Here is a 219376-nt window from a genome sequence, read left to right as displayed (position 1 = left end):
ATATGGCTTTATTTTATATTTGTATAAGACTCATGATTTTAACTTCTTGAAAATTTATCCCGTAACACAAGTAACAGGAAGTAACCCACATTTTCTGAGGTCAAAAATAAGACTGTATGAATGAATAGAAGGATGCATCATCAACCCAGGGTAAGAGTTAAACGGCCTCAGTGAGAAGTGGAATCAGCTACTGGAGGCCCCAAGAACCTGGGGAGTAGTTTCTTTGTGTCTTCACTTGACTCCTCTCTAGGCAACAGACTGATACTTCTCAGCAAACTGGTTTTTTCTGCAACTCAGGCCATTTGACAAGTAAAATTTGACACCATTCTCAAATTTCCATTGTAAGTCTAACCATGAGTAAAAGTGTACTTCTCTCTCCCCCAAGTCCAAATTCTCAGGGAAAGGGTTCCAATTGGCCTAGCTTAGGCTAAGACCCCACCCTGGACCCTTTATCTACACAAACATGCAGTTTTTCACTGGTCTCCCTGACTAAAGCCCTCTCCACTTTGCCCCCAGAACTATAGTTCTAAAATTCATATTTGATTTACCATCCTGCCTCCAGATAAAGTATTTCCCCACTGCTTACCGGATGAGTCCCAGCTCCTTAAGTTTGTCATGGAAGGCTCTTCATTATCACAGCCCTGACCATCTTTGCTATTCTCTCTACATCGGTCCCACATCTCCATCATATCAGTTGCTTTGCCCCGTTGTTCTTAGGTACATGCTTCCCCCACACCTTTTACCTCCCACTCATTATTCAAAGCTCAGCTCACATGACTTTTGTGAGGCCTGAGAATGTATTACACAGTGTGACATTTATCTCCTTCCTTGACTGTGACCCAACAAGCCTGGGAGTGCCTGGAGCACAGGGTCTCAGACTCTCTTTCACAGAGGATGGAACCTAGTGAGGTTCTAATAACTACTTATTGAAAGACCACCTGCCCCCACCCCCCTTTGGATACAAGTGGACGACAACAGTCTTCAGTGTCTCACATACACCCTGCATAGGAGCAGGAAGCACATGAGTTCTGATAAAGAAAAAAATATTCATTACACTTGTTAAAGATGGTAAGGCAAACTTTATTAGCAGGGGCAGGGCAGGGGGAGGGTAGGGAGTGGGCCAGGGATCATGGAATATCTATAGGAACCACTGCAATGAGGTGCTGCAGTGGGGGAGAGATTGAGCTCAACTCAGACCCCAATAAAGACAAGTGATAATTTATTAGCCAAGCAGCAGGGTAGAGGTCAGTGGCTGGAAAATTACAGCCTGCATCTATTCTGACTGCTATAATAAAACACCACAGGGACTCCCCTGGTGGTCCAGTGGTTAGCCTTTGTGCTCCAAATGCACGGGGCAGGGGTTTGGTCCTTGGTTGGGAACGACCAACCTGCATGCTGCATGCCATGGCTGAAAAACACACCACACTACAGACTGGGTAGCTTATCAACAAATTTCTCAGACTTCTAGAGGCTGTAAGTCTGCGATCAAGGTGCCAGCATGGCCACCAGGTGCTCTCTGGTCAGCTACTTCCCCATCTGAAGGACTAGGCTAGGGAGCTCCATGAGGTATCTTCTGTGAGGCTACTAATCCTAATCATGCAAGCTTCTCATGACCTAATCACCTCTCAAAGGTCCCACCTACTCATGTTTGGGGGTTAGGATTTCAACATATGAATTTTGGAGGGACATGAACATAACAATTATTAAGAAGAAACATCAGAGGAAAGGGGGATTTTTGGTAGATAACTCAACAGAATTCTTGCTGAAAGCAGGCGAAGGTGATAAAACACCAAGGATGGTCAGATACCGAGAGCGGAGAATTTCCAATAAACTGATTTAAAGGGATTCTTGCTCAAACTGGATTCTACAAGGACAAAGAGGGAAGCCCAAAGTCAAGCCTGGTCCAGGGCCGACTCAGAAGAACCTGACTAAATTTTTGGCCAAAGGAGACAGTCTTTGTTCCGTTCTAGACTTTACCAGGCTTCTTCATCCTGGCTATGCTGGGGTGCTTTTAAAAATATCAAGGCTGGGCACCACCCAACCCCTTCTCCACCCTACCCGTGCTTCTGGATCAATTGGTCTCTGCTGAAGTCAGGCTTTAGTTTTGTTTTTCTATTTTCCCCAAGAGGTTCTCCTGAGGTGTCAGGCAGAGGATCGCTCCTTTAGGCGATGGCGGACGCGCAAATGCACCTGTCTTCCACACGCCAGTTAAGCCGCGCGCGGGGGTTTTCTGGGTTCCAGCACAGCCCAGCCGCTCCGCCGACACCACCCCGAAGGGGCGGGGCGCAGGCCGCAGAAGGCGGGGCCGCGGAGGCAGCTCCGCCGCTGCCCTCGCGGGAAAGCACTGCGCGTGACTCTCCGCGCTGAATGCAGAGGGAGCCGGGAGGTGGGCGGGCACCCGCACTGGCCCGGCGGGCCGAAACACGGGCCATCCTCAGGGGCGGCATGAGGGCAATTCAGATCGGACCATCGGCGCCACAGCTGCAGGGGAGGGCCGGGCGTTACCAAGCTGTCTGAGAGAAGGGGGACGACTGCTTGTCCCCGGCTGCAGCGCTACCCCTGCAGGGCGCGAGACGCCGCCGCTGCCTGCGCGGTAGGACCACGCCGAGGCGAGAAACCAGGTAGGACGCGTCTTTGGGGCAGGCGAGATCCCGGAGATCCGCTGTCCTTGCGTTCCAAGTGATCCCTTGGGAGAAGGGCCCTCAGCTCGCTCCTCTATCCAGTCCTTAGCGCGCCCTCCCTCCCCTTCAGCGCTCCCGCCTCGTCCCGTCAGCCCCACCCTTCGGTCTTGCTTGACACTCTGGACCAACCTCATCTTCAGTCCTAGCCCCTCAGTTCCGCCATCCACTGAATCCTCAGTCACCCAGGACAAGCCATCCTTCGGGGCGTCACCCCAGATCCACCCCAACCGTCTCCTCAAACTGTCCCTTGGAGACAGCCCCTCAGCTGACTCGCGCCCAGGGGCCATCGTTGTCCCCACGTCTCCTGTGACGGCCCTGGAGGAGCGCGCGTGGCCGCTCAGCACCCAGCCCGGCGACTGCGGCGGGAGTCCTCTGCACGCCGGGTCCTTTGCGCCCTTCGCCCCTTTGGCCCCTGGTTCCCACCTTGATGCCTGTTTGAGCCGGGCTGGCATCGCTTGCTTACATCCAGTTTTACCTTGGGAAAACCTGTGGCCTGGCATTTTGCCAGCCCCCTGCTACCGCTCTTACCTGCTGCAAAGGGTACCATGATCCCGTTGCCCTGGGCTGCCTTGCGATGCCAGGCTGGCCCTGAGGACACCGGGGGGCTGCCCTGGAGGCAAGGACCCTACACGATTCGTTTTTATCTCCCGTGCCCAGCACAGTGCCTGGCGCATGGGAGACTCGGTAAATGTTTGATGGGTGAGTGAATGAATGAAATGCAGAGGTTGTGAGGCAGTGTTTCACGGGAAGACGGGTCACTAGTTACATGAATGGGGGCAAAACGAAGGGCGTCTGGGGATTACTTACGGTGCTCGTGGTGGGAGCATAAGACTGAACATAGTCTCTCAGTTCATGCATCTAATTTCATTTACATAGAAGCTTCTTTTTATTAGCTGTTTTACCTTTATGTTATGTTTACCAAAAAGAAAAAATTAAGGTCCAAGGCTGCAGAAATTTTTATTGGCCAGTCCTTCAGTGGCTGCCCAGATAATCTCTAAAGAGCTTTACCCAGGTGACCCCCCTCCTCTTGCCCTAGAGACTAACTGCTCCCTCTCATGAAGAATTGTGGAGGCTAGCCACGTCCTTCAAACCTGATTCAGTGTACCTGATCAGCTGGTGCTTCAGGACAGGTTGGAGGAATGACCTCAGTTACTTTACCCTTTTAATTCTTGGCTACCTTGCCTCCCCCTTCCGCCACTGGAGAGGGGAGACATCCCAGCCTGGCCTAGTGTGAGACTTATCAAAGATTCCTAAATACTACTATAGTATGAACAGGCCATATGAGCCATTTATATCTCAGTAGGCCAGCATCAGGCAGGGATTACCACTGTCTGAACAGTGTCAGTAATAAACAAGAACACAGGCCTTTTAAAGATGGGATTCTCAAAGAACAGAGAGCCTGAAATCTGTTTTTGTTGATTCCTAACAGGATGACATGAACAGGTTCAATTTCCTGAAGCTAAGACAGGGTTCGGCGATCTCCGTTTTGGCCCAGGGTCCATGGGAAAAGAGATGATGTTGCTGACTGATGAACAATAGTTTCAAAGCTGCAGGAGTTTATAAGAAGTAGTTGCCTGACTACTAGCGGTATTATTGTCACTGGGGCTCAGAGTACTGTTGTTGTCCAGTCACTAAGTCGTGTCTGACTCTTTGCGACCCCATGAACTGTAGCACACCAGGCTTCTCTGTCCTTCACTATCTCCCTGAGCTTGCTCAAACCCATGTCCATTGAATCAGTGATGCCATCCAACCATCTCATCCTCTCTGACCCCCTTCTCCTCTTGCCCTCAGTCTTTCCAGCATCAGGGTCTTTTCCAATGAGTCAGCTCTTCGCATCAAGTGGCCAAAGTATTGAAGCTTCAGCATCAGTCCTTCCAATGAATATTCTGGGTTGATTTCCTTTAGGATTGACTGGTTTGATCTCATTGCTGTCCTAGGGACACTCAAGAGACTTCTCCAGCACCACAGTTCAAAAGTGTCAATTCAGAGTATTAGTAGGTAAAAATTGTGACTGGAGTTTCTTGGGGGCTCCGTGGAAATTAGTAATGGTAATGGTTTCAGGGAATTGGGAGATCCCACCACTGTCTCTGGTGTTTTGCTCTGCCAGTCCCTCCTCACTCATGTATGTGCTCAGTCATGTTCGACTGTCTGCAGGTCCCTCCTACTGTATGGCTATAGAGCATTTACCATCATTGTTTGTCTTCTGCTTTGAGCCAGGTCAAAATCTGATTTCCTCTAATTTTTATGTTAAGTGCCTAAGGTCCCTTTTTGAGGCTAGGCCTTCCTAACTGGAAGCTGGGTATGTTCTCACTCATTTCTAGCTTTGGTTTATCCTCTACTTTTTCTTTCTCCTGTTCTCTGACTTTGTAACTCTAGAAAGTAAGTCTTGGATCACAGACACCCAAAGCAGAAAGGGGCTCATGAACAGAATTAAGCATGGAGTCTAGAGACCAGTACTTTTAATTTTTTTTTTTTTGGCTAACCAATATGTTTTTAATGGGCTTTTCTACACTATTCTGTCTAGGTCCCTGTTAAGACCTCAGTATCCCCAAAACACTCTGGATTATTTAATTTCTCTTCACTTCCAATATGGCAAAGCATTGCCAGATAAAATACAGGATACCAAGTTAAATTTGAATTTCAGATAAATAACAGAGTATCCTGTATTTTTATTTGCTTCCCTAGTTCATGGGACGGTTTATGTGTTCTATTTTTCTCTGTGCAACTTTAGGACAATAACTCACCCTTTTTTTCTGTTACTCATACACAGTGACTGAGCACTTACTAAAAGTCAGTTGACCGAGATGGCTCACTGATGCATGTTAGGGTAAGGGCAGGCTCCGTAGAGATAGTCTAGTTGATCAGTGTTGAGGTTACCCAGAAAACACCCACTCAAACACTGACATATGATATTGTAGTTCCTGTCAAATGAGTCTGACATGCAAAATGAGTGTATTGTTTTGAATGACCACATATAAACATTGCTCCGAGATTGACTTCAGGGGGTGAGGGTGGGGAATGGGATGCATTCTAATGAAAAGTTATAGCTCATAGCAGAATCTCTCTGGTATTACATTTATTCTTTTTTTTAAGTTGTGGTAAAATATATATAACATGAAATTTTCTATTTAAACAGTTCTTAAAGATACAGTTCAGTGTCATTAAATACATTCACATTGTTGTTCAGTCATCACCACCATCCATCTCCAGAACTTTTTTTTTTAATCTTCTCAAACTGAAACTGCATACTCATTAAACAATAACTCATTTCCTCTTCTCCCAGCCCCTGACAACCACCATTCTACTTTCTTTCTCTATGATTTGACTACTCTCGGTACTACGTGTAAACTGAATCATACAATATTTGTCTCTTTGTGACTGGTTTATTTCACTTAACAATATGTCTTCAAGGTTCATCCATGTGGTAGCTTGCATCCCAATTTCCTTCCTTTTTAAGGCTGAATAATATCCGTTGTAAGTATATATCACATTATTTTTACCCACATAAAAGCTTGGGTTGCTTCCACTTTTTAGCTATTGTGAATTAAACTGCTTTGAACATCGGTGTACAGATATGAATCCCTGTTTTCAATTCCATTGGATATATATCCAGAAATGGAATTGCTGAGTCATATGGTAATTTTACATTTAATTTTTTGAGGAACTGCATACCATATTTCATAGTGGCTGTACCATTTTACATTCCCACCAGCAACGTCAAGCATTCCAGTTTTTCCACAAATTTGCCAACACTTATTTTGTGTTTTGTTTTTTTAAATAATAGTCATCCTAATGGGTCTGAGGGCTCCCCTGGTGGCTCAAATGGTAAAGCGTCTGTCTGCAATGCTGGAGACCTGGGTTCGATCCCTGGGTCGGGAAGATCCCCTGGAGGAGGAAATGGCAACACACTCCAGTATTCTTGCCTGGAAAATCCCATGGACAGAGGAGCCTGGTAGGCTACAGTCCATGGGGTTGCAAAGAGTCGGACACAACTGAGTGACTTTACTTTACTTACTTTAATGGGTCTAAAGTGGTATCTCATTGTGGTTTTGATTTGCATTTTTCTAATGGCTAGTGATGTTTAGTATCTTTGCTTGTGCTTATTGGCTGGTTTTTTTTTTTCCATTTATTTTTATTAGTTGGAGGCTAATTACTTTACAACATTGCAGTGGTTTTTGTCATACATTGAAATGAATTAGCCATGGATTTACATGTATTCCCCACCCCGGTCCCCCCTCCCACCTCCCTCTCCACCCGATCCCTCTGGGTCTTCCCAGTGCACCAGGCCCGAGCACTTGTCTCATGCACCCAACCTGGGCTGGTGATCTGTTTCACCCTAGATAATATACATGTTTCAATGCTGTTCTCTTGAAACATCCCACCCTTGCCTTCTCCCACAGAGTCCACAAGACTGTTCTATACATCTGAGTCTCTTTTTCTGTTTTGCATATAGGGTTATCGTTACCATCTTTCTAAATTCCATATATATGTGTTAGTATACTGTAATGGTCTTTATCTTTCTGGCTTACTTCGCTCTGTATAATGGGCTCCAGTTTCATCCATCTCATTAGAACTGATTCAAATGAATTCTTTTTAATGGCTGAGTAATATTCCATGGTGTATATGTACCACAGCTTCCTCATCCATTCGTCTGCGGATGGGCATCTAGGTTGCTTCCATGTCCTGGCTATTATAAACAGTGCTGCGATGAACATTGGGGTGCACGTGTCTCTTTCAGATCTGGTTTCCTCGGTGTGTATGCCCACAAGTGGGATTGCTGGGTCATATGGCAGTTCTATTTCCAGCTTTTTAAGAAGTCTCCACACTGTTTTCCATAGTGGCTGTACTAGTTTGCATTCCCACCAACAGTGTAAGAGGGTTCCCTTTTCTCCACACCCTCTCCAGCATTTATTGCTTGTAGACTTTTGGATAGCAGCCATCCTGACTGGCGTGTAATGGTACCTCATTGTGGTTTTGGTTTGCATTTCTCTGATAATGAGTGATGTTGAGCATTTTTTCATGTGTTTTTTTGCCATCTGTATGTCTTTTTTGGAGAAATGTCTGTTTAGTTCTTTGGCCCATTTTTTGATTGGGTCATTTATTTTTCTGGAGTTGAGCTGGAGGAGTTGCTTGTATATTTTTGAGATTAATCCTTTGTCTGTTGCTTCGTTTGCTATTATTTTCTCCCAATCTGAGGGCTGTCTTTTCACCTTGCTTATAGTTTCCTTTGTTGTGCAAAAGCTTTTAAGTTTCATTAGGTCCCATTTGTTTATTTTTGCTTTTGTTTCTAAAATTCTGGGATGTGGGTCATAGAGGATCCTGCTGTGATTTATGTTGGAGAGTGTTTTGCCTATGTTCTCCTCTAGGAGTTTTATAGTTTCTGGTCTTACATTTAGATCTTTAATCCATTTTGAGTTTATTTTTGTGTATGGTGTTAGAAAGTGTTCTAGTTTCATTCTTTTACAGGTGGTTGACCAGTTTTCCCAGCACCACTTGTTAAAGAGGTTGTCTTTTTTCCATTGTATATCCTTGCCTCCTTTGTCAAAGATAAGGTGACCATAGGTTCGTGGATTTATCTCTGGGCTTTCTATTCTGTTCCATTGATCTATATTTCTGTCTTTGTGCCAGTACCATACTATCTTGATGACTGTGGCTTTGTAGTATAGTCTGAAGTCAGGCAGGTTGATTCCTCCAGTTCCATTCTTCTTTCTCAAGGTTACTTTGGCTATTCGAGGTTTTTTCTATTTCCATACAAATTGTGAAATTATTTGTTCTAGTTTTATTGGCTGTTTTTATATTTTCTTTGAAGAAAAGTCAATTAGAAATCCTTTGCCTGTTTTTAATTGGGTTATATCTTTCTATTGTTGAATTGTAAGAGTTCTTTATATTTTTAGGATAGAAGTCCCTTATCAAATATTATGATTTGAAAATATATTCTCCAATTTCATGGGGTTGCCTTTTCACTCTTTTGTGATCCTTTGATACACAAAAATTTTTTAATTTTGATGAGGTCCTGTTTACCTATTTTTTTCTTTATTTGTCTATGCTCTTGGTGTTGTAGCCAATAAATCATTGCCAATTCAATTACTCTTTATCCATTCATCTGTCATGAAGCTCTTTCCCTATGTTTTCTTCTAAGTTTTCTTGAATAGATTTAACTCTTATGGTTAGGTCTAGATCTATTTTGAGTTAAATTTTGTATGGTGTGTAAGATAAGGGCCCATTCTTTTGCATGTGGATATCTATTTTTCCTAACACCATTTGTTGAAGACTGTCCTTTCCCCTTTGAATAGTGTTGCCATTCTTGTTGAGTATCAATTGACCAGATATGCCAGGTTTATTTCTAGGCTTTCTATTTTCTTTCATTGGTCTCTATGTCTGTCTTTATGCCAGCACCACCCTCTTTTTTTTAATTTATTTTTTTATTGAGGTATAGTTGAATTACAGTATTCAGCAAAGTGACTTGGTTATACATATATATACTTTCTTTTTCATATTCTTTTCCATTATGGTTCATCACAGGATATTGAATACAGTTCCATGTGCTGTACAGTAGGACCTTGTTGTTTATGCATTCTGTACATACCAGTTAGCATCTGCTAATCCCAAATTCCCAATCCACCCTTCCCATCCCCTGCACCTTGGCAACCACGTCTATGCTCTATGCCCCTGATTTTGCTTCTGTTTCTTAGATAGATTCATTTGTGTCATAGTTTCAATTCCACATATAAGAGGTATCATATGGTATTTGTCTTTATCTTTCTGACTTACTTCATTTAGTATGATAATCTCTAGTTGCATCCATGTTATTGCAAATGGCATTATTTTTTTCTTTTTTATGACTGAGTAGTACTTCATGGGGCTTCCCTGGTAGCTCAGAGGTTAAAGCGTCTGCCTGCAATGCGGGAGACCTGGGTTCGATCCCTGGGTTGGGAAGATCCCCTGGAGAAGGAAATGGCAACCCACTCCAGTATTCTTGCCTGGAGAATCCCATGGATGGAGGAGCCTGGTGGGCTACAGTCCACGGGGTCGCAAAAAGTCGGATAAGACTGAGCGACTTAACTAACTAACTAACTAAGTACTTCACGGCATCACTTGGATGGCGTCACCAACTCAGTGGACATGAGTTTGAGAAAACTCCAGGAGATAGTGAAGGACAGGGAAGACTAGTGTGCTGCAGTCCGTGGGGTCACAAAGAGTCGAACACAAATTAGCGACAGTACTTCATAGTATATATGTATAGATATAGTGTATCTGCACCACATCTTCTTTATCCGTTCATCTGTCAGGGGACATTTAGGTTGTCTCCATGTCTTGGCTACTGTGAATGGTGCTGCTATGAACATAGGAACGCATGCATCTTTTTGCATTATAGTTTTGTCTGGGTATGTGCCCAGGAGTGGGATTGCTAGATCATATTATGGGCTTCCCTGCTGGCTCAGACAGTCAAGAACCTGCCTGCAATGCAAAAGACCAAGGTTTGATCCTGGGTCAGAAAGACCCCCTGGAGAAGGAAATGGCAACCCACTCCAGTATTCTTGCCTGGGAAATCCCATGGACAGAGGAGCCTGGCGGGCTACAGTCCATAGGGTCGCAAACAGTCAGACAAGACTGAGCGGCTAACACTTTCAACTCTTGTGGTAATTCTGTTTTTAGAATAGAACCTGAGGAACCGCCATACCATTTTCCACAGTGACTGCCCAAGCTTACATTCCCATTAATGGTGTAGGAAGGCTCCTTTCACCATTTGTTAGCATTTGTTACTTGTAGACTTAAAAAAAAAAAAATCGTTTGTTTGTTTATTTGGCTGCACCAGGTCTTAGTTACAGAATGTGAATTCTTAGTTATGCATGTGGGACCTAGTTCCCCACCCAGGGATTGAACCCTGGCACTCAGCGTTGGGAGCCTAGAATCTCAGCCACTGGACCGCCAGGGAGGTCCCCACTTTTAATGATGGCTGTTCTGACCCTCATGAGGCAGTACCCTACTCTTTTGATGACTGTAGGCTGTGTGGTAAGGAAGTATGAATCCTACAACTTTGTTCTGTTTTTCAAGATTTTTTTTTAACTATTCATACAAATTTGTGATTTCATACAAATTTTAGAATGAGTTTTTCTATTTCTGCAAAAATTATCATTAAGATTTTGAAAGGGATCTCATTGAATCTGTGGATTGCTTTGGGCAGTTGACATCTTTTCATTATTTTATAGAAAGAACACAGTGTTAGCTGCTTAGTCATGTCCAACTCTTTGCGACCACATGGATTGTAGGCCACCAGGCATCTCTGCCCATGGGGTTCTCCAGGCAGGAATACCGCAGTGGGTAGCCACTCCCTTCTCCAGGGGATCTTCCCAACCTAGGGATTGAACCTGCTCTCCCTCATTGCAGGCAGATTCTTTACTATCTGAGCCACCAGGGAAGCCTCACATGAGATCTACCCTCTTAACAAATTTAAGTTTACAATATATTGTTGATTGTAGGTATATTGTTTTACAGCATATCTTTAGAGCTTATTCATCTTGCTTGACTGAAACTTTATACCCAATGAACAACAACGCCTCATTTCCCTCTCCCCCAGTCAGCCATCCTTCTACTCTTTGATTCATGAATTTAACTATTTTAGATTCCTGATATAAGCGGAATTGGGCAGTATTTGTCATTCTGTGGTTTTAGCCTATTTCACTTAGCATAATATCCATCCATATTGCAGGTGTCACATATTGCAGGTATTGACATCTTAACAATATTAAGTCTTATGATCCATGAGCACATGACATCTTCCCACTTACTTCTTTAATTTCTTCCAGTAGCATTTTATAGTTTTCAGTGTACAAGTCTTTACCTTCTTGGTTAAGTTTATTCCTAAGTATTTTATTCTTGCTGATGCTGTTGTAAATGGAATTATTTTCTTAATTTCCTTTTCAGATTGTTCATTATTTTGTCTAGAAACACTAAACTGATTAAAAAAATTTTTTTCTCATCCTTATTTATTTATTTTTAAAATATTTATTTATTTATTTGGCTATGCCAGGTCTCAGTTGCAACACGTGGCATCTTTAGGTTGCAGCTTTCAGACTCCTGGTTGGGGCATGTGGGATCCAGTTCCCCGACTAGAGTTTGAACCCAGGTCCCCTGCATTGGCAGCACAGAGTCACCAAAGGAAAATTAGGTTATAGTCTATATACTGTGTATAAAACAAAAGTGTGTAAGTAAAAGTGTACATCTTAAAAGTTTTACCGAAATACCTAAGTTTTTAAAACATTATTCTTGATACTTAAAGCAGAAAATTGCTGTTCTCTGGAATTCCTGGAAGATGAGACTTTGAGCTCTGAAATGTATGCTGTTTTTGGCTTCTTGTGTGAGATCCTGTGGTCAAGGACAACGAGTTGATAACTGGGTGGAGAGGGAAAAAGAGTCAGCCAACTTCTGGCTAGATTTAGTTATTTTAGGATCCAAAGTTTATACTTAAGTTTATCTTAGGATCCTAAAATCTATATTTAACTTGTTTATCTGTTTTTATACTTTTGTACTTCCTTTATTTTCTTGTATAATTATTGTAAGAAAGAAAATAGAACCTTATATTTAGTGTCCCTAGGGAAAAATAGAAAATTGGTTTTTACTCATGTTAAGATAAAAGAGAGATCAGAGTATTCCTAAAGTCAGTATAGATAGGATTCAGAAGACCCCAAGGAAAAAAGCAAAAATTCCAGATGAGAGAGTTGGGAACCCACTGCTGATCCCATTCATCTGAGAGTTGTTTCACTTCCAAAATGTTGTTTTCTTGTTAAGGATCTGTTTATTTAAAGATACAGCCAGGGACTTCCCTGGTGGTCCAGTGTTTAAGAGTCCATCTTACAATGCAGGGGATGTGGGTTTGATCTCTGCTTGGGGAACGAAGTCTGCACTGCACAACTCCTGAAACCGCACACCCTGGAGCCCTAGAGCCTCAACTAAAAAGGGGCCTGAGCCCTGCAAAAAAAGACCCTGAGTGTGCCACAGCTAAATGTGAAGCAGCCAAATAAATACAGTTTTTAAAAAGATACAGTCAAACTGTTATCAGACCAACCTAGTCTCTGAAGGTTCTAGATAGCTGAAGTTTTTCTGCAAGGCTGATCATTTCCTTTTAAATATTCTTCACATCAGGGTCCCCAGCCTCCAGGATCTAATGCCTGATGATCTGAGGTGAAGCTGATGTAATAACAATAGAAATAAAATGCACAATAAATATAATACTCTGGAATCATCCTGAAATCACAGCCACCACCCCATCCCCCGGGTCCATGGAAAGACTGTCTTCCATGAAACTGGTGCCAGAAAGATTGGGAACCACCTTTTTATCTCCTGCTCCAAAAGGATAGTAATTTAAACATTTCTGTCTCGCTTATATATTACTGTTTAACAAACATTCCACAACTTAGTGGCTTGCAACAATGACTATATCCAGTTTTGTGAGTTGGCTAAGGGGTTTTTTGCAGTTCCAAAAGATGGGTTCTGGAAATGTTTTGAATAGGAGCATTGCTGGGTGAATTGTCTCCCAAGGAGATTACTTTGAAGGACTTCTCTTATTTGGTGGGACAGGGCTATTCTGCTTCTATTGAAAACATTTCCAGAACCCATCTTTTGGAATTGCAAAAACACCCTTAGCCAGCTCACAAAACTGTGAGATATAATCAATCATTGTTGTAAGCCACTAAGTTGTGGAATGTTTGTTATACAGTAATATATACATGAGGCAGCAATGTTTAAATTACTGTTATTTGGAACAGCAGTCCCCAACCTTTAACTCCTTAGATAGTGTAATGTCAAGTTCAGTTTATAGGCTGCTTTATGTAATATACTTAGCCTCACATCCAACACAGCAACTTGCAACATTATTAGTTTATTCATCCCTAATGATAGTGGTTGGAGAAGGGAGTCCTGGAAGCAAGACCACCTGCCCATTATGCGTCGTGAGCCCTTTTGACAGCCAGGTGGTGGTGATAGATAGTTAAGGAGGAGCACTAACAGCTCCTTGTTAAGCTGTGGCTTTTTATTGGGTTGTTGAAAATATGTAGTAGAGAATAGAAATTTTTAAAATGTTTTTTAGAGGGGAGATCTTTGTTCAAGTATATTCCACAGGTAAGTGGACACAAAAAGGTAAAGGCTGAGCTGTTTTGAAGGCAAGGGGTTGGGAGAAGTAGAGTCTAACCTGTTCACCTCTCCCTCCTTTCCCCTCCATCCCATTCACTTCCCTTTCATTGTCAATGGAAGGGCTCTGTAAAGCGCACTTGAAGCCAGTCACGATGACTACTGAGTTTTGCCTTCTGAGTCATGACTCCAAAGTGGAAAGAGGTTGAAAGAAGTGAAGATCCCATCATCTTCAGCTGACCACCTGCCAGTAACCAATCATGGTTTGACACAAATATAGCCAGAATATTTACTGCATACATACAGTTCCGAAATTCCTATGTGAAACGCTTAGCCTTAATTTAATGAGCTGTATGGAACCAGGAATGAATTATAGATTCCTTTTACCCTTTGATCCAAGACCTACACTGGTTTGTCTACCTTTTCTAGTCCAAAGCCAAGAAAATACTTTCTAGCCATAACTTCTAGTTTATAGTATGGAAAAAGTTTATTTTTAGAATATTTTATAATAATGCATATGCTTTAAATATATATAGACATTGAACATTGGATGGGCTCTGTGCCTCCCTCCCTTTGCATACTATTAGCCTCTTTTCTTAATTTCCTCTAGATATGTGTTAATTCTTAAACTTGAGGCTGCATAAAAATCACTTGTCACTCCTGAAATTCTGATTCAGTAAGTCTGATTCAGTAAGTCCAACCATTTACCAGTCTAATAAATTCCCAGGAGAGGCTGATTCTACTGGTCCATAGACTGCACTTTGAGTAGAACTACTGTTAGACCCAAACTCTAGTCTCAGCTTCTTGATCAGTGGTTCTCAAATTTAGTCAACATAAAGGTTTTTGTTTTTGTTTTGAAAGAAAAGGCTCTAATGCATAAGACCCAGGCAAAAGCCAAATAGTGCCACTAAGAGTGTGATTTATGGCATATAATTTCCACACTGTGTTTTCTTCCTATAGAGATTAGGTTTATAAACCTATTACTCATTTAAGATTAAGAGATTGTGGAGAATACAGTCCAAAGAAATGCTATTCACTGCTCAGATTTTAACCTAGAAAATGTTTAAACTTAACTGTGTTTTTATGGAGACAGACGAAATGAAGGATACTATGATATTTTTCTTTGAAACAAACAAATCTTGTCTATTTTGTTTAAAAATATTTTCTGAGAAAGTGTTTGTCTCTTTCCGTAATTATAGGTGAAATATATTTTCACTATTGAAAATCTAGAAAAATACAGACAAGTATAAAATGACAACATATCATTGAACAATTTTTGGAAACCAAATTTTTAATAGTTAGGTAATAAATCCATTGTTTGAATTTACCATAATTTACTTAACACAAATGTTCAACGTTTGAGGTTTCTAAAAAATAGCTTTCTCTTTTCTGAAAAATGTTCAGATTAATAACCTTATAAAAAAATCTTTGATAATTTCTTTAGTATAGAATTCTGGAGGTGGAGTTAGAGGATTTGAATATTTTTAAGACTGAGTATATATATACATTTTCCCCCAACCTGAATATGAAGGTACCCAAATATGCTTTTATTGACAAAGTGTGAAAACGCCTGTTTTAGTTGTCTTCACCAGGATTAACTATTACTATTTTGTTTGATAATTGATGAACAAAAGGTAATGTTTTAGTAGTGTTTTAAATCTTAGTGTGTGCTTATTAGCTATATTCTGTTTCCTCTTCTATGGAATGTTTGCTCATATCCTGCCCATTTTCCTATTATGATCTTAGTTTCAAGGGAATAAGTCAGTCACAGGAGGATAAATACTGCATGATTCCATTTATATGAGGCATCTAAAATAGTCAAAGTCATAGATATAGGAAAAAGAATAGTGGTTGCCAGGAGCTGGGAGTGGGGGAAATGAGGAGATGCTGTTCAGCTGGTCCAAAGTTTGAGTTATGCAAGATGAATAAGTTCTAGAGATCTGCTGTACATTATGCTTATGGTTAGCAATATTGCCTGTATACTTAAAAATTTTTTAAAAGAATAGAGATATAGAATATTTGAGCGCCTAACTACTTCTCAAGGATGTTGCTTCATCGTTTAATTCCTCTCTTTCTAAACCTTCAATGTCAGTGGAGACAAAGTTACAAAAAAGAAAAGAAAGAGTACAAGTGTATTTCCCAGAACTGAAGAAGTCTCCAAATCAAAAGTGCCCACTGAGTGCCCAGCACAACCAATAGCAATACCATACCCTTGGGTAACTCGTCATGAAAATTTAGAACACTAGGAATATAGAGAAATTTTAAGCCGGTATTTTTTTTTTTAAGTTTACATACAAGCATCAGAAATCAGAATGGCACTGTACTCAACAAGAATGGAATCTAATTAGTAAGCAGTGAGCCGTGTTTTCAGATTCATGAGAGGAATTGATTTCTAACCTAGGGTTTTATGCTCAGCTAAATTATCAACTGTGAGAGTTTAAAATATATACTTTCAGATACTCATTACAAAAATATTCCTACTGTGTATCCTGTCTTAGAAAGCTATTACAGAATATGCTTCAGCAAAATGAGAATTTAAACAAGAAAGAAGAAATCATGGGATCTAGAACACAGGGCAACTAAGAGAAGAGAGGCAAAGAAAATTCCTAGGATGAGGATAAAGAGAAGTCCAGCATGATAGTGGTGTTGTAAACCATAGAGGAGAGTCAGTTCAGAATGTATCAGTTCAGTCAGTCAGTTCAGTCGCTCAGTCGCGTCCGACTCTTTGCAACCCCATGAACCGCAGCATGCCAGGCCTCCCTGTCCATCACAAACTCCCGGAGTTTACTCAAACTCATGCCCATCGAGTCGGTGATAACATCCAGCCATCTCATCCTCTGTCGTCCCCTTCTCCTCCTGCCCCCAATCCCTCCCAGCATCAGGGTCTTTTCTAACAAGTCAACTCTTCACATGAGGTGGCCAAAGTATTGGAGTTTCAGCTTCAGCATCAGTCCTTCCAATGAACACCCAGGACTTATCTCCTTCAGGATGGACTGGTTGGATCGCCTTGCAGTCCAAGGGACTCTCAAGAGTCTTCTCCAACACCATAGTTCAAAAGCATCAATTTTTCGGCACCCAGCTTTCTTCACAGTCCAACTCTCACATCCATACATGACCACTGGAAAAACCATAGCCTTGACCAGATGGACCTTTGTTGGCAAAGTAATGTCTCTGCTTTTTAATATGCTATCCAGGTTGGTCATAACTTTCCTTCCAAGGAGTAAGCGTCTTTTAATTTCATGATGTATCAGGAGAACAGAAAGTTCCAGAAGGATTATGGTCCAGGAAAAAAAAAAAAGGAACTATGTTTGACTGTTTGGAAAATTAGATTGAGAGTAATTTTTACAGTTCTGCCAGAGAATTTGGGAAGAATTAGGGATAAATATATAGAAAACTAAACTAAAGAGAGTCAAGTATTAAAGTTACAACCCATCATTTCATGACAAATAGATGGGGAAGCAATGGAAACCGTGACAGACTTTATTTTCTTGGGCTCCAAAATCACTGTAGATGGTGACTGCAGCCATGAAGTTAAAAGACGCCTGCTCCTTGGAGAAAAGCTATGACCAATCTAGACAGCATGTCATAAAGTAGAGACATTATTTTGCCTACAAAGGTCCGTATAGTCAAAGCTATGATTTTTCCAGTAGTTATGTATGGATGTGAGAGCTGGAGAGGAGAAAAGTGAGTGAGTGAGTGAGTGAGTGAGTGAAAGTTGCTCAGTTGTGTCCAACTGTGTGCAACTCCACAGACAGCAAAAAAGGCTGAGCGCCGAAGAATTGATGCCTTCAAACTGTGGTGCTGGAGAAAACTCTTGAGAGTCCCTTGGACAGCAAGGAGATCAAACCAGTCCATCCTAAAGAAAATCAACCCTGAATATTCCTTAGAAGGACTGCTGCTGAAGCTGAAGCTCCAATACTTTGGTCACCTGATGCGAAGAGCTGACTCATGAGAAAAGACCCTGATGCTGGGAAGATTGAAGGCAAGAGAAGAAGGGGACAGAGGATGAGATGGTCGAATGGCATCACTGACTCAATGGACATGAGTTTAAACAAACTCTGGGAGATCAAGGGCAGGGGAGCCTGGCGTGCTGCAGTCCACGGGGTTGCAAAGAGTCAGACATGACTAAGCGACTCAGCAACAACAAATAAACTCTTATTTGCTATACCAAGTCATAGCAACCACTGGATATTAATTGAATCAGAAAGTGTGAGGAAGGTGGATGTAGGAAGTGAAAAAGGAATGTTTAAAATTAAGAAATAATTAAATATGCATGTGATTTATAAACATGCACATAAATGCCAGATGAGACCACTAAAAAATTTGGAAGTAGTGGGAAATGACACAGAGATAGAAGGGGATGGAGCTGTGGATTTCTATTATTCATCATAAGCTTTATAGTGCAATGAATACTGAGTGGGTAGCCTTTTCCTTCTCCAGGGGATCTTCCCAACCCAGGGATCTAACCCAGGTCTCCTGAATGGCAGGTGGATTCTTTTTTTTTTTTTTTTTAATGTCTCTGCTTTTTATTTATTTATTTTTTTCATTTATTTTTATTAGTTGGAGGCTAATTACTTTACAATATTATAGTGGTTTTTGTCATACATTGACATGAACCAGCCATGGAGTTATATATATTCCCCATCCTGATCCCCCTTCCCACCTCCCTCTCCACCCGATCCCTCTGGGTCTTCCCAGTGCACCAGGCCCAAGCACTTGTCTCATGCATCCAACCTGGGCTGGTGATCTGTTTCACCATAGATCTGTTTACCAGCTGAGCCACAAGGGAAGCCCTTTCACTTTTAACTTTGTAACCATGTGCATATAGTAATTTGATAAGGTCTTTACTTTTTAAAATAAATCCCCTGACACCACATCACCCTCTGGGTAGTGGCTGTCTTGCTACTGTAACAGCCGACCTTTGTTGACCACCCCGCCAATCTGCTGGATTTTCCATTCACTTTTGCACCCTCTGCAGTCTACTTTCATTTCCACTAACCACTGCCCTGAAACTGTTTATGTCAAGATCGTCAGTGGACTCCTGGTTGCCAAATATGATGGACACTTTCAGCGTCACTGTTTTCTTTCAGTTTTTCTAAGATACCAACCACTTTCTTGCCTCAGGGCCTTTCACACATGTCATTCCCTCTGCCTGGAATGGTGTCCCCACCTTTTCACCTGTTTAACTTCCTTTTAGCTAACCTTTCAAGGCTCAACATTTAATTTACAGAGAGGCCTTCACAAGCTACCAGAAAGGCCTTCCCTGACCTCTTAATCACATCCATCATCAGTCTTGATCAGATCCTCTTAATACTCTGCACTTTATTTCCAAGGCATTTATGACATTTCATAATTGTATTTTTATTTATGTGATTGCATTCCTCCACTAGATTGTAAGCTTCCTGAGGGTAGGGATAATATCTGTTTTGTTTACCACTCTATTCCTAGCAATAGTCTCTATTCCTAGCCAGTAGGAATCTTTGCCCAAAGATTGAATAATAATCCTCAAAAGAGGTATTTCAGGAGGGCCTAGAAGTAGAGCACTGATTTTAGGAATTAAAAGAGAGGATAGATTAGAGAGGCTTTTCTACAGCAGAAGCTATGGCACTTGGATAGGGCCTCCTGGGGTACATGTTTGGAAATAATTAGACCTTTTAAGGAGAATCTTGTCAGCCCATGAATTTATGTAGAGGACTCACCTTCACTGTCTTCTGCTAACAGGTAATTCAGCTAGTCATGTACCTGTATTCACTGGGTAGGAAAATCTTGATTCATAGATAAGTTGCATATTCACTCTGACTTTCTCTGTATGTTGTGATGTTTCCTGGGATTGAGTCACTTTCCAGCCTCTAGGGGACAAAGAATAGCGCCATGAGGGTTAAAGCTTCTGAGGTGATATGCCTGTTGAAAGGCATTGGGTATGACAGTGACAAGATTCTCTGCTGAGAATTGGTAAATTGAACAGTGGTGCAGCCTCAGGAGACAACAGGAAGGATTTAGATTCAAGGAAAGAAGACGTTCCTGATTCACATTCATTATAATTATTTACTGAGCCTCCACTAAATGCCAATCACTGTTCCACATGTTTTCTCTATCTTTTAACTTCCACCAGCACCCTATAAGAGGAGGTATTATTAGCCCCACTGTACAGGTGAAGTGAGGGGAGTCAAATAATTTGTCTTTAGAATTTTTGATGATGGCCATTCTGACTGCGCTCATCTTCTCCTGCAAGAACACCAAAACTGCAACTAGCTGCCAAACAGCCATCAACAGAATGTTGGATCCCACCAAAATTAGTCCTTAGGAGCAGAGTTATGTACCAGCCGTTTCTTAGCTCCCTTCCGAGTGACACAGTAGTAAAGAATCTGCCTGCCAACTCAGGAAGCAAGATACATGGGTTCGATCCCTGGGTTGGGAAAATCCCCTGGAGCAGTAAATGGCAACCACTCCAGTATTCTTGCCTGGAAAATTCCATGGACAGAAGAGCCTGGCAGGCAACAGACCATGGGTCACAAAGAGTAGGACGTGACTGAGCATGCACACAAGGTCAAGGTCTGTGTTGACCAGAAAGAAACAAAAGTGCTTGGCCTAAAGCTGGAGAGAGCAAATCAGGGTTCAGCTTCTTCATTATAAATGAGCAGCAGTTTCTTAGTTGAAGTGAGTTCTTATGCCTTAAACAAAGGTGTTTGATATAAATAGGGACTGAGCTCCTGCAGCATGAATGGGAATAAAAATGGGACTCAACTGAGAGCAAGTTATTGATAGATTCTAGTGACTACTTGAAGGGCCAGAGTTTGCAACCAAAATGCATAATTTTGGTTGCCAATTCAGTATAAACGGGTCCCTGATTTAATAAATATGCTAACCGGCTTCCGTGGACAGAGATGGCTCCTATGGATTACCTGTGTATCCTTTGAATATAGCACATTCCGAAGGCCTACTTCATAGTTTGTGTGCTCATAACTACTCGGTTGTCTGTTTAGTCTCCCCAGGTGAACTGTAAGCACTATATGGAGGCCAGCCCCGGGTCTGCTTTGTTCACATAGCCCGGTGCCTTGAAATTCATAGATGCTCGGTTAATGTTTATTGGCTCATTCATCTAGTCCTTGGGCAAGACTGGCAATCTGAGGTTCTCAGGGCCACAAACAAATTCTGTACATCTGCCCAAAGCAGGAGAGGAAGGCCTCCCAGAGCTTTGTTGTGCTTCTGGGGTGAGCTATCCGACTCCCTAGGTTCTGCCTCCTTTGGGTGGAGCCTCAAAGACTTGATGCCACTCGTTTTAGCAGTGGGGCTCTGGTTTTAGTGGTGGGGCTCATCTTTGTTCTGAGATGTTAACTGTAAACGAATTGTGCTATTTCCTGTCCCCTGGGGAACCCAAAGGGGCCACAAGTGAGGGGCAGTGAGAGCACAAGAGTTACAGTGTTCTCTGCGGGAACCTCCCCATTGCTTCCCAGAGATGGCTCCAGTACAGGCTCGCCAATCAGGAAATTCCAAACCCTTTTCCTGAACTCTAAACAGCTTGAGGAATCTCTCCAGCTGGAGTTGGGAAAGCTCCCAGTGACGAGAGCGGAGTCTTATGTAACCTTTATGGACTGACCTTTTGTAAGAAAAAACAAACAGTTCCTCAGTTAGCGCTGGACTTTCTGAGGCACATCCTGCATTCTTTCCTAGAGGCTCAGCAGCTCACAAAGCGGAGTTGAAGACTGGCGCGGTTCAACGGGAAGGGATGACGAAAAACAGAGAGAGGACGTCTGTTGGACCTTCTGGCTGGAATGTGCTGTTTTGGTTCTCCCACTAGCTGCAGCTCCCACTAGCAGTGAAGGGAGTGTGGTGCTGGGATGCGGGGCGACGAGCCGAACCTGGGCATCCTCGCGCTGCACGTTCCAGAGGCCGGCCACGGTACCAGCTCTGTCCTCCCAGCACCCCGCATCCCACCAGGGAGGATTAGAACTTAAGAGTGTGTCAATACATCCACAATCGTAATGGACCAAATTCTGCTCTGGAAAAAGAAATTTTTCCAATTTAGTTTGGTAAAGATTCAGTTCCTCCTTAGTTCAGTTCAGGGAACATTTTAAACCATGTGCCAGACTCTAGGCTAGGTTAAATGACTGCAAGGATGAGTAAGACCGTCTCTTCCTTAACATGCAATCAAGGAGGAGAGAGAATGTATATAAGCAGTTATAATATACTTCCTTGCCATAAGTCCTGTGTACTTTATGTATTTCTTTTATTCTTAACTCTCTTATAAAGGTAACCATAAGTTTAATGTCTTATTGTGAACTTAGGGGCCTGCTAATTTATGATAAACATAAATACAAGAAACTCTCCCTTTTTCAGGTGTGACCAGTTATATTTCTAAATTATACATGAAATAGGCACAACTTTCAAGAATATTCCTATATTAATTGTTCTTTTTTCCATAATTTTCTCAAGCTGATATGAGGCATTTTAGAATTTTGAGTGTAACTTGAACCTTTCAAAATGACAGATAGCTTTCTCACTGAATTGGGATTTGCCTTAGACAAGGATCTGCCTGTACCTTTTGCTTTTTCTCTCAAATGAAGTGTTAGGCAAACATCTGGCACAGAAGTAGCTTGGTAGATTACTATTGTTGTTGTTTAGTCGCTAAGTTGTGCCTGACTCTTTGCCGCCCCATGAACTGTAGCATGCCAGGCTTCCCTGTCCTTCACTATCTCCTGGAGTTTGCTCAAACTCATGTCCATAGAGTCAGTGATGCCATCCAACCATCTTATCCTCTGTCGCCTCCTTCTCCTCCTGCCCTCAATCTTTCCCAACATCAGGGTCCTTTCCAATGAGTCAGCTCTTCACATCAGGTGAGATACTAAATATCAAATAGACTGTAAATAATGGCTACTGTCACTGTAAGTATTATTCTTTAGCTACAAGTCATTCTCTTCTAGTCTATGTTGTGTGGTGAGGTAGTGAAAGTGAAAGTTGTTCAGTTGTGTCCAACTATTTGCGACCCCATGGACTATATAGTCTGTGGAATTCTCTAGGCCAGAATACTGGAGTGGGTAGCCTGTCCCTTCTCCAGGGGATCTTCTCAACCCAGGGATCGAACCCTGGTTTTCCACATTGCAGGTGGATTCTTTACCAGCTGAGCCATAAGGGAAACCCAAGAATACTGGAGTGGGTAACTTATCCCTTCTCCAATATAACTCTGGTAATTCCTGACTCTTTGCACATTGTCCTTAGGTTGCTTTTGTAGTAGTTTAAGCCCTGTTTACAAAGCTATTTTGACTATTAGTAATAGAGCCTAGATTTACAACTCTATGTCTTTGCTCAAAATAAGCTCACCTCTCTCCTCATGCCTTTCATCCATATTTACTATATCCAAAGTCATCTGACTGTTGATAGTTCCCATGCTATCTACAACCATACCACATATAGAAATGGGAGGGATAGGTAAGAGAGAAGGACTTGAGACCCAGGTCAGTTCAAGTGTGGGTTTGGAACCTGGGGGGAGCAAGAGAAGAAAAGAAAAAGGTCTGGTAGAGGCATGGGATAGTATTATTAAATAGAAATAGAAAGATAAAGGCTGTTTATGGCTCAGTCTGCACTCCAGAATGATAATGCAATAAGCTAAATTCCACAGATGTTTTTGAAGCACTTTATATGAAGGGAATTAACCAGCCTGTCAGCTCCAATACAAATAAACTCAGAATTCTTCCTTCACATTCCTCAGTGGCTCCTTCGAGGGGAGCTGCCTCTGAAATGTATGCAACAGCCGTGTGAGAAGAGGAGAGAGAATCCCCAGGCGGGCCCAGCGGAGTCAGGATTTTGAGAAACAGATTTTGAATAGAGAGGCCTTTAAAGTCCAGAATAGAAATCAGCAAATTATGGTCCATGCCAGAATAACTTTATAAGGTTTTTACATTTACACTGAGAATGGTTTTTACATTTTTAAGGAATTGTGTTTTTTTTTTTAAAAAAAAAAAAAAAAGGAAGAAGGGAATATATGGCAGAATCTTACGGCCACAAAGCCTGAGTAGTTACTGGCCCTTTACAGACAGCGTTTGCTGAAAGGAGGGTTTCCTGAAAGCTCACCAGAAGCTGCAGGATGCAGGAAAATCTGTTTTGAACCCTAGGGTAGAAAAAAAAGGTGTCAGCATCAATGACAAATACATTTCTATTTCTGCTTTTCCCAAAAGTGCTGAGGACCTGGCGGACTAATGATTGCTGGGTGGGAAAGAGGGAAAGAGTGAAGCCTTGTACTGGGTGTAGAATACACTGTTGCCTTTGTTCTAACGGAGCAGTGGAATATATCCTTTCACTGACACTGCCTTATCAGGCCTTTAGATGGAGCAAGTGGGTGAGCAGAGGCATTTCTTTCTGTTTGCATTTTTCTACTTTCTCTATTACACAGTAGTGGAAATTAATAGCTTGTATCTAGGTAAGCAGATTCCTGACTGTTTCAACTGTTCCTTGAGCCAGTGGTGGGGATTATGCACCTGAAAGAAAAGAACTGTACCTCCAAGTACAGGCCAGGTTCACTTCCCAACATGGCCCCTGTGACCTAGAAGAAGAAAAATATGCAAGGCCAGGCCTCTCTACTACATGCATGAGTGACAGTCATAGTTTTAAAATACTTTGGTCCAAAGAATTTATAGCATTTACATTTCTTGCTGTTTATTTTTTATTGAAGTATAATTGATTTACAGTGCTTTAATTTCTGCTCTCCAACAAAGCGATTCAGTTTATATACATATGTGTGTGTATATAGTATGCTGTGCTGTGCTTAGTCATGCAGTCATGTCCGACTCTCTGCGACCCCATGGGCCTGCCAGGCTCCTCTGTCCATGGGGATTCTCCAGGCAAGAATACTGGAGTGGGTTGTCATGCCCTCCTCCAGGGAATCTCCCCAACCCTGGGATCAAACCCAGGTCTCCTGCATTGGGGGTGGATTCTTTACTCTCTGAATCACCGGGGAAGCCCACGAATACTGAAATGGGTAGCCTATCCCTTCTCCACGGGATCTTCCTGACTCAGGAATCGAAGCAGGGTCTCCTGCATTACCGGCAGATTCTTTACCAGCAGAGCTACCAGGGAAGCCCATATATGTGTATATTCTTTTTTTAGTATTCTTTTCCATTATGGGTTATCATAGGATATCAAGTATAGTTCTCTGTGCTCTATAGCAGGACCTTGTTGTTTATCCATTCTATATATAAAAGCTTACGTCTACTAACCGCAAACTTCTACTGCGTTCCTCCTCCACCCCCCCACCCCCTCGGCTACCACCCGCCTGTTCTCTACATGTGTGATTCTGTTTGTTTCATAGGTGGGTTCATGTGTGTCTATTTTAGATTCCCCATATAAGTGATATCATATGGTATTCGCCTTTCTCTTTCTGACTTACTTTACTTATATGATAGTCTCAGGTTGTAGTCTTACTACTTATCATTTGATTGTTCAAATATTTTCTTGCCATCTCACCAGAAGGTGGATACAATTAGCCCCTTCTCCAAATGGTAAACCTAGAACTTCGAGAGGACAGGTACCCTGCCCCAAGATGACCCAGCAAGTCAGAGAAAAAGCCAAGAATGAAAGCAGTGTTCCTATCCGGGCATCCTGCCACCGTCCTAGGGATGAGTAGCTTCCAGATGGAGCTGAGATCAAACCGCATATCTTGAGTCATCAAATCTGGTTGATTCTGAGGCTGCATTGTTGTTCTGATGACCAGGTAGATAAGCCCTGAATGGCAGGAGAAAAAATGTACTGAATGGGTGGTTCACCAGCCTACCTTCCTACTCCTCATGATGTTGCTATGTTGTGTCTCTGACAATGGCTGTGAGTCAGCCTCGGGCGGGAAGATGATGGAGTCACTGTTACTCTGTGCTTGGCTGCTGCTTTCTTTGCACGTCAGCATTCCTACCTGGTGCGTGGTACATTTTTGACATTCCACAGTAGTCTGCGGCGCACATGACCCCCCAGTAGCCCAGACTCATCTATTTACATCAGCTGTCCAGTTGCTAGCCTCCTCACCTCCCTGTCGGCCAGATGGGACTAGACGAAATCTGTGTTAGGACTGCCTTTCAGGGACGTGACCAGGATATCCACAGAGTTCCAGATTCTGTGTTCAAAGTGTAAGGTCCCTGGAACTCCACCTCTGTGCCTTGGGGGAGAAGGAGGCTTCGCAAAAGATTTTTCTAGGCACTGACTCCTGGCCGGATGAGAGCTGGTTTCTTGGTAATTCTATCTTATTGTGTCATTTCTAGGAAAGAAGCTCTAGCCAAATGATTTTTCAAGGGATTTGATACACCTGCTGAAAATACTGTACAAATCAAATAAAGACCAGCCTAACCATCCTTTCTTTGAAATATCCTATAAAACCTTCCCAGGTGGGTTTTTTTCTTTTTTTCACAAGGTCAGCACTCACAGCACTAATCTGGGACTTGTGACTGATGAGGCGGAGCTTCTGCTTAGTTAAGTAACAGTCTTTCCTTAATTTTATTCAGATCATTTCAGTGCAACCAGTGTGTGTGTGTGTGTGTGTGTGTGCGCGCGCGTGCACATACACCCACCCTTCCAAAACAATGTAAACAACATATGAGGTCCCTTGTCCAGGGCCTTCCTGACTTGGGAGGATGCTGTGAACAACAGCTGTCAGTTGAGGTCCACCTGGTCCCAGAGATTGGGGACCAGACAGCTGGACCTATGACAGCTCTGTTTGTTCCTTTTCCCCTTCCCTGTCCCTGTTAATACTAAACTGTTTTCAACAAGGCTCATTTCCTCCAGAATGCAACTCAGCATCCTGGAGAAGACTGAGGCCGCTCCTGTAGCAGGAAGCTGCCCTAGATTTGGGCAGTAACCAGTAGAACTTGATGCTGACGCCAGAATGTAAAAATAAACACCTCCTACAGTGCCGTCTTAATCCACTGGCATCAGAGTTGCTATTATTAACCCATAGGCCTCACAGGCAGCTGTGATGGGCAGACAACAGCCTGGCCGGACCCATCCTGCCAACTTGGGACCAGACTGTTTCTTTCCTCCATCTACTGGAATCTGATCTGGGGCCCCTGGAGAAGCACCATCAGTCTGGGAGCATGCCCCACAACAGGTAACACTAGAGATGGATTAGTGTCTTTGGTTTGGGAGAGCCTTTAGGTTCCTAGGGCCAGCCGGTGAGTCTAGAGTGTAATGGGCACAGGCTTACTGATTCAGTCCTAGCGCAGGGGAGGGGAAGGGGAAAAGAGACTCTTTTCAGTTCCTTTGGCTCTTTTGAAGAGGTTTTGCCCTGCCAGTTCCCTGGATCTGGAGCCTTTAAGTTTCCTGGGAAATTGGGAGAGGAAAGAGAGATGTAAGGACTCCACTGGTCATCTGACAAAGCTCTAATAATAATAGTAACACTGACGGAGTACTTACCTTGTGTCAGGCACTTACGTGTAATATCTTACTCAATTCTCCCTCAAACCTTTGAGGGAAAATATCATGACACTTTTGAGAATGAGGAAGCTGAAGTTTAGCAAAGTTGAGTAACTTCCCGAAGCCCACAGCTGGCAGGAAGAGTGTCCAATTTGAATCCAAACCTGTTAACCAAAATCCATGCTCTGAATCATTACAGAACCTAGGCTCCTGAGTATTCTGGGCCCAGGCAAGAGCCTTGCCACCTGCTTTAAATGTTTTTAAAGTAAATATCAGTTTGCTCTCACTTTAGTCTTAGAACCAAAGCAAATACAGTATTGGGTACGCAGAAATGGGCTTCGCTGCTGCCTGCTAATAAGGCAGTCCCAGTGCTTTTACCAAGCGTCGGGAGCTGGACTTGGAGACTGTTATTTCAAGTCCATTGGAAAATAAGTCACATCTGGGAAAAGGCTTTTGACTTGACTGAGGAGTCTCGGGGACTATGATCCCTCTGCTGAGACTCGGGTGAGACTAGAACATAGTTTCCCAGGAAGCAAGGCTTTGATGGTTTCTAGCAGTCCTGCTGAGGGTGGAGTGTGTTTGAATGAGAATGTTTCCTTGAAGGGCAGCTAGGCGGCTCTCTCCTCTTTCTCCTACCTCCCCCACCCTGTCTCCACAACTGGCTTATGGTAATTCAATCTAGATTCTTCTCATAGCCTACTTCTCTGTGCATATGTGGCCTTTTATTTACAGCTTTCGAGAGTCTGATTGGAGAGCAGCTTACCCGCCCCACACGACTCAGTCCTCTGCCATGGGGGAGGGGAAGCAGAAAACATTCTGGCTTCGCTTCCTAGAGGCTAGAAGCCAAAAGGAGCAGCCAGAGAAGAGCAAAGGGTTGACCACACTGAACAGTGGGGAAGCATAGGGACCTTTTCGTCCCAGCTAACTTGCTTCTGCAAATATACAGTTGAGAGCTGTCCCCCGAGTAGAGCAGCCCGCGCTGGACCGTTCAGCACTCACCCCTGGCTCGCTGTCTCTGTCTTGGCTTCCTGCTCCTTGCTGCTCTCCTGCACCTAGCATTAGGAGGCTCTGTCTCTCTGTCTCTTTATCCACTGCTGCATCCTCCACCCCCTCCATCTGAAGAACTCAACCTGTCAAGGTAGGAATTGACTCCTAATTCTCTGTAGTCCCCCCTCTCTCCCTAACCTACAGCCTCAGAAGAGGTAGATTTACAGCAAGTTCTCAGTCCTTAGAGACTTCTAACTGTGGCAGTTAGAAGTCGGGCACTTGAAGTATAGGGGGGTGGTGTGTGTGTGTGTGTTTCTGTGTGTGTCTGTGTGTATCCATGTATTTATGTTGAGAGGGAGGACGTTTATTAGCACACTGCATAGGGACCTTCCCTTGGGCCCAAGGTTTTAATTTGGCTTAGTTTATAATTAGAGTTGAAAGGTACCTTAAGAAGTTATCTGATTTAGCCTCCTGCCTCCAAACAGGTACTATGAGTTGAGCTAAGAAGGGAATCAAATGATTGATCTAATGGAGAAGGGCATGCACTTGCTGGCTGGATTACTGGAAGAGAATATTTTTCTAGGTGTAATCCCATTTGAGCATTTGTTCCAGAAACTGGAATAAAGCTGAGTTGACTATCATGGTATTTCTATGGAATAAAGGAAAGACACCCTTTACAGCTCCATGAGAGTCAGTGGTTTCTAGATTATTCTGTTCTTGGGTATAATTCCTAGTGCTGCACTCTCCTCACAACTGAGCCTGAGAGGTAAAAGACTTGGAACTTGTTGGGGGTTTCACCCCAACATATTCTGTCTGTGATTTTTTGTTCCATTAAAGGCACCTACATATTTCCAGTTCATAAGGGAGGAGATAGGCTTTTGGCCACCTGATGTGAAGAGCCAACTCATTGGAGAAGACCCTAATGCTGGGAATGATTGAAGGCAAAAGGAGAAGAGGGCTGCGGAGGATGAGATGGTTAGATAGCATCACCGACTCAAACGACATAAGCAAATTTCGGGAGATAGTGAAGGACAGGGAAGCCTGACATCCTGCAGTCCATGGCGTCACAAAGAGTCAGACATGACCTAGCAACTGAACAATAACAAGACTTGGGAGAAAGGAGATAAAGCCACACCAGGTGGTCCTAGGAAAGAGCCCATTCTGTTGTACTTCAGAGTCAGGCCTCTTCTAGAGTCTGTTTGATTTTGGGGGGTGGACTTTTAGCTGAACCTTTCTGTAACATATTTGAGAAGCCAAACGCAAAGCAAGCTCTGTGCTTCTAAAGAAGACTCTACATTAGGGAGGCCTGATAAGGAAGCAGCTGGGTGTGTCTGGGACAGCCTTTCAGGCTAGGCCTCTTCCAGCACACGCCCAGCACACTGACTGGCCTCACTTGGAGTCCAAAATAACTTAATGCCAGTTCAGAGCAGTGGCCTCCTCTGCTCGGAGCAGCTACACACAGCCTGGAGGAAAGACAGACGTGCTCCTGGGCACTGGCAGCTATTCCGTTTGTGGACTCGGACTCCTGATGTCACAGCCTGGTGCTCTCAGGCAGCTAACAGCCTGTTTATTCTCTCCTTGCCACTCAGCCCAGAGACTGCAGGAATCACTATGACCACCGATTCTTAAATCTCCAGATTCTTTCAGCATCTCTCATACAGTTCAGTGAGAAGTACTTGTCTTAGAGGAAATTTAGTGTCCATCAAATCTCATGGCCTATAAAGACATAGAACCTTAGTAGGCATGGGGGTGATTATACAAACTGATTTTTCTGAATTCACTTAGAAAGTTATTTTCTGTGAAGTAAGTCTGCTGTTGATGCAGTTAATTGACATCTTTTTCCTAGCCTATCTGACTTGAGAGTCATGAAGTAAAAACGGTGATTTCTCGCAGTTTTCGTTTCACTCCCCATTTCCGCGATCCCTACCAACCGTGCTTAGTCTTGCCTTTGCCCAGAGATCTTCAGAAGTTTTTCATATGAGCCCTAAGTTCCCCTGGAAGCCTTTGGGGGGCCCCTCTGAAGTGGAGAGAGGGAGTTGGAGTGTATGGGGCTTTAGGCCTTCCCTGCTTCAACCAGAGTTGTTCTATGTATTGGGGCTGAGAAAGTCTGAAACCACTGCTCTGACCCTTACCTTACATCCTGAAACATCTTTCTGCTGCCCGAGCCCTCCAAAGAGACATGTTGGCAATGATTTTACCAAAATTATGAGCCCCTCAAGTTGAGCTCTTACCCCTAAACACCCAGCGCAGTGCTTTGTACCCAGCAGAAGTGTGTGCAGTGGATACTTACGACTTGTTTATTTGATTGACTGATTGACTCTTGAGATGATATTAATTCATGGCCTTGGTTGGGATGCTTCTCCCTCAGAGAAAAGAGTATATGGTAAATCATGGTTTATTTTTATTCAATATGATTTGGGCACTTATGACCTTTCCTATTGGAATCACTCATGCAGTCTGAGGCAAAAACATGGCCAAAAGGAGTTACCTAATATAGGTTGTTTCTGGTGTAGAAGATACCTGACTAGGTCAACACAGGCAAGTACTTCCTGCTAATGTCCAAAGAAAAGTGTCCTGAGGTGAAAGGTAAGCAGAGCGATTGGGAAAGTCTAGGGACAGAAATGTATTCGGATCACATGGTCTTATCTATTTTTCAGTACTGCTTTCACTAAAACTTACCTGCCTGATAGTTTCCAAAACGACTCAATGTCTTGATTATGAGAAATACAGATCTTTTTATTTGCTAAACTATACTTAAAACACTGTCCAAGCTGTTTATCTATAGCCTCCAGTATATATCTACCTATCTTTTGAAGGAGAGGAGGGCTTTATTTTGTTTTAAAACATTTACATTTTATAAAAGTTATATACATGTGTATATACATATATACATATATATATGTATATATATATATATATAGTTTTTAAAAAGCCAAATAGTAAAAAAAAGAACATTAGTGGGACAACTGGCAAAATCCTCACAATCTCCAACTTCAGATAATAATACTGTATTCAGTGTTGATTTCCTTGTTTTGGCAAATGCACCATGACTATATAAGATGGTAACATTAGGGGGTGCTGGTTGAAAAGACATAGGGATACACTCCTAACTATCTTTGTTACTTTTCTGAAAATTATTCCAAAAATAAATAGTTAATTTGAGGACTTCCCTGGTGGTCCAATGTTGAGAATCTACCTTCCAATGCAGCAGATGCAAGTGTGATTCCTGGTCAAGAAAGTAAGGTTCCACACGCTGCAGGCCAACTGGGCCCACATGCCACAACTAAGACCGGATGCAACTAAATAACTAAAAAAAAATTTTTTTTAATGATTAAGTTTGAAAAGTTTGTACACAACAATAAAAATCTTCACACAAAAAAGAGCCAAATCATGCCAAATCTGAGATAATGACCATCAAAATCAATAATACCCAGCAAGAGATTATGACCCACTGAATGTTTTTTAAAAAGCCAAGAATCTATACAGATACCAAAAAAATAAATAGGAAGGAAACAGGAAATCTTTCTCATATTGGAATGCCAGCTAATAAATGTAGGAGGAATAATAGAAAGAAAATCATCATTTTTCAACCATCACAGTAAATAACTATTAATAATTCAGGTAAAATCTTCAATGGATGCTGGTATTTTTAAAGAGTAACAACAAGGCATTACATTTCTATAAAATGTTTATAATTTATAGAGCATTTTCACACAGTGTTTTGAATAGGCTACCATTCAGATCTATAGCAAGATGTTTTATCTCCCCTTAGCCTCCATATCCTTTTTTCACCTGGCAACTCCCTATAGCATAGCCTGGTTCAGGCATAAGAATGCTCAGCAGCGAATGATTATATTCAGGTATGTTTTATTTTCACCTCCCCTGGATCTTTCTAATAATTTCTTACTAACTGCTTATCTGTGAGAATTTATCCTTTATTTAAAACATTTTACCCATAGCTGATTTGTGTTCTGTCTCTGATGTTCTTAATATTTGAAGTTCTTGCAGTTTAAATCTATTATTTGTTGTTTTCTGTTATTCATTCATAGTATCTTGTTTCCATGTATCTTTGATGCAGATTAATTTTTGCATACTCCTTAATTTTGAGAATTCTGTCGGCTTAAGCTGGAGATATTTTTCTCCAAAAGTTTGGAGGAACAATCAACCCTGGATCACATGAGCTTGCTTCAAGGGTCTCAGCCTAACTTGGGTTTAGCTATCCCTTGCCTTTCTAGTGTCCCAAGGCTTGCCATTCTGACCACAGTAGAAATGCTTGTGCAAACCACATAAAATCTGTCGACATGCAAGATGTGACCACTTGCAATCTTCACTCTCACTTTGCAATCTTCACTCTAGGATCATGCCTGTGGAGATAAACGGTAGTGCAGTACTTACTGAAGACATGGCTGCTCACTCATCTCTCCATCCTTAGTGTGAAAATGGAAAGAAATGAGGGGTTAAGAGAGATCTTGGCCTTGAAGATTTATTTACTCAGCACTTTGCTAAGGCTTAACTTTTTGGTTTTCATCTTCCTTCCTTCCTTGCCTCTTATCAAATATGCTATTCTCTTACAAACAATAAATGCCAGTGAGGGTGTGGAGTAAAGGGAACCCTCTTACACTGTTGATGGGAATGTACATTGATACAGCCACTATGGAGAACAGTTTCAAAGTTCCTTAAAAAACTAAAAATAGAACTACCATATGACCCAACAACCCCACTCCTGGGCGTATACCTGGAAAAAAAAAATGTAATTCTGAAAGATACATGCACTGCAATGTTTATTGCAGCACTGTTTACAGTAGCCAGGACCTGGAAACAGCCTAAGCATCCATCAACAGAGGGATGGATGGGGAAGATGTGGTACGTGTATATAGTGGAGTATCAGCCATAAAAAGGAATTAAATTGTGCCATTTGCAGAGACATGGATGGACCCAGAGACTGTCATACAGAGGGAAGTAAGTCAGAAAGACAAATATTGTAGATGATCTCATATATGTGGGAGCTAGAAAAATGGTGCAGATAACGTGTTTACAAGGTAGAGATGAGACACAGATGCAGAGAACAAACAGATGGACACCAAGAGGGGGAAGGGGAGGAAGGATGAACTGGGAGATTGGGATTGCCATGTATACACATGTATAAAATAGATAACTAATGAAAACCTACTGTATAGCCCAGGGAGCTCTACTTAATGCTCTCTGGTGACCTCAGTGGGAAGGAACTCTAAAAGAGGGGCTACATATATACGTATAACTGATTCACTGCACTGTACCACAGAAACTAACACAGCATTGGAAAGCAACTATACTCCAAAGAAAATTTAAAAATAAATAAATGACTAAAAGAACCGATTTTAAAAGTTTAAGGAAAAAAAAAAGCTATTCTCAGGCTAAGCTAACCTTCTGAAAGCTGACTTGAGTCCAGCTAGCCCACTGGGCTTGGCATCCAATAGCTTTACCGAGCAAACATCGGTGGTGCCCTACTGAGTGCCAATTCTGGGCTCAGAATTACTTATCAAGATATAAGACAGAAAAAAAAAAAAGATATAAGACAGTCCCACTCTTCAAAAGTGTGCTGTCATCAAGAGATAAATAACAATGAAATGGCCAAGACTTGGTACCAAATGAGTTGTGTAGACAGTTGATATTGAAACAGTTCAGAATAAAGACTTTCATGATAAAGAAAAGCTTCCAGACATGGTAGAATTTGAGCTAGATCCTTTAAAAAGAAACAAAAGCAAGGACAATGGAGCATTCCAGATATCTTCCCAGTGGAGTGAGCCAAAATTCAGAATAAATTTGTCGTGTATTGGAACATGGTTGGATAAGTAGGAAGGAGCTTTGAATACCACGTTAAGGAATTTGGATTATCCTGTAGGCAGTGGGGGGCCACTAACAACTTTTTAGTAGTAAGGTGAGGACACCAATATTGAGGCAGTACTTTGGGGAAATTAGTCATGTCAGTAGGATAGCTGGGAGGAAAGAGCCAGAATGAAAGCAAGAAAAGTGATTAGAAGACTGTATGATAATTCGGAGGAGCGGTGCCTGCAGGTCTGAACTCAGATGATAGAAGTAGTGACGGGAACTCGAAAGCAGTGTAACAAGTAGTTAAGAACACTGACTCTGGAGTCGGACGGTTCTGTGTCTAAATGCCAGATCAGATGCTATTGACCAAGTTACCTTTTGTTGTTGTTGTTCTGTTGCTAAGTCGTGCCCTGCAGCACGCCAGGCTTCCGTGTCCTTCAGCATCTCCGAGAGTTTGCTCAAACTGATCAGGTTACCTTAGGAAGGTCATTTAATATTCCTGAGCCTCAGACTTCTCATCCATAAAATAGAGATAATAATACTTAGCTTAGAGAGTGGTTATATGTATAAAGTGAGACAATGTTTAAGTGCTCAGCATGCGGGCTTCCCTGGTGGCTCAGTGGTAAAGAATCTGCTTGCCAAGTAGGAGATGCAGGTTCAACCCCTGGGTGAGGAAGATCCCCTGGAGAAGGAAATGGTATTCCACCCCAGTCTTCTCACCTGGGAAATCCCGCGGACGGAGGAGCCTGGCTGGCTACAGTCTTCTTCGGTTGCTGAGTCGTCTTTGACTCTGCGACCTCATGGACTGCAGCACGCTTCCCTGTCCTTCACCATCTCCCAGAGCTTGCTGAAACTCATGTCCATTGAGTCAGTGATGCCATCCAACCATCTCATCCTCTGTCGCCCCCTTCTCCTCCTGCCCCCAATCTTTCCCAACATCAGGGTCTTTCCCAGTGAGTCAGCTGTTTGCATCAGGGGGCAGAGTATTGGAGCTTCAGCTTCAGTACAGTCAGTGGGGTCACAGAGTTAGACACAACTTAGCAACTAAACAACAGGTGCTTAGCATAATAGTTGGGATGTGGTAAGAGCACAGTAAACTAGTAGATCAGGGCCTAAAACACTGGAAGGAAGACACTGGTGATTGAACGTGAAGAAAGAGTCCAGATAATTCCCATGTTTTCAGTGTTGTGTCAGTTCTGTTCAGCTGCTCAGTTGTGTCTGCCTCTTTGTGACCCCATGGACTGCAGCACGCCAGGCTTCCTTGTCCACCACCAACTCCCAGAGCATGCTCAAACTCGTGTCCATAGAGTCGGTGATGCCATCGAACCCATCTCATCCTCTGTCGTCCCCTTCTCCTCCTGCCTTCAATCTTTCCCAGCATCAGGGTCTTTTCCAATGAGTCAGTCCTTCACATCAGGTGTTCAAGGTATTGCAGTTCCAGCTTCAGCATCAGTCCTTCCAATAAACATTCAGGACTGATTTCCTTTAGGATGGACTGGTTGGATCTCCTTGCAGTCCAAGGGACTCTCAAGAGTCTTCTCCAACACCACAGTTTAAAAGCATCAATTGTTCGGCGCTCAGCTTTCTTTATAGTCCAACTCTCACATCCATACATGACTACTGGAAAAACCATAGCTTTGACTAGATGAACCCTTGTGGACAAAGTAATGTCTCTGCTTTTTAATATGCTGTCTAGGTTGGTCGTAGCTTCTCTTCCAAGGAGTAAGTGTCTTTTAATTTCACGGCTGCAGTCACCATTTGCAGTGCTTTTGGAGCCCAAAAAAATAGTCTGTCACTGTTTCCATTGTTTACCCATCTATTTGCTATGAAGTGATGGTTGAGTTTTAAGTCAGCTTTTTCACTCTCCTCTTTCACTTTCATCAAGAGGCTCTTTAGTTCTTCTTTGCTTTCTGCCATAAGGGTGGTGTCATCTGCGTATCTGAGGTTATTGATATTTCTCCTGGAAGTCTCGATTCCAGCTTGTGCTTCATCCAGTCCAGCATTTCTCATGATGTACTCTGCATATAAGTTAAATATGCAGGGTGACAATATACAGTCTTGATGTACTCCTGTCCTGATTTGGAACCAGTCTGTTGTTCCATGTCGAGTTCTAACTGTTGCTTCTTGACCTGCATACAGATTTCTTAGGAGGCAGGTCAGGTGGTCTGGTATTCCTATCTCTTGAAGAATTTTCCACAGTTTGTTGTGATCTACACAGTCAAAAACTTTCGTGTAATCAATAAAGCAGAAGTATATGTTTTTCTGGTCTTCTCTTGCTTTTCGATGATCCAGCGGATGTTGCCAATTTGATCTCTGGTTCCTCTTCCTTTTCTAAATCCAGCTTGAATACCTGGAAGTTCACAGTTCACATACGGTTGAAACCTGCCTTGGAGAATTTTGAGCATTACTTTACTAGCATGTGAGATGAGTGCAATTGTGCAGTAGTCTGAGCATTCTTTGACATTGCCTTTCTTTGGGATTGGAATGAAAACTGACCTTTTCCAGTCCTGTGGCCACTGCCGAGTTTTCCAAATTTGCTGGCATATTGAGTGCAGAACTTACGGCATCATCTTTTAGGATTTGAAATAGCTCAATTTTGTATAATGGTAGTTTAAAGAAAGCTGATTTGAAATAGAAAAATCAGTTTGGTTTTTTTTTTTTTTTTGATTGGTTGGTTGGTTTTTGTTTGGGGGGGCCGCACCACGCTGAGTGGAAGATCTTAGTTCCCCAACCAAAAATCTAACCCGTGCCCCTTGCTGTGGAAGCGCACAGTCTTAACCATTAGATCACCAGGGGAAGTCCCTCCATCTGCGGGAGTAAGAAGTACCCTAGTGGGCTATTGGAGATTTGATTCTGGAAGTTCAGGAAGAATGAATATTTGGAAATCAATAGAATACTGGGAAGGGCTAAACACTTCTCAGGTTGAAAAAATTTCAGGTCTGAGCTCAACTGTGAATCTATATTTAAATATAGGTCAGGTATTGTTGTATTAAACAATGAAGAAAGAATGATCTAAGAAGAAAAACTAGGAAGCCAAAGGAAAAAGAGGGTTTCAATAGCAGAGGGTGGATAAGTGTCAGGCAATTTAAATATTATGAGCTTAAAAGTTAGAACTGCTTTTAGGCAGTTCAAGTATTACTAAAAAGAAGACCGACTTCTGATTGTTTAAGAAATAATTAAGGAGAAAGAATTAACATAGTCCATCCTTCTAAGAATTTTGGTATTAAAAAAAAACAGACGGAAGAGGGAATTGTCTGAGATCCTAGGGTTGACGTGGCAGTGATACCCTCTATTTTCTAGTACACCTGAGTTTCTGCCACCCCTACCCCCACCCAGTTCCTGAACCTTTAGAGATTCTGCCTCTGTGGTGCTAAACAACATTGTTCACTGCTGCAGTTTCTTTTTGTAACAGCTTTATTGAGACATAACAGATATCTGTTTCATCATTTAAAGTATACTATTCAGTTGCTTCCCTGGTAGCTCAGATGGTAAAGAATCTGCCTGGGTCCAATCCCTGGATTGGGAAGATCCTCTGGAGGAGGGCATGGCAACCCACTCCAGTATTCTTGCCTGGAGAATCCCATGGACAGAGGAGCCTGGCAGGCTGCAGTCCATGGGGTCACAAAGAGGTGGACATGCCCGAGAGACTAAGCACACATTCAATTGTTACTAGGATATTCACAGGTTGGGCAACCACCACCATAATCTGATTATGAACATTTGCATCATCCCCCCAAAAAATCCTGTACCCAATAACAATCACTCACCATTTTCCCTTTTCCCAAGTCCCTGGAAGCCACTCCAGTAATCTACTTTTCATCTCCATAGATTTGCCTAGTCTAGGCATTTCATATGAAAAGGGCTTCCCTGGTGAAATGAAGTCAAACAATACATGGCCTTTGGTGTTGGGCATCTTCCACTTAGCATAATGTTTTCAAGGTTCATCCACATTGTAGCATATTCCACTACTTCATTACTTTTTATCACCAAATAATATTACATTTTATGAATATACCACATTTAATTTAATCCATTCATCTGTTAATAGTTATTGGGTTGTTCCTACTTTTTGGCTATTATAAATAATACTGCTATGAACATTCATATATAAGCTTTTGTGTGAAGATAGATATGTTTTCATTCCTTTAGGGTATATATCTAGGAGTAGAATTTCTGGGTCATATGGTAACTCTGTGTTTAATGTTTTGAGGAACTACCAGACTGTTTTCCAAAGTGACTGAACTATCGTACAATCCTCCCAGCAGCATATAAGGGTTCTAATTTCTCCACATCATCAATATTTGTTATTGTCTGCCTTTTTTATCTATCTTTTCTAGTAGGGGGAAGTGGTATCTCATTTTACTTTTGATTTGCACTTCCCTGATAACTTATGATATTTGGTATCTTTTCATGTGCTTATTGACTATTTGTCTCCTTTAGAGAAATGACTGCTCAGATCCTTTGCTCATTTTTAAATTGGGTTATATATCTTTTGTCGAGTTATAAAAGTACTTTATGTATTCTGGATAGAAGTCCCTTATCAGATATATGATTTGCAAATGTTTTCTTCCATTCGTTGAGTTGTCTCCCCCCGCCTTTTTTTTTCTTTTCACTATCTTGATTGTGTTCTTTAAAGCACAAAATTTTTAAACTTTTATGAAGTCCAACTTATCTGTTTTTTCTTTTGTCACTTGTACTTGTGGTATCATGTCTAAGAATGCATTATGTAACTCAAGATTATGAAGGGTCATTCCTTTCTTGCTACGCTTTCTTTTAATAGACCTTTTCTCCCCCTTATGAACAGCAGGGGTCTTCTCTGTCAGCCTTTGGAGTCAGCTCTGCCCACCACTTATTTCATTTACACTCACTCCTTTTGGACTACGCTAATTCAACAAGACTTTGACTCACCACCTTCTGCAATCTAAACACTGCTAGTATTATGAGAAACACAAAATAAAAAATGGTACTATCTCAAGCTCTGGATATTGGGAATCCAAAGATGAGTATAACTTGGACTTTGCTATCTAAAAGAGCTATTAAGGCGGATATGCCAAAAAAAAAGAGCATAATCACGTCAAATAACAAGTGATTTACTTAATCAAAACCTCTCATGAACTGATGTTAGTTTCCAATGAAGTTTGCCTCAGTATACAATGAAACGAGAAAAATAATGGCTTTGTTTTTTTAATGAAGTGATGAAAATAACTGATATAAGGGTTTGTTGTTGTTGTTGTTATTGTTTAAATGATCTTACTTGGCAGTATAAGAAATTGGCGGCCTGTATTGACCCCCTGGCTTTTGTGGGATTTTTTTCTTGTCTATAAAATCAACAATCTGCAATCACAGTTCAGTAGACAAAAGTCATTTCTGGCTTCAAGGTGATCAGTGAAGACTTGATGCAGGAGTTGACCTGGGCCTTGTAGGTTTTGGATAATTCCTTACAGGTTTAGTCAAGTGTAACAGGCAGGAGAATCTGAACAAAGACAGCTGAGTGGAAAGAGCTTGTGAGACAGGTTTGAAGGACTACATGAATGGAGGATGGAAAGTAAGGTTGGATAGAAAGGGAGTAGACAGACAAGATGGAGGGAACTTGAAAGCCAAAGTGAGGAGTTTGAACTTGATTCTCTAGGTATTGGATAACAATAAAAGGGGCAGGAAGAGTGAATGTTGACTAAAGATAAGACTTCGGGGTCATAAATCTGGCAGTACTAAGTAGGAAGTAAATTGCAGGTGAGAAGACTAGTTAGGAGGCATTGTGGCTTATAATGTGATGGTATTTATAGTTTGTTTCTAGTCAGAAAAAAAACTGATCTTCTCATCAAAGCCTTATAGATCTTTGGTAGTAATTGGTAGAAAGTAGGTGATGATGTAGTCTGTGATGTGGTGAATAAGTTAAGCACTGAAAATATATGGTAGCTGCTACCTGCTGTAGCAACTGGAAACATTTTCAGAGTAAATGGCTTTCCAGTGCACCGCTTAGCCTCAGGGAAATTTCAGGGACAAAGGCCCTGGGTCCAGGGCTCCAGCTGCAGCTCTAAGCACTGGTTGAGATTGACTTTGCCCCTGTCTCAGCTGCTTATCCAGCCTCCTTTGAGGTCTGTTCCAGCAGGGGGAGAGGGAAGCACAGTGATACCTTCCAACATCCCAGAGGGGACCACTCATGGCTAGTTTTATGAACAGCAGCCTCCCTCTCTCCTTTTTTCTGCTTTGTAGGATCATGGGGCCGTGGCCTCTCAAACAGGTCAAGGTCGGAGATAGGTTTGAGGGGTCTTTAGCCACCTCTCTCTAACTCAGCTCATCTCAGCATAACATCAGTGGGCACTTGAGTCTCATAGGGAATAGAAGCAACAATAAAGGGCAAGAAAGGACGTCTCTTCTAGATCCTGAGTGGTGGCTGACGTGGTCCTGGCCAGTCAGGACCTAAAAAGAAGACCTAAGCCTTCTTTTTAGGGCCTGAAAATCCAAGGGCTTGGCTGTGGAGTCCAGATAGTGGTCCATACTGGAAGGAGCCCTGTGACAGCTAGAGCTTGAGGGCCAAGCCCAGCTTGAGACCATCCGTGTTCGGGGATGCCCGTGGGCGGCCCTGGCACGAACCGGACAGAGACACTCTGCTGCTGACGGGGCACCGGGCTCCGGCTGTGGCTTCTCCGCTGTTTCCTGATTCCCGAAGGACTGGCCCAGGACCTAAGGGTGGAGTAGGGAAGGGGTGGAGAGCTCTGCAGGGCTTCAGAAGGAACCGAGGTTCCTCTCTGGCCTGGGGGAGACCACTCCTTCCCGTTAGCCTTCCTTTCTCTAGGAAAACAGACTTCCTGCTCCCTGGCCTGACCAAATGGACATACCCACAGGCCCAGCTGGTCCCTGCTCAGCACTAACCAAAAAGTGGTGTAGGCGAGAGGGGGAGGGATTCTGCTCCAGCCACACCAACAGACCCTCTGAAGATCCAGGGAGCTGAGCTGGACCCTGTGGTAGGAAGGGGCCTGCAGCCCACTTGATCCTAAGGCTCACTACCACTCGTTGTATAGAAGCCCACCAATGCCCCAGTCTCTCTCTCTCTTCTGTTTTCCTGATTCAGATCCCATTTCTCTGAAGAAGAACACCCTAGATAGCCTAGTGTCAAGTCTAGGAACTTGGTGTTACTGCTGGTGGAATGATGACTGGTCCCAGAGCCTCCCTCCGGGCCTGCAGGAACCCCCTCCCCGGCTGGCTGCTCCACCCTGAGGCTAGTCTGGAATCCTAGTGAAAGGAAAAGGCTGGAAAACAAGGAGTCATTCAGAGTGGGTGAAAAGAGGAGGGAGAGGTTTTCTGGCTGAGATCGAAAAGGAGGGGCCTGAGGAAGGAAGGAAGCTCCCAGCCTCCTCCAGACCTTTTCCCTGAGACTCCTAGGAATGAGAGGAGCCGGCCCTGCTCACCAGGCTTCTCTTTGCCACTGGGGGAGTTCTCGCCTCGCAGCGCTGCCTGCCCTCTGTGGCTGACTCCCTTCTCTGCCCTCCCCCTTCCCCAGGCTGGCGGGCCCGCAGGGACTGCCAGGCAGGGAGGCTGAGCGGCTGCACTGTGGGCATGCCTGTTCCTTCCCTCCCCCCTTCCCGGAGCAGCAACGTCACCGCAGCACCAGCGGCAGCGGCACGGATACTGGGCTGGGATTGCGCAGCCTCCCTGCATTAGCAACGATGCCATTGTATTAGCAGAAATCAGATCTTAGGAAATCAGCCCACTTGCCCCTGTGCGGGCCGGTGGAACAGTGCCTCAGCTCCAGCTGTCAAGATAGAGCTTGGTGGGAGTGCCGCGGAACAGAAGCCTTGGGATTCAGCTAAGGCACCTTACAGAGGTATGGCTCAGCGGAGCTGGGGGGAGGGGCAGGACAGGGACGCTGGGACAACCGACCAGCACATTTGGGCCCTGGCTTCTGAGGGTTGGCTTTGTCTTTCCGAGAGGGAGAGAGAGCGAGCGAGCGAGCGAGCAGGAGAGCAAATGTTAGACAAGCTCATCCATGCACACTTTCGGGCTGTGGTGCAGAGATGGGAAGAACAGAGGCTGGGGCTGATGCTATTTTGCGGAGAAGATCCCCTTCTTCCTTTCTGAGCATTTCTAATGAAGCTGCTATAGTGTGGGTCAGGAGAGAGGGAGTCAGAGCTGGACACAAAGGCTTAATGAGAAGAGACACCCGTACCGCTCCTGCAAGTTTATGATGGAGACCTGCAGGGATCCGCTCAGCCTTCAAGAGCAGGCACTGGGAAGGGGAAGCATCGAGCCCATCTTGTCCATGTACATACATACATGCACACAGACACGCATACCACATCTTCTGGTGCTGCAGGAGCCACGAGGCTACAGATAAGGATGGAGTAAGAAAGAATGTCGACCAGGAGGCTCCACATTATAGGGAGAGAGAGGATGTAATGCCTAGGACACCTGACCTGTTATCATTGGCCTTCTTATACAGGCTTAGATTTCTAATAAGAGCAGACCTAAGGATAAGTCAATACACCCAAATCCACCCTCCTGCTCTCCCCCCTTCAGTCCTGTCCAAGAGCGAACCCAGACAGGAAAAGGCTTAGCAGTCCTACTGAGTCTCCCCATCAGACCTCAAGTCAAGGTCAGATTGCTGGAGAATAACAACTGAGTATCACTCTCTTCCCCTCCTTCTTCAGAGGGCAAAAAAAAGAGGGAAGGGGTTCTATGACTAGCAGAAAGATGCTAATGACCAAAGACAAGGGAAACCTTTCTCTGGAGTTTAAAACTTCTTCCTGCAAAGAATTAACCCAGAATTCTATTGCTGAGAAGATAGAATTCTTTAAATTCCCCCTCTCCATTGGATCACCTTGGTGGAGGATTCAAAAACATACACTATTAGAAGTCAGTAGTTCCATATTGTGCAAAATGTGATTGGGTAGGGTAATACATTGGGAAATTGTGGGAAGGTATTAGTTCCCGGGAAGCATCTAGGAATGTGAACTGTGGTGCAAGGGAAAAGGGTATTGAGGACTGTGAATGGGACAGAGAGATGTGAGCTGGAAACTGGAACAGGAGGTAGGATTAAAGAGTGTTATTAGAGCCTGTGGCATTAATATGAAAGGGACTATGGGTTCAAAGACTAGCAAAGTGGGTAAATACAAACTGTGTAAATGGAAACTATGAGTCCCGGTGGCTCAGATGGTAAAGAATCTGCCTGCAATGCAGGAGACCTGGGTTAGATCCGTGGGTCAGGAAGACCCCCTGGAGAAGGAAATGGCAACCCACTCCAGTATTCTTGCCTGGAGAATTCCATGGACAGAGAAGCCTGGTGGGTTACAGTCCATGTGGTCGCAGAGTCAGACACAACTGAGCCACTAACACATTCACTTTCAAGTAGAAACTAAAGTGTGAGTCTATCCAGGAAAAAGTAGGAAGTGTCTGCGTTGGTAGCAGGGTAAATGTAGGGACTTTAGAAAGAGGGTGTGACCCTGATCATTTTCTGAGAGGCAGTTGTAGTGGAAAGAATTAAGAATTGAGCAGACCTGGGTTTGCGTCCATCTCAGCCACATAATTATGGCAAACTGTTTACACTTACTAAGCTTCAGTTTTCTCATCTGTAAAGTGGGGGTGGTTATGTCTACTTTAAAGGATTATGGTGGAATTAGAGATGCTGTATGTCAATCACATTGAGTGTAAGTGCTCAGTAAACGATCCCTAATAAACAGCATTATGATGATTGGCCAAGAGAGACCTATTTGTGATGAGACCCAGGAAGGGGGCTCTTGTGGAAAGCTTTCCCTAACTGTGGGGATCCTAGACCTTGTAACTTTACGCTGACTGAGCCCACCACTTCTCTGTCCACCTGTTAGACAGAGCTGAGAGCTTCCTTCCACTTCCTTCTGGGTTCTCGATTCCCCCCACCTCCATCTCTCATGTCTCTCCATCTCACCAGGGTACAGAAAGAGACTGGAATGCACTCTCCCATCTCACTGTTTTCTCTTCACCTTTCTTAGAGCTCATGGGCCACAGTATTAAGCTTGTCTTCTTATAGAACATGACACTCTCAGGGGAGAAGTCTAAGAGAAATGCTCTTAGTAAATGTGTTCTGTGGTAATTGAAATCAAGTCATATATGCCATATACTCTCATTACATTCCTAACTGATGAAGAAAAAAGGTCAAAAGTTATGATTCCTGACTCCTGTCTTAATCCTGTCATTTATCCCCTGAGAGTTCTTGGGCAAATCATTTCTTTTTTCTAGGTGTTGATTTCCTTATTTATTTATTTATTTTTAAATGAAGTAATCTACCTGCTCTGGTGTGTTGTTAGGATCATTGAGATGATATACATAAAAAGTGAAGTCGCTCAGTCATGTCTGACTCTTTGCAACTCCATGGACTGTAGCCTACCAGGCTCCTCAGTCCATGGAATTTTCCAGGCAAGAGCACTGGAGTGGGTTGCCATTTCCTTCTCCAGGGGATCTTCCCAACCCAGGGATTGAACCCAGGGTCTCCTGCATTGAAGGCAAACACTTTACCATCTGAGCCACCAGGGAAGCTTTCGATATACATAAAAAGTGCTTTGTAACAGTGTGAACGTATGGGGCCAGAGCGTGAGTACTGAGACTTGTGAGATGCCTGTAGAACCTTGCCTTAGTTGGCTGGACTAGAGTTATCTGTGGAGAAACTATTGCCAAGACTTCCTCTGGTCATGTGGAGATCAGGAAGGAGTAAGACTTTCTCTGAGATACAAAAATGTAAAATAAAATGAAATCAGCCAGTGAAAGAGCTTTACACTTAAGATAGAATGCAGCACAACCTTAATATAAAAGCGAAAACTATACAACATTTATTTAAAAAATAAAAACAGGAAAATTTCTTGGGATAGGCAAAGATTTCTTAGAACACAGAAAGCTTTAACTATAAAGAAAAAAAAACAGATAAATGGAACTTCATAAAATTAAAACTTCAATTAATTAAAAATACCATTAAGAAAACAAATGAGCAAGCCACATTTGAGAAGAAGCCACTTAAAATATTCTCAAGATGTGTATTTGACAAAGGACTCATATCTAGAATAAATTTTAAAACTCCTACAACTCAACAATAAAAAGACAAACAAGTCAATTTTTAAAATGGGTAGAACAGGAGTCAGCAACTCACCTACCATGCCTACTGTGTTCCAAGCACTATGCGTGGGTTCTAGGGACAAGGGGTTAACTATATCCCAGTGTCTGACCTCAAGGAACCGCACTCTAGTCTAGGGACAGATACGTAAACATAACATAGTAAACTGTCAGCGCCCTCCTGCCTGAGGTTCTCCATCGCCCTCTACATCCGTTTGTGCTTCATCCATGATTCAGAGTCGACTTTCCAGGCTCTGTGAATTGCTGTGTTTCTTTATTTGAATGTGTATATGACTCCCAGTCAGTGGTTTTATGGGTCAGGCAAATTCTTCTGTGTATATATTTGAAAATGGTGCTTTGAAAGGGGAATGGTGGGGGTGGGGAACGGAATTCCCTGGCGATCCATTGGTTAGGACTTTGTGCTTTCACTGCTGAGGGTGCGGGTTCCATCCCTGGTCAGGGAGCTAAGATCCCACCAGCCATACAGTGCAGCCAAAAAATAAAATGGGGATGGGGGTGGTATTCATCGAAGGGCAAGTGATGGCCGTGGCCCATAGGTAATCCTAACATTACTGCTGTGTGTACAAGAAAGTTCTTTGTGCTCCATTTAGTCCAGGCCTCAAATTATGGCCTGGACCCTGGGGCAACCTAGTACTATATTTAGGGGGATGTCCCCTCCCCTAGCCCTGACCAACAGTATCTGTAGTGCTTAAAGGAAAAAAGCGCTTTAAAAGCTGTTCAAGTTGTATACATAACAGATACTTATTTTTAGAAAATATAGAGGAAACAGAATAAAATTTAAAATAATCCAGAATCACTCAACAGCGATAAGCACTGTTAACATTTTGTTGTCAAGTCCACAGGTTGTGCATGCATAGATTCAACCAACTGGGGATCAAAAATATTCAAGAAAAAAGGATTCCAGAAGTTCCAAAAAGCTGTACTTGAATTTGACATGTTCTGGCAACTATTTAAGTAGTATTCACATTGAGTGAGTGAGTGAGTGAAGTCGCTCAGTTGTGTCCAATTCTTTGCGACCCCATGGACTGTAGCCCACCAGGCTCCTCCCTCCATGGGATTCTCCAGGCAAGAATACTGGATCGGGTTGCCATTTCCTTCTCCAGGGGATCTTCCTGACTCAGGGATCAAACCCGGGTCTCCTGCATTGCAGGCAGATGCTTTAACCTCTGAGCCACCAGGGAAGCCAAGTGATCTGAAGATGATTTAAGGTAAACTGGAGGACATTTGTAGGTTATATGCAAATACGGCACCATTTTATCTAAGGGATCTGAGCATCCTTGGCTTTTGGTACTGTGTATGCTTTCAAGTTTTCTTCCATGCATATTGCTCTGGTGTGAATGTCTGTGTCTCTCCTCTACCAACTCCACATTAGGTCTTGAGAGTAGAGCCCTCCTAAATGAGACTAGTGCTTTTATAAAACAGAAAGACCCCTTGTCCCTTACGCTGTGTGGGAGGTGCCAGGAATGAACCAAGAAGTGGGCTTTCACCAGAATGCAGCCGCGCTGGCACCTTGATCTTAATCTTGGACTTCTTGGCTTTCAGAGCTATGAGAAATACATTTCTGCTGTTTATAAGCCATCTGGTCTGATGTATTTTGTTATAGCAGCCTGAACAGATACAGACATATATTTATTTACAATAATGGTGTCATACTGTACATATTGTTTGTAATCTGCTATTTTCACTTAATCTTTTGTGAATATTTTCTCAAGTCAATAACAGGGAAATTAACACAACATTGTTTTAATGATACTATGTTCTCTACTTTTCGAATTGGTTATTATTGGAATTTTAGGGTGTTTCTAACTTTTTGTTATCCTTGTGGCATATATTAAAGTATTGGGTTGGCAATAAAGTTCATTCAGGTTTTCCCATAATGTTGTATGAAAAACCCTAGAGAACTTTTTGGCCAACCCAATATTTGAGACCAAAGTTTCCTTGGCAAAGGAAGAGAGAGATGGGAAAGAGTGAAGGGGAAATTATCTCATGTACCTCATAGCAAAATTTCCTAAAAATCCTCTTTATCCCTCTCTACAAAAATCCCAATACTTCAAGGCAGCTCTTCCTCTCTTGTTCTCATCTTATCTGTGCAAATACGCATTCCTCTCCACTGCTAATACTGGTTCCCTTCCTTCGCTCTCCTTCAATCTTCCCATAAACCTTAATCTTTTTTCCTATTTAATTTTTTTTAAATAACAGCTTTATTAAGATATAATTCACATACCATAAAATTCACCCTTTTATAAAATTGAGATATAACTCACTTTCCATAAAACTCTGGAGTTTTGGTTTTATTCACAGACATGGGTAACCGTCACCACTGGCTGACTTCAGAACATTTTCCTCACTCCCAGAAGGAAGCTCCACACTCACTAGCAGTCACTCCCCATTTTCCACTCTCAGTCCCTGGTAACCACTAATCAACTTTCTGTTTCTGTGGATTTGCCTATGCCGGACATTTCATGTGAAGGGAATCATATAACATCATGCAAAGAATCCTTGTATGACTGACTCATTTCACTTACCTTTTTGCAGTTCAGACATACTGTAACATATATCAGTACTTCACTCCTTTTACTGGTAAATAATATTCCATCATCTATACCATGGTATATCTGTTCATCAGTTGATGAACATCTGGATTGTTCCCACTTTGGCTACTGTGATTAGTGCTACTGTGAATATTTGTATACAGGCTTTTGCGTGAACATATGTTTTCATTTCTCTTGGGTATATACCCAGGAGTAGAGTTTCTAGGTCATATTATAACTCTATGCTTAACATTTTGAAGAACTGCCAGGCTGTTTTTCCAAAGTGACTGTCCCATTTTACAATGTCTTCAGCAATGTTTGTGGGTTGCAATTTCTCCACATCCTCGCCAGCATTTGTTATTGTCTTTTATCTTAGTGAGAGTGAAGCAGTATCTTGTCGTGATTTTTATTTCTCTAATGACTAATGATGTTGAAACTCTTTTCATGTGCTTATTAATCATTTGTATGTATTCTTTGGAGAAATATCTATTCAAGTTCTTTGCCCAATTTTTAATTGGGTTACATGGTTTTTATTGTTGGGTTATATATTGTTTATATATTCTGATTCTAAGTCTCTTGTCAGAAACACAATTTGCAAATATTTTCTCTCATTCTCTGGCTTGTCTTTTCACTTTTTTGATCGTGTCCCTTGGAGACTCAAAGGTTTTTTATTTTTATGAAATCTACCTTATCTGTGTTCTCTTTTATCACTTGTTCTTTTGGTATCTTATCTAAGAAGTCATCCAATAATAATCTTAACCAAAGGTAATGAATTTACTCCCATATTTTCTTCTGTAGCTCTTAGTCTTGTGGCTGATTTAGCCTCTCTGGTTTCTGCCCTTCTGCCTGTCTACTTCTTACCCTAGTCAACACACAAAGGCTTGGAAGTCCAACAGGGGAGCCTTCCTCTCAGAAAGGAAAGGGGGAAGAAAGATGGTGAATACTTGCTTTTTAATTTTAATGTAATTTAACTTAACACAAATAACATATTTTAATAGTGTCTGTCATACATATATTTATTAGCCATTTGAATGTTTTCTTTTATGTGTTGCCTGTCTGTGTCCTTGAGCATGTGTGACTTGCCTGACTCTTTACTGTGCTCCATGTGAAGAGCTCTGATCCTGTGATCTAAATGAGTTACACTTTTAAGAAATTAGTGGTATAAGGGTTCAGCCAAATGATGGAGAACTTGGCCAGTGAGGGATTTAGACTCATTGTAGGTAGAGGAAAATGGCAGGAATGACAAGGGAAAGAAGAGAAATGAATGACTTAGGAGAGATGAGGTATGAGAAGTCTGAGCAAGTGAAGGCTTTGAGGACCTGACCGTGTGAGCACAGGAGATAGAACTTGAGGGGGCCATTCTGCCGTGGCCCAGCCAGGGGACCAGAGAAGCCCGGAGCGGGCTCTGTGCGGAGAGCTTGACCTCAGCCCATCAGAGGTAAAATCAGGAAGAGAAGATGTTTTAGGGGACCCTCATAGGGAAGGTTCTAGCTAAAACTGGACAGAACTGGGGCACTTCAGAAGATCTGTTCCCTGAGCTAGCTAAATATTAAGAATATATTATGCCTCGTGTTCACCAAGGCTTACCTGATGTTGTGCTGGAGTCATACAAAAAATATAAAAACAGACCCCACACTGGGAAGGAAGAGGATGGCATCAGCCACACTGGAAGTCTGCTGCCTAAATCAGTCTCTATTCAGGAAGCTCTAATACAGTAGTAGGAAGATTGAGGATCCTTGCCCACAGCCAGTCAGAGTGGGACAGGTATTCTGGGGCTCAGGAGGGGAAAGGGGGCCCAAGATGACACAGGCATCTAGTGATATAGTACATTAAAAATTACTTTTCTTGCAAAATTATAGCTTATTGCTGTGCATACCTGACGTATTATTAGTGATGTCCCGTCATCTGTAAGTGTGTGTGCTGTAGCTGTGTGTAAGACAATTCCGTGGCTCCTTTGCCTAGCACCCTCTCAGGCATCTCAGGTGGTGTTTTCTTAGTTATGTCATCATTCATACTTCTTTTTGGACTCAGGAATGGTCATTGTTTACTGCTGAGAAAGAGGAGAATGGGCTGTCCCTGAGATTCCCCAGACCTTCAGAGGTGGCATTAACAGGGGCCTGGCCTTTTGTTGGAGTGGATGCATGGTGAACTTGCAGAGAAGGGGGCACTTGAGAGCTGGCCCTGTGCAATGAGGCCATGTACCCCATTGGGCTGAGTCGTCCAGCTCCATGTTGACTGAATCTTTCTTCCTCTTGGGCTCTTCGCCATCTGCAAATGACGTGGGCAGGGGCATGTCCCTGACTTCGGGGAGGTGACATTAGGTTCCCTTTCTTTCCCTCTCTCTCCAGGTACCAAGCTCTCCTGATGACATGTGTTCTGCCCCTCTGGGCTCCAGGGGCAGCGTCTGGTGCTGTTGATGCCCCTGTTCGAACTTTCCAGAATGGATAGTCCCCCAAAGCTGACTGGAGAGACCCTCATCGTCCACCACATCCCCCTGGTGCACTGCCAAGTCCCAGACAGGCAGTGCTGTGGAGGGGGAGGTGGAGGTAGCGGGAGCACAAGACCCAACCCCTTCTGCCCACCGGAGCTGGGCATCACCCAGCCCGATCAGGACCTCGGACAGGCCGACTCTCTGCTGTACAACAGCCTGCAGTCCGCTCCAGGGGGCTCTTCACGGTCTGCTGACAGCACCAAGAGCCGGGGTCGGGATGGAAGAGGCCCCGGGGCCCCTAAACGACACAACCCCTTCTTGCTGCAGGCAGGCGTGGCGGAGCCGGGACTTGGTGACCTATATGAGGATAGCATCAGTGCCAGTGCCGCCCAGCAGTCCTTCCGCCTGCACGGGGCTGGCCAGCCCACCTTCCATCTCTCCTCTTCCCAGCTGCCGCCGCCGGGCCCCAGAGTGGGCAGGCCATGGGGGGCGGCGCGTAGCCGAGCCGGAGTGGTGGAGGGGCAAGAACAGGAACCAGTGGCCGTCTCGGATGCCCTGCACGGCAGCGCCGGCCGCTGCCGCCGGCCAGAGCCGGAAGCTGAGGCCATGGAGCTGGATGAGTGGGGGGGGCCCGGTGGGAGTGGCAGTGGGGGTGGGGCCGGCGACACCGCCGGCTTCTCCTTTGACCAGGAGTGGAAGCTCAGTTCCGATGACTCCCCAAGGAACCCCAGATGCTCGGGCTCGGGCCCCCAGCACTGCCGCTGCAGCAGCACCTCCAGCCAGTCCGAGGCGGCGGACCAGTCCATGGGCTACGTGAGCGACTCCTCCTGCACCAGCTCAGACGGCGTGCTGGTCACCTTCAGCACCCTCTACAGCAAGATGCACGGCAACGCCCGTGCCAACCTCAACTCTGCCCCACAGTCCTGCAGCGACTCTTCCTTCTACAGCCACTCGGACCCTGGCGCCTTCTACCTGGACCTGCAGCCCTCCCCAGCTGAGTCGAAGATGTCTTGTGAGTCCCACCACCCTGATAGCGGAGGAAGGGAAGGTGGCTATGGTTATCCTCACGCCTCGTCTCCGGAGCTTGATGCCAACTGCAACTCCTACCGCCCGCACTGTGAGCCCTGCCCAGCTGTGGCTGACCTCACAGCCTGCTTCCAGAGCCAGGCCCGTCTTGTCGTGGCCACGCAGAATTACTACAAGCTTGTCACCTGTGACCTGTCCTCCCAGTCCTCCCCAAGCCCAGCTGGCTCTTCTGTCACCAGCTGCTCGGAGGAACACACCAAGATCAGTCCTGCCCCTGGCCCCGGCCCAGACCCTGGCCCTAGCCAGCCCTCTGAGTATTACCTGTTCCGGAAGCCGGACGTCCAGCCAGAGGAACAAGAAGCAGTGGGCTCTGAGGTGGAAGCGGAGGCTCCCATGGGCCGCACGGTGATCGAGGGGCAAGTGTACACCAACACCTCGCCCCCCAACCTCAGCACTGGACGTCAGCGCTCTCGGAGCTACGACCGCAGCCTAGAACGCAGCCCGCCCGTCCGCTTGGGCTCTCTGGAACGCATGTTGAGTTGCCCAGTGCGCCTCAGTGAGGGCCCCGCCGCCATTACTGGGCCCAGTTCCCCACCTCGGCGGGTCACCTCGTTTGCCGAACTCGCCAAGGGCCGGAAGAAAGCTGCAGGCTCTGGCTCCCCTCCACTGCGAGCAAGCACTGGGGACTCTTCTCAGGAGTTCTCACTCATCCAAGAAGCCCAGCAAGACAGGGTGGGCCCCCCAGATGAGGGCACTCACTGTAGCCATAGCCTCCCACCCATGCCCTTGGGGCCAGGCATGGACCTGGTTGGCCCAGAGCCCTGGTCCACCAAGGTCTGTCAGGGCTCCCAGTCCAGTGAGATGCCACCCGCTGGCCTCAGAGCTGCTGGGCAGGGGCCCCTGGCCCAGCTGATGGATCCAGGGCCTGCTGTCCCAGGGAGCCCAGCCAACAGCCATACCCAGAGGGACGCAAGAGCTAAAGCTGACGGTAAGGAGCCTAGTGGCTGGAGAGTAGCAGGTTGTATGCATGGCCTCCTATCAGTAATAGGTCCTGCCAACCACCCCATCTCTACCACTAGAGGTTTCTCAGCCCAGACCCATCATCTTTCCAGTCCAGAGTATGTCCTCCAGTTATAATAGGGGGAGGAGGATAGGGAATAAAGCATACACCAAGGAGATGGAATCAGCAACTGAGAGATCGATGTATTGGGATAGCAGGTACTCAGAAGATTGTGACTCTAAGCCCGGGTGACTGGAGAGATGATGATACATGGATAGGGACTGCCAACACAGAAGTAGGTTTACTGGGAAAGGAATAAGGCCTGACCTCCATTTTGGACATCAAGGAATTTGCCGTGTTTAAGAGAAATGTCAAACAGACAAACCACACTGGGCGTCAGTAAGTTCATTCTTTGATCATTGATTATAGCCACTCTTCAAAGAACCTGAGACCTGACGCTTAACCTCTGAGCCTCCAGACCAGCTCTTCCCTATTTATTTCATTTCGCTTAAGTGATTATTTTATAAAGGCTCTGTGTTAAGTGGGTGCTGGTGATAGACGAGAGGGACAATATCTGTCCTCAAGGAATTCTGATGAAGGACGGAAACAGAAAAGGAATCACAATTAAAATGTAGAGGTGGCAATTGTATGGTACTGGTCTGTGATAGGAATACCTAAACAGACCAGAATGTCAGAGAAGGAGTGCTAACACAGTTTACATTTAAGCACAGTCTAGAAAAATGTTAGAGGAGTAGGCTTTGTGGAGACTTGTAAAAAGAACATTCTAGACTTATACAATAGTCTGTACAAAACCACAAAGGCACAGAGTATCTTGATGCTTTCTAGAAACTGCAAATAATTTAGTACAGCCATTGTAGAATGTGGATGGAACCATTAAAGGATTTTAATTAGGGAAATGGCATTTTTTGGTTTGTAATGGCATGTTTCGATTTGCATTTTAGAAAGATTACAGGTTGTTTGAATGGAAGCTGGATTAGAAAGGATGTCTCCCTGGAGGTCAGGAGACCACCATGATCAGAGTTATTGGAGTAAAAATAGTAGTTGAAGCTATGAGTGGTGAGAACATCCAGGGAGAATGTGTAGAGTTATAAAGGGAACAAGGGACAGAGCCCTGGGGATACAGTGATTGAAGGGTGAGTGGAGCAGTCCTCAAGGAAACAGAAAAATCAGCCAAGAAAATAGAGGGGAAACCAAGAGAGAGTGAAATCATAGGAACCAAAGAAGGTTTCAAAAAAAGATTCAACAAATAAGTTCTGAAAAGAAATCACTAGGATTAAGGCTGAAAATCCCCAAAGCAGCATTTGGGAGTGATGAGGGCAGAAGCCAGATCTCAGAGGGTTTGGAAGGAAAGGGGAGATAAAGCAGGGTAAAGATCGATTCTGGGGAATGTGCTGTCTGTGGCCTTAGGGCTTCCCTGTGGCTCAGGCAGTAAAGCATCCGCCTGCAATACAGGAGACCTGGGTTCCATCCCTGGGTCGGGATGATCCCCTGGAGACGGAAATGGCAACCCACTCCAGTATTCTTGCCTGGAGAATCCCATGGACAGAGGAGCCTGGCAGGCTACAGTCCATGGGGTCGCAAAGAGTCCGCCACAACTGGGTGACTGACACTTTCACTTTCCTCTCAAAGGAAAGGGGTTAAAAACCCATAAATGGTGCTATACCTGCTGTTTGGGAGATGGCAGCATGTCAGATGACTTCAGGCTCCTAAACACACATGGAGGAACTGCCCCAGAGATTCAAGAAGGTCTCTAGGGCAGAGGGGGCTCAGAATCGGCAGGGGTTGGCCAGAGTCTTCTCACACCCTTCTCAGACCGCAGTGCCTGATGGGTCTATCTGGGCACAGAGAGTGCTTGGCTGGCACTCGGAGGACAAGGTCAGTCCTGATCAGATATGGGAGGAGAGGCTTTAAAAGTGCTTTTGCTATCAGATAAGACTTTTCATAATAATATTAGACTTTTGTTCCATAAATCTCCAGTGACCTATCATAGGGCTTTTCTTTTTGTTCTGTACAAACTTTTTTATTTTTACTCAAAGAATGATGAATTCATGAATGGCAAAAGAAGTGAGATCTCTTTGAGATTCTGAGCAGCAGAATCAAGATTTTTAAAAGGATTTTATCAAGTCTGGAAAAACGTTTTGTTCTTTCAAGGACCAATATGAACTTTGATATGCAAGTGCTCTTCTTGATTTGGGCTATTTATTAATAATTGATTGCAAACTCAGAATGAGTCAGCAGCTAGGAAGGGCTTCTAAAAAGTTAAGATGGCTGGATTCATTTATAGACTCCAGAAGGGAGGAGTTGATGTTCCTCTCCACTCCGGTGAACCTGAGTGCCCACTTGGGATCTGGGTGCTCCGTTTTAGGAGGGCGCTGAGGGGCTGGGCCCTGTTGCCTGCAGCTAGACTTGAGGGAATGCTCTCCCTATCTCCAGGGCTTCCAAGGGCTGTCTCACCGAACAGGACAGACCTTTTCCCCTGTATTTCCAGAGGGCAGAATTGACACCCGCTCCCCACTGATAGTCACCCCTCCCCCTTCCCCAGTCTTCCTCTGCCTCAAACGTACCCTGAGAACTTAGCAGGGAGGATTTTTAAAAGAGTAGGAATAGATAGTCTAATTCAAACATACTCTATATAGCATGTACAGTAAAGCTGAGGTTGGGAGGACCTAATCTGATAGCCAGAGTCAGCTCAGGCTTGAAATTTGATACTTAAATAAGTGAGAGGATGAAGGCATTCCCAGCAGGAAAAGCAGTGTGTTTAAAGATGGGAAAGGGGTGGGAAGAGCCATGCCAATGGGGAGGGTAGCACATTTGCCACAGGTGTGGCCCCCAACCTGCCTGAGATTAGACTTAGAGCTGGTGCCCTAGGAAGTGAGCTGGTCCGTGTGAGATCTGGATGCAGTGAGACCATGCCGAGCCAAGGGGGACAGTGAGGACTCGTTCATGTCTTTTATTCAGTACCTACCAGATACCAAGGTCTATTCTAGGCACTGGGGATGCAGCAGGGAACAACTAAAAAACCCCTGCTTTTCCAGAACCCTAATAAGGAGTAATGGGCAGTAAACAAATAAGATCATTTCTGACAGTGAAAAATGGCTGAAAAGGAAATACAACGTGGGTGATGAGAGCATGCCTTGCCCAAGGCACTGGGGCAATCAGAAAAGGTCTTGAGGAGGAGGTGACACTTGAGTTGATGCCTAGCTGATTGCAGGCAGAAGGAACAGCGGTACACAAGACCCCAAGATGTTAATGAACTTGTTATGTTTAAGGACCGAAGAAGGTATGGCTGGAGCATAGTGAGCAAGGGAGATTGACAGAGGCTGTTCCCTAAGGCCTGACTGGGACTGGCAGGAGAGTATAGTCTGAAAATGTCCACTGAGAGTGGTTCTGAAACACCTGCCTTGTGGGGTTGTGGTCACCATCCCCTTAAGACTCGCAGAAGTAAATAAATGGGGAAAGACAAGGAGCAGGAAAATCCAGCCTGATACCATTTCACGTGTGGTGCGATGTGGCAGATAGAACGTTAGCCGCAAAGCCAAACTCTGACTTAGGCAGATTTCTAGCTCTGCCACATCCTAGCTGTGTGACCTTGGGCAAATGACTTGATCTCTAAATTTCCAATACCCAGGTCTTTTCACTGTGGATACTCACTCCTGCTTCGGAGCTGTTGAACCCGGGGTGCGAGTGAGCCACACCCAGGGTTTCAGGTGATGCGGGCGGTTCTAGCGCCACCTGGTGGTTATTCGGGTGTTTACAGCGCGCAGTGTTTAATTAGACCCACAACCCAAACGCAAAGACTGCCTCTGTGCAGGGCTGTGGAGTGTTTAGTTATGAGACGCATGTTCTGCGGGACGCTGCTGAAAGAACAGGAGAGGACCAGCCTTGGGAAACGCACCTCTATGTAGAAGGAGCAGATGTGGACACTGGGGTTCCAAGGCCAGGATCAGTGAAAGAGTATGACTGGGGTGGATTGCGTGACAGGAAGCTGATTCTAGCAGCAAGTAAAGAAATATTCTATTATGGTTAGATTTGATCAAGAAGGAGATATGTGGGCTCCAGTTGAGGCCAGGATGATGGGTGAAAGCTTGAAGTAAATTAACATCTTGACACTGAAAATATGTGACTGACTCCAGGGCTTTAGACCTTAGATACAAAGAAGGAAACAGCAACCCACTCCAGTATTCTTGCCTGGAGAATCCTGGTGGACAGGGGAGCCTGGCGGGCTACAGTCCTTGGGGGTCACAAAGAATCGGACATGACTAAGTGACTGACGCTTTCACTTTCACAAAGAAAATGGTGGTTCTGCCATTGGCAGAAATGGAAATCATCAGGAGAATGAATGAGGTATTTTAAATAGCAAATTTTGATTGGAAACAGAAACCTAAAGCAGAATGATCTAGAGATCAAGAGAAAGGTTGAGGCTAAAGCCATGGGTTCAGAAGTCACCTATATGACTGTCTGAACATGAACAATGCAGGGAAGAAAGTGTAAAGGGAAATATAAGAATTGCGCCTTAAGATGCACCCACATTTGAAGTCAAGAAAAAGAAGAAGGGCTGAACAGCCAAGAGACAAGTCAGTGTCATAAAAACACCAGGAGAATATGGGAGAAGCAGTGCCACCTTCCACGGAGGCAAATTACCCCTGCCCTACTCCATTCCTTCAGCCCGGGCCCGCCCCCCTCTCCCCCCCGCTGGGCATCATCTCCTGACTGTTCCTCCGCCTCCTCTCCTGTGATTTCAGTGTTTGATTCCTTCTCCATCCCTGTTGCCGCAGGGGGTGGTGCTGAGAGCCGACCGGTCCTTCGCTACAGCAAGGAGCAGAGGCCGACCACGCTGCCCATCCAGCCGTTCGTGTTCCAGCACCACTTCCCCAAGCAGCTGGCCAAGGCGCGAGCCCTGCACGGCCTTTCCCAGCTCTACAGCCTCTCGGGCTGCAGCCGCGCGCCGCAGCCTGCCCCCGCGGCTGCCCCCGCTGCCCGGGGCCCAGACCCGGCTCCTCCAGGGGAGCCGCGGGTGCCCACCCACAGGGGTGCCAGGAAAGCCGGGCCTGAGCCAGAGACCTCGCGGCCGTCACCCCTGGGCAGCTACTCCCCCATCCGGAGTACTGGCCCCTTTGGGCCCAGCACCGACTCTTCGGCCTCCACTTCGTGCTCCCCTGTCCCAGAGCAGGCCACAGCCGCAGAAAGCCCGCCTCCATGGGGCCTCTCCTGTCCTCCTGCTGTTCGGCCTGCCATCTCCCAGCAGCTGCAGAAGGAGGATCCGAAGATACTGACCTTGGCTGAGTACCGGCTCCATGGGACAGGAAGCTTGCCTCCTCTGGGCTCCTGGAGATCTAGCCTCGGCCGAGCGGAGAGCCTGGCCCGGGGAGGTGGCGAGGGCAGCATGGCTTCCAGGCCCAGTAATGGTATGCGGCTCACTGCCCACCCCCTTCCCCACCCCAGGCATCTACCTCCCCTTTGAATGATTCCTGTGCTCCGCAGGGGTCACAGGTTACAGTGTGTGCCTCTGTAGCTAATATCCCAACCCTTGGGTTTTATACAGGCCCACTGGGGGGGTATGAAATGCTGTCTCTTAACTTATTCCTGTCTCTTCTGCTAATCTCTCCTGATTTCAGCCAACCACCTATCCCCTCAAGCACTCAAGTGGCGAGAATACAGGAGGAAGAACCCTCTAGGGCCCCCTGGTTTGTCCGGGAGCCTAGACCGAAGGCCGCAGGATGCTCGGCTGGCCCGAAGGAACCCCATCTTTGAGTTCCCCGGCTCCCTCGGCGCTGCTAGCCATCTGAACTGCCGGCTGAATGGTGTGTGGGTCAGGTCTCCAGCAAACCCGGGGCAGGCTCTGCTGCAGCCAGGAGGGAGGGGGTCAATCCCAAAAGAACACATCTCAGAGGACATGAGGCACAGAACTGAGCTGCTACTCAGGAAGACAATTGCTTGGGATTGATTTTTCTCTTCTTTCCAGGTCAAGTAGTGAAGCCGTTACCGCTAACCTGCCCTGACTTCCAAGACCCTTTCTCCTTGACTGAGAAACCCCCCGCTGAGTTTTGCCTGTCCCCAGATGGCAGCTCAGAGGCTGTATCCATTGACCTGCTTCAGAAAAAAGGTGAATATCATTCCTAGCTCAAGACCGGAAATCTGCTGTCTCTACCTTTATGCCTGTGGCCTGACTATCTGGCCCTTCAAAATATTTCCCTGTCTTAGAACTCCAAGTGCTGGGAGGGAATTAGCACAAGCATTGGGGCAAGAGGCAGAAGTCAGCACCATGGATCATGAGTGTCTGCAAGCGAGCAGCAAGCATTTATCAGATGCTTAAGAATCAGCCTCCGTCTCTTCCCTCAGGGAGCTATGTGTAGGGAGGGAGACTCCTGTGTGCTAAACCAGGGGAGCTCAAGTGCTGCAGGACAAGGTAGCTTGGATAAGCATGATCATGACATCTAATCAGATAAGGACTGACAGGGAACCAGTCTATTTAGCAGAGCCATTTAAATGAGATGATCAGGAGAGGATTGAGCATAACTGTGGGCTGAAGAGAAGGAGCTTGTGAAAGGGAGAAAGATGAAGCTAAAGTCCCTTGCAGAAACAGAGCAGGGGACTCAGAGCGTCGAGAGGGAAGAACCTTAGGCAAGAAGGGGAATGGCCACCTTCCTCCAGGATGGAAAGGGAGTGAGAGCGGGCAGGTGGGAAGGACAGATGTAATGTAGTCCTGTCTTTTGGATGGAGAGGGAAGTTGAATTCATTACCAGTGGCCTCTGTTCTCTGGGTGAAGTAGAACCAAGGGCTTGAGAAGAGGGGTAAGGATTTGGCATGGCAACCTGAGAGCATAGCAGAGGGTGCTGCAAGGCATGCATCAAAGAAGTGCCCTTCCCAGGCCCTGGGTGAACAGCCCTGGACTTTCTCCAGCAGCAGCCAATAGCCTAGTTTCTCAGAGTGGAGAGGATGGAGAGTTAGACTGATCCAGGTTTGAAGTAAGAGGACAAGGAAGTGAGAACATTGAGTGTCTTAGTGGAATCATTGGGGTGGGTCTTGGCAGAGTATAAATCAGGAAGGGCTTGAGAACTGGGCAAAACCAGGAAGAAGCCAAGGCCTGTGGTGCCTATGCAGGGACAGAGAGAGAGAGAGAGAGAGAGAGAGAGAGAGAGTGTGTGTGTGTGTGTGTGTGTGTGTGCGTGTGTTTAAGCCCTTCCCTCTCCCCACTGAGGGCCCACTCCCAGCCAAGTTGCCTGGGGACTCAGGGACCTGGCCCATCAAATTCTCACTTGCAGGGCTGGTGAAGGCTGTCAACACTGCTGTGGACCTCATTGTGGCCCATTTTGGCACAAGCCGGGATCCCGGGGTGAAGGTAGGCGAGAGACTGGGGCGCTGAGCTCCGTCCTGCTGAGCCTCACCTGTCCTGTGCTACCCCCGTCCCTTGCTCTCCTTCCCCCAGAACTCAGAGTTGGGTCCTCAGGGGCGGGGACCACAGGAGAAGTACCGTGAGGACTAAGAGTCAGAGAGGACCAAGGTCAGGCTGCAAGTGATGCCCGTACTTCCCCACTGCATCCGCAGGCGAAGCTGGGGAACAGTTCTGTGAGCCCCAACGTGGGCCACCTGGTTCTGAAGTACCTGTGCCCGGCGGTGCGGGCAGTATTGGAGGACGGACTGAAGTCTTTTGTGCTGGACGTCATCATTGGGCAGCGTAAGAACACACCGTGGAGCGTGGTGGAGGCCTCCACCCAGCTAGGTCAGTGCTACTGGCAAGGGAAGAAGCCCAAGCTGAATTTTCAGGGTTCCAAAGATGGTGACCTCCAACTCTGGCTTCCTCCCAGGCCCATCCACCAAGGTCTTGCACGGCCTGTACAACAAAGTCAGCCAGTTCCCAGAGCTCACCAGTCACACCATGCGCTTCAACGCCTTCATCCTCGGCCTGCTCAAGTGAGTGTGTGGAAATCCACAGCCCACCAGCCCCCTCCCCCGGGCCCCAGCACCTCTGAAGAACCAACTCCCTAGACTGAATCAGAAAGGGTGAATCTGCAGGATCTGTGGCCAGGCTCAGGCCCACTTTCTCCCCACCTTGCTACAGCCTCTCTTCGTGGGTCACAGGTTTCCTACCAGACCCACGACTCTGATCACCAATACAGGCTTCTGCTTTTATAAGTCTATAATCTGGCTCACTTGGAAATTAATCTGGCTCTCAGTCCCTATGGGTATTGTAACCCTGAACCTCTCATTTCCAGCACTGCTTCTGAATCCTGCTTGACCCAGTCCACCTTGGCACGTATATCACAGTGTCCTTCTTTCTTGAGTATGAGCCAGGGTCATCCCCTCTGATCCTCAGCTACCCCGTCTTACTCAGTAGCTGCCCTAACTTCTTCGGTCACGGGCAAGTCAACTCCATTCTAAGAAGTGACTGGCTTGTGAATCACCCCCACCTACATCCCCTCTGAGTTTCCAGAACTGTGTAACATGAAACTAGCTTGCCATTGAAGGGAGATGTTCGCCTGTCCCTCTGCTGTGTCTGACCCCCCATATCTGTGTCCTTTGTACCTCACGATCTGGCTATAAGCCGCACGAGACTCAACTCTTCCCCTCTCTCCCTGCAGCATCCGGTCCCTGGAGTTCTGGTTTAATCACCTCTATAACCACGAAGGTAACCCTCAGAACCGTGCGCTGTCTTGCCAACTCAATACAGGCCCGTCCCGGGAGGATCAAAGTGGGGGCGGCACTGCTGTCTTTGCCGAGTCTAGAGGTGGGGAGGAGAACCACACAAGCTTTCATCTCGAGGCTTGGCCTTCTACCCGAGTCCTTTCCCAGCCTCTGCTATCTTAGAGCCTGGGAGCCAGGCAGATACTCGGGCAATCTGGAAGTCAGGGTGGCCAGGAGCCTCTCCTGAACTCCAGGTTGCTACAGTACGCAGCCCGCCCAGCAGCAAGCGACGGCTCTGCCCGCCTCGCCTTTCCGAGGCCCGCCCCAGGCCAGGCTCTGCTCCTCGCTGTGGCTCAGTCCCTCTCTCTCTCCCCTAGATATCGTCCAGACGCACTACCAGCCGTGGGGCTTCCTGAATGCAGCGCGCACGGTGTGCCCCGGCCTCTTCGAGGAGCTGCTGCTGCTGCTCCAGCCCTTGGCGCTCCTGCCCTTCAGCCTAGACCTGCTGTTCCAGCACCGGCTGCTGCAGAGCGGCCAGCAGCAGCGGCAGCACAAGGAGTTGCTGCGAGTGTCCCAAGACCTGCTGCTGTCCGCCCACTCGACCCTGCAGCTGGCCCGCTCCCGCAGCCGGGACGGCCCCGGAGATGTGGACAGGGCGGCCCCCGGGGAGCGGGTGAAGGGCGTGGGTGCCCCAGCAGGTGGAGAAGAGGAGGAGGAAGAGGAGGAGACAGAGGCGGCCGGGAGCTCGGGGCGCGGCAGGTGGGCCCGAAGTGGGCAGGCTGGCTGGTGGTACCAGCTCATGCAGAGCTCCCAGGTCTACATCGATGGCTCCAGCGAGGGCTCTAGGTTCCCCCGAGGGGGCAGCACTGGTAGCAGCAGTGAGAAAAAGAAAGGGGCAGGAGGCGTGGGGCCACCCCCCCGCGAGGGAGTCGTGGAGGGAGCGGAGGCCTGCCCTGCCCCTGAGGAGACCCTCGGCCGGGAGAAGGGCTGGCCCTTCTGGATGGGGAGCCCCCCTGATTCTGTACTGGCGGAGCTGAGGCGGAGCCGGGAGAGGGAGGGGTCCGCTGCCCCGCCAGCAGAAAATGAGGAAGGAGCGTCCGAACCTTCACCAGGGGGCATCAAGTGGGGACACCTCTTTGGGTCCCGGAAGGCTCAGCGGGAGGCCCGACCCACAAACAGGTAAGAGGAGGCCCCTGGTGGAGATGAGGGGGTGGGAGAGCCTGCTCTAAGACGGGCAGAGATGGAGCCGGAGCCCTGGCCGCTGTCCCCTAGGCTGCCCTCGGACTGGCTCAGCCTGGACAAGTCTGTGTTCCAGCTCGTGGCGCAAACAGTGGGTGCCCGCCGGGAGCCAGAGCCCAAGGACAGCCTGCAGGAGCCACCCTCTCCAGGCCTACCTTCCCAGCCTCCATGGTGAGCCGGGGAGACTGGAGGACTGGGGGGCTGAGGCTGGCTCGGGATGGGCTTTCCCTGACCTCCATTTATTGTCTCCCCAGTGAGGTGAAGGCGCTGTGCCACCATCTGGCCACAGGCCCTGGACAGCTGAGCTTCCGCAAGGGAGACACCCTGCGGGTGCTGGGGCCGGCCGGGGCAGACTGGCTGCGCTGCAGCCGCGGCCCTGACACCGGCCTGGTGCCCCTGGCCTACGTGACCCTGACCCCAACTCCAAGTCCAAGCCCTGGAAGCAGCCAGAACTGAGGCCCTGTGCATGCTGGTGGCCTCAGGGACCCTCACAGCCCCCAGGCTCATGGCCTAAGAGCGCTTCCCTGGCCGTCTGGCCTGATTACAGAGAGCAGGCTGAGAGCTGGGGGCCACAACATCCCTGTGCTCAGTATTAATCACTCCCCATTGCCTGCCCCAGTGACCTCGTCCGGACCTCCCCCAGGCGAGGAGGGAAGGGATGCAGCACTGGGCTGCCAGAGTCTCCCCAGCCAATCTGGCCAGTCCTCCCGTGGGTGCAGACAGGTACTTCCCTGTGGAGGGAGGTGACCAGAAGGCCCGCCTGCAGGGTTCCCTCGGCCAGGCAGTGAGGAGGTTGGGTGACAGTATTGGGGCCAGTTCCCTAGGCCCCCAGCTGTAAATAGGCTGTGGCCAGTGCCTGGCGGTCAAGGAGGGAGGAGGAGCCCAGGCTTCTGTTTATGTATTTATTTATTTATTTATTACACCTATTAATAAAAAAGGTGCTCGGCCTCCAAACCATTCTCTCTCTGCACTTCCTCCCACCCGCCAACCCACCTTTCTTCTTTCCCAAAGGATGGCTGGGATAGGGTGACAAGGGAAGCGGGAACGTAAATTCCAGGTACCTACACCAGGAGCTGCTTCTGGAGGGTGCTGAGAGCCAGAGCGTCCTGGGTGAGATGCCCACATGTGCGGCCGAGCTGGAACTGACACCCTGTGTGGCCGAAAGAGTCTGTCATTTGTAGCCAGAGGCACAGAAGAGTTATTCCTCAGCCAGTTACCCAGAACCTCCAAGTTATCCTCCAAACTCTGGTCCTCACTCCACACTACGAGCTTTGTCAGTTCCTTTTCTGCCCAGTGATAAAGCCGAACCTGACGATCCAAGGACCCCCCTCCCCGTATCTACTAGTTCCCATCCCCTAAACCACCTCCACCTATCACTCACTCGCACTCACACACATACACACGCAAATATCCCAGTCCCCAAAGCCTCCCTCCCGGGCCATCCTCACCTGGCGCATAGCCCCCCTATTTAGGTAAAAGGCCCAGGTGCTGAGGGTAGGTCCGGGACAGTGCCGGGAGATGCTTAGGATCCTTCTGGGACCTGCCCAGAGACTTCATCTCTCCAAACTCCTGCAGCGCCTGGTTGCTGAGCACAGGAAAGCTGGAGCCGAAGAGGAAGCGAGCACGGGGCACATAACCAGTGAAGCCTGGGGGGGGCGGGAACACTCAGTCGGTACCTTCCAGGCACATCCCCAGGCCTTTGGTCATTACCCACATCCTCTCACCTGACATGAAGAACTTGCGAGGGTCACTGTCATCCATGGAATATGGGGAAGCCTTGTGAGGAGAAATGAGAGAGGAGAAACGGGAAACAGATTCAGCCCCTGGTTTATAACCCAAGCTCTCAGGGCAGTGGGGCTGGTGGTCTGGCTCTGTGCCCGCAGCCAGCCTATGCATGGCCACACACAGGCAAGGGCTCCCCACTCCCACCGCTGGACTCTGCCTCAGCCTTCTCCATCTCACTTGTTCCGCCTCCTGCCCCAGCTCCGGCTCCTTTTCCGCCTCCGGCTTTGGCTCCTGGTCTTTCTCCACATCTTTTTCCCCCTTGGCCTCTTCGGGCAGCTCCTGACTCCCCTGTCCTTTGCTGCACTGAGTAAAGCCATTGAGAGCCTCAGCCCAGACCTGGCTGCAGTTCTTGGCAAAGATGAACTGTGCCTGTGGCACAAAACCTAGGTGGGCAGGGGGCAAGGAAGATGCATCAGCGCGCGGGGCCCATGTCCTGGGATGGGGCCCCTGTTCATACCTGCGTCCGAACCTGTGTACCCAGGGACCATGCTGGAGCTGAGCCTTTCGTGTCCGCGCCTGACAGGCAGGCTCCTCCTGCGAGGCTTGGGGGATCTTGGAGGCCGAATGGGAGGCAGAAGTGTGCGGTGGGCGGGGGGCCAGGCTAGGCCAGGAGAGCCGCGAAGTAGCTGCCCAGTCATCTGTCCATAGGTCTGGCCCATGCTGAACCGAAGTAGCGGGCAGTGTCCAGTGTACCTGTAACACAGGTTTCACCTGCTCACCTCCAGAAAGCCCTGCCTCACCATCCCCAGACAGAGACGCAGAGACCGCTGAGGCCCTGAGCATTTCTGGACTCCGCTGTGTGTGTATTTGGAGCAGGCATTTCTTAGTTCTCTGGGTTTTCAACCTTCCCCTCGGCTGTTACCCTGTTGCCATGGAGAGCACAACGCAACGCTTCACAGCAGGCCCGGTTCCTACTATTCCTTTGCTTTCCCTTTTCCATCCAACACCATAGATAACCCGTCCATAAGCCGCCCATACCACGATGTCCACTTGGCCCCCAAGGCCGAGCTGGCACACCTCAATATCCTTATTACCCCTACTCCCAGAAGCGAACGGGTATGCTCTGGGCAGAAGTCTTACCCCGGGATATAATGAGGGTTCTGGGGGTTCAGCCCTGGTATGAAGGTGCGGGCCACAGCCATGGGGACCCAGGCAGTTCCTTTTGTTTCTCTGCGAGCTCAGCCTCTGGGCTGTGTGTGCTGACTGTGTCCAGGGAGGGGAGGCCAAGCCAGCGGCAGGAGGCGGGGCTCGGAGGGGAGAGAGGGGCGGGGGCCCCGGTGTGCTGACGGCCAGGGCCTAGGCCAGCAGGCGGGGAGAGCAGAGGCTCGCTGGTCTGTCTGCTCCTGAACAAATGCGGTCCTGCCACCTGGGGGCGGGGAGAAGGCTGAGTACAGACAGCCTCCCCGCTGCAGGACCGAAGGAAGCCCTCGCGTGGGAGGCAGGGGAGCAGAACCTCACAGATCCACTGAGCCATTCCTAAGCCCCGTCTAAGCTCCTGTCTGAGGAGATGTGGGTTCTACTCTCTCTGCATCTTGGTTGAAGGTGATTTCCTAGGAAAGCCCAGAGGGGAGGTGATGGGGGAAAAGGAACCAAGACACCTCTAAGCAGTGACATTGTTTATTTTAATAATAGAACTTGACGAGAATTACTACTATAATCCACATCATCATCCACTCAACAAATATGCCCTGCTCGGCCGGGCACACACCACAATGGCAGAAAGCGCAGAGGAGCAGGAGTCAGAACGGCTAAGCTCTGTGAGACTATGGGCAAGTCATCCAGTATCTCTGAAGCCTCCTATCCTCATTTATAAAATGCAGGTCCTACTGCTCACCCTGCCACTGTTGCGAGCCTCAGATTAATGTATACAAATACGCTTTGTAGCAACAAAGGCCATGAAGCCAGAGGGGCGGGGTAGCGGAAAGGGCATGGGTGTGAGATCAGGCAGCCATGAGCTCCTAGTAGTCAGCGGCCTTGAGCTGTAAGCAGGTGGCTCCCTCTGAACCTAAAATCCCTAAACCCTTAACTGGAAAGTTAAAATAGCCCAGCCTAAAAAGATGCTGTTAAGAATACAGTCAGTCACCGCAGCACTGTTGACAACAGCCAGGACATGGAAGCAACCTAGATGCCCATCAGCAGACGAATGGATGAGGAAGCTGTGGTACATATACACCATGGAATATTACTCAGCCATCAAAAAGAATGCATTTGAATCAGTTCTAATGAGGTGGATGAAACTGCAGCCTATTACACAGAGTGAAGTCAGTCAGAAAGAAAAACACCAATACAGTATACTAACACATATATATGGAATTTAGAAAGATGGTAATGACCCTATATGCGAGACAGCAAAAGAGACACAGATGTAAAGAACAGTCTTTTGGACTCTGGGAGAAGGTGAGGGTGGGATGATTTGAGAGCATAGCATTGAAACATGTATATTATCATATGTGAAACAGATCACCAGTCCAGGTTGGATGCATGAGGCAGGGTGCTCAGGGCCGGTGCACTGGGATGACCCAGAGGGATGGGATGGGGAGGGAGGTGGGAGGGGGGCTCAGGATGGGGAACACATGCACACCCATGGCTGATTCATGTCAATGTATGGCAAAAACCACTATAATATTATAAAGTAATTAGCCTCCAATTAAATTAATTTTAAAAAAAAGAATACAGTCAGATAGTGTGGGTGAAAAGACTTACCCCAGCACCTGGCACACAGCTACTAAAGCTTCATTTCATTTCCAATTGTTTAGTATTATCTCTAAACTTCTAATACAAAGGGGAGACCAGTGAATGGTTAGTAAATTCAGTGGATACAGGTTTTCTCAATGTGGGAGTTCAGGGGAAGGAGATATGAAGGTAATGTTAAAACTAGGAGGCAAATCAGAGTTTGTTACGAAAACCATTCAGATTCTAAGAGAAGTACAGACCAAGAAAAAGAGATCTGGAGGATGCTACTACCTCTCCAGAAGGCAGAGCCTCTGCCCTCCTCCCCTCCCCCCAAATGCCTGTGCCGGGGCTCACCAAGCATGTGTCACTGACTCCTTGATTGCACAAGAGCACTGGCCACCGAAGAACAAATTTCATGTGCTTCACTGTTCTGCCAAGGACAACCTCGGTATGTGTCATGAGAGCTAGAATTGTGGGGGGCGTGGCTCACAGGAACTATGCTAGAGTGAGGGGGGAGCCTAGAATAGCAGAAGTATGTCAAGGCTCACAACCTGGATTCTGTAACAGACACTGTTGGTTGCAGACTTCATACCTATTCCCTACCCCCATCTCCCTTCTTCCTAACAGCACTTCAATTTTGTTCTGCTAAGCTTTCAGGAGCTTCAGGGAAGCTCGGAACCAGCCATAGGAAAGAGTCTTGATTAGTCTAAGCCCATCATAGTGGTCCCGTTCCCCTTGCCGATGACTGGTTAGGTGTGGGCTTGTGGCAATCTGGACAATATGAGGGCAAGTCTGCTGGGATGAAGGAGTGTCCTAGGGAAAGTTTCTTTGCTCTTAAAAAAGATGCACAATAAATTAGAGAAAGAGAGATGGGCAAAAAGGAATGTCTTTTCCTGTCTCGAGAAATTCTGTGAATGTGAGGTTGGAACTTTGACAGGAATCATAAATCTTGTGGAAAGCTAAGCTAACCTCCAGACAAAGCCTTAATCCATCCAGGGTGGGTGGTAGAATAGAAAGGCCTGGATCCTTGATACTAATGTAGAGTCTCGGAATTAACCAACCTTCTTATGAAATGATTTCATTATTGTTAAGGCCACTTCTAAGTTTTCTTTTACTTAAGAGGCAAATATAATATATCATAATATAAAAGTAAAACAAAACAAAAACACTAGTTCAAATCCTAGTCACTAGACATACAGACCCTGGCTAAATTCATCTCATCAGACCTCAGTATTCTCATCTATACAATGGTAAGCTAATGTTACTACCTCATTGAGTAGGATAAGGTAGATGAGATGATGCGTAATGAAGACGAATCAGCAAAAGAGCCCCAGAAGGAGCCAATAAAATAGGAGAATCAAAAAACTAAAGGAAGGGGAATTCCCTGGTGGTCCAGTGATTAGGATTCTGAGCTCTCACTGCTAAGGGCTTGGGTTTGATCCCTGGTTGGGGGGCTAAGATCATGCAAGTGCCCCCCCATTCCCACACAAAAAAAGAAACTAAATGAAGAAAGTAATTCAAGATGTAATAATGGTATTATGGATACATAGAAAATTACCTTGGAAGATAATACTAATGAAGTGTCATAATGCCTACAATGTATTTTCAAATGGTACAAAAAAATTATACTAAATAGTACAGTGTAACCATACTATATCAAATACCACACCATACAATATTATATCAGAGAGAAACAGAACAAACCTAACAAAATTATAACTGTTGAATTGAGGTGAGGGCACACAGTTGTTCGGACTTCCCTGGTGGCTCAGCGGTAAAGAACCCACTTGCAATGCAGAAGTTGTAGGAGACGCAGGTTCGATCCCTGGGTTGGGAAGATCCCCTGGAGGAGGGCATGGCAACCCACTCCAGTGTTCTTGCCTGGAGAATCCCATGGACAGAGGAGCCTGGCGGGCCACAGTCCACGGGGTTGCAAAGAGTCAGACACGACTGAAGCCACTTAGCCTGCACATACAGATGTTTGTTGTGTATCCCTTCAACTTTTCTGCATGTTTGGAATTTTTTCAAAATAAAGAGATAGTGGAGGGGACTGTTTTAAAAGGAATAGGATATGAATATATTCATTTAACTGCCCTTCCTAAGGTCACACAAAAATTACCCATATTGAGGTTTCTAAATACCATTTCCAATGAAAAGGAATCATGAATCTTTGGAAAAAATAACTGATAGCAGCTCCAGTCTAGCAATTCACAAAATGAGCCCAGAACATTTTTTTATATCAAAGAGCAAGAATCCTTAAGAGTCATGTCAAAAGGACTCAGAAGCCAACTTGAATGTGTCCAGTGGCCAAAATAGGACAATTGAAAAATCAAAAACTTTTTTTAATTGCCAGTGATTAAGACACATCATATATGTATTAAATTATGAGTTTATGATGGTACTAGAAAAAAAACACCTCATTGGTCACTGTTGGAGAATGCTACAGAACCGACTCACTACTTTAAAAGCTGGTAAAATAAAAGGGAAACAAGCTTTTTTTTTTTTTTTTGCCTTTCCCATATGAATATGTGTCTGAGTAACAGTTAGTTTAATGAGGAAGAGTTCTCAATCAGGAACAATTTTGCCCCCAGGGGGACAATGTCTAAATGACATTTTAGTCATCACAACTGGAGGAACCTCAGTGGGTTGAGGCCAGGGATGCTGCTAGACATCCCTACAGTGCACCAGGACAGCCTCCTCCTATAAAGAACCTCTCCAGTCCAAAATGTCAATGACAGCAATTTTCCTCCAATTAAAAAATAAACTAATTTTTAAAAATATCAATAGTGCCACGTTTGAGAAACCCTGGTCCAGATAATAAGCATGATTGGTTATTAACGTCACAAAGACCACCACTGTATACATGTGTCTGCTTAGTCACTCAGTCAAGTCTGTCTCTTTGTGACCCATTGGACTGTAGTCTGCCAGGCTCCTCTGTCCTTGGGATTCTCCAAGCAAGAATACTGGAGTGGGTTGCCATGCCCTCCTCCAGGGGATCTTCCCAAACCAGAGATCGAGCCCAGGTCTCCCACATTGCAGGCAATTCTGTACCATCTGAGCCGCTAGGGAAGTCCACCACTGTATATACCTCATAAAAGTGTTAAAACCACCTACAAGTTAGTTTTGCCAAAATAATAAAATAGAAATCTAATTGTCTCTACAACTTTACTGGAAATACAGGGGACTGAAGAACATGCTAAAAGCTTAGCAAAATTCAGATTCTGAGAAACTCTATAAGGACAAATGACCCGGTTTCTTTAAAAAACAAAACAAAATGGAGGAGGGGAGATAATAGATGGAGTTAAAGGTTTAAGAGACATCAGCCTCAAAGAATGGACCTTATTTAGATTTTGATTCAAATTAACAATTTGGGGAACTTCCCTGGTGGTCCAGTGGCTAAGACTGCACTTCCAATGCAGGGGGCCCAAGTCTGATCCCTAGTCAAGGAACTAGATTCCACATGCTACAACTAAAGATACTGCACACCTCAGTGAAGATTGAAGATCCTGAGTGCCACTGCTAAGATCTGGCACAGCCAAATAAATATTTTTTTAAAATAATTTTTAAAAACTAAATAATGGGGGAAATATGAAAAGCTAGATGCTGGATGGTGTTAATTTTTTTTAAGTATGACTTGGTACTGTGATTTTGTTTTAAGGAAAAATCCTTATCTTTTAGAGGTAACACACCGAAATATTTATTGATGAAATGACATTATATGCACCAAATAACTAGGTGGGAGAGAAAAGCAGTAGTATAGATAAAACAAGATTGTCCATGAACTGATTACTTGAGAATCACTGGCATAGAAGGTACAAAAGAGCGGATATTTTCACTTCTACCCAGTCACTTACGGCAACATTATAACTGAGGCATGGGTAAGTGATTTTGAACAATGGTTCGCCAACAAAATGGTCTTACCCAAGGTAAATAAGGGTTCATTGTTCTATTTCTTCTTCTTGTTTTCACTTTTGAATTTTCTACCTTAAAAAGTTTGAAAAACAACAACAAAAGGATCTTTTAGCAGCCTAACTCAAGGAACATTTCAAGCTCATCTTAGCACACCTCTCTGCACTATTTAATACTGTTCATTATTCCACTTTTCCTAAACTCTCCATTCCTTGGATTCCACTTGCTACCATTTGTTAAATCATTGGCAGTGAAAAGTATTCAGATATTTAGGTGAATACACAGATATAGTGCTAGTTCAGTCACAGACTGGAGTGCATATTATAATGTAAATATATGTCAGCACTATTCTAAACAGCTTTATTATGACTTTAATTAAATAAAAAAGGCAAAATGTGTATGTGTATACCCTATGTGTACTTCTTAAAATAGGTAAAGGTCCTGACCCTTTTATACAGAAGTTTGAAATTGAAGGTGGCTCAGACGGTAAAGAATTCGCCTGCAATATGGGAGACCTGGGTTTGATCCCTAGGTTAGGAAGATCCCCTGGAGAAGGGACAGCTACCCACTCCAGTATTCTGGCCTGGAGAATTCTATGGACAGAGGATCCTGGCAGGGTAAAGTCCACGGGGTCGCAAAGAGTTGGACACAAGCAACTTTCACTTTCACTAGAATTTGAAATTACATTATAAACACTTATACTTTATTCTAAATAAATCATTTTATGCACTCTCAAAAAAATTCTCTTCCTACATTTCAGCATGTTTCTTCTGTTTCCTTCACGGACTTCTCTTCATCCACCTACACATTATTACTACTGGTGTTCCCTAGAAGTTCAGTATCAGCCTACTACTTCCTCCCTACTGGGATAATGGCATCCACATTCATAGTTTTCTTTTCCATCATAGGACCCCTTTGTTTATGACAATTACCTACCGCCCCCCAACCTGTCCTCCACCTGGATTCTTTATCTCAGTTGATACTCCGTCATCTAAGCAAGAAACTTTATTTATTTATTTTTTAGCAAGAAACTTTAAAATTATCCTGGTTGATGCTCTTTGCCTCCTCAGGACTGACTGAATTTGGATGCTGGTCAGTCAGCAAGCTTTCCCATTCTAGCTGAATGTTTCTGCCTCCCCTTTCCTATCATCCCTATCCTAGTTCAGTGCCTCAGCCTCTCCTCAATGAAGCATCATCAGCGCTGCCTTGTTCATCAGTCTTCCTGCCTCCATACAACCACTACAATAATCTGTCTAAATGGGCAACCTGGCTCCTACGCTTGGAATTACTGTTACCAACTACGGATATTCTCAAACTTGGATAAAGGGTCAGACACAAGTAGATTAAAATATTATATTGCTTAAACAAAAGGAAGCATAAATTCCTAGTGTTTATTGGGCTTCCCTGGCGGCTCAGATGGTAAAGAAGTTGCTTGCAATACTGAGACCCGGGTTCCATCCCTGGGTTGGGAAAATCCCCTGAAGAAGGGAGTGGCAACCCGCTCCAGTATTCTTGCCTGGAGAATTCCATGGACAGAGGAGCCTGTCGGGCGGGCTACAGCCCATGGGGTCACAAAGAGTGGGACACGACTGAGTGACACTTTCACTTTTCACAGATCTTAAACAACTACAGAAAGCAAACTTACAAAAGAAATACTGTAGATGTTAACATTTAATGTGGCAAATGAGCTTGTTTTGCTGAGACAGAATTGCCTCTGGAGGAATGAAGATGATGCACACGGCCTGTCTACACCGGCAGTGGAAGGACTGTGAATCACTCTGGCTCTTTCTCCTACCTTGTGCGGAAACGTCCCTTGTACCGAGACCTTCGCTCGACCCTCCTGCACTGTTCATAATTTAAGACTGCTTTATTCTTTTCTCATTAGCTCTTGACAATTAAGTAGTACGAGGCTCTCACTCCATAAATATGGGATAAGACTCTGTTAGAAGGTAGTCACCCACACGGATGCGGACTGTGCAATTAATTTTCTTCTTAGCTTATCACAGAAATAAAAATGGTACTTTAGAGTTTCTGAAAAGAATTCAGACTCGCTCCCTCAGTCGCTCTGTCGCAGACTTTCGCCGCAGGCCCGCAGCCTCCGCTCCTGCCCGCCTCCACTCCGCCGCTAGGTGGCAAGCGGCTCACCGACGCCCCCCAACGCTCTTCCCAGACCTGTCACCGGGATCGTGTGACGTCACCCATCCCAGGCGATGATTGGCTATACCGCCGAGGACAGGGGGCGGAGCCAGCGGAGAAGAGAAAGCGTTGGGTACGGCGAGCGCAGCGGTCCTGAGGCGGTGCGCGCGCACTCGAGACCTCGCGCCGCTCTAGCGGCCGCTGGCAGAACTTCCGCCCGCCCGGGCCGGCAGACCCGATTCCTACGTAATGGGGGCGGTACCTATCTAGAGGGGTCACTCTGACTCGGGCCACCCTGAGGGGAGGGGTCAGGTCGAGAGGAGGGGTCACAATGGCTGGTGGAGTCACTCTGAGAGGTGGGGTCTCGCTGGGCAGAAGGAACACACCAAGGAGGGTTGTCACTCTGAGGGGTTCTGGTACCCACTGGCGTTGGTTGACGGTGTCATACTGAGAGGTCTCACGGAGAGAAGTCCCCGAAGAGTTCCTTGAGGGGCGGGGTTTTGCTAAGGGGTGGGATCTTGCGCTTAGAGGGGCGTCCCTACAGGTGGAGTCCTCTCTTTTGAGAGAGAGGGGCTTTCGGACGAAATAATAAAAGGAATGTGCAGGCTGGGTTGTCGCTTGACGAGGCTCTGGAATCTGAACTTTATTCGAGGGAGGCGGGATGCATGAGGAGTCGGGGCCACACTTGGAATGGACTGGCCTAGGGCTCGCTGCAGTCTCGGGGCATCACCACCCCCCGAGAAGTTAGAAAGTGTCAGGGAGTCCGGAGGTTTAAGGTGTAAAGGTCGAGACCTGGGAAATGGGCAGGCTGGGCCAGGGCGGAGGCTGGGAAGGAAGGTAGGTTGCTAGGCTGCCTCCGATTGTGGCTGGGCCAGAAGGATCCATTTTTCAGCCCTGCGAGTCCTCTGAGCCCGGGAATCGCGCGGCTCCGTGAGCCGAGTTGTCAACTGCCAGTGACCTGAAGGAGGGAGAGGAGAAAGGACTCCCAGGGCAGTTAAAAGACACTTGAACTGCGCGTACGCACAATCAGCCCTTAATTCCCTTCAGTTATTCAGCTCAGGCCTGACCTCATTTGACCCCGACGCCCCAGACCCACTCGCCTAGGACACAGTGGCTTCCGGTTGCGGGGTGCGCACCTGAGGGGGCGTGGCCGCTGCCCGGCGGCCAGGCTCGAAGGAGTTAATCAGAGGCCCGGCTCAGCCCCGCCCCCGGCAGGCCGCGGAGCCTGAGCCCCAGCGGCGAAGCGGAGCGGCCGCCGCCCGCCCGCCCGCCTCCGCCTGCGGGGAGCCGGCCCGCTTGCCCGCCGGCGCCCGGGAGCGCCACCTCCACCGCCCGGCCCAGGCCCAGGCCCAGGCCCTGCGCAGAGCGGAGCGGAGCGGCGTCCACCCGGGCCCAGCGAGCCGGCGAGGCGGGGGCGGGCCCAGGATCTTCGGCGAATCTTCTATTCTCTAGGGCAGGAGCGGGATCCCGGGCGCCCCTGATCCGTCTGGGCCCGCTCCCATGGCGAGCGCGGCCTGCCCGGGGCCCGGGGACCCTGCCATGTGAGGCAGGCCCCGGCCTGGGGGCCCGGCCATGGCCGGGGAACGGCCCCCACTACGGGGCCCTGGGCCCGGGCCTGGAGAGGCGCCGGGGGAGGGGCCCCCGGGGCCGGGGGGCGCAGGAGGAGGCCCGGGCCGGGGCCGCCCCTCCTCCTACCGGGCTCTCCGCAGCGCCGTGTCCAGCCTGGCACGCGTGGACGATTTCCACTGCGCCGAGAAGATCGGGGCCGGCTTCTTCTCTGAGGTCTACAAGGTAGGACCAGCAGAGAGGGCAGAGGGGCGGGACCGAGCCTCAGACGCGAGGCTGGAACTAGGGGCCTGGACCCTGGCAGTCATCCCGACCTGCGCGGGACTAGCCATCCGCTACCGCCCGCAGGTTCGGCACCGACAGTCAGGGCAAGTCATGGTGCTGAAAATGAACAGGCTCCCTAGTAACCGGGGAAACACGCTAAGGGAGGTGCAGCTGATGAACCGGCTTCGGCACCCCAACATCCTAAGGTGAGCGGGCCCCAGCCCCTTGCTGGGAAGCTTGCTGTGGGGGAGGGGAGAGATCCCGCGGGAAAAGTGGGAACTGTGGAGAGGCCGAGGCTCTTACAGCCTACCCTGCTATCTTTCCCATTCTTCTCCAGGTTCATGGGGGTCTGCGTGCACCAAGGGCAGCTGCACGCTCTTACAGAGGTGAGGATGGGCCAAGAAGCGGGGGGACCCCCTCACCACCAAGGGGAGAGGGAGTCAGCGGCCCCGTGCATCTGCAGAGGAGTAGTGGGAGGCGGCAGGAATCAGGGGAGGCTTCCCAGAGCGTCCCTTTAGGCAAACCACAAGTAAAAGGCGTCAGCTGGTCCCATCCTTGGTACTCTTTAGAAGGGTGCTGTCCAACAACGTATCTTTCTGCAGTGATAAAAAATGTTCTGTATCTGTGCGGTCCAAAACCATAGCCACTCGCCACAAGTTGCTGAGGAGCACTGGAAATGTGACTAGTGTGACAGGAACTGAATGTTTAATTCTCTTTAAACTTAATGATTTAAATTTAAATAGATGTACATGTATGGGTCAGGACAGCCTTAGGATATGAATGGTGAACCCTAGAACACAGACTCGCCCTATTGACCTTTGTGATACTCTTGAGTGTCCCCAGGCTTAAAAGTGGGAGACCTAGAGAACAGACTGAAGCTTTGATATTTGTTCCCCTTCTCCCCCCATGTCCCAGTATATGAACGGGGGGACCCTGGAACAGCTGCTCAGCTCCCCCGAACCCCTATCCTGGCCTGTCCGGCTCCGCCTGGCTTTGGACATCGCCCGTGGCCTGCGGTACCTGCATGCCAAAGGGGTATTCCACCGAGATCTCACGTCCAAGGTAGGCGGGCCAGGTGGGTGGAGGCGTGAAAGGGGATTTGAGATTCATTAGATTGTAACCAGCCCGTGGATACTGGAAAGTGGATAACAGGCAACATTAGGATGTTGGGGTAGCAAGACATTGAAGTATGGGGGAATGGGATGAGGGGGAGTGCTCTGAGGGACTGAGAACCATTCTGTTTAAACTGAGAGATGGGTGATGCTGCAAGATTGGGGTACATTGGAGAACTGGGAGATCAGAGAAGATGGGGTTATTCTGGAATGACAGGTCTTTGAGGTGCATAGTGGGAGATCAGAGAACAGAAGGTGATGGGTATGCGGGGATGCTATATGTATATGTCAGAACTGTCTGATCCGACGGGAAGACCGAGGCTTCACAGCTGTTGTGGGTGACTTCGGGCTGGCTGAAAAGATTCCTGTGTATAGGTGAGGTGAACGCCCTGTCCCCCTAAACCTCCCGGAAGGCCCTTATCTAAGCAAAGCCCATAGGCACGTTTCCTTTGGGGTGGGGAGTAGGCTGACCTCACCCCCTTTTGTTTGGGAAGGGTGTTTGGATGGGATATTCCTGACCACTCTGCCCCTGCAGGGAAGGGGCAAGGAAGGAGCCTTTGGCTGTGGTGGGTTCCCCGTACTGGATGGCTCCAGAGGTGTTGCGAGGAGAGCTGTATGATGAGAAGGTAAGACGTCAACCCTTGAGGTCCCCAAGGCCTTCCAGAGACCCTGGAGATTCTCTTGTAAGGCCCCATCCCAAGTTCCTCAGCAGCTCTGCGAGATACTCAGAAGACCCAAGACCTTACCCCTCTTATCCCCTCCAACACATGGCAACTGTCCAGACTCCCCCAGCTTCTATTCTGACATGGCACTGTCAGCGCACCCCTGACGTTCTCTCCTGCCCCAGGCTGATGTCTTTGCCTTTGGAATTGTCCTCTGTGAGCTCATCGCCCGGGTCCCTGCAGACCCTGACTACCTGCCCCGGACCGAGGTGAGCGACATGTCCCGGTTTAAAAGGGCGCCCTCCAGACTGGGCAGTCCATAACCAAGGAGGGTTCCCAGAAGGGGGAGGCCCTAACTGGGGGCAGCAGGAAAACTGGAGGAAGGCTGACTCAGAGGCATCTCATCTCTGTCCCCACAGGACTTTGGGCTGGATGTGCCTGCTTTCAGGACCCTGGTAGGGGACGACTGCCCACTGCCTTTCCTGCTCCTGGCCATCCACTGCTGCAGTGTAAGAGCCTCGCTCTCCGCTGCCCTCCACCCCCCGCCAGCCCAGGGCATGGGAGGACTGCTCAGGGACACTCTTTTGGAGCTCTGAGGGAAGCTGTTTGTCTCTCCCTATCAGATGGAACCGCGCACTCGTGCTCCCTTCACTGAAATCACCCAGCACCTGGAGTGGATCCTGGAGCAGCTGCCTGAGCCAGCCTCCCTGCCCCGGGTCCCCCTGACACGCGGTCAGGGTGAGTGAGCACCACTGGAGTCCTTTTGCTCCTCTCTTCCTTAGAACTCGGAATTATCTGAGGAGACTGAGTGTTTTATTAGTTGAGAAGGTTGGGGGCGGGAGTGCGGTGAGAGGACACCTCTAGGCAGGTAGTTTTCTAATTCTGGAGCCTGAGGGAGGGGACAAGGGAAGAAGAGGTACAAGAGGCTGGCAGGGACATCTCCCTCCTCCCAGAGCACCCTGTTCTCAGCTCCAGTCCCACCAGCCTCCCAGTCCATTTATGAGGCCCTCAGGGAACTCTGATGAGTGCTGAGAACAGTGACCACAGACTTCTTTGCCTGCAGAATCTGTTCCAAGAGGGGGTCCCTCTGCCACACTCCCCAGGCCAGACCCCCGGCTCTCCCGAAGCCGGTCAGACCTCTTCCTACCCCCATCGCCAGAATCACCCCCCAACTGGGGGGACAATCTGACTCGAGTCAACCCCTTTTCACTACGGGAAGACCTCAGAGGTGGCAAGATCAAGCTCCTGGACACACCCAGCAAGCCAGTGGCCCCTCTACCCCTTGTACCACCATCGCTACTGCCCTCCACCCAGCTGCCCCTGGTGACCACTCCGGAGACCTTGGTCCAGCCTGGGACACCTGCCCGCCGCTGCCGCTCGCTGCCATCATCCCCTGAGCTGCCCCGACGGATGGAGACAGCACTGCCAGGTCCTGGCCCTCCTGCTGTGGGCCCGTCAGCCGAAGAGCAGATGGAGTGTGAGGGCAGCAGCCCTGAGCCGGAACCCCCAAGACCAGCCCCGCAGCTGCCCCTGGCCATGGCCGTGGCCACAGACAACTTCATCAGCACCTGTTCTTCGGCCTCCCAGCCCTGGTCCCCTAGATCAGGACCTCCCCTTAACAACAACCCCCCGGCCGTGGTGGTGAACTCCCCGCAAGGCTGGGCAGGGGAGCCCTGGAACCGGGCCCAGCATAGTCTGCCCCGCGCAGCAGCCCTGGAGCGGACAGAACCCTCGCCGCCCCCTTCAGCTCCCCGGGAGCCTGAGGAGGGGCTGCCCTGCCCCGGTTGCTGCCTCGGCCCCTTCAGCTTTGGCTTCCTGTCCATGTGCCCCCGCCCCGCACCAGCTGTGGCCCGCTACCGCAACCTGAACTGTGAGGCGGGCAGTCTCCTCTGCCATCGAGGGCACCACGCCAAGCCACCCACCCCCAGCCTGCAGCTGCCCGGGGCACGCTCTTAGCAGTGGGGCCTGTGGTCTCTGGCCTCCACCCTGGCCTCCAGGATGCCCCGTGAGGACGGAGAGCACACGCTGAACCGCGCCAGCCCTGGACGGGCTGAGCAGCTCTTGCCCCATACAGGGGAGGCTCAACATGGACGCGAGGAACAGAACATTTCCTTTCCAACCCCTGGGCTTGCTCTCCCGTGGGGATCACTGAACCAGACAACGCGTTGCTGACACACGAGACTAACACGTGCAAATTATTTAAAAATATTTCAATAAAACTGCCTGGCTGGCTCCGGGCTGCCCCCATCCGCTTAGCCCGTGCGCCCTCCCCACCCATTCTACTGTGAGAGGTTTTCGAGTTGGGGGGGGGGGGTGTGAAATCTCTTCTAGAAGCTCCTTCCCCGTTCCCTGGGAACAGTCCAGTTTCTAGGACAGGATATCCAGCAGACTTGCCTAGAAATGCTGGGCCTGGGTCTGCCCTGTCTGGGCAGAGTGAAGACACACTGGAGGAAGGCAGATCTTAGGGCCCGCAGGCTACAGGTTAGCGCTGAAGGGCACAGGCTCCTGTTGTTGAGTACCTGGAGGATTAAAGCATCAGTGAGACCTGGAGGATTAAAGCATCAGTGAGCTCCACGGTTGACTGCCACTGAGAATGCTCATCCAGCTCACCCCACTTCCTCCCCAGCAACCTGGACAGCCACATTGCCGGCCTCCCTTCAGTTCCAGGCCTTCCCTGCCCAACTCTCCCTTCCATAAGCAGACCAAGCCCCTGGAGGCTGTGACATGGCTGCCGCCTCCAGGAACAAGTTTCCCCCTGTCCTCTGTGCGAGACCCTCTGCCCTAGGTTCCATGCCTCAGTCCCATCCCCCACACTTACCCAGCTCAGTGCAAAGAGTGGTCCCCATCTGGAGACCTGAAAGCTGACATCTCACAGATGGAGGGAAGAAGAGCCTGACACTCCACTGTATCCAGCTTCATCCACTTGCTTTCTAGCTTGGGACATTTTATTCGACTGGGAAACCTAACGGGTAGTGAAGTGGCGCAGGGTTAAGCTCTGGCCCCTCCTATCCCATCCCCCCTCCTCTCGCCCCGCACAAACCTAACCCACGTCCTAACCTGCCCTGCCTGCTGTGTGTGAGAGAGGGTTCAGGGCCAGGTGTCTGGACTCCGACCCAAAGAGGCTGTGGGACCAAGGGAGGGGGAAAATGCCCAAGTTTTCAAAGATGGAAACTTCAGTTAGCTAACTACCCTGCTTCAGTGTCCCTGGGGTTGGTCCTCAAAAGTTACCCCAGTTACTTCCTTTCTCACTTCTGTGGGGCAACTCTGGTGCCCCAAGTGGCCTTGACTGAAAAAGTACAACTTCAGTTTGGGTAGCCTTGTCGACTGTAAAGTTAGAAGACCCGAGGTTCTTCATCAGCTGTGACCCCTAGCTAAATCCTCAACTTATCCCTCTGAGAGAGAGATGACATAGGTTCCCAAAGTAGTCTTTTTTTTTTTTTTTTTTTTTAAGTAAAGCATGTGCCAGGGACTGCTGGATACTGGGGATGGAATACAGAGCATGCCTGCCCTGAGAGTTATTAATCAAATAGAAGAAATGGACACATGGGTGATTATAACATCAAAAGTTTTGAGAGGATGACCTGGCAGGAGAGTTCATTACCACGTCTTTACGAAGGGATTATAGAGGATTTTTGTTGCCCCAAAGTCCTAACAAACTTACCAACTGTATTTTGTATGGTCAGACTGCCAGAACCGACTTCTGGAGCCAACCCAGTATGATTCAGCTGGCAGCACCTTCCGTAAGTTTCTAATAAGAGTCTGAGAAATCTGCAGGGAGATCAAGAGACCAGAGGTGTGTGAGGAGTGATGGGAAATACTGGAACAGGGGGAGAGACGGGGTGTCAAGAGGAGGGGAAGAAAATACTAGAGAGGCTATGAGCTTCAGCAAGAGGACTGTACCCAACCTTGGTGCATGACATCACCTGATCGGTGACCATCCCCACATCCTTCAGGTGCCACCCTGCAGATACAAGCTGACCCCTCATTACACGTGCATGCATGCATACCCACACGCACATGCTGGGTAAGAATTTCTGCCAGCCTGTGAAGAGTCATTCTGTGGATGGTTCTTGTCACAAGGAGCCATTCCCTACAATCTAGTGCACCATGTATGGAACCTGTCTGCCTGGGAGACCATGAAAGTCAAGGAACCTGTTGAGCAGCCCAGAACTGACCAAAAAGCTGAGATGCGAAACAGGTTAAAGTAAAGATGACTTGTAAGTTTCAACTCTCATGCCAGCCCTAATCAGTAGGTAGGGCCACCTGGAGCCCTGTGCTGAGAGGCTGCACAGAAAAGGGATGCAACGCCCTGGGTGCACTGCCATCCTTGACTCGATGACATATGTCCCTTTACCCAACAGTACCCACCACAGTCTTTGAGTAGGGATTCGCTTACTGTATTTGATTGAAAACCGTCGCTGGTTTGGGCCAAATCAGAGGACAGAGATTTACAATGGCTTTGGCTTTCCGTCCAAGATCTCTTAGTAACTGAGATGTAAAAGCAACTCCTCTCATTCTGTATCCATCCCAAGGGACAGCAGGAATCTAAAAAGCAGAAAGAGTGTGACAGCACTGCCCTGCCCAGACCCAGGAGAGGGATCTCAACACTCAGCAATCTGGTTGCTAACAATATTCCCCAGAGTGGAACCTCAGTCCTTCACTGACATCTGGTCCTTAAACTTTGCAATCTTTTTTCCTTTGACTACCCTGGAAATGCCATACCTGTGCATACTTAGTGAAAGCCTTTAACATTCAACAGTTTTACTCCTTAAAACCTAGAGGGTTTGCATTTCCCTGGTGGCACAGTGGATAAGAATCTGCCTGCCAGTGCAGGGGTCACAGGCTCAGCCCCTGGTCTGGGAAGATTCTGCATGGCACAGGGCAACTAAGCCTGTGCCCTGAGCCCCAAAGCCCTGAGCCCACAACTACTGAGCCCGCGTGCTGCAACTGCTGAAGCCGAGCATGCCCAGAGCCCATGCCCTGCAACAAGAGAAGGCACTGCAGAGAAGCTTACGCACCACAATGGAGAGCAGACAAGGTCTCTGCAACTAGAGCAAGCCCGCACAGCAGCGCAGCCCCAGCACAGCCAAAAAGCAAAAAACCAATTTTTTTTTTCAGTTCTGGGAGGCTTATTTGAAAAGGGCTGGTGGTACTATCCCCAATTTCTGAACAATTGCAGTCTACCCCCCATTTTGGTTAACCTTACCTGGGTCCCCAATAAACAAGTGATCAATGGGCCTTCCATTCATCTCATTGCCTTATTAGCTCCCTAACACATTCCCCAGCGCATATTCAAAACTTCTCCTCATTCCTCAAGCTGCTAGCCACTAGCTTCCCCTCCAAGTCTTCCACAAGTTGACAACCTTGCTTCCTGCTTTGTTGAAGTTGTCAGACACTTGACATGTGAACTCTCTCCATTTTCCTCCCCTCCATCTCAAAATTAGTCTCTTTTCTCTTTTCCTGACTATTGGTCAGAAATAAACCTCCCTCTTTCTTTAACATCCCACAGCCCAGTCTGTGCTCCTGATCCCAACCCACCTCTCTCTGCTGCTTTGTCCCATCCATCCTACCTCCCCAAAAATCATTCCTTCCCCTCCAATTCCCTCTCTTCTGGCCGTATTTTCTCATCCCCACCCAACTACTCCCTTGAGTTACTGTCCTACAGCAACTTAAAGGGATATAGAAGTCGGTGTAACCAAATGAATGAGGGTGAGGGGATGAGCAGCACACTAAAGGGTAGGTAGGGGCCGTGGGGACCAGATTGAGAATTTTTTATTTTTAGATTATGAGCAAGAGAAAGTCAATGTAAGGTTTTACATTGAGGCATTTTGTTCTCTGGCTGTATCCCAAGTGCCTGGGCACAGTGCTGGACACAGAGTATGTATTCCATAACTTTCTGATGTAATTAATTAACTGACATGATCTTAACTGGAATGACATGATCAGATTTTTGTTGTTAAAGGATCACCCTGGCTGCAACATGAAAAGTGGATTTGGAGGAGGGATGTTTAGAGAAAACATTCAGCAAGCTGTTGCAGTTATCCTTGCAAGAGATGAGGATGGGCAGAAATGCAAATGGATACACGAACTGGTGGTGGAGAACAGAGGCGATTCCTCTCTGGCAGAGCAGAGCCACCTGCTGAGAGTGGGAGGGAGGGTAGTGGGGTATGGAGAGCCAGTGTGTGGGGTCCCACCAGAGGTTGAGCCTAGAGTCCTGTGGCACCAAAGCAGGATGGCTGCTCAGCTTGTCACCCCTGGGCGCAGTCATGGCTGTTCATCCAGAGTTGAGATATTGCTAGTCAGATATACCAGAAGGACACTGGAACCAAGGAGTGGGTGGGCTGGCTCAAGTAATGGGACAGGCCCCCAAATCAAGATGGGTAGAGAAAGAAGTGAAGACAGGTGATGGCTGATGAGAAGGGAGGAAACAGGGGAGCCAGCAGGTAGAAGGCCTCTGTGAGATTGAAGGAGTGTGGGGGCCCGTTGTGGTCAGAGCAAAGATCTGAACCATGCTTTCAGCGGAAGTGTGGTGTGGGACGCTGAGGTCTAGGTTCAGCTGTGGGGATGGGAGATGGCAGTGGGGGTGGGCAGTACTGGCATGAAAGTGAGGCTTGTAGAGAATGAGAAGGTTAAAGAAACCAGGGCTGCAGGTGTCTGGACATAATCTCTTTGTTTAAAGCTTGGGGGAGTATCCAGATGCCCCTGAACTAGACAGAGCCTAACCTCTAGACAGCCAGTCCACAAGCAGTCCCGTCCTCTTGGGCAGGGGACCCTCCCTCAACCTCAGCCTACTTTGGCAGACCTTCTGTGTATCCCCCTCCCTCACCCCCACATACTGCTGCACTCCTCCTTTCAAAAGGGATGAGCAATTCCACCCTAGTTCACTGCCCTACAAGCTCTCTGAGAGAGCCTCAGCTGCCTTGCCCCAACTGTACCACAACCATCAGTAATTCTTAATCTTTGGAGGAAGCTCAGCTATAGCAAGAATTAAGTAAAGCTATAGGTCCTCTCTATAGAAAAACATGTGAACAATCAATTTCACATCCAAATTCAGGGAGTTTCCAGATCTTTGACACTGATATGCCCTGAGCCCTGAGATGAGCCAGATGAGCCCTGAGCTTGCTGCTCTGTATCATTTGCATTGCTGGCTGCCACCCTCTTCTCCCCAAGAGGATCCCACCTTAGAGCTGGGTGAAAGTGAAAGTCGCTCAGTCGTGTCTGACTCTTTACCACCCCATGGACTATACAGTCCATGGAATTCTCCAGGCCAGAATACTGGAGTGGGCAGCACTTCCCTTCTCCAGGGGATTTCCCAACCCAGGGATCGATCCCTAAATCCAATAGGTCGCTAGATCTTTCCCCCTGCTGGCCAAGGCTGCACAACTCATGTCCATGTCAGCCAGCACTCTGGTTCACCACCCCTTTCCTGAACAACTCAATGGCACCCAAATAGACAGAGCCCTCGCTTCAATCCATCGCTCATGGCAGGTGCTCCATCTCCCCTTTCCCAGAGCAGATACCTGGGGAGGGGCACTGGAAGAAGGGCTGTAGTCTTTCCCGCATACTGTTCAGCCTCTGCTCCAAGTTCATCCTCTCTGTCTCCTTATTTCTCAAGGCCTCTTTCGTCTTCTCCCAATCAGACTGGCAGACCTGCAACTGCTCTCTGGTAGCCTGGCCAGCCTTCTGTTCCACCTGTAGTGTTTCCTGACTCTGGGCCAGCTTCCTCCTGGATCCCTGCAAATCCTCTTCCCTCTGCCCCAGCTGGGTTATCTTCTGGCTCAGCTGCTGCCTCAAGCTGCTGTTGGTGATTTCCAGAATCCTGTTCATTTGCTGGAGCTGCCGAGACACCTGCAGATCTGTTCAGCCATAAAGAGAGATTCAGGACATCATCAGCCATGCCCCGGTAACCCGAGGCTTCAGCATCGGTCCCTGCTCTGCTTCTTGCAAGTCTGTCCTAACAGGCTGGAATGGAATATAAGATCTGACCGCCTAAAGCTTCAGGGGGCACTGGGTTAGGTCAGGACAATCTAGAAGTCACCGCACTCTGAAAACAGACCTGGCTAGAAACCAGCCCAAAGCGGAGGCTGTGGTGGTAGTGACTCCCGCCCTGCTGAGGAAGGGCAGCTGTTGGGGAGAGTCGGGGATCCCGAACGCTGTTCCGGGCAAGTGGGAAACCAGGGGCAGCCATACTCACAGCGCACTCCCAAGCCGGCGGCAGCCACCGCGCAGAGCAGGCACGCGAGGAGCAGGCCCAGAACCAGGTACCGCATGCGGGCTGCATGGCCTTAGGGAGACAGCGGGTGGGGGCGGGGTGCAGTGAGCCCCACGGAAATGGATAGACCGAGGGGTGGGGGTGGAGGCTCGCGGGAAAGAGCATCCCGCGAAGGCCGTGGAGCACCAGCTGGGCAGCGGGAGGCGCGCGCGGGGCTGGGAGCACCGGGTACTCACACCACAGAATCCGCCCGGCAGCGGGTGACGTCACGGGGCTCCAGGCAGCTGTTGGCTGCTCCGACTGGGCCCCTGCGGAAGGGAGAGACTCCTGTGAAGGTGGGAAAGCCGAGGAAATGCCCGCTTCTTCCCACCCCTACCCGCTCCACCGCGCCGAGACTCCAGTCTGTCCCGAGGAGCCTTCAGCCGCCCTCTGGGCCACCCTTAGCGCTCTCCGGAGCTCCTCATCTCCCCTGGGGCTCCCGCGCCCCTCCTGGGTCTTGCCTTATCCTTTCCCCGGGGACCCTCTATAACCCGTCAGGGTCTCTCTTGATCTTTCCCTCTGGGGCCACTCATCTGCCTGCCAAAACCCTCTCCCCGGGAGTGCTCTCCCTTCCTCCCCCTTCCCTCTCTTCTCCTCCCTCTCCCTAGGGACTCCCATTTCCCACTGGAGCTCTGCACCCCAACAGGGCTGCCCTGATCCCTCCCCACTGGAAGTTTATTCTTCCTTGGTTCCCGTGGTTGGTCCTCATTCTCTTCCTGAGAACCCCCATCCTTTCTCCAAGGGTACTGTCCTCCCAAGAATGCTATGGACTCCCCCAACTCAAAACACAGCCCCTCACAAACATGCATCCTCCAGGCTCCCCAGACCTGCTTTATCCCGTAATCCAGAGGAAGCCAAGCTCGAGGGTCCTCCTGTGCCTGGGGGCACATTCTCATAGGTGAGTTCGCCGTCTTCATCAGTCTCTGGGTCTGGAGAGGAGAGGAAAGGTGGGGTCAGGATGGGGGTTTGTGGGGTGGGAGTGCGGTCTTGAAGGAAGATGGAGCTGCAGAATCAAGGAGCCGCTGCAGCCATCCTTACCGTGTCCTAGCCGGCTGGAGTTGCTCTTCTTCAGGGGAGCCTTCACAAACCGCAGGTCTGCATAGGTGATGGCCTCAGCCATGGTCCCAGGCACCTCTGCTCCCACTGGTCCCCCTCCTCATCCGCCGGCCCGGGGCTGCCCCTGCCCGCTCTCCCCTCTGCCCCGTCCCCTCGACCCCTTCAAACGGTGAGGCTCTGTGTTGCGTCCGTGACTGACAGCTTCACGCCTGGCCCTGTGACTTCCAGTCACAAAAGAGGAAGATGTGAACCCGTGTCAGACAGATGGGCTCAGTGAAGCAAAGGGCATCCCTGAGCCCTGGGCAGAGGGGCAGGAGAGGGGAGACTGAGGCCCAGAGCACAGGGTCAGAGCGGGGGGTCAGAGGGCCGGTACTCAGGCCTGGCCTTGCATCTGGCCATGCCCCTCCATTTCGCATCCCAGACCCGCCTTGACAGTGCTGGGCTCCAGCAACACACCCTTGTCACTTGATTTGCCCCACACTCCTTTCCTGGCTGCCCGGTCCCTGGGCTTTCTACGTGCAGTCGGAGCTCTTTTGTGCTCAACTGACTACAGAGGGTCTCCTAATCACCGCTCCAAGGTGGGGCTCCACCCTCCCATCAGATTGGGGGCTCCTAGTCTGGAACCCTAGCTCTCCCTCATCCTGGGATTCCCAGCATATCTGAGCTCCTGCAGGAGACCCCAGTTCGATTCCAGGGTTGGGAAGATCCATTGGCGAGGGGATAGGTTACCCGCTTCAGTATTCTTGGGCTTCCCTCGTGGTTCAGCTGGTAAAAAATCTGCTTGCAGTGAGGAAGACCTGGGTTTGATCCCTGTGTTGGGAAGATTCCCCTGGAGAAGGGAAAGGCTACCCACTCCAGTATTCTGGCCTGGAGAATTCCATGGACTGTATAGTCCATAGGGTCACAAAGAGTCAGACACGACTGAGCAACTTTCACTTGCACTGAGTTCCCAGAATGGGGTTCCCTTACTTGGTGGGCATTTTCTCTCCTTTAGTTTGGGGGCTTTCAGGGTGGGCCTGGCTCCCTTTCTGCTGTCGTCCTACAGAGCTGCCAGGAATCCCACACTTGGGGAAATCTTCACTCCAAGCCCTTCCTGGAGGTGTGGCAGCCCTGCGGAGGATGCAGGGGACCTGGGACCAAACTGCGTCTCCTGTGTAAACACCCCCCAGGCTCTTACTCCACGGTCTTTCTCCACAGTCTTTCACCACCTTTGGTGCCCTACAGGTCACCCTTGTGGCCCATCAGCCCCCTCCTCGTCCCATCCTGCCTGGCAGCCTATGCGACCCCTGTGTTCTGGTATCAGCTAGACAAAACAGGCTGAGTCCGGGAGGCAGAAGCTCTGGGACAGGCAGGGCTGGGGGTGAGAGCAAGGGACACCCCCGTGCGCGTGCCCACACCACTGACTGCCCATGCATCTTGTTGGGTGTCAAGGAACAGACGCACAAAGGACTTGCATAGGGATGAAGATGGACTGCGGCTTCTCAGTGGGAGAATGGCTGGTTCTGAGCAGGAAGACTTTGGACCACCCAACGTTTTACTATCTTCTTAGTTGGGTACTGGCATCTCTCTTACTTTCCTAGTAAAATTCTTTCTTTAAAAATTCCTGCAGGAATTTCCCAGTGGGCCAGTGGTTGAGGAGGCTTCCCAGATGGTGTTAGTGGTAAAGAACTCACCTGCCAACGCAGGAGAGGTAAGAGACTCAGGTTTGATCCCCAAGTCGGGACGATCCCCTGGAGGAGGAAACGGCACCCCACTCCAACGTTCTTGCCTGGAGAATCCCATGGACAGAGGAGCCTGGTGGGCTACAGTCCGTGGGGTCACAAAGAGGACATGACTGAGGTGACTTAGCACCCACACCAGTGGTTAGAACTCCATACTCTCACTGCCAAGGGCCCCGTTTCAGTCCCTGGATAGGGAACTTAGACCCCACAAGCCACGTGACATGGCCAAAAAAAGTCCCTATATTGTTGTTTTACACACAGCCCCAATAAAAAAGGGGGGCAGTTGTGGGGGAAGACCAGGGACCGAGAGGCCTGGCAGATGGAGGACCGGAAATGGGGGGTGGGGTTGCTGAGCAGAAGTGCTCCCTAAAGTTCTTTTACCAGGATGTGACCCCCTCCCACAAAAGGGCCCACTTGGCGGGTGAGAAGAAGCTGGGACAGAAGAGGTACAGAATTGGGAAAAACCCACCCCAAGTGGGTGACATCCGCCCCCTCAGAACCCCCTCCCCCATCACCGCAGCTGTGAGGAGGAAAAAGGAAGGGGAAAGCGGTCCTCGACACACGCTAGCAGCTTGTAGTGTATGGTTAGTGGTGTGTGGAGGGGCGCTGAGATGCGCCCGAGGGTCTGATGGGAGCTGTGCCCGACGGTGACACCCCGTTTGCCCCCAGAAAAAGTGCCACTGACACAGAGGAATAGATTTGTCACCTGGGAAGAGTCGGGGGAGAGGCAGACGTCCACGGGCGTGTGGGTGTGCAGGCCTGTGGCTCACAGGCTGTGAGTGTGGAGGCACGCACACGCATCCGCCGGCTCTGCGGATGTCTGTACGGGGTGGCCATCTCCGCTCGAGCCTGTTGCGGGGTGAAGCCCAGAGGAAGCTGTGGCCTGAACGGAGCCTGTGACGGCTGTGGTTTTTTCCCAGGGTGGGAAAAGACTGGCCGTTTTCAGAAGTCCCTAAAGGTCATGGGGACAGATTCTACAAGTGTTTCCTTCTTGTAAGGCTCATGGTTTCCTAAGGTGTTTCCCAGCTGCTGTTAACCGTCCCTGCTTGACTGAAGTTTCCAACAACCCAGCCCCCTCTGCCGGGGGAGGAACACAGTCAGGGCCTCCCCAGACAGCCACAGCGTGCATGTTGTGACTTCCTGGGCCCTCGGGGGCCTGTGAGGGTGAGTGGGAGGGTACGGAGCAGCTGCGGTGAGTGGGGCGGTCGGGGCACTTGAATCTGTGGGGCACAGGGCTTACGGGCGGGGACAGCAGGTGTGTAAATCATTTGCAGGAACATTGCAGTTATTCTGTACATTGGAGATAATGTCCCAGTTTTCAGAACCCATATGCAACAGGGTCTGGGTGCCAGGTAAAATGTCAAAAGCAAGCTACCACTATGTGTTCAAAAGAGGAATCAATGGGCATGCTGCCTGACTCGACTGTTGGAGAGGCTTCAGGAGGCAGGGTGCCCACATGGGGTTGAATGAGCTTCACGTTCATAATGCTTTGGATGTCTTAGGCCAGCTGGCCTGTGTCTCTGTCCTCTTTAGCTCTTTTAGTGATGGATACACATCTCCTTATGACTCTCTGCATTCCCTCAGTCCTAGATCATCAATGGAAGATGGTTATAAAAGCAGAGTCTGTCTCCTTCCCCAAATGTGTCACGTGGTATCTTTGTGATATCTTTGAGGCTGGACATCAGAAAGGACATCTGAAAGTCTGAGCCACACCTCACTTGCTCAAATGTCAGGAATGCCTGGGGGCTTCTCAGAGCTGAGAGGCCAGTGCTGTACATTTCAGCTTTTCCAGTATCATAATTTCAGCTGAGATCCTAGAGGACAAACACCAGAGCCCATTTTGTGTCCTCTCCTGATCCTCCATGCTCATTTCAGGGAGTGGTTCTATGGTAGATAAGAGGAGGGGGCCCAGCTCGAAGCATCGGGAAAGAATTTGCTGTGTGGAAAAGGGCTTGGTGAAGTGCAGCCAATATCAGGAAGTCAAGGAAGTCTCCCAAGACTCTGAAAGTCAGGCTCTGTCCACCTTCATTAGCGTAACCCACTAACTCCAGGAGGGACAGGGTGTGATAGGCGAAAAATGGCCTCGCCCCAGTGTTCACAATCTTAACCCGCAGAACCTGTGCATAGGTTACTTTGCCTGATGAAACTGTTAATGTGACTAACTTGAGAATCTTTAGATGGGGAGATCACCCTGTTTTACCCTGAAGGTCAATCTAATCATAAGTCCTTGAAAGGAGGAAGTTTTCAGGGTCATGGGAGGAAAGAGGTTTGACCTTGGAAGACGGGGCAGAGAGATGTGACATGAATAAGATGCTGCAGGCAGAAGAAAGGGAACACGAGCTGAGGAATGTGGGCAGCCTCCAGAAGCTGGGAAAGGCAAAATAACCGATCCTCACCTCTCCTCCAGACAGGAAGCAGCCCCGCTGACACCTTGACTTTAAGCCAGTGAGATGTGTCAGAACTGTAAGATGAGAAGCTTGTATTTTTTTTTTTAATTTTTGCTGGAGGATAGCTGATTAACTGTGTTGTTTTAGTTTCAGGTGTATCAAAAAGTGAATCATTATACGTATACATATATTCCCCCTTTCTTAGATTCTTTTCCCATATCGATCATTACAGAGTATTGAGCAGAGCTCCCTGTGCTGCACAGTAGGTCTTGATTAGTTTTCCATTTTATATACAGTAGTGCACGTATGTCAACCCCAGTCTCCAATTCATCCTTCCCCACTGGTGACTGTAAGGTTGTTTTCTACATCTGTGATTCTATTTCTGTTTGGTAAATAAGTTCACTTGTAGCTCTTTTTGATTCCACATATAAGTCGTATCATATATTTGTCTTTCTCTGATTTACATCACTTGCTGTGACAGTCTCTGGGCCCATCCATGTTGCTGCAGACAGCACTGTTTTGTTCTTTTTTATGGCTGAGTTATATTCCATCATATATATGTACCACATCTTTATCCACTCCTCTGTCAATAGACATTTAGGTTCCTTCCATGTCTTGGCTATTGTAAATCGCTGCTGCAGTAAACATTGAGGTGATGCATGTCTCTTTTCGAATTATGGTTTTCTCCAGATATATGCCCAGGAGTGGAATTGCTGGATGATATGGTAATTTTATATTTAGTTTTGTAAGGAGTCTCCATGCTGTTCTCTATAATGGTTGTACAATTTACATTCCTACCCACAGCGTAGAAGGGTTCCCCTTTCTCCACACCTTCTCCAGCATTTATTAGAAACTTGTATTTTTTTTAAGCCACTGAGTTCATGCTAATTTTTTTCCAGCAGCAGGAGATAAGTTCCCTGAACTGTGGAGGAAGCATGATGTAATGGAAAGAGCTTGATATAGATAAAGAAGCCAGCAGGGCCACAGTGTGTCCCTTTGGGCAAGTCACAATTTCCTATTTGTAAACTATGAGATTGTCTAGATATCTGACATCAGTTAAGGGGATCCTGTCTGGAGATATTGTAGATGTCGATTTTAGCAAAAGTATCCCTGAAAGTCTGTTAAATCGCTTCAGAGTCAGGAGAGAGGACCTGGGCCGTCTGACAGCATCATTAAGAGGGTTTGCAGCCCTTTGATCACGGAAGCCAGAGGGCCAGTAGGTCTCCAGTGACTGCCTTAGGCCTCTGCTTGGCCCTGTCCTGAACGGCGACCCAGCAAGCACATTCATGTACGGTGATGGCACACAGCTCTAAAGAGAAGCAAACACACCGAAAGGCAAACTCATGATTCAAACATTGCTGCAGGGCAAAATGATGGCTCCAACCACAGAATGAGGTATAATAAAGATAAGTAATAACAGCTAGCATATATTGAAGAAGTAAAATTTTGGGCTTAAAAAATTTATGTAAGCATCAGTTGGAGGCAGTCCTGGCTTAACGATAGTTTATGTATAAATGTTTGAGGCAAGAGGCAGTTATCAGTCATTTTGGAGCTTGAAGGAATCTTAGTCAGCTCAACTCACTTATTTTACAACTTCGGGACTGCACTCAGTCGGCTACAAGTTCACCATGAATTAGCCGTGTGACTAGGAGGGCAGGTGACAGAAGGCTGCTTCACCACGTATGCCAAATACTGTGCCGGCCACATCTACAGCCCCTTCTAAGGGGGGCAGACCCCTCCTGATGAGGCAGCCCTAGACCCCCAAAGTTGTGTTATGTGACCCTCCCCCCAAGCCCCTCTGACCACAGTTGACTGAGATAAGCAAGTGGCAGCAGATTCAAGGCTGGTCAGTCCAGAGACCACCCCTCTGGGGTCACTGGCCTAGAAATCAGGTAGAATGTGAGGTTATCAAATGCTAGCTCTCAGGGGGCTTCCCTGGTGGTTCAATGGTTAAGACTGCAGGCTTCTACTGCAGAGGATGTGGGTTCGATTCCTGGTCAGGGATGTAAGATCCCACATGCCACACTTGTGGTATGGCCAAAAAGGAAAAAAAAATTTTTTTAGTTTTCAAGAATTTAAATGGGAGAATGTGGAGATGAGCACTTAGGCAGCAGTGGGAGCAGAAGGTGAAAGGATGCAGAGAGAGGGATGATGTGCTACCGGAGCCCTCCACGCTTAGCAGTTGTGCCTGGCTCCTCCTGTCTCACACACTGAGAGTTGAGTGATTATTCCCTGGGTAATCCAATCTAGATAGGGCTGCTGCTACCTAATGGGAGCAGCTGGAATGCGTCAGCACCCAGGAGATTCAAGGGCACCCCTTGGTGCTCTGTGCCCTGTGCCCGGTGATACGTTATCCACACATGGGCAGTGGTGGCCGCCACAGCTCAGACCTCTTGGAAATGACAATCTGGGTTACCCCTGGGCCAAGCCATCCAGACCACCTTCAAGTGCTGCTTGAGAGCAAGGGGGAGTCCAGAATGGACATACAGGAGAAAGGATCTCAGCTGCAGCCTTAGCACCAACCACAGCATTGTAATTTGTCCCACTGTCCCACTGACCCTCCTAGAGTAAGTTTTTCTTCCTCTTTTTTTTAATACCTTTCCACTTACCAAAAGAAAAAAAAAATTATTTAATTGTCTGCTCAGGGCTTAGTTGTGGTGGACAGGATCTAGTTCCCTGACTAGGGATCAAACTCTAGCCCCCTGCATGCAGAGCACAAAGTCTTACCCACTGGACCACCAAGGAAGTCCCATCTCCTCTTCCGCTTGTGAGAAGCTGTGACCTTGGAGACGTGGTCACAGTGTGACCTCAGGAGGGGCGTGAATGGACCTGAGCTATGCAGGGGCAGGCACACAGAGCCTCAGACATTGCTGGCCCTCAGGCCTTCCCACTGGGTGCATTTCTTCCAGCTGCCAGGATCTTTGCAGCTTTTTATCGGCAGGCAGTGAGAAGCTGCTGGAAATCAGTGCCTCCTGCCAGAACAGCTCCTAACTGATGACTGGTGGGAACTGGTATACATCCCAGCAGCTCATCCTGGGGGGCTAACTCTGGGGGCACATAGTCTGCCCTGGCTTTCAGAGTCCTCCAGGAACTGTGAGCCCAGTTTTCCACTGGGGAAATTTTCCAAGTGGACATTAAGTGGTATCTCCTTATTAAATTGCATGTCCCTGACTCCTAACAAACTTGAACATATTTCAAGTTTGCTAACCAGTTGAATTTGCTCTTCTATTAATGTAAGGTCCTTTGTATTTCCCTCCCCCTGAGAATTTTATTTTGAAAATTTGAGGCCTAAAGGAAAGTTGAAAGAATAATACAGTGAAAGCTTATTATATCTTTCATCTAGTATATCAGTCAAAGCTCAAACTGTTCTGACCACATAAAAGAAATGTTAACTATGTGACATAATAGAGGTGTTAGCTAACTATGGTGGTAACCATAATGCAATATATAAATGTATCACATCAACACATTATACGTCTTACACTTATACAATGCTGTATGTCAATTATATCTCAATAAACAATGGCACAGACAAGCAGACCATTAGGGTATGCGTATACATGCATACATATATATAAATATATATGGTAAAGAATCTGCCTACAATGCGGGAGACATGGGTTCGGTCTCTGAGTTGTGAAGATCCCCTGGAGAAGAAAATGGCAACCCACTCCAGTATTCTTGCCTAGAGAATTCCATGGATAGGGGAGCCTGGGCTACAGTCCATGGGGTCACAAAGAGTCAGACACAAGTGAGTGACTATCACATACATATATGCACATAATTATTTTTCAATTAAGAGATTTGTTACATGGAAAAGGAAATGGCAACCCTCTCCAGCATTCTTGCCTGGGAATTCCCATGGACAGGGGATCCTGGCGGGCTACAGTCCATGGGGTTGCAAAAGAGTTCGACACAGCTTAGTAACTAAACAACAACTCCTGCCTTTATCTTTGCCCTTTAAATTTAAATGCCTCTCCCCATGTGGATGAGAAATTGATCTGTGAACTTAGTTACTGCTTCTCCATTCTCTGGCCACTGAATAAAGCTTGCTCTGTGTCCAAAAAAAAAGAAAAGAAAATTGATTTGTTACAGGAAAGTGAAAGTGCAAGTCTCTCAGACCAACTCTCTGAGACCCAATGGACTATACAGTCCATGGAATTCTCCAGGCCAGGATACTAGAGTGGGTAGCCTTTCCCTTCTCCAGGGGATTTTCCCAACCCGGGATCAAACCCAAGGCTCCTGCATTGCAGGTGGATTCCTAACCAGCTGGGCCACAAGGGAAGCCCTATAGGAAATTGCCCTTACTTGATAAGGAAATAGCAACCCATTCCAGTATTCATGCCTGGGAAATCCCAAGGACAGAGGCGCCTCACAGGCTATATGGTCCATGGGGTCGCAAAGAGTCAGAAACAACTGAGCAACTAACTATAAGAGCTAGACAGTCTATGGAAGGCTGTTATCTTTGCTTCTGATGCTGGAGTGTGGGGTCTGCAGGGCAGGTAACTGGGAAGCAGGTGGATGAAAAGTAGGGGAGAAAGGATAGACCAGAACCCACGGAGACAGCCTGGAACCCAAGTCAGTGTCTCAGGACCTCAGTTTTGATGCTGTGAGTGTCCTGCAAGAGAAGCTGTGTTCTCCCCCACGAGGCACCACTGCTTTGGAACAAAAGCCCAGCAGGTACGCAGTCCCAGCTGGGCACTGGCTCTCAGTAAGGACAGCCACCTGTTCCGGGGCCGTCTCTTATGTCATCCTTACTTTCGCCAATGAACTGAATTGCCATGTTCTGATATACATAAATACCTATTATTGATTCCTATTTACTTATTGATTCCCTTCTACTTATTGATTTGATTAACTAGTCTTAGCGCATGTTCTGATCTATTTGGTAAGACAAATCTATTTCTTTTTAAAAAGATGTTTGTCCTTGACTGTTCTTTGAGATACAAATTGAAACTGTTTAACTAACAGTATACTTTAATTTGGGGAGAATTGACTTCTTTCTGGTTTTTAAAAAACGTTTATTTCTTTCTTTATTCGGCTGCATCAGGTCTCAGGTGCGGCACGTGAGATCTTGGTTGAGTCATGGGGACCTTTTTTGTTGCCCCGGTGGTATGTGGGATCTCAGCTTCCCCAGTCAGGGATGGAACCCACTTCCCCTGCATTGGAAGGCGGATTCTTAACCACTGGGCCGCTAGGGAAGTCCCTCTTCTGATCTTTATCTTCCCTTCCAAGGAGATGGTTGACAGTTCCCTGGTTGTCTAGTGGTTAGGACTCAGCACTCTCACTCCCTGGGAGATGGCTGATTTTCTGTCTGTCCCACTCTCACTTTGCATCTTATATTGTATAACTTCATATGAGTGTGTATGAAGTCAATTCTTGACTAAATTTACACACTCTAAAACTTCCGGTCAATTAAAAAAAAAAAATTAGGGACTTCCCTGGTGGTCCAGTGGTTAAGACTTTGTCTTTTAATGCAGGAGGGGAGGGTTCAATCCCTGGTCAGGGAGCTAAGATTCCCACACACCTAGCGGCCAAAAAACCAAAACATAAAGCAGAAGCAGTATTGTAACAAATTGAATAAAGACTTTAAAAAGAAGTCCTCGGAATGTAAGGTACAGCATGATGACTGTAGTTAATAATATTGTGAAAGTGAAAGTGTTAGTGGCTCAGTCATGGCAGCCTCTTTTCATCCCCACGGACTGCAGCCTGCCAGGTTCCTCTGTCCGTGGGATTCTCCAGGCAAGAATACTTGAGTGGATAGCCATTCCCTTCTCCAGGGGATCTTCTCAACCCAGGGATCAAACCTGGGTCTCCTGCATTGCAGACAGATTCTTACCATCTGAGACACCAGGGATACTCTTTTGTATATTTAAAAGTTACTAAGGTTTTTTACAGTTAATTTTTATTGGAGTATAGTTGATTTACAGTGTTGTGTTAGCTTCTGCTGTACAACAAAGTAAATCAGTTATATATATGCATATACCCACTCTTTTTTATTTATTTATTTTTTCATTTATTTTTATTAGTTGGAGGCTAATTACTTTACAACCCACCCTTTTTTTCGATTCTATTCCCGTATAGGCCATTACAAAGTATTGCGTAGAGTTCCTAGTACTATACAGTAGGTTCCTATTAACAGAGTAAGTAGATCTTAGAAGTTTTCATCACAAGGAAAAAACAAAAGCTATGTGCAGTGATGGATGTTGACTAGAGATACTGTGGTGATCATTTCACAATATATACAAATATCAAATCATGTTATATACCTGAAACTAATGTAATGTTATATGTCAATTTTTAAAATTAACATACAGTATTATAGTGGTTACAAGGGTTATCTCAGTGCCAGCTACTAGAATTCAAATTTCAACTCTTAATGCATTCCTAGCTAGTGATATAGGGTAAATCACTTAATCTCCCCATTCCTCAGTGTTCCTTTCTGCAAATCAAGATTGGCAATAGTAATCTATCTCAAGAGGGTGTCGTGAGGATTGCTTAGAAGAGTGCATGGAATTATGATGCTGATTATAGTTGTTATTTTTCTAAGAATTTGATTATTTTGTAACTATAAATTATATATTTCCCCACTTTCAATTTGAGCTGTTTATTGCTAGAGTAGGAAAAAAACATATTAAAAAGCAGAGACATTATTTTGCCGACAAAGGTCTATATAGTCAAAGCTATGGTTTTTTCCAGTAGTCATATATGGATGTGAGAGTTGGACCATAGAGAAGGCTGATCACTGAAGAACTGATGCTTTTGAACTGTAGTGTTAGAAAAGACTTTTGAGAGTCCCTTGGACTGCCGGGGAGATCAAAGCAGTCAATTCTAATGGAAATCAACCCTGAATATTCATTGGAAAGACTGATCCTGAAGCTGAAGCTCTAATACTTTGGCCACCTGATAAGAAGAGCTTGGGAAAGACCCTGATGCTGGGAAAGATTGAGGGCAGGAGGAGAAGGGGACGACAGAGGATGAGATGGTTGGATGGCATCACCGACTCAATGGACATGTGTTTGAGCGAGCTCTGGGAGATGGGGAAGAGCAGGGAAGCCTGGTGTGCTGCAGTCCATGGGATCACAAAGAGTCAGACCTGACTGAGTGACTGAACTGAGGTGAAAAGCAATTTGTTTTCATTATTTTATCTTGTATCCAGTCAACTCTCCTAATTGTACTGTTTATATATATATATATGCACACACTATATATGTATATATATGAATGCATACATGTCTACTTTATTTACGTCTTTGTTTTCGGCTGCCCTGGGTCTTGGTTGCTGCACGTGGCCTCTCGCTCATTTGCAGCGAGGGCGGGGAGGAGGGCGGCCTCGAATCGCGTGGCTTCTCTTGCTGCGGAGTAAGGGCACCAGGCACGCGGTCCTCAGCGGTTGCAGCTCGTGGGCTGTCCAGCACAGGCTCCGCAGCTGCAGTGCGTGGGCTTGGTTGCTCCACGGCACGCGGGCTCTTCCCTGACCAGGGATCAGACTTGTGTCTCCTGCATTGGCAGGCGGTTCTTAAGCAGTAGATCACCAGGCCCCTGTGTTATCTTTTTACTAGGTTTTTTTTTTTTTACTCGTCTTGAAGTTTTTGATAATACAATCATATCAGCAAAAAATGATAGATAGTGTTACAATTTTTCAGATAATCACACTAATCCATTCTCTTGTTTTACTGCATTTGGTAAAATGTCCAAGATGTGATAAACAGCAAGGGTAACAGCAGGCATTTCTGTCTGAATTTTTATTTCAATATTGTGATTTTAGTGTTTCACTATTAAGAACAATATTTGCTGTTAGGGTTTCCTAGCAGCAAATACTTTTTACTTAGAGTTTTTACTGGGGATGGTGTTAAGTTATACTGGCTCTATTTATTAAATATGGGAAACTTTCTTCTTTTTTCCATAATCTTGACTATGGAAATGGCATGGGAATTACTCTTATTGATGGTTAGATAAAACTCAGTTGTGGCATCAATTAAATGCAGTCTTTTTCAAAGGTAGATCCCTAATCACCTTTCTATTCTAGTTTTTTCTAAGATTAGTTGAGCTTTTCAAACTTTTCTGTTTTGGGTCAATTTTGCTAATTTATATTTTTCCTGAAATGTATCCATTCCCTCTAAATTTTCAAATTGGCTGTTGAGGAATATTAAGTTAAATTTTAAATAAATTTAAATAAATCTTTTAAACAACTCTTCCTCTCTTCTATCTGTAATAATGTTTTCTTCCTCATAACTAATCTTTTCTATTTTTAACTCTCTTATTTTCTCTTTACTTATGCTTGCAAGATGTTTTTCTATTTTATTAGCCCTTTAAAAGGACTTTTTAAAAAAGTGTATGCTTTTTAGTATTTTTGTTTATTTTCCATTCCGTTCATGTCAGCATTTGTTATTTCCTGATTACCTTGGTTTCTTTTCTTGTTATTTTTCTAATTTCTTGAAATAAGTAATCCCTTTATTTTTCCTCCTTTTTTTTTTTTAAAGCTTGGTATCTTTATGGTACTTCAGGGCTAGACTGAATAATACAGGATGCAGGGTAACTGAGAGGGTTTCTGGCATTACACTCTTTTTTCATTCAGCATTTAAATTTTGTACACAGTAGTTTTGTTCTCTTTTTAAAGCCAGCTTTACTGAATTGCAGTTTACGTATGTTGAAATCTTTTACACACATTTAATGTTATCAGTTTTTAAGCGTGCAAGGCGATGAGTTTTACCGTATGTACTCGGCCGTGTGACCACAGCCAAGAAAGAGAAGAGCCCTATCCCTCCACCACTCTGTGGGCAGTCTTCACAGCAGTTTCAGCCTGAACCTCAGTTCTCTTTGTTGGAGATCAGCATTACCCCTGCCTTCTGTTTATTTGCTTCATATCACTTTCCCACATCTTTATTTTGAATGTGTCTTTACCACTTTTTAAAAGTGTGTTTATTTTAAATACTATGAACCAGAATTTGATTTATAACAAAATCTGACAGCCTTTTAATGGAGGAATTCAGTCCACTCATATTTACTGTAATGAGTGATGTATTTGATTTATAATTTCCATCTTACTTATTTTAAATTTCTGAACACTGTTGTGAACTCTTCTCTTTACGTTTGCTGGAATGAATGAATGGCTGTTCATTTTTCGCCTTTGTTATTTGGAGTTCATCCTTCTGTTAATAGTTATCCCTCGCCCTGGTGGCTCAGCAGTAAAGAATCTGCCTGTAATGCAGGAGACGTGGGTTCCATCCCTGGGTGGGGAAGATCCCCTGGAGAAGGAAATGGCAACCCATTCTAGTATTCTTGCTTGGGAAATCCCATGGACAGAGGAAACTTTCGGGCTACAGTCCATGGGGTTGCAAAAGGGTTGGACACAACTTAGCAACTAAACAACAGCAATAACAACAATTCCTGCCCTGCCCTCTATATAGGCACACATGCCTCTTCCGTGTGTGAACCCGGAACAGCTATTTCCACCCTACTCAGTTTATCTTGCACTTCCTTATTTTCCCTGCCCCCTCTCTCCCCTTTCATCCTCCTAACCCCTCCCCCTTTAGGTACTAGAACACTTACCTTCCCCTTATTCCCACCACCGGATTCCAGAGTTTTATTGATGTAATTTAGTCCTTATTAAAATTTCCCTCACAGTGTGTTCCGAAGTGTGCCCCTCACATCCGTTTCAAGAGTCCTTATTTAGCAATTTATTACATGTTATAAATACACATATAGGTATAAACATATAGGTCATGGTTCGTTGCTCCCCACTGCTTTCTTTCCTCTTCATCTTCCCCTATCTTGAAGTCTCTGTTCCGATTCATTTGTTGTTTCATTAGAATCTTAAAAGTATTTCTCAGATAAGATACTGAGTGATTTTTGCAAGTTTTCAAATACCTTTCTTTCTTCCTTGGCTGATTCTGGATTGCAGGCCTTTTCTTTCATTAGCTCACATTCAATTTTGCTGTCTTTTAACTTCCAAAGTAGCAGATAAAAAGAAAGGAACTTCTTTCTGCCTGAAAATGTATCTGAGTTCCCATATCCTTAGAGCTTAGAAATTTTCAATTCTGTACAACTAAGTGTGTGGTTTTTCTTCTAGTTTTACTAAGATATAATTAACATTATATAAGTTTAAGGTGTACAAATAAAGATTTTATGTACATACATCATGAAATGATTATTACAGTAACAAATAAAGATTTTGTGTACATACATCATGAAATGATTATTACAATAAGTTTAGTGAACATTCATCATCTCATATGGATACAAATTTAAAGAAGTATTTAAAAATGTTTTCCTGTGATAACTCTTAGAATTACTCTCTTAACAACTTTCATATGTCACAGAAGACTTAATTATATTTATCATGTTGTACATTATATTCCTAGTATTTATCTTATAACTGGAAGTTTGTGCCTTTCAACTGCCTGCGTAAGTGTGTCTTTTCCTATAGATCCAGTCTGTAACTCAAGTCTTTCTTCAGCTCAGGGATATTTCATCTACTACTTAATCATGCCATAAGTGTGGTGTCATCTGCATATATGAGGTTATTGATATTTCTCCTGGCCATCTTGATTCCAGCTTATGCTTCATCCAGTCCAGCATTTCTCATGATGTACTCTGCATATAAGTTAAATAAGCAGGGTGACACTATACAACCTTGATGTACTCCTTTCCTGATTTGGAACCAGGCTGTTGTTCCATGTCCAGTTCTAACTGTTACTTCTTGACCTGCATACAGATTTCCCAGGAGGCAGGTCAGGTGGTCTGGTATTCCCATCTCTTTAATAATTTTCCACAGTTTATTGTGATCCACATGGTCAAAGGCTTTGGCATAGTCAATAAAGCAGAGGTAGATGTTTTTCTGGAACTCTTTTGCTTTTTCAATGATCCAATGGATGTGGCAAAAAGCAAAGAACTAAAGAGCCTCTTGATGAAAGTGAGAGTGAAAAAATTGGCTTAAAATTCAACATCCAGAAAACTAAGATCATGGCATCTGATCCCATCACTTCATGCCAAGTAGATGGGGAAACAGTGGAAACAGTGACAGACTTTATTTTGGGGGGCTCCAAAATCACTGCAGATGGTGACTGCAGCCATGAAATTAAAAGACGCTTGCTCCTTGGAAGAAAAGCTATGACCAACATAGACAGCATATTAAAAAGCAGAGACATTACTTTGTCAACAAAGGTCCATCTAGTTAAAGCTGTGGTTTTTCCACTGGTCATGTATGGATGTGAGAGTTGGACTATAAAGAAAGCTGAGCACCGAAGAATTGATGCTTTTGAACTGTGGTGTTGGAGAAGATCCTTGAGAGTCCCTTGGACAGCAAGGAGATCCAACCAGTCCATCCTAAAGGAAATCAGTCCTGAATATTCATTGGAAGGACTGATGCTGATGATGAAACTCCAATACTTTGGACACCTGATTTCGAAGAGCTGACTCATTTGAAAAGACCCTGATGCTGGGAAAGATTGAAGGTGGGAGGAGAAGGGAACGACAGAGGATGAGATGGTTGGATGGTGTCACCGACTCAATGGACAGGAATTTGAGTAAACTCCGGGAGTTGGTGATGGACAGGGAGGCCTGGCGTGCTGCAGTCCAAGGGGTCACAAAGAATTGGACACAACTCAGCGACTGAACTGAACTGAACTGAACTGAACTGATTTAATTATGATCTCTCCTCTCCTGTTCCTTTTTCTCCAGGAACTCATAGAATTTGCAGTTAACTCTCCTGGGTCTGTTCCAGTTTCCCATCTTTGACCACATGATTTGCATCCACGTGTTTTTGTTACATGTTTTGAGATATTTCATCTATTTGATTTTTCTAGACCTGTTTTTGAGTTTTAGCTTCACCTTTGCTTTATCTATGAACATTTTTAGTTTTGATAACATATTTTCAGGTTCAGGGAAATCTTTTGTGTTTGAGTTTCACACACATCTCCAGGCTCTCATTTTTTCACTAAGAGGTTTGTCTGTTTCCTCTAGCAGGTCTGTCTGCCCTCTGTTTTGCTTGCATTCTCCCAGCCTCAGGGACTGAGAAAGTTGATCCCACCATGAGTTGTTTGGAGAGTCAGGGAGACTCAGCAAAGCCATTCATTGTTCTTGGGAAGCCTACTGTTCTGAGACTTCCTGCCGTCCTGAGGCTGCTCTCCAGAAACTTGTCTGCAGGGAGTTGCCTCAGCCAGTTCTGGAGAGCCCATGTAAAGTTTATCACCTGTAGCTGAGAGCTGCCAGAGAGGTGTGGAAGCTCCCGTAGGGTTGCTACATGCCCAGAATCTCCTCACTCTGGGTGGTCTAATTGACAGATACAGTGATACTCTGGGTTTCCCCGGCGGTGGCTCAGTGCTAAAGAATCCACCTGCAATGTAGGAGCCACAGACTTGGGCTCAGTCCCTGGGTTGGGGAATCACCTGGAGGAGGGCATGGCAACTCATTCCAGTATTCTCACCTGGAGAATCTCATGGACAGAGGAGGCTGGCGGGCTACATTCCATAGGATCAGCAAGAGTGGGACATGGCTGAAGCGACTTAGCACAGGCGCACAGTGATGTTTACCAAAGACTTAAACATAGAAGCCATAAAGGGTAGGTACCTCTGGGAAGTACACCTGGGTGTAGGAATGAGGTGGGGGGGGATGGCCTTTTACTTTGTTTTTTCCCCCTCTAGTAGGAATTCTCAACGTTGGCACTTTTAACTTTGGGGGCCAGCAGTTGTCTGCTGTGAGTGACTGATCTGAGGTTGAGCAGCATCCCTGGCTCCACCCACTACAGGCTGACAGCACTCCCTCTCCAGCTGTGAGCCAAAAGTGTCTCCAGATATTGCCAAATGTCCCCTGGGGTTGTCACAGTTACTTCTGGTTGAGAACCACTGTTGTATACCCTTTAGATCTGTTTTATTTTTTTAATCATGTGCTCACATTATTCCTATAATTAAACATGTAACTGAGATCATGAGACAGAGGAGGAAATATAAAACTGTTGTGAGGAAGCAGAAGCATGAAGTAGAGAATACACTTTAAGGGATAGGAAGCAGGTTAGTGAAGTGGTAAGAAATTTGGGGGGAAAATAAAAGAAGCAGAGACAGAGTGATTCACAGGGCTGGAGGAGAAGGAGTGTGAAGACCCACATCCTCCTGTCACCAAGGTCCCCAGTGATGCCAGAATCAGAGATAACAACAGTCTGCATATGCCCAGTCAGATCACAGACACTGTTATGGGATTCCCATTCCATCCAGCCTCTTAATTACCCAGGTGTCCTCACAATAAACACCCCTTTACTTAAGCCAGGCTAAATGAATATATTCCTTTACAACAAAGGTCCTGTAGATTAAGTGCCCAATAAAATGATGGGCCCCCACTTCTTAGGGTGAGTAGGCTGCAAATATGCTCTATAAAAGAACTGTAAAAAGAACTTTAGAAAGCGCTTCCTGGGACGAAGTGGTGGTGGAGGGGGGAGACCCCGGTCATCCATCAACGCTGGCTCCAAATTCCTCCAGGGCTGTCATGTACAGGAGGGAGAAGACGGTATAACTCTAGCTCAGGGGGCAGAACTGGTGACAAAAGTAACAGGGAAGTAGATTCTCCTTAAAAAAAGAAGCTATAACAATAAGAAAGCGTGGAAGCAGTATTTGGTAAGGAAATGAGTTCCCAATCTCTGGAAGCTCATAGGGTGATTCCTGCAGTGGGTATAAGTTTGGGTCAGGTCTCTCAGCTTCCTTTACATCTAGAAATGTAAAAGCTTGGCAAGAGAGAGACTAGATTAACTCACACCATATGCAGAACTCTCTTAGGCTCAAATGGCATGATGGAATATTTAGTTATTAAATCAGAGGAGGGTGGTTGGTGGAGTTAAACAATAAGGAAAGATCTCAGAGGTTTAGCATCTTCAGTTGGCCTTGATCAGCTGGTCTTTCCCCACAGAATTAGTCAGAACTTGTGGTTGCTAGAGAGAAAAAAATCCAGCTTAGTCTGAATTATGCAAAAAAGGGAATTTATTAGCTTACAGAACCGAAAAGTTGAGGAGGCTGGTCTAGCTCTGGGCATGGCTGAATCCAAGGCTTCAAATGAAGTCATTAAGACTTGGTCTGTCTCCATGTCTCAGCTTTGTTTCCCTTCCTTTGTAGCCAAAACTAGCTTTTAAGTTTAGGTCATCTTGACAGTGCAGAGCAAGGTCAACGCTGGAGGGACCTTGGCTGAAGGGCTTCTGAGGCCCTTCCCCACCTAGAAGTAATTCCTTTGTTGTTCAGTCGCTAAGTTGTGTGACTCTTTGCCACCAGCACGCCAGGTTTCCCTGTCCTTCATCATCTTCCAGAGTTATGAAGATTATTGCGCCTTTGATTGTCCCAAAGACCCTGCCTCTTCGCATCTTTAGCGTAATCCTATCCTCCCAGCTGGAGTCTCAGAGAGAGGGGGAAAGCTGGGCTGCCCTCCTGCCGCCACCACCTCCTCACCCCACTCCACCCCAGCCCCCGCAACACGCACCTCCCTCCCCCACCCCAAACACACACCCACCCCGGCCCCGGGGACTTCCCCTAAGACTCCACCCCTGGGGATTTGCGTAGGACGAGGCGCTCCTTCGGGCTGGAAATAGACACCAGGGAGGGAAGGGAAGCTGCTAAGAAAAGCACCTGGAGCTGCAGAAGGGGCGAGAACTGTCAGTTATTTCATGATCAGCTAACGAGACGTGGCGGGGGGTTGGGGGGCGCTTAGAAGGTGTCGGAGGCGGATCTGGCTGCCTCGACTTATTTCCTAGATGCAGAGATCACTCGGTAAGTTGCCACAGTCCTGGCGTTCAGGCATGAGGACCTAGACTAGGGCACGAGTCTCGGTGATAAACGAGATGAGAAGGTAAGAAAAATCCAAGAGTTGTAGAAGAAAGAGAAGGCAGAGGATCCAGGCTTTGGTAACTGGAAGGAGAACAAAGTTTATATAGCACCCAGCTTCAGACGGACGGCCGCCTCTCTGAGACCACACGGCCAGAGCTCAGCGAAGTCCCAGGAGAGACTCAGAAGGGCGGTCCCGCCCGTTCGGGACTACATCTCCCAGCATGCTGTGGGCCGAGCTGCAATAGGCCTGCGCAGAGGTGGTGGCGAGGCCGCGTCGCGTCGGGAGGGGGCGCTCGCGGCTTAGTCCTGAGCGAGCCGAGACCGCGGGCTCTGTGTGAATCCCGCGACGAGACGGCGTCTAGGGGCCGAGGTTTGCGGCCTGGATTGCGGGCTCTTGAGACCGCCGCCGCTGTTCCCGGCTCGTCCCAGGAGGTTGGCTGGACCCCAGCCTTTGCGTCTCCCAAGGTCAGGGTCTCATGTCTCCTGGGCCGCGAGCACACTGAGTCGGCTTTAGCACAGCAGCTGTTAGAACCCCACATCCAGCTGCCGGCGGTTCCCCACGTCCGGTACCCGCCCCTAAAGCCACCTTCCCTCCTACGCAGACCCAGCTGCCTGCTGTTAACCGCGACCGGGACCTCTTCTGGGGAGGCCCAGGTTGGGGTCCTCAAAGGTCCAGGAACCCTAGAAAACCTACTCTGTGGTTTTCTCTGGGACTCTAAGTGGAAAGGAGAGAAGTTTGGAAGTAAAAGCCTCAGCTTCTCCCTCTTTTCCGCTCAAACCTCAGTAAAGTCTGTCAGGAGATCGACAAAGGCTGAAGGGGGAAATGGCCCAGACCTCAGGTGGTGGGTGATGGCCCTGGGCAGGTAGGTCAGAGGCTGGGAAGCTTGCAGACCCCAGGTGATGGGAGTGGAGAGGCTCTGTGTGCAAATCCTGGGGACGGTCTAGCAGCAACTGGACTCCGGCCCCCACCTGTAAGACCCACCCCTGCATCAGTGATGCTCCGGCCCCTCTTTCCCAGGTAGATGCTCCCAGAAGCGCTCTGCGCAGAGAGCAGATTTCGCAGGCCCACCATGTGGGGCCTCTTGCAGGTGTGTCTCACTCTCTAGGTCAAATCGAAACGCTTTTTTCAGAAGTTTTATTTAAAAACTTTGGCACACGACAGAGACGGCAGGATGGAGACTGGTGTTCTGCCAGGCTTCTCAAGTCAGAGAGCAGGCTTGGGTTTCTCAGGTCACCGGATTCCAGGACCCGTCCAGCCTGTGGGCTCCTGAGGAGGATACCCCTCACTGACCTCGCAGACTCTTTCCCCCTCCCCTACTGCCCACTTCTGGTGTAAGACACCGAGATGTCAGGGGTAGACTAAAAGGCGTGGAATGGGAAGGATCTGGAGTTTGGGGGTTGAGAAGAACAGATAGAGGGGGGGAAAAAGGGTGGAGATGGGGGCCACTGCCTTTTCTTCCTCCATCCTCAAGAATCAGGGCCTGCCATTCCTCTGAGAGGTCTCCCTCACAGCTCAGATAGGAAGTTCAGGGACCATCACTCCTGTGACTGAGGAAGGGCTGCCTGTCTTCAGGGGGTAGTCAGGAAACAGTCATGGCCCCAGACGGGGTAGCAGTAACCCATGCAACCGAGGAGGCTGGGGAGATGGATGCGCCAGGCCCCCTGCCTCAGCTGGGTGCGGGATGGCTGTTGGCATAGGCCTGGTCTGGAAAGGAAGCTCGGGCCCTGCGCCCCTGGGCACACACCGAGGCGTAGAGCTCTGGCTCAGGGTCTGAGGCCGGGGGCTTCGGCTCGGAGTCCAGCACCACCTCCGAGTACTTGATAGGGCTTCCAGGGCTGGGGACCCAGCCCTGAGGAGGCCGCAGCTGCAGGCTGGTATAGCACATCCCCTCCTCTGCAGCCTGGAGACGCAAGGCTGTTAGAAGCTCCCGGGACCCTTGAGAAATCCCCCACTACCCTCCCTCCCCTCTTCAGCCGCAATGACTCACCCCGGCAGGGCCTCCAGGGGCTGCATCCTGTGGGCCTGGCCCTGGTTCCCGAGACAGCCGTCCTGGGGCAGGGAACAGGAGTCTGGTCACTTCTGGTTCTTCCCCTGCACCCAGGACCTGGCCACTTGCACCCCTCCCCTTGACCAGCTTCCTACCTGTCTGCAGATAATGCAGGTTCCCATACAGAGGAACGTCTTCCACAGACTCCCCAGAGCTGCAACACAGATTTTAGGGGATGAGAGGCGGCTTGTTGGTAAGGGGGAACTCTCCATCTGCCCATCTTTCTTGTCCCCCACTCACCGTCCGTGCCCTGGGTGGCTCCTGCTCCGGCCACTGGTCCACTGGAACAAGTGCACAGCCAGTGAGATGAGGAGCAGCAGGGTCACAGCCCCTGAGAGGGCCCACAGCCCCCAGCCATGGCTCAGAGAGGGGATTCCTGTGGATGTGAGAGAGTGGGGAGGGAGTGTTACTGCCCAGCCTAACCCTCCAGGGCCCAGCAAGTGGGACAAGGGGCCACGTGACCCCTCCCCCTGCCCCTGCCCCGCCCAGCTCACCGGGCAGTAGCCGATCCGTGCAGTTGCAGCTGCTCTGGCCTGCTGTAGACATCCTGCCCTGAGCCAAAGGATCAGCCTGATTTATGATCTGACAGCTGTGGCAGCCCCCTTTACTCCCACCCCTCTCTGGGCCTGACCCCCACAGCTCAGCATCTTCAATACCGGTGGTGGCAAAGTCGCTGATTTCCGGGGAGGAAGGGGGAGAGGAGGAGGGGGAGGGAAGGGATGAGTTGAAGAACAAAGACACCGCCCTGTGCCTGCACCTGCGCCACCCCGGAGCTCTTAAGCTTCCGCCCCCACCCCCACCCTCCCCCTGTACCCTGTACCCATTTCAGTCAGAAAAAAGGCAGGCCTGAGTTTACCGTGAGCTCACGTGAGCTCATGAAGACCCCAAGGCGGGCAGAAGTGGCCTGAGGCAGGACCTACAAGACAAGCCAGGCCTCATAATGGAGATTACTTTCTGCCCCAGGGTGTCTGCCCCTTCTCTCCAGCACTGAGTCCCTTGACAGAGAATGAGGAGAGGGGGGACATAATCCTCAGTGGGCATGCTACAAAGTGAAAACGGGATGAGGAGGCCCCCTTCTGCCTACAATTGCACCACATGCTGAGGCTGTCCCCCAACCAGGGGACAGGTGTTAAGAATGACTTTTGTTATTGTTATTATTACTGGTGTAATAGATTTAGGGGGTAGAGGAAGCTTGATTCCCTCCTCCAGTCCACTTCATCCAAGCTGTCCCTAAGAACTGTGAACCTCAAAAGTTAGTTGAAGTAAAGAAACCTCTGCCCCAGTCCTGTCCTGGGAAGCAGCCCAGTGTTTGCACTTGTTCACTTCAGGGAGCGGCCAAGTGCTGCCCCGCAGGGAGACAGCTCAGCCACATGGGAGGCTACTGATGTGGGAAGAGGGATTCTAAGTTCCAAATATAAACCTTAGACCAGAGGTCAGAGATCTGTTTTGTCTAGCCCATATGATGTTTTTTTTTTTTCAAAGATTTAAAATCATTGTAGCAGTGTGCCTAGGGTGGGCATGGTAGCAGAGGTCCTGCCACTCTAAGCAATCAATAAGAGGGTATTGTTTCTAAAGAATTTAAAAACAAAACTCACTAAAAGTCAGTGTCCTTTTCATTATCACCATGTCCCAGCAATTCTAAAAAAAAAAAGAAAAGATCAATAATAAAATATTCCTTTCTGAAAAATGTATTTTAAATTATTTTTTGGCTGTGCTGAGTCTTCGTTGCAGCGCATGGGCTTTATCTAAATGTGTTCCTCAGGCTTCTCAATGCGGTGCCCTCTCTTGCTGCCGGAGTTCAGGCTCTAGGGGCTTCAGTACTTGCAGCTCTCAGGTTCTAGATGGAGGATTCAGTAGTTGTGGTGCACTGACTTAGTTGCTCCGCTGCCATCTTCCTGACCAGGGATCGAACTGATATCCCCTGCATTGCAAGGCCGATTCTGAACTACTGGACCATCAGGGAAGCCCTCTGGAAAATATTTTGTAGATATATGTTCTAAATTGTTGTGGTTACTGGTGAGTTTTAATACTACGTAAAATTCAAATTTCAAAATACAATTCATTGGAAGGACTGATGCTCAAGCTGAAACTCCAATATTTTGACCACCTGATGGAAAGAACTGACTCATCTGAAAAGACCCTGATGCTGGGAAAGATTGAAGGTGGGAGGAAAAGGGGACAACAGAGGATGAGGTGGTTGAATGGCATCACTGACTCAATGGACATGAGTAAGCTCTGGGAGTTGGTGATGGACAGGGAAGCCTGGTGTGCTGCAGTCCATGGGGCCGCAAAGAGTCGGACACAACTGAGCGAGTAAACTGAACTGAAACTTCAAATAAGCACATTTGTGTTACTTACCCTTTAAAAATATTATAATCCACAACTTTCCTGGTGGTCCAGTGGTTGAGACTCCATGCTCCCAATGCAGAGGGCTTAGGTTCCATCCCTGGTCAGGAAACTAGATTTTACATTCTGCAACTAAGAGTTTGAATGCTGCAACTAAGAACTGGCACAGCCAAATTTTTTTTTTTAATGTATATATTATAATCTGCATGGAAGTTAATCTGTAGAATCCTAGTTATACAGCTGTATAATCCTAGGTATACAGCTGGCTCCTGACACAAGGTTGAGCTATATGTGTTTATATCCAGAATTAGTTCTTAACAGTTTTTAATTGTTCTTTGGTTTGGGCACAATTTCTGTGTCCAACTCCTATGATATTATATATTCCTGCATCTAACCAATAGACTTAAAAACAAACAATGATTTGAAAAGTGATTGAAAAGTCAAACTGAGCTTGAGTAGTTTAATTCTGTCATTCTAGGTGACCACTTAGTTTTTGTTTGTATTGAAAATGTCTGGAATTTACTGTGAAATGGAATTCTTATGAATCTCTGCCAAACATCCCTTAGTTTAAGACTTTCTTTTCCCATTTGTATGTTGCTTCATATGAAAGAAACTTTTTTGAAATGAAAATTAATAAAAGGTATTCTTTAATCAACTATGGGTGGAAATTGACAAATGTAGCTATATTCTCTATTGAATATGAATATGCCAAAATTATTTTTGACAAATTTTCAGAAGTTAACTGTAGAAAAAGAGATTGGAGTTATTCATTACTCAGCTAGGTTACTATGTAGGTACAAGTTTTTTACCTCTTTCTCAAAAAATACAATAATGTAGCAAAGAAATTCATTACCCTTTCTCGTTCTGTAATGTAACTCTTCAATTTTAACTCTTTTTATATTGTCATGATTATATCTACAGACTCCAATAAAAGATAATTCACTGTCTGATTTTCTGGCTGGCCCTTATTATTTTCTGGGCCCTGTTAATTAGTTCCATTTACTATTTATTTGGAGAAGGAAATGGCAACCCTCTCCAGTATTCTTGCCTGGAGAATTACATGAACAGAGGAGCCTGGCAGGCTAGTCCATGGGGTCGCAAAGAGTCGGACATGACTGAGGCGACTCTCATATGCCACTGATTCATTGTCAACCTTTAAAAACTGGAGTTCCAGTTTTTTGAAATCCTGATTCATTGATCTATTGGGAAAAAATCAGAAGGGCAATAGTGGGCCCGAATTCTCTAAAGGCAACAATCAGCTGGGGGCCATTTATCATATTACAACTGGCCTGAATTACTTGTTTACATTGATTATGTCAACTGGCTTAGTGTCAGGGTTTGGACTGCCAAGCCAGGTTGCCTCTGGGTATTCCACTAGACAGGACAACTATCCTGAGTGAGGGTCTCTCTCTGCCCTGCCCACTCCCTTTCTGGAAGGACAAAAAGATATACCTGTATTTCATTCATTTATTTAACACACCTATACCTCATTTGTTTAATGCATACGTACCAATTGCTTGCTTATATACCAAGCTCTGGAGATACAAATGTGAGTGGGAAATGGTTTCTTGCCTCAAAGAGTTCTTGGTCTAATTAGGAATAGGGCCCTATGTATCCTAGACAATTAAAAGACAGTGTGGAAAGGAGAAAGATTACTCAACTCTGACTGGAGGAAGTGCAGGAGAGCCTGGATAGGTGGTGATGAGTGGCAGATCTTATGCAGACAGACAGAAAACGGTTGAAATCTCTGCCAGCCTCTTACCTGATTACAAACTTAACCTTCCTGAACCTTAGTTTCCTCATTCCTTAAAAAACTTTATATTTACCTGTTGGGTTGTTTTGAATACATTAATTTCATTCAACAAGGATTCATTGAGTGCCTGCTAGGCTATAGGAATAACATGGTAAAGAAAAAGAGATATGGCCCCTGCTCTCATGAAATTTACAATCTAGCTGTATTTTATTTTTGTAATTAATTTTAGTTGATTAGTTAATTTTAAGTAATTTAAAAGGTTTATTGACATATAATTGACGTACAATAGTTGTTTGAAGAAAGTACAATAGCTGCACTGATGAATAAGCCAGAAGTTAAGGGTTCTGTATATAGTCCATGGGGTCGCAAAGAGTCGGACACGACTGAGCGACTTTCACTTCCGCTTATGAAGGGAACATGCACATACAGGAGGAAAGTGAGATCTGATGTTAACTGTGCAGAAACAGAGTGTTATTTTGTGTCTGGTTTAAGTTAAAATGAGACGTGCTTTTCCGAATAAAGTGCAAAAGCAGCCGTGCTGAGAATGAGCCCCGTGAAGTTGGTGCGCGTGAAGGCGCACTGCCTGCGTAACTATAGAAGCTGACGGATGACACCCCCGCAACACGCCGCTCGGCTTTCCCCACCCCGAGGGCAGGAGGATCGCTTCTTGGCGGGCTCACTCGTGAGAAGCGGGGAGAGTCTACGCGCACAGGCGCGTGGCACTCTCTGCCCACGGTCCGGGGACTTTCCCCTAGGCGGAAACAAGGAACTAGTCCTCCGTGTGTAGCCTAGGAAACAGGCCTTCAGCACGAACCTCGCAACAACTTTCGCGTTCAGGCTATTTATAGCGCAAGGAGGAAATTTATTTTACGATTAGGGTGAGGAGATTGGTGGCGTAGCACTTAAAAACCACTCCCCGGTATCACCTTCTAAGAATGTAGCCTTCTGGAGACATTCTGGCTAACAGAATACCTATACAGGGATAAGGAATGAACTAGTTTCACAAATGAACTAAGTTAAGCCCACAGACCTATGCAAATAAGGCCTGGCCCCGCCCACACGCTAGGTGGGCGTGACCTCCCTGGGAGGCCCGGAGTGGGAATAGCTGGGGAACGCGCCTGCGTGCGCGTGCACCGGTGCGTCCGACAACGCCGGCGCCTCCCGCGTTCTCCCCCTGTTGGCCTGCGATGGCGAGCGTGCTGTCGCTCGCGGGTACGCTGGGGCTGCTACTTGTGTCTGCGCTGCCCGAGGTGCTCGGAGACCGCCGCAGCCCCGACCGCCGGGCACACCCAGGTACCAGCGAGGGCTGCTGGAGGGAGGCTGGGACTGCCCCCGGGCCCCAAGCCCCAGCTGTACTGACCCGCCTCTGCCCTCCTCCTCAGGCGACGCCGCCCAGGTCGGCCCTGGGGCCGCGGAACCCGGGCGGCACTCGCCGCCGTCCAAGAACCAGCGCGAGCGGGCTCGGTCCGGGTCGCTGCCCTTGGGGGCGCTGTACACCGCGGCCGCCGTGGCTTTTGTGCTGTACAAGTGTTGGCAGGTGCGGGACGGCCAGGGGTGGGGATGCCCGGCCCTGAATCTCTATGAGGGCGCCATGGTGCCAAGAACAAGACACGTTTTCCCGTCATTCTGTAAAATGAAGACAGGAGTTCCCTGACTTTCCAACATGATGGGGTTAGTTAAAGCATCCAGCGAGGTAATGGATGTGAAGGGCTCTTGGTTAATTTTAAATAGTAACGATCACATTTAATCCTTCCAACAAACCATTGAAGAGGTTGTCACTTGCTCAAGGTCACTCAGAGATAGTAACTGGTGGCGCTAAGATTTGAACCCAGCAAATGTCCATACTATAGTAAGTACGGTTCCTCGTGAGTTTCCAAGCTTGGCACGAGCAGTTGATTACTGTAGCCAGAGTTTTTAAGAGTTCAAGGAACTAAGTAGTCTCAAGTTATCCTTGGGAAGGAGGCCCTGAAATGTGAACTGACAGTACATTTTGGTTGATTGAAACTGTTGAAATGGAAAGTCGTACCTCCCAGGACTTTCTCTTCAGCTCTGGCCCTGTCACTTACATTGGGAAATAGAGGACTGAGCCAATCTGGAGATGACATGAAACTAGGAGGGCTAGCTAATCATCCATAGTAGACTTAACAGGGTAGGATGAGGGGCTGAATTTAATGGTGAAATTTTACAAGGATAGATAAATTCTATTCTTGGACCCAAGTATAGTCTGAAAGAAACTTAATTCTCTTGAGGGCACTGTTTTAAAAGCATTGTTGTGGTTCAGTCACTAAGTTGTGTCTGACTCTGCGACCTCATGGACTGCAGCGTGTCAGGCTTACCAGCCCTTCACCATCTCCCAGAGTTTGCTCCAACTCATGTCCATTGAGTCGGTAATGCCATCTCTTAAACCAGAGTAACGAAGAAGGCAATGGCGCCCCACTCCAGTATTCTTGCCTGGAAAATCCCATGGATGGAGGAGCCTGGTGGGCTGCAGCCCTTGGGGTCGCTGAGTTGGACACGACTGAGTGACTTCACTCTCACTTTTCACTTTCATGCATTGGAGAAGGAAATGGCAACCCACTCCAGTGTTCTTGCCTGGAGAATCCCAGGGACAGGGGAGCCTGGTGGGCTGACGTCTATGGGGTCACAGAGTCGGACACGACTGAAGTGACTTAGCAACAGCAAACCACCGTAAAGCACCCAGAGAAAACCATGTCAAATGAGCACTGACTGAAAAACATTGGTGCTGTTAAATCAGAGAAGACAGGGAGTTTGACCGTTGCCTTCAAATTCCTGAGGGGCTGTCATGTTGAAAAGATGATTTTGGAAGGTTCTACTCAGCACCATGAAAAGAAGATACGCGATGGATTATGTCTGGCTTTGTGTATAAACTAAACCAGAGCTTTATCAAACAACAGAGCTTCTCCTTCCTGGAGGTGTTTTAGTAGATTGAACAGCAACCACACATGGGGGTACTGACATATTGCTTCCTGTCCTGAGTGAGGAACTGGAATAGATATGATCATGATTCTCTGAGATTAAAAAAAACCCACTAGCTTTGTCTATCTGAAATTATCCTGGGCCTTTATCTGGCTCTGGAGACTGAGGTTATTGAGGTCCTTGTTGCTGCAGTATCCCCCTTGCCTTTTTCCACAGCAGGGGAAAGATGAGGCTGCTGTTCTCCAAGAGGAGGCAGGCAAGAAGGATTCATTGCAGTCAGGTGGGTTTTGCAGAGGTCTGTGCTTGGTGGGGGATTAAGGGACAGCAGAAAGTAAGTAACCATTGCTCTTTTCTCCCATACCCCCAGAGCAACAGCTGGCCCAGCTGACACAACAGCTTGTCCAGACAGAGCAACACCTGAACAGTCTGATGGCCCAGCTGGACCCCCTTTTTGAGCGGTAAGGAGAGCAATGACCCTGTAGCCAGAGAGAACTTGTGGTGGGTGGGTGAGATTGGGCAGCCTCTGAATGGACATGTCTGCAGTGTGACTACCCTGGCTGGAGCCCAGCAGGAGCTTCTGCACGTGAAGCTACAGACTATCCACCAGCTGTTACAAGACAGCAAAACGAGCAAGGGTGTGGAGGCTCCAGAACCAGGTACAGGGTTGGGAGGTGACAGTCTGCTGGAGGTAGAGACAAAGCCTCTGGAACTGGAACATGCCTGATCTCCCCCCTCACAGAGGCCAGCATACCCTTTCCCGAGGACTTCTGTATAGAGGAGGATGAGGAAGAGGCTGGTGACAGTCAGGCCTGGGAGGAGCCCCTAAATTGGAACACGGGGACAAGGAACTTAGCTCCTCCCAGGGAAATGGAGCCCACGCTGAGGAGAAGATGCAGGAAGTCTACAGCACAGGGCCGCAGTCACAGCCCCCATTGGAAAGAAGGAAAAACAGTGGATGGTTTAGTAAAACAGAGTCTGTTCCTGTGACTGGGTGCTCCTGTGTGCTTTTTCCATTCCAGCTGTACACACACACCCACCCCCACCCCCCCTTACTAGGTGCCTAAGAACAACCAGGCCTTCTTGAAAAGCTTCCCTTATTAGGACTTAAAGAGGCCACCTTCCAGTGCAGGAGCCAAGAAGATAGAGGGCGCTCCAGTTCTTTTATTTGGATTCCTGAGGCCACAGTCATGCCAGCCTTGAGGGCACAAAAACCCCTTTTCTCGTATCGCACAGCTGAGACGAAATGGCTTCTCCAAAAAAGAAAAAACTTCACTGAAATCCGGTGGGAAAATAAATTATAGAAACTATATACAACATAAAAACAGCCACACTTGCAAAGCTGCAAACTTGATAAACAGCTGTCCACAGACACAGCACCAAACAGCAGCCCCAGATCCCCTCCTCTGTATTGGCTGGTTCAGCTGAGTCGGATTTGGTGTCCTGATTCTTTAAGAGCTGGTCAAAGGACATGGTGTGTCTTGGTCTCAGGCAAACACAAAATGATTCTTCTCAAACCATGAAGAGTCTGTGTTTTGTTAGTAAGATTCCTTTGTACCCCTGATTCTGACCTATCCCCATGGTGTCCTGGACTCTGGAATTTGTAAGATTCCTCTAATTCTTCTGGCTGCTGTGGAGAGAAAACAGTTCAGGCACTGGCATGAGCACTCTATTCCGACAAAATCACCTGGGGTGTTGGACAGGGGTGTGCTTGGGGGGTGGGGGTGGGTTCCAGACATGAAATAGGCTCAGAAGTGCCACCTCCAGCTCCTGGGCCTCACCACAGCACTCTTCCTGGGGGAAAACAACTTACCTGATGGCCAAAGCCAGACTGTGGTACCAGTGCGACAGCTCCTCCTGGTCTGTGGACATCAGCAGTAGCTTCTCGTGGGGAAAGGACAGCTAGAGAGAGATCACCTCTTAGCACATGGCTCAGAAAGGTCCAGCCTTAAGCCAAAGGCCCTGCTCTTTCCATGGCAGTAATTTAGGGCTGAAGTGAGAACCAGGTATGAACCCCAGGCCCTGGTATCCTCTCAATGCAGGTGACTCAGTTCCTATGAGGGGGGCTTAGGCCAAGGAGATGAGTGGTACACAGGCGCCTGGTATAGTTTGGGCCTTTCCTACCCTGCCTGGGGCTCTTGCCTGTTACTTACACTGAGCAGTCCACCACAAGGGCCTCCTGAGTGGCCAAAGACCCTGTGGAGTTGACACTCGGCCATGGGGTAGAGGGCCCGGCAGGCAAAGGTGCCACTCTGCAGCAGATGCAATGGGGGTCGAGGCTTGGCCATGAGGAGTGCATCAGAGAAGAGGAAGAACATTCGGGGCCGAGGCTCCCCTCGGGGAGGCACCACCAATAGCCATCCCTGGCGTAGGAACCAGCGACCTGAGAGGTGGGAGATCGTTATTCTGGTGCAGCTTCAGGACTACAACCCACAGGATAAAAGGAAAGGGAGGCTGAGAAAATGAGAGGCGGCTGGTATGTGCTGGCAATAGAGAGGATGGGGGTGAGAAAAGGGCAGTTTGCAGACTGAGGGGAAGCATGCACATGGACTACCTGAAATAAGCCCCTTTGCTTGCCGTCCACTCAGCAGAGCCTGGACACGCTGGAGATGCTGTTCATTCTTCTGTTTCTGAGCGATGGTGTGGACTCTCTGGGCAGTCTCACTTATCAGCTGGGCAGCCCCTAGAATGATATTCCACGCCTCACTCCCAGCACAACTTTGACTTTGGGTGAACGGTGGTGGTGAAAGGCTAATCCAGACAGGACTAGGGTCAGAGTCTAATTTCTAGAAGAGTAGAGGCAGGGCAATAGGAACATTGTATACACATCATTGGAAGACTGGGGCATATCATACGTGGTTGGAGGCCAGAACCAGAAAGGGAACAGAAGCACTCTCCGAGAAATGCTGTGGAAGAGCAAGAACATACTTGTGAGCTGTTTGTGTTCTGGGTTGTTTGGACTTGTGTTTTCAGCCAAAGCCACAGCAAGATTCTCATACCTGGAATTAGAAGTTTATGAGGGGGAAGTAGAGCTAGGCACAATTTCCTCTGCCTGACACAGATCACCCCCTGTACAAACTTCAGCTGGGGAGCCAGGAAAGACCTGCCTGTGGCTGTCTTATCCCCCTCTTCCATCTGGGACTCAGAACCTGGGTTCACTCCATATGACCCTCTTCTATCCCATACTGAAGAGTCAGAGAGGCAGACCAGATCCCAAGGTGAAAGTTAATCAACCCAAGAGGATGCTAGGAACAACCGACTATAAGTTCTTAACTCATTCCCAGGGACAGAAATTCTAAGCCTTTCATCTTCAGAAACCTTGTTACTAGCCTTATCACAGGCCCCTCACTTCAGCTTAAGTTAAACAATTCCAGCTAAGGGCCTGAGGCTGCACAGCCCAGGTACTCCAGTGGGTTCACATTTACTCTTGCAGAAAATTGTGAGGAGCAGTTTGTCCCAGGAGAGAGACAGTGGGACAGATCCCATGAAATCCCACAAAGACAGAGCAGCCATCGTACAGTCGCAGAGTTCTAAGAGAAGTCGGCTGAGTCTGGGTGAGTTCACTCACTGCTGGAGCCTCTGCAGAGGCAGAGGGAGCAGGTCCTGGAGCTGAAGGCCACCAAACTCAGGGCGACCTTCCTGAAGTCGCACAAATCTCCGGAAATGTTTGTTCTTCTTCAGTTGCTCCTAGAATGACGAGGAGAGGGTTGGCAGCAGGGAGAGAAACCCCCTCCTTATACTGCATTCTGTGTACACATCCCAGGTCCTCAGGAAGCTGTATGCTCCTGAGAACCCCGACTCCCTATGGGAAACTTAACATAGAGCTGGGCACTCACAGGGCTCTATAAATGCAAGAACAATATGAAGTTGGGGTCTCCAGATAAAGAGGAAATGTACGAAGGACAAGGGGAAGGACTTGAAGTTATCAGGTTACCTGCAGGACGGTCCGGGACCTCTCAACATTGGCAGCAAATTGGGTGTAGAGCTCCAGGTGGTTGCAGAAGCCCTCCAACCCCTGTCCCCAGCGCCCTCCTTCGAGGTAAGGAAGCAGCTCTCTGTGCGGGTAAGGGCAATAAAAAAGCAGCCCAAGAACTACTCAAGCACCACCTCTCTCAATTCTCATAACCCTGCTCCGGAGGTGTACAGCCCCATTTTGTGGGAAGAGACCCAGTGGATATGAATCTGAGCAAACTCGGAGATGGTGAAGGAAGGGGAGCCTGGCTGCCGTAGTCCATGGGGTCGCGAAGATTCCCACACGATTTAGCGACTGAACGGCAAGTGGCTGGAGAACTGGGGCAGATTAAGGCGCTGGGCCAAGACCACAGTGGAGGTAACAGGCAGACTGTGGATATGAACCCGGATCTCCCCTACTCTGAGCTCTCTGCACTGCCAGAAACAGGTCTCCCCGCTTCTCTCCCCACTCCCCTTCTACTCACTGGCTGGCGCCGTAAATGAGTTCCCAGGGCCCAAAGAGGGCCTGGCGCTCTGGTGGTCGCAGGGTGCCTTTGGCTCTCAAAATTGCCACGAAGTACTGCGGAAGGAGAGAGTACCGGTATGTAGTTCGCAGAAAGAGAGGGCTGGTGCCAAGGCGCCGCTAGGTCACCGACCTAGTAGGCACGCTCCCACTCCCTGGGGTCCCCGCCCCCTACGGGAGACTGGGGTTCGCACCGTGGCCACCAGCCCCAGCTGTTCCTGGTAGCGCCGCTCTGTCTCCAGCAGCTCCCGGGCAGTGCAGGAGCGTTTCCGCTCCCAACGGGCACGCTGCTCTAGCACGGGGCACCGGGCACCGGGGGCCGGGCTCTCCATGCCGGATTGAGGCATTGCCGCTTCCGGACGCAGCCCGCCGGAGATTCAAATCCAAACGGACCGGGGGGCGGGCCCTTGGGGGGAGTGCGCCCCCTGGCGCCTGGAGGCTGTGCGCAGGCGAGGGCGTGCGCAGCGAGCGACTCGCTAAACCGCATCGGGTCCGCGACAGGGCGGCGCTGCAGGTATGCGTCTCCTGCCAGGGCCGGGCAGGGTGCGGCAGGTTGGGACAGCAGCCCGGACTTTGGGTCAGGATACTTGGGGTTTAGACACTGGCAGGGTCGCAGTGTCCCACCTGTAGAATTGAGCTTCTGTCGTGGACCCATGCCAAACGCTGGGGTCCAGCTGTCCCCAGTCCTTTCATCATTAGGAATCCTCACGGGTCACCAGGTTTTGAATATTTTGGCCGCTGGACAAAAGTTCCTCGGTTTTAAGTCACTAACTCGTTTTTTCGTTTCATACTGATCCAAAGCCTGATAGCCAGTTAGCTGCAGGTCAGCAAATGTCAATAACTAACGTGGTGGGTCGGAATTGCTAATTGTGGCCAAAGGTAAAAGCTTGGAGTTGATTAGTCTGTGTTACCTAGTCAGAGTTAAAAGGTACTATATTTTCCTTACTTAGTTAGGTCTTTTGAAAAACTGGCTATAGCCCTAAAGGGTAAATTAGCAGTGCCATTTTGTCAGTATGTATGAGATATCTTAAAATGTGCCTACTCTTATGACCCAGCAATTCCACTTCTAGTAATGCATCCTAAAAAAACAGATATGCAGACAAAAATACATATACTAGCATGGGTGGCAAAATGTTTGTAACAACGGAAAACTGGAAGTCACTTAAATGCCCAATGATAGAGAATTAGCTAGGAAAATTATGGTACAGCCATTTGAAGGAAAAATATAAAAGCATTGAAGATGATGTAAAAAAGCCATTAATTTTGGGAAACACATAGTATATTGCCAAGAGGAAAAAAACAGGCCATAAAACTGTATAATACGATCTATTTAGGTATAATCAGAGAAGCCTGGCGTGCTGCAATCCATGGGGTGGCAGAGTCAAACATGACTAAGTGACTGAACAACAACAAAATATATGACTAGGAGGATAAACAATCGAAAGATAGTTGTGGTTTTTATCTCTGGGTGATGGGACCAAAGATAATTTATTCAACAAATATTTATTAAGCACCTAAGCTGTAAGAGGTACTGGACCACTAAGGTTAAAGGGGTGAATAGGATAAAAAGGGTGATTTTTTAAATTCCCTTATACTTCTCTGCTTTTCCCAAGTTTTCTGCTTGAGCATGCATGTGTTACTTTGTAATTAGGGGGAAAAAAAAAGTGCTATTAAAAACCACAATGTTAGTTAGAAACCTTAGGCCCCATTACTACCCGTGAGGACTCATAGGAATCCAGGCCCAAAGCCAAGAACCAGGGTATTGTCAGGGTTCTGAGGTCACCTCTAGCTCTCTGACATTATAAGAATTCTGAGGAAGGAGAAATGCTGGACTTAGATCAGGGAAAAACAACTTGAAGGGCTTGGTGGAGGTAAGAGAGTTTGGGTCAGACCGTACCTTGGACGGGTCACAGGGGAACTGGTGATACCATATAGGTGGAGCACTGGTTACACTGTCTCAGCTGGATGTTGGACAGTCCACACCAAGAGCTGCAGGGTGGAAGGGGACAGGTCATCTCATGATAACTGGCATCACCATGAGCCCAGGTGATGAGAACAGAGCATAGACCCGGGGGTGCAGTTGGTGATGAGGGTGTCTGCGTGTCCTGCCAGTGTGTGAGTGCACTTTAGGTGGACGGAAGCGGTGATGGGAATGGAGTCAACTGTGAGCTCAGGTGGGGAAATCATTCAACTTTTGAGGCAGAGGAGGGCAAAGCTGAGCAAGACACATTGAGGACACTTGGAGACAACTGATCCCCTGGAGACCAAGTGTCCCACAGAGCAAGTCAGGCACACCATAGTCTGCCTGGAATTGACTCAACCCACAGTCTCCCCTAAAGCTAAAGGAAGGGGCAGGGGACAAGGAAGAGGATCAGAGAGCAGTCAGCAACCTCTCTGTCCTTTAAAATTTATTTATTTTTTAAAATAAAATCCTGTGGCATCTGGGATCTTAATTCCCAGACCAAAGATTGAACCCACACCCCCTGCATTGGAAGGTGGAGTCTTAACCACTAGACCACTGGGGAAGTCTCTCTATTCTTAAAAATATATATATATATTTTTTTTTTTTAATTAAAAAAAAATAAAAATAAAGGAGTGAAGGTGATTCTTTGGTGGTCCAGGGGTTAGGACTCGGTGCTTTTACTGCGGGAGCCTGGGTTCAGTCCTTGGTCAGCGAACTAAATTTCCGTAAGCTGTGTGGCACAGCCAAAAAAAAAAAAAAAATTTTTTTTTTTTCTCTATCGTTTAGTTACCTTTAACCTCTGCTTTCAACTAACTGGCTGCTGGAGAAGCTCTCAGGATGCTTTAACAATAACCACCAGCCATTCCACAAAAATCAAATGCCTTGGGACTTCCCTGGTGGTCCAGTGGTTAAGAATCCACCATGCAATTCAAGGGACGTGGGTTCGATTCCTGGTTGGGGAACTAAGATCCCACATGCTGCAGGGCAACTAAACCTGAGCACCGCAACTGCAAAGGCTGCACACCACAACTAGAGAGTTCATGAACCTCAACGGAAGATCCTACAAGAGGCAACAAAGACCCCACGTGTCACAACTGAGCCCCAAAGCAGCCAAATAAATCAATATTGAAAAAATATTACATGCCTCTCATGCATCAGATCCTATGCTAGGCATGAAGATGGAGAACAAGAGAAATGTGACCCACACTCATGAATGCTTTTAGTCCAGCATGAGAGACATGGTAAGGAATCACCACAAAGTGAGATACACATTCCAAAGAAAATACAGGCTTCTATGCATGCAGGGGGAAGGGACTGACCCTAATCCAGGGGCCAGGGACGCTTCTCAGAGGAAGTAACATGTGAAGTGAAGGATGCCAAAAGGATAAACAGGACAAAACTTGACTAGGCAGAGCTGGCAGTGTGGGTGAGGTAGAAAGAAAAATAGCATGTATAAGGGATTGGAGATAAAACACACACACACACACATGATTCAAGAAACTGCTAGAAGTTTAGTAAGACTGGAGCACAGATTGCAAAGATGAGAAAGGATGAGAAAGATGAGAAAGGGGGCTGGAGTCATAGACACAGGCTATAGAGGGAATTTATATTAGTAAGACTATGTCACAAATAATCAATTCAAAGTGGCTTAACAATAATTTATTGGCTCATGTAACTGAAAAGTCCAGATGCAGGTTACAGTCCAGATACAGGCTCTAGGGTTAGTTAAGCCCCAAGGACTGCTTTCCACAGTCCCTCTCTGTCTTCCATGGTGTTATCTTCATCTTAAAGCTGGCTTCCATTGGGGTTACAAGGTGGCTGCCCACAGTTCCAGAGGTTATGTGCTTCCTTATCCATGTTTGGACAAAGTGAAAGTGAGCTTCCTCAGTCATCAAATATTTGAAACATAGAGCTTCATTCTGATTGGCCCCACCTAGGTTCAAACCCATCAAGGAAAACAAGGCAATGGCAGGCCTCTGAAGGCCATGTCAAATACTATGGACTTTATCCTAAGGGCAGTGGGAAACATTCAAAGGTCTTAAATAGAGCGTGAGATGATATGTGCATTTTAGAGAGATCACCCTGGCTAGCTGGACTCAGCAAGACCCATTAGGAGGTAGATCTAGTTATCCAGGTAAGAGGTGATGGAATTGTAGACTAGGAAGAAACACAAGGATGAAAAGCTTAGAAGGTAGAATCCATAGGGCTTGATGACAATGTCAGAGGTGAAGGAAAAAATTAAAGAAAAGATGGTACCAGGTTTCTGACTTAGGTAGAGGGTAGAAGTAGTTTTGGGGACAGAGAAATTTGGCTAGAGGCCTGTTGAATTTGAGATACTTGTGGGAGATCCAAGTGGGGACATCCATTAGGCAGGTGGCTACATATCTGAGATGAGCAGAGTCCAACCTGGGGATACTTGGCTGTCATCAGTTTACAGAAGCCATGGGAGTAGATGAAATTGCCTACAACATGAAGAGAGATATAGACAGAAGGCATGAAGGTCTCCAGCACATCACCCTGTGTGTTCAGTTCCAAAGTGGGTGATGGCACAGTGGGCTAGATGGTGACCCCCATAAAGATAAGCCCATGTCCTAACCCTTCGAACCTGTGAATGTGGCCCTATCTGGAAAAAGGGTTTTTGTAGATACAGTTGAATTAAGAATCTTAAGATCATCCTGGATTATCCTGGTGGGCCCTAAATCCAATGATAAGTGTTCCTATAAGAGACGCCAGGGCCGCTTTCACCTTCTAAGATGGCCCACACTCTGTGGAAGTAAACCTCCTTCTTACCTGTCAAAAAAAGAGAGACAGCCAGTAGAAGACGCACGGACAAGAGAAGGCCACGTGAAGCCGGAAGCACAGATTGTAGTTATGCAGCCACAAACCAAGGAATGCCTGGAGCTGCCAGAAGCTGAAAGAGGCCTTTGAACCTTCAGAAGGAGCAGGGCCCTACCAACACCTTAATTTCAGACTCCTCACCTTCAGAACTGTGAGAGAATAAATCTTGGTTGCTTTAAGCCACCCAGTTTGTGGAAATTTGTTACAGCAGTCCTAGGAAAATAATACAGATGGTGAGGTGGGCTCGAACTACAGGGCAGTCCCCAGAGTCCCAGAAGGGCTGTGATTTGTCTTTGCTTCCGGTCCAGGTCTGGGGAATAGGGGGACTTTTCTCCTGCTTTACCTGTAAATAGCGCCCTTCCCTGCAGCCCTGGGATAAGCGGAGACATGGCTCTCGATGTCTTAGGACACAGACCCTAAGCAACCACAGAGGAGTGTGTGCCAGACCAAGGCAGGAGAAGGGGGTGACCTAGTCAATCAGCCCTGAGTACACTCTGTCCCAACCCAGGGAGACGCAGGAAACAAGACTCTGGGAGCTCAAACCTGTTCTAGAGTTTGGCAGGCTCCCAGTTGCACAGGCTCGCTCCAGGATCAGAGTCCACATTCCCCACCCAGACCAGAGACACAGGCACACACAGAGACAGAGAGCTCAAGAGACAGCACCCATGGAGAATGGCACTTGGGAAGGTAGGGATCCGGGGCTCAGGGCTGCACCTCGACGTAGATCTGGGCCCTGAAATACTAAGAAAAACTGCAGAGACGGAGGGAGGCGTGTGCAGACAGCACAGAGACGTGTGCAAGGAGACCCTGACACAGATCTGAAACATACAAAGATGCAGACATTCAGAACATTCGGGAAGGGGGTATGAAATAAAACTATGATTGGTGTTGGAGAAAATTCTAGACATACAAACTCCAAACTTCAGGTAGCATGGTGTTCCTGTTCTTTGTCCTTCCCATGACCTCCCCCATCTCAATTAGATTAGTCATTATCACCTTCTGTCTTATCCAGGCCTATCCAATTTAGATATTATCATGTACCTTCCATGTGTCTGGGTCCAACCACGGTTCTGACAACACAGCTGCCCAAGACAATGAGCTAGCTGACCATCAGGAGTGCCTGCTTGGATTGCCATGGATGGTTCTTAATTTAGCTCCAGAAATGGCAACCTAGATTGGTAAACTGACTACCTCCTAAGATGACTGCTTGGAGCACAGCTGTTGTTCAACCATACAAGTTTTGGCATATGTATTGACAAGTATGACAGTCACTCTGACAAGGCACACAGTTTAGGATGCTGTGGAAATGTGATGTCCTACTCCTGGAATAACTGTGGTTTGACATACACAGGTCATTGTCACTGGGCTCCCTGAAGGCAGGGAAGCTGTCTTAGTCTGGTTTTTCTTAAGCCCTGGACAGTGATCTGAAAAGAGAAAAATTATCAATAATGAAAGACTGTTGAATATAAGATGGACTCAGTCAAATACTGGACCCTGTCCTTATGAACCTCGAGGCTATTAGAGCAGATATAATGTCATAAATCACCTTAATATGAATTGGATGGTAAGCAAGATTATTAGGGCAGGCAAAGAAGTGTGGTGGTTCAGAGTCACCAGAAATCTCTTCTGTGGTGTAGAGTTGGTCAAGCAAGACTTCCTGGAGGAGGTAGCCTTTGAGCTGAGTCTTTTTTTTTTTTAATTTGGAGTAGAGTTGATATACAGTGTTGTGTTAGTTGTCAGATGTACAGCAAAGTGAATCAGTTATACATACACATATATCCATCCTTTTCCATATAGTAGTGTGCATATGTTAATCCCAACCTCCTATTTTATCCCTCCCCTCTACCTTTCCCCTTTGGTAACCGTAAGTGTCTTTTCTAATTCTGTAAATCTGTTTCTGTTTTGTAAGTAAGTTCATTTGTATCTTTTTTTTTTTTTTGGATTCCACATATAAATGATATTGTGGTATTTGTTTCTCTGACTTACTTAACTGTGACAATCTCTAGATACACCCATGTTGCTGCAAATGGTATTGTTTCCTTCTTTTTTATGGCTGTGTAGTATTACACACACACACACACACCCCCATCTTCTTTATCTACTCATCTGTCAATGGATATTTGGGTTACTTCCATGTCTTGGCTATTGTAAATAGTGCTTCAGTAAACATTGGAGTGGTGCATATATCTTTTTGAATTATGGTTTTCCCCAGACGTATGCACAAGTGTGGGATTGCTGGATCATATGATGGTTCTATTTAGTTTTTTAAGGAAGCTCCATACTATTCTCCATAGTGGTTGTATGAACTGAGTCTTGAATAATAAAAGGGATTTCCACAGAGCAGATAGTAAAACTATATAACACTGTAATGGGTATACAAGCACTGATCCAGAGTGGAAACTGGATGGGACACTCAAGTGGTGTCCTAGAACCTATGCTGTGCCAAGCATTACTTCTTTAGACAAGAGCTCCTAAGGCCAGGAGTGTCCCCAGAGCGGAGTGGGGTAGCAGGAGCACCCTGGAGTTAGGGGCTAGTTACAAACCAGATTATAAATGTTCAACACATTTAATTATGCAACCGTAATGGTGTACATACCTACTGAATATGAGCCCCAGAGAAGAATCTCCTGAGGTGGGCTTACTGTCTTCCGGTTTGTCAGGCCCCGGCGCCTCACTAGAATGTGAGCCCCAGAGAAGAATCTCCTGAGGTGGGCTTACTGTCTTCCGGTTTGTCAGGCCCCCGGCGCCTCACTAGGATGTGAGCCCCAGAGAAGAATCTCCTGAGGTGGGCTTACTGTCTTCCGGTTTGTCAGGCCCCCGGCGCCTCACTAGAATGTGAGCCCCAGAGAAGAATCTCCTGAGGTGGGCTTACTGTCTTCCGGTCAGGCCCCTGGCGCCTCACTAGAATGTGAGCCCCAGAGAAGAATCTCCTGAGGTGGGCTTACTGTCTTCCGGTTTGTCAGGCCCCCGGCGCCTCACTAGAATGTGAGCCACAGAACAGCAGGGGCTGCTCTCCAGGTGACTGCTGCCTCCCTCGGGCCGAGAACCGAGCCTGGAGGACTGGAAGGGGCTCACCAAATGTCAAGTGACTAGGCAGACGGGGAACCCCCAGCCCATTCTTGGGGTCCTCTCACTCTTCACCTCTTTGCACCCACTTTCCCCCTCCAATCCGTGCTCCACACCACCTCTCAACATAACCTAGTGTGAGATACGGATTCTGTCACTCTCCTGCTCAAAATATTTGATATCTGTCTTTTGCCCAGGATCCCATTCCCCACCCCCACCCCCTTTTTTTTTTAACCAATTGAACTGCTACTTTAAACCCTGATCAGATTTTGCCAACTTCTGTGTTACTTTCTGAGGAAGAATTCATCTCTCTCCTCCAAATATTATGATAGTTTTGCCCTCACTCACCAGACAGTGAGCTCCTTAGAACAGGGACTGTGTCTTGTTTCCATATCTCTAGCCTGACATAATTTGGCTAGAATATGAGGGAGAGTAGTAGGAAATAAGATAGAAAAGTCTCTTGGGTAAGATTTTGAAGGGACTTGAAGTCAGCTGGAGGGAGAAGGTAGGTAGATGCAAGATACTTTGCAGAGTGTGGGAAGCCAATGAAGGTTTTTGAGCAGAGGTGTAACATGATGAATATTACATTCAGTTTTAAGCCATCAGAGACTCATGAATATATGCAGCTGTCCATTCATATTCAAATTCACATCCCACCTAACCATCCATCCACTCTCCCATCCCAAGACTCCCCTGGGAGCTTTCCCTACCCCTTTCCCTGCTCCCAGGCCCAGCCAGGGATGTATACATGGGTAGCTTCCCCTCTCAGTCAGGGGATGTGGGGGCCCCAGCTGCCTGGGGCTGGGAAGCAGGCCAGGGTTAGCTGAAGCTGGCTGACTAGCAGTCGGGCGGTGCCAGGGAGAACCTGTATAGTGCCAGGTGGTGCCTTGGGTTCCAGGCTGAGCCCATGACCCCGATAACCTGCTGGCTGGGCACATACCTGCCCCTCACTCCACCCCATTCCCACCTTGCTATCGGGGAGGGGGCACAGGGCCAGTTAGACCCACAGGACTTTGGCTCCATCTCCAAAAGGGCCTTCTGTGAGTCAGCCTGCTCCCCTCCAGGCTTGCTCCTCCCCCACCCACCTCCTGTCTCCGATGCACGTACAGCCCGTACACACCGTGTCCCAGGACACCCCACAGTCAGCCGCATGGCTCCCCCGTGCCCCAGCCCCTGGCTCGCTCTGGGGATCCCCGCCCCTGCCCCAGGCCCAGCTGTGCGATTGCTGCCGCTACTGCTTCTTCTGGTGCCTGCCCATCCCCAGAGCCCGCTCTGGGTGCAGGGTGTGCCCACCACGGGAGGAGACTCATCTGGGGAAGACGATCCACTCGGTGAGGAGGACCTGCCCAGTGAAGAGGATACGCCTGGAGAGGAGGACTCACCTGGAGAAGAGGACCTACCTGGATTGAAGATGGACGCAGGAGAGAATTCTCTGAAGTCAGAGGATCTGCCGACCGTTGAGGTACCCAGGGACACTCAAGGCCCCCAGAATAACGCCCACAGAGACGAAAAAGGTGAGTGGTCATCAGCTCTGCAAACCTAGGCTCCAGGAGGTTGGTGCTTCCTCTCATTAAACCCCAGCCCAGCGAGGGATTATTCAGGGAAGAAGAGGAGCCTGTGCTCTGACAGTGATTTTTCCCAACCCCAGGAGCTCCGTTGCCACTAACCCCTTACCCCCTTTCAGAGCTCGATGAAAAGACAAAAAAAAAGGGGGGGGGGACACGGAGAGAGGTAAGCAGGAAGAGACAGAAAAGCGAGGGGGAGGTTGGGGAGCAGAAAGAGGGAGGAATGTGGAGAGCAAAGTAAGAGGAGACAGAAGAGGAAGGATGGGGAGTTGGTACCAGAGGAAGAGCAGGAAGAGCTTGTAGAAATCACCGCATCTTCAGTCTACAGATGAGGAAAGTGAGACCTTGGAAGAAGGAAACAGCAGGTAGAGGAACCTGGTATCTTGACCCTCAAGCCAGGAACTTTGGAAAAGGAGGTGGAGATCTGAAAGGAAAGGGAGAGTAAGGAGGAGGGATTTCTAAAGGAGAAAGATGGTCTACTAATCTGGGCCTGGGAACTGAGGTCTCCACCCACTTTACAGACCCTAAGACAGTGGTTGCAAGGGGGGCTAGCAGAACCTTTGTGTGGCCCATCAAGCTGTGGCATTTTTATTTGGCCGCAACCTATTGTGCCTGTTTCTGGCGTTTACCTGCTGTGCTTTTGTAAGAATCTGAGTTTGTGAATGCTGCTAGTGAGGAAGACCCACCTCTTTTTGGCCGCTGGGGAGGGACTGGGCTCAAAGATCAGTCTCTTTATTCTTCTCGTTTATGCAGGGGATGGCCACAGTCATTGGCGCTATGGAGGTGAGACACCCACCCCTACACAGACCCAATCTGGGCACCCAGCTCTGCTGATGGTCGCACGCGCATCCCTCTCACCCCGCATCCACGTCTGCCATTCCCCGACATCACCCGCTGCCTTTCCCCTGCCCACCCCGACCCCCGCATCCTTTATCTCTGTTTCCCTCCGGGATGCCTCCTGACTCGACCGCATCACTTTTTCTACTCCGCTTCCCTAAAAGTTCCTGATCTTGTCTTCAAACTTCCTGTGCACACTTGCCCACTCCAGGCGCTCCGCCATGGCCCCAGGTGTCCCCAGCCTGCGCTGGCCGCTTTCAATCCCCGGTAGACATCCGCCCGGAGCTCACCGCCTTTTGTCCAGCCCTGCGACCCCTGGAACTCCTTGGCTTTGAGCTCCCGCCACAACCCAAACTGCGCCTGTGCAACAATGGCCACACCGGTGAGGCGGCCTCGGGCGGAGCCTCGGGGCAGGGGCGGAGTCTACCTGGAGGTGAGGGGACGGGGATTGGAAGTGAGGCTGAGGATGGGCGGGCCCCGGCTCACCTGCCTCTCACCACGCAGTGCAGCTGAGTCTGCCTTCCGGACTGAAGATGGCCTTGGGTCCCGGGCAGGAGTACCGGGCCCTGCAGTTACATTTGCACTGGGGGGCCGCAGGTCGCCCGGGCTCGGAACACACGGTTGATGGTCACCGTTTTCCTGCCGAGGTGAGCGCGCAGCTGTCCGCGAAGGGTCGAAGTGGAGTGCCCGGTAAGGGATCTCGCCGACTCCTCCCGTGTCTTCTCCAGATTCACGTGGTTCACCTCAGCACTGCATTTGAGGAATTTGACGAGGCCTTGGGGCGCCCAGGGGGCTTGGCCGTCTTGGCCGCCTTTCTGCAGGTACCAGCCCTAGACACCCCCACCTCTGCTGCTTTATGCCCTCGGGCTCAGAGTATCTTGCCCCAGAAGCTCCCATCCCCGCACCTGGCTGTCATCTTCATTCACTCATTAATTCTTTCATTAACTCCCACTGTGAGCCAGGCTCTGGGCCACAAAAAAAGATCCTGAAACCGTGGATCCTGTGTCCCCACAGCCAGTGAGGGAGGCTGACAGGGTAGACATATACACAGGACACATAGTCAAAGAGGTAGTCAGGGAAGGCCTCACAGAGGAGGTAAAATTTGAAGCCTTCACTAGTGGGAAAGAAAAAGAGATACTCCATGCAGAGCCAAGTACGCGAGAATACTCAGAATATGGTCCATTTGGGGACTGGCAGATGTGGGGAATGGTCAAAAGGGAGAGACATTTTTCTAATACCTTTATAACCCATAATTTCCCCTTTGCAAAATGCACTGAGTCTAGAGGAGCATTTGACATCTTTGGACCTGTACTGATCAAGGGTACAAACACAATGATTAGAAGAGGCTAGTAGGAAGGAAGGATGGTGAGACACCTGTGGATGGTGAAACATCTGTTAGACTCTGCTTTCCTGATTCATTAACACCAGCCTCACAGCACTGTAGAGAAGCACCTTGGAAATAGCGTGTCCTGGGTCCAAAAGTCAAACTCATTAATTATTAAGGTGAATGCAGAGGTACCATGAATACAAAGGTTATTGGGGTTGTCTGTGGCAGGCCCATGGAATATGTATAGAGTTAGTGATAATCGAGCCTGGAAAAGTAAGTAGAGTCCATCGTTGAGCCTTGTATCCTAGTAAAATGGCCCAGCATCCTCCTCCTCCTCCTTCAATGAAAAGGAGTCCACCTGGTTAAGTCAGTTTGCAAGTAGAAGTAAATGGATCTTGAGTAATAATATATAAGATTTTTTTTTTTTTAAATACATAAGATTTTGTGTTTCCCAGCATTCTCAGAGCTGGGGAATGAGGGAGGATTATGGGAATCCACATCACCTACAGGCCTCCAGCCATGACTCTTGATACATGTATTCATTTATTTTGCACTGTCATCTCCTAGGAAGGCCCAGAAGAAAACAGTGCCTATGAACAGTTGCTGTCACATTTGGGAGAAATCACCGAGAACGGTCAGTTTGTTGGTCTGGCTCCTTACCCTTGTCATAAAGAACCATCCTTGGGGAGCCTCGTGTCTGAGGATGGAGAAGGGCTCCCTCCCACAGAGAAGGGGGTTGAAGTGTGAACTGGCTTACTGTGACCTTGATAATAACTATGAAGCTGAACATAGCAAACAGGCAAAGCAAACTGCTGCCCACAGATTTTTTGTTTAAAAATCAAACAGAAACCAAGATAAAATGAAAATCAAATAAAACCAAAACACAGTGTTTGGAGCTCCAGGGGTTGAGTCTGGAGAGCTAAAATTTTTCTGAGAACTATTACTCCTTTAAAGCATCAAATATTTGATTTTATTTTTTAAAATAATTTGATTTATTATTGGCTGCGCTGGGTCTTCACTGCTGTGCAGACTTTTCCTAGTTGTAGCGAGTGGGGGCTATTCTGCATTGCAGTATGCAGTCTTCTCATTGCAGTGGCTTCTCTTGTTGTGGCGCACACGCTCTAGGGCATGCGGGCTTCAGTATTTGCAGCGTGCAGGTTCTGTAGTTGCAGTTCCAGGTTCTAGAGCACAGGCTTAATGGTTGTGGTGCACCGCCTTAGTTGTTCTGCAGCATGTGGGCTCTTTCCCAGGCAAGGGACTGAACCTATGTCCTCTGCGTTGGCGGGCATTCTTTTACCACTGAGCCACCAGGGAAGTGCAAATATTTTAAATTTGTAAATAATGTTGTTGGAAATCTTTTCCTTCTTAGTCACTCTAGCTGATTTTAAAGCTCACCCAGCTGGATCTTACGTTTTGCTAAACTGAAGAAAACTGTGCTTTTTGAGCTTTTGTGTCTGTCTTTTATAGTTATAGGTATTTATTTACAAATTATTCAAATTAAAAATTATTCAGAAAATTACTCATTTTCTCTTTTGATTCACTCTGGGCTTACATGTGCATTCCAGCGTGTTATCACAGTATGCAAAGTAAGAGTGAAGACCCAGAAGGAGGGCCAGGGGAGCAGTTCTCTTACTCTGAGCCCCAAAGCCTTTTACTTGCTACTGAGTCATGTCCTGTGCTGAGTTATGGGAAGGGATACACTCAGTGAAGAAATAGTTTCAGGGAGTTGGGTCAGTTTGGTTTCTGGGATTTAAAAATGTATCCCTCTACCCCAGAGCTTTGGTGTGTGTATGAGGGGAGGTCAAGAGTTTGGACCCCAGCACACATCCTCTCCACAGACTCTGAGACTTGGGTCCCAGGACTGGATGTATCTGCGCTGCTGCCCTCTGACCTCAGCCGCTACTTCCGATACGAGGGGTCTCTCACCACACCCCCCTGTGCCCAGGGGGTCATCTGGACTGTGTTCAACCAGACAGTAAAGCTGAGTGCTAAGCAGGTGGGGTTGGGGTATGGTGGTGACATTGGGGATGAGGAGGCAGAGAGAGATGAAGGGGCCGTGTGGGGGCAATGGGGGACGGGGACCCTTTTGCTTCTGTGTTATGAGCCCACCCTCTGCTGACCTCCCCAGCTCCACACCCTCTCTGACTCCCTGTGGGGACCTGACGACTCTCGGCTACAGCTGAACTTCCGAGCTGCGCAGCCTTTGAATGGGCGAATCATTGAGGCCTCCTTCCCCGCTGGCGTGGATGGCAGCCCTAGGACTGTTGAACCAGGTGCCGCTTTGTCTACTGATGCTGGGCCCCCCTCCAGCCACAGGGCCCAAATCCTCTCTTGTCTGTCACTGGTGGTCACAGGCCCCAGCTCTAACATCTGCTTTTTCTCTTCAGTCCACCTGAATTCCTGTCTCGCTGCTGGTGAGTGCCCCCCACCTTGGCACTGTTCAGCCAGGAGCTAGTCAGGACCACCACTGCTACCTCTGCGTTTCTGCAGAACAGACTCCAAGCCCAATAGGATAGTGTTGGGTCAAGGTGGGGCTTACCCTGTCATTCCCAGAGCAAGAGTTGATCAGAATGAAGCTCAAGAAAACCCCTCCAATCTTCCTTCCCAAGTAACCTCTTTTGTCTTTAAGGAAGAAAAAGGTGCTTTTTTCACCCCTCCTTGTGTCCCCACCCCCATCCCTTAGCTGGCCCCTGCTAAGAGACAAAGCTGGTGGGGTGGGGTGCAGGTGGAAGCGGCTCTGAGGGAATCCTACAGGCTCTTCTTCACCCTCTGAGGCAGTCTCTTTCCTCCTCCCTCCAGGCGACATCCTGGCCCTGGTTTTTGGCCTCCTCTTTGCTGTTACCAGCATCGCCTTCCTTGTGCAAATGAGAAGGCAGCAAAGGTATTATACTGACCCTCTCTCTCAGGCCCAGCCCCCACCTCCCCAAGTGGAGTCCAGAGCAGCTCCATGCACAATGCATGCAAATGAGCTCGTCCCTGGTGAGATTTCTGATTAAGTTTCCCTGTTGTGTAGACACCCAAGTGAAACCAAAGGGAGTGTTAGCTACCACCCAGCAGAGGTCACAGAGGCTGTTGCCTAGAGGCCTGCCACTTGGAGAATATGCAGAGAAGCTGGTCAGAGGAATCTGAAGGGCAGCTGAAGACTCTGTCCTGTTCCCTACACCACTTCCTTTTAAACCTCCAAAGATTATTTTTAAAAATGAACATTTCTAATAAAATCTGTGGAAAGCAAATCCTTGTCCCCTAAACCAAAAAGATGGTGCATTCATTTCCTACTGCTGCTATAACAAACTACCCCAAACTTACTGGTAATGGAAATTTATTCTCTTAGAGTTCTAGAGGTCAGATGTCCAAAATGAATATTATGGGCTAAAGTCAGGGTGTCGTCAGGGATGGTTCCCTCTGGACACTCTTGAGGGGAGAATATTTTCCTGCCTTTTTCAGCTTCTAGAAGCCAAGCATTCCTTGGCTTGTGACCCCTTCCTGCATCACTCCAATCTCTTGCTTCCATTGTCACATCACCTACAACTGCTTTGAACCTTCTTGCTGCCCTCTTCTAAGGACCCTTGTGATTATGTTGGGCCCACCCAGTTAACCTAGAATAATCTCCCCATCTCAGAATCCTTAACTTGACTGCAAAGTCCCTTTTCCCATGTAAGGTGACATTTCACAAGACTAGGGTATGGACATCTTTGATGAGGCAGCAGGAGTCTGCCTAACATAGATGTCATCAGGAAGCGGGCAGAAATGACCTAGTGCTGGAACAACCTTGTGTGTGTGTATCTGTCTGTCTATAGGGCAGGCTGTCTCTAGGCTTAAAATCAGTGAGGCTCTGGGTTTTCACCCTGCTCAAGTAAAACAAATGTAGTTTTGTGGTTTTGCCTCCAGCTGTGTTGTGCCCAGCCACCTGCTGGAATGGGGCAGTGCCACTGATGGCAGCTCCTCTGCCCTGTGGGGAATAAGGGCCAGGCTCCTCTGCCCCACACAGCCTGTTCACAACCCGTCCTCGGTGACCCTCATGCCCCATCCCTCGGGCTCACTCAGAGCTCCTTCCCACTTCACTCTTCCCCTGAGGCATCCTCTCCGCCGTCTCCACTTTGGAAAACTACCATCACCACTGCCAACACCCAAGAAAGGCTTAAAGGGTCCCATAATGCTGGTGACATCCGTTTATTGGTGGGGTGGCAGCTAGCCTGGCTGGGACAGGGCAAACCCTCAGAGGTTGTTGAGCTCCAGCAGTGTCTGGTCGAGGGTCTGGTGGATCTCCACGTTCTCCTCCTTGGCACTGGCCAAGGTCTCTGCGAGGGGAAGCAACCCGTGAGCAGGGGTGGGGTGGGGAGGCATGGACAGGGGGTGTGACAAACAGACACGGAGTGGATTGGAGGCAGACAAACACAAACATTCAGGGATCTGAGTACCCCTTGGGTGGGACAAAGAGACGGACTGACCAAGACAGGGATGCCTCACTCAAGGCTTCAGGGCCATGGAGGTGAAATGGGAAGGCCTGAGTCATAAACTAATTTACCCTCCTTCTTTAGAAGGTTCAAGAGAGTTGGAAACAGGAGGAAAGACAAAGACTGAGCCAGGAAAGGGAGCGTCAGACAGATAGACATACTCGAGGCAGAAAACAGACCTGCAGCGAAAAGCCCCCACGTTGCTGGCATCCAGTGTCATTCCAGACGTCATCCCGGACCCTTCACAACCTTGCACCCCTCCCTTGCACCTCAGCAGCCCACTTCCCTCCCAGCCATCCCTTTATACCCTGGGCTCTCAGCTGAGCGCTCCAAGGCCAGTGACATGCCTAGGTTTGCAGAAGGGCGTGTATCCCAGAGGCACCAGGGGGCCCGCCCGCGTGACTGACACAGTCATACGTGCCCACAGGTGGCGGTGAGACTCATGCAGAGGGGGTTCTGGGGGGGGCCTCAGTGTTTTGTGGGTGAGCTCAGTGTGGGAGGGAGTCACAAGATTAGGGGTGCCCATAGGAGCCAGGGTCTCAGCAGTGAACCAGTGCTCTTTAGAGGGCAGGAAAACAGCGTGGAGACCAAATGGAGTTTATTAAGCAGCAGAGAGCGGTGGAGGCCGGCGGGGAGAGGGAGGAGTGGATGGACATAGAAGGATGAAGCAAGTGCCAGGATGGGCAGCGGATGTGGCGGGGGCTCTCCTAGGCTGCACCCAGCCTGGCTGTGCGGTGTTGGCAATTTCTGCTCCTCCTGCTGGCCCTGCTTCCCAGAGAGAGAATGGAAAGGAGAAGAGAGGGGGCCGAGGGCGGCACTGGTGAGAGGCTCAGAGGGAGGTGATGTCATTCAGCGCGTTGTCCAGCTCCTCACTGATGGCCTTGTACTTCATCTTCTGTGCATAGACTTCATCTGGTGGGGGTCCAGGGGAGGGGGGCCAGGCGGGAGTGTGGGGAGAAGGAATGGAGGGAAAGCGGAGTGGAAGGACAGGGTAATGGAAAGAGAGAACAAGAATCAGAGAGAGGTGGATGAAGATGGAATAAGGGAGACAGGCCAGAGAACAGGCTGGACAGCCATCAGGGCCCCCTCCTCGCCTCTCTGTACCCCTATGTCTTTTGTCCTTCTCTGTACCCCAAGTTGGTGCTTCCCCAAGGAGCTCCTGCCTCCCCCCAGGGACCTGGGGGCACCATGCTTTGCATAAGCAGGAGTGCTTGCTTCAAAGGGAGCACACTCAAGCTAGAAAGGCCTAAAGTTGGAGAGAAAATTGAGGCTTGCCTGAGAGGGCTGGAAGCAAGAGATGTGGGAGTGAAATAAAAGGGAAAGACAGTTTTAGGCACAATGTTGTTGTTAAGAGTGAGAAGTAGCTACAGACTAGCAAATACCTAGATATTTATTTTCATCAAATCTAGCTTAGAATAGTATTTTCCATTAATGCTTTCACAAAAACCTACATATTAAACCAAACAGCTCTCTATTTAATAAAGAGGGTGTTTTACTTGGAGAGAGTGTTATCTAGATCAGTGCTACTCAGAGTGCGGTCTAAGGACCAGCAGCATCTGCATTGTCAGGGCGCTTGTTAAGACACAGATTCAGTCCAAAGTCAGCAGTCACTTCAGAGCAGGACCCAGGAATTTGTATTTTTTAAAAACTCTCTGAGGGGATTCTCATGCTTACTCAAGTTTGCAAACCACTGGAGTTGATGGGGCTATATCATCTATCTACTTGGATGGGAGGCAGACTGCCAAAACCTGTGGAGTCCTAGGGGGTCCAGTCCTAATTTACCGCTGGCAAGTCTCATGGGATACGAAGATAATTCATGGGTAGTACGGACCTACTGTGAAAGTCTCGGGGGTACAGAGGAATATACTTTTACCTTCCAGGTCATCGATGGTTTTCTCCAACTTGGCCACCGACCTTTCGGCAAACTCCGCTCGGGTCTCAGCCTGGGTGTAAAGGCAAGATGGGGAAAAATGACAGAAATGTAGGCCCTCCATCACTTAAGTCTACCTTCACTTAAGTCACCATCACTTAAGTCTACCTTCTGTTCCGCCCCTGTGCCCAATTCCCTGCCACAGAAGGTCTCTGGTAGAGACTGGGGGGCTTGCGGGCCATTTGGACTGGAAGGACTCTCACCTCCTTTAGCTTCTCCTCCAGCAGTTTGATCTCCTCTTCATATTTATCTTCTTTGGTGGAATACTTTTAGGGACAGACACAGGCCATCAGTAGCGCACCCCCGCAAAGCCTTCATTTCTCCACGGAGCCCCACAGGCGACTCCTGGGCCTGTCTCCGGGGAGCCCCGCGCCCCGCCCGCCTGGCCCTGGCCTCCCTCCCCTGTAGGGCCGTCCTCACTGCCCCTCTGCCCCTCTACCTTATCCGCTTGGGCTTCCAGGGATTTCAAGTTGTTGGTAACAATTTTCAGCTCCTCCTCAAGGTCCCCACATTTACTGCAGGGGGGTGTGTGGCAGGGCGGGGTGTGAAGGCGCAGTGGGGGAGCGGTGGAGGGGGCACAGCGGGGAAGGGGTGGAGGAGAGAAGAGAAGAGCAAAGTCGTGAGAGTGACAGCAGGCAGAGTCTGGAAGCCCCAGGCCCGTCCCGACCCCCAGCAGGTGGAGAGAGCGCAGCCTGAGGTGGAGGGGAAGGTGAGCCGAGCGAAGGTGCTATTGGCCGGAAAGGTCCAGAGAGGTGACTACCTCCTCCTCTGAGGCCATCAGGGACTTGAGGGCCTGATCCATGGTTCGAAGCTCCTCCTCCAGCTGCCTGGCTCGGCTGGGGGCAGCGGGCAGGGGTCAGAGGCAAGACCCGTCCCTGGGGTCCCCTGCTTGGGGAACCACCTCCCCGCGGCACAGAGTGCCCCATAGCCTGGGCTCAGGCCAAGGTTCACTTGCCACCCGGGGGTGTCCTTACCTCTCAGCCACCTCAGCTCTCTCTTCAGAGCGCTCCAGCTCTCCTTCCAGGATCACCAGCTTCCTGGCCACCTGTGGGGACAGGGGTGCGAGGAGGAGATCCCTGGTGAATGATTGGGGGTGTCTGATTCGGGTGTGAGAACAAAGTGGAGCAGGACGGTCACCTCCTCATATTTGCGGTCCGAATCCTCGGCGATGTGCTTGGCCTCCTTCAGCTGCATCTCCTGCAGTTCCATCTTCTCCTCATCCTTCATAGCTCGGTTTTCAATGACCTTCATTCCTCTGAGAGGCAGGGCGAGTGGTGGGGGTGCAGTTAGGACCAGCAGGGACAGGCTCCCGGCTCCTTCCCCGCCCCATCCTCTGAGGACACCCCTGCCCACCTCTCGCTCTCATCAGCTGCCTTCTCGGCCTCCTCCAGCTTCTGCAGGGCTGTAGCCAGACGCTCCTGCGCCCGGTCCAGCTCCTCCTCTACCAGCTGAATGCGGCGGTTCAGGGAGGCCACATCTGCCTCAGCCTGTGAGTCAAAGGTCAGAGGTCAGAAAGGCTGTGTCTACCTTGGATGAGGATCAGAGAGGCATCAGAGGATGGTTATGCTTGTCAGAACAAAGCTAAGCTTTCTGGCCTCCAGACATTCAACCTATTTTTTTTTTCACCAAACCATCTTCTTCGCACATCCTGTGCTCCAGCCCAAAACATGCACTCTTGGACAAGTTCCATTCCCCTGCTGCAAGGCCTCTTCTAGCACTGTGTATAGTCTCCAGTGGATATCAGCACACAAATCCCCCCCGTCCTGAGAGCACTCCAACTGCTGGGATCAGGTCTGAGGTAGCCCTGACTTCTCAGCGGAGTCTGGCCCAGGCAAGGGGTGGGAAAGAATCAGGCCAACCAGGCCACAGTGCTGCTAAAATCCGCCAATCACAGAATCAAGCTCCGTGATGTCACTGGCTGCCAGGCAGACTCACAGCAGGAGGCTTAGGCAGCAAGTCTGGCTAAGGAACCCATGGCTGTAGCAAGAGGCTCTTTGCCAGTGCTGGATGCAAGTGGGGGCAATGCAAGGGCAGTGTGAGTGGCAGATCTGCCACTGATCCTGCAATATAGAGGCAAAACCGTGGAGGTTTTGGAGATGGGCCATAGAAATGGATGATACCTTGAGAAAAAGAGGACGGAGCAAGAAAGATCCCAAAAAGGCAAAGGAGAGAAGCAGTGCAATTTGGTGTTAACAGCATCCGCTCTGAGTGAGACTGTTGTCTTTGAGCTACTTGTGTGACCTTGGGTAACTTATTTCGTCTCTCTAAGCCTTGGTTCCTGCTTTGTAGAATGTTCTGAGATAATGCAGTGCATCTAATGCTGGATTAGTAACAGACCATCAGGGAGGTTAAAAAAAATATACAGGTTCTTTAGCTCCATGCTAGAGCCACTGAACTGAGATCTTCAGGGCAGGGGCTTGGAAATCCTTCTATCTTTTTTTCTTTTTTAAGCTTTCAAGAGATTCTGAGGAGCCTGGCAGGGGTCACAGAGTCAGACACGACTAAGCGAGCATCCCTCACTCACTCAAGGGATTCTGATGATAAGCAATCTTGGGAAATAGTAAAATAACACAGAGAAAGCACTTGAGCACGTGCCTGCAGAGTCCCCATCCCATAAACGTTAGCTCATCCCTTGTCTCTCCCTCAAAGGCAAAACATAGAGATGCTGAGGTTTGGGACTGGAAAGAAGGGAAGAGTGCAGGGGAAGAAGAGGGTGAGAGGGGAGAGGCAGTGGCAGCGCTGGGGACAGGACAGGGGAAAGAACACCATATGTAGAAAGTAGTGCTGCCCTTACACTCCAGGTGCTGAAGGCCACCTAGAGTGACAGGAACCCATCCTGGGCACAGGGCCGGATGACTCAGTGTGGAAGGATTCTGGGGACAGCACTGGGGGTTGGGAAGAATGACTCTGAGGAATCCTGGAGGTCTAGGGAGAGGTGAGACTCTATAAAAGGGAAACTCTGTCTGTGGTCATGGGGTAACAAGTGACTCTGGAGAACCTGGGAAGTCCTGGGGCCTGCAGAACAGGACTGACTTTTGGCATTTTGTGCTTCTCAAGTTTTTCCCAGTTATGGATGCTGCTCTCTTAGCCACAGGACAGACAGTGCCATCCCTATTGCATAAACAGGAAGCAAGAGACGAAGGAGAAACTGAGGCAGTGGATGGGTTAAGTGCTGTGTTCAAGGTCATACAATAAGTCTGGGCAGTGCTTCCTCTCTACTCCTGGCGCTGCTGCCCTGCTTTCCCAGCTCTGTCCCTGTCCTCCCCTCCTCCTCTCCAGCCCCCACCCGGCTCCTTGGGTTTCCAGTCCTGCCTCCAGCTGCACTGGGCCGTAGTTATTTATAGAGTGTCAGATGCCCAGGGTCGCCTTCACCAGCAGCTGCAGGTCAGTTCCCTTCCAAGGGTGGGTGAAGAACCAAAACCAAAGACTGGAGGTCAGAGAAACCAACCTTGGGGGCAGGGGGGATGGGGAACATGGATAATGGTCAACACAAACAGTAATGTCATTTCTGATCTTGGATGTTCAGACCATGCTTATGCTAATCCCCCCATCCATCCAAGTTGAAGTCTCATTTTAACCTTAATCCTGGGTGGAAGGCAAATGGGGAACAGGAGGCAGAGAAAGTACCAGGTCCAAATTCTTATGGCCATTCTCCTACCTCAAGGTGGGAGTTGGGACTGGCAGGAGGTGGAGACGTCTGGTTAGGAGGTGTGGGGTGGGCAGAGAAATCTCAGAGTGAGCAGGACTTGCCAAGGTGGCTGCCCTGGCATTTGTGGCCCTGTCCCTCTGCCCTGTGGCCTGGCATGGTCTCGAGGCTGACAGCTTAATGAGGGTAAATAAGGGAGCGACAGAACCTGAGCTGGGGCCCTAATGCACAGCAGGGCCACTGGAGCCAGAGGTCAAGGCCAGGGAATTTCTAATGGCCCCCCGGGGGTGTAATTCAAGTCAGGGCCCATCTTTGGACTCATCTTCTCTCCCCCTGCCCACAGCACCTACACCCACAGCCCACACCCCCAAAATGTAGCTGCAGTCTTCTCTCCATTTTCAACTGGAGGATTAGTTGAGGTGGAGGGTAAATTCTTGTACCACCCACCCCCACTATGACTCATTGTTTGATCACTGTACATTCTAAGAGCTGGAAGCCAACGGAATTGCAATGCTATGTCCTCTGGGGGAAGTGGTAAGTGGTTTTGATTTACCCACTGTCTTGAATTATTTGTGCCAGCTTGCTATAGCCTGGGTTCCTGCAAGGAAACCCTTTCAACCCTGGTGAAGAAGGTCCCCTCCATCCCCGTCTGGGACCCCTAGCAGTGCACTAGTTCTCCGACAGCCCAGGTCCACACTCACGTCAGTGGCTTTCTTCTCAGCCTGCTCCAGCTTCTCCTGGGCATCCTTCACTGACTCAGAATACTTTTCCACCTCGTCCTCTGTCCCTTTGAGCTTTTTCTGGAGGGCCTGCTGCTCCTCTTCCAGCTGGGAGAGAAAAACCTCAGTCAGCCAGGCCTAGGCCCAGGCCGGAGTCAGGGGTGTGGGTGAGGGGGTACTGAGACATTTAGAGGCTGTCAGAGAGGAAGAGGGACATCCGAGGACAGCGGGGGACAGGGCAGCCAGGGGTGTGGGGGACCTGGTGGGCATAGAGAGAAAGGCCCCAGCCCCAAGGAGCAGGCCCATCAGGGCTCTGGAAGGGCAGGAGTGGAAATCTGGGGACTGGGGCTCCCCAGGCTAAGGTGGGTGGAATGAAGTGTGGCTCTGGTGAGGGACTCTCCGGGGTATTGTGAAGGCCCAGCAGCCCCCACACTGGACGGTAGAGAGCATTGGAGAGCAGGCCAGTGGCTGGGGGGCATAGGGCAGGGCCGACCGTGCCCTCTTTGTGGGGTGGGGCGGGGGCTGCGCCGGGCCTGGGACGCCCCCACCTGCTTGCAGCGGTCCTCAGCTTGCTTCTTGTCGGCCTCGGCCTGCTCTGCGCGGTCGATGGCATTCTCCTTGTCCAGCTTTAACATCTGCATCTTCTTCTTGATGGCGTCCATGGTTGCAGTGGGGGACGGGCCGGCCGGCGGGCAGTGAGGACCGGGAGAACTGGGCTGGCCTCGCGGACTGGGCGCACGGGTGGCGGGCGAGGAGCACCAAGCGGGACTGGGATGTCCCTGCCGCGCGGGCGCCTAAAAGGCGGGGAGGGACCGGGCGGAGCCGGGGGCCAAGACCCTCCCCCACTGCGTCCCAAACCTTGTAGGGGCAGAAGCACTGCAGGGTCGGGGGGCGCGGCCACCCCCTGCGCCCACCCCCTGGGGACCGCCCCCTCGGGGCCCCGCCTCTCGCCTCTATCCCACCCCTCTCCTTCCCACCCCCACCCGGCCCGCAGCCGTCGGAAGGGAAAGTAGAGGGATAGTCCGCTGAAAAAACTGGCGCGGCGGAGCGGAGGGGACCCCGGGGCTGGGGGCTCCGCGCTTCTGAGTGACAGCGCGGCGCCGCGGCAGCTGCGGCGGGGGCCCTGGGGCTATTTCGGGGCTTGAGCTCACGGCAGCTGCCCGGGCACGGGGACCAGAGTGCAGAGTGTCCCCCCCTCAACTGCAGCAGCCGCTGCCCTTAATTTAGAAGTTTCCTGTAAATCCCTTCGGATTAAATGTCTCTTGGGAGGCGGGGCTCCTCTGCCGCTTTAGTGCCTCAGTTTACCCTGAGTTCCAGACTCTGGCCTCGCGTTACCGACCCGGCAGTGACAGCGATGAGTCTCACCAGGGACCTGGGGGAACTGAGGCAGGAGGGGAGCCCAGAAACCCGGTTGCAGTGCAGATCGAGGCCGGGTTCGCTGCCCCCGAGGGGGCCCTGACCTCTCTTCCCCTCGCTCCCCGCTTCCAGCCCCTACCCCCCGCTCTACTGTCGACCAGCCTCGGATCCCAGCTCCGCGCCGCCCGCCCCGCCCCCCACGTGCCCCGCATATTTTCCACGTGGCTTCTGCCAGGCAGGACGCGGCGCGCTCCCTACCCCCATCCGCACCTCCACCCGGGACGCGTCCCTCCTCGGGACTCCCCCCGCCCCACCGCCCTCCACTCACCTCCACCCACCCCCGCTTTCCCCTAGCTTCCCCGGGCGCCCTCCCTTCTCCTCCCCTTCTCCCGGCGGACTCTCCTCTCTTCCCTTGTGAGCCAACTTTACGCCGAAATTTCTTTTCTGCCCTTTTTTGGGATGTTTCCCGTGGGGAGGCGGGGCCAGGCTGAGGCGAGGAAGGCAGGGGCAAGGGTAAGAGTTCTGAGCTGCTGGGCGTCCAGAGCCGAGGGTGGGGGGAGGTTGTCCCCCTTGACCGCGGGCGCCACGAACAGCTCTGGGAGCCGGGGCCAGGGTCGGGAAATCTGGGGCACGGGCGTGAAGCTGTTTGTTTTTGTTTTCATTTTTTCCTCGGGGTGGGGTGGGGGGGGTGGAGAGGAAGTGGAGAGCTGCCTTGTAGGGGGGAAGGGGAGACCAGGCGGAGGAAGCCTTGTTCCCCTGGGGCAGGCGGGTGGGAGGCCTGGCTTTTGCTGGTGGGGTGGAAGCCGTGGGAACCCTGGGTCCCCGGCTTGGGCGAGGTCAGGGCGGGGAGGTAGGGGGCGGGGAAATGTATAGATCTGCTTAGGCCGCTGCTGCTGCTGCATATGGACTAAACTGACTCCGTTTCCCCCAAACTCTTAAAAAGTCGCTTCTAGCCACCCTGTAGCCAGGGTCAAACCCTTGGGAGTCATTAAGAGCTACTCTGTCCCTCACTCCCCACATCCCCTTAATCCTGTAGGTTCTCCCTCCAGATCCTCAGACTTCTCTGGGGGTGCCTTGGGCCGCTCCTTGTATTACCTCCTGTCGGAGTCTGTTGTGGTCTTGCTCCTGGTTCCCCAACTCTCCTGACATTGTTACAGAAAAATCTTTTTTAAAGATGATGTGAAAAAAATAAAGTTGATGCGTGGGACCCTAAAATCCTTGCCAGTGCCTCCCCTGGCCCTCCCTCCTTTGATGTTAAGAATCCACATCTCTTAATATGGTATACAAGGCCCTTTGTTTTGGCTCCTGCCTGCTTCAGCTCTAACCTACCTTCTTTCACTTCCAGACTCACCCCCAGTGAGCAGACTTGTCCTTGTGTAGCACTCATACTGAGGTCAGTGCTGGAGCGGGACATCACCAGACTTTTCTTAAAGCTGCCACCTTTCATGCATCCTGTTCCCCCTCCCTTCCCTTGGCTGATTGCTGGTGGCTGTAAAGACAGACCAGGTGTCAGCTTTTCTAAGAAGGCTTCTCTATCCACTCCTGCCTCCCACCCTCTCCACCTCAGAGGCACCTGTTTTTCCTGCAGGCTCCTAACTAACATTCTCATCACAGTCCGTCTTACACTGTTCTCGTCCCTGTTTGCTTCTCCACCTGTCTGTGACCCTCCAGGGAAGGGACTGTTGAGTTCTGAATCCCCACTGTAGCATAGCATCAGGCATAGAATTGGCACTTGATAAACATTTGCCAGGTGAATTTTTTGTGCACCAGGTTCAGAATACATGAAGATACTTTGTGGATGACTCATGGTCTAGTGGGGCAATTCTCAAAACTTTTCATTTTAGAACCCTATACACTTTTTTTTTTTTCCTATACACTCTTAAAAATTGAGAGTGGGGTTTGACGATTCAAAAAGCTTTTGTTGGAGTAGGTTATATCTATCAATACTTATATTAAAATAAACAAAAAATTCAGTGTTTATTAATTCATTAAAAACAAAACAAACCCATTACCCATTACTGTGTTAACATACTTTTAATGAAAAATAACTATATTCACATCCCCAAATTAGAACATGGCAGTTGTTTTACACTTTTGCAAATCTCCTTAATATCTGGCTTAATAGACAGCTGGATTCTCAAAATCTACTTGTGCTTTCTATCTGTTGCTATGTGTTTGTTATTTGAAGTACTCTTTATGAAGATAAAGTACTCACACAGATACGTAGTTGGAAGAGAGAATAGAATTCACTGACCCTTGAACGTGACAAGGTCTGTGGAGTTGCAAATCCAAAACTTAATCCTCTATTTGCTTGCTTCCTCCATATACATGATTCTGCATCCCTGGATTCAACTAACCACTGATCATGTAGTACTGTAAATATCTATTGATCCCCATATAAACGGAACAACCCATGCTGTTCAAGTGTCAATGGCATGTGTAACCTTTTTGGGCAATTGTGGGTATTCTTCTTTGATACTACATCAACACTTGACTGTTTCTTAACGGTTAGCTGCAGTGAAGAACCTGACCGTATCAATAACCTTCCTGTACAATGTTTCATTAAAATCCATTGGTCTGTATTGACTTTGGTTGGATCATTTTTTTTTTACTCAGGGATAATTTTGTAACAGCATGGATGCATTGGTCATTTGGAAAATGATTCACTGAGCTATGCAGGTGTTCCAAATGTCAACACATTTCATTATATATTATTTAAAAAATCCTGATGGTTTCAACAGAAAAGCTTGTTTTAAGTTTGGGGAAGCCGTAAACTCATGGTGGCAGATACAAGTTTTCTAAAATTTTAGTTTTCACTTGAAACTTTGAACTGTATCATTGGCAACAAGTACTGGCAGGTTTTTCCTTGAAGTGACACGTTCTGTTTTTGAGAAGAATCTGCCAGCTACCCAAGTCTGTCAGTCATTCCTGCAGGTAAATGTGGTCTATGAAAAAAGCAGCTAGTTCAGCTCAAAGAACTGTCTAGGTGCTTTCCTTGAGACACCATCCTACTTTGGTGTGCACCAGAGAAGTTCTACACATGCTCCCCAGTTGATCACATGGAACAGTGAAACACTTGTTCCTGCAGGACTGAGATTTCACAGAATGAATAATTTTTGCTGCTTCCTCAAGGACATTCTCCAGTGAGAAGGCAGCATTTATGTCTTACGTTGTCAGTGCGTGGCGGCGAAGAGTACAGTGACTGTGGTAGTTTGGGCTACTGCCTTGGTTTGTACTAAGGCAGCTTACCCACCGAATGTTCTTACACTATCAGTGCAAATGCTGACACTGAAAAAGGAAAACAATGTCTTAGTATGACTATGAAAGTCATCTTTCTTCTGCTTATTTTTGGCTGTGCTGGGTCTTCACTGCTGCGTGGCTTTTCTTGAGTTGCGGCGAGTGAGGGCCCCTCTTCCGCAGTGTCTGGGCTGCTCATCGCAGTGGCTTCTCTTGTGGAGCGCGGGCTCTAGGGCGCGTGGGCTTCATTACTTGCGGCGTGTGGGCTGTGGCTGTGGCTCGTGGACTCCAGGGCACAGGCTTAACAGCCGTGGCGCAGGGCTTAGGTGCTCTTTAGTGTCTGGGGTCTTCCCTGACCAGGGGTCGAGCCTGCGTCATCTGCATTGGCCGGCACGCTCCACCACTGAGCCACCAGGGAAGCCGCCGTAAGGACCCCGAAAGGATCCTGGGCACCCCTAGAGGCCCGAGGGTCAACCGCACTGTAAGAACTGCTGGTCTAATAGGTATTTGGGTCTCTCCCCAGAAGGCTCCCTGAGGCATCAGTATCGAGAGGAACGTGATTGGTCACGGTTCCTGAGGATATGGCAGGGAAGTGGTAGCAGGAGTCAGCAGCTGTCTGGGCTCTTAGCTGGAGGAGTTCAAAGGTCTGGACTACCACGTGTTGGGGAAGTGGTAAAAGGGATTTGATCTCTGAGGTCCTCAACGATACCAGGACATTGAATCTGGGGTTAGGGGGCCACAGCCGCACGGACTGCAGTTGCCAGTCTGCGTCAGAGAGGTGATAATACATCTCTGTTTTCCAGTGCTTAGCCTGGGCCTGGCTTAGTAAATATTGAATGAATGAATCACAGGTGACACGAGCGATAGTAGGAAGCTGGCACCTCCCCTTATGGGCTGCCGTGGGGAGGACAAAGTCATTCTACTTTAAACCTACGCTAATGGGGTAGGAGTAGAAGATGTCATGCCTTTAAGGAGGCGACAAGAGGTGACAAGAGTAGCAGCAGATTGGGTGGTGTTTGTGTACTTGGAGGGAGAAGCAAGGAAGTAACATACTGAGCAACAGGGCTGGTTGGAGAACCGTATGTGGAAACAGGGGCAGAGCTGAGAGGGCTGCCAGGTGTTCCAGGCGGCGTGGGCAACGTGGGCAGATGTGGGGGCAGTGGAAGCACACGGCACCCCCCACCTCGCCCACTCAACCTCCAGGTGAGCAGGGCAGCTGGCACGGGGCTCCCAGCACCTGCCTGGCCGTTAGGGGAGCTCTGGCCCGACAATGCGGCCTCACGCTTACGTCTGGCTTTTTCAGTTCCTTTTCTTCTGGTTCTGTTCTAGGCAGGAGTGGCAGCAAGGCCTGGGAGGGGCTGGAAGCGCCCAACCCGGTCAACGTTGAGTCTCCCCGAGGCGGCCTCAGGTTGGAATTTTGGCCTGTTAACTGCATCAGCCAAATCTGGTCATAGTTCTCTTAGGCTCAGACACTTGTATCCGTAAGCTTGTTTTCAGCAAAGCCGCTTCTTGAAAATTCAGACTTGGTGAGGGACTAGATTTGTTCACGTGAGCGGTGGTGAAGAACAGTGTCCCTGGTAGCCACGGGGAGCACTGGCAGCTGCTGGCCCAGGAAGAGAAAAGTGGCACTCAGTGTGGCGTGGGCGCGGCCGGAGGCAAGGGACACCGGGAGCCTGAGCGTGCAGGGCCAGCTTCCTGACCAGGAGGGCTCTAGGGCTCTGCGTGGAGCAGGAGCAAGGGGCCTTGGGGCCACAGCACTCCACCCCATTCTCTCCCCGCCTGCCCTCGGGGCGGGTGCCTCCTCATGAAGCCAGGCCGAGGCTGCAGGCAGAATCACCTTTATTGGAGCATGACCTGTTTGGGGCTTACACCCCCGGCCCCCACAGGTAGTTGGGGGTGGGGGGCGGATAGTATAAAAAGGGATGAGTAGAGCGGAGGCTGTGCAGGGACTGGCTGGAAGCTGCTGGCAGGGTGGAGCGGGCTGGGGCCCTGGCAGGTTCAGACTGAGGTACAGCAGCGTTAATAATACTCTGGGAACGTTAATACTCTGGGGAGGGGCAGGCACTTAGGGGGCCCTAGGGCTTGAAGGCACTTGGAGTCCAGGAAGGGCCAGGGAGCGTGCGGCGGGACTGGGCGGGGCCAGGCCCGGGGCTTGGCAGGCACTTGGGGGTGCTGGGGTTGGGCCGGCAGCCCCGGAGGCTTTGGTAGTGAGGCGCAGTCTCTGGGCTGGCTCTGTGACGCGCACAAGCGGCTGTCCTAGTGCTCGTCTCGCAGCTCTGAAGGTAGGAACTTGTACTGCTGCTGCCGGATCTGCGCCAGCTTCTTCCGTGCCTCCTCCAGCTCCCGTTCCTTCCGGAGCATCTCTTCCTGGGCGGCAATGATCTGAGGGACAGAGATGAGGGACTCGGTCAGTGAGTATGTGCCTCAGGGTCTGGGGGAGTGGGAACCAGGGCAGGCATCGCAACTGCCCCAATGACATCCCTCAGAGCTTACCTGGGCAATGCCCCCGACCATCTTCTCCTTCACCACCACGGTCTCATTCTCCTGTTCTTCGAAGGCTGCTGCCTTCTGGGCTGCCTTCACCAGGTTGTCTGAGGCTCGCTTCACTGCATTGCCGGCAGCCTGGGCAGAGAGAGAGAGCAGGCAGTGTGAGGTGAGAACTTGGGAAGGTCCCCGATGAGCAAGGCCCTCATCTCCCTCGCAGAAAGCACGCTGAGGGTGACAGCTGAAAGCAGCGCAGCTCAAGGCACAAGAGATGGGCCAGGGGGCCTCACCTGAAGCCGCTTCATTGCCTCAGAGTCCTGGTCGGCCTTGACCTTGCAGGCTACGAGGAGCTGGGCTGTGGAGGCGGCGACCTGCTTGGCCGATGAGATGAGCTTCTCCTGGCTGGCGTGGCCTTGGACAGCTGCATTGGCTGCCTCACACAGGTTGTTGGTGGCTGCGGCCACCATCCGGGCCTGAGGCAGGGAGATCAGGTTAGAACGTGCCTCCAGCCCTGACCCGTCCCCTCTCCAGCCTCTCAAGTCCCCGAAGTGCAGAGGGGCACAGGGGAGCTGTGCACTCACAGCAGAGATGAGGCCCTGGGACCACTGTCCATCATCCAGTGCGTTGGCTGGAATGGCGCCCACCTGCGGAGGAGAGCAGGCGTCCGCTCAGACATGTGCCCTGCTGAGAGCCTCCCGGAGGAGACCATCATGCCATGTGGAAGGCAAAGTCCTTACCAGTAAGGACTGGTACCCAAGTCCTTACCTTCCCCTGGGCCACCAGCTCCCTCTGGGCAGCTGAGGCAGCCTTCACCAGGGCGCTGGTGGCTGCTGCGATGGACTTGGCGGCTTCCAGTATCTGCTCCTCAAAGTTCAAGGACTCGTCTGCCTCCTGCAAAAGAGACAGGAGTGGCGGAGAGAGATGCAGAGTGAGAGGAGGCCGAGGGAGCAGCACTCTGAGCGGAGGGGAGGGGAGGGGGCCGGGCTGACCTTGGGTTTGGCCCGGGGCTTCAGCTGCTCCAGCTTCTTGGCCGCAGCTTCAATGGCAGCCGCGGCCCCCAGGAGTTCGTTCTCGGCAATAACCGTGGGGTCCTCTGGGTCCACCCATTCTGTTCCTGGTGGACGAAGCGGGAGGGAAGGGGCTAAGGCAGCGCAGGGAGATCAGGAGCAGCGGGCAGCGTGCTTACTGTCCCCAGGCCCTGGCACCTGTGAGGGCTCTGCGGAGGCCATCTCTGAGCAGCCTCCCGGAAGCAGAGCTCTCCCCAGAACAAGGGTTTCCCTTCCCTGCCTGCCCCTGGTCACCCCTCACCCTTCATGGCCTCAGCAGCCTGGATGAGCTCAGTGACTGATCCAGCCACGCGCTTGGAGTGCCCCGTCAACTGCTGCTTCAGTTCTGGGCTTGGCTTCTGCAGGGTCTGGGGAAGATGGGGCAGGGGCAGACAGCAGCAGATCTCAGCTTCTACCTTGACCCCTGAAACAGGGCCGACCCCGCCCCCTTCCGCCGTCCCCACCCTAGGCCGCTCCACACCACAGCCTGGAACAGCACACAGCCTATCCAGGCGCACGCCAGACATCACACTGCATGCATGGTGAAGACAGTGGGGCTGTGCGTCACTCACCGGCTGACAAGGAGCCAGGAGGATGAAATGAAGAGAGAGAAGAGATGATGAGGTAGAGGGGGGGTGGTCAGGCGGGAAGAGAGGAGGAGGTGAGTGGGAGAACCAATGATGCTAAGACCGATGGAGCCCCAGCAGAAGGGAGTCGTGGAGACAAGGACAGACTCAGAACAGATGGTGGGGCGGGGAGGAGATGTGAACTGAAGGTTAGAGTGCAGGGCCTGAGGCCTGTGCATTCAGGGAGGCTGCTGTGAGGAGCAGACACCAAAGGTTGGCGTGCAGGGCCTGAGGCCTGTGCATTCAGGGAGGCCGCTGTGAGGAGCAGACACCAAAGGTGAGAGTGCAGGGCCTGAGGCCTGTGTGTTCAGGGGAGCCGCTGTGAGGAGCAGACACCAAAGGTTGGCGTGCAGGGCCTGAGGCCTGTGCATTCAGGGAGGCCGCTGTGAGGAGCAGACACCGAAGGTGAGAGTGCAGGGCCTGAGGCCTGTGTGTTCAGGGGGGCCGCTGTGAGGAGCAGACACCAAAGGTTGGCGTGCAGGGCCTGAGGCCTGTGCATTCAGGGAGGCCGCTGTGAGGAGCAGACACCAAAGGTGAGAGTGCAGGGCCTGAGGCCTGTGTGTTCAGGGGGGCCGCTGTGAGGAGCAGACACCGAAGGTTAGCGTGCAGGGCCTGAGGCCTGTCTGTTCAGGGAGGCCGCCATGAGGAGCAGACCCTTCCGCCTTACCAGCAGCACGTGGTCCAGCAGCTCCAGGTAGCCGTTGGCACATTCCCGGCCAAAATGTAGGGCTCGGAGCCGCACATCTGGAGCCACTTCCGGGTGGTAGGCGGCTTCCTGTAGCACAGAGTATATGTTAGCCTTCGGATCCCAGAGAGCTCCCAAGTCCCTGCAGGTTCTCCCCTACTGTGCTGCCCTCAAGCTGCCTCACACTTCTGCCTCACCACCGGGATTTCTACCTTGCAAGCCCGGAGCATATCTGCAATAGCACGGCGACTCAGATTGGCTGTAGCAATGACATCCTCCTGGCGACAGGAGTTCCCAGCGGCAACGGCCTTGGCGGTTGCCATGGTGATACCCTTGGTCATGCGGATGAAATCTTCAGGGGTAGAGGTCTTGGCAGGTGGCTCTGGGGAGCAGAAGACCTGTTGGGGTAGAACAAGAAGAAAGACTCCACAGTGAGTGAGGCTGTGAGATGATGCAGCACTTGTGTGACTGGTTCATGCATCGGCGTATTCCGTCAACAAGCAGCCACTGAGGAGTTATTGTAGGTCAGCGCTTGGAGACTTTCACACATTCACAGCTGGTCCTCACTTCTGACTAAAGTGATCGGGGAAAGTGTATTTGTTTGAAATTAAAAGAAGTACCTTTGCACTGGCTTTTCATTCCTAAAGAGAAGTCTTAATGTGGTGAGTGGCGAAGGTGGGTAAGGAGCTGGGGCTCAGGAATAGGTAACAGGAGTGCTCTGACGTAAGCGGCAGAGCACACATAACCAGAATGCCAAGTGTGAGCGAGGATTAAGAAATGTTCTAGTAGAGGGACGGCAGAGCAGAGGCTGTTGGGATCTTGGATATCAGAACAAGGAACTTAAAATTTTACACGGTATGTAAAAAGTCATGAAAACATTGTGCTGTGTGTGTTCACCCAACAAATTCAGTCCCACTGAAGATCAGCTATGCGGGAGACTGCGTGAGGTGCTGGGGGTGCAGTGGGGGACAAGGTAGACAAGGTGCTTGTTCTCACGGACCTTACATTCTGGTTTTGGGTACAAATGATAAATAGGTGAATGAGCAGGGAAACTACACTGTGAAGGGGAAAAAAAAAGAGGGTGCTGTGATGAGAAAGAAAAAGGAGGTTCTTTTTCAGAAAGGTGGTCAAGGAAGCCTCTGGCGGACAGGATGTTTAAGCTGAAGCCTGAAGGATCAGAAGGGGCCGGAAGTTCAAAAAACTAGTAAAGAGCAAGAGCAAGAGCAAGGGTCTGCAGTGGGCGGAGCTGAGAATGCAGGGGCCTGGGCCCTGATCAGGAGGAGAGAAGGGTGAGGAGAGACTGGGGAAGGCAGCAGGAGCCCTGGAGCCTGGAAGGCCCTGGTAAGGAGAGCGGACTTTACCGCAGAGGCCAGGGCAGTCACAGGAGGGTCGTAAGCACTGAAGTGACATAACCTGATTTATATTTTTAAGAGATTATTCTGGGAATTCCCTGGTGGTCCAGTGGTTAGGACCCAGCACTTTCACTGCCATGGCCCTGGGTTCAATCCCTGGTTGAGGAGCTAAGATCCCACAAGCACCCCCCACCCAAAAAAACTATCCTCTGTGTAGAGAGGATTGACTGGGGAGGGGGAGCTGAGTGGAGAAGCAGGGAGTTTACATAGATACTGTCACATAAACACAGCTAAGGCCTGATGATGGTTTGGACAAGGTGTTGGTAGCAGAGATGGGAAATGAGAAAGTGAGGTCTACTTGGAGGGACCACTAAAAGAAATGCTGATGAGCTCAGATGTGGGGAACAATGAGAGAAAGATGTTAAAACGGAGTTTCTGGCTTTAGGAACTGAGTTACTGAAAGGTGCTGTTTAGTGATATGGGAAAGAGGAGGGACTGAATGATCAGGTTTGGGAAGTAGAAAGGAATTTCAATTTGAACATCTCTGAGGAGAAGTGAAAACAGAAGATGAGAAAGACAAATTTAGAAGTTAGAAAGGTGGGGACTGCCCTAGTGGTCCAGTGGTTAAGAATCTGCCTGCCAGTGGAACATGGGTTGGATCCCTGGTCTGGGAAGATCCCGCATTCGGTGGAGGAACTAAACCTGTGCACACAACTTCTGAGCACAACTGAAGCCCATGTGCCCAGAGCAACGAGAAGCCTGTGCGCCGCGGGGAAGAGCAGCCCCAGCTCGCCATAGCTAGAGAAAGCCCACGTGCAGCAAAGAAGACCCAGCACAGCCAAAAAATAAGTTAAAAAAAAAGATGAAAGTGACAAAGCCTGAAGCAAGGAGGCCGGGCAGAAGCCTGGCAGAGCGGTCACAGTGAGGGGCGCGCTGCCTGTGGGCTGGGGAAGGAGTGACAGGAAGAGACCGCAGCGGGGTGGGCAGGACCGGGCGGCAGCCGCAGGCTGTGCGTGAGGCGGTGAAGCCAAAGGGGCCTGGGAGGGGGCCTTCTGGACCGGGAGGCTGTGACCACGCTTAGTGGGAAGCAGCACGTCAGGGAGAAGCTGGTGGGGAGGCACCGCCTCTCGGTGCTAAGGTCAACGGGAGGCTGAAAATGACTGACTCAGAACTGGAAGTCTACTTGTCAGGGAACAATGATGAGAGGGTTGAATCGGCCAAAGAGGAGTAAGAGGCGATCGGTGCAGTTCTGGGAAGGTCTCTAAGATTTACCTGGTTGAAGGTGAGTGCAACTATAGAGATGTGGGCGGCAACAGAAAAGCCAGTGTCACAAAGACCAAAGGAAGAAAGGCTTCCAAAGGAAGAAAGGCTTCCAAAGGGAGGCTTGTTTGTTAGGGGGTCCACTGTTTTGGAAATGAAGAAGATGCTGAAGAAGATGAAGGCTAGGGAGTGACCCCTGAATGTGGCAACTGAGAGGCCAGAGAAAGTGGGGGGTGACGAAGAGGGTAGGTGTCACATGCCCAGGAGGAAACGGGTGAGCAAGGGGAGACTCAACGCAGCACGCACAGGAGTCCGGCGGCGGGGAGGAGACCGAGTGTGAGTGTGTGGGCGGCGCGTGTTCGGTCTCTCCAGACGCCGCTCTCCAGCCCCAGCCCCACTGCACCAGACGCGCGCTCACCGCCAGCTCCTGCCGGATGTGCTCCGTGGTGGCCTCCAGGGCGCGGGTGCCCTTGGTGGCCTCGTCCTCCACAGCTTTCACGGTCTTGAGCAGGGACGTCACGTTGGTCACCATCACCTGCGGGCACCAGAGGAGGGAGGGCAGCCCCGTTTGAAGGGACGAGCAGAAGCACTCTGGCCCGCGCCGCCCCCCCCGGCAGCTGCTCTCCTTTCCTCCCACCTTGGCAGAGCTCTTGAGCTGCCACACGGCAGGGTCGTCGCCGACCTTGCCAGCCGCGGCCTTGGTGGCACTGATGAGGTCTCCCAGCGCCTTGGCCACATCTTTCACGGCATTGATCAGCACCACCTGTGGGCGAGAGCAGAGGCTCCGGTCTGTGGGCGGAAACGGGAACAGGAAGTGGTTCTGCCAGAGTGAGGCGTGTGGGGCGGATACCTGGGTCTCTGGGTCCTCAGCTCCCAGGCTGGCTGCACCCAGCTTGACCACATCAGCGAGGCGGGTGATGGTGGCCACAGAGGACTGGGCTGCCTGTGCCAACTTCTCCTGGCTCCCAGCTGCGTTCTGCACCAGCACCTTGGTGTCTTCCACCAGCACCTTGGCGGTCTTCAGGATGCCCTCTCTGGGGGACGGCCCAGCCCAGTCAGCCCTTCTCAGGCCTCCCCCAAGCCCTCTGGCCCCCACTGCACAAGGCCCAGTTCCCGCCTCACCGGTGGTCAGCGAAGGTTTCGGCACCCTCACGGTTGAGTGTGCCGGCAGTGGCGAACATGATGGTGGTGTCCAGGTCGGCGATGATGCCGGACACAGCGCTGGCGGCTGTGATGCAGGCCTGGGTGCCACGATTCCCAGCCTGGAGCGCAGCCAGTACGTGGGAGACCTGTGGGAGGCGAGTCACGTGGTGACCGTGGTAGGGGCCCCGTGAGAGGACGGGCCCTGGGTCTGGGAGACGGGACAGAGGAAAGGGCTGGGGAGCGCAGCCCCCAGGCCGTGGGGACGGGCTCGGTCACCTTCTCAGAGACTCTCCGGGCACACTCTATGAGCTCCTTCTTGGTGTAGGCGTCACTGGGGCTGCACTGCAGGGCGCCTGCCTTGGTGACCAGGGCGGCGCAGCCGTGCCCCAGCTCCTGAACCCGGTGCTTGATGTGGGCGCCGATCTGTGAGTAGATCAAACAGGAGGCGCGTTTTACGAGGGGATTCGGGGATGTCCACTACACTCGGAGGAGGCACTAAGGACCTAAAAACACGCAGAGGACTAAAGCGGGCGTGCGAGTGCCCTGCACGGACTTGCCTGTTCCCCAGCCTGAGTCAGGAGGTCTCCTCCCACACACGGGAAATACTAGCCTGTGGGCACCAGCTGTGAGGACCGTGCTAATCAGCGCAGCGAGCTGGAGCGGGAGAAGCCCTCATGCTGGGGTATCTGAAGCAGAGGCCACGGCTTACGGGTTGGCTTGTGTGGTTGTGGAGGGGTTTGGGTTGGGGATTAGGTGTGTCATGCTAAGATCCAATTACTTGCTTTCTTGGAAAGCCAGGAGCTTAGGGAAGGAAGCGCTTCAGGGCTTTGCAACATGGAAGAACTAGGGAGGGATCAAAGGCTTGCAGCAGAGCCGAGAAGCAGCCACAGGCAATCAGGGCCAGCAGGGGAAACGGTGGTAGCCCAGGCAATCTCTAGATCCTAGGCTACTCCTTATCCCTGTGATGGAGGCTTTGATGGAGCCCTGATCACTCTTTCATGGAGCAGCCCTGAGGCTGAGTTCCCCTTCCTATGAAAGACCCGAGTGGCCGAGGGTGGGACACTCCCAGAGGCTGACATCATGGGACAAGGGGCACGCCCTGGGTTTTCCGTCAGGGGCAGGGGGAAGTTACCTCTTCATTTTCAGCAGCCACAGCTGCAGGCTTGGCCTGGGAGGCCAGACGGCCATAGTCACTGGTCAGCTGGTTAGCGAGAGGGCCCAGCTCCTCAGGGCTCGTGTTTGACTTGGTTACCTGGTGACAGGAAGACGTGAATTGATGTCCAACCTCAATGTCCAAACTCTCCCAGAGCAGGCCTCTTACACTCTCCCAGACTCACCATCTCCTGGACAGTGACAGCAATGGCCTTGGCTGTCCGCACCATGGTGGTCTGGTAATCCACGAAGGAACCCTCTGGTTCACCCATTGGTCCTTCATCTAGCTGAAGGGGAGAATGGCGGAGGGGAAAGACGGTGGGCTCAGGGACAATGGTCCACAGGCACCTCCGTCCACAGGCACCTCTGTCTACAGGCTCCCCAAGGCTCCAACCTGGTTGATGGCCTGGGTGATGGAGTCCACCATGCCCCCGACGACCCCGGCAGCACTGGCCGCCTCGTTGAGGGTGGTTGTCAGGTCATCCACGGCCTCTGTCATCATCTGCACAGCCTCCTCCAGGGCTTCCTGGGTGTGAGCTGCTTGCTGTGGGGCAGAGTGAGTGAGGTGGGGCAGGGAGAAGTGGTTCCTGCTTCTCCTCCTATAGCAGCGGCCCCTCAGCTCAGTACCTTGGGGTTACCGCCGGCTTCCTTGGCTGTGTACAGCAGCTGCAGGGCAGACTCGGCCAAGGTTTTGGTCTGGTCCAGGAGCGCCATCTGCTGTGGGTGGCTCAGGGTTTTGGAGGCAGCACCCACGGCAGCCAGAGTGAGCGGCTCAAAGTACTGGGCCATCTGGGACACCTGCGGCAAGGGGTGGGGATGGGAGTCAGCCCGGCCAGGGACCGGGTTCAGCCTACCCAAGCCCACGTGGCTCCCCAGGTACCTTGTGACCCAGCTGGGAGGCTTCAGCCCGGGCAGCGCTGGCCAGCGGCTCAATAAGATGGGAGATTTCCTGCACCGCAGTGAGCATCTGGGTGTGCAAGGCCTGGGGAGGAAGTGGACTTTAGTTAGCCCTGACTGTGACCCGCACAGGACCCCGCTCTTCCTTCCACACCCAACCGACACAGTATCCAGCATGTTCCATACCCTCCATGTGTCTATGAGCTCACTCCCAGATCCCCCACCTTCCTTAAGCCTGCCCTCCCTCCCCTTACCTCCTGAGAGATCCCCTCACGGGGAGCGAGCTGCTGGCTGACTGCAGCGAGAGAAGCCTGGTCAAGGTCCCGCAGACAGCTGTTCAGAGCTGCGATGGCTGTCTCACACTCCAACTGCCCTGGAGCCTTGTCCCTGCAGACGTATCACAGACTCCAACACCAAGTGCACCTCTTGCGCACAAGGCTGGCCCACTTTTCCCTGCACCCCTGAATCTTGGGCCACAGATGCCCTCCAAAACTGGCCCATCTCACCACACCACAGTGCCCATCCCACTGTTCTGTCGGAGAGATGTACATCCCCGCGGACAAGGCTTCCCACCCTGCCCCTACCTCATGCTTGTAATCAGCTTCTTGATGGAGTCCGAGACAGTACGGGAGTGGCCAGCCAGCACGGACCAGCGTGGTGGGTCCCGCGGATTGACGGCCAGGGCTCGGGCCGTCTGAATGAGGCCCCCCGCGCTCTCCAACATTGTCTTGGCAGAGATCACAATGGGCTCCATGGCAGCCCGGCCCTGGGGAGGGGGAGGCAGAGGGGCGGGTCTCAAGACTCCTGGAAAGAAGAGGTGGCCGGCAGTCCACGCGTGCACCCTGCCTCACCTCAGGGCTGATCTGGGCAGGAACACTGGAGAACTCAGGGTTGGATGCAAAGGCGCTCAGATTGTCCACGGCCTCCAGCAAAGGGGCTGTGGCCGCTCGGCACTGGGCGCGGTTCTCCTCCGTGAAGGCCCCGTCCAGCGCCTGGGGCGGGGTGACAAGGGGGAGCTCAGGGAGCGCTGTAGACAAAGGCGGCGAGGCCCAGGTCTCCCTCCTGAGCTCAGAGGGCACGGGGCGGGGCTGGTGGTGACCAGTGGGGACGGGAAAGACCTTGGGCTCAGGCAGGGGGGGCTGGGTGAAGGCCTCGGGGTGACGGGGTGCAGGGGTTGGGGGGGAAGACTGGACGGTCAGGGAGAGGTTGAGAATTCAAACGCTGGGAACCTTGATGGTCTTGACAAGATTGGCGGTGCTGTTGGCCACCTCCTTGGCTGACTGTACAAACTGGCGCTTGGCGGTGGGGTTGGCGGTTCGGGCAGAAGCTAGGCGGCAGCTGTTACACAGTGCAGACGTGTGTTTGGCCACAATGGTGGCTGCGGAGAGCACCTGAGAGAGAGATGTGCGAGAGCCATGTGAGGCCAGGGGGCCGTGTCTACACCGGGGAGCAGCCCCTCTAGCTGCGGGATGGACAGCAACCCTTCGGAAGTCTCCTTAGGAAAGACAGTGTCACCAGAAAGTCAAGATCTGGGAGACAGATACCCAAAGATGCGCAGGGTATAGGAGAAAGGAAAATGAAAAGTCGACACACTACTGGAGAAATCGTTAACAGGCTCAGGAGGAGAGTGAACTCAAACCTCCACAGAGAAGTGGTGAGCTTGGCAGTAATGGAAGGAACGATGAGAAACACAGCTAGAGGAGACAATGACCCAGAGAAGCTGTGGGAAGGTCAGCGCTGGGGCTCCACCCTCCCTCCCCACATCTCCTCCATCCCCTGCATCTCCTCCCACCTCGGGGGCGGTCTGTCCTGGCTCAGCATTCTTTCCCAGGCTTGCTCACGTGACTGCACCCCCAGGTTACCTGGGCCTGGGTACAGCCAGGCTCCCCCAGACTCTGACAGGCCATCTGAATCGCCTGGTTTGCTCGGGCAAACTGTGTGGGCTCCACCAGCCCCTGCTGTCCAGCTTGGCTATTGGGGTCAGACACACCAACAAGATACGCAGCCTGGAGGGAGAGAGGAGCGGGGTGAGGAATAAGGAACATTCCTGAGGGAGGAATGGAATAGCCATGTGGGGACAAAGGGGAGCAGGGGTAGGTTCAGTGGCCGGGGCTCTACGTGAGTGGAGATACATTAGCAAGCTGCGATTATACTACAAAAGAGGGAAAAACCTCTCCTGTTTTGTTAAATGTGTTCAAACATTTCAGAAGATTAAAAAATGGAAAGAAAAAAAAAAAGGAAGAAGCACAGTAAGGTTTTTATCAAAATTCAGTTCACATGTTTATGTGTTTGTATGTTGCGTCTTAAGGTAAAAAATAGTGCTTATTTTAAATGTCGGTAAAAAAAGTTTGAAAGACACAGTCACACACACACACAAAGCCTCTTTTAGAGATAGTTCTAATAAAACTGTGGGTGGTGTTAGGCTAATTAACACATAATACCTCCAAGCTTCAGAGATTTGGAAAGAGGGAAGGGATGGTTGCCAAAAACGGTTTCTGCTGGGAAGATCATCGTTCTTACTTCACCCAACACATGGTAGCTTTGCATTTTCTTCTTCATGCTTTTCCAGAAATGCGTCAAACCATATAGAGCAGGCCACCCAACAGAACAGGGCACAGGGAGGTAGGGAGATTGAAGGGAAGAGGCTGAGAGGATGAGCTCTCAAGTCAGTCTGTTTTCAGGATTCATATACAAGAGCAAAATACTCTGAGCCAGTGGATCGTGTTATACTTCATAATGTAGAAAAAGGCAAACTTAGGTGGTGACTCAATAACAGGGAATTTAGCCTCTGGTACTATTCTAACAGTGTAACTACGTGCGGACTTCCCTGGTGGCCCAGTGGTTGAGACTTTGCACTTCCACTGCAGGATGCACCGGTTTGATCCCTGACTGGGAAACTAAGCCAGCATGCCGTGTGGCTCAGCAAAAAAAAAAAGTACTAATTATATGAAAATAATTTGCATATGCTAGTCAGAATATACCGAAAAAGCTGGGGCTAGATTCAGTGGTTGGACAGTGTAATCACAACTGAAAGCCCCAGGGCTCAGCGGTGACAGTGATCAGAACTGTTGCTGTTCTATGCTTGCTGACAAACACCTCTACTTTGGGTGGGGGAAGATCCCCATTTTCCACACAGCTGGCTTTGCAAGCATAACTTTGTCTTCTGTGCGTGTGTGTCAGGCTGCGAGGAGGTGGGGTAGGGACAACAGGGCAGTCCCAGGGACCATCCCCGGAGAATAACCTGCGCAGCTGCCTCAGTGAAGCCGCAGAGGGCCTTGGAGGCTGTGGCGACAGCCTCCCCAAACTCCGGCAGGTTTCCGTTCTTGGCATTTTGGGAGATGCCGGTCATGGCCTCACCCAGCACCTGGGGGACAGAGGGTATCGGGAGAGTCAGATCTTGTCCTCAGAGGGAGAGGGCAGCCCCTGGCTGGCTTATCTTCCTACCCTCTGCCCTCCTTGGGAGGGGACTGGGTATACCTACCTTTGAGTTTTCCATGACGCTGTCCAGACAGCCAAAGTAGGACATGTCATTGATGGGTTGGACTGGGTTCTCTAGGAGTTCCCGGACCGTCTGTCGGGTGGGGGAAGGGGAGGCAGTTGGTGGTGAAGTGAGATCCAAGACGCCCCCTCACTGGCCTTAGCCAAGAACGCTTTCCCCAACCTCAACCCCATTTAGCCTGCTAAGGCCCACCTCCAATTCCCGCAGGGCATTGTCACACTCTTTCTGGCCTGGCGCCTGCTGGGTGCACATGGTGATGAGCTGGTTGATGCTGTCGGTCACTGCCCTGGGAGGAACGGGAAGTCGAATGAATGAGTGCATAGGTCATCACTTCTGCATCCTGCTCACGTAGGAAGTAAGTCTCTAGCCATTTCTTTTTTGTCTGGAACAATTCCTGAGCCAGACACTTCTTACGAAACGTCCCCTCCCCAGTCTGCTTAACATGCAAGGGCTTGGTTTCCCAGCTCCCATTTACCGGGCAGCTGCAGCCAGCTGACTCTTGAGGGTTGGGGCTGCAGGGTCTGTGGACAGGGCCTTGGCAGCGAGAAGAAGTTTGCTTGAAGACATGGAGATACCCTTCAAGTTGGACACGACCTGGGCACGATCCTCCTGGCTCTGTTGAGGGCAAGAAGGTCAATGCATTGTTCAGTCTTTTCTTGTCTGTCTCTAAAAGGGATCCTCTATCCCAGACACCCAAGTACTGCTAGAGACTGGGGAGGGGAGGGGGCCAGGAGCAGGTCAGGACTCGTGGTCACAGAGATGCCTCTGATCCTTGAACCAGACCCAGTGCCCCTTCATACCGGAGCCTGGCCTGCCATCTCCACGCCGGCTTCCAGGAAGGTGCTGAAGTCCTGTCCAAATCGACCTGAGGCTCGGGCCAGGTCCTGAGGGGTTCCCCGAGAGGCCTGCACCAGCTCTGTGGCTGCCTGATTCAGCCCGGCAGCGGCTTCATTCAGCCGGCTCTGCGCCTCCTGAAAGGTCCCAGTGCTGGGGGGCAGCTGCAGGATCAGAGAGAGAGTCAGGAGCAAGGACGGGAGGTGATGTGTGGGGGAGCCTGGTGAAGGAGCTCGGGGAGGCGGGCACAGGCCTGGGGGAGCGGTGAGGGGAGGGGTGCATCGGGGAGCTAGGGTGACGGAGTAGATGCTTGGAGTCCTCTGTCCCCATGCCGCCCTCACACCCCTGTCCTCCTACCGAGTCGCTCAGGAGCCGCTTGCTGGCATCCCCCACTGCCCTCAGGGCATTGTCCACATCTCGCTGGCCAGGCAGGCAGCTGACGCAGCGGTTCAGCGCCTGGGTCACAGCTTTAGCCACCTGAGGTAGGAAAGGAGACAGGGTGGCCAAAGCAGAAACAACTGGGAGATTCCCCGCCCCCACCCATGGAAGCCTCTGAAAGTGAAAGCGGAAAGGGGGTGCTGTAGCTGAACAGGCGAGAGTATCAAGTTAGGGTATCAAACTTCCCCAAATGCGGTGTTTGGCTAGGACCAGGTCTCGCTTTTGCTGAGACTCTTCTACTCAGACTGAGAAGGAAGGGTGAAACCCAGACAGGAGCCGCAACGCTGATGAGACGCTCCCTCGAGGCAGCCTTCTGAGGGGGTCAGGGTAGAGGGAGGAAGCAGCCCCGGCCCAAAACCAAACCTGGGCAAGCCGCTGCTGGCTCTCAGGGTCCCCTGGATGGCCGGCTGCTTTCTTCGCCTCCTCGATGAGGCTGCTGGCCTTGTCCAGGACATCGCTGGCTGTGTCGAGCACAATGGCCTGCACCGCAGGATCTGATGTCAGGGCAGCTACCCCTCTAGCAGCTTGGGCCAGTGACCGCAGCCCACCTGCCACATCCCGAGCTGCAATGCCTGTGGAGGAGACGAGAGAGAAAGGAGGGAAAAGGCACCTTTACTGCCAAGCCCTGATGCTGGGGGCTTCCTGTGTCACCCCACCCCTCCTGCAGCTCCCACTCCCCCGCCTGCCCCCACAGGCCCCATCCTGGCCCTTCTCGTGCACCTGCGTAATTCTCATTGCCCTGGGCGACCTCCCCCAGCAGCTGGGCGATGGCGGAGCTCACGGCTTTGGTGCTGTTGCCCAGGTCCTGGGCACATTTCTCCATCTAGGGATGACAGGGAGACTCAGGGACTCAGCCACAGGAGGAACGGGGAAGAGAGAGCTTGAGAAGCTACTGAGAGTCAGCAGGCAGTTTCAACAAAGGTTCAGGGCAGCTCTGGGGCCCAGGTGAGAAGGAGACTTCAGATCTCACAAACACTTACCGTCTCCCCAGGCAAGGGCTTCAGCTTGCCGTCTCGAGCAGCTGCCTTCACTTCCTGCAGATCTCTCTCCAGATTCTGCACCACACTCAGAGCAGAATCCATTTCCAAAGGCCCACATGCTTCCTGAGCCTACAAACACACAGGGTGAGGGGGGAAGAGTTGGAGGGGTAGGAGGCACACAGGGTCTCACTCATGCCTCAGGTTAGTTATCCATCTGAGGATAGCCTGAACAGGTTCTCCATCGTCCCAGGACACGCCCTTCATCTTCCAAAAGGACGCCAGCTCCCATACCTTCTGGGCAGCAGTACGGAGCTCAGCCAACGCGGTGCCAAGGTTTTTGGCACACTGACTCAGCTGCATGGCCGACGCCTGGTCCTGAATCGTCGGCACGGAGGCCTTCGCGGCTGCCACCATCTTCCCGCCTGGCTGTTGGGGGACAGGGGGGCACGTGAAGCACACCATATGCCCTCTGGGCATGGGTACAGGATGGGTGAGGGTCAGGATGTGCTGAGCACTGGGGTTCGGTACAGCGAGAGAGACCACTGACGAGATCCACAGGCCCTGAGCAGAGCGGGAAGGGTGTGGTCTCAGTGGTCAACGAGGAGGCCTTGCCTGCAGGAAGCTTTGGCTGGCGGCGATGAGGGCTAGCTGAGCACTGGGGCTGTCAGGCTGCGCCTGGCTCCCGCGGACGCCCTGCACCAGCAGTGGAATCTGCTCTGCCACGGCCTGTGGGTGACAATGTCATAAGCACCACCGCCCCACAGGCGGGGGGAAGTCCCCGGCTCCCGCGCCGCCTCCGGCCCCCGTGTGCTTCCCGGCGTCTCACCTTGCAGCTCTGCACCAGCAGGGGCTGGGGACCAGCAGAGGCCTTGGGGGCGGAGGCTGCATGCTGGGCTGCGGCGATGGTCTGTGTGGCCGAGGCTGCAGCCTGCTTGGCCGCGTGCTTTAAGGGCAGAACAGCAAAGACAGGGCTCAGACGCTCCCGCTCCCCGTCCCTTGCTTACCCTGCCCCTGCTGGTCCTGAGGAAATGATAACCGCTGGCACCGAGGATGCCAGGCACGTCCCTGCACACGCCTCCCGATTTCATTCCTCCCAGAGCACCAACACGTGCTACTCCTCAGCCTCACCTCAAGGCGCTGCACCAGCTTCTTCTTGATGGCGTTCTGTGCAGCGGCGTTGGTTGCCATGCGGAGACCCTCCGCTGCCTCCCGCAGCCGCTGCTGCTGCTCCTCACTGTCTGGATTGGCGGCTGCTCCCTGAGAGGTGGTGAGAGAGACAGTGACCACCCAGGATCCCCGTGGATCCTAAGTAAGCGCTTCTTTGACGTCTCCATGCTCACACTTTTTTTCCTGAAGTCACTTCTAACCACCCCCACTGAAAGGTAATCATGGTTGAGACAAGCTCCCTCAGGTGGGCAAATGGGGAGTCGTCTGGGCCCTGGCTTCCTTCTGGGATGCTGAAAGCCCTTCCTTAGGCAGGACTGTTTCTGCTTCCCCCCGGGCAAGTGGCCATAGTTCTTCCCCACTCCCCACAAAATGCCACCAGCAAAGGGGAGTGAGCAGGGCTCTTGGGGACACGGAGGACACGGTTTAGAGCAGGGATCTCAGAACACCAGAGCAGGGGCCCTGGTTACTCTGCAAAGTGAAGAGTCCAGTGTCTAGGGACCCAAAAATCTTCTGGCTTCTTCCTGCTGTCTTCTACACCTGGTGTTCCTGTGTCCCACTGCCTGCTCCTTCTCTGTGCTGCTAGCAATGGATCCCTGGGCCTGAATGCCGTGTGCAAGCATTCAGGGAGCAGGCAAGCGGTGGCCGCACAGGAGGGAACAGCTGGAACCCCAGGCCCTGGACAGAGGGGCACAGTCTGAGTGTCAGCAAGGACTCTGCAGGTCACACTGGCTGAAAGCCTGGCGCCACCCGCTCACCGCCGAGAGGCGTGTCTACTTCCTCAGTGCTCCTGTATTTGTTCTCTTGTATCTTCTGCTTTTCCCAAGTTGCTCCCATAAATGAGGGTGATCATCTGGACCCTTCTACTTCCCACAGGGCCCAGTCTGGCGGTCTGCACAGAAGGCTCCCCACCTTGGCAGCCTCCACCATCTTGGCTGTGGCATCAGCCAGGATCTTGGCGGCACTTAACAGCTTGCGGGAATTCTCCAGATCACTCTCCCCCTCGGCATCAGCCTTAATGGCATTCACCAGGTCAGAGGTGGCTTGGGCGAGGATGCGGGCCTGTCGTACCATCTCACCTGAGAACATAGGTACAGTCAGCAAACAGAGCCAGAGACGCTGAGAGGGTGTCAGGGTGGGGAAAGAGATGCAGACAAGGCAGATGAGGCTTTTAGGGGCAGTAAGCAGATGATGAAGTTCTTGAATTGATTTCCCTGGAGTTACTGTTTTCTGGGTTCAGGATCTTGGAAAAGGAGAGGTCTCTTGGTGGGTTTTAATGGGGGCAGGGGTGATGGGGGTGGGGTGACAATAGGGAAAACAATCTCCAATGGGTATTTTCCGCAGTCTTAAGTGGATAAGGCTCGTTGTGAAGGATTTTGGGAATGAGGGAGTGGAGGCGGGACAGCTATCTCTTAATACTGCCACTTTCCATCTATTTTTGTGGATACTTTGGTATGTTCTTTAACTGCACCAAGGAAGGCAGGGCAGTGATTCTATTCCTGCCTAACAAACGGGGAACTGCAGACTTCAGAGATTGAACGCCCAGCCCTGTGCTGAGTCCTCAGGGGGCTGGTGGCAGGTCTGCAAGGAAGAGTCCAGCAGGCTCAGAGAACCTCATCGGGGTTCTTTGTCTTCCCAGGGGGGTGTCCTTACCAGCATCACCCATGGAGCTGAAGATGTTCTCGGTGACAGTGAGGATGGTGTCAGTGGCCTGGTCGTAGCGGCCAGCAGGCCCAGCCCCTGTGGCATGGGCCCTCACATGCTGCAGCAGCTCGTTCAGGGCCTGGGTGACAGCTGTGGCCGCCGCACCTACCCCCCGCAGCAGCTGTGCATCCTCTGTGGCGGCCTGGGAGGCGGACACACAGCCCTCCACAGCCTTGGCCACTAGTCGTCCGGCCTCCACCAGCTGCTCTTGGCAGACTGGGGAGCTGATAGTTGGAGCCACCACCTGCGGGCGAAGTGAGCGTCAGAGGCGTGGGCGAGGGAGGGCAGCCGCGAGGTGTGGCCTCTGTGGCTCTGCAGTGTCATAACAGTGACTCGGTTGGGCAATGAGGCCCTGGGGGCCAGAGAGGCTGGATGAGAGGCTCCAGGGTGCATGGAAGCACCACCTCTTGGCGCGGGCTGGCACACCTTCGGGGCTCACCTTGGTACAGGCCACCAGTTGGGAGGTGGACAGGGCACACTGTGTCGCCGCAGCGATGACCTGGGTCTGAAGCCCTGAGTCCTCCGTTCGCTGGGCCACACTCTTGGCCTTGAGGACCAGGGCAGCTGCGGCGCTTGCCACAGCCTTGGCCAGCTGCATGAGCACGTCCTGTGAGAAACCAGCAGTCAGCAGGGCCCGAGACCCAGCTTGGGGTCCAAGGGCCCTTCTCAGAGGCGTAAGCTGTTTCATTAGTCCCCCTGCCTCCAATCACAGGACTGTGTGCAGAAGCAACCAGAATCTACCCAAGCCCCTGCCTCGAGCACCAAGTAGGACAGACCCCCACCAAGGAACAAGCCCACACCGAGAGGAGCGGTACACCGAAGGGGGGCGGATACACTCGGACGGCGATGGGGAGGGAGGCAGGCGGTGCTGTTACGACAGGATGGGGGGGGGGTTCCCCCGCCCCCAGCATTCTTTCTCTATTCCTCCCGTCTTTGGTTGGATGCAGTCACCCTGGCATCTCGGGAACAAGTCCCCATCCGACCCTCTGGGGTCCTGCCTGCGCCACGCCTCCCCAGCTCCCGTCGCGCTCTGCTCCCTGGAGGCTAGGGCAGGGGGCAGAGCGAGTGTATGCGGCTCAGAGAGGACAGAGCTGGGAAGGCCCAGGCCAGAGGCCGTTACCGTAGGGGGACCGGGGGGAGATGGAAACCCAGCCCCGCTGGGTGCACAGATCTGCATGGGAAATCCAGGATGACAAGTCAGCTGAGGAAACGGGCATGGGGTGGGAGGGGGGCGCATCCTCTGGGTATGTGGTTAAAGGACTAGAAGGGGGGTCAAGAGGCCCTCGAGTTGGGGAGAGGGCTACATATGGGGAAGCCTGGGAAAGATGACAGTGGCCAAAAAAACTATCTCCAATAAGGGCCAAGGGTGAACTAATAGGTTAAGTTGGGATTCAGGGGTTCTGAATTCTTAGCCCCCCAGAAACAGACTGGGGGGCTTCCAGTGTGATTCCTGGAAAGAGGTTCAGGTTGGCTCTGAGGGGTCAATTTATAGTAGCTGGACTAGAGCTAGATTCAGGATCAGAGGTCACCTCCTAGAAGCTGGGGTTCTGGGGGCTGGGTGAGTCACCAACCTGGAAGTGGGGATCAGTATCACTTTCCCCAATTTGTTGCAACAGCTCCCCACTGGCCTGGCCCACGTTCCCAGCTGCTTGCAGCAGGTTCTGACGGGGCTGTGGAGAGTGAACACCGGTCAGAAGCTGCCCCGTCTCTGCCAAGATGTCCACGGGTCCTACACGCCCATGGCTCCCCACCTCCACCCTGCAATCCTTAGGCTTGAAGCCTCTCCTCTCCCTCGGGCCGAGCCCTGGCCCCTGACCTCGGCACTGGCCGGCTGGGCACTGCGTAGCAGCTCCGACACCGCCCCCGCCAGGCCCTTGGCCGCCTGCAGCAGGGGCCGGCCGCTGCCACCCTCATCCTCCAGCAGGGCGGCAAGCAGCTTCACGCCACGGGACATCTCCGTCAGGTTGGAGGAGATGGTGGTGACCGCACAGCCCACTGCCGTGTAGTCTGTCTCAGCAGGGTCCCCTTGGGGGAGGAGGAAGACGAGATCAGTCACAGGCAGTTAGTCATAGACACACAGACACCACCACTCACCGCCCACCCCCCACACTGAGGGAGACGCGCACACACAGTCCCTTCCATGAGTCAAGGTGCAGTCACATCCGAGCCAGTCACACTCCCGCCTGTACACACTCGCCCTCCCACCCCCGTTACCCAGAGAGTTCAGCATCCAGCCTACCTGCGGTCAGGTTCACCACAGAGGCAGTACCAGCGGTGATGGCGTCTACCTGGGAGTGGATTTCATGCTTGGATTCATCCATCTTGTTCTTACGCCAGGCCTTTGAGGCCTGAGGGGAAGAGAAACCAACCTTAGGATTGGCTCTGCTCCAGTCAACCCCAACCTTGGTCCCTGGAGTTCCAGCTTCAGCACCACTGGCCCTCCTCTGTCCCACACTCACAGCGTCCTGGCCCAGAGGGGGCAGAGTGTCGAAGTCATCCAGGGTGGCCTGGGCGGCCTGCACGGCCTGCATGCTGGAGTTGATGGTCCCAGTGAGTGCCTGCTGGGCTGATGTCTGTAAGACAAGAAGAGTAACAGGGAAGCTTTAGAGAGAGAAGACAAAGGAGAGCCTGAGGCTAAGGAGAGGAACACTCATCGGGACACAGGAAAAGACCACCCAGCTCCCAGCTCAGCCCAGCAGAGGAGGGTCCGCCCGGAATCGCAGCCACAGTGGGGGCGCTCGTACCAAAGGAGGCATGTGTCCCCGGTGCATCTGGCCACTGGTAATCTGCTGCTGGGCAGGCGGCATGCTGCCCACCTGGAAATTTTCGGGACCCGAGGCTCCGGAGCGCATGATGGCGGGCAGGGCCACAGAGCCATGCTCCACCTTCCCCACCCGGTTGTACTGCTGCTGAAGCACGGTGGACCTGAAGAGGAGGCGTTCAGGGGGCGCTCCGAGGGCCTCCTCCGCTCACCCCCTGCCCGCCTGCCCCACCGCCTCCGCCTGTCCTGTGCTCCGGGGACGTGAGGCCTCATCGCAGCCTGAGACTTAGAGAGCCAGCCTAAGGGCCCCCACCCCCCAGTCCTGGGGGTCATGCCTTGCCTTCCCTGCCCAAGGAATGGGGTCAGCCCAGCTCCCTTCGTACTTTTTGGGGGACACCGAGTCCTCCAGCATAGTAGACTCCTCGTCTCCCTCAAGCCCAAAGTGATCCTTGCTTTTTTTCTGTAGGAGAAAAAAGGAACAAGTATCAAAGAAGAGGGAAGTGGAAAAGGCAGCCTCTTCTTTCCCCAGTCAGCCATCTTCCAGAGCCTGGGTCCCAGTTTCTAGAGGACCTTGCGTGGGGGCAAGGTACAGTAAGAGATGGAGGTGGCGGGGGTGCGGGAAGCAGTGCTCACCTTCTTCAGGATGATGTCAATGTAGCCAGCGATGAGCTGAGCAATCTGCTCCCCCTCGGTAGTCTGCACCGAGTAGTAGCCATCTTGGTAGTCCCCGAAATCCTAGGGGGGCAATGGGGCGGGGCTCAGCGGGGAGGCCTGAGTTAACCCGGGACAGGAACGGGTGGGGCAAGAGCCTAGGGCCGAGCTGTTGAGGCTGCCCTCCCATGCGAGCAGCCTCTGGGACAACAGCCCTTCTTCAGTCTCCCAGTTCTCTATTTCCCTGGGAGGGAAATACTTTATTTCTAAGGAGTATATCCTTTACCCTACACAGTTTCAAATACATGGCATTTAGGAAATCTCTCTTCTGTCACCCTGATGATAAAATTGGGAGGACACATTCATCATTAAATGACCAGAATGAAGGATGAGCACTAATATCCAAAATGGAAAAATCGCCTCGACTAATTTCCCTCCTCAGTGGGGCACTTCCTCAAGGTGGGATCAGTCTTCAATTCGTAAAGCCGAAATAGGAAGCTGGAGGCCGGGCTACTGTAAGAAGTTGCTGCTGAAAGAGGGAGGCTTATTTTTCTATCATCTTTTTCTTCCCTCACTCCAAGTGGCCTGTGATCTGAGCTTGCTGGTTACAGTTTGGTTCTGCTGATTTTTAAAAATGTTTCATTTTAGCTTCTCTCATTCTCCAGGACAGAGTTTCTCCTCTATTCTAAACTCCAAGTTCCTACAATAGCTCCAAAGTTCTCCATTTTTCTGGAGTCACTTTCAGGGTACCTAGCCCTGCACAGAGTGGCTGGGGAGACCTCTGTGGCTGCCCCTTCTCTGGGAACTACACAGCCCTTTGTCCCCCAAGACCCCAGCTCACCAGGGTGAAGCTCTTGGGAGACGCAGCCCAGCGTTTGATGTTGGTGAGGTTCCATTCCTGGATCACCTCCTTGGTCTTCTCATCCACCCGCATCACACACTCCTTAGTGATGCCCAGAAGCCTGGGCACCAACTTGTTCTTTCCTTTCATCTTTTCCTGTGAGGCAGAGGTCGTGGATGCTATTAGTCAGGGGATCAGATCCAGACCACAAAGGGGTGCTGATGGAGGCAGGAGACATAACTGGGGTGTCTACGGATGGACCTGGACAAGGCTACACTAGGATAAAGGGAAAGGGAGGAAAAACGCAGGGCCGGCGGGGAGTGCTGACAAGGGGGCAAGTCTTCACAAGGGACAAAATGAAACTCTTGGGGACTGGCAGAAAATGTGACTCAGGGCAGGGCTAGAGACTCAGAGAGGAAAGGGTAAGAGCAGAGGTAAGGGTGGGCAGGGAGAAGGGTCAGTAACCCACCTTGACCAGGAAGAAGGAGACGCCGTACGTCTTGAGGGAACGGGCCAGCTTCACATACCGTACCTTGGCCTCAATCTCGCTCATCTGTCCACAGTTCTTGTGTGCCTTTGAGTATAAAATGGGGAAACTTTTAGCAAAATCTGAGTAAGATGACACAGCAGACTAGAAGTTAAGTTGGGATGTGGACTATGGTAGGAGAGTATTATGGGAACACAGAAAAGGTTAGGGGAGGCAGGCTATGAGAAATGAGAAGGTGATGGGATGGGCTGATAAGAGAATATGCAGAAGCAATGGTTCAAGAAGCGAAGGATACAGTTAGGGGACTTGCAGATGTTCTATAGATGTGAAGGGATAGTTAGGAAGTAGAAGGTCAAACAGAAGGCCTTTTGGGCTGAGGATTCAAAGAACTGAAATAACACCTTCTGTCTGTACAAAGATCTGCTCTTCACAGTGCTTCCTTATCAGTCCTATTCAGGGAAGATAGTTACCCCGTGTTAGAGGGAAAGGAAAGAAAACAAGATTATTGAACCGAGTTCCCCAGCTGATGCAGTGACGCAGCACAGACGAGAAGCCCAGGTCTTTTGCTTTCCTGGCGCGAGAGAGGTAGGAGAACAGCTTGGAGGGTGGAAGCGGGGCAGGGGTGAAGAGGAGGCGGTCCACTCAGTCAGTAGGATTAGGCAGCAAAGCTCCCGGGTCATCCCAAACACGTCCCTCGCCCCATTCACCTGGAAGATCTTACGCTCTCCCTTCTGCTTCACATACTCCTTGGGCAGGAAGTCCTTCAGGCTATACCAGAAAAGGGAGGGTCAGCGCGCAGCGGACGGCCTCAGGGCTAGTGGGCCACGGGCTGTGGGCCTGGGGGTGTGAGGAGGTATCTGGGAGAGCGTGATCTTTGCGGAGGAGGAAGATTCAAGGCATGAGAGTCTAGATTGTCCCTGAAATTGAAGTGACTTAGTACTAACTCTTGAATGCAGCCTGACTCTCTCTCCACAGAGAAAAAGACTGAGGAAACTTGAGTTGGAGGCTCATTTCTTGGGGAAAAGAAAGACTAGATCACAATTTTAGGGAAACAAGAGCAGAAGCGGCTCACTAGAAGGATGACCATGCTTGTAGGAAGCTGAGAAATACCAGTGAATGAGACCTACGAGACTTCTGAAATCTGATGTTCCCTGTGACAAAAATGTACCCTGTTTGCCTCTGGCTATGGCAGCACAATTCTTCAGAGACTCTCAAAAAAGTGACATGCTTGCATCAGAGGTAGGGGGCAGGGACAGAGTCTGGACTACTTTCGCATTCCACATGGGAAGAGACACGTGGGGGACGGAGGCTGCAAAGGCCCCCATGGGGGTCAGGCCCTGGGAACTCAGAAGAGAAGCAGAGGAGAAGGCCTGGGATGGGGGCAGGCACACTAGGCTGGGGCCGCAGTGGCAGGGAGTCCTGGGCCCTGACAGGTAAGGGGTGAGGGCCACTCACTCGAGGAAGCCGGCCTTGTGCTTCTGCTCATTGTGGGGCCCGAACTGGATCTGGCACTGGAAGCCAGCGAACTCACAGGCCTTGTCGAAGGAGACGGGGTGGGAGCCGTTCAGGATGTCGTCTCGTGCCTGAGGAGCACAGAGGAAGGAGACAGAGGCCGTGCGGGGAGCGGGGCGCCCCGCCACGCCCTTGCCTCTCTCCCCGCCGCCCACCACCGGGCCCCCACCTGCACGTAGAGAAGGTTCAGCTGGACGGGGTCGCGGGAGTCCACGTTCTGGTCTGAGTAGAAGAACTTCCTCCGGAGCAGCAGCGTTTCGTGCTCCTCCACCCCCTGCTCCCTCAGGGTCCGGCCGTGGTCCAGCCAGTTCACTGGGACACAGAGGGCCCCCTCAGTGCCCGGCCCCTGCAGCCCTTACGCCGTCAGCCTCTCGTTTTTCGTCTCTTCATGTCCCACCCTCTCCCACTAATACGTTGTTCCATGAGTGCAGGACTTGGTTTTAGCACGGACGCAGCCCCAGTGTGTAAGCAGTGCCTTGCAAAAGAAAGCGCAGAGAGGGACGCAGAGGGGGCGCCCCGCCGCCCCCGCCAGCCCCTTGCTCACGCTCGTCATCCGTGTGCAGCTTCTGCTTCAGCTTCTCCATCTTCTTCTCGTCTCGCAGCAGGGTCTTGTCCTTCCGTAAGGTCCCCGTCACCTCCTCCTTCTTCTCTTCCATGCTCTCTCGGACCAGCGAATACTCGTCGTGGTTGGTGATGCCTGGGGGAGGGGGCGGGTTGGCCGCAGCCCCGGAAGTCCCGAGGCCCCCCTGTGAGCCCCCGCCCCGCGCGCCCCTCACCGATGCGGGCGCAGATGGTCATGAGCATGTCGGTGACGGCCTTCGAGTCGTCCACCATGACGGTCTTCACGGTGCCGTCCAGCATGCGGACCTTCAGCGGCCTCTGCTTCTTCCTGTATTCCATGGTGTCCTGTGGGCCGGGGGGGCCGCTTTAGGCTGAAGATACTACTTTCCTTTCAGGCAGCCAGGGAGGGGAGGAAAGCAGATGGCTACAAGGAAGGCTGTGGTGGCCTGCTTGAAAACAGGGTATTATGACTGCCTGTATCAGAAAGCATCGGAGAGCTCGAAGACAACAGATATGGGTGCTGAGTAGGAGGCAGAAGGCGGGAAGCAATGGCAGAGGATACTGGTGGTCCCTGTGAAGGGACACTCACCCCATTTCGCAGCATGTAGTAATCCAAAGCTTTCCCGGCCTCCAGCCATATACCCTTTTTGGGGTCATCATCTGACAGAAACAGCCCAAAGTCGCTGGCTAAAAGAGAAGACGGGTCAGCTTAGGCTTATAAAAACCCCAGTGTAGTTGAACGGCTACACCACGACCCCTTATTATTTTCCCAGTGATCCCGGGCCTAAAGAGGAGGGCAGGGGCCAAGGAACACAGACCTGAGAGATGAGAAGCCTTGGGGCACAACAGAGTCATCTCCCAAGGCCAAGAGCCTGGGAACGAGAAGGGACCAGGGGCTCCCGTCCCAGCCGCCCGGGCAGCCAGACTCACGAGGGCCAGACTGGGCCTCTGGGACCCGCTCGCGGATGATCCGACAGGCGTCGTACACCATGGTGGACGGCTCGAACTGCATCGTCTTCACCACATTCCCAATGCTGATCTTCAGCGAGAGCGCAACCATGGTGGCGGCTTCTTCTCTCCAGCCTGGCTATACCTGGCCCACGGCATCAGGGCATTAGAACACGCCCTCGTTGGAGGAGAGGAGCCCCCCACATGGAGACCCAGGAAAGGGAGTCAGCAAAGCAGAAAACAGTGAGCGTGTTTCTGTTTTATTTAATGATATTAAAGAGTGAAAGAGGAGTGGTATCAAAAGGACTAGTCTCAGGTGTCTGAGATCTCTGAAGGAGAGGCTGGTCTGCAAGGCACAAGGGCAGGTCTGAAACAGTGTCACCCGAGGACACCACCCCACCCCCAGCACTGGAATCTGGGCCTCCCTTCTTTCTTCCAAGTGTTTCTCTCTTACCCTCGTCCCTGCTCACCTCCTTTCCCAGTCCTGTCTCTGCCCTATTTTCACCGTTCCTGGTTCAGTCTTTTTCTTTGGCTCTTACTATATCCTCCTGGCTTCTCCCTGTCTGGAATTTCCAGAGCGCTGCCCTGACTCATCACGTGACCCTTCCTCTCACAGCTTTAGTCTCTCTCTCTGCAGAATGAAGACGTTCTATTAGATAATCCCCAGGGGCTCTTGAGCCCTGCAAACACTGACTTGAGCTGGTCTGGCAGGGAGGCCCAACACTGCTGTTAAGCCATCCTGGCTCACGCGTCTCAGCTCCCCAGTAACTTGACATGCTGGGGGCCTCCCGGAGCAGCTTGGTCCACATTTGGCTCCCCCAGCAGTCAAGCCAGAATCATGGTTTTTCTAATCCAAAGGGATCTCAAAAGTGATCTAGTCAACTCTTTAATTTTGCAGAAGGGGAATCAGACTGGATATGTGTGTTTCAAGGCAGCTGAGAGAGAGAGCCCAGTCCCTCTTAACTCCTCAGGCCTTGCTCCTTCTAAGACAGCAGGTTAACACCCAGTTCTCACCATAACGCCTCCTATGCTCTGTCCTCTTCAGTAAGTCCTTGTCAAACACTGCCCTCCAGCTCAGCTGCCTCTCCTGACAGTCTTCCTTACAGCTGGGGACACCAGTCCCACCCAGCCTTCCCCCGCCCTCCAGGTTCCACCCTCCATGGAGGTGGCAGCTGGTGCACAGCGCACCAGACAAGTCTGCCTGGCAGCTGATGATGTGGCCAGCTCCGTCCAGGGATTGGTGCCTCTTACCTAGGCGAGGTGAGCAGGTCCAGGCAGCCCACTCCCCCCTCTGCAAACTGCCAGCCCCAAGGGGGAGAAAGCACAGCTACAGGGAAGCTTGGAAGCGGAGGTCGGGGTCTTAGAAGAAGAAGGTAGGAAACAGAAGGCAGCAACTGAGAACCAGAGAAGCTGGGAAGGGCTATGTTTTTGGATGGTGAAGAGATGAGGAGAGATTGAAAATCTAGGTAGAAATAGGAGACAGGAGGCAGATGTGGCCAAGGTCTGGATCAGGAGTTTGACAGACAATTTCTGACCTTAAAAATAATCTCGAGTCTCCAAAAAGAAGAAACCACAGCTCGCCCTCAATCCTTACTCCCAACAAGAGGGGACCCTCCCACTCTCCCCAGTTCTAGGTCTCTGCCCCCCTCCCCATCCCTGGCACACCTCTCCCGATAGCTGGACAGACCTGGCTGTTGGGTCGCTGGAAGGCTGGAAGGTCTGTCAAGCGGAGGATACACTGAAAAGACCTTCTACCCTCAGCTGAAATTGCACATCTCCCCCCATTTCCTCCGGACACACGGACACCCCCCTTCCTCCTGAAGCACGGAAACCTCTGGTGAGACCCCGATAAGGGAGTTGACTCATGGCTACCCTCACTTTCAGGCTGGTCCTGAGTGGACACCCACACAGCTACAAGTGGGTGAAGGAGCAAAAGGAATCGAATGAGTTCGGGGCAATGAGAGCACAGAAGCGGTCCCCTGGAAGTCAAGGGGAGAAGCTATCCAATTCCTGCTCTGGCTGGAGAACTTTGCTCCCCTTTCTACTTTCTGTCATGTTTTATGGAACAGCAACAATCTCCCCCCTCCATGTCCCCCTCCCAGAGAGCTCCTCCTCCCTCAAGACATTCCTGAGATGCATTCCAGAGGAGTTGGGCAATTGGGGGGGTGGGGGGAGGATAGAGGACAGAGGTCAAATCCCAGCAAGGAATGGAATGTAAGTGTACTGGGGGTAAGGAATTTGGGGGACATAGAGAATATAGTCAGAGCAGATACCCACAAAGGGAACTGCAGAGAGACAGGGAGTTACAGAGAGGGACAGAGGGAGAGAGAAAGCTGAAGATGAAGATAGACTCAGAATGTAAGAGGGTTGGGGGGAGTAACACTTAAGTCTGTTACCAAATTTGGCCTCTGAGTCTGTAACCGCGGGGAGGGGGGGAGGGCTGTGGGTGAGACTGACATATCCGGCCTCGGGCTGCGGCAGGCTCACTTAGGGCTGGACTGGGCAGCTGAAGGGCTGGACCTGACCTCCCCAGCACAACCCTTCCCTACCTTCATCCTGATCAATGCACGTGCATTCTCCCTAAATGCACCCCAGCCTATGCACAGAGCTCTTTCCCACAAAGTTACTTATAGTCTCTACATACACACACATTATCTCAAGCACACAGCCCCTACACAGCTCCATCACAACAACGTTATCTTCTCATAAAGACTACCTCTGTCGTCAAGCACACAACACTCAGCCCCAACGTCTCTCTCGTGGGCATTCTCCTTCCAGTCTTCCAGGGAGCAGTTCTGACGGCCTGCTGGGGGAAGGCCCTAGTTCTCAGTGGCTGGGAACCAAGAAGGGTAAGCACTCGCGTCTGCCCTCAGCAGAGTAGATAGCTACATACAGAGTTATAATAGAAGGCAGGATGAGGTAAGAACCAAGCAGTACGTGCTCATGGGAGAGATCCCTTTCAGGTCAGGGAAAGGGGACTAAAATGTCTCCATGAAAAGTGTCATTTGAAGTCAAGATTTAAACAAAAAAAGATAATAAGAAAAAACAATGATCTATCTTTTATTGACAATATGTCAATTGCTTTGTGCACACAATTTCATTTAATCCTTACAACAACCCTGCAAGGTAGGTGTCGTTATTTCCATTTTTACAGATTAGGAAACTCAGGCTCAGAGAAGTTAAACACTTGCTCAAGGTGCTTGTCCAAAGTCACACAGCTATTAAGTTGTGAAGTCAGGATCCAAACCCAGGTCTTTCTGACTCCAAAGCCCAAGCTCTCTCCACTATTCCAGCCAGCCGGAGATGAGTCAGGGGTGGCATTCCAGGCAGAGAGAATAGCATAAGCAAAGGTGGAGAAGCAGGAAATCACGGAGGAGCATTCAGGGAAGTGAGGAGCAGGCTGGTTGAAGCACAGGGTACCTGCAAGTGAGCAGTGATGAGGAAGTCAAGGTTAGGATGGAAAGGCAGGTGTGGACTCAGGAGGATGACACGGGATTTCACCCACCAGAGGGCAACAGGAGGCCAAGGGAGGCTGTGATCAGAGAAGGGGCACAAGCAGAACTTGACTTCAGGAAGCTCACTCTGGCAGCTACCTGGGAGGATGGTTATAAAGACCCTGCACAGGCACGAGGAGGAGGATATGAGGCCAGGGTTAGAACGGCGGGGAGGAGGACATCACTCATCAGAAATCTGAAGAGGTAGAACCAACAGGATCTGATGACAGGCTGAACTCAGGAACCGGGGCCCCAAGTGAGGCTGGAGGCCCACAGCTTCCAGTGGTCAGCAGGTACTCAAGAGTGCCTGAATTTAGGTAAGGTACTGGGGAGCGGGGAAAGAAAGGACGGGAGGAAGTAAGAATGCAAACATGAGGCTGCCTTAGGGGATGCAGTTAGCAGTCAGGTAGGGGCAGAAAGGATGGGCCTAGTGACTACTGTCAGACAGGAAATGGGGGAAGAGAAAAATGCAAGGACAGGCTAGAGAAGATAACAGTAAGAAAAATATGGATATAATCAGCTACTGAATCAGCTTGGGGAAAGAGGAAGAATAATTACGTGGATGGAGGCTAAGAAAGGGAATGAGGTCAGAGACCAGGTCAGGCTGTAGGAGGTTGAGAAGAGATGTGTGGTCAGTGGCTAAATCAGGTTAAATGAGTGGGACGGGGGACAGGGAAGAGATGCTGGCAGTGTCTAAGTAAAGATGGAGTTGAGGGGGATGGGCTGACGCCAGTGACTGGGTCAGGCTGGGTAGGGGACAGTGTTGTGGTCAGTGGCAGGGTCAGGCTGGGAGTGAAAGGGGGTGTGGTCAGTGGCCTGGTTGGGCGTGGGATCAGCAAGACCCAGTTTCCTCTTTGGGTCTCATTTCCTCTTTTCTGTTGGGGGAGTGGGGGAAGGGGATCTATAACTGGACCAAGATATTAGGAGGCTTAGAATCAGGGAATGGCATATAGCAGGGACTGTGAGGGCTTGGCAGTAGTGTTGGGCTGGTGGTGGGGCATTTAGCAGATAACCAGGAGGTATGCAGGTGAATGAGCGGGTGAATATTGGTGGGAGAGGGCTTTAAAATGATGGGAAAGCTCAGGTGTGGATGAGGGTAGGTGAAGGTGGGATGTGTGGATTAAGAGGTGGGAAGGGAGGCAGAACTGAGGCTGAGAAGGTAACATGAACAGCATGGGAGAGCTAAAGGCAAGGAAAGTATTCTGTCAGTGGGTATGCCTGAGGGTGTGAAATGCAGGGCCAGGGAGCAGAGTTGGAGAGGAAGGCTTAATTTCGAGGGACTGAGGGACATTGGAGGCAGAAGGGCTGAACTTTCAGAGAATTAGGCCATCCTCTTCTTGCACGGGAACAGTTTCCTTCGTCTGCCTCCCCCTTAATCACCAGTCCCTTCTCCCCTAGGCAGTCCGCCACTATTACTAAGCCCTGTACATGTCCTGGGTCCCTAACTCTTTTCTAACTCCTACCTTGTAAACAACAGGATCCAAGAACCCCTCCCCCTCAACTGCGGTGGTCACAGTAAGAGCCTGAAGCTTAGAGAATACAATTAAACTGGAATCCCTGATGCCAGCAATTCCAGCTAGCCCAGAACCCCAGCCTGAAATTAGTTTGTCATTTCCCTGGGCCAAAGAAGCCTTCCCCACAAAACAAGGGCATCTACCTACTGCCAGTCTCTTAAATATCACCTGCCTGAGGTCAACTACCCTGACCTCAACTACAACAGGGAAAACTGCCTGAAATTTATAACAGTAACGCTGACTGTAATTTGTCTCCTGATTCCTAGTACTGGATTTGACAGGGATCCCTGTCCTACCACATATATGAATCCAATCCCTGGTCCCTAATTTTGATCTAATTTTTACCTGTAGCACCAACTCCGGACCTTTAACCCTAAATCTTGATCCCTAAACCTAAAGTTCATTTGTCACTTGATTCCTGATTCACTCCTTTCTTGTTTATCCCTTGTCCTGGCTATGCTAACCTTCTCTAATCCCTGAAACTGGATTTCTAACCTAGTTCCTGTCGTTGACCCTTAGCCTGAACTCTGACATACGTTAACCTGAACCTGAACTCTTAGCTGACGTTGGTCGTTACAGAAAACAAAATAAAGCCCTTAATCCAATTTTCACCTACACAAAACGCAACTCACACTAATAAATCTAAAATTTAACCCCAGCTTTACACTCCTAAAGCTAACCTTAACTCCTAAAACCCAACTCCACTTAATCCCCAACTCACCCGTTCCTACTCACGTACCCGCTATCAGCTAACCTCAAAACCGATCCCCGCCCTGCGCCACACTGCCACCCACTCCTCACCGTCCCCCAAACCTATCCCAGGCCGAGGACGGCTCCAGGAAGGGCCTGGCTGCCGAAAAACGGCCTATTTAACTCAACAGCACAAGCCGAGACACACCGGACGCGGACCTCTCCAACAGGACCCGAAACAGACGCCGAGGTCAGGGGCCCTGCCCGCCCGCCTCCCAGGCCTGGCGTCGCGGCCCCACCCTGAGGCCCCAGTTCGCCCGGTCCGGCCTACCTGCGCTGCCCGGCTCTGTGCCCCGCCCGCCGGCCCGCTAACCCGCTCGTTCTCCCGGTGGCTCTCGGGCTGCGGCCTCGCCCTCCCTTCGACACTCTCGGCCACTTCCGTCCCGGGAACGTCCCCCACCCGCGGGCGGCGCCCTGGGCCCGCGCTCTATGGTCGCGGGCGCTGCAGGAAGCTGCTCTGGCCCCAGCTCTCGATGCTCGGGAGCCCGCCGAAGACCGGCAGCCCCTCCCCAGCAGGAAGCGAGGGTGCGGCGCAGTCCCGAGGGAGCGCCCGAACTGCGCCCTAGTTCCCTTTTAGGCGCTAATCGGTCCTTTTTCTAGCCCGGGGCGGAGCCGCTTCCTCAGAAGGCCCGCCCTCAGGGCCTGCGGGGGCGGAAGGTACGTCCCCTTCATTTGCATAGCGCCCTGGACGTGGCGCCTACCGCGGCCGCCTCGGCGTCTGGGTGGGTGGGGGGACTCCAACTCCCGGCATGCCTCGCGGGGAGGTGCGTCACTAGTGTTCTGTTGGAAGCCTAGCGGGGAGCGGAGTCTGGGAGGCGTGTCCCGGTTTCAGAGCCATCGCCAGCAGCAAGGAGGACAGCGCCGCTGGAAAGCCGATAGGTGGGGCCGGCTGACAGGCGGTCGCGGTTACGCCTGGTTGGGGATAGGGCCCGGGTGGCGAGGTGAACTCCTGTGTTTCTGCGCATCTTTTCCTTAAATGTCTCATATGGAGCTGGCGTTGGACCCGGGTGACCATGACCTGCTAGGCTTCCTGCTAGAGGAAAGCGGTGGTTTGGGTGCGGCGCCCGACGAGGCCTTGGCGTCTCCGCCGGATTGGGAACTGCCACTTTCTGAGGTGAGTGGGGGAGATCTGAGTCGGGGAGGCGTGAGGCGGGTTGGTGGGGGGAGGGGTGTCCCTGAGGCAGGGGGTGGTGATGATCAAAGCCTGTTAATTTGAACCCTGTGCAGTCTCTGAGCGATTGGGACGTGGAGGATTTCCTGAACTGCCTGCCGAGTCCCCCAGCATCGTCGAACGTTTTCAGCAGCTCTAATCCCTGTCTTGTCCAGCATGACCACACCTATTCTCTCTCACAAGAGCATGTCTCCATAGATCTAGGTAAGCCTGAAATTAGTGAAGTTTGGGAAAGGAGAGGACTCCGGAGCCTGACTATTCATAGTTTCCCTTTTGCAGATAATGAGAGCTATGGAAAAGAGGGGGCTCAGATGACTCCACTGCGTGTGGAGGAGCCGGCAGATCAGGTACTTGACTCGATTTACAGGAGGGTTATTCCCGTATTGCGCGGGTCGGGGCTGTATTCCGCGTTACTTTCTGAAATCTCTTTGCAACTCTGCTGCCCACCTCTCCGGAACCGCAGGAGTTTTCTAGGCTGATACTGACTGAGGAGGAGAAGAGGCTGTTGGAGAAGGAGGGGCTTACTTTGCCTGGGATGCTTCCGCTCACTAAGGTAAGTCTCCCATTGTGGGGACGGGGGTTGTGCGTTCCAAGTAGGCCAGTTCTGTTAATTTTGTAGCTAGAAAAGGAACTGAGGTGAGAGATTAGCGCATTTGTGAGTAGGAAGCTGGAGCATGTGGTTAGTATACTACTTGCAAGGACAGATCCTGGTTTGTAGAGCTTGTATAAATTTTGGTGTTCTTTTTAACTAAGAATTCAAAATTATCAGGGTAATATTAGTAAAGGGATTTGGAAGGTACTGTACAAGCACGGGGCTCTGATACTTATATTTCACTGGTTTCCTGGTAATTTACCTGTAGCTGAATAGTAAATTAAGTATTAGAGTTCATCAAGGCTGGATTAAGTAGTATAACAAGAATAAATGTAAAATTTGGAGTTTCAAGCAATGAGTGGCAACTTCACATGCAGGGTATTGTGATACTATGATGAAATCAATGTCCATTAACAGAAAGGTTAACTGAATTTTAATTTCTTAAAAATATAAGTGAGGCAATTCCCTGGCAATCCAGTGGTTAGGACTCTGTGCTTTTGCTGCTCAGGGTCAGGGTGCAATCCCTGGTCTGGGAGCTGAGACCCCACAAGCTGCGAGGTGTGGCCAAAAAAAGTACAAGTTTTGAGTAAACAGTGTGATATGGCTACTAAGGAAGTGACTGGGGTTTAGCAGCTGTATCATCAGATTTAGTTGTTGTTGTTGTTATTTGGTCACTAAGTCGTGTCCAACTCTTTGCAATTCCATGGACTATGGCCTGCCAGGCTCCTCTGTCCATGGGATTTCCCAGATAAGAATACTGGAGTAGGTCGAAATTTCCTTCTCCAGGGCATCATCCGGATCCAGGGATGGAACCTGTGTTTCCTGAGTCGCCTGCACTGTAGGCAGATTCCTTACTGCTGAGGCACTGGGGATGCCCAGTTGTATCATCAGATACCAGTTATCTAATAGTGTTGCCAGTTGAAGGGCAGTAACCATCTTGTTTTCCTTTATATTGGCCAAAAAGCTTCTTAAGTTTTGAGCCTATTATCTTTGACAGATATTAAGAAGATGCAGTCCATCCTGAGAAGAGATAAGATGATGAGTTAAATTTTTGCCCAGTTTGTTTTTTAAACACTGAAGAAATGTGAAGTGCTTTAAAATAGCTGAAGACCTTTGTTCTCTTATGGCCCCAGAGATTAGGTGCTAGGTAAGTCCAACAGGTAGAAAAAAACAGAGGCAGATGTTGGCTCATGATAAGGAAGTTTTTTAAAAATTATTGTTTAATAAAATTGTTACAATGGTTTGGCTTGTGAGGGCATTAACACCTGGTCCTCAGAAGCATTCAGAGTGCCTATTGATCAGGGAAATTGTAGAAGGAATTTCGGCTTTGAGAAGATTGAACTCAGTTGCCTTCAAACTCTTTGGTCTAATGTTCCTCTGATGGGATCCCTTTTCCTGTCTTCTCCCAGATGGAGGAACAAATTCTGAAACGAGTGCGGAGGAAGATTCGAAACAAAAAGTCTGCTCAAGAGAGCCGCAGGAAGAAGAAGGTGTATGTGGGGGGTTTAGAAAGCAGGTATGAAAGGGAGCTGGACTCGGGGGCGGGAGAAACAGGTAATTAATTGGAAGTGTGAGGTTTTTGAAGGGAGGACGCAGGCCATGTCCCCACATCCCTGTTATTCCTCCAGGGTCCTGAAATACACAGCCCAGAATCTGGAGCTACAGAACAAAGTACAGCTCCTGGAGGAACAGAATCTGTAAGCAACTCTTTCACATCAGGCTTTTCTCATCCCTCCCACTTCATACTGTCTCAGTCTTTTTCCTGCTCCATACTTGATTTCTCACTGGGCATCTCTCACATATAATGTCTGATGCTTGGTCTTCAGTGGGTCTCTGATTCCATGAAGCTCACAAGTATAAAGTAGCAAGAAGGAAGAGAGGGAGTAAGACCTCATATGGCAGATGGCATTTGATAGTAGATACAGTTCTGGGATGGGGGTGGAGGGCATTCTAGACAGAGAGGACACAGTCTCTAGTCCAGTCTGGCTGGAACCCTAACATAGGTGAGTTGGGCCAGAAGACAGAGAATATAATCCCTGGTGAGGCTTGTGTACAGAGCTGATCAGGCAGTGGAGAACCACTGAAGGGGTTTGCAAAAGGAGTTTTAAGTCAGGGCAGAGATGAGGTCTGGTATTTTGTTCACAGAAAGAGATCACTCGCAGAAAGTAAGAGAGGATCCAGTGCGCACGTGGAGGGGATGGCCTTAACAGGAGGGTTTTGTTGTATGGCAAGGTGCCAGGCTGGGGGTGCTGTCTCCTCTTGTAGGTCCCTTTTGGATCAGCTGAGGAGACTGCAGGCCATGGTGATTCAGACAGCAAACAAGGCCAGCAGCGGCAGCACGTGTGTCTTGGTGAGGACGGTGACGGAAGGAGACATTCTCCTCTCAGCTGGCAGGGAGAAGGGTGCGACGCAGAGCCCTTCTTCATCTCTTTCCTCCTGTTTCTTCAGGTTCTGCTCTTCTCCTTCTGTCTCCTCCTCGTACCTGCTATGTACTCCTCGGACGCAAGGGGGAGCCTGCCGGCTGAGCACAGAGGTGAGGGCCTCAAGGACGCCACTGAGGACGGGCTGGGGAGAGCCCCAGCCGCCCCTGATCAGGCTTTGTCTCCTCAGTATTGTCCCGTCAGCTTCGGGCCCTTCGCAGCGAGGACCCCCTGCAGCTGGAGCCACCTGCCCTGCAGCTAGAGGTACCAAAGGACAGCTTGGACCGTGAGCTCCAGGCTCCTAGCAACTCTTGCTGCCTCTTGCATCTCATGCCTGAGGCTCCTAGAGCAGAGCCGCCGCTGCCTGATGGTTTCTCAGAGTGCTCCTGCCCAGATTCCATATCTCCCCTGCATGCAAATCTCACAGGAGAGGAAGTATGGCTCCCTACTCCCAGCCCCACATCTGTTATCTTGCAGGGCAGATACTCAGGCTAGATGTGAGGATGGGGGGGGGGGGGGCCTCCGTCAGAGTCTGGTGCCCCCCAGTCTGTGTTCAGAGGAAAGGGAAGGGGAGAGGGCTAGCCTCAGGTCCTGTGCCCTGTCAGGAAGCCTGAGGACTCAAACACACCACACTTACTGGTTTTCTGGGTCTTTTATTTGAACCTGTGTATGTCTTATCACCCCATGAAAGGGCCTAGGAGAATCAGATGACCTCCCTGAACACTTCATGCAGTGAGGGGATGGGGTGAAGAAAGAAATAAATAAGTGCTTCTCATGAATAAGTGATTCTCACCCTCAACCCCTCTTTACTGGCGCGGTGGGTAGGTAGGAGGGAGGGCATGATTGTCCCGGTGGCTCAGGGTTGCAGGAGACTGGGGGTGGGGTGGTGCAGAGGAAAGGTCAGGCTGAAGGCTGGGCTGTCAGCGCCCCCTTCCACAGCTCACATGGCTCACTCTGGGCTTGGCTTCGCCGTGGCTGCCTTTGGTCCCTGTTTGGGCCTGGTGCACGGTCCTGTGCCCCGTCTGGATGTTGGCCCAGAGGCCTTTTGATGCTGCTGCTGCTGCAGGGCCAGCTGCATGGCCCAGATGCTCAGCGGCCGCATGTAGGCCAGTGAGCGGAACACCCGCCGCTGGCAGTACGCCTCTGGGGTCTGGAAGGCCAGGCCCAGGCGCTCCCACACAGTACGATAGCAGCCTTCAGCTGTCCGGAAGCCCTCCCAAGTCAGGCCCTGTAAGGGAGAGAGGGAAGTCATTACTTGGCAACCCTTGAATAGCTATTTCAGCTGGACAGATGGAGATAATAGGGTCTCTGCCCTCAGGGAGTTCCTGGCCAGTGGGGGAGATAACTTTGGCTCACAGGCAGAAGCCTGAAGACAGGCAATAGAATGCATGCCAGGGAAGGGGAGGCTCTCTGGATGGATAAGATGGCATTGAATTAGGTTATCACAAGCCTGATAGCCAAGGTACAAATGGCAGAGAGCCGGGGAAGGGAGTGAGTTACCTCTTGGATCATGGTGGCTGCCAGCCCGTAGACCACGCCCACCCAGACTTCATCAGACTGGACGCTGGATGTGTCAGGAACACCATGGGGCTGCATGCCATTCACAGCCCCCATGACCCCTCCTGCAAAGGCCTGGACGTTGAACTCAAAGATCGTTTGGAGAGCACGGACCACCTGCTGGGTAGGAAACACCTAGAGGGACAGGGAAGAAACACAGTCTTTTCTACTTGCTTCCCACCCCCAGGAAAAACCCTTTCTCCAGGACCTCTCCTCCTAGGCTCTCACCTCACTGTCTCCTTCTCCTAGGCCACTGGCCCTTAGGAACCACTGGCCAGCACACTGGTCAGACATGATGCTGTAGGACTGAGGCTGCGAGCTGCAGTCGTAGTTGTAATAGCGGCCTGGAGAGGAGGACAAAGTGAGTCTCCTGCCTCCCAGAGCCACCTTGCGATTCTTTAGGATCCCCCAACTCACCATTCCACAGCAGCCGATCATAGGCTTCCCGGCCCCGGCTGAGGATGGAAGAAAACTTACTCCGGGCCTCCTGTGCCCCACACAGAGCAGCCATCTGGACCATCACAGCCACGGCCGCCAGCCACAGCCCTCCGCAGTAGGCGCTGATGAGGGACGCGGGTCAGGGGAGTCAGCCGGCCGCTCCAGCCACCCTCACACAGTGTCACAGGCAGAGTGAGCCCACAGCCCCTCGATGCCCAGTTCCCCACCGCAGACCCTGGAAACCCCTACCCCCCAACCTGGGGCCTGTGGTGACCCATCCGTCATAGGTTTGGTCTGCATAGCCTCCATTCTCGATGAGTCCGTCATGGTCCTTGTCAAACTTCATTTCAGACTCCATCACGGCCTAGAGAGGGATCAAGATACTGAAGACCTAGATACTGAGAGAAGACCCCAGTAGCCAGCTGGGCTTTTCCCAGACACCCAGAGACATGCCCCTGTGCACAGACCACTGCGCACACGCCCCTCACCAGACACACAGGCCACATGTCCCTCAGGAAGCGCTGGTCCCCCGTCAGGTGATAGTCCCGGTAAACCTGCAGCACGAACTTCAGGTTCAGGTCCTTCCAGTCCCCGGTGTCATGGATCTCGTACGCGTTGACCCGCAGCCACGGCTCGTCGTCTGGGGAGGGGAGGAGATCTGGCCGCCTGCACTGCAGGCCCAGGTGGAGGGCGCAGCAACCGAGAAAGGGAAGCGCCCTTGGGGTGGAGGGACTTGTACCTGGGTCCCCAACATCATGGGGGATGACGTTCCTCCGCTTCACCGGTGCTGTGATCCCACTCATCAGGAACCGTCGCTGTGTCAGGTCCTCCCTGAGAGTGGCCAGAGCTGGGGGAGCAGATACACAAGGGGGGGTGCGGGGCAGGGCATGGGTAGGCTTGGGGCGGGGCACAGAACTGTGTGTGTGACTCGAGGGGAACCAGTGAGCAGGATCCACATGTCTGAGTGGAGGAGGTGCCAGGGACCACCAGGTTCAGGGCTGTGGGGATGAAGCAGGAGGGGCACAGAAGGGACCCTCACCCATGTCATACTGCAGGCTGAGCTCAAGTTTGGGCCAGAGCATGACGAGAGCGAAGGACGCATAAAAGTGGACATCGTATGTGTTGTACATGCGGTATTCCTGGCCTGGAGAAACGAAGGGGAGAACACCGTTGCCAGAACGCCTGTTGCTGCTTCACACTGCCCTGCCTAGCCCACCTCTAGAACTGGCGTGCAGGGCACCATCACACTCCATGTTCTAGCCAGTGCCCTGGGATAGGCAAAACCCATCCTCCTGCGGCGGCGCAGAGCACTGACTGGCCTCGTGGACACACACCACGCCCCCTGGCAGCCCGTACCTTCGAGGTAGGCAAACCGGCCGTACTCCCGGAGGAGGGGGCGCAGCTGACCCATGCCGCCCGCCAGCTCCTCTGGCAGGCAGTCTTCAGGAACTTCCAGCCATACTGTGCCCCCGTCAGCCAGGAAGTAGAGCTCATTGAACAGTGCAGACTTGTACCAGGCAGGCAAGGATCTGGGGAGGCAGGAGGAGGGAATGGTCTCATGAGGGTGGCACTTCCAGGAAAGGGAGGATTCTGCGGTTCAGTGGAGTAGGGGTCCCGAGTGAATCCCAGACCAGCTCTGTTGACGTTGGTGGTGGAGAGTGAATCAAGCGGGCTTAGTGAGAATGTGAGTGCCTGGGAGAAAGGCAAGAGATGGGCTGCACTGGCACCTGTCCTCCAGTACCGGGCTCTGCCAGGCCGAGATCTTCTCTTCCCAGTCAGCATAGTGGCTCAGGGCATAGTGGCTGAGGGCAGGTGCTGCATCACCGTCTGGGCCAAAGAACCTCGTGTACCGCCTGGGTGGACAGAAGGGAAGGGATGAGAACATGGGCTCTGCTCAGAGCCCCAGCACCACGATCCGTGCATGCTCATTCCCATCACCTGTAGTAGACCTGGCCCTTTGCTCCAAACATGATTCTGGGCATGTCCCAAGCCAGTGAGAACTCTAAGCGGTGCCGGCCTCGCGGTGGCAGCTTGCCCGAAACACACACAGCCCCAGCGATGCCCACTCCTTTCTGCGAAGGGAGGCTTTTTCCTGAGAGAAGCACAGAATGAGCGAGGACCCACTTTGGCCACAGGGATCCCTGACATGGGAAGAAGGCCTGTTGTTACCAGGCCTCCCAGCCCTGTTCTGGAGACAGGGACCTCCTCTCTTCCCTCCACCTCCCCGTGAGACCCCCCGTCACCAGCGAGGGAGTCCAGCTGTCCATCCAGAAGTAGATCCTGCCACACCTGCTGCCCCGCGCTGTCAGGGTCAAAGGCTGTGAGGTGGGTTACCGTTGTGTCTGCCTGTTAAGGGATCAAAGGCTTTGTAAGGAGAAGCTCCATAGGTGCGTGGCTCCTGACTAAGTCCCCTCTACATCGTCCCGCCTCCAAGCTCCACCGGCTCGAGGGCTATGGTGAGGGTGCGACTCAGGAGTTGAGGAAGTGAAGAGACCACAGTGGGATGGGGTTGGGCTCAGGCCAGGCTGAGAGCAGGGCTGCAGGGCAATGCTATGGGGCAGGCTCCCCCGTACCGAGAGTCGCGCAGCCACAGCCATGGTGTAGGGGTTCGGGTGGGCCGGATGATGCAGCAGCAGCCCCCGTACAGTCTCCCCATCACGCTCCAGACAGAAGGGCTCATTCCACAACCCCCCGGCAGCATCGTCTTCACCACCAAGCCCGTTCCGCATGGAGAACATGATGGACACTTCCAGGGCTTCATCCCCTTCATTTTCCACATCCCACACAAAGACTCCTACAGGCAGGCTGCTGTCCTGGGAGCAGAAGGTCAGACTCAGATGGTCCCTGTGTAGCCCTTCTGGCCCCTCTTCCCAGGATCAGTCCTTGGCACCGAGGAGCTGACTCAGACACGCGCTAATACAGTGTCTTCCACTTGCATCTCCCCATATTGCCTGACAGGCTGTCTACTAGGAGACAGAAGACCAGTCGAGTGGTGGACCTAGGAAACCAGCGTGAAGTTTATGCCCCACCCCCTCTCTTGCACAAGTCATGACACTTCCAGGGGAGAGAGATTCTGGGGAAGGGAGAGCACAGAGGAAACCAAGGGGGAGCCTCACCTGGTAGTCATGGGGCAAGATGGGTGTGACCTGGCGGCAGGTGAGGGTGACATTCTGGCCAGGCAGCTGATAGACAGTCCAGGCTCTGGGATAGAGGGCGTGGTAGAATGCAAAGTACCCACATAGACCCCAGTTCCAGCTGCGCAGGGCACTCGGGCGCTCCACCGACAGGACTTGCTGGTACACCGTCTGTCCTCTCCGGCGCAAACATACTGTGAACTAAACCAGGAAGGTACGTGGGCTGGAATGGGGTAACAGGTATCTCAAACGAAACCCGTCTCCTTGGAGTAGCTCCTCCCCTGCCAGACCCCACAGTGGTGACCCGCGCCCCACAGCTTCACTCAGCTCCCCCAGGCCTTCCCCCTACACTCAGTGAATCGCTGCAAGTCGTGCCTTCTCCATCTTTCTCGCTGCTTGCTCTCCCTTCGCACGGCTCTGGTCTTAACTGCCCTAAGACAGGCGCGCACCATCTCTGCCCCACCCCATCTGGATTTCAGACTGATCTTTCTTACAGGGAACTCAAGATGTGTTAGTCTGTGTTTGTAATGTTTCAATGACTCCTGTGGCCCTCAGGCTAAAATCTAAACTCACCTACCTGGCTTTCAAAGCTTCATTCTTGAGGTGGCCTCTCCCCGCCCATCAGATTCATGACTTGTTCAAGTCCTTATATTCTGGTCATATCAAATACTGTTCCTTGAGCACAATGCATTTCCTCCTCCATGCTTTTGCTCGTGTTCATTCTCCATTCGGTAAAACCCCTCATGCTTCAAGGCCTAGATCAAATGCCATCTCTCCCCTCAAGCAGTGAGCCATTCTCCTCTGTGTCCCCCTACCCTTCTAGTCCAGCATGTGATAATGTGTTTACATTCTGACTCCCTGACTGCTCTGGAGGGTACGGGCTATGAGGGGTTAATATTTCCTCCCTTGGTTCAAAGTATGCCTAGTATCTTTAAATGCATACATCAAATAATTTTTTTTTATGTTGTTGGAATAGTAGGTAATGGTTAACATTACAGGCTTGTAACCACAGAGAAAACTGGTTCTGAATCCCAGTGCTTCCATTTACCAACCATGTGACCTTGGGCATGGTACTTAGTTGCCTCATGTGTAAAATGGGCATAATAATGGTACTTCCCTTATAGGACTGTCTTTACATATTAAATATTATATAAAAAAAGAGTCATGATTCTGGAAGGCATTTGCCTCAGGATACCTCAGGGATGAGGCAGAGAGGAAGCCTGGGGCCTTGGGCAGGGCTGGTGAACCTGAACTAGGAAGGGCAGTGTCATTAATAGGATTCAAGGTCTGCTAGTCATTTCTCCTTTGAAGATGAGCTGGAGGCCTCCCTCAGACAGGAAACAGGAACTTGGTGGACAGCTCAACATGGGAGGTCACTAGAGAGAGATGCTGAAAGGTAGCCCGCGTGCCTCTGGCAATCAAAGGCCTAGCAGTGACGAAGTGGCTGACGGCTGGCAAATCAGGGCAAGCAGTGGGTGCTCTGGGCATGCATCTGTTTCCCTGTGCATTTGCAGACTTTTGGTTTGTTTTCCCTTCTGATCTTTCAAGCAGGTTAAGTGATCCCGGAATTGTCTGACTCTCTGTGGCTGCGGACAGGCTCAACCAGTGGAGCTGGGGCAGCAAGGCAGGTAGGAGGCATTTACTAGAGAAATAAAGGGCACAGGGGTACCTCTTCTCTTTCAAGGAACATGAACTCTGAGTGTCTCATTCCTATAGTGCACCCCAGCACAGGGCTTGGCACACAGAAAGCATCCTAAAAATACTAGATGGACTCATGTACCTCTCTAACTGCCACATCCTGCACTAGCCAAGAGACCCTGCCTGCCTGGGAAGTATTGTCTGGGACCTCTGCTCTACCTCCGGCCTCTTACTTGGTTCGCAATGACTGTCTGGTGCTGGTACATTCCAGGATTGAGCTGCCAACGACAGAACTGGCCTCTCCAGCCTCTGGTGATAGTGCCTCCCCCAATGCCGCCCAAGGGACAACCTAGAGAAAGAATCAAGATGTTAGAGGGGCATGGGAGATGAAAAAAAGCCCATTTATCACTTTCTAGACTATAGAGATGGGTTCCCCTAAACCTGGGGTGGGGGGTCAGGGGAGAATATCAAATTCACACTTTGTGCACTTTAAACTTATACAGTGTTCTATGTTAGTTATATTTCAATAAAGCTTGGGTGGGGGTAAACTCTAGGGAATGGGTCAGGGCAATTGAAAGAAGCTGAAGGCTTCTTTGCCTAGCTCCAAGTGGGCCTGGACGCTGCCCTCTCTGACTAGGCAGGGCTGGAGTGAGGCTCACCATAGATCTGTCTCAGGGGCACAGAGTTGATGAGGTCGATGAAAGGTTTCTTCTTTTCCACCTGGGTCTTCCGGTACCACCACTGCAAGTACCTGAGGAGCAAGGGGTGCTGTTGGTCAGGGCAAGGGGCGGCAGTCACCTCTCTCTCTTTGGACACCCAGCCGTGACTTCCCACATTTAACTGTTCCAAGGACCCACTGCCTTCACTTCCAAACTTCTCCTCTCGACTTCTCTGTATTTCAAGGTCCTCTTATCTTCCCAGTCACCCCTGGTCATGGCATGGGACTATCTTTGTTTCTCTACTCTCCTTAGAAGGAGCCTTCTGATCTTTCCTCACCTCTAACTCCACCACTGGTTTAATTTATTCCAGGAGCTTCCATCTGAGGTGCTGAAAGGGCCAATTAGTTTCCTGACCCCCACCCCATAAACAGGCATAGGCTGCTGCAATAACTTTCTTCTTTTTTGAAATGATTTTTCTTCTGATTATGAAAGGTGAAAATCTGGAGAATGCACTAGGTGGAAGGTGAAAAAAATCCCACCCATATACATTTTGGGCCATTTTCTTTTAAGTCTTTTTTTTTTTCCCCTGTCCTTTTTCTGTCTCTCTTTTTAAGAGCAACATTTAAACTGTAAGCTTTCTAATTTGTTCTCTTATTATATCCCAGAAAAGCCTTCTAAAAACCCCAACATATCCTGGTCTTATCACAGCTCTGTATCCAACAGGCAAATGATTCTGTTTGGGATTCAAGGCTTTGACATCTGTCTCAGCCTGTCTTGAGAGTGTGTGTGTGCATGTGTGCGCAAGTTGTTCAGTTTTGTCGGACTCTTTGTGACCCCACGGACTGTAACTCTTCAGGCACTCTGTTGATGGGATTCTCCAGGCAAGAGTAGTGCAGTGGGATCTCCCCACCCAGGGATTGAACCCAGGTCTCCTGCATTGCAGGCAGATCCTTTACCATCTGAGTCACCAGGAAAGTCCCAGCCTATCTTACTTCCTACAGCTTCTATTCAGAGTGGGTCCTCACTAAGCAACCCCTTCCTGCTGGGCTCTCTCCCAATTCCACTCTCCCCCCTCGCCAGTTATTTTATTCCCGTTGTTCAAGCACACTGCTTATAACCATGTAATGGGGTAAGTAACCCTGCTGAATCTCCAGTTTCCTCATCTATAAAATGGGGACACACTTGCCCTTCCTACCTCAAGGGATGGTTGGAAGGGCACAATAGATGCCCTTCTATTGGCACATTTGTGCCCTTCTAAGGTCACAAATGACACGATAGGAAAGCTACAAAGTGGAACATCCATGTCACATATTATCATTACTTGTACGTACACTAACTCAGCTCCCAATCAGACACTGTCCTCTTACTCTAGTGTTCCTCATGTGAGTCTGACATGCTTCTCAGTTCCCTGGGGAAAGGGACAGCGACAAAGACTTGTTGCTTATTACCCACAGCTTCAAGCACAGGGCAGGGCACCGGTCTGCAGTCAACAGGTATTTGCTGGATTTATAAAGAACATATGTACGAACAGTGGAACATAAGAGAAATGAACACGGACGGAGCAAGTGGAGGAGAAATATGACTAAGGAACAGGGAGGGTACGTTCTGGGAGTGACAGGAGATGGAGGGAGGACGAACAATGGAATGGTGGGAAGGCAGCTCTTCTTTGCCAGCTTAGAGGAAACTGGACTTTGAAACTGGTGGCCAGAAAGGATTGCCAAAGGGAGGTAGGCACCGCTCCGATTAGGGCGGTGAGGGAGAAATGCCAGATGTGAAGATAGCAGAACGAAGAAGTATCTAGCGCAGAACAAGCACTCAATACATATTTACTGAATGAATGGATTCTGGCTGAAAGGGAGAGCAACCAAAATTGAGTTCTTACCATTCTAAGGCCAAGAGAACTCTGTCGTGCTGGGGCTCCTGGTCAGTGTACCCCCAAGTCAGCTCCCTCTTAGGGCCTACGTTTCTCTCACACCATTGAGCAGCTGGCAATTCCTGATCTATTTGTCCTTTTCCATGATTTCAACCTCAACTTAATCATTCAGAATTCTTGTCTCACCCCTGCATTCTCCTCAGTGCAGGACTTCATCTCATCTCAAAACCCCTGTGTCAGTGATCCCCACCCTGTCCTGGGATGGGGAGCTGAGCCCAGGGGGTGAGGACAGCTTCAGGCATCTGTGATTCAGCTTATACTTAGGGATGGAGGGGCTAAGATGCCTACGGACAGGTTCTTGACCTCAGTGTTCCCACCACATGCACCCCAAGGTGCTTCTCTCAGTACCCTGGCCCCAGATCCTGTTTTGACCCAAAGCCTTTTAGGGTCAAAACTAGTCGAATCAGTTTCAGAAGCAGCCTGGAGGAATTACCGTGCTCTGGTACAGGCCACCCAGAGGAACTGTCAAAGGAGTCAGACACCCAGGCAGCAACAGGCCCTCCCCACTGCCGAGGGCTTGGGTTAGGTCCATGGGCTCTCCACCCCAGCCCCACAGCGCTGACCGTGGAAGAGAAGGAACCTCTACTTAAGAGGCTGTCAAAGCTAGGTTTCCCATACCTGAAGCCTCCCTCTGCACTGCTGTGTTTACTGTGGCAACTGACTCAGGATGACCTCAGGGTGATGCTTTCTGTCCTCACAGGCACCTGGCCCTGTTACTGGGTCTTGGTCCCAACACTCAGTGAGGATCCAGAGGAGTCCTACAGCCCAGGATAAGCTCTCAGCCTGTCTGCAACCCCTTGCTGGGGTGGGGGACCAGGAAATGCCCTGGAAGATTATAACTAATCTCTAGGAACACCTAAGGCAGGGCCATTCTGGTCAAAGGTCTTCTTTGCTTTTTATATCAGGGGCCATCTATTCCCGAATAGAGTGACTATTACCTTTTATCACCCTCTCCTTAGGGTTGAGAGCAGGCAGGCTCTCAACCACTCCCTGGAGCCAGAGTTTGAGGAAAGAAGCCAAAGGGTGTTGGGACTGTTAAATGCTGTGCCTAAGTGAGGTTCAATGAATACTCCAGTTGCTTAGGAGGATCTGGAGTTGAGAACCCTCCCCTCCCAGAAGACAACATTGTATCAGTACCGAAACCACCAGAGTATCTTTCCTACCTTGTCACAAAGTATAACTAATCCCAAAGGGCAGTCTTCAGAGAAGAGAAAGCACCTGAGAGGGAGCCTAGATGTGTAAGGCTTCCTCCAAGGCTCAAATGCCCTTTCTTGCTAAAAAGACAAGTTACTGGAAGGAAGTGGGTTGCAAAGAGACCTGACCTGGTCTCACCCTCCAAAACTATGGGCTTAGATGATGGGAATAGGGGCCACCTGACCAGGACAAGGCACCCTGCTGCTTTCTCACCCTTTCCTGCCTCTGCTGGAACAAAGTGAGGCGCAAGGTCCTCTAGATGGGATCGACTCACCTCAAGCCCATGCCCAAGTGCTTTATCAGGTTGCTCAGCGAGATGTCGTTGGCATTAAAGGGTTTCCTCTTCTCTGCAAACTCGTGAGCCAGGCAGATGCGCCAGCCAAAGGGAGGCACCTGGTAGCCCTTAGCTTTCCCCTCGTAGGAAGCCATCAGCTGCCCGGAGTCCTCCGGACTGCTGTAACCCTGTTCATGCTGGGGTTGACTGTCCTCAGGGATCGGACAGTCTGTAACCTGCACAGCCTCCGTGCCATTTTCAGGGCAAGAAGCCTGTGGATCCCCTTTGGCACAGCTGGTCTGCTCCGAGGCTGGGACTCCGGTCCCCATATTCCCTGGATCCTGGGTCTCCAGGACCTCGGTGGCTTCCGTTCCCGAGCTTTCTGGTACCAAGTATCTGGCCAGTCAAGCCCAGATGCGGGCGTGGATGGTTGTTAGGTGTTGTCTCGGAGAGCCGGCCACTGGGGAAAGCTGAGGCGAGCTGATGTCTCCGTGAAACCAGGTAGCTGTTGCTGCTGCGGTGGCGGCGACAGCAATAAAGCCACCACGGTCTCACCCTCGGTTGTCTCTCTGGGTCCTGGGCGGGAAGGATCGGGTCTCGACGTCATTGGGCCGCGGTGATTAGCTGGCCCGGCCAAAGGGCGACTGGGCCCGCGGAGAGGGGAGGAGCCCCCGGGGCCGGCCCTCCAGGCACCGCCCCCGGGGCCGGCCTGGGAGTTCGCGGCAGCCCAGACCCCGTCCCCGGGCCGCGGCACCAGGCACCCCAGTGCTGGGCGCCGGGTCCCGCTGGCCGGTGTCCGGGGCGGCGCCCGCGCCCGGGTACCAGCCCGTGGGAAGGTGACCCAGGGCGGCCGGCCCACCCGAGCCCCTTCCGGCCTAGCCGGCCCGCCGCTTCCGGCCGGAAGGGGCTCCGAGGGAAGTCCCGCCTCTGCCGCGGCCGCAGCCACGCACTTGGCCCGGGCCCGGAGGGGCGGGCGGCCGGGGCCTTCGAGGCACCGAGTACCCTGTTTCAGTCTGGCCCCCCGCTTCGATCTGAGGGGTATCCGGGCTTGGGCGCGAGGTGCCGGGCGGCCGGGGCCCCGGTCTGGGACGTTGAACATCCAGGGAAGGGGTCGGGGGCGGCCTGGGGGTCCCGGCGGGGAAGAGGGTCATGACCTGGCGCCGATAGGAGCGGGGGGCTGGGACCCTAAGCGGCGCCGTCTCCCTCTGCAGTGCCCGGTCAGCTGCCGCCGTACCTGTCTTCCGCCTTCCCGCACTCCAAACCTGGGCGCTTCCCTCTGACACCGTGGTACTGAACGCCCGTTTCCTTGGTCCTCACCCCCAGGCTCGCCCGAGACGCCCTTCGCTGCCGTGGTACTGACCTCTGACACCCCTTGTTTCCTTCTAGATCCGATCCCGCAGCTGCCATGATTGAAGTGGTAGCGGAGCTGAGCAGAGGTCCTGTGTTTCTGGCAGGGGAGGCCCTGGAGTGTGTGGTGACCGTCACCAACCCCCTGCCGCCGACGGCCACTTCTGCGTCCAGGTGAGTACACTGGTACTGAAGAAGGCGGCCCTGCGGGGAGGAAGCCTGGGGTCTGTGGTGCTGAGCCAGGGCTCAGGTTGTGCTGTGGCTACATCACCACCACCTTGCTCATTGTGCCCTCGTTGTAGGGAAGGGCTAGTTAACTGAAGGTGCAGGTGACATAGCCGTTGGCTCGCCTTTCCTCTCTCCTCCCCCTGCTGCCCATGGCATACTTCTCTTTGTATAATTCTTTGGGGTTCCTGATTCTCTGATCCGAAGGACAGCCAGCTCACTGCGTTGGTCTTAGTGTGGTAGGGAGTTTGGGAGAGCATTTGTGAGGTCAGGAACTGCCCTCTGATGCCCTCTTTTCCCCCTCCCATAGTGAGGCTCTGGCCTGGGCCAGCGCCCAAATCCACTGCCAGTTCCACGCCAGTGAGAGTCGAGTGGCAGTACCTCCGCCTGACTCCAGCCAGCCGGATGCCCAGCCCGAGAGCCAGACTGTCTTTCTTCCACACCGAGGTTAGAGGCGGGGCTTTGGCTTCAGAGGGGGACGGAATCATTGTTACCCATGGGTGAAGTTGTCAGATTGTTGCAGTGGGTCATTCCAGTCTCTGTCCTACTGGGGATGTGGTGGAGTGTAATTATTGCTTTGGGGGCGTAAAGCTGTTCCTGTCTCACCCTGAGCAAAGAGGGGTGGCTTAGTTAGGGTTGCCCCCACTTGCTGTGCTAGCCTTCTCCAGTGCTAAACAATGCGGATGTTAAGTTGCAGTCTTCTATTTTTTAGGTGAGAGGGGTCAGTGTATCCTTTCCACTCCACCAAAAATCCTCTTCTGTGACCTGAGGCTAGACCCTGGAGAGTCCAAATCGTGTGAGTGACTGCCCCCTGGCCCCTGGATTGCCTTCCATGGCTCCTGGAGGGAGGCCTTCTCTGGCTCCTTCCAGCTGCCCTGACTACTGCTTCCCAATCAGACTCCTACAGCGAAGTGCTGCCTGTGGAGGGACCACCCTCGTTTCGGGGTCAGTCAGTCAAGTATGTGTACAAACTGACCATCGGCTGCCAGCGTGTCAACTCACCCATCACTTTACTCAGGGTCCCTCTGAGGGTTCTTGTGCTCACTGGTAAGCAAGGGTTCCTGGAGCGAGGGGTTGGGGAAGAGCCTCACCAAAGCAGTAATGCTCTTTAGAGAGTTTGTGAAAGGGGCTGGAGGGAAGCTTCCTGATCTTAGTCAAGGTGTGAGGGAGTCGGGGAGAGAAAGTCCTGGAGCGTAGGTGAGATGCCTGCCCCTCAGTTGTGGCGCCCTGTACCTTCAGCCCTGTTAGGTTGGCGTCTAAAACCCTAAACACTGCTCTTCTCTCCCACCACCCCTCCACTCACTCACTCTCTAGGCCTCCAAGATGTCCGGTTTCCCCAGGATGAGGCTGTAGCCCCATCCAGCCCATTCCTGGAGGAGGACGAAGGTGGGAAGAAGGATTCGTGGCTCACTGAGCTCGCTGGGGAGCGTCTCATGGCCGCCACATCCTGCCGCAGCCTCCGTGAGCATCCTTCCAGAACTGCCCCGCCCCTTCCTCCCCCGTAGTATTCCTGTCTCAGAGCCAGACTCTCCTAACCGCCACATTCTTCTGAGGACCCACAGATAGCTCATGATTTTAAAGGAAGGCCCACCTCTTGGGTCCCCAGTATGGACCCCAGGCTTACTCTGTTCCTCTCTCCCCAGATCTGTACAACATCAGTGATGGCCGAGGAAAAGTTGGGACATTTGGCATCTTCAAATCTGTATACAGACTTGGCGAGGATGTGGTGGGGACCTTAAACTTAGGGGAAGGAACTGTAGCTTGTTTGCAGGTGAGAGAGGAGCAGGAGCTTTGGGGGAACTGGGCCTGAAGGATTAGGGTGGAAGGAGCAGGCCTGCATAAAGACAGGTGGCATGGAAAAGTGGGAATCACCCAGGGCCCTCTGGGGAAACAGCGTGCGGCTGGGCTGCCCTCCCGCCCAGAGTCGTCCCCGCACCTGCCTGCACACCCTTGTCTTCTTGATCGCAGTTCTCGGTGAGCTTACAGACGGAGGAGCGTGTGCAGCCTGAGTACCAGCGGCGTCGTGGGGCCGGAGGTGCCCCCTCGGTGTCCCACGTCACTCATGCCCGGCACCAGGAGTCCTGCCTACACACGACCAGAACCAGCTTCTCTCTCCCCATCCCTCTCAGCTCCACCCCAGGCTTCTGCACAGCCATTGGTGAGACCCTGAACATCGCTGGGGCCGAGGGGAGCCCAGGGTAAAACGCTGTGCTTTGGTACAGTATAATGGACCCTGGTTCCTAACACACACCCAGAAGTTTCCACATCCAACCTCTGACCCTTAACACTTCCTCAGACCTTCAGCCTGTTTCTTGGGTGCACGGACCCCTAAATTCTTAACAGCTGCGCAGATTTTCTCTCCCCCTGCCCACTGGAACCCTGTGGTGCACTTATGTCTGATTCTGCAGAGCATTTGCTTCAAGCTACCAAGTCCTGACTGTCCCACATTTGGGTTCTTAGGTACTTGATGCTCTTGTCCTTATTGTCACATTTCCGATTTCTTCAGCGAAATCCTCTATCCTGGCTCCCTGCCCCATGACCTCCCTGCTCTTCCTGAACACAGGGTTTTGTTTTTGTTTTCTAATTTGCTAACCACGTTCTGTCACTGGCTTTTATTCCTGGCCTCTAAATACTTCTGCCTTTATCTTTACCCCCCCGCAGTGTCCTTGAAGTGGCGTTTGCATTTTGAGTTTGTCACCTCCCGAGAACCCGGTTTGGTGCTCCTACCTCCCATGGAGCAGCCCGAGCCCACCACCTGGACGGGGCCTGAGCAAGTGCCCGTGGACACCTTCAGCTGGGACCTGCCCATCAAGGTGCTGCCGACAAGCCCTATGCTGGCCTCCTACGCGGCCCCCGGCCCCAGCACCAGCACTATAACCATCTGACCCTGGCCCACAGCCTTCTTCAGGATCCTGAGAACTCAGCCCCTGGGCGCTGGTAGGGCCCGTTGTTTCCACCTGGGGTCCAGTGGCACAGATAATGAGAGGCGGGCTTTCGGCTGGAGCGTTAACTTATTTATTCAGAATAAATCGGCAGCTGCTAGTGGTTTCCCTGGAAGTGGCAGCAGCAGTGGGCGGTCAGCAGCAGGGCAGTCAGTCGCGTTTAGCTGGAGTGGGGAGCAGGCGCCGCAGGCACAGGGGTGTTAGCTGAGCCCCACTCTGGGTCGGGCCCACCCCCTTTGCAGGGCAGCCGAGGGTCAGATTTTTGCACGAGGGAGAACTGGCATGTTCCTGCCTCCTGGCGTACCTCACAGCCCGCAGGGAAGTCGATAGGATGCTGGGACCTGGGGAACCGAAGGACAGGGGAAGGGTCAGGACAATGAAGGTCCACCTTTATCCCTGCCCCGCATCCCCTCCCCAGCACTCCTCCCGTGTCTCCCCAGTACCCCCGGCCCTGCAGGATTTCTCTTGTCTGCCATATATGGATTTTTTTACATTTCATAGCAAGAATAGTTTTCCTCCAGATCCACCTAACTCCCCTCACTCTGTAGCCTGAAGCCTCTCACCCCTTCTTGTCGGTACCATCAAGTTCAGCCTCTAGCTGCTTCTCCATTCATTCTCACATCAGAGCAATCTAGTCACACCCTGGCCAGCTCTCCGTCCCTCACATCTCTGGCCACCTTTGGTCACTCACGTGTCACAGCAGCCCACACCGACCGGATGCAGACAGGTGCAGTGGAAGCAGTCCTTGCGGAGCCAAGACTCGCCCAGGGTGAAATACTTCCCCTCATAGTGGCAGGGGGCTGGGGAAGAACAGGAGATGTTCGTGCCGGAGCCGAGGGGTAAGGGCGCGCTGCCCCCACGTGTGGCCCCTCCTGCGTCCCAGCGCCAGGGAGTCTGGGCTTGCTGCCAGGGGACCATCTCGGAGCCCTTCCTCCCGTGCCCTCGGCACGCATCCTTCCTCACGCCTCGCCCAGCTTTACCTTGAGCTTGGAAGTAGCACTTGCCGTGGACGCCCTGGTGCTGGAGGAGCAGAGATGCCACCAAGCAGATGACCCCCCAGCCTCCCCGCGTCCCCGCAGCCTGGCCCGTCCGGGGCGTCCCTGGGGCCATCCCGGCAGCGCAGCTCTCTCGGGCCCGCTTGGTTTCCGTTCCGGCTGCTCTGGCCTCGTCTCCTCGGCTTGCCTCTGTTCCTCTCCTTGAGCCTTAGCGTCTGTCTCTCTCCCCTGGGCGCCTGTCTCACACCATCTCCGTGCCCTCTGTTCTCACAGGCTTGGGGATGTTTATAAAGTGAGGACCCTGGCCCCCTGCTGAGTGGAGCTGGAAAAGCTGTAACTCTGTTTCCTGAGGTGAGGGCATGAAAACAAGAGGTCTAGCTTTAACAAGCTGTGAGAGCTGATTCATGCCCCCGCACAGCCAGGGGGAGGAGGGTGGCCGGGGAAGGGGCGCTGGACTGGGCACTTCCCCAGCAAGGAGGGGGCGGGGTGAGGTCCCCCAGGTGGTCCCCAGAACTCTCCCTGGCCTGGAGAGAAGGAAGCATTCCACCATCTCCCCCCGCCCCGTAATACACACACACACAAACTCTCCAGGGGTGTGTACGCTGGGATCCCTGCCTGGACCGGAGGGAGGCATTTCCTGGGGATGGCTAATCCTGTGCCCCAGCCAAACCAAGGAGATGCAGTAGGGTGCGACGGCCAGAGGCTCCAGGAGAGCGAGCGGGCACCTGGTGTGGAGAATGTTTCTCTCAGACCTTCGGGCAGGGTCTCCTTGCAGTGTCCTAGAGACATGGCTGCCCCTCCTCAGAGGCTAGGGGTGGGGGGCTGGGGGCAGGTGTTTCTTGTTTTTTATAGGCATCCCAGAGATAAGACTATCCATTGTTCATCACCCCAAACACACAACAAATAAAAGATCTCGCCATACCTGGGAATGGTTCTTTTCAAAGAGGAACATCTCTAAGTGCCCTCACAATATGGGTCACTCCAGCTTTCACAAGAGAGGCCCCTCTTTTCTCCTGTACGTTACGGAATGAGGATTTAGGAACGTATCCTCTGACATCCTCTTTTGGATTTCCTGTAGGTTCTGGAGAACCTGAAGAGAGGTGATTAAGATCATAGGTTGTAGAGTCAGACTCTGGATTTAGATCCTAAAGAGCTGTGTGTCATTGAGCAAGTTAGTTCACCTCTCTAAACCTGTTCCCTTATCTGTAAATTGGGATAGTGATACCAACTCATAAGATCATCAAGAGGATTCCATGAGATGATGCATGTCATGCTCCTAGCACTGTGCCTCTGGAAAGAGTAAACTGCTGCGGTCGGTGCTAGACGTTCCTTTCTTTGAGTGATGTGGAGGAGTCCTGTGTGCACGGCCCACGGCTTCTGTTGGGGCTGCTATAGACTTCTTTCACTTGCACACATATGCTCCTTGCAACCTACCACTTCCTTCAAAAATAACCTCCAGGATGGTTTTGGTCCTTGTGTCCTTGAAACTCTAAATGTCCACTTTGAGAAACTGTTGCTGATAAGCCTCCTTTTCCTAGGTCAGTACCCCCACTTCTTCCCTGGGAAGACATATCCTTTTTCCATCCTTCCAGCTAACTTTGGGACTCCTGCTTTTTCTCATAAGGGTTCTGAACAATTTCTTCCCATCCTCCTGTGAACTCTCAAGTTCTCCTTTCTGACGAGGCTAATGCCGCCCTTTGGTATTAATTGCCCCAGCCACACTGGATTTCTTTCACTGTTTCACACTCCGAAGACCCCTGTTCCAGCTATCACTCTCCTACCCACAGGGTCAATCACTTTGGCATTTATTCTACTTTGCTTCTAAGTCTTCAGTTCCATTTACCTCTAGACTCCCACTGTAACCCAGGGGTTCCAATCCAACTACTTCGGGCTGACTTCCAAAGGACTGCCCTTCTCCTCACCTTGTCACCATTCAAAAACAGCATCAGTCCTCCAAATTCCCTATCCTTTTCCAAGAAGACAGCTTACATGGCTGGAGATGAGGACTGTACCGCATCTTCACCCTAGTCTGGTCTGATATACTTTCCATCTCAGAGAAGCAGCGAGGGAAAAAAAAAGAAAACGGGAGCAGGGTGCCCTGGTGTAGGCTGGCATGTGGGAGGCGTGGCCTTGGAATTTTGTGGACTGGAGCAGGTGGATTCAAAGGCTTGACCAACACAAGGGCCCAGAAATCCTGTCAGTGGCCAGTAGTTCCGCTGCTGCCTTTGTGGGGACACCAGCTGACACTCTTGATGCTTGGACCATAGACTTCCTTCTGCTCCTGCAACCTGGAGCCAACCCCATGGGGGGCAGACACTAGAGAGCGAGCTAGAGAGCTTGAAGGGAGTGGTGGTCGTGCTGTAGGCAGAGGGACCCAGTGGGGATTGGTGTGTGTGAGGTCACGGGACGGGCGAGTTCCGGCCTGTAGTGAAGAGGAGGTAGGCATACGGGGCAGGAGTAGGGGGCTGCTTCTGCGGGAAATCTGGGGCGGAGACGGGAGCCCTCTCCAAGAAGTGGCGGGGAGGTGTTGGTTGAACCGGTTTCTTGCAAGCCTGCTGGTGTGCGGGCTCGTGTGTGCATCCGTGGAGCTTCCCAGGACCGGGGCCACCCTTGCGGGGGGGGCGGTGCACGCGCGCGCGCGCGTGCCTGGGGCATGGCTGGCGGGGATGCCAGTTGTGGGGGGCGCGGCGGTTGGCTTTCGGCTGGCTCGCGCTGCCCACGCGGGGACAGAAAAACATCCGCCGGAGGCCCGGCCGGGCGGCGCTCCAACCGCGCCGGGCAGGTGCGCGGCGGGAGGAAGTGAGCGCATTCCGACGCCCCAGCCGGGCAGGACCGGAGGGACTGGCAGCGGCCGTGGGGAGATTCCGGGGCCAGAGCCCCAAGGGGCGGCTGGGAGTGAGGAGCCCGGGGAGGGTCTTGTAAGCGCCGAGAGAGAGCTTGGGGGAGGGCCCCGAGGGGTCGGGGTCTGGGGTTCGCCCAGGGCTTGAACACCTAAGAGCCGCCCACTGCCAGCCCCCGCCAGCCGAGGGAGAGGGGCCCCGGGGAGGAGGGCCCGGGAAGGGCAGCGAGGAGTGCGGGGCTGAAAGCGAGAGCGCTGCTGGCTGGAGCGAGGGACAGGCTCGGCCTGCCAGAGCGTTAGACGGAAGACACACCCACCCCCACCCCCCCCCCCCCCCCCCGTCCACCCCAGGTGGGAAGGGCAAATGGCCACCCCCCTGACGCCGGTGCACCCCGAGAGTGAGAAGCAGGTCAGAGACGAGTAGGAGTTAGGGCTCTCAGGGTCCCATTGTGACCAAGTCGTTAAAGGCCTTGAGTAAGGCATGGAGATGAGTTCGGATTGGCCTCGCAGGTAGTGGAATCGATGGTCACTTAAGTAATAATGGGGAGCTTAGAGGCAAGGTTATCTGTATCTAGTGCAACTACCATTTCTGGTCTTTGCCAAAGGGCTAGGCATTGATCCTCTAATTTTTATAGTCATTTAAAATTACATGGCTACATTTGTCAAACAGCTTAAGTTATTTGAATTTTTAAAACTAGAAAAGTTGAAGAATCTGATTCAGTATTTGATTTTAAACTCAAAGGTCAGTTACATGGGATCGAGTCTTTTCCTTTGTCTTGCTTTTGGGCCTCATTCCTGTCACCAACATGTGGGAATTCTTGTGTTAATGCCTCAGTTCTGTGTCAGTGGCATAGAACTTCTGCTTTTCCTGTCCCCCATCTTATGGTCTTTATTCTTAACTCTAACTTTTGTTGTGCAGCCCTTTAACCTGCACTATATAGCCTAAATCCATTAAAACATTTCCTTGGCATTCAGTACAGAAAGACAAGTAACAACTTTACCATATATGTTAGGTTACTTATTATCTTCTGTGGACATGTGTGTAACTACAAAGTTTCTATATTTACCTTGTGGCTGATAAAAAGAGATAGAGCTAAAGTTGTGTTGTTCAATATTTCTATAAACATAGCAATTTATTTGTCTGATTTCTCTTCTAAAATCAACTCTACAGTGTCAGAAACTTACACTAATTCTTTCATGATCTTTTAAGTTTATTTTATCCTAGGCCAAAGGCAATTGCAAGGATTAGGATCGTTGTGATTTATTTTAAAAATCCTTAAATTCCAGTTACTTTTGGCCCCAAACAAGGAAATCTGGGTCGGTTAGTTCTTCTAAAAGAAAATAATTTCCTACTTTGGGCTCTGTTCCTCTCTCTCGTGCTGTTTCAACCCCAACCCTACCTTATTCCCAGTGGCTTTTACCTTCATTCCTTCTTTGCTCTGCTGGGCATCTTTAGAGGAAAACTTCACACCAACTTCCTCTACCATAAATTCTCTCCCTCCTCTCAACTCTACACTTCTCTTTGCCAACATACACCACTGCTTCTTCATTGATTTTTTTTTTTTTTTAAGCCTACAGCCCTTTCTGGCTCTTTTCCATCTTAAACTCTAAACTCTCTTATACTGAAAATCTTGTTCTTCCTTTCTCTTTGATAAAACCTGGGATTTTTAAAGGGTTAGGCCTTATTTATTCTGCATGATCCACTTCTGCCTTCTTTCCTCTTCTATCACCTTTTTCTTACACTAAATTCTGTACACTCTTATTATGCTTACTTTCAGCATGGGTTCAACCTTCTCCTTGTGACTAAACATTCTTCCAGTAGATATAGCACAAGATTCTTTTTTCCCCCATTTTATTTCCTGCAAGAAAAAACAAAGTTTTCAAATTCACTTCTACTTCAGTCTCATCCTCCCACGTTTTGCATCCAGAAGCATGACTGGGCTATCACTGGAAGGTCCCCTGAGTGCCCACTTAAGCTTGGCATTGTGCTAGGCAGTGTACAGTGCATTTCATTAGCCTGGTGCCAGATTCCTAAGTTCTTACCAGTAACGGGTGTTATCATGTGTGTGTGCATGAATGTTCTCATATACATGTACATACCAAAGTACACAGACAATAGAACCATAAGTCAGAATATGACTATGAATATGTCTGTTCAGTATATTTTACATTATGAGCAAGCCAAATACATTTGGGAGTGGAAGATGAGGGTGGGTAGATTCATAGCTAGGATAGAAGGTTAAGAGACAATATCCTTTGCCATTATATATTCAGATCAGGAGGAGAGGAATCATTCTTCTGGAGATGAAGGGACAGTTTGGAGGCGACTGAGTTTCAAGAGTTGAGAGACATGACTTGTAAGGCTGAGGTGAATGGCGAGAGGATGGGATAAAGGGGCCAGAGTCCCAAGAGTAGATGGTTGCTGTGCCAAGACAACTCGCATTCTCTCTGGCAGAGAACATAAAAGATTCTTTGGCTGTAGTACCAATTTCAACCACAGTCAGGTTTTCACTGATAACCTATATTGAAATTGCCCTGAGTTGTCGCTGTACCATTGGAACTATTACCAAATTTTTCTTTTTAACTTTTTCTGCTTACAAATTGCTATGTAAATGATAGCCCCCACCACTAGTAATTAACGCCCAGCTAAACACTGTTAATTCTGATTGAGTTCCTTATCTATTTAGATGGTTTAATTTTTCATGCTTGCCCCACAGTCTACCTGTGATAGTAGTAACCTTTGAAATTCCATTTATGACTTTCATTTTTATCTCACTTGTAAATTGCTCTTTTCTTAAAGTTATAGACCCAACACTAGATACTGAGAAGGCATCTACTTCTTTATTATCTCTGAAATATGACCAAGGAGGTCTTTGCTTGACTGTCTCTACTGCATGAGATGGATTACTGCCATCTGCAGTGGAGGCAGCCCATAATGTGCTCAGCTAGCTTTAAGTTACTCGTGTGTTGTTCAGCAGAAGTCTGCTTTGCTAGCATCTCATCCATTCCCACAATTCTGCTCTTTGAAACAGTATGGGGAAATTGACTTCTTTTTCATTGCAGCAGCTCTTTAAAAATTTGGAAGAGTTTGTTTTTTGTTAGCTATTTAAGCTTTTTTCCTTTACCCTCACACGGTACAATAGAACTTTTCTATTATGATGGAAGTGTTCGCTCCCTGTCCTGCCTAATCAGTAGCCACTAGCCACATGTGCCTGTTGAGCACTTGAAATGTGGCTAGTGTGATTGAGGACTGGGGTTTTAAAGTTTAGTTAATTTAAATTTAAATGGCCAGATGTGACTCTTGTGTTAGTGCAGCTCTAAACTCCAGGAGTTAGTACACTGTCACAGGACTGGCTGTCTTTCGGCTGCTCCAGAAATCTTACGGTCACCTCAGACATAGTGAAAACATGTAACTGAGCTCTTTTATCTGTCTGGAGGCCAGTCTTGCATGTGGTCACAACTGGGAAAGAAACCCAAACCCAAACCCAGAGCCCTGATGAGTAATGTCGGTTTTTACTGGACGTTTCTCAGAAGAGATGAAGAGGAAGGCTCTATCTCATCTCCCATATGTCAAAAGCGACACTGAAAACAAAAATCCCTCCTGTAATCTCTGTCCCCGGGAGTCCCTGAAGTCTCTCTCGCTCATCCTTGCCCCTCCTTCTCTCCCCCGACCTTGCTCCTCCTGCCCCTTGAGCACCATCTCTGCCCCCTTCTCCTTAAAGAAGGGTTCTTGGGCGTGCCCTTCGTCCTCCAGCCCCGCTTCCCGTTCATTGTCTGTGCTCAGTGAGGCCAGGGAACTTTTTCTGGATCCATCTTTCTTGGGGGGTGATTAGGGCTAGAAGGTCATAAATAATTATATTCTTCCTTTCTTCACATAATTCCTGATTGCTTTCTAAGGGTCCTCTCTTTTTTTTTTTTTAAATCATTGCTGAGAAATCCTTATTTATCACTCTTGAGAAGAAGTGTTTCTAACATTTTCTTTTCATTCCAGATCTATTCTTGGCAAATTCTAAAACTACTTCTTCACAGTTTCTTCATTTTCTTTCTGTCTTCTTCTTTTTTTGCTTCTATGATATTTTAATAGGCTTATCTTCTCTTCCCTGGTCTTCATGGCCTGCATCCACCAGGAGTTTCCCTCTGAGGTCACCCGGTGTCTTGTCCTCCCTTGACTCCCCTCTTAGCTCACCATTGTTGTCCATGCCTGCCTCTCTTTATTATCTGTTATTTTCATCTCCTCCTTATCTGCATGTGTACTAGGTCGCTTCTTGTCCGACTCTTTGTGACCGCACGGACTGTATCCCAGCAGACTCCTCTGTTCATAGCATTCTCCAGGCAAGAACACTGGGGTGGGTTGCCATGCCCTTCTCCAGGGGACCTTCCTGACCCAGGTAAGGAGCCTGTGTCTCTTACGACTCCTGCATTGACAGGCGGATTCTTTACTACTGGCACCACCTGGGAGGTGCCCCCCGCCCCAACCTGTATTCTTTTTAAACCACTGTTTAAAATAATCATTTAGGCCTCTCAAGTGATTTCCAGGGGATCTCATATAAGTCTCTGTACTATGACCTAAGAATACGTAGGTAACATTGATTTCTGTGGATTGGGAGGTGATGGGGTTGAGGGGCAGAATATCCTTTCAACCATGGCATTACTAATGTTTTGGGCTGGATAATCCTTGGTTGCAGGGGAGTTCTGTATACTGTAGGATGTTTAGCAGCATCCCTAGCCTCTACCCACTGCATGTCAGAGGTACCTTCTCAGATGTGACAGTCTAAAGCATCTCCAGACATTGCCAAGTGTTCCCTGGAGGGAAATTCTGTCCCCCTCCCCTACCACATTCAGAACTGCCATGCTAGAATATTAGCTTTAGGAAATTGATCCATGGTGATACTTTTTCTCCTCAACTGCTGATGTGTTTGCTTAGCCTGAGTTTTCAAAAGTGTGATCTTTGTCTTAGGAGGTAGCTTCTTAAAATTTCAGGTTCCTGAGCTCGTCCTATATCTCCTGAATCAGAAACGCTTGAAGTAGAATCTGGAAATCTGATTTTTATGATACTACCTCCCTTCCCCAAAGTCTGGTAATTCTTATGCCCTAGGCTTGACCCTCTGTGGCATAACTGCTGCATTACCCGCATTTTTTCCCTGCAAGTCTTCCTGGTACTTCAGCTTTGCTTCCGCTCTTGGCCCCACAATGCCAACACAAATAGGGAGGCCTCAGGTTACTAGGACAACCAGGGCACAGGAAACCATAAAGTCTCAGCACTCCCACGGGCGGCACGGACCGGCTGTGCCACTTGCTTTCTCCTCAGGGACTCGGTCCTACTTCCTAGTCCCCATCCCCAGATTTTCCAGACGGGAAGAAACAGGCCTAAGCCACACACCCTGATTTTGCAGACCTCGTGGTGGAATATGGAACGGGTGGGATGAAGAATTGTGAATGAAGCTTTCTTACTAACAATGATATTCCAGGTCACCTTGGTGATAATTAAGTTTTGTTACCTGTGAGAATTACATTCCCCTGAGAACTGATGAGATTATAAGCTTGGAGTCAGTCTGCTTCCATTTATTTGTATTATTTATACTTGTTTCTTTGGAGCTTGAGTTTTAGATCTTTTTGAATCCCTAGCTAGATGTTTTCACAATTTGCTTTGGGTTAAAAGATTTAGCAATCTACTTCTGATACACTGGGACCAGGTAATGTTTCAGTTCAGTTCAGTTCAGTCGCTCAGTCGTGTCCGACTCTTTGCGACCCCATGGACTGCAGCACACCAGGCCTCCCTGTCCATCACCAACTCCCAGAGTTTACCCAAACTCATGTCCATTGAGTCACTGATGCCATTTAACCATCTCATCCTCTGTTGTCCCCTTCTCCTCCTGCCCTCAATCTTTCCCAAGATCAGGGTCTTTTCCAATGAGTCAGCTCTTTGCATCAGGTGGCCAAAGTACTGGAGTTTCAGCTTCAGCATCAGTCCTTCCAATGAACACCCAGGACTAATTTCCTTTAAACCAGGATGGACTGGTTTGATCTCCTTGCAGTCCAAGGGACTCTCAAGAGTCTTCTCCAACACCACAGTTCAAAAGCATCAATTCTTCAGCACTCAGCTTTCTTTATGGTCCAAATCTCACATTCATACATGACCACTGGAAAAACCATAGCCTTGACCAGACGGACCTTTGTTGACAAAGTAATGTCTCTGCTTTTTAAGGTTGGTCATAACTTTCCTTCCAAGTTAAGTAAGAAAATAATGGTTTCCAGATAATGAATGTAGGTTCTATTTACACTTTATTGTAAAGCTAGTCATTTGTTTCAAGGAAGACCATCTGATTTGATTAACTCTTTAAAGCCTTGAAGAAGTGCAGATCTCCTTTTAGGTAGATGCTTAGAAAATGCTGATTTGATCCAGAAGTGGAGCTGGCCACTTTTGTGGAACATTCCTGTCAGGCCAGAGCAAGAGAGAATAAGTGGGGTGATGGGGGGCGGGAATAAAGTAGACTTGAGAGCTCTTCTCAAACAATTGAAGGACTGTCCTGTGGAAGAGGGCTTAGATTTACTTGGTTTAGCTTCACGAGGTGGAATAAGGACCTTCATTTCGGATGACAGCGATGGGGAACCAGTTTTGACTTAACAGGGAAGAACATTTGAACAGTTAGAGAACCTCAAGTGGGAGTGAGCTGAATTGTTAGGCAGTGAATTATTTGTGACTATATTGCTTGCCTAGAGGTTAGATTACCATTTGCACAAGATTTAGATGAGATTTTGGAAATTAGGCTGGATTTGACCTGTAAAGAGAGACAGGTAGATTTATCAGAAGTCAGTTCATCCTTTCTAATTTGATTCTGTGGTAACTATTAAAATCATTACTGTTTTTCTAGACATCTCTGCCAAACTTACCCCCTTGAGTCATTGAATATTAGAGTTGATAATAGAGCCTTTTAAGATTTCTCAAATGTTGTATCCTAGTCCTCTTTTGATTCCTCAAGAATGCCTCAGAGTTGTAATGAAGTGACTGGGAGGTATAATGAAGGAGAGCTGGGGCTCTGAACCTTGTCCCTGTGTGAGGAGCAGGGGTTTTGCTGGGGGAAAAAATGCCTGAAACTTAAAGCCCTGATATTCCAGGTTCTTCATTTTATTGACAGAGAAAACGATATGGAGCAAGGAAGTATATTTGGTATATTACCAAATATCACACAGCTAATAAATTTCAGTCTTGGAATTGAAATATAGCTCTTCTAACTCCAATCATTGTTTTTTCCACTCTACTAGTCTACCTTCTTAAAAATTCAGTAAAGTTTCTCTCCATTTTTCTGACTACCACTGTAATCTAGAGTGTTATTTCTTTAGATCTACTCCTCTATTAGCCACTGAACTAGTCTCTCTGCTGTCCAGGGTCTCCATCTTTTCTCTTATACTCGCTGTTGCGATGTTATTCTTCATGAAACATTGTCTTCATCATGAGATTTCTCTCCTCAAGAACCCTTATGTTGCCTGTAAGAACTTCAGAGCCTCACACATAGTTGGCATTCTTTAGAATCCTTGTTCAGCCAGATGAACTTGAGCCCATTCTCTTATTAGTAATAAATGGGCTATGTAATAGATTAACTGAGTCCCACCCTGTCCATAGACTCCAACTTTGGTAAGATTTTTGTGTACATCTTTAATCAGAAATGATGAGACAATACAAAAGAAGTAGAAGATCACAGCTCAGGAGAAGCATGTTGTGTAGCAACATGTATAATATAATCCAATTTATATGACACATACATGCATTTTTTAAAAATGGATATATAGAAAATGGGATATATAGAAATTGGAAAAACCACACCACCACCATTAAACTGGTAACAAATATTAACTCTGATTGCAGGGCGGGGGGGGATTAAAAAAGGATGAGGGGTAGGGGAGAGAGGTGGGAAACTTAAAATATGTATTTCTCCACGGAGGAAAGCCTCACAAGATGGATGGGAAACCTAAGGATCCAGGCTTGGGACTGACAAGAGAGTGTGCAGTTGAAGATGCTGGAACTAGAAATGACGAGAGTTCATTGAATGCAGCCACCCTCCCCCACTTCTTATCTATCAGTACATCCAGATCCTAGGCCTGCCTTTTCTTCTGGTTCAACCAAGCCCCCTGGTGTGGTTTTAACCTTTGCTAGTGATTGAGGGGTATTGAGTTAAGGGGATGGGGGAAAGGAGAAGGGTAAGGTAAGGCAGGTGGAGAGGGAAGTTGGCAGATTTACTTTGCTTTCTTCCCTTTCTGTGTTTGCAGAGAAAGCCTTTTCTGTGACTGACAGTTAAAAAAAAAATACCATAATAAACGTTTGTGAGCCCACTTACAAATAAAAACCTTATCCCTCTGGCTGTTCTAACAACCTGCTCCTCTGATGGAGAGGCTATTCTTCCACTGTGTGCCACGTAGAGTGTGGTCAGGGAGGCATTTCTGTCCATCTGCCTGCCATGCGTGTGTGCTGCCCTCTTTGGAAGGTCCAGACGCCGATCAGAGTACAGGCCAGAAGTTCTTTGCTTCCTCACAGGGGGAATTCTTTACTTCTGAAGCATTAACCTAATAAAAAATACCTTTCTTCACTTTTTAACATGGGCTTCCCTGGTGGCTCAGCTGGTAAAGAATCTACCCGCAATGCAGGTGACCTGGGTTCGATCCCTGGGTTGGGAAGATCCCTTAAAGAAGGGAAAGGCTACACTCCAGTATTCTGTCCTGGAGAATTCCATGGACTCTATAGTTCTTGGGGTCCCAAAGAGTTGGACATGACTGAGCGACTCACTTTAACATAGCTTAGGCCCGACTTTTTGAAAATTAACTCCAGTTAATCACAAGAGGGTGTACAAATTCACACTCTAACTTCTGTGAATTGCAAAGCAAATTCCTTGATTTTCTGCTAGTAAGAGAATCTGTTCCTCTGATATGTTTCAGAGGCTGATGGATCAAGGATACTCTCATCCTACAATGGACTGATTAACCTTTGTAGTGACTTGTTGGCCAGCCACTATTGATAACAAAAAAGACTTAACTCCTTAACTGTTGTAAAATAATTATTTTTTCAATTTTACTGAAATATAATTTACATAGAAGATGCGCCCATTTTATTTTTTAATTTTATTTTTTTTGCTTAAAAAATTTTAAATTGTCTATCAGGTGAGTTTGACAGAATTATTGTTAATTTTGTGGCAAAAACATGCTAGTAATATCTGGTGGCTCATAGCCAACTTTTAGTGATTATAGTCTCTTCGTATAATTACTCACAGTAATCCCTTTTATATAAGCATCTTGAAAACCTGCTTCTCTCACTAACCAAGCCTGACCAGTTAGAAGAGTTTTAAAAGGACAGCATATCTTTTTAAACTACAGAAGTAATACACATCTGTGAAAAATTCAAACAAGATGAACCCATTTGAAATGTGTAATCAGTGAGTTTTGACAGGTATCTACATCTGTGTAATCATCTCTGCAGTCAATATGTAGAACATTTCTGTCACCCTCCCAAAATCCCCCTTTGCCCATTGCAATCGTCTCTCTCTGCCCCACCCCAGACATCCAGTGATCAGATTTCTCTGTAGATCAGTTTTGCCTAATGTAGAGCTTCGTATAAATGGAATCGTATGGTATGTATCCTGTGTGTGGCTTCTTTAATTCAGCATTGTTTTTGATATCCATCCATGTTTCTGTGTATATCAATAGTTCATCCCTTCTGTTGTGGGGTAGTATTTCATTGTTGAATATACCACAGTTTATCCATTCACCTGTTGATGAACATTTGTTTCCACCTTCCAGTTTTGAACATTCCTATACAAGTCTTTGTAGATATGTCTGCACTTTCCTTGGACAGATACCTTGGAGTGAAATTTTAGGTCCTGTGGTAAGTGAATGTTTAACTTGATAAAGAAAAAACTGCCAAATTTTTCCAAAGTGGCTGTACGATTTTATAGTTATCAGCATTCTGTGAAAATTCCAGGTTTCTGCATCTCCTTCAGCACTTGGTATTGTCAGTTAAAAAAAAAATTATTTTAGTAGGTGTGTAGTGGTATCTCATTGTGGTTTTAGTTTGCATTTTCTCAATGATTAATGATACTGAACATCTTTTCATGTGCTTAGTTGCCGCCTGTCTTAAATTTGGTGATGTCTTCTTAAATCTCTTGCCCATTTAAAGAATTGGAATGTTTGGCTTCTTGTTATTGCATTGTAAGGGTTCTTTATATATTCTTTTTATTATAAAGGTTTTAAAATAGTTTGGGTACAAGTCTTCTGTGAGTATATGAATTGAAAGTATTTGCCCATGTTAGTGACTTGCTTTTTTTTTTTTTTATGGTATCTTTTGAAGACCAGAAGTTTAAATTTTTGATGAAGTCTAATTTCTTACTTTTTCCTTATCTAGTTAGTCCTTTTTGTGCCCTGCATAAAAATTTTTTGTTTATACCAAAGTCACAAAGATTTTCTCCTGTGTTTTCCTCTATATCTAGAAGTTTTATAGTTTTAACTTTCACATTTGGGTCTGTTTATGTTTATGATCCATTTTGGTCACTTAACTTTGTCCTCACTGCACAGCAGATGCAGTAAGAAAGGAAGAATCTAAAATAAAGTCCTCTCTCAAAAACTGATGTACTCGAGAACAGAATTATTAAACTTTTCTCCTGTGTCTTGTCTTCATCTAATATTGTGTACTATCTATTCACTAGTAAAATATGTGTCATCACCTGCTGTGTGAATCGGGCACTAGAGATACATTAGTAAACACACTAGACAACATCCTTGCTCCACAGAGTTGTCGTATTAATGGGAGAGGCTGTGTGTTAGTGAGTAGCCACTGTGTGCATGGCAAAGTCAAGAAAACATTACTGCCTCTATCTCTGATTCCCCAAGTATTAGATCCTCGGCAATATACTTATTATATGATTGAGCAAGAACCTCTTTCCACAAAGGGTCACTGATCTGTAGAGAAAAGGGAATCTCAGGTTGTGTACAGCCTGCTATGATGCAATAAAGGAAGCGGTGTCGCAGTACCGGATGGAAAATCATAAGTGGGCTTGTGCTCCTGGTACTACTAAGGTACAGTGACTGTGTTTAACGTTATCTTCCTTGGTTTAAGCTAAACAGTATCTTGGAGTATCTTTGTCTCCAATCCTACTTCTGATGTCTTTGCCAAAAGAGTTCAGTAATTGTATCTTCAAAGAACTCCTCAATCTCTTTCCTGATAACCAGAGAGCCAGATATCTTCTATAACGAACCATTCATATGTTCTTTAAAACTAGTCATAATTTATTTGTGTTAACCGTTCCACCATTGTTCAAGCCACCGCAAGCATCAGTAATAATCACTGCTTACTATGAACATTTATAAACTGGTACTAACACTGGATAACCAGAGAGGAAGTGGTGTTAATTCAGAGCAGAATGAGATCACTGTGGCTTGTTGTTTAGTAACACAGTCATGTCTGACTCTTTGTGACTCCATGGACTGTAGCATGCCAGGCCTCCCTCCCTCACCATCTCCCGAAGTTTGCCCAAGTTCACGTCCATTGCGTCAGTGATGCCATCCATCCATTGCATCCTCTGACACCCCATTCTCCTTCTGCCCTCAATCTCTCCCAGCATCAGGGACTTTTCCAATGAGTTGGCTGTTCACATCAGGTGACCAAAACACTGTAGCTTCAGCTTCAGCATCAGTCCTTCCAATGAGTGTTCAGGGTTGATTTCCCTTAAGATTGACTGGTTTGATCTTCTTTCTGCCCAAGGGACTCTCAGGAGTCTTCTCCAGCACCACAGTTCAAAAGCATCAATTCTTTGGCACTCTGCCTTCTTTACGGTCCAGGTGGCTTAGGCTGGACCAGTGGCTTAGGCTGATCTTTAAAGAAGAAACAAATCTTGAACTAGACCTGAAAGATAAGTAGGAGGGTTGATTAATTTGGATTAAAGGATTCAAGAAAGAAGAGATTAAGGACCAGCACACACATCATGTGTATCATTAGTCACCTTCATCTATCAATAGCGGATGTCTAGAGCATCGTGGCCCTCGTTCTTACTGAGCCTGGACACAGCCCAGTAAGACTGGAATTGGATAATAAGTGGAAAAATGCAGACATTAAGTGGAGAGAAGCATCAGTGAAAATGTTTGACCCTGGAGGTTAAGATGTGGGTCATCTCCATGTGGGACAGGGAAGCCCTTGGTACAGAGACTGTGAAGGGTTCCTGTTGCATCCGTGCTGAAAATACAAGCATCTGAGAAGTGTGATAGGCTTTACAATGAGGCTCAGGAAGACAGTGCTGGGAAAGACAGTGCGATTTCGTCTGCCAGAGGGTGCTACTCAGGCTATTTCTAGGCTCAGAATGACCCAAGAGTTGTACCAGCCAGCAGAATATGCAGCAAACAGGGGCAAAGGAACGTCCTAGAGATGCAGGAAGCCAGAGGATCACCTGCTCAAGGAGTTTAACTCTATCCTGCTGCTACGAAGTCCCCTCCCCATCTAGCATCCAGATCCATCCCTGATTAGAGAAGCAGGGTGAGGCAACTGTGTGAGAGATGGAGATATTTTCATTCAAGAGAGTCTCAGCAGTATCTTTGTTATTGCTCAGTCGCTAAGTCGTGTCTGACTCTTGCAAACCCATGGACTGTAGCCCACCAGGCAAGAATACTGGAGTGGGGTGCCATTATCTGCTCCAGGGGATCTTCCCCATCAAACCCATGTCTCCTGCATTGGCAGGCGGATTCTTTAGCGCTGAGCCACCAGGGGAGCCTGAGCAGTGTGGGGCTGAATGTGGAATGATGCAGGCCTGCGTATGTGTTCCCAAGAGGGGCTGGTGCGGCCCATCCGAGGGAGGTTAGGATGGATGCTCTGTGCGCTCAGAGGCAACGGGACTGCCTTCCCAGGTGCACCTGCCTCAGCACCACCAGTGACTCAGCCCTGGGGCACCCATCTCCACGGAAGAGCCAGACAGCTGGAACACATCCACTCACCTAGCCTGGTCAGACACGGGAGGACAGAGTCCTGTGATCTGCTGTTTCCCCTGGCATCTGCCTTTGATCTGATCTGACTCACATTGAGGAGCCCATTTTTTGAGGAGTCATATCCAAATTACTTGAATTTTGTCACTGACTCATTTTCTCATTTATTCTAATACTAACTGAGTCTTTTATGCCATACAGTGCGCTGGGCACTGAGGATATAACCTTTAGGAAGAAATAAGGGAATAAGCACCAGTAACTATAAAAAAGTTTGAGCAATATTAGGTTTGGAAAATATTACTGAGAAAGCACAGAACATTACTGGAAAACACATTTTTTGGGGGGATCTTGTCCACAAAGGATGCAGTGATGTTTATTCTGTGATCTTAGGAATGATTCTGAGGTGATCGGGTGAGAGGTGGGAAGAATGTTTCAGGAAGAGGGAACAGTATGTGCAAAGGTGACAGATATGAAAGGAATGAAAGAAGTTCAGTGCAGCTGTAGCCTAGACGGGGAGGGAAGGGATGTGGTGTGAGATGAGGCTCAAGAGGTAGGCAGGGGTTGGATCATGGTGTGCAGTGAAATCCACGAGTAGGTGTTTGTAGTTCATCCTTGTTCTACACAGAGGAAGGACGTCACCAGCCCTGCATTTTGGCTGTTTTACAGACAGAGGACTGGAGACGATCAACACTAGATGCTGGGAGACAAGCTGAGGGGCTGTTACATCAGTCCATGTGAAAGATGATGGTGGTTTGGACTCTATAGGGTAGAAGCAACGGAGAAGTGGGTGGATTTGAGGATATATTTGAGGGTATATCCAGCAAGACATGGATTTGGAAAGTAAGGGAAGTGGAGAATTCAAGGATGACTTGGGTTTTTGGTTTGAGCATGTGAGTGGATGGTAGTAAAAGAACCATCCTTTCTTTTACTGAGTAAAAGAACACTGTGGTGGGAAGATGTCTGGGGAAGAAATCACATGTCAGGTTTTGGACATCAGAGTTCAAAGTGCTTACAAAGCCATCAAGCGAAGAGATCCAGTATACAACTGGATATGTTAATTTAGATCTGTCAGAAATGGACTGGTGATTCATCCTTAACATGTAGAAATGGTCATTGGATTTATGAGTATAGATATAATTGTAGACAGAGGGTTGGGTAGAGAAAATCCAGAGTAGAGCCTCAAGAAACGCTAATGACCCAAGAGAAGGAAGAGTCAGTTAGAAACTGGGAGAGCACTGCCCTGTCAGTTGGAAGAAGCTCGCAGTGTGGTGTCACAGAAGGTGTGCCATTGTAGGTTACTCTAGAGACGTGTCAGCGTTTGGCTGGACTTGGGATGGTGCTGAAGCTACCTAGGATGTTTGATGGGGCAGGTGGCCGACAGAGGGCCAGAGGGGCTCGGCTGGAGCTCCGTGGCTGCCTTAGTGCCAGTCAAATCTGAAGAAACCTGAACTCCGGGAGATGCAGGGACTCAGGAGAAGGAAATCATTCCCACACAGATGAGCTCCTCTCAAGGCTCTGCCTTTAACCTGGTGAGAAGTTCGGAAGAATCAGAGTGAATCCCAGTCAATGGACCTGAGACCTCCCACAGATTTTGTTGCGTTCTTATCACTTCCTAGAATTGTATTCTCATGTTTTTCTCTATCTTCACCACTCTGATTCTGATGCCCAGTTGGTTCCCCTTGATTCTTCTTTTTAAAAAATAATTTTATTTATCTATTTTGCACATGGGCTTAGTTGCTCTGTGACATGTGGGATCTTCCCAGATCTGGGATCAAACCTGAGTCAAACCTGCATTGGCAGGCAGATTCTTTACCACTGAGGCACCAGTGAAGTCCTCGCCTTGGTTCTTGATCTTTAATTTAGTTTAGCTAGCTTGCCCTTTCTGAGAAGTAGCCTCCATATATACATATTTCCCTTTTTTAAAAAAAATATTATATTGGAGTATAGTTGACTAACAATGTTGTATTAGTTTCAAGTGTACGGCATTCATTTATACACATACATGTATCCTTTTTCAAATTCTTTTCTCACTAGGTTATTAACAGTGAGCAGAGTTCCCTGTGCTGGACAGTAGGTACTGTTGGTAGTCTATTTTAAATGCAGCAGTGTGTGCAGATATACATATTTCTAATAACCCCTCTGCTTGGCTGGCCAGCCCAGGAAGGCACCCCCCTACGCACCCCTAACGAGCAGTCACCGCAGGGCACTGCCAGCTTCGTAGGCCGAGGTGATGGAGGTGTTTCCTTTACCCTCTCGGGGGCGCTGCTGGCTCTGGGCCTTGACAGTTCTATTCTCAGTCACCTCCTTCTCTTGCTTGACTGAAACATATTCATTATGTTAAAGTGATTCTACCTTTCAGTGAAGCTTGGCTTTTATATCTGTTATTCTGGACTCGTATCTGGGCCCAGTCTTCATTTCTTTTTTCATTTATTTCTGCTCTGATCTCTGTTGGGGGGGGGGGGGGGGGGTTGCTGTGCTCTTTCTAACTGCTTTAGGTGTAAGGTTAGGTAGGCTCCGTTTTGCTCATGGCCTTAAGGCTTTTGATGACTTTTCCTGTATAGTAGTATTCTGTGGCACTTTCTATCATGTGCTTTCTTTCCTGCCAGGATTATTAAAAAATTGGCCCCAAATTGCCATACTCCTATTCCAAAAGTCTATAACCTCTATGTTCCATGTACTGGGTCTGAGGGATGCTTGTAACCCTTAGCTTATTTCAGGACCTATGATCTATACATACTCTGTGTCTAAATAATGAATCTATAAGCCCAGTGGTGGCTAACAATTTCTATATAGAATCTTCAGGGAAGAAATCTTATTGGAAGGGGAGGGAGGCAAGGGAGATTTGTTTTGAAGCTGAATCCATAAGAGTAAGGTGGTCAGCCAACTAGGACCAACCACCAGAAAAATAAAAAGCAGAGTTATGATTAATAAAAATATATATTTTGTTCATATAAGTGAGTTTTATAAATAGAGAATCTAAGGCCTTTAAAAAATATTTTGTTGGCTAATTGTTTCAGTTACTTAGTTTCTTCCTTCTCCAAACAAAGTATGATACCATTATCCTGAGAATTTTAAACACATGCTTTGCTGACCTCTTCTATTTGTGTATTGTCGTTTGTACTTTATGGCATGGAGGAAGGAGTTTACGGCCATTGATGCCAACGACTCTTCTTCAGATCCTCCAAACAGTCTTTCCCTTGGTGAGTTATACTGTAAAATTCTAATCATTAGTGTTGCGCAACATCAAAATGCCTTGTATATGTAACAATGACAGCACACTAGCGCACACCCAGGGAAACAAGGTCATGTTCCTCCTGAAACTCAGGTGGTAGATAGTGCCATGACTGTGGATGAACTCACCGAGGAAATGATTTATGGGGAGAAGAATGCAGAAAGCGGCAGGCTAGTGAGTTCCGAGGAGGAAGAGGATCCCCAGCACAGTGAGTGATCAGTGGACACTGAAACGGAAGGATGACTGGGAGGATGAGCTGTGATGGAAGCCAGGGTAAGAGATTTAACAAGAAGGTGATGCTGACGGACAGTGCCAAGTGTGTTTGAAGTAGAATGGAGGAATTTGCTTCATCTGTAAAGTATGAACTTCACCGGGCTCTTCCTCCTCTCAACCATTTATAAAAATTTTACACTAGATGATTCAGTTCTAGTCAACAAGTATTTATTGAGCTGCATGCTAACTGTGGTGGGGTTGTATAAAAGAGGCAGAAGGTGTCTTAATGTAATATGTCTTTTTTTTTTTTTTTTTAAAGGTTATTTTTACTTATTTATGGGCTGTGCCAGATCTTAGTTGTGGCATGTGGGATCTAGTTCCTGAACCAGGGATCGAACCCAGGCTCCCTGCATTGAGAGCTCGGAGTCTTAACCACTGCACCTCCAGGGAAGTCCCAAACATATGTCTTTATAAATAAATCTCCTGGTTAACTTGTAAATTAAAAACTCCATCAATTTTGACTGGTGTATTGGTTAAATGCAAACTACAGACATAGTTCAGTGACATTTAAAGAACATCTTTTGGTATCCTTTCATCCCTATGATACCTTTTTTTTTTTTTTAAAGAAAAGCCCTCATATAATTTTTTCTTACTACAAAAGTGATACATAGTCTTTGAAAGTTAAGTTATACATAAAATTATAAATTATAACATAGTATCCCCCCAGAATAGTCATCCTTAACATTTTGATTTATTCATCCCACATTTCTACTAGGTATGTATATGTGTGCATGTTTAATGAAACTGGGCTCATTCCATTTTTCAACTTTCTGTTTTCATGTAGTGATGTATGGTGAACAATTTTGATATCATACATCTCTGAAACAGTGTTTAGTGGGCTGTGTGGATTTTAATGTTTGAGTATAGTATACTTTTAAAAATTTTTATAGGAGTATAGTTGATTTACAATGTTGTGTTAGTTTCAGGTATAGAGCAAAGTGGATCAGTTACTCATGTATCTGCTCTTCTTTAGATTCTTTTCCCATTTAGTTCATTACAGAGTATTGAGAAGAGTTCTCTGTGTTGTACCACAAATCATTATTAGTTACATACTTTAATGTATATTATACTATTATATTAATAGTATTGTATGTATGTCAGTCCCAATCTCCCAATTTATCCCTCCTCCCTCCTTTCCCCTCCTGGTAACCATAAGTTTGTTTGCTATATCTATGGCTCTATTTCTGTTTTGTAAGTAGTTTGTGTGTCCAGCTATGTTTTAGATTTCTCATATAAGCAATATGATATGATATTTGTCTTTCTCTGTCTGACCTACTCCACTCAGTGCGACACTCTCTGGGACCATCCATGTTGCTGCAAATGGCACTATTTCATTCTTTTTATGGCTGAGTACCCGCAGCTGACTCTGAGAAGATGATGGTCAGTGGTGGTTTGATGGATGGTGCGTGGATAACCTCTTGGAGACACAGCCACTGTCCACCTCGCCACCAGCGGGTGAACCCGTGCATCCTCCTGCTCTCTCAGAGACTCCTAGGGTTAGTGCTCCAGCTCACTTTCCCTGCTAAAGCCTTCAGTTTTCCTGGGCACGTATGAATTTAAGAATTCTCTACACTCCTGGGTCCTCAGGACACTCAGCCTCCAGCGCCCTGCACCCCCATAATAGCACATGTACCATCCCTGAGAGGCTGGCCACTGGAGCTCTGGACAAGGCAGGCTGCCCAGGCCCGTCACTGGATAGGCTACATCCAGTGGGCCCACTAGGTGTGTGCTTGGGACAAAGCAGGCCCCCAAACAGATTTGGAGGAAATGATTTATATATATATATATATACATATATATATATATATATATACATACACACACATATATTATTTTTTAATGTGCAAGCAGTTACTATGGGAAAAAGTCAAATTTATTGTACTTAATATTTACACTTATATTGTATTGTATTATAAGTATAAAGGATTGACTTTATTTTCATTAATTTTTTGGCAGGTGGAATACCATAATCTAAATTTTAGTGTTTAGGGTTTCTAAAGACCCTAA

At 49.6% G+C, this 219376-nt stretch overlaps 14 protein-coding genes and 3 long non-coding RNA genes across 32 annotated transcripts; 8 read left to right on the top strand and 9 right to left on the bottom strand.

Annotated features, from left to right (window-relative positions):
• Positions 1-2328: 2328 nt before the first annotated feature.
• RUSC2 (RUN and SH3 domain containing 2) lies at positions 2329-62910 on the top strand. Of its 6 annotated transcripts, XM_020880471.2 has the most exons (13): positions 2329-2621; positions 26740-26889; positions 49966-52062; positions 56838-57500; positions 57711-57896; positions 58058-58198; positions 59358-59434; positions 59641-59815; positions 59901-60006; positions 60675-60721; positions 61095-61896; positions 61990-62127; positions 62211-62910. In XM_020880471.2, exons 3-13 carry the CDS (start codon positions 50034-50036, stop codon positions 62410-62412), a joined length of 4566 nt encoding a protein of 1521 aa, XP_020736130.2. In that variant the 5' UTR covers positions 2329-2621; positions 26740-26889; positions 49966-50033; the 3' UTR covers positions 62413-62910. The 6 variants fall into 6 exon arrangements, with proteins under 6 accessions (XP_020736130.2, XP_020736129.2, XP_070336383.1 ...); XM_020880470.2 differs by lacking the exon at positions 26740-26889; XM_020880472.2 differs by lacking the exons at positions 2329-2621; positions 26740-26889 and adding an exon at positions 41354-41814.
• CIMIP2B (ciliary microtubule inner protein 2B) lies at positions 62845-73611 on the bottom strand. 3 transcript variants are annotated; one of them, XM_020880480.2, is made up of 7 exons: positions 73527-73611; positions 72119-73417; positions 64199-64434; positions 63919-64124; positions 63681-63732; positions 63405-63602; positions 62845-63106 (listed from the first exon to the last, which is right to left on the bottom strand). In XM_020880480.2, the coding sequence occupies exons 3-6, from the start codon at positions 64398-64400 to the stop codon at positions 63421-63423; spliced, it is 642 nt and encodes a 213-aa protein (XP_020736139.2). In that variant the 5' UTR covers positions 64401-64434; positions 72119-73417; positions 73527-73611; the 3' UTR covers positions 62845-63106; positions 63405-63420. The 3 variants fall into 3 exon arrangements, with proteins under 3 accessions (XP_020736139.2, XP_020736137.2, XP_020736138.2); XM_020880478.2 differs by lacking the exons at positions 72119-73417; positions 73527-73611 and adding an exon at positions 64822-64979; XM_020880479.2 differs by lacking the exons at positions 72119-73417; positions 73527-73611 and adding an exon at positions 64822-64978 and having other exon boundaries at positions 64211-64434.
• A 93-nt stretch (positions 73612-73704) lies between these two features.
• Positions 73705-78310, top strand: TESK1 (testis associated actin remodelling kinase 1). Of its 2 annotated transcripts, none has more exons than XM_070480285.1 (10): positions 73705-74250; positions 74374-74495; positions 74627-74675; positions 75205-75351; positions 75694-75776; positions 75937-76027; positions 76249-76332; positions 76483-76572; positions 76687-76801; positions 77283-78310. In XM_070480285.1, exons 1-10 carry the CDS (start codon positions 74032-74034, stop codon positions 78017-78019), a joined length of 1737 nt encoding a protein of 578 aa, XP_070336386.1. In that variant the 5' UTR covers positions 73705-74031; the 3' UTR covers positions 78020-78310. The 2 variants fall into 2 exon arrangements, with proteins under 2 accessions (XP_070336386.1, XP_070336385.1); XM_070480284.1 differs by having other exon boundaries at positions 73709-74250; positions 77127-78310.
• On the bottom strand, positions 78259-85551 carry CD72 (CD72 molecule). The gene is made up of 9 exons (XM_020880469.2): positions 85353-85551; positions 85142-85243; positions 84512-84583; positions 84258-84347; positions 83584-83919; positions 80460-80608; positions 79725-79831; positions 78882-79025; positions 78259-78582 (listed from the first exon to the last, which is right to left on the bottom strand). Exons 1-8 carry the CDS (start codon positions 85432-85434, stop codon positions 78887-78889), a joined length of 1077 nt encoding a protein of 358 aa, XP_020736128.2. The 5' UTR covers positions 85435-85551; the 3' UTR covers positions 78259-78582; positions 78882-78886.
• Positions 84617-99128, top strand: LOC139039479 (uncharacterized). Its single transcript, XR_011492749.1, has 3 exons — positions 84617-85212; positions 86980-87060; positions 96178-99128. It is a non-coding gene; the product is annotated as an uncharacterized lncRNA (long non-coding RNA).
• A 6269-nt stretch (positions 99129-105397) lies between these two features.
• Positions 105398-106974, bottom strand: SIT1 (signaling threshold regulating transmembrane adaptor 1). The gene is made up of 5 exons (XM_020880421.2): positions 106822-106974; positions 106568-106703; positions 106423-106481; positions 106268-106329; positions 105398-106180 (listed from the first exon to the last, which is right to left on the bottom strand). Exons 1-5 carry the CDS (start codon positions 106871-106873, stop codon positions 105947-105949), a joined length of 543 nt encoding a protein of 180 aa, XP_020736080.1. The 5' UTR covers positions 106874-106974; the 3' UTR covers positions 105398-105946.
• Positions 106975-111546: 4572 nt separating this feature from the next.
• CCDC107 (coiled-coil domain containing 107) lies at positions 111547-114357 on the top strand. 2 transcript variants are annotated; one of them, XM_020880449.2, is made up of 6 exons: positions 111547-111719; positions 111809-111963; positions 113583-113643; positions 113731-113821; positions 113907-114019; positions 114103-114357. In XM_020880449.2, the coding sequence occupies exons 1-6, from the start codon at positions 111614-111616 to the stop codon at positions 114348-114350; spliced, it is 774 nt and encodes a 257-aa protein (XP_020736108.2). In that variant the 5' UTR covers positions 111547-111613; the 3' UTR covers positions 114351-114357. The 2 variants fall into 2 exon arrangements, with proteins under 2 accessions (XP_020736108.2, XP_070336389.1); XM_070480288.1 differs by having other exon boundaries at positions 113580-113643.
• Positions 114358-114607: 250 nt separating this feature from the next.
• ARHGEF39 (Rho guanine nucleotide exchange factor 39) lies at positions 114608-118167 on the bottom strand. The gene is made up of 9 exons (XM_020880443.2): positions 118029-118167; positions 117797-117891; positions 117295-117415; positions 116929-117047; positions 116289-116359; positions 115915-116043; positions 115514-115743; positions 115174-115262; positions 114608-114990 (listed from the first exon to the last, which is right to left on the bottom strand). The coding sequence occupies exons 1-9, from the start codon at positions 118164-118166 to the stop codon at positions 114975-114977; spliced, it is 1008 nt and encodes a 335-aa protein (XP_020736102.2). The 5' UTR covers position 118167; the 3' UTR covers positions 114608-114974.
• A 1568-nt stretch (positions 118168-119735) lies between these two features.
• Positions 119736-127190, bottom strand: LOC139039480 (uncharacterized). The gene is made up of 3 exons (XR_011492750.1): positions 127102-127190; positions 122777-122848; positions 119736-119823 (listed from the first exon to the last, which is right to left on the bottom strand). It is a non-coding gene; the product is annotated as an uncharacterized lncRNA (long non-coding RNA).
• Positions 120428-132663, top strand: CA9 (carbonic anhydrase 9). Its single transcript, XM_020880432.2, has 11 exons — positions 120428-127215; positions 128020-128049; positions 128315-128485; positions 128608-128750; positions 128832-128924; positions 129998-130064; positions 131269-131426; positions 131559-131703; positions 131818-131844; positions 132230-132311; positions 132444-132663. Exons 1-11 carry the CDS (start codon positions 126609-126611, stop codon positions 132508-132510), a joined length of 1590 nt encoding a protein of 529 aa, XP_020736091.2. The 5' UTR covers positions 120428-126608; the 3' UTR covers positions 132511-132663.
• Positions 132664-133584: 921 nt separating this feature from the next.
• On the bottom strand, positions 133585-141015 carry TPM2 (tropomyosin 2). Of its 4 annotated transcripts, none has more exons than XM_020880448.2 (9): positions 140728-141015; positions 140162-140287; positions 137168-137301; positions 136952-137069; positions 136789-136859; positions 136575-136650; positions 136018-136080; positions 135758-135827; positions 133585-133728 (listed from the first exon to the last, which is right to left on the bottom strand). In XM_020880448.2, the coding sequence occupies exons 1-9, from the start codon at positions 140839-140841 to the stop codon at positions 133646-133648; spliced, it is 855 nt and encodes a 284-aa protein (XP_020736107.1). In that variant the 5' UTR covers positions 140842-141015; the 3' UTR covers positions 133585-133645. The 4 variants fall into 4 exon arrangements, with proteins under 4 accessions (XP_020736107.1, XP_020736105.1, XP_020736106.1 ...); XM_020880446.2 differs by lacking the exon at positions 136575-136650 and adding an exon at positions 136254-136329 and having other exon boundaries at positions 140728-141000; XM_020880447.2 differs by lacking the exon at positions 133585-133728 and adding an exon at positions 134466-134796 and having other exon boundaries at positions 140728-141008.
• Positions 139220-147061, top strand: LOC139039481 (uncharacterized). The gene is made up of 2 exons (XR_011492751.1): positions 139220-139994; positions 146102-147061. It is a non-coding gene; the product is annotated as an uncharacterized lncRNA (long non-coding RNA).
• TLN1 (talin 1) lies at positions 146595-177926 on the bottom strand. 2 transcript variants are annotated; one of them, XM_020880422.2, is made up of 58 exons: positions 177827-177926; positions 171780-171942; positions 171439-171536; positions 171065-171194; positions 170833-170985; positions 170458-170600; positions 170232-170359; positions 169484-169544; positions 168759-168863; positions 168290-168445; positions 167431-167532; positions 167181-167257; positions 166781-166961; positions 166496-166609; positions 166276-166384; positions 165853-166061; positions 165608-165706; positions 165157-165207; positions 164476-164643; positions 163986-164280; positions 163245-163411; positions 162297-162425; positions 161995-162111; positions 161781-161894; positions 161460-161594; positions 161169-161297; positions 160909-161011; positions 160552-160760; positions 160108-160227; positions 159717-159914; positions 159392-159531; positions 159109-159202; positions 158899-158988; positions 158659-158781; positions 157280-157423; positions 156647-156808; positions 156269-156409; positions 156002-156183; positions 155672-155804; positions 155401-155502; positions 155148-155318; positions 154915-155064; positions 154706-154807; positions 154501-154620; positions 153645-153791; positions 153348-153514; positions 153076-153259; positions 152863-152988; positions 152644-152760; positions 149826-150011; positions 149596-149703; positions 148565-148670; positions 148246-148370; positions 148022-148147; positions 147838-147900; positions 147547-147729; positions 147266-147394; positions 146595-147154 (listed from the first exon to the last, which is right to left on the bottom strand). In XM_020880422.2, exons 2-58 carry the CDS (start codon positions 171907-171909, stop codon positions 147029-147031), a joined length of 7677 nt encoding a protein of 2558 aa, XP_020736081.1. In that variant the 5' UTR covers positions 171910-171942; positions 177827-177926; the 3' UTR covers positions 146595-147028. The 2 variants fall into 2 exon arrangements, with proteins under 2 accessions (XP_020736081.1, XP_020736082.1); XM_020880423.2 differs by lacking the exon at positions 165157-165207 and having other exon boundaries at positions 177827-177925.
• A 342-nt stretch (positions 177927-178268) lies between these two features.
• Positions 178269-182520, top strand: CREB3 (cAMP responsive element binding protein 3). Its single transcript, XM_020880442.2, has 9 exons — positions 178269-178669; positions 178783-178930; positions 179006-179073; positions 179190-179279; positions 180728-180834; positions 180947-181015; positions 181584-181668; positions 181767-181851; positions 181929-182520. Exons 1-9 carry the CDS (start codon positions 178532-178534, stop codon positions 182231-182233), a joined length of 1095 nt encoding a protein of 364 aa, XP_020736101.1. The 5' UTR covers positions 178269-178531; the 3' UTR covers positions 182234-182520.
• On the bottom strand, positions 182376-193412 carry GBA2 (glucosylceramidase beta 2). Its single transcript, XM_020880424.2, has 17 exons — positions 192566-193412; positions 189165-189256; positions 188739-188854; positions 186850-187068; positions 186307-186546; positions 185977-186079; positions 185672-185825; positions 185461-185586; positions 185090-185262; positions 184773-184877; positions 184473-184580; positions 184222-184373; positions 183991-184097; positions 183713-183855; positions 183524-183639; positions 183239-183430; positions 182376-182966 (listed from the first exon to the last, which is right to left on the bottom strand). Exons 1-17 carry the CDS (start codon positions 192892-192894, stop codon positions 182688-182690), a joined length of 2754 nt encoding a protein of 917 aa, XP_020736083.2. The 5' UTR covers positions 192895-193412; the 3' UTR covers positions 182376-182687.
• A 558-nt stretch (positions 193413-193970) lies between these two features.
• RGP1 (RGP1 homolog, RAB6A GEF complex partner 1) lies at positions 193971-198995 on the top strand. Of its 3 annotated transcripts, XR_002311419.2 has the most exons (9): positions 193971-194086; positions 194448-194584; positions 194850-194933; positions 195035-195184; positions 195452-195598; positions 195781-195908; positions 196106-196295; positions 196799-197074; positions 198348-198995. XR_002311419.2 is itself a non-coding variant. In XM_020880436.2 (8 exons), the coding sequence occupies exons 1-8, from the start codon at positions 193971-193973 to the stop codon at positions 197020-197022; spliced, it is 1176 nt and encodes a 391-aa protein (XP_020736095.2). In that variant the 3' UTR covers positions 197023-198995. The 3 variants fall into 3 exon arrangements, 2 of the variants coding, with proteins under 2 accessions (XP_020736095.2, XP_070336388.1); XM_020880436.2 differs by having other exon boundaries at positions 196799-198995; XM_070480287.1 differs by lacking the exon at positions 195452-195598 and having other exon boundaries at positions 196799-198995.
• On the bottom strand, positions 197240-198201 carry MSMP (microseminoprotein, prostate associated). The gene is made up of 2 exons (XM_070480289.1): positions 197771-198201; positions 197240-197420 (listed from the first exon to the last, which is right to left on the bottom strand). Exons 1-2 carry the CDS (start codon positions 198187-198189, stop codon positions 197240-197242), a joined length of 600 nt encoding a protein of 199 aa, XP_070336390.1. The 5' UTR covers positions 198190-198201.
• Positions 198996-219376: the final 20381 nt, after the last annotated feature.

Source organism: Odocoileus virginianus, chromosome 18 (genome assembly GCF_023699985.2).
Source record: "Odocoileus virginianus isolate 20LAN1187 ecotype Illinois chromosome 18, Ovbor_1.2, whole genome shotgun sequence".
Classification (NCBI taxonomy): domain Eukaryota; kingdom Metazoa; phylum Chordata; class Mammalia; order Artiodactyla; family Cervidae; genus Odocoileus; species Odocoileus virginianus.
This window is presented reverse-complemented; position numbering and strand designations above follow the sequence as displayed.

Coding starts and splice junctions, on each gene's coding strand:
- TESK1 (XM_070480284.1), top strand. CDS start 74,032: ATGGCCGGGGAACGGCCCCCACTACGGGGCCCTGGGCCCGGGCCTGGA. Junction 76,028..76,248: donor GAGAGCTGTATGATGAGAAG/GTAAGACGTCAA, acceptor CTCCTGCCCCAG/GCTGATGTCTTTGCCTTTGG. Junction 76,573..76,686: donor TGGCCATCCACTGCTGCAGT/GTAAGAGCCTCG, acceptor TCTCCCTATCAG/ATGGAACCGCGCACTCGTGC.
- CREB3 (XM_020880442.2), top strand. CDS start 178,532: ATGTCTCATATGGAGCTGGCGTTGGACCCGGGTGACCATGACCTGCTA. Junction 178,931..179,005: donor GCATGTCTCCATAGATCTAG/GTAAGCCTGAAA, acceptor TCCCTTTTGCAG/ATAATGAGAGCTATGGAAAA. Junction 181,669..181,766: donor GCGGCAGCACGTGTGTCTTG/GTGAGGACGGTG, acceptor CTGTTTCTTCAG/GTTCTGCTCTTCTCCTTCTG.
- CD72 (XM_020880469.2), bottom strand. CDS start 85,434: ATGGCTGAGGCCATCACCTATGCAGACCTGCGGTTTGTGAAGGCTCCC. Junction 80,609..83,583: donor CTTCCAGTGCCCCTCCCCAG/GTATCTGCTCTG, acceptor TCTGCTTTTTAG/ATTCCTGCTGTCCCTTGGGA. Junction 79,832..80,459: donor ACGGTTTTCAATCAAATACA/GTAAGCGAATCC, acceptor ATCTCCCTGCAG/ATTTCTCAGACTCTTATTAG.
- ARHGEF39 (XM_020880443.2), bottom strand. CDS start 118,166: ATGGAGAGCCCGGCCCCCGGTGCCCGGTGCCCCGTGCTAGAGCAGCGT. Junction 116,360..116,928: donor CCTCTGCAGAGGCTCCAGCA/GTGAGTGAACTC, acceptor TTCTAATTCCAG/GTATGAGAATCTTGCTGTGG. Junction 115,744..115,914: donor AGCAAAGGGGCTTATTTCAG/GTAGTCCATGTG, acceptor CCCACCTCTCAG/GTCGCTGGTTCCTACGCCAG.
- SIT1 (XM_020880421.2), bottom strand. CDS start 106,873: ATGTCTACAGCAGGCCAGAGCAGCTGCAACTGCACGGATCGGCTACTG. Junction 106,704..106,821: donor CACGGATCGGCTACTGCCCG/GTGAGCTGGGCG, acceptor TCACATCCACAG/GAATCCCCTCTCTGAGCCAT. Junction 106,482..106,567: donor AGCCACCCAGGGCACGGACG/GTGAGTGGGGGA, acceptor TCTGTGTTGCAG/CTCTGGGGAGTCTGTGGAAG.
- CCDC107 (XM_070480288.1), top strand. CDS start 111,614: ATGGCGAGCGTGCTGTCGCTCGCGGGTACGCTGGGGCTGCTACTTGTG. Junction 111,964..113,579: donor TGCTGTACAAGTGTTGGCAG/GTGCGGGACGGC, acceptor CTTTTTCCACAG/CAGGGGAAAGATGAGGCTGC. Junction 114,020..114,102: donor TGTGGAGGCTCCAGAACCAG/GTACAGGGTTGG, acceptor CCCCCCTCACAG/AGGCCAGCATACCCTTTCCC.
- TPM2 (XM_020880448.2), bottom strand. CDS start 140,841: ATGGACGCCATCAAGAAGAAGATGCAGATGTTAAAGCTGGACAAGGAG. Junction 136,651..136,788: donor AGAGCTGAGGTGGCTGAGAG/GTAAGGACACCC, acceptor CGCTGCCCCCAG/CCGAGCCAGGCAGCTGGAGG. Junction 135,828..136,017: donor TGGAGGAGAAGCTAAAGGAG/GTGAGAGTCCTT, acceptor CTTTACACCCAG/GCTGAGACCCGAGCGGAGTT.
- CIMIP2B (XM_020880478.2), bottom strand. CDS start 64,883: ATGGCTGTGGCCCGCACCTTCATACCAGGGCTGAACCCCCAGAACCCT. Junction 64,125..64,198: donor GTACACAGGTTCGGACGCAG/GTATGAACAGGG, acceptor CTGCCCACCTAG/GTTTTGTGCCACAGGCACAG. Junction 63,733..63,918: donor TGGGGCAGGAGGCGGAACAA/GTGAGATGGAGA, acceptor TCTCCTCACAAG/GCTTCCCCATATTCCATGGA.
- RUSC2 (XM_020880470.2), top strand. CDS start 50,034: ATGCCCCTGTTCGAACTTTCCAGAATGGATAGTCCCCCAAAGCTGACT. Junction 52,063..56,837: donor CGCAAGAGCTAAAGCTGACG/GTAAGGAGCCTA, acceptor CTGTGATTTCAG/TGTTTGATTCCTTCTCCATC. Junction 60,007..60,674: donor TTCATCCTCGGCCTGCTCAA/GTGAGTGTGTGG, acceptor CTCTCCCTGCAG/CATCCGGTCCCTGGAGTTCT.
- TLN1 (XM_020880422.2), bottom strand. CDS start 171,909: ATGGTTGCGCTCTCGCTGAAGATCAGCATTGGGAATGTGGTGAAGACG. Junction 170,986..171,064: donor GACCATCTGCGCCCGCATCG/GTGAGGGGCGCG, acceptor CCCCTCCCCCAG/GCATCACCAACCACGACGAG. Junction 148,148..148,245: donor AGCCCCGGGCCAAACCCAAG/GTCAGCCCGGCC, acceptor TCTCTTTTGCAG/GAGGCAGACGAGTCCTTGAA.
- CA9 (XM_020880432.2), top strand. CDS start 126,609: ATGACCCCGATAACCTGCTGGCTGGGCACATACCTGCCCCTCACTCCA. Junction 128,751..128,831: donor GTCACCGTTTTCCTGCCGAG/GTGAGCGCGCAG, acceptor TGTCTTCTCCAG/ATTCACGTGGTTCACCTCAG. Junction 131,845..132,229: donor GAATTCCTGTCTCGCTGCTG/GTGAGTGCCCCC, acceptor TCCTCCCTCCAG/GCGACATCCTGGCCCTGGTT.
- GBA2 (XM_020880424.2), bottom strand. CDS start 192,894: ATGGGGACCGGAGTCCCAGCCTCGGAGCAGACCAGCTGTGCCAAAGGG. Junction 187,069..188,738: donor AGACAGTCATTGCGAACCAA/GTAAGAGGCCGG, acceptor TTCCTGGTTTAG/TTCACAGTATGTTTGCGCCG. Junction 185,263..185,460: donor AGCCCGGTACTGGAGGACAG/GTGCCAGTGCAG, acceptor CTGCCTCCCCAG/ATCCTTGCCTGCCTGGTACA.
- MSMP (XM_070480289.1), bottom strand. CDS start 198,189: ATGGCCCCAGGGACGCCCCGGACGGGCCAGGCTGCGGGGACGCGGGGA. Junction 197,421..197,770: donor GGTGTGGGCTGCTGTGACAC/GTGAGTGACCAA, acceptor TCGGTTCCCCAG/GTCCCAGCATCCTATCGACT.
- RGP1 (XM_020880436.2), top strand. CDS start 193,971: ATGATTGAAGTGGTAGCGGAGCTGAGCAGAGGTCCTGTGTTTCTGGCA. Junction 194,585..194,849: donor TGTCTTTCTTCCACACCGAG/GTTAGAGGCGGG, acceptor TCTATTTTTTAG/GTGAGAGGGGTCAGTGTATC. Junction 195,599..195,780: donor CACATCCTGCCGCAGCCTCC/GTGAGCATCCTT, acceptor CTCTCTCCCCAG/ATCTGTACAACATCAGTGAT.